Raw genomic sequence first — 245,558 nt, 5'->3', positions numbered from 1 at the left:
ATACGTAAAATATATACCATGAAATTATTTTTATTAAGGGGGCTTCGCAACTGCTAAGCTTAATGATATTGAATACGATCTGCAGCAATGGCGAGTCTCGTAAAAATGTCTCAAAACTTGTAGAGATTCATTTCAGCAAAAACGTTACACAAGTTTGCCATGCAGAATAGCCGATTTTTGAAGAAGTTTTGAACAAAAAACAAAAAAAAAAACAGAAAACAAATCCAATCCGAATATTGTACTAAATAACATATGTCATTAACAAACTTGGTAGCTTGATAATCGAGAGAAGGATGGCTAGAAAGAAAAGGGAAGCAAAACTCAAATCTTGTAATAGATACAGAAAATCACAAATATATTTGTTTTCTCTCATCTTTCCTAAATCCCAACATACCCTCATCAGCAACCCCAGTTTACGCAGATTCCCACGGAATCATCCTCGCCACAGCTTTCCCTATAAATAACTAGGTTTCAGATTTTCAGTGCAAATACAGCGAAACCCTCTAATATCCTTCTACTGAGGGCTTTACGCATGAACCTCTTTCTCAGGATTCTGCAGTCCCTGCTTGCATGCAGCAGAACCACTTTTTCTGCAACCAAAGCACTATCGAGTTAAACAACTGATGATACTCCAAAGGACTGACTTCACTCTCAAATACTGGAAGTGAGACTAGGAACAGAACAAGGATCATCAGAGGAAAAATAGAAAAACTGCAGTACGCAGCGGTCTCTGAGCTTTGCCTAGTAAAACATTAAACAACATCAAATAATAACAATTTTCGGTGCTTCGAGATCCAGGTCAACCAAAAATACAAATCTTACAGAACACATTTGAAGCGACGGATCCATCAAGCCACAGGACTAAATATAATGCCAACAATTGAAAAAAGGTTTAAAACTTGAAACAATTGTATATATAAAGTTTAAAAGCAAACACAAAATCATAAACATCTCAAATTGGACAAGAAGGAAAAGGTAAACAGGACACTTTCTTCAACCTATCAATGAAGTTAGCAAGGTTTACTTTACCAATTGGATGTTGGATCAGGATCAGGTTAAACTGACCTGCCAATTCCTCAGATTCGATGCATGTCTTAAAAGATTCAGGATGAGACATTCGCAATTTTATAGTTGATGTTCAAAGGAGAACACACACTCTGATGACTTACAGAATTAGTCTTGGTTGCATAGGCCCCCTGTTTAAAGGTTGACTCATCCTTTCCAGGTGAGTCAGGGCCTCGGGCATTGCCACCCGTCTTCTTTTCATCTCTAGCTTTGTTGAATATGACAGTGAATCCTTCAGCTGATGCAGGGTCATTGACGTCCCATTCACCAAACTTTGGTAGCGGTCGACCTGTGTCCTGTCCCCATTCAAAATAAAAATATATATATATAAAGAGTATGTACATTGAATAATTCATCTTTCATGCAGCATAAGCTCTAAAATGTATATCCATTATGAGGGGCTTAAGAAAACATGAGGACAACAAATCAGTGCTTTGGTGAGAGATAGATAGATAAATAGATAGATAGATAGAGAGAGAGAGAGAGAGAGAGAGAGAGAGAGAGAGAGAGAGAGAGAGAGAGAGAAAGAGAGAAAGATGGCTAATCTAGCATACTAATTTGGTCTCCCAGGCTGAAGCACCAGCTACAGATGCTAAGCCTGGTAGAAACCCTACTCTAGCTAGGAGAGAATCTATCACCAAATACTCAATCAAAGTTATTTTTCCAACCTGAAGAGCACTTGCTGGGTCCGGTTTTTCAGTAGAAGGCACATAAACTTCTGTAAAATATATGACTAAGATTGAAACTCGGGAACCACACAAAATTGACCATAACATGAGCCTTCATAGCCTTCTAATACTGCTGGGAAGGGCAAAAATGTGATCCTGAGTTCTTCAAGATGAGGGCCTTCACCATTTAAACAAGGCACATATTACAGGAGCACGAGTACCACTATCAATCTTACTACAAGTTTATGTAATGAATGTAGATGATGCAATTACAATTGATTTGACAGTACAGAAAAGCATATCTTCACCCTGGCATATCCCCCAAAGATAAACACATCAAGGGCTAGTGACACCAAAATCTGAAGCAATTACTTCACCACATAAATTGAATGGCACATATTACATACATCTAGAGTTCCAAATTTCAAATCAAAGGACAACTTATAGATGCTTACAAAAAAAAAAAAAGTGTTGGATTAAGCCTAGTTTATCTTAAAATGACTAGCCACTTAGGAAGCCTATTACTCAACCTCATAACAAATACTATTTCTTAACACTTAGTGAAACTTTTTCCCACTCAACATTTCCTCTCAAGTCTAAACTTATACATAACGGGCCTAAAACATAAGCACAAACTCGCAACTGAGCACAAACTGAATCTTGGCCCCCACACACATCCTACACTAATATCATGATTAGATTGAGCCTAGTTTCATCCCAAAATGGCATGTTCATCAGCCTTATAACCCAACCACACTTCTTAACACATATCAATTTGAAACTTTTCCTACTTAACACTCTCTCTCATATCCAAACTTACACACATATTGGACCTGAGACATGGGCAATATACATGGAGCACAAACTCACAATTGGGCACACAACACAAACTACGACCGGATCTTAACACAAGCTACTATTATACAAGGTCATGGCCACTAAAATCTGCCTTGAGCGTTCAAATACAAGTTATTAACGATATGATAAGGCAGCATTATCATAGTATTAGCTCCGCCAAGTTAATCATTGCATACATAAGGATGGAAGTGGGGCAGGTTTAACAAGGACCCTGCTCCGGGATCAGTCCATAGAAGATGCTTCATCAAACCACGAGGTGAAAGGCGGTACAAAAAGCATAAATAGTTGATGAATGCACCCTAACATGATGAGTGCTCTCGCACAATGCAAATAAACTTCCCTAATTCCTTTTTTTTAAAATCATCAGGAAAGAAACTTACCTCATTAGGATTAAATCTCTCATCAATGTTGAACAGATAAATCTGTCTCCAGCTATTTTTCTTGTTAGCAAATTCATTATCTACCCTTATATCATTTATTGGTGCAACAAAAAAATACATTTCATCATTCAGAACAAATAAAATAGTAAATAAAACTGACTTCCCTCTTATTCAATAGAAGATAAGAGTATGGGGATCATAACAGACAAAACAATTACAGACTTCAGAACAATCCAAGTAAATGTAACACACACAACCAAAGACCTAGTAAATGAAGAAAAAAATTCAACTTAACTACTTTTTGTATTTAAATTTCCTTTCCTTTTCTTTTTTTCCCATAATTTGTAAAAGCAAGAGGAGTTATATGACCTGCCTGGATGCACAAACAGCACAAGTTTTAAACATTCAATTGCTTCAATCACTTATTAGTCTGTATTGCTTCTAAAAGTTACTAAAAACAGTAACATCTAATTTCTACCCAATACAGATGGCAGTAACATCTAGTTTCAGCAAATGTATACAACCAAAACAAAATTCAAAGCCACACAGTTCTTCTCCAGGAAAAAACAATTAACAACACCAAGGAACCTTTTCATAAGCTCCACTTCTCTCATCTGTGTTGTGCAAAACATCCCTGCATGTCAACAATAGTAAACATGCAAATGATTGGCGATATGTGCAACAGCAGGGAGCTCAATGAATAGAAGATAGAACATTCCAAGCAACCCAAGGGAACCCATCAGTTGCATAATCACATAGGCCCAGTAACTAACTGATGGAAAGCAAGCTCCTATTATTACAGAATATAGCCCGTCAATTTGTTGATATTTTTTCTACGCATTTTATTTTACTTTGAAGCAGTGAAAGGACAGTTTTCTACAATTCCCTGTAACAAGGATCTAAAAGAAAACTTTGCTACCAAAATAGAAAAAGGTAATGCATCAGTTTGTACAACAAGCACCATCACAATTTGGCTTCATTTTGAAAGTTCCTTGAGTATTATGAGTGCCCGTCATTAGTTAATTATGGACTAGCCCCTAGCCATGAGTTGGTCAAGCAGGCAACTAGGAAGTATGGAGACATTCTGTGTAAATACAAATGCAAATCCTTCTATAATAGATTTAGTTACTCAAATCCTATATAAATTCCACTTCTATAATGTATCTAATATTGAATTTGAAGAATCCATATAGAAGTCATGGCAAAAAAATAGAGATAATCTTGCATATCAGAATTATTAAGAAACAAAATATGACTAAACCTACAACTTGACCTCAGAAAGGATCTTTGAATCATGCAAATTATTGCATAAATTCTATACTACATTGCATGGAGAGCCGTCAAAGCATTCCCTAGAGAATCTCACAAAGAAACTTGACAAAAGCAGGATTCTGAGTTCACCTGGAACTATGATTAAAATAGCTCGTACTCTCTACTAAGCAAATACAAATTAATTCAAACTTCTGTAGACACTATTTGACCTAAAATAAGAAAGTCCTAAAAATAAAAAGAGATTGTAAAAAAATGGGAAACTCCTAGGCTAAATGGGACACTAGCATTAATTAAGAAACTCTTAAGACAGATACTTTCCTGATTAACAAAATTTTCAAAATTGAAAAAAAAAGAAGGAAACACCATACAAAAAACAACTACAAAATAGAGACTCTTACAATAGTTAAAGACAACTTGGAATCTTCTAAAAATATAAACAGTAAATTAAGAATCTATTGTGTTTATGGCATCATTAGGGTGCTCGATTAAATTAATTTCAATTAAAAAATGCTTTCCAGATAATATCAGAATAATAGAAGGGCACTTTTGTGCTCCTTCATGAGACAGCTCGCTAATTTCTTCTAGTCGATCATTTTCTCCAACCAATTCAGAACCTTATACAACAACGGCAATTAGTTGAGTTCCACCAATGGCTCAGAGAAGCTTTGTGGAAGTTTCATTAAAGAAACTCATCGACCATTTCGTATTTTAATTATACGAAACACCATCTCCATATCATTCCAAATGTAAACAAATAAAACACCATCCTCACCATAGTGTAATATCTGTCTCCAGCGGTGATTTATGTAATACCACCATTGCTATAATATAAGGGGTAAACCTTTCTGGACATTGAACATTTCAGGAACAATCTGACTGTATGTTAGTCTATTTTATTTGACAAAATGAAGGATCCAAAATTTGACCTTTATTCCAGTTTTGAACCTTTTTCAAAAATTCCAAATCCCTATTCTATTGAACCAAAAGACTCTGGGTTGATCAACAGATCTCGCTGATTGAATAGAATCCTTTAGTTGAACTAGAACAGAGTTTATGGAACCATACTGAATTTTTTAAGATGCAATATCACCTTACCCATTTCCCATTAACTACCCAAAATCCAAATTTATTATAAAAATTTTTTGATCAACAAAAGGCACACAGACAAAAATCATCATTTATCTCATGCCACTCGTTAGTTGTAATACAGGATATACAAACTAGTCATATAGGGTAAAACGAATGCAAGCACAAATCCTAAAGAATCAAAGAAGATCAACTAAAATATTTTCAAAAGGGGACAGATGAAGACCAAATGACATTGGAATGCACCTAGCTAGTAGTCAAGGAAACAAAAGCCAAGGCAGAAAACAAGTGCCAGAAGATGATATTTCTTTGTGATTCTATTCCGACAAATTTTCACCCTAACCGATGCCTACACAAGAAATTGAATTAGAAGAACAGGAAGAAGCACTTTTTGTTCCCATCCTTTTCTTCCATAATACATAAATGCTTAAGCAATCAACAGAAGACGATGTAAAATTTAATATTCTATTGAACAGCCCTATAAAACTTCACAAATAGTGAAGAATAATACTCCTCAGCAGCTAAAAGCCTACAGTTTGTTAAAAAACAGGTAGTAAATGGCAAAAGGTTGTATACATGACATCAAGGTGCATGATGGTTTGCAGTACCCCAAAAGCTATGATACTTGAAATGTTGTAAACCACAACAGGTGTCACAAGAAAATAACAAGAAAGAGTTGTCATAAAAAAACACAATTTTTGGATGTAATAATCACAAATACACCCAACCAAAAATATCAAGTAGCTTGAACAACTCAAAAAGTAATAAATCCAAGAAACTAATTTATAAGAACTAAGATGTCCTTTGCTTTCCCAAACATTAGGAACTTATCATAAAGCTCAGCCATTGGTAATGATATAAGTCTTTTCCTACAAGATCTGCTTGATAGAAGGAAAATTGTGCATCTTATTAGAGCATGTAGCCTGGAATAAACTTAAGTAGTAAATAAGAAAGAAACTCCAACATCTGGACTAAATAAGCACAATTGCATACACATCAAGTAAAAAACATACTAACAAAAAATAGAGAAGGATAACAAATCATAATTCCATGAAACACAATACAGACGACAAAATCACTAAGGGCACGGAAAGAGTAGCCCACTACAACAGAAGTAAAACGAATGACGAAACCATAAACATAACCAAAGAAGTCTCTTGATGACATAAAACCTTAATAAAATCATCGACAGGGTAAGATAGGACATGCTCCCGCACAAATTTAGTGAATTTAAAAAAGATGAACGTTTTAAAATTAACAGCAAAGCAACTGATTTACAGACTCTATTGAATTATAACCAACAACTTAATTAATTCAACTCATTCCAATCGGAAGGAAGTTAATTAATATTAATAAAGATACAAATGTTGAACAGAAAACAAACTACCCTAGCTCTGCATATGACAAATAAAACAAAACAAAAAACATAACAAATAAACAGATGAGAAAAATCTCCATCAATCGCCAGAAACCCTTCCATCAATCATCACACAAAACAGACACACAAACTCTCAAAAAAAAAGACCGGAAAGTTCAATCCGAGACACATAATACCATGACGACAAAGCAAATGCATCAGAATTTGATTAAAAAAAAAATCCAATTGGTCCAGAACAAATCGATCAACATAAACGCCCAGAAAACTTCGCAGTAAATCGAAGGAAGATTCAAAACAGAGAAGCGAATCATACCGACATGAATTCCGATAGAAAGACAAAATCACGAAGACGGCTACGATTACTCCTCTTAAAGCGCTCTCAGAAAATGAAATGAGGGAGAAACAGGGGGAGACATTTATACTGTCCGAGTCTTGGAAGGAGGTCGTATACCGTAGCTTATTATTTCGATAAATAAACGGGCCATGTGAGAAGTCTCCGTTATAGTCCCCGATGCAAGTCTCCGTTAATAAGCTCGAAGGAGTACGTTAACGGAACGAAACGGAACGGAGTGGGGTACACGTCAGTACGCCTTTCTGGCCGCGTAGCTGCGTAGGTTGAACGATGACCCTTGTTTTGGTAGCCCGCAGGAGTACCAAAATCAACAACTTGGCGCCGACGTTCCGTTTTGGAACTTCCTCGAGTGGGACCATTCTTAATTTCTTTCCGCGAGCTGTGAAAGTCATTGACTAAGTCAAAAGGTTCGGACCATGGACGTGGGGGCCGCGGTTGTCAACTTCTCCACGAACTGGGGCCCACAAACTTAAGAAACCAAAAAAAAAAAAACAAAATCATCGTGTCAAAAGGTTTAGGGTTTGACACTCGTTGACACTTTTGATTTAAACCTTTACATAAACAATTGATCTGCCACCATTTATTATTTTACCACTCGTTCCTATGTAACCAGTCTCAAAATCACAAGCCTATATTAATCAGAAATATTTGTAAAATTGGGAATTCTAACATCGAGGAGGGTCGGATGCTGCACTAGATGGGTATACTTTTTTTAAAGTCGGCGGTATCGAACAATGAAAAGGATAAATTACAATTTTCGAACTAGGTTCCACTTGGATAATGCCTTGGTGGAACTAGGACACCTTCATCTGCTAGTCTCAGCATTTACAGAAGCTTCTATAGTAAAAAGAGGTCTTGAAACTATTCACAAATCCCCATCCCCCCTAAAAAACAACTGCCAGCCAAGACAGGAGATAAATGGTGATTCTTCTCTATTGATCTTGCCCAATCGTTCTCCAAATCTGCATGCCAAAAAAGATTAAAAGCAGCCTGATTATTTCGTCAAAGAAAAGGCCCAGCTTAGACAAATTTCAGAGTCAGAAGTTGTTACGTTTTCCTTCCAAATTGTCAAATGTAGATATTGCAAAAGCAGACAATGTTCAGGGATGCATTCGTAGCAACAGAAAATCCGTTCAGTTGATCGCAAAACAGAGACTAGAAGAAAAAAGGTCTAAAGGTGGAGAGGAGTTCAAAACACCTAGCTGAACCTACCTGATGGAGAGGAACCGAGTGACTATCCTGTACACAGGAAGCTGAAGAGTGCATACGGGCTTGGCTAGTGCAAATCTGGCCAATCTCTCCCTGAAGCTGTAAAGCTAACCAAATCCAAAACCTTCACTAGCTTCATGGATAGCCAGCAGCAAGCGCTCTTGAAGCTGTTCTTTGGAGGAGTACTCCGGAACATCAAGCTGATTGAAACTGAACATAATAGTACAATAAACCATCAATTATTCTCTTTTCATTTAGCTGCTCTTCATTTTCTCTTTACCAACCAGACAAAAAAAATAGGATTTACCATGTATGAGCTGACGGCAATCTTTTTGGGGCTCCATAGGCTTTGTGAATCTGAAAGCGTTGAGGACCTGAAATACCCTGCAGCGCTCTAAACCCCTCCAGTGGAACCTGGAATTAGCACGAGAATCAAACAAATTTAAATACAAGTGAATTCATAAGAGTTCAGAATTACAATTGGAGGAAGAAGTAAATGCTAAACTAAAAGGAGGCTTTTTGAAAAAAGAAAAGGCCACTGACACTGATGTAAATCTAAGTACTAAACAATCATTACCTTTGATGTTCCAGTCACAAACTGCAGCAACTTAGCCATATCCTCCTTGCTAAAAGCTTTAACTACCTCCCAAAACCATTGAACCACACTAGAGGCAGCTGAATAGCCAGTGTACTCAGTGTTGGCTTTCAAATCATCCACTGCAAAAGGCCAATCGTGTAAAAAACACAGACATAGACAAACATACACATGAATGAAACACGTGAGTGAAGGATGGACAAAACCAACTTACAATCAATTTCAGGCAAACCACTAATCAGAAGCTCAAGCTCCTTATCATTAAAAATTGAAATAAGATCTCGAGGTACTAATTCATTGAACCCTTCAAGGAAACTATTAATTTGAGGGCGAATAGCATTTGTCAAGATGTGTTCTGCCACAAGGTCTACATATTCATGTTTAGTCTCTTCAGTGACCCTGATATTTCTTCCTCCAGGTTTCAGCTCATAGTCCATGACCTTTGCCAAAAGAACAAAAGCAACCAAACAAAAGAAAATGTCAGGTCCATGAAGAGAATCGAAATCGGTGAGAAATTGACGTACCAAAGTAACTCATAAGACGGGTCATGAAATGTAAAATGCATCATTGTACAATGGGAAGTACTAATACAGGCTACATGTGCGTAAAGAGATCAACTGATTGAAGTTTAATGCAACTTGAAAACATCCAATCCAGCTCACACAGCATGTCAACCCTCTTAACAAACATCATTTTTCATACGTAACAATTCTGATACATTAATGTATTTAGCAGGTTACCAATGCAAACACATACAGCTTCGCTGCAAATTAGACATCCTATCAACTTAAACAGCATGTCCAATTCTCAGCAGCATGTCAACACTCTAACAACCAACAGATATATCAAATGCACACTGATACATCCAGTAAACTGAGCAAAACCATAAAAAAATTTGCTTTTCCAACTTTGCTGAAACTCAAAAATTGCTTTCTCACCTCATTCTTCTCGTAAAGGATGTGCTTCTCCTCATCAGCATCCATGCTAAATGTCAGATCCGGAATGTCACTAACATCATTCTGATCAGTATCAAAACCAACTATCAGTACTGCCAGACACCGACAATAACAAGAACATCTTTAAGCTTATCAAGAAAATTACTAATTTCCACATCAGCCACCAACCTCCAGCATCCACTTCAAATTCTTGTAGTAGTCTGGATCAACAGCTTCAATATCATGGTATGTCACCTTAATACCAAGAATATGCTTGTAAAAGGAACGAGTGAAATAGACATCGAGAAGCTGACCATCAAAGACTGCTTTTGCGACCTGCAAAGGATATCATAATAAAATGATGGTGAACACACACACACACAAAAAAAAAAAAAAAAAAAACACAATCTAGGAAAGAGGATCACATAGAAGCTTACCACACGACCCACAAATTTGAAATAAGAGAGATGCTCTGTTTGGTAAACAGAGTTGGGGTTAGGTTGAAATGTTGCATTGTTGCCTACAGTAGTAAAAAGCAAAGCCCCTTTGTCAAATATAACTCTTGACAATAATTGATACCACTCTCTGGTGAGGCCACCAGCATCAATTCCTTCTTCCCCTTGAAACTGGACAGTTAATCTTCCTTTCAGATCCAGACTTGGGCGCATCCTCAACTGGTTATAGGAATCCTCCAAGACATATGCCCTACGGACACTTATTCGAAGTGGAGCAGAAGGATGTTGCTCGTGTTGCTGCCTAATTCGTGATCGGAAATAGGATCTCTTATTGTCAAAATCAATCAACCTTGGTGTCTTAAGCATCAAGGAGTGTGACTTCTCTAAAAGACCAGGATTCTGCCTTATGAAAGCATTTAGGAGACGCCTATGCTTATCAGCAAATTTAGAGAATGTCATTGAACCATCAATTCGTCTCTCACTAGGCCCACCATATTTGCCAGATGGAGGTGACAATGATGAACTTCCAACCGATTCCTTCACTTCTCTGGCAGTCACATTGACCAAATCCTGCTGTGTGATGGATTGAGCAGCTTGCAGCTTCTCACATAAAACAAAGAAAGCCTCTATAAATGGAATAAGTCTCTGAGTTCCGGGAGGGAGAGGAGGGGACAAGGAAGCCCCGCCTCCTAGAAGATCACCAGCATTTGCACTTGATATAGGAGACGAGAGAGCAGAACTATGCCCCAACTTTGTCTCCGTTGCACTAATGCAATCGCTCAATTCTTGCCATAATGGTTCAACAGCAACATTTAACTTCCACATAACGCTCTGCTCCTCCTGTTCCTCTTGACTCATGCCACCTTCACCAATCTGCGAGGTTAAAACACTAAGAGCCTGTAACACACGCAGAATTGCTGCCCCAGCCATTGACCCCGCACTCAAGCCCAACATCTGTGTGTGTCTGAGGGTCACAAGTTCTTTCATGGCAGAGCTGCTTAAGCCATGAGCTAAACCGGCAAGCTCAGCAGTAAAAAACTTTCTATGAGGAGCAGCAACCGAAGCCAATTTCTTCAGAACCTCAGCAGCAAGTATATAGACCTTATCAGAAAGCCTGACCAATAAAAACTTCGAGTTAGTCATAATGCTTATGACACACACACACACCACCTTCACTTTTTAACCTCCCATGAACACCTGGTTGTGGGAGAGTCGATAATAGTATTGAAAATATTCAGTTATAGAGACAGACAAACAAATGTTGAGCCAAAATTATCAGGTCTATCTCTTCCCTCAAAAAAAAAAAAAGGTCTATCTCAGAAAAAGAAGTAAATTTATAGATCTTACCCTTCATGAGCCAAAAGGCTGCAAAGATTGCGCATTTCCGATTCGGGAAGCTTCAAGAGAATGTCATATGGATTGACAGTTTTCTTTCCGCCAGAAGATCCTTCAGCTGCAGCATCCTTATTCAGCTCCTCATTTGCATGACATTCAGAAATAGGAGGATCTTTCTGAGAATCTGGCCCACCATCAAGCCGAGAGTTGGAATCAGAATTTGCTGAATGGCCCACATCTACGTGAGAATGACACTCAACCTTTCTAGCAGCATTGTTAACCACCACTTGAAGCAGACCCATGACCTGGAAAGAGCTAAAATAAGCAAGCTATTGACTTCTAGGTGACTTAGCAAAATATTCCACATAAAAGCTCACTGAAACCTGTTCAAGATGTGCACTGCTACGTAAAAATAGGGGTCGATTAAGGAGTTTAAGAAATAAGATTAGAGGGATGTCTCCTTTCTGAGATGACTCCAACATCTCTTCTTCCATTTTCTCCTTCCCTTTCTCCTTATCATTTGATTGTGCCAGATTCGGACATTCTGAGGGAGAGGGAGCATCAAAGTAAAAGAGAATGTTGGCGACAGCTATATGATTTGTTGCGAGATATGTTAATATCTCAAGAATGCGACGTGACACCAAGGGTGGAAGACCTAAACAGAAGAATATAATCAAAGTTAATCTAGTTGGTTACATAAGAGTTTTAATATTACATGAATATATAAGAAATCATTGACAAGAAAGAGTGGTACCATCCAACTGCTGTGATCGACCATAAACAACATTCCATTGACAACCATAAAGTCTCTGAGAATTAGTTGCAGCTGACCCACAAACAAAACCTTCAGCTTCTGATTTGATCATATCAAGCAACAGGTGGATCAAAGTAGCCCGTGTAACACTATGAGCACAGAGGTTTAACAAAAGTCTTTGAAGAAGGCCTTTCCCAAGGGGCTGTTCACAGAGAATGCAAAAACAAAAAATATCACCCAATTAAGAGATTGTTCTCGCATGCTATAAGACATGCATCAATAAGAAATTATAAATCTAAAGTTGTAATTTAAGTCACCTGTGCTAATCTTAAGAGACGGATCAAGGCTTTCAATGCATCAGCATCTAAAAGAGGTGTCCCTTCAATTTCTTTAACTTTTAAGCTGTTTGCAATAGCAGAAACTGTTCTGCGACCCACAGTAACACCCACACCTCTGTCCATCACAGTCTGCCTGTCAAGCCCCAACCCATTTCTCCTCCCACCCAATCTGTGATTGCCACCAAAAAGACTACGTGCCTGATAGTGACTCATTGCTCTGTCCCTTAACATTTGAGCCTCCGCAAGTAACGGTGAAGGCAATGCTGATAAAACAGCCTCTGAAGATGTCAAAAGCACCTGGGAACACAAAAAACAAAGATGTTAGAAAGGATACAAGATCCACAACTAGAGTCAAAAACTAAAGAATGCAATTACCTCTTCTCGCAAATCAGCAGGGAAAGTAGCTATTATAGATGCATTATCCATGTCAACAGGCTGACCCTCTGCTTGTGATTGTACAACTCTTTGTGCCCTCTGTTGTGCTAGCACTTCCGCTTGGATATCAGGAGGCAGAGCAGCTAAAAACTCTGGATCAATCTCTTCAGCAGTAGGTGGTGCATATCTTGCAGGCTGGACAGACTGAGCCTGCTGTGATGCCAGAACTTCAGCACGTAGATCCTCAGGTAAAGCTTCTAAGAAAGTTGGATCAATAGTGTTAGTGCTAGAGGCCTCATTACTAAGTGGGTTGGCATTTTCAGCAACTACCACATTTTGCCTAGCAGATGGCTCATCACCACCATTGACAGAAACATGTCCAGCTCCTTCAGCCTGACTACCAGTAGGGTCAGAACCATCCATATCAACATCAGCACTTTGACAAATTGAAGCAGTATGACCATCATCACCTGCATCTGGCATTTCAAGTCCAGAATCAATAACTGCATGAGTGCTAGAATGGCTCTCCGTTGCAGAAGGTGCATCATTACACACTCTTAGTCCAAAGTCGGGAAGATTTGCAGCCATCTCAACCATGCCATCTTGAGCTTGTGTTCCCACGTTATCCAAACCAGTGGATGATGTAACAACCTCAGGAATAGTCTCCAGCCTACAGCCAGCTGCAGCAGGTCCATCCACTATGTGCACACTTTCACTGCCAATTGATCCATTAGCTACTCCGTCTGAATCGACTTGCCTAGACACTCCTGCTTCACTAATCACATGATCAGCATCTATTTGTTCACAGGAGTCAGGAAGCTCAGGCTCCCCTCCATCTGTTTGATTTTCCTGGTTATGTACAATAGAGTTTCTCCCTAAACCCTGAGTCTGAGCTTCACCATCCTGGCTCCCAACAATGTCATCTGCTATCTGTGGTTGGTTACTAAGATGGGAAGGAGGTGAGTCCAATTGTGGCTTTTCCTGTCGAGCAGAATTTTCAGATTGCCTGGGCACTGAAGGGCTATTTAAGGGAGTAACAATGCGTAACTGAGAAATGAACTGTTCCTCCACTGCTTGTGCAATTGCTGCAGCTTGACCACCAGCTTGTGGTTGACCATCATCTGTCCATCGACCATCACCAGGCCCTCTTCTTCCCCCCAGATGCATAGGGTCCATCCCCAGGGAAAAGTCAATCAAAGGTGGGGGTGCAGCACCAACCAAACGGTCACCAAAGAGGGTAGCTGCTGCGTGCTCTGATGAAAGCACAGGAGCATCAAACATGTAAAAATGAGCCACATCAAAACTTCCCACTGAAAGAGCTTCCAAATCTCTAGATGAGTTTCCAGCAGAAGACCACAATGAAAGGTTCGGATCTGCTGACTGTGGTTGCCTAAGGAGAAGCGGATGTTGAAAAGCAGTTCCTTCCAGACCAGACCGCTCCATAAATGTTCGACTACCAGTAGGGCGGCGGCGTTCAACACCTAATGTTCTCCGATAACCAATTATGTCATCCACATTTACACCATGGAATGGTTCTGCTGAAACATCAATGAGACCACTTGCAGCACCAGGTCGCCCCAACACCTGCAAGTGGTCTAAGCCATCTAAGCCTTCCCTCCACCTCACCTCTATTACACGGTTCTCATGGAAATCATCATCCTCTTCATCAATCAAGTCATCATTATAATCATCTCCAAGCCCATTATCATCATGATCTTCCACATCAGTATCAGCCAAAGACATCAAAGCAGCTCCCTCTTCAGCAATATCCTCATCCTCATCATCATCTTCTTCATCATCCTCATCATCCTCATCACCATCTTCACCCATATCCTCATCATCATCATCACCCATATCATCATCTGCCCGGTGCTCAACGCGAAATGTCATCTCAATCCCATTTGTATTTCGCAGAACACTACCTTCATCTATCTCTTCACGCATAAACTCCACAGCATGTTCCATAGGTGGATGACTGCTCTCTTCCATTTCAGTCCTCATTTCCTGCTCCATATTCCTGTTTGCATCCCTGTCCCCTTCATTATGAGAAGATATGTGAACCTGTTGCTCAGTTCGCACAACCTCTGCACTTAGTTGTTGAATATTGGTGTTTTGCCCTTGCTCTGTAACTTCATTACTTGAAAATGCATTTGCCTGATCCTCATTTCTTCCACTTGTTCCACTTGACTTCTTCTTGCTTACTCCATCCAGCTTGAAAACTTGTTCATTCGCGTTGGCAGCCCGTGTTAAACTTTCCAAGGCTTTCAATATGAGATTCACAACTTTGGGAGCATCAGGGTGGTCTAAATCAATGACCTGAAGTACATTAGTCAAACATTCAACCATTCCACCATCTATCATGGTTTTTGCGATATCAGGTGAGCAGCCAGGACTTGGTAGGTTACTAGAAGATGAATTTTTAGACAAAATGGAATTTACCAAGTCAGCAAAGCCCAAAACCTTCTTGTTTGGTAGCAAGAAATTTATGTAGGAACAGCTTTCAGAGAACAAAGAGAAGGCTCTCACAATTTCGGCAACCACTCTTCGACGCCCCTCAGCAGAACGACCACATAGCACTACCAAGAACCATGAAGCTTTTTCCGACAGTTTATCTCTCCATTCATCTGCTGTTTCAGCAGTTTTATCAGAAGACAATGGAAGCAGCTGGTGCAACACATGATGCAACAGCCCACCTGTAACAGCTGGCCCATTCACTTGAGTGGATCCTCGCAGATGAGATATCTCTGAGTCACGTCTCAGGACAACCCCAACAGCATGTACATACATGAGGAGTATATCACTCATTAACTTGAGTACAAAAGTCACCTTTGCGAGTACAGTGGATCTCTCTGAAAGGCTACCACATTCAGCCTTTTTCGCCTCATCAACTTTTGATTTACCTTTCTCTTTCATGGCAGGTTCATCAACATCCATAGGTGTCAAAGAGCTAGTAGACTCTTCTTGTTTTCTTGATGATGGGAAACCCATAATGATTTCCAGAAGCTGGTCTATTACTTGAGTAAGACTGGCCGGTATTTTCTTGTGACTTCTTGAACACTTGACAGGCCCATCATGCAGCTTATTTTCAGCCATACGGACACATTCATTTGATATAACCCCAACTTCAGCGACAGAGGCTTTTGATTTTTCTTTCTCTCTATCTTTTTCCTTTGATAGGACAATGTTAATTCTACCCCCTGAAGAATCCAACTGGCAAACTGCAGCTGCAGCTTTCATGAAAACTGCTGGATCTCTTGAGATAACTGGGGCCATTGATGTCAAGAATGTCCGAGGTTGAAGACGGGAGCCATGGCGACTGACGATGCCAGCTAATGTTTGCCTTATCTCCAACTCCATTGCAGTCTGTAAGGTTTGAGGATCTTCAAGGAGGTGACGAATAATAGCAGAAGCAACACTGTCATATCCAGGGAAAAAACAACTCCTTGGGAGACTAAAAAGAGCTGTCAAACCACCATTTTCAAGAAACTGCATGGCTATAGCATGTGTTTTTGTTAAACGAGAACATAATTGCAAAACAGCCTGCATTACCATTGCAGGCAGATGTTGTTTTATTAAGTCACAACAAACTTCCAGAACCTGATGACTTTCCTCAAGAGTCAGATATCCAGTCGACTTGCCCAATATTTTCTCAAAACCATCAATAGATCCTTTCTCTCCACCATCAGAAGCAGATTTTGACTCCTTTACTGGAAGAGATAGAGCAGCATCTTCACCAGAGGAATCAACCCGGGACCCTGAATTACCTTCAGTGCTTTCAGAAGGAACTTTGGGTTTTGACTGCAACATATTATCCAGAATCAGAAGAAGAGCACTTACACATTTAGGTACTGAAGCCTCCTCCCTACACACAGTCCTTCCCCGGAAGTTAAGTAAGATGCCTATTGAAGCAGAGACTATTCCATTTTGTGCCGCAATTTCTCTCATATTACTATCCTCACTGAGAAGTAAAGCAAGTATATGTGATATGGTGCATAATGCACTGGTGTCTTTTGAAAAATCTGAAGGGCAAAGTTTTAGTTGCTGTATAAGGTACAAGGCCACTCTGGAGCGATCTTCACCTTTCTTCCTATTGCAAAGGGTTACAAGCAAATCAGTCAGTGGGAAAGCCATTGAATCACTACTCTGAAATAGTTTCATAGATGCAGCAAGAATATCATCAATGGGGGGTGGCTCTGCCCCACGTTCCTCAGTCAGAACATCCTTGGTCCTGTCAATGCTGTCCTCTTTAGATGCTTCGGTTGAATTCCCAAGAGACAAAGCCAGTGCTCGGGCAAGTTCATCGTCCTCTTGTACAGGATCTTCAGCATGGCTAAACAACCATTCCATAGCCATCTCAACACTGTTTGACTCAACCCGCCTCAAAGCTTCTTCAGCTCTTGCCCTGGTAAAACCCATTTCAACTATAGTAGCAATTGTTGATTCATCAGGTGGAGGCCCAATATAGCGTTGGCTTGTTCCCCCTGTCATACCATTTCGACTCCTCTTGACATCTCCTACTCCAGAGTATATGTGAGTAACAATAGAAACAACAGAAGCAATAAAATTTGGGCTACAATTTGGAAATAGAGGGTGATTCCACACAGGGAGTATTACATCCAGAACCTGAGACTGCAACATGCGAACAAAAACCTCTGGATCTCGAGGGACAGAAAATAACCCAATGGATAAGCCAGCAGCTGGCTGAACAAGTAGCTGAGTCTGAGATGAAGACGTTGGTGACAAAAGCAAAGCAGAATTGACAAAATATTCCAAGAGACGGCAGTAGCTTTGCAGTGTATCAAGTAACCACAGACTGTGAGACAACTTGTTTCCTTCAGTGGACTTTCCTTGATCTACTCCAGTGGCAGGAACAGAGTAAGGTAATGTCCACAGCAACTGGCTTGTGGCCTCAAATGTAGTCAGAAGCTCCTTAAACGTCCCATGCACATAAAAATTATTCACCAACGCTGTGTTGCATGAACGACGTCGATTATCAAATATTAGGGCCACCATGTCCTCCACAACTTTCCCAAGATACCTGCATTTGACTGAAAGTGACATCTCAAGACCAGCAGAAGAAGCAGACTGCCCTGAATAACTAAGAGCCTCATGAAATATTTTAGCCAGAGCAGTTGCAAGGCACTTAGAGGCAGAATTCAATGCACCCGAATCAGCTCTTCGACGGTTTGGAGTGGCAAATCCTTTGACCAGGGTAGCATGAAAGGAGCGCACAGCAAAAGAAACTTTACTTAAAATTTCTGAGACAAGTGCATCAGGACTCTTCTTCTTAACATCTTGGACCAGGGGGACTTCAGAAGCATTTGTGGGACCTTCTGAATCTATCTGTGATGGCTCCATATGCCTTGCAATCCTACCACCCCGAGTCCGCGACAAACCATGTCTACCATGGCGGTGCACACCATCCCCAGAACGCACAACTGACAAAAACTCGTGTTCAGCATTCCAGCGAGACGCAGTACCATTTCTCACCGCAAGAGGGTTCAAGTACGTAACGTATGGTGCAGGGTTCCCATCATCATCACTTTCTCTGCCAGCCAAATTGGAAGTAGGAGGATCAGAAGTCCCAGTTTCTGCATCCATATCCTGTTTTTCATCTACCTTTGCATCACTGCATAAAGAGATCTGCCAGAGTACCTCCTTATATGCCTTGCCTAAATCCTTGAGAACATCAGCATCTGCAGAACCCAACTCAGAAACCATCGTAGTTGTGCCCTTCAACAAAAAGTTGGCCAGTGACAGAAGCCCCTCCACACTAGAGAGGCACTTCAAGACTTTTGTTTGGTTGGCCAATTCAAGCTCAGCCAGCCGATTCCCACTGACAGAAGTAAGATATTCATTTGTCAACTTCAGATGCTCTCTAAGAAATGCACAAACAGAACGAGCAAGAGCAGCAGAATGCTGAGGTGAGAAATTCTTAAAGGCAATTGATATACTCTGGCCAATAGATACAGAAAGAGGCAACAACCGCAATGTAAATAACTGCAACACTGCCTCAATGCCTTTCTTCTCAATGAAAACACGGCATGTATCAGCATTCTGAAGAACAGTTTCCAGGAGGCGTGCAGCATTGCTAACATATTCTGGAAGGAAAGACTCAACATTCCCAGCTAAGGCATCAGAATTATCAATCATCTGCTCAGAACTTTCCATTCTAGAAGAATCGTTATCATCCACTCCAACAATGTTTTTCTCTTCCGTATCAGTTTCCATAGGAACAGGAACAGAAGATGAGCCAAGCACATCTGATGAGGAGGGAGGAGCTTCAATACAGGACCCAATCTTTGAAATGGTCTGCAAGATCTCAATCAGTGTTTCAACTCCAGGACCCCGTAAAGAGGATGCATGACGCATGAGTTCATCCAGTCCAGTTGATAATGAACCTGGGGTATCCCCCATAAGAGCACGTAGATATGTCCTGGAAGTGAATATTTTTACAAAGCATCTCAAAGCATTTCTGTCCTTCACAGCTTGCAACCCACTGTTATTCAGGCACAAAGCATCCAGGCACTGCGGTATACAAGTTATTGCCTCTGAAGAGCAAAGAACCCCACCTAATATTGCATCCAAAAAAGCACAAGGCAAATCAGCAACATCCAAGACAGGAAAACACGTAGGGTCTTTATGTATCAGATCACTCATCACCGTCGCAGCAAGCGAGAAGACCCCACCACCAAAATCTTTTGCTCGTCTAAAAATAATGCATAAACAATGAGGCAACAAACTCTCTTCGGAACCATAGATTCGTGAACTAGTTCCAGGAGCATATGTCCCAAGTGATATAGCACGTAATAGGGCTTTCATCAATAACCTTCTGTGGTAGGTAATAAGAGCTTCAGAATACAAAGGCTGCACATCTAGCTCATTAGACACCCCAACAATCTGTTTGCCCTTCTTGGTACTCTGTGACTCTTCCTCTTGCTTCTTTGGACCTTTCTCCACATAAGTAACTTCCACTTTTAGCCGTGCAATAGTGTCATCCAACCCACCTAAATCTCTGAACAAAGCAGCAGCTGGGTTACTATAATCCATGAAAGCCTCCAAAACGTGAACAGCAGTACTGACCAAGTGCAAGTGTTGGGGATTTGTATCTTTAAGAAGAGGCAGAAGAGTCGGTATAAATCCCACTTCCCTAAGGGCTGAGCAACCAGAAGATGATGAAACCAACACGGTTACTAGCGATAAGAGTGATTCAGCAAAGACAACAGACCATTTTGAGGAATCACTTGTGATGGAATCTATAGATTTCTGCATAAGGCTGGGCAAAATCCCCCGATAACCACCTGAAGTTACAGCAGTTAATACGGATGTTTGACGGGACCTGTCTTGGCATAGAGCAACTAATGAAAGTATTGCCAAAATGCGGATTTTCTCGGGCACTGCATCTTCAAAGCTTAATAAGCTGACCAATTCACTGACAAACTCAGGTTCATTGTTAAAGAAGGCAGCCAAGTCATCAGCATCATTACTTGCTTGAACGAGAACCACAAAGGCATAGAGTCGAATGCAGATGTACTGCTGCCTAGAAGCCAAAGAGCCAAAAGCCCTTGCAAACCGCAGTCTTGATAGAAGAGAAAATCTCAAACTTGAAGGCACATTGTATTCTGTCGCTAATTTATTTAAAAGTTCAAGATCATTCTCCTGGCGAGTGCTAATTCCTTGTAGATGAATAACTTGCAAACCTCGGTTTTCTTTTTCACTAGGTTGAACCAAAGAATCATTAACACCATAGAACTCAAAATGGAGGGTGCAACCCAGGTCATATGCAACTGAATCACACCCATCCTCCACAGAGCATGCAATCAGTCCCAAACCTTCTTCTTTTCCTCCCCATCCTTGTGAAAAAGCAAATAACTTGGAATTCAGAGAAGCATCGCGTATAGAGCACTTCCCAATTGTTTTCTTCAGAAATGCAGCTAAAGTTTGCAGGCTAGCTTCAACAACATCCGCATCAGTGGAGGCAAGAAGAGATGAAAGATGCTGCTGCAGTGACATGAGGACAGAAAAATGAAAACTGAAAGCTAAAGAAGTATACATCATGAGCAAGAAGAGGATAATAAAAACTTGAAATGTACAGCTGAAGTAGAATCACCGGAATTTCATTTTTCAAAAAATAAGTGGATACCTCAAAGGAGCTATAAAAGTGTTTGTTTGTACAATTCTCCAAGATGGTCCTTATAACCCGAAGGATTTGAAGAACTGCTTCTCTAGGGAATGGAGGATCTGCTCCCAAGAAATTGTCTTCAAGTTGCAAATCCCTTCTTGGTTTTATGTATTTCTCAAAAAATGAATCAAAATGATTAAAGAGATCGACCCAGTGATGAAAATCTCCCTGCATATGGTTGAAAAGAAAAAAAAAAGTCAGATGTGTAACATTGGGAACTGTCACATCTTCAAACCTATAATTTGATCAAAAACAGAATCGTACCTTATCAAACTCCCATATGAAACCCTTTAGAGGCTCCTCTAAATTCTCAAGAGGAACAGCAGTGACGCTGCTGATAAACGCCTTAATTTTTGGAGGCTGAAACAAAAAAAAATTACCAATATTTCTAGAACATAATTATAGGAAGCAAACAGAACGAGTTCAGACTTCTAATCCAAAGAACCCGACACCATGGAAAAAAGAACAGACTATCAATCACCATTTTGACTTAAAACAGCACACACAAAAGCAAGAGCATGAAACAAGATAAGAAGCACGCGTTTTTAAACTGACACCAGCAAAACCGAGAATTATATGATATTAACAGAACATATTGCATACGTCCCATTAATTCTCTCAAAAAAGACAACCTTTCTTCCATTCAAAACGATGTGCACTGGAGCATAATGTCACATACTAAAATCAGAATTCAGCAACATTTAAGCATCTTGAAAATCTGCCAAAGAGAATTTACACTTGACAGACGATTTTGGTATCTACATCCATCAAGAGAACTTGAAAATAACATACAGACAAATTCAATTCCAAGGAGAAGTGTGTAAGCGCTCAGCATCATAACAAAATATACAATCTGCATTATAGTTCCTGAAAAAAGGAAAAAAATATGCAATCTGCACACTATGTGCCACAACAACTATGAAAAAAAAGGACTGCGTTTTTATGGGACTGTAGTTCTTTTTTGTTGGAAAAATAGAGAATAAAGCGGTAATCAAGTCCATAAGAATCATGAACCAGGCAATTATTACAAATTCTTAACACGCATTCACTCACTATTATTGACCATTTTAGTAAGCTCATCTTAAGCCTGATCTAGATAAAGTTGCCAAAAAAATGTCCATAGAGATAATAAATAAAACAAAACAAAAAAAGTGCTGCTACTTGAACACCAGATTCTAGGATGTTAAGTTTTCCAAAGCTGCCAAAGCTTATTCTCAAAGCAACTATCAGACAGCATCCACCAAAAACTTCAAGATCACCAAAAGAAACAGTGTGTTCACAAACTGATGGCAATGAACATGGAATCACTGACAAGCACCATATAAGCAATATATTTGAGCTAAATCAAATGCTGCAGGTACTGGATGGCATTATATACGCCTCCAGGAATATAAAAAAGTATTTTGAAGTCTTTGTGATGCATCCCAAGTTTAGTTAGGAGTAAGAGATGGGGCATAAAATGTCCAATGAAAAGAGGTGGAACATGGTAAATTTGAAGAACTTGAAGAAGAATTTGAGAAGATGAATTATCAAAAAGTACAGCAAAGAAGATCCCATCAATTCTCAGAAATCAGCTTCTAGATTGTAGAATATTTAAATATAAATAAAGGCAATACGTGCAAAGAATTAATGCCAAAAAGGGTATTTTAATCATTTATCTTTCATCAGCAAGGTTATTTATGTCATTGTTTCATTTTTTTTTTTGCAAGTTCTTAGCTAATGATAGCATTATCGATTAAGTTAGAAGGGGCATCTCTGTAATTTTAGGGGAGATAGTGAAATGAAGGGGAAAATGACATTTTGTAAAGGAACATGAGGATGTTGGGTTTAATAACCAAGTCTTAAACCTCCCCTCACCTTAGTTATGAATTTTAAAAGAAAATTGACTGTGTTTTCCTCTCCAGTCTCAATCTCTTTCAAGTTTAGGTTGGATTAGCAAATCCTGGGACAGTTATGACACTTATTTCTAGGTCAGATTTCAGTTGAAATACAAACTTGTCGAATTTTGGCTCCCCTACAGATCAAAAGTGCAAACTTGATCTTTTCTTGTTATTCCCGTCAACGTCACTTGTATGCTTGAATTTCAACATACTGGTTTATACTAATATTTACAATTGCACATTTGAAATACCTAATTTCATGGTTTATCACTTCTTATATAGTCGCAGCTTCATGTAAAGCATTTTGGCTACGTACAGAGATCGTACAAGTGGAGATAAGGATCAGTAGTCATGTGAGCACACTGAGAAGAAATCCACAAACCTCAACGAACAGAGAATTTGAGTGGAGAAGTAACTGCAATAGACACATCTTCATAACTCACTTCCAAAGTAATCTCTCATGCAATTCAGTGACTTTACCTCACCTTCCACCCCCCCTAATATTTATTTACACTAGATATAATCTAGTAAAAAAGGAGTATGGATTTGAGTCCTTATACGTCAGGTATACCCCTATTTATTTCATTTCTTTATTTTTTATTTTGCATTTATTTTGACCCCATTTATTTATGATTGACCTTCATCTGATACAATGGATATAGCAGGGTTTTGAAAATATAATGAAGTACACAGCATTCATCTAAGGAAGAAAAAGTTCGGTGCGACCAAGATTGACTGGAAACTTGAGTCCAGCCTTCTTTCTCGCACATATACATATTCATGTATAGACATATACAACTTTCAGTGTATGTGTGTACGTGTGTGTGTGACTTAGTCATCATTTGCACGCAATCAATTCTCAAAGCATGCCCACTCAAAGGTCAAGATAAATATTCTTTTAACAGAGAGGTTAGAATAAATGACTTCATTTCTTTTTATTTTACATTAATTTTTATCCCATGTACTCATGATTGATGTTCATCTTAAATAGTTTTCATATTTTATCATTCTTTAACAATAAAATGGATGCAATGGCATTGTTGTGAGTACAATGAACCAAATAACATTCTTTTTAATAGTTTGACTTTTTTTACTTTTTTAAATAAGAAATTGGGTATAACCAAAGTTTACAGAAAACTTGAGTCCCCTCCTTTCTTTCATATGAGATGTAATACATAAATATGCAAAAACATCTATGTGTTTGTGAATGTCATATAGTCATCATTTGTGAGCAAGCATCTCTCAGGACCAGCCCGCTTATAGACCAGGAAACAATCTCAATTACTAATTTGTCTTTATTGTAGAGATCACTTTAAGACACGTGACTACAACAGCTTCTTGCAGGGCAGTATTATCAACCTAATTAACTTTAATTGTGCAGTACATAATAAAAATTAATGACAGCCTATTCCAAGAAATATCAGCTCTTTCCTAAAAGAGAATATGGATGCCATAAACAATGTGAGACTCATCAATTATATGTACACATACAAGACCACCAATCGCTAACCCAGCATTTTTTTTCTTTGAGGGGAGAGAGGTAGTGAATTTGGACTATCAAGAATCCATATGGATTTGTAAATCCATTAATGAAAATTTTACAAGTCCATTGGTTCCTTATGGATTTTAAATCAGTTCTTAGTAAGTGGGATCTGATAGTCCCTAACTCAGACCTAAGTTGCATATCATATGTACTTCATCGTGAGAAAACAAACACGGTTCCTCACAACACAATCAAGATAATTCAGTCTATCCTCTGTCCAACAATGAATAAGGAGCTCGTGTTCTGAAAGCAATATGCCCCAATGCTTCCATACTAAACCTCTAACATGCAGGTAAATTTCAGAGTTTGAAAACAAGTCAGAACAATCTTGCAAATGCATGCAAGATTGTAAGAACTGTGGAAGAATTTCCATGACTCTGGAATGCTCACTCGCACACTCTCAAGGCTCAAGGCATCTAAGTCCAATCAATAGCCCTTCTTCATATTTCTTCAAAAGAACTTGAAGGGTTTATCATGCTTGCGACGGAAATATTATGCTGGATTATAACGTATCAAATTTCATTATGCTCACACAACTCTTCGATTGCACACTGGAATAGACAGCCATTATATGAACAATCAGCTCCGAATGCAATGAGGTCAATTTTCCTCGAAGTATCAGCAAAGGACCAGACCGGTTTCTAGCTAACAAGTGTATTGACAATTACATTCGAAAAACAAATAAAGAAAATAAATCACTAAAACACCCACAATTTTACCAAAATATACCTAAATATAGTCTTACTTTAAAAGATAATCGAAGCATAAGCCCCACGCAAAGGCGAACCAAAACATGCAATCAAAATTAAATTATAAAGGACAGGATTCCGGAATTTTACATACCACTTCCAAAACCCTCCTCCTTTTCAACTTCATCTCGAATTATCTAGAACAACGCATTGCTGGAATCAGTATAAGTTGGAAGGCGATCGAAACCGAAAATTCTCCGATCAGACAGACAGCAGGAGTATAAAAAATTATAACTTAGAGTAGGGTACTTCCAAAAATTTTCTGGAGCGAATCGAATCGCATGCGGAATGAGAGAATGACAAGATAAACAGAAGGAAAAGGTATTCCTAATAAAATATTCACCGAACCCAGAGAGAATTAGGGCTTTTGAAGAAATCACAGCGTGAGCGATCCGATCGCAGAGAAAGAGAGAGCAGAGTTTCTGAGTTTTTGAGGGAAGAATCTAAAAGCATGCGGTAGCAAATGTCGTGTGGGTATATAAAGGAAAGCAAACTTAAAAGAGGAAAAAGCAGACGAAAAGATTCGGGTCCGCAAAAATGCCCTTGTAACGCTTCAAATGAGAACATTAAGCGCTGGAAGTGGGCCTACCTCGAGATATGCGCCAATCCACAAGGCTTGTAAGTGGCCCCACGCCAGCATACCCAGATATCACAACCATAGATGGTGGACCGGAGAACCTGCGTAGGGCCCATCTGTGGGGTTCACATAACGGTCCGGTTGAATTTATTTGGTTCAAACATGAGCAAACGGTCCGGTTGAATTTAGCTGGTTCAAACATGAGCAAACGGTCCGGTTCAATTTAGCTGGTTCAAACATAAGTAAACATGGATTTTTTAAGATAAGTTCATGTCCAACATGAAGATCATATCAGCCATGTACATGAAAATCATCTTCGCATTTGGTGTTAGTATTGACTGCTTCATGTGCACTTTAAAACAATTTCCAGTGTTAGTGCCCTCACATGAGAAAAACATAAAAAATAAGAGAATCTCTAAACCCTTACATTACACTTAATTACAACATAATCCTTAAACCCCAAATTAGGTAAAACAACCATTATTACTACACGAATAAGTTATTTAATGTATAATTAAATATATTAATATATGTATTAATTGAATTAGATATTTTATTGTGCATTAATATGGTAATTACATTAGCCAATATGCACATGATTAATTACAAATAATAAATAAATAACGTTATAAATAACAAAAATGAAAGTAATATGTTGAGATATTAATTTATTAATAACATATGATATACTTTAACCTAAAAATAAATAATTTAAGAGAAAAAATTGATCTAATCATAATTTTAACACACTATATATTTGTACATAATATATTTTATGTATTATTAATTAATAATATATTATCACAAAATTTAAAACTATTGGTTTAATTAACTATAGCAATCAGATAATTTAAAACCATTGGTTTAATTAACTATAGTAATCAGATAATTATGCCAAAATAATTTATTAAATATTTATTTTTAAAAATATTTAAATTATGACTATTAAATCACTATTTTAATATGTAATTATAAAGTAAATATATTAAATAAATAAATATAATTATTTTATAAATTACAAAAATTATATTTATAAATAAATTTTATAAATTAATGATTTTTATGACGATAGTTTAATTTTTCCTAACTTAGGAAAAATTAAACCATCATCGTTTTCCTCAAAGGCGAGCCAGCTGGCAACGCTGACGGCGACGGGTAATGCCGATAGAGGCAACGCTCTAACGGCATGCCGAAAGGGAGAAGAGAGGGAGGCCGAGAAGCTCTACAACAGATGCTCGACCTCTCGTGGTCTACCACAGAGGTTGAGAGGGAGAACGAAGGGAGGATGGCCGAGGGGAGGGGGAGGAGAGGAGAAGAACGCTGAGAGAGAAGAGAAGTCGTCGTCGCTTAGGGAGGAAGGCCTCCCTCGCTCTTGACCTCTATCGCAGAGCCTTTCGATTTCCCGTACTCTACAATGGAGGTCGAGAGGAAAAGGCCGTCGAGAGTGAGAGACGAGAGAAGGAGTATAGAGCTCAGGGTTTAGGGGGACGAAAGAGAGGGCCCGCACGTGAGTAATTGACATAATTTTCAAAATCGGGCCGAAAACAATTAATGCACATGAAGATCCTGAGTCATGACTAACCCCCCAGTCAGTGGTGTCCAATATCATCTCGAGTAGCGGCACTCCCAACTCCCAAGTCCCATCTCCCAAATCACCTCCGTTCGAGCACGATCCCCGGGAGTGCCACGTGTTGATTATTGATGTCGTCCGGCACCTCTGGAATGAGAAGTTTGTTACACTGAGAAGCTCTTACTACGATGTCGATACTGACTTTTCAACCGTTGATCTCATCAAACGGCATAGATCGTTGGGTTGACCAGATGATAATCTTTGACTAGTATAAGACCATTTCGAAGTGTATCCTCAATAGCGTCTCATGTATAAGTACCGCCTTTTTCTGCTTTCACCCTCAGAAATCAGAATCAAATCAAATCGATTCGAGCTGTTGAAGTCTGCGCTTCTATATTGCTTGCCGTGCTGCTCTGTTACTCTTTCTTTTTTCCCTTCGAAAATCAAACCGATAACCTGCGCGTTTCTTTCGTTTTTGGTTTCAATGGCGAGTGGCGGGGTCAGAGACGATTCGTTGTCCTTCATAAACCCGTCCTCTTCTCCGGTACCAGTGGCCACAGACGGGGACGGCTATCTTGTTGACACCAGCGGGCAGATAGGGAGCGCTTCTGGGAGCTACCAAAACGATGGGCTTCTTGGCGGTGGAGACAGTGGGAGCAGCAGCGACGCTGAGTTTGGGTTCTCTCGACCTGAGTTCGGACAGGAAGCACTCGCGGGAACCGTGCAGATGTACGAGAGGCATGTCTTCTTATGCTACAAGAATCCCCAGGTGTGGCCTCCGCACGTGGAGGCCGCTGAGTTTGATCGTTTGCCTAGGCTCTTGTCCGCTGCCGTCTTGGCTCGGAAAGGGGAGATGAAGAGAAAGGTATTTTTTCATTTGATTTTTATTATCTTAGGGGAGATTGTCAGGTTTTATTTTCTTTCTTTGTTTTTGTCCATCCTTTTCTTTTCTGTTTCTCTTGTTCTGATTTTTTTTCGGGTTTTACATATTATGTAACGTAAGGACAATTTGGGAGACTATCATGTGTCTCTTTTGAAGTTTTGGTAGGGAAAGGGAAGAGGTAATGTACTTCTTTGAGTAGGAGTGGAATCGAGCCGAGCCAAACTCGAACTTGCATAAATTTGAGTTTGGCTTGTTATGAATACTTCAAACTCGAGCTTGAGCCCAAAAATTTTAACGAGTTTGAGCGCCAACCTATATTTAAAACTATAAAAATAAAATAAAAATTAAAATAAACAAAGAGAATATTGTGATAAACTTAGTATCATTGAATTACAATCTATCGCGGAGAAATCCAAGACTTTGTAATGGAGCATACTAATATATAATAACCGGTTTAATAGATCTAAAAGAAAGAGCAAATATCTCCATTAGTAATGTTTATTCTATTGGCAAACAATAACATTAGACATTGAGGGACCCAAAAGTTGAACTATCGATCGTCTTTTAGGTTTGAGGTAAATAAAAACAACTATCAACCAACTAAAAAGGGAATTGATGAGAGCAATTAAAATAAAGGGTATTTTCGTAAAAAAATTATGCTAATGAATCGGCTCTTGAGTTAATAAATCGAGCTTGAAAAATTTCGAGTTTGTCTTGTTATACCTAATGAGCCTTATTTCAAGTTTGAGTTCGAGCCGAGCTCAAGTAAAAACTGAATTGAGCCCAAGCTCGAATGGTTTGCAAACCGGTTTGGCTTGGTGCCACCCCTAGCTATGAACTTGTCTTTTGAACTTTAATATATGTAACTTCTTATTTGCATACGGATTTTTAGAGTTGTGTGACGGAAGTTTTGTTGAGAGATGCCGCATGGTTATGATTCTGAAAACAATGTGTTATACTTTGTCGGGTTAGGGGTTCTTTGCCACAATTTCTTGTCTTAATGAAAATATTTTTGGTGATTTCAGACTTTATAAACTGAAGTAGGTTCACTTTTGGAAGAAATGGTATCTTTTATGTCTATGCTTCAAACCATGGAGTTTTTAAGAGTAATATCGGAGCTGGATATCAGCATCTTGTTGACATCATAAACAATTCTATCTTGACGTTAAATAACTTATGCCTCCGTAGGTTTTGAATATCCACTACTCAAACAAAATCGTTATTGAAACACAAAATCTAACCAAGTGCAGAAAGATCTTAATGCCAAAGAAGTGGGCCACTTGGAGGCATGTGTGACTGTTCATGAAAGAGATATATCTCCTCCTTACCTGCATTGGATTTTGATGATTTTTTCCCAAAATACAATGGTTTATTTATTTATTTTTTTTGTTTACTGCTCAAACTTAAGTCAATCAACGGATTTGCTACAAAAAATAATCAAGAAAAATTCTTCATTGAAAAAGCTTTTGAGAGCTTGAGAGAATTGGAAGGAGTTTTGAGGGTCTTGAGGGAGAGTTAAATGCTTGCTTGACATCTGCCTTGTTATTCCCCTTCGAGGTCCTATCTGTAGGGCCTGCCTATGAAATTCAACATTTTGGATCTGGTCAATTGATTGTTCTTGTACCATTGCGTTTAAAACAGTCCAATTTTTGGCCATTATGGAAAAAGGTGATCGAAATGGGCTCATTAACCTGGCAGAGGTTGTGTGCTTCACACATGTAGCACATGTTTAAGCTCGACACACATGTAGTCACCTGCTTGCACTTGGCGCATGTGTTTGCATCTACCATGGCAGCATATGTGTGAGCCTATGCATATACCGAACACAACTGTGGTTGACACACTTGCACATACCCGTGCTCATGCATGTGCGTATATATTATACATCTTCCATCTTAAGAAAGGGAAATTCCCACTCTTGCAAGTGTGATGTGGAACTATCTATTTCCATTATTGAAGCATCTTGAAACAGATGCAACATTAATGTTGTTAATGTTGCTTGTTTTAAAAAAAATTAAAGATGGTGAAGCATCTTAATCTCTCATCTCTTAATTTGCTTTATTGTAAGTGAAACTATTCATGGATGAATCATGAGACATGGGCGTTACGATCATATGTCTTAAGAAGCGAGCATGTGAGCGTGTATGTCATGCTTGCGCACACATTTGTTTGTGTGTGCCACTAGGGCTAGGCCACATGATTGCATGTTGCACGTGTCCTCAGTTTTTTTAATGAAAAGAATAAAGTTTATTCAAGGCAAAGCCAATGAACAAAATTTACAAAGGGTGAGGTAAGGTAACTCTGGTAACAACGAGAGATTGAAGGGAGATTCATTGCTTTGCTAAAGATTCAACTAAAGATTTAGCTGATTGAGATACACGTTTTCAATAACAATATAGGTGGGAGACAATGTCTATGATTTTATAAAACGTCTGTCAGTGCCTCCAACGGGGGTCAGAGTTCTTGGCACACCAGCCAATAATGACCTTAGAGTTGTCCTTAATGAGCAGACTGCACTGTAAGTGATCCCTAAAGAAAATGCGATTGTGAAAGAGGGCCTGGAGCTCTGCTGTGGTGGAATCAGCAACTCTCAGTTGCCCCGAGGAAGAGATAAGGGGGGTTCCCTCATGGTTTTGAAAGGCTCCACCAAACCCCATTCTACTAGGGCTACCCATACTACTGCCATCAAAATTTAGCTTGATAGTACCTGATGAAGAGGGAACCATTCTGCCATTGAAGCGACTTATGTTGGGCTGGCCATCTGAGCCTTCAAACTCCAACTATCTCTAATTGGAAGCTCTTTGATGTGATCAAACTCCTTCCTAGAATGAAGGCAAGCAACTACTGTGTCAATAATTTTTTCGATAATTTCCTCTTCCTTAGAGCACTTATAATTGAATTTTCATTGTTCATCTCAAGCCACAACCCCCAAGGTATATGGACAAGACATGTAAAGAGGAAGGTCTTGCCAAGGGTAGAGAACTAGATACTCTTACCTAGCTGACAGATAGTCTCCAGGTAGCTTGGAACACCAAATTCGATGTTGATTCTGCTCAAATAGCTTGTCTAGACGGTCCATGCAACGGGTTAATGTATAAGGAGATGTCTATCACATTCATCTACCCCACCACAAAAGGGACATGAGCTCTTGGGCACTTAAGTTCCTCTCTTCCTAGGTTGTCCATAGTGAGAATCTTGTTTAGAATGATACTCCAAAGGAAAAAATGGGCTTTAGGGGGACCGATAAGCGTTGTGAGATGGCTGCTCTATTACTTGCTGTAATATGCCAACTTTTAATATGCTTATATGCTAAAGATACTGCAAATTTGCCGCTTTCATCTCACTTCCATATAATCTCCTCCTCAGCGTGCAGTCTGGGCTGAACTCCATCTAGAGCAGAGAGAAGGTTACTGACCTCAAGAACTTTTGCATCAGATAGCCCTCGTTTGAAGTGAAAGTTCCAGCTGCCCTCTGATTCCTACAATTCAGCAATCAAAATTGTCAGTTTGGAAGCCAAAGAATAGTTCAATGGATGTGATTCCTTGAAAGGGGCATGGCCCAGCCACCAGTCTTCCCATAATTTAATTGTTCTACCATTTCCCACATAATATTTAATTACAGTGCAAATTTGGGAAGAAGAGAATAAATAGATCTCCAATATGGAGATAACCTTCATTTGTTTTTCCCCTCTATCCACTAGCAGCTGTCCCAGTAAATTTTGCGCGCTACCGTTTGACTCCACATGAGCTTCGATGAGGTATTATACCTGTAGAACCACTTTATTTGTAAGGCGTGATTCATCTCCTTGATGTTGTGAATGCCAAGCCCCCTGAGTTGTGTTATTTGCACTCTCTTTCCAATTAATCAAATGATACTTGAGTCCATCATCAGAATTTTGCTACAAAAATCGCTTCTTCAAGCTTTCAATTTTGTTGCAAACATAGGCTAGGCAGGGAAGAAAGGACAAGTGGTAGTTTGGAATACCCACAAGATATGAACTCAAGAGAGTTAATCTACCAGTTTTGAAGAGGAGTTTTACCCTTCCAAGTGGAGAGTCTCCGTTCCATTTTTCCAATGGTTGAAGTCCAAAGATATTAGTTTTGTCTTCTGTCATACATTGGGAGGCTAAGGTAGGTGGCGTGTAGTGAGGTGTGAGAGCATCCTAAGGTGCCAGTGAAGTTGTTGACAAGATTCTTCTCCAAGTGGAATCCGATTAAGGTTGTTTTGCCCCAATTAATTTTTTCCCCGAGACTACCTCATCAATGCCCAAGGAGAGCTTGTAATTTCTAATCTGATCTGGATTCCTGTTGTAGATACAGATGGTATCATCTGCAAATAGAGTAAGAGGGATGTCCAACTCAGGGTCCTCAGCCATCGGTGAGATCCAGCCTGAATCTTTTGCAGCGTAAATCATTGAGGGGAGGTACTCTACTACCAAAATAAATAGCAATGGGGATATCAGATCTCCCCTAACTTATCCCACTTGAGCCCCTAAAATGCTCACAAATTGATCCATTGAGAAGAAGAGAATAGCTTGCGGAGGATATGCAGCTATAGATCTAGAATCTCCATCTTGTCCTGAATTCCATTATTTCTAAAATATTGTCTAACAATTTCCAGTGAACTTTGTCAAAGGCCTTCTAGAAATCTAGCTTTAGGATCACTTGAGGTTTCCCTGTTTTCTTGAAGTGATCAATAACCTCATGGCCATCCATGGTGGAATCAAGAATATATTGGGCTCTTATGAATGCACTTTACCTGCTGTAAATAACAAGAGGGAGGAGTACCCTAAGCCTGTGGGCGAGCAGCCAAGATGTGATCTTATAGGTTCTGGAGATAAGGGTGATTGGCCTAAAGTCTCTGGGGGTGCTCAACTTCGTTCTTCTTAGAGACCAAGGCTATCAATGATGCTCCCATTTCTTTGCATCAAACTCCTTTGTGGTAGAAGCTTCTAAGCATGCTTCTTTGAACTCCTGGGTGAAGCATGCCAAGCGGCTGAAATAAGTGGGCCCAAGTCATTTTCCTCAACCTATAATAGTAAGACGTGTCCTATAGATAGGGTTTAGGAGAGGCTGGAGACATCAGAGATCATGAGATCATGTCTTCTTGAAGTTCTCTCACTCTCACAAATTTCCTAAGATCCCAAAGCTCTGTCAGGAAGTGCGCTAAGTCTTCAAATTGATATGTGTTGTTATGGTCTTTGTTTTGGCATTTCCAACAGTTCCCTCAGTTTGGGCTATTAGAAAAAAATCCCAGAGTTTAACAAGCATTGCAGAGAGTGTTTTTATTGATGTAATGTGCCTAGATCAACCAACTTCATGGCCAACTCGGTGGCCAAGCAGGGGGTGTTCTTTCGTTGTAAGGGGACCCCCCAGCTCAACTTTTCTCTAGTTTTGTTCTTTAATCTTTTGGTTTTGAATGAAAAGTCTCCCTGAAAAACAAAAATGCACAGCCGAAGTCATACACCACCACTATATCTTAGTAAAAGGTCACCAAAATCTAATGCACACAAGGAGCTGTCTCTTTCGAAGATAATGAATGCCCATGTCTTGGATCAACCCGCTTCTTTTGATATTTGAGATATTTTTGAACTTTAAACAAAAAAATTTGGTGAAGATGGTGGCCAGAATAGGTATTAGCCCACTCTTATCTGAGTGTTGAATTATTTATTTGTGGCTGAGATTGTTATTTTTAATTATAATGAAATTATTTGAGTGGTGGATACTTTTTTTCTGGTAATTTGAGATCCCTATTCTTTCCAACAGGATATAGATGATTTCTGGCTTCTATTAACTGGAAGAAGTAGGTTGTCATTTTGAAGAATGGTATATCTTTTATTTCTTTTCTTTGAATTATAGTTTTTCAGATATTGGAGAAGTTGGATAATTGCATCATTAATTTGGCTTAGTTTAATTTTGTTGACATCATGAACAATTCTATCTGGACAGTTGATAACTTATGCCTGAGTGGACTCTGCACAATTGTCTTTTGGTCTGCGTAGTGTTTTTGTCCACAAAATTTTGTCTTCCTTTTCAGAGATTGTTCTTTTACTTATTTGGATTAGTATTTTTGCTAGCATCTAAACTGAGGCACCTAGAGCATTAGCCATTTTGATGGCAAGTGTGCTACAGTTGAGACCTAAGCACTTTGGAAAAGACATGTTCATGGATAACACTAGCTGTCATTAGAGATTTTTTTTTTTCGGAAAAAAAAAGCCATTTGCAGCATGTTTTATGCCTATGATGGCTTTATTCTGCTTAATCATAAAATTTTAAAGTGGCCATAAAACAAAAGCAATTATAGGAATATACGGTTGGATAAAGAGCATTAAAGCTTCATGGTTCCTCTGGTTCTTTGTCAGGTACAAAACTTTTTGTTGGACACGTGGGACAAGATGTATACCTAAATTGTCTTAATAAAAATCAGCATCATTTAAAAAAAAAAAAAAAAGATGTATACATAAATTGGCAGAGGGAACCCATCAACTTTTTCTTCTTCATTGTAGTTCTTGTCTTTCAAGTAATGTGCAACTGAATGAATTTATTCATTCAGAACTGCATTTCCTTGTTGATGCTCGTTCTCTTGATTTTCTAAGATATTTTAGATTTAACTTGTAAATAAATACTTTCCTCTTTTAGGTTCTTAATGATTTCTTTTGGTTAACTGGCACCTGCCTAGTTACTTTTTAATTTAGTTTGAGAAATGCATGTGTCAATTTATGTAATATTGCTTCTCTTTAAGATTGTTTTTCTAAGGTTTCTTGTTTTGGTCTTATTTATTTTCCCGGCAAGAGTCGTAACAGGGTTATGCAGGTGCATATAAAACACAATGGAGGCATAGTAATTTTGGACACATTGTGTTTAGGGTTTGCTGATGTCATTCTGTGGCATTCATGGAAGTTGATGTCATCATCTTGAACAACTTGATCGTACATGCCAATAATTTAACCTGGAAATTGATGCCATCTTTAGTTTTACTTAGACTTGCAAATCATTGTGATTACAACTTCACCATTATTTAGTTACTTTATGGGCAAGTGATATTTCTCCTAGGAACCTAACCAAAGAGTCTTTCCGGGTTTAAAACATGCACATGAAAAATTATGTGATTTTAAGACTACTTTTAATAAAATTTCATAATTAATTGTTTCCTGGAAAGCATATTGCCTGAGAGCAAGACTGGAGGAGAGACAAGAAAAGTTTTCTTACAGTGGAAGCCATGGCTTGGATTCCAGGGTTTTTCTTTTTCATACAAAAGGGTGATTGATATTTTTACACTTTTTCTTAAGTTGTGGACTTCCTGCAGTTTTTTTAGCATGTAAATGTTTTAATGCTTGTACATGGAGTGTTATTTTGTTTCATCTGGCTTTTATATTCCCACTGGGATAGGATTGCCATGAACGTCTGAGTTTCAGATCCTGTATTTCTAATAGAATTTCATTCGACTAATATTTCCACTATCAAGAAGAGCGAAAAAAATGATTAAATTAGGGTTAGTAAGATTTCTTTATGTTAATTTTAGCATCCATTATCCTTTTACAAGATTTGAAAGTTTTTTAACTGTATTGGATATGGGGAAGAGGTGCAGGAGTCTGCATTTGAACTAAATTTCTTGTGTTGAACTATTCACTGGAAAGAGATATATGTGCAGTTAAGAAAATGACGTGTGTTTGTCGTCCATTCTAAGCTTAAGCTATGCCTTTCTCTCCTTTTATTTTAGCAATATTTTCTATTATTTCTGCCTTTCTGACCATCTTTGTGGTCCTCTTTTTTTGTTTTTGTTTTCCTCATCTTTCTGCTATGGGTGGATTTTGCAATTCTAATTTGGTTTTGTTTTAACTTACATTCATTGTATCATTTTCCTGCAGATTCGCTTGACAATCTGTGAGGGAAATGATGGAAGCGAAACTTCAAATGGCGATATATTAATCTTTCCTGACATGGTTAGATACAGGTAGCTTTTCATGTTAGAATCTTACTTAGTGATTCTTCTTTAATATTTATGATTTTTTTTATTTGTCATGTTGATAATATTATGCAAGGGGAGTGCAGGCGGTTGACTCATTTTGATGTGGACACTTTTGTTGAAGAAGCTCTTGTTAAGGAGAATGAATGGCTTCCAGGAACGCCTGAACCGTTGGCAGGCTGGTATGTGTTTGTGTGTAGTCATGGAAGCCGAGATAAGAGATGTGGCATTTGTGGACCTGCACTGGTCACAAAATTCAAAGATGAGATAGATGCACATGGTCTTCAAGGTCAAGTATCCGTTAGCCCTTGCTCTCACATTGGAGGGCACAAGTATGCTGGCAATGTTATTATATTTGGTCCTCATAATGGGAAAATTACGGGTCACTGGTAAGGAAAATCATGTTATCCTGATTGATTTTTTCAAGTAAGAATCAGGTTAGCAACTAACATACCATCTGATACTTGTTCTGTGGTAGGTATGGCTATATTTCTCCAGATGATGTCTTGCTGTTGCTGGAGCAGCACATAGGGAAAGGAGAAATAGTTGACCAGCTTTGGAGGTATTTGCTCTGCATTTGTTATCCCAGTGCATACGAATCCATTCTTTTTCTGTATTTCTGTTCTTTTTTTTTTTTTTTTGTTGGTCTTAGTGAATGGTTTAATGATAAGTTGATGGTGCTCTTCAAATAGAAACACTAAATTCATTTTGTTTAAACGGAATCTCTCTCTCTCTCTCTCTGGGCAGTGTGTGATGAGAGCAAACAATGTTACTCCTCGTCTGAGATCTGACGATTGCTAGTTTGCTGAACTGCGAGTGCATGTTGAGGCCATCCGATTATTTCGACATCCACTATTTTTGTTTTGCTTTTTGCTTCTGCTGAACTTGTCTAAAGAATACTCAAATCGATCAAATGGCAGGGGTCAGATTGGTTTATCAGAAGATGAACAGAAGAAAGCCCAAGAACGGAGAATCCAATTAAGAGTTGAAACTGGCTTGGAGGAAACAACAAGAGAACCCAGCCGTTTAGCTGAAGTTGGTGATGGGTTTGACAAGATTGTATCCAAGGCTGTTGGTTGCTGCCAGGGAAATGAAAATTCTTGTTGCCAAAGCCAGACTCCCAACCCAAGGGTGCAAACTGAAGGTGGAAATGCGAGTGAAGACATGACAAGCAAAGCCAGTGAAAAGAAGGGTAGCGGCAAAGAAAGTAAACTCGGTGGGAAAATTGGGGCTGGTGGCACTCGCAAAGCTTGCACCATGCCAACATGGTTTGAAAACTGGGAGCGCGAGGACACTTATGCTGCTCTTGCTGTTGTTGGAGCCATTGTTTCGATTGCAGTTGCGTATAGCTGTTATAGGCAGTTAAGATGAAAGATACAGTAATCTATCAACTTGATCTCACAGATTGTATACTTGGTAGTTCTCTGTGTTTCTGTTTCGTTGGCGTCTTTACTTTTGGGGGCTTGGGATTATTGGTTGGGGAATCTTTGAACCCGAAATGTTGATCTCTTCGTCATAAATATATTTAGAAAGAGAATGAAAAGCATGAGACCGACCAGGAAAAATTACAAATGGTTTTTAAATGGTTCATACCAGAGAGAGCCCAGGTAATTTTTTTCTGAGAGCCTTGACGGCCTCTAGAATTGACAAAGAACTGAAAACTAGTACAGGGAAAGGATCCAAAGATGGCGAGAATTTGCAAAACTCAAAAGACAACGTCTTTGTCGAGTCTGTGAACAGGTTTGAATTTTCAAATATCTGGATGTTGAACCCTTGTGCAATGTTTTAGCTTTTAACAGGGTGTATCAGATCGCTGTCAGCAGGTGAATCGCAATATTGTTGGCCATTTTATACCGTCGAAACATGGGTGAACCGTTGGACCGTTTAATTAAATATTTACAGAAGATATAAGACTGCCGGGGTAAGTTTTCATCGGAGAAATTTAATCGTGACATTTTGATCAAGAGGAAGGGAAAAGGCATGGTAACAGCAACTGGGGTTGGAAGACTGCTGGAGTAAGTTTCATCGGAGAAATTAAAATCGCGACGTATCGATCAAGAGGAAGGGGATAGAGAAATCAAGTATAACCCCGGTTGACAGCACGAAGAATCCCGTCCATGGTAACAGCAACAGGGGGTGGAGGCCGGGGGTGCCTGAGGCAATCGATTAAGCGATGCACAAAATCGTAAGCTGGGCGACACCGGAGGACGATGAGAGCTAACTGTGTGATCGCCGCTCCCGTGAACGTGACTATGGCGAGAGGCTCCATTCTTTTGCTTCCTCCCTTCGCCGCTGTAGAATGGGCAAGCAGGAGCTCCGGCGATTGTTCGCGCACATTATATTGGAAGACAACAACAAGCGTTTTTTACGTTTTTAGCGGAATTCCTCTCTCTCTCTCTCTCTCTCTCTTTGAAGTTTTAACAGTGAGAACAACGGCGGTTGTGGTCTTCATTAATCAGACTCGGTTGTTACACTAGTTTTGTATGGTTATTATTATTTTATTATTATTATTATTATTATTAAAATTTGAATTTATAAAATATATATAAAACCAAATAAGTTTGTAGAGTAGACGAGAGTCGAGATGGAGAGGGTAGGAATGTAATTGTATTTTTTTTTAATTATCTTACGGTAATAATATGCTCATAGGTTGGCCAGCGAGGGCAGGCTCTTCATTCAAAGTGAGGATCACGAACCCTTCCCCGCCTCTGTTACCCCGAAAACCCCTTCATAAACCCTAGCTCGGCTCATCTCCCGCGTCTCCCCCTCCCCAAGTCTACTCCTTTTTTAATTTTCACCACCGTCTCTTGTTGCTCTTTTCGCTTCTCCCTTCTCCGGCGAAGGAAAAAACCTAAACAGACTTCAGTTATCGAAGGGGAGAGACAAAAAGAGCAGGATCCAAAATGTCTTTGTCAAAGAGTTCGAAAATGCTTCAGTACATTAACTACCGCATGCGGGTGACTATCCAAGATGGGCGACAACTCGTTGGGAAGTTCATGGCGTTCGATCGTCACATGAATCTAGTTCTTGGTGACTGCGAGGAGTTCCGCCGCCTGCCACCCGCTAAGGGCGCTAAAAAGAGTGAAGAGCGCGAGGATCGCCGCACACTCGGTCTCGTACTCCTTCGCGGCGAGGAGGTCGTCTCCATGACCGTGGAGGGACCACCTCCACCAGAGGAATCGCGTGCCAAGGCTGTCTCCGCCGCTGCCGTTGCTGGACCCGGCATCGGTCGGGCGGCCGGCAGGGGTATCCCAACTGCACCGTTCGTCCAAGCTCAGCCTGGTCTCGCGGGTCCTGTACGTGGCGTTGGAGGACCTGCTCCTGGCATGATGCAGCCCCAGCACTTACGCCCACCGGTTGCTCAGCTCTCTGCCCCGCCGGTGACCTACCCACCCAACATGCGCCCACCTGGGCAGATGCCTCCATTCCCACCTCCGATGGCGCGAGGCCCGCCTCCTCCGGGACCTGGGCAGTTCCCTGTCAGACCAGGAGGAGCTCCACCAGGGCCTTATCCTCCGCAATTTGGTCAGAGGCCAATGGTTCCACCTCCTGGAATGATGCGGGGTCCTCCTCCTCCGCCCAGGCCAGGGATGGTGGCCCCTCCACCACCAAGGCCAGGCATGCCTCCTCCGCCTGGAGGCGCTGTTCCCGTTTATGGCCCTCCCCGACCTGGAATGCCTCCACCAAACCAGCAACAACCTCCTCAAAATCAACAGCAATGATTGGGTAAGTCCTTGCGACCTATTCGAAAAAATTTCAATGAGTATTTTGGATACTCTTTTTTGTTTCATCCAAGTTTTGTTATAACATTTCCAATTTGCTGGAGGTTGGTCATCTATGAGCTTGGTATTCACTGATCGTCCTAGCCACACAAAATTACTGTTCAATTTCTCACTTCTGGTTCAGGAACGCGTCTGATTGTAACCAGAGAAAGGAACTGGCTGTAGCATACAAATTTTTTGATATGTTTGACATACGTCTTACAGTACATATTTGTCTTAGCATTATTAGAAAACTGAAAGTGTATTTTGAAGTTTTGGTTGAGTCAACAAGCTCAAAAAAAAAAAAAAAAGTTTTGGTTGAGTCAGCCAGAAGCATCTATTTATAGTTTTCAGCTTGTGTGTGGAAAGGTGATGCCTCTGCTTTTCTTTGGCAAAACCATATCCAGGCAATAGCTTCGTTTGATTTTTTATACTGTTCTATTTGTAACTACATGTCAAAACCTCGTGGTTAGATGAATTTTGAGACACATCCAATATTTATACTTTTTAAAGACCACTTGACCTTTAATAGTCCAGGATCTATGCCTTGATGCTCTTCTCTCCATTTGAACTGCAAATAATTGCCATCATAATCTTGAGCTGTACCATGATGCATTCACTTTTGTTTGGTCATTGTATCAGTCAGCCATTTCTAATATGATTTGCTTTTTTGGATATTGGTTACATATACATGCAAGATGCCCCGCCCATGTGTGAGACTTGGAATTGGACATAGCATTATGAAATCCTTCCCGATAGAATTTCAAGTAATCCATTATTCGATGAAATTTTGGTATTCTCATTTATCAAAGTGGGACTATTATAATCCTGGGTCAAGGAATTGGCTTTCCACTACCAAACAAATCGGTCTTTTGGTATGTATTAGCTAGGTGTATAACAATTGGTATCAAAGTGGGCACCACGTTGCGAGTTCGAATCTTGGCGTGAGCGATCTTGTCGTCCTAGACGTGGTTACCATGTAACAGTGGGCCAGCGTTGCTAGAGTTAGGCCGCCGTGGTCGTCGGCTCATAACGGTAGTGGTATTGTTATGAGCCTGGGTTAAGTATTTGGCTTTCTGCTACTAAACAAATCGGTCTTTTTGTATGTACTGGCTAGGTGCATAATAGGGACTTTAGATACAAATTTGGCTGCTAAAGAAAACAATGGAAAGAAACATGCTCTCTTTAGTAGGTTAGGATGTTAGGTATGATAAGGAAGATCAACAATCAACATGGTGCCAGACTACATCCACATTATCGTTAATAGCTTTCTGGTTATTAGAATATTTTTTTGAGAGAAGACACATTTCATTAAGACCTGAAGGTAAGAACAGGAAAATTTAGTGGACTTGGTGTTTGGAAATGCAGCACTGACATTCATATTTATGTCATTTTAAAGGCTCACACTGAAGTCTTATAATCAATATGCTTGAAGGTTTTAGTCAAACCATCATGGTTCCGAAATGTGAACTCAATCAGGGTTATTTGGTCGAACCATTGGCTGAATATCTATGTTCTCTTTTTGTTGACATAGGATTTGATCTTCATAGGCACCAAGAACAAGAACATTGAAAAAAAAAAGGCTTGATGAGGGTTATTTTTCAAAAGAAGAGGATTCAGAAAAAAGGGTACAGTTCACTACAGGCAAGGTTCGGTGTCTGAATGTTGATCTTGGAAACTCATCTTTGAGTCTTCCTTAAGGTTTGCTATATTCAGTATTATGTCACTGTGGTTGTGACTGGAATATGGGTTATGCAGATTTTGTGTCAGGACAGTTGTTCTTTTTGTACTGAAACTTTGCAAAATGTTATTTTATTCATTTTTGGCACATGTGGGAGGGGTGTATCTTAGCGGAGAATTAAAAAAACCATCCAATTTGTTAAATCATGGTTGTCCATATTTTATAAAAATTATTTAGGGCAGGGATGGGTTAATTATTTTAACTTGTGGGGCTAAGGATGGGTTTCCTTTGAAAAATCTATTCAAGGTTGGGTTGGGGATCGGTTTAGCCCTAAAAACCTGTACAGACCTGACCTGGTGTACTATAAACATATGTTTTATTTTATAATAGTACTCCTTATGTTACTTTATATGCTAGAGTAAAGGAGTGGAAGAAAGAGGTGAGAGGCAAGGTTCTCAGGGACTTGGGGTTCATGGAGATGGGGCGATACGGGATGGTGAGGCAGGGATGGGGTTTGAAATCCAACCTTGTCATGGGTTTTTGTGGGGTGGGTTGGGTGGATAGAATCGGCTTTGGGCTGACCTGTTGTCATTCCCTGTTATTAGTAAGGAGAACAATCGGTCAGGGTAAAGGTTGGATTTGGGGAAAGCTTACCGACCTCGTCTGGCCAAGCCACCTGCTAAATTCTTTCCTGTGAAAACCCATGATGGGGATGGATTTTCAACCCCTTCCCTATTCAGCTAACCTGTCCTTTAACTCTGTCTCTACAAACCTCTCTTTGTTTTACTTTTTTCTGTCACTTAATGTCTAATAAGGGGTATTATAGTAAGATAAAACATTTATTAATGTGTACCCTGGGTTGAGTAGGGTTTTTAGGCTTGATCCCATCCTTGATTTCCCATGGGTTTTTTAGAAGAAAAAAATGTTCTGGCCCTGCAAGGTAAAATAAGTAAACCGTCATTGCCTTAAGTGGGTTAGATTGTGGGGGATTCCCATTCAAACTTTCCCTGTTGCCATCACTAATTTTTAGTGATGATGTAGAATTAGATTATTTCATCTGGGCATGTGTTACCTTGATTCCTTTTCTTGGATGCTTCAAAACAGAGTCTGATGTTTGTGTTTGTATTTAATTACTACTTTGCATCTCGTTATTTGAAAGCAGTGACAGTAAGAAAAGGCAATGTTGCAAGAACTGGATTGGCTGTTGAACTGATGAATTTGTTCCTGTTCAACCTGATTCAACAGGCTCATTCACGTTTGAACCAGATGTATCACCAGGAAGATATTTGGTGAAGACAAACAAAAAACAGGGATTTGGAAACCTATGAGTGTGCAATTTGGAAGATTTATGTATATTATTGGAAATATCAGCAAGGGAAGTTGAGGAGTGAGGAAAAAGCTAGCACTGAAGGTGGATAATGTTAGAATGGAAAAAAGAAGAGGGAAGAAGCTCTTGCAAAAAATTAAGACACAGAGCAAGGCTAGAGCAGTGAACTCTGGAAATAGTTTTGAGAGATTCAGGTCTTAGTCAAGGAATTATTGATAGTCTTATACCAGTTACGTTGTCTTCATCTCTATTTTCATTGTTTATAGATCTTTTACAGGATAAACTTATCTTAAACACGATTCATAAGGTTTTTTTACTTTCTCAGTTTCTGATGCTGTACATATGGTTCTGAATGCATTTATGGAATTTTTGTAGTGGTATGGGGAAGAAGCTTGGATAGATTTTACAGAGATGGAAGAAGATATTGATTCATGACATTTTTTTCAAAAAAAAAAAAAAAAAAAAAAGAGAGAGATTCATGACAGTTGGGTGGAAGTGATATGGAACCTGCAAATTGTAGGAGCATGAATATGAGCAGTAAATAGGTCCATTGTGGGATTGGTAAGAGAGAAGTGGATGATTTGAAGGAAAAAGGTTAGATAAAATTTCTGTCATGTTTTTTTGGGGGGGTGTTCTACCTTCTCAATAGAAACTGCAGAAAAGGTAGGTGGAGGGTAATTTAAGATGTGTTTGATTAGCGTGTGGCTTTCTCATTTATATGCTTGGATAACAAATAGCACATGATACCTGCCAGCTGTGTAGTTTGTATTGAACTTCGGTTTTCTCCTTGTAGAAAGTGGCTAGAGTGAAAGAGACGGAAAAGCAATGTCCACAAGAGTGACGAAAATTTGATTGAAGTAATTGGTTTTATCGGCCATGTTAACTTGCTTTATAATTTTGTCAGTCTAATAAAGTTCTTGTGAATGCATGAACAATTTTATCAGTCTAATAAAGTTCTTGTGAATGCATGAAAGTTTCTATAATGATGGTGAATACTGGTCAACATGGATTCCGTAGTTCAATCCACTCAGTTATTGTATTTCAATACTATAATTATCTACATTTTCAAAAAAATATATGTATCCCTGATGTGCTCATACCTATCATTGAACTTTAAAGCCAAAGAAATTCATTACTTAAAGTGACAAAGATGTAATTCAAGCATTGCTTGATCAGTGGCCAATTTAAGAGGGTAATTTTTCAATTTTGATTGTCTATGTTATGGGTCATTTTTTTGTTTATTAATTTGTTGAGGTCAAATGCATCCAGGATCTATTTGGTCACTTGCAGTTCCAATTTTAAGAAGCTTGTTGGTCTCATTTCAAGCATTTCTTTTTATTTTTTGAATAATTGAGGTGTATCCTTCTCAGCGTCCCAAAACAACAATTAGGAAGGGCCTGCAATATTACATTTAAAACAGCTGAAATAAAACAGATCATAGTTGTCTGAATTGTGAGCTCCGTGAGTGTAGCACTCTCCTTTGTGAGGCTGTGTGCTAAGGCATTGGCCAATCTAGGAGTGTTAGAGCAGGTGATTGCTATGGTGACCGTTAGGTGTGCAAAGCTGTATCTGCTCGGCAAAAAACTCAATCCTTCTGAACGGCAGTGCATGTGATTACCTTAGCGGCAGCAGGGGACTTGGCAGGGTTATCCATTTTCTCCTATGCTCTTCAATGTAGTTGCTGAAGGCCTCACTAGTCTTTTCCGATTAGCCAGAGAGCTTGATTGGATCAGCCTGATTTTTTATGATGATAGAATTTATAACCTCATTGTCTAGTATGCTGAGAACATTGTCATCTTTGGAGAGGGATCATATCAGTACAAAAGATAGACCAGCACAAGACAACTCTATAAGATTCAATATGGAACACTCTTATATGCCTCACATGGCTTCTCATCTGGGCTCTTCCAGGAACTTATTTTGGTCTTCCTCTTTTTGTGGGTTGGCTTGACAAAAATTTATGGAATCTAGTCATTGAGAAGCTCATGGTGAGTTTCTCGATTTGGAAGGGGAGATTGCTCTGAAAGGCTGGCAGACTTACTCTGATTTAAGTCTTGCCTTTATGGCATACCTTCCTTTCTACTTCCTCTCCTTCCTTCATTGTTCTGCGGTAGTTGAGAATCACATTGAAAGAATTATGCAAAAATTTCTTTAGAAAGGTATTGCTGTAGGCTTTATATTGGTCCGAGATTTGCAAGCCTAAAACAAATATGGCCTCGGTATTAGATCAATTTGCTCCACCACTAGGCTCTTCTTTCTAAGTGATGTGGAAGCTGAACAATTGGTACAACTAATTCGACAACACTGGAGCTTCAGGCACTAAGACATATCATATTGATCTTTCGAAGCAGATTTCATGGGCAATCTCACATTGTAGCATTCTCCCTAGCTAGAGAATCAGCAAGAACAGCAAAGCCGTTGACATGCATCCATTTACAAACAACAAGGTGAGATAAATCCCGAATTTCAAAAAAGGTAGGCCTATGTCACCAAGTGCTCTTTCAATAAAATTGCTCCTTTCCTCAAAAAAAAAAAAAAAATGTGGTTCTTGCTAACCTTGTTAGACATGGTTTCCCAATCTACTGAATCAACTTTTGACTTGACCACGCTGACTCAGATTTGGGAGGAGGTTGGACTTGCCCCACTCAGACTACTCTGACTCCAGATTTCGGAGTTCTGTGATCTATCCAACTTGGGCCACCTGACCTGACTTGGGCAACCTGATCTGGGTTTTCAGGTGTCTGAGTTGTTTTCTGATTCCGGCTTGGGAAACCTTGTGTTAGAGTCATTACATGTTTCCTCATCTTTGATACATGATCCTTATTCGTCTCCTCGTCAAATTACCCTTCAACTTTTCTTCATCACTTCTATTCATGTCAGCCTCAACTTCTACTTCTTTTTGGTGTAACTAAAAACTGCAAGTCTGTCCTCTCTTTTACATTTGTATTTGATGAAAAGCCTTGGTAAGGTCCTATCAGCAAATTAATCAGCTTCTTTTTGAGTAACTCTGGTGACCAATTGCTTCTGGTCTGACATTGTCTATCTCATGCTGGAAATTACCTGAAAATAATTTTTTTGGGTGCTATGGCATTATGGCAAAAATACCATCATCAACAAGCTTAACATGGATGATTTGTGATTCAGTTCTGTGCTTGGAACACTATTTCATCCTTGGTTCACATTACTTGTATTGAATATTCCTTGAGTTCCTAAAAAAAAAAATCAGTGTGTAATTTACTAAGATGATTTTTTTTTCATGATTTTAATACAACCTTCTTTTAGATTCTTTTTAATCCAACATTTTGTTCGGTTGAAAGTTTTTATCAATCCAACATGATTTTCATAAAATATGTCTCAAATTGATTGAAGTTCTCTCTAAGTTTTTTTTTTCCAAAGCTTCTTGGCAATAATAATCATGGTCATTCTTCAGACATTTATTATTGGTATCATCTGTTGTTTTTCCCCATTAAAGTTAACATTATTAATTGCTTACTGCATATATCTATTCCCATTTGCATAGGCTTTTAGCAAAAGCCAAATGATGTTGACCCCATTTATTGGCTTTGTTTGGGTAGAGCTTGGGATGGAGACCTCCACTCACTTTTCAACAATCTCTTGATTTATGGGAAGTTGCCTTTGTTATAATATCTACGACTTCATCACCCTTGACTTGAAGCCATATTTTTTATTTTTTTTCTGGAGTAGGCTTTTAGTGAAATTATATGTACCGTGCTATACATCTTGAGTTTTGCCATGTCCTCCATGAAATAACCTCATTCTAATTTATTCAATATTTTTATGAAAATGGTCTCTTGAGGTGACTATCCAGCTATAATGCTGAATGGGCTTTCCTTCTACGCATTATTCATGGTGTACAGTTTGTTCTTTGAGTTTGAATATTTTGTGAAGTTTCTGTTCCTTGGTAGAACTTTTTAATTCTCTAAACTAGTCCTCCTTGATACTGAGTACGTGCAGTTGTTTCACTACTTGCTAGAGCTAGTCCTAAATTGAAAATTTCTGTACTTGGAGGCAGAAGTAAGAAACAGTGCTAGATTGCTGTTTGAGTGTACTGTAAATGTTCTAGATGTGAAATGTTTTACTTCTACTAAGTGATCCCTGATCAGTGCAAAATTTAGTATATGTTGACCTCTTCAATGTAAAATATGATGATCACTTCGGCATGAAATTTTGCCTTGGATTTCTTACTTCAACAGTCCATTGGGATTGCCACCAGCTGGTTGCTCCGCTTATTATGACTATTTTGCTTTATACAAATGTATTATTGTTTTAAATCAGGAGTAATCTCTGTGATCTCTCCAAGTGTTGAAACTCACGCCTTAATGTTTTCTTAAAAAATTCACTCAGTTTGTCTTATTTTAGCATCTGATAGGTTGTGATGTAGGTACTTGAATATTGTATATATAAAAAATGTTTCGGAAGGCTCATCTAATAGAATGAGTTTTCTGGGTGGACGTGTTTGTCAGTGATGTAGGCCGTTATTGACATTTAGCATTTTTAGGGGATTAGGTACACCTTTTAGCTAACACTGCTGTAAAATGATTGTCCTTTTTTGAATTATTTTTTTAGTATAATCTTTTGTTTAATTGTACTTTCATAATGATATGTTTGATCTTTTTTTTTAATCCTAAATGAGTTATTGGAAGTTTTCAGTAATTGTTTTCTCTTTGGAGCTAGAAAAAGGTCTCTCTCTAGGCACTAATGCATGTAGTTAGTGTTCTTATAGAAACTTTGTTTTCTTTGGTTTCTTGTTTATTTAAAAGATGTACCAAATCTTTCATCGGATGGATTATACATTTTTCTTATTTCTTCTCTTCCATGGCCAGGTTTGCCTGGAGTGTTGGAGTGTCATCAGATTTTCAACTGCAAGAGCAATTTGCCCACTTTTTAGTGAAAGGAAGGCTCTTTTTTCAGGATGGCAGTTTTACTGTGAAGATAACTTTTCAGCTTGCTGAGGATTCTTGACAACTTTGTATTGAATATAGAGCCTAGGAAGTGAGATTGAAGGTTGTTGTACTGGAATTTGTGCTACTAACAGATTTTGTTTATCACATTAATTGTTGTCTCGAGTATATAAACTTATAGGCATCACTCCATTGCATCTGTCAAATTAAAAGCTCGAGTATTAAAACATCTATTGAGTCGTCTGCAAAGGCTAAGGGGATTTGCCAAGCTCCCCTCATTAGATCACAAATTATTTTCTTTGCCTTTGTTCTTGATTTTCTAATTTTTTTATTTCTTAAATTTCAATCCATTCTTGGTTTCTAGTGCTCTTCGTAGGAAATATGTATTCTGGAACCAGAGGTGGATTAATAAAACATTTTGATCAAGAGGGGACAAGAAGAAGGTAATTTCTGCATGCATGAAGCTTGTTAAAGTAATAAATAAGCCATGAAAGAAACTGAAAGTGGAATATAATACTCGTTATAGCGAGTGTTTTTGGTTTTTTGGCGTTGAATTCACATCACCAAGAGAAAACGAATTACCTTGTAATTCCACCTGAGAGTTGGAATTTCACTTTTTATCATTGTTTTGTTTAATCGAGGGGGAGGATCTCCTCTTACCCACTTCGGGAGGCCGATGTTTGGAGGAGACCCTCCCCCTTTCCAGAGAAAATTTAAATTTAAATTTCGCTACACTTACTGTAACATACGCTCGCCCCCCAGTACATTCCTTGGAGGATATACTTGCTGGGCATGAATTAAACCCTCTTGTTCTCTCTGAGATTAAAACTAATAAACGACTCCATGATTCGATGTAGAGAATGGTGTTTTGACATTTACATCGTCTCTCTCCGGCCACCCCGTCGGTCATAGGCGCAGGTCCGAGGCGCCGTCAATCAGTATTCAATTGACCTGCCCGACGCGTTTGTTGAGCTCTGCGATCTTCCCTACTCCCAGCACCGTTCCTTTTACTACTCGAAGTCGTTGATGCGCTAGAAAAGAGTGAGAGAATGGAAGACGGAGAGGAAGAGAAGAAGCAGACCATCTGGAGCTGGGGAGCTGGATCGGATGGTCAGCTTTCAACGGGCTCCCTTGACGACAAACTCCTCCCTCAATCACTTCGGCCTTTTCCGGCGACCCCTGTCATTCACATCGCCTGTGGTGGAGCTCATGCTATTGCACTCTGCGGTACTGACTGCTGAAGCTTTAAACCCTCGTTTTTCTTTGCTGTCAACATCTCCCTCAGGATTAAAACTTCTTCGCTTTCGAGAAATGGCTTTCCTTCTCATGATAGTGGACTTGGTTATCAACTTTCGTGGCTCGTCCAATCTGAAATCTGGATGAAAGCAAATTTACTGATTCCGCTTTTTTCCCAATCTCGATAGTAACATTACGTGGTCCCTTCTTGTGTATCATCTTTTAACAAATTACAGACCACTGCTTCACTATTTCTACTGAGTTGGTTTTGAAGTGAGACTTGGCAATTGGTGAATACTGTTTTATGACGGTGTTTCAGGTGGCAGGGTGCTAACATGGGGAAGGGGTACCGCGGGTCAACTTGGTCACGGAGATTCGGAGAACTGCTTATTTCCGAAGCCAGTAAAGTTCTTCGAAGGTCTTTTGATATCTCATGTCTCTGCTGGATGGAACCACTCTGGATTCGTTTCAGGTTACAAAGCGGCACTTCTCTGTTTTATATCTGTGACGCTCTCCTCGACTTAAAGTTCGTTTGCTTTGAGCTTCTTCTAGAAAATATGTAATCTGTGTTTTGGGACATTAATGTGGCTTTCGCTGTTGTATTACTTTTGTTTTAGATAACGGGAGTGTCTTCACTTGTGGAGATGGGTCATTTGGTCAGCTCGGCCATGGAGAGTATCTATCACAGCATTCTCCGGTGCGAGTTTCGTTTTTTGCTTTAAAATTTGTGCAGCAAATAGCGTGTGGAATGCGTCATACACTTGTCCTAGAGAAAGGTACTCATTTTTGAATGTTTGCTAATTAGGATACTAGTTGTAACTCTACTTGTATGTATACAATTTCATTATTTGTTAATGTTCCCAACTAGAACAGATTTTGAAAATTTCTTTTTGTTTTCTGTTTTGAATGACAAAACTATCTCCTCGTGAGGTGAGGAAGTATCAACATAACCTGAAACTTGGCCATGCCACCAGGTGCTATCAGTCTCCTTTTTTATAACAAGTATATACTTCAGTAGCTTGCTGACAGTTATGATTCAAGACCCACTTCATTAAACTTTTAGATAATAACTATCAACTTCAATAGTTAGCTTACAGTTTTTTATCCAGGATCAACTGTTACTAGTATCCAGGTAATTCAAACTGGAGCTCATATTCCTTTTGTAAGAAGATCCTAGTAATATATTGAGATACCTCAGGTATAGGGTTAGAAGTCCTATAGCCCATGAACGGTGCATGTGATAGAGGACCATATCATTTCCAATCAATGCCTTGTGCATGTGAATCGCATCTGAAATTGTTGAACTGGAACTTCCACTCGAAGAGGCTTGCATGCCCTGTACAAGGTACATGATATCTCAAATCTGCTCTTTCAATAGATCATTTACTAACTTCACAAGATGCTATAATCTCCACAAGCAAACAAGCAACCACCTATTACAGAGCTGCCTTGTTTTGCTATTATGAATTTTAAATAGGGATTGGTCGTCCCTATACATTTAAGAATGTGATGAATTGTGTCCAAAGATAGAAGCTGTACACATTTTTGTTGAAATCTAATGGTTTTGTGTTCAATTGCAACTAATAGTCATAACACAGTAATGATATTAGTTACGGGTGAAGATAAAGCTTATTAAAAGATCAAGTGACTTGTTTGATGTAGGTCCTTCAAATGTTTCAGTTTATGGGTTTGGATTGGGACGACGTGGTCAGATTGGTCTTTCTACAGATAAGACCAGGAGGTCATTCAATGTTCCTCAAGTTATTAGTGGATTTGAAGAATGTGAAATAGTTAGTATTCATGCTAATGGGGATCATAGTGCTGCTTTGTGTGGTAAGTGTTGGGGTGTTAGCTGATAAGATTTGCTTCATAATTGGATGTTATAATGTTGCCCTAACTGCTAATTTTTCATCAGATAATGGGTATTTGTACACTTGGGGCAGAGGATTCAGTGGTAGTTCAGATGTTCACATTCCTCAGCATTTATTTACACCCTTGAAATTCTCTCAAGTTGCTGTTGGATGGAATCATGCCTTGCTATTAACAGGTAAATATACTTTTATTTTTTTGGAAATAGAGGTGAATATACTTTTGAATAATACCTTCCTCCTTTTCCTTGATAGTTTTTGATGAATTCCATTTGTCAACTTACAGTTGATGGGGCAGTTTTCATGCTTGGTGGTGTCCAGCATGGGATGCTTGCCCAACCTCAGCTAGAGAGCAGGTCCGAGCAAGCTGCTTTCAAATATCTTCCATCGACTAGCTCATCGGGTAAGTCCTTTGTCGATTCCAAGGACAGAAGAAATATATAATAAGGTTGAATACATACAATTAGGTTCACAAGAAAAAGCACAGAAGCTAGGGAGGAGGCAAAGAGAGGTTTCTGCTGCTATATTAGATAAAATGTCAACCTCTAGTTTTGCTATCCTGAACTCATGTTTCTATCTAATGCTAAGGAGTAACACCTGCTAGAATTTACACACAACTCCAGCCCTACTATCATGGAGACATGTTACCACTTATTTGAAAATGTAGAGGTTTTCTAATAGTTCTTGTGCTAAGCACAATAATTACTTAGTTCTTCTAGGAATGCTATTGTGTGCATGTGAAATAAAACAATAAAGTTTGTGGCAAAGCAGATTGGGATTTTCCATTGAAGAACTAGTCTTGGTGGAGGTTTATTTATTCATTTTTTTCTCAAATAAATAGTAGTCTCAAAAATCCAAGTTTTCTCTGGCTTAGTTTTAACTAAATTTTGGCGGCTTCAAGAGAAAATTGTTTTTCATTGATAAAATAAGAAGTGTGTGTTCTTCTATCTCTACTTAGCATTCTTAATTATAAGTTACCATTCATAAACAAGAAACTTTTACTTTCAAGGTAATTACCGTTGGTTATTTAGGAAAGGGTCTTAGCAATCTTAGGTTTCTAGAACTCGTGGTATCGATCGCTTATTCCACCTAAATGGCTGTCTGTGGACTTCCATGATAGCTTTAAATGTTGGGGGCTTAGCTTAATGGTTACATGGTGGAAGTTCATCTTTATGTGTGTATTTAGAAGCAAACAGAATTCCACTCTTAAATGGATTTTAGAAAAACCTGGAACGAAAGACACATTAAGCCTTGTCTTCTTTCCTTTATTGTTGCATTTTCATGCCTTGACTTTATCTTCCATCGAGAACAACAGCTTATTTTCTTTCGTCAGTCATCTTCAGTAGATTTTGTTTGTTAGCCAACCAAAAGTGGTAGCTGGTTGTGTTTTAGAGAGCTTACCTAACTGATATATGAGAATCTACTGCTTATTTGGAAGTTTGTAGATCACCAGTTTTAGTTGAAGTACCTGGGCTTGTCGGGAAGAAAGTCCGACTCATTTCAGCCGGTGCAGAGCATTCTGCTGTAGTAACAGGTAAAGATTAAAGTTAATTCTTTTGGTAATGCATTTGGCAAATGGTAGTCTGAGAAAATGATGTTGCCGAGTACAGAGGATGGACTAATAATGACCTGGGGATGGGGAGAGCACGGGCAGCTGGGTTTGGGGAATACACTTGATCAGACGAGTCCTCAAACGGTTCCTTTTGGAGATTCTCCACCCAGCCCTTACACAGAATTACATGTCTACTGCGGGAGTGGGTTTACCTATGCTGTAAGGTCTGTTTCTAAACATTCTCAGTAGGTGAATGGATCTTTGGTATATTTTTACACATATTGGAGTTTGGTAGGCGGAGGTATCAAATTCCAACCTAGTTGTTTCAGATTTTTTTTTTTTAGCAGTGATGCGAGTACTTTGAGAGTTGGTTGATTTTGTTTGTAAATTTTTTGAACGTATTTGCAATCAACGGATATATTGATAGAGATAAAAGACGATAAAGATGAAGATAAGAGAGATATTGGTAGGTGCTGATAGAATCTTATAGATAAATTCCTGCGAGTAAATTGAATATGGAGCATGTGAACGTACAAGTAAGCAATAGCCTGGGAGAGAGACCGATGGAAGCGATTCACGGGTATACAACTTAACCCCGATCCAAAGCTTTTGGAGCAACAATGCATGACAATCTTGTGTATCCTCACAGATTGGGCACATTTTTATTTAATGCATTCACACTGACCTGCTTACTGCTGAAATGGGCATTGAAGAACACCAAAAGGCAACAGTGGAGAAGACAGAAATCTGCTAATGGCCTACTCACAATTTAGCATTTCTGCTGCTTCTCCAATTCATTTCCATTTAGGAAACAGCCTATTCATAATTAATACTTTTGTTGAACACTTTCTTGGCCCGAACATATAGGCTAGTAAATCTAAGTTACAGCAGAACATAATTAGCTTCTCCTAAAAAGGACTGCAGCGAGTGACCGCAGAACTTGCACAACACCCTTCACTGGTGCTCCAAAGGCTGCAAGGTTGGATGAAACAGCAACATCACAACAGGCTCGACTGATACTCTCGGTGGTTCCGGTGTCATTACAATCCTACAGATGCTTCTTCAAAATTTTCTCGGCATGCAGCCCTGGCTTTATTCTGAACTGATATTCATGCCACTGAATGTACGTGAGAGGCCATTCTGATCACTAAGTTTGTGGAACTCACATTCTATTGTTCGAGTGATCTTTTTTCCCTCAGGATCTGTCTCAGGAAAATCCACATGGAATGAACCATGTCTAATTGGTAGAACGGGCTCAAGATTCTTACATTGCTCCTTCACATAATTGTAAAGCTGTTGGTGAAAATTGTGGTTTAAGGAGAAGCAGTCGTTTGTTCCAAAGCTGGAATTCTTGGAAGACCCAGATCCCTCTCTTCTACAGAAGTGAGGGAGGGATGTGTAGTCCATTATCTACATTCATGTCAAATCAACAAAAATGTTAAGCATTACATGGAGTGAAGAGAAACGGAAGCGTAGAACATGATCAATGTACATCTTTTCTTATATATAAAAAGACAATGCAGTAAATAATAGGCAAATTTGCTACATATTAACACCTACTACTTAGGTTTAAATATAAAACAACAGACCAGAAGATGACATTTGACATAAAGAAGAGAATCCAGGTGAGAGTATGTGAAGCATTCAAAAAATCATAGCTAAAGTGAGAGTATGAGAAGCATAATATCAGGAATGTACAGACATTTTGAAATATTATGACGTATCTCCAACATACTTTGAATATGCAATGGTTTCAACGGTTTCTGGAACAACTCTTTCTTATACTGTCTAGGAACAATAGAAAACTGGCCGAAACTCTCTACATACAGTTGAATGTAGTTTGGATGAACAACAACAGAATCATGTACTAGAGATTGACCAACTTTAAACTAAAAGATGTGGAGACAGTTCAGGAAGAATTAACAGCAGTTTCAAGACTATAAAATGTAAAATTTATTGTGGGAGTTTGGGGCCGTACCAGGGGAAAAAACTTCTAAGAGGTTAAGCAAATCTTCTGAAGTTAACTACTAAAGACATGGTAGGATCTGAAGGGAGATGTTTTTTTTATCTTTTTTTTCCTTTACTGCAACGTTATCATACCATTCACAAGGACATTATTATTGACACTCTGTGGACAAAGAAAGCAATAGTTCCTCTTTCCCACCTTTGGTAGCAGCAATAGTACTAGATACAAAAGAAATAAATAACAATGGAACTCGCCTTTAACAACTCCTCTCTTCCATTTCCCTGGAGGACCTGCACTTTCCTCCTCGTCCTCTCTTGCAAAAGAGGCTTCACAACCTACAGAAGTATCAAGCTAGAATTCTAAGAGATGGACCAAAAACATCATTTCTTTTCGGTTAATTCATATAAAAGATGACAACTTCTCAACAAACAAAGAAAAATAGATGCAAACTAGATCTGAGACACCAGAACAGAAAGACAAGAAAAAACAAGTTGATGCGTGACATATGGAATTTCTGAAAATAAAAAGGGAAACTTACCTTCCAACAGGCTGAGAATATGTAAGGAGCATTAACTATGTAATAAGTATCTGTCTTCTCTGGATAGTTGAGATCATCAATGGTAGATATAACTGTAAGAAGCTGCATGCAAAAAACAGACATGCACCAACATGGTTGCAACAGGTTTAGCACACACAGGATAAGTAAAGTTGTCAATAGCACATAATCACTGAAAAAAAGTCCTACAGAAACCTGAGGTACTGTAGTTAAGATTAAAATATGGAACTGAGAATGGCCACTCCACCTAAGAATGCTACAAACTAGCATGAAAGAGGACCAAAATGCCCTTTGCAGTTTTAGAGCAAGAAAACAACAGCTAGAATGAGCACAGAACTGAAAATTATATCATGTTGCATGGGCTATATTTTGCACTGATAATGGAAAAACAATTCCAAAAAGTGTTACAGCAACTATTGGATTAATTAGCAATCAAAGAGCTTTTTAGCTTTGTTAACTAGCACAGAATTTTTATCCTAAAAACGTAAGACATGTGCACTACAAATATAAAGTTCTAATTACAAGACGAAATTAATGTGAAAGATAGCATAATCACGGCTTTTGCCAACAGTTTTCCTCCCCTTCATCACATTGAGTGCACCATTTTTTCACTTATCTGGTTATGGTTTCTTCAGTTATTTCAATTGATAGTTAAAATTGGATAAAATTTCAGTAAAACCAAACACTACCATAATGGTAGTTGAAGCAAATTCAGCAGACATCTTGTAACAAGTTCATAGCACTTGAACTCTGAAATTGATGCAGGACAAGGCGTGACGAGGTGCGAATTTTAATTGTCGTATGTGAATATCGATTAATTGCTGGAATTAGAAAGAGAAAGGAAGAAAATAGAGAGAAAGAAATAAGAATTGAAAATGAGAAATATGAGAATTGAGAAGTGTCTATTTCTGTCTGCGATAGACTTAAGTTCACCATATTTGTGTCTATTTTCTAGATAAGTTTTGTTCAAAGAATGACTACTATTGCAATCCCCATCACAAGTTTCAGATAATCATTTGGATTTTTTTAATGTGAGGAGAATAAGCAGGCCATGAGGACCGCTAAGAATATAAAATTATATTATTCTCTTCTAAGCTTGTTTTTTTTTAAATATTAGTTGGGACGATGACAACATTTTTAATCTACAGAAAAAATACTTCTCTTCAGGAAAGTGAAACATGAGAAATGTGAAATTCATCATAGTAACACTATCATGATGACTAGGAAAAAATCAGTGAACAAAGACTTAATTATGCATTTCAAAGGTCAGTTACTGCAAAAAGTACCTTTATTTGATTAAGAGCAGAAAATTTTAGGCCAGTCATATCCAACACCTTCACACACGTGCCAATATATCTCCCATACTTCTTAGTAGCTGAAGGCTAGTGAGGCACAAAAACTAATGTTAAGTAAAACACACAAAGGCAAATGCAACAAGCAGGAAAAGAAGTATACTCACCAAAACCACACAGTCACGGTATTCATTAATTTGAATGTGGGACTGCACATAATAGTGAACCTACATAAAAAAAGAAACAGCTAACGAATTATACAAGCACTGAAAAGAATGACATAATGCAAATTAGATTTTGAGAGCTAAGCCAAGAGATCCTAAAAGGTTATTTTATGATGTAGTAATTTGCTACACCACCTCCGGAAAGATAGCAATTTGCACACATCCGACTTTAACAAAGCCAAGTTCAAGAGAAAAAAGAGATCATACTTTCATCAAACATGGGACAGAGAAACCAGGTATTCATGCGGAAGACGTATGTGCACAAGCACTCATAAATGGTGTGCCACTCACACAAGAGATTAACAAGAGCCACAAGTAAAATAAAAGAGCTATTTTAGATACGATACGTTGCAAGAACCAACTATCACAGATTTGGAAGCCATTAACTTCTATTTATTATTAGACTTTCAAGTGTTAAAGCTAGAGAAATCTCAGTTTAACCTTCTCCAGGCGCTCTTTCATGCTGTTTTTGCATTGAATGGAGAAAATCTCATTGCAAGAGTTTTCAGCGCCACCAGCCTTTTCAATATCTACAATGATTCCTAGTAAACAAGAGGCTATGGTATTGTATCAATTCCACATATTGCAACAAACATGATTAATTATCATATTTCTGTCTATTTCTTATATTGTATTTAAAATTCAAGTTAGAGAGCTAGCTCATGCAGCTTTTCTGTTGAGCATGTTGAAATCCACCTCTTGCAAATTTTCTGCTCCAACAAGTGACATATCTCCCTTCTATAAACCAACATCTCCGCTTATTATGAATGGATGATACATATGAGGAAGGGTGAGTGCTAAATCCTCTTCCTGGTGTGATCAGTCCACATGCACTAATGAGGCTTATGGTTAAGTCCTTTTTAGTTAATTATGATGGACCATTTTGTTTTGAAAAGCCATTTCAGCCATTAAGCTACAAAAGCCATTTACATATCATTACTAGTCCCTTTGCGGTCCACAACTGAAGCAGGAGATATTTGGTTTAGAAGATGTTCAAGAAATGAACAATTTTCAATATGACTCATCAGATGAACAAGTTAAAATTCAATGCCTTTTACCTTTCTTCAAACTGATCATCCAGCACATACAGTATAAACCAAGTATTATTTTATTTGATTAGTAAATAACTTTAGAGTTCCAAAGGAAGTAAAGGAAAGTTGCAGTAATTCACAACCTGCTCAATGCAGAATACATCTGCTGCCAAGATATGCATGAATTCTTTTTCAGAGCGCGAATAGGGAATTTCAATCAAAGAGAAGATGCATAACAACTGACCCTCTCCAGAGAAAAGAGGGGAAAAGAAAAAATTATAAACAGGAAACAAAGAAAACAATTAAGGAAAACAGTGGAAATAGGTATGCATGAATTACCACCATTTCTGATCTTACGGACAATATCAATTGTCTACAATAATAATGACACTTCTATCCACCTAACATAGCAGAAAAAGGCAAGATCCTTACTGATGCTTTATCAAATGTGCTTTGGCCAACACCAACAGCAATGACAGGGAGACCCTGTAAACAAACACCAAGGTAGAAATATTTAAGCAGAAAGTGTATTATTACAGGAAGCTACACACAGGCCAGATTTTTCTTGCTTTGTATAAGATGGACTTCCAATCAAAATTGAACTAGCAGGCAGTGATCCTAGTGATGATGAAAGGCATAACTTAGTTGATATAACTTCCAAGTCAACTTAATGCAATTTCGAAACATAACATAATCAATAAGATGCTACTGCTGCTAGTAAATAAAATGTTTTTATAAATTTATGTTACTCTGATAAACTTCATATCAAATGGACCAAACTTGTTTACACTAGCAACAACAAAGTGGAGAGATGTACCTCTCTTGAGTATCCTGATAATCCTACAAGGTGTGAGTCACGTACTGCTCTATATACGTCAACAGGTACTATAGGTTTCTGGCATAGGAAAAGACCTTTTGTTAGAGCTGTAAATACTCAGATGTGTGACTGATCAATCTTCTAGGTTATTACAACAATACTCAACATTCCATATAAGATTATAAATTATTTCCATTCTGACACACATCTAACATCGTCTCAGACAAAAGATCAAGATCTACTACTACTGACAATCTAGCTCTTTTTTTTTTTTTTGTTCCCTGACCAAATTTATATTTCAGAATGGACTGATCAGATATTTAAATATCGTTCCTCTTGCATTTGTAGGTAGCAATGAAAATAGCCAAAAGTTACTACAGAAATCCATCATCATATATTTTATACAAAATCTGACTTGCATTGGTGAAATCTTAGTCTTGATTTACTTGAATTATCAATACAGGACTAGAGTAGGAGGCAGAATTCTTATAACATCACAAGCCACTTCTCTTTTGATAGGACATAGTAACTTCTCCAAGTTGATGATCCACTTGAGCATAACCTCTTTGACTTATCACATCTGAAATAACTAGATACCTCTACTTTACTGTGATGCAACATTCGAGAAAATGCCTCCTTACAGAAAAGGAAGCTTGAAGTATGCGGCAGAACACTGAAAGAATACATAAAATCAATTGCAGAAGCATATATATATATATATGTGTGTATATTGCTAACACCTATGTAACATGCATACATAAGCAGAATGCATTAAAATGGCTGCACATAAAGGACTTGGTCATCCAGATAACTCTATAAATTTGATATTTACGTCCTCAATAGACTCACCGCCAATATGGTATCAATTTCATTTTGCATCCTCCAATTTAAGCAATCAACTAACTGCAGTAGGACAACAACATGATTAGTGAAAAACAATGTAAAGAGACTGTTTCAGAGAGAGAGAGAGAGGTGGCAATTTACCATTTTATGTGATTTGCTAACATTCCAGTCTCTTGCCTTCAGAAAGCGTATTAATGTTTCAATTGGATACCCTTGATGCATATTCTGAAATCCAGTAAATTGATAGTTATACGGATGGATATCAAAATCAAATACATAACAATGCATAAATAAAAAAATAAAAATGATTTCCCACTGACAGGACCCACTCTAACCCCTTTCAAAAATATGACAGAAAAAAAGATAGATAAGGAAATCAAAAACTTAATTTAACAGCAGTAATAAAGAATAGCAGCAGATGCCAAGGACAAACTGGGTTCAGGATAATAATATTTCAAAATGGCCCTCCCTACATTCATCTTTCCTGTGGTGAGATCCAACACCTGTAATCTCTCTGAATTGACTAATAACAAAGTCATCCACCAATAAAAAATCATTCACACAAGAAAGATAGAAGTCCTGAGTCTATTCTCCCTTCTTCAAAAAGAAATAACTAGATAATTGGTGAAGAAAAAGGTTAGCATCTTCAATTCAGTTAATATATAATTCCGTTGTAGTTTTTTAACTACTTTGTCCACCTGCCTCAGGATAAAAAATATCTTACGCATAACTGCTTCATTTGCGCCGACTGGATGGTTGTTCGGGTAATATTATCAGAAAGGTCAAATAGCAAAAAAAAAAAAAAAAAAAAAAACAACCTGTTATAGGGTATCAATGAACTAAATTTTCAACGACGTTTCACGTCAAACAGATTTTCCTTCAGTTTCACTCGGTGTCTGAGATATGACTGAATCTAAAGCTAGTTACACCAAAGGCGCGAATTTGAAGAAGAAAGACCATCCTTACAAAGTTAGAACGTATTAGACCTTGCCAGCGCAGACAACAGTCACTTTGTGACAGATCAGAGAAATCCACAAAGGATCAGAAAAATTGCTGTCCGTTCTACCGAGTTAACTAAAAATTTGCATTAATCCCGAGGGAAGGACCCCCAAATCTAGAACAGATATCTGAACAACAAAAACCAGAAGATACAGATCGAAATCCAGATCTCACAAACACAAATTCAGACAAAATGGCAGAGATAAGAAACAATGTGAACCTCAAATGTCTTCTTCAACGGCTCATCCACTGCACCAAAAAAAAAAAAAAAAAAAAAAGCAGAACAACAATTCAGTAAAGCTTTACAAAGCAGAAACAGAAAAAAAAAAAAACACCATTCTTCAACAAAAACCCAGAATCGAGCTGACCTTGATCAATCAAACCTTTAAACTGCTTGACTGCATCCTGGGAAGCGATTCCCATATTCAGAAACTCAAATTACAGAGACGAGAAAGGTGGTTGGCGAAGTACCAGTTCTCTTGCTGGAGATCTCTCTTTCCCCTCTCAGGACAAAAAATAATTAACAAAGATCAAAAATTAGAAAAAGCTGAGGCGTAAAAGGAAAGGTCAAGAAAGGCGGGTGTTCTTGAGCTTTCCCCCCTCTGAAATTGAAGTCCGGCAATTCCTTTTGAAGTCACAAACCAAGTGACAGCAAAAAGAAAGAAAAAAACACAACTCAAAAAAGAGAAAAAAAAAAAAAAAAAAAACTGAAAGCAACAGCTGAGAAAAAGGACAACTTGTCCGTATGAATGGGGTCACGTGATTTTCCCTCATTTCCAATTATCTCCTAATTTCAAATAATTAATAGCAGATTCAAAACCTAAAGACAGATTAAATGAGTAGATTAAAACAAGGTTTTTCCCAGACCAAGCGGGTGGCATTTCCGTAATTTTAAAAAGACGACGGCCTGATGATAATTTCAAAAAAGCCACCAACTACAACGGAGAAAAATAAGAGAAACCACGCCGACAGGCGGTGGAAGACGCCTGCGCCGGACCATGTGACCATCCTACGGCTACTTTCGACAAGAAGGACGTCATTTATCATTTATTTTATGAATTATTTAATTAAAGGCACATAAATTTCAATTAATTAATCATTATTTTAACCCAATTTTTAATAAGATCCTGATTAATAAATTTAAATCTCGAGTGGATATTCCACTATTCCATTTCCAGGCCTTCCGTGACCGTCACAGCCACGGCTCGCCACTGTCGCCTTTTATCGACAGAATAATCTTACAAAAGGCAATAAAAGCTTTTGAATCTTACGCTTTGGTAGTATGCGTCACGCTTGTGTGACAGTTTGAGGGCGTAGTGAAAGGCGGAATATATGTAGGGTCTCTTTTTATGAAGATCTCCGAATCCAACAGGGAAAACGAGTTTTTAGTTAAAAACTTGCGAGTCATAACTCGATAACACGGCAAAGGAAATGCCTCTCCGAGACAAGCGTGTTTCGAGGTGCGTTCTGAGTCACCTTGCACTGTACGTTTAACCACTATCGTCTACTCCGATCTTTTGGCAGCCATTAGAACTAGAAAAACGAAAGATACAGAAACATGCTTTTGAAACTTGATTGTTGATATCTAACCTGGTTTAGTTCTAAACACGGTCTCGTATTGACGACGACTTTAAGAGGTCACTTGAATTCGACGAAAACCGGTCTGTCAGTGTCCTTTTTCGACGATGACCTTTGAATTGTTTGAAGGTCCAAATTTCTTCTGCTTTTTTTTGGCTCTGACGCAGTGACGCCGGCAGCCTACCATGATTTTCAATTCAAAACCCCATTAAAGTTTTAGCAGAAACGGCAAGCTATTAGACATCGCCACACAGGATTTGTTTCCCGTCAAGGAAAGGCTTCCAAAAAAGGCAAATAAAAGAATTTCTTAACTCAAACTGGGTTTCTCTTTCTCAATTGAAATCTGCCTAACATTGCGACAAAAATAGTCAACTCATCCCGGTACGCGCGGATCATCTGGAAAACTCCATCTAATCAGGAAGCGAAACCAAAATCGTAAACGACAGTATGCTTCCTGCCTCCGCGTAGCATCCTAGACTATAATTTGTATGAATAATTTCAACTTTATGTTGTCTGGACAAGTGGTTGTAATGGGTCTCCAGCATTTGATGAGGCATTCAACGAAAACAGACGTGTGGGGCTGCTGTGTGATTCAACTCTCAGGGATTCTCTGCTCCAGGCAACAATTCTCTGTCAGCTCTGTAGTTAAGAAATTCATAATCGCCTCGTATTTGTAGGAAATTCCTAAAAGTTTTTGGAAGAGGACAGGGGAATTGCCTGCGTGCCAAACCCGTCGGATCGGAGACTCGCGCTGTCTGGCCCCGCCATGGTGTCTCGGAGTACACGCAAAGATAAGCAAAGAAGACGTTTCAGGTTACGGGTCGGTTTTGCATCGAATTGAGCCGGTTCACAAGTAACTCGAAGTCTGCTCACGCTTGGTTCGGTTCAAGTTATCTCGATTTTGAAAGAACCCTAATTTACTATTTCTAAACGCGTGGAAACGTGGAGGTCGTGGCCACCTTTCAAATCCAAGGTTGACGCCTTGACGCGATTGATTTATTGTTGTAATTTTCTGAAAAAACACAGGTGTCACGTCTGGAACGATCAAAAAGGTCGAACGATTTTTTCTCTCTCGTTTTGTTTCTTTTAATTTCATATTATGGATTACTTGTTATTTGCTTTAAAACAAAATTTTCAATATTTTCATTCATATTGAACGGGAAAACTACCCCTTCACAAGAGTGGAGAGAACCACTCTCACAAATTTTAGATACATGCAATAAAATGTAATGTAAGAAGTATACCCTATTGCTTGATATACCATTATTGTTTACATCAGGAAATTATTCTAAATAACACAATATACCCTAATAATATTCTTGCGTGCTTATAATTCATACAAATATTTAAGAAAATACTGAATAAAAATACTTATCAAGTATCAAATTTATCGATTGTAATACAATACATGAGATTTAGATGCATGCAATAAAATGTAAAATGTAATGTAAGAAGTACACCGTATTGCTCAATATACCATTATCGTTTATGTCGGGAAATTATTCCAAATAACACAATTAGCCCTAATAATATTCTTGCGTGCTTATAATTCATACAAATATTTAAAAAAATACTGAATAAAAATACTCATCACGTATCAAATTTATCGATTGTAATACAATACATGAGATTTAGATGCATGCAATAAAATGTAAAATGTATTGAAAGAAGTACACCGTATTGCTCGATATACCATTATCGTTTACGTCGGGAAATTATTCCAAATAACACAAGACACCCTAATAATATTCTTGTGTGCTTATAATTCATACAAATATTTAAAAAAATACTGAATAAAAATACTTATCACGTATCAAATTTATCGATTGTAATACAATATATGAGATTTAGTTGCATGCAATAAAATGTAAAATGTAATGTAAGAAGTACACCGTATTGCTCGATATACCATTATCGTTTACGTCGGGAAATTATTCAAAATAGCACAAGATGCCCTAATAATATTCTTACGTGCTTATAATTCATACAAATATTAAAAAAATACTGAATAAAAATATTTATCACGTATCAAATTTATCGATCGTAATACAATACATGAGATTTAGATGTATGCAATAAAATGTAATGTAAGAAATACACATTATTGCTCTATATAATATTCCAAATAGTCTAAGATGCCCTAATAATATTCTTGCGTGCTTATAATTTATACAAATATTTTAGAAAATACTGAATAAAAATACTTATCGTGTTCGGATAGTAAACGGTGAAATCGAATATACCTTGGTATCTAAATTTCCGAAATTCATGAATAATTCAAAACAAGTACACAAAAATCTGTAGTTGCCTTATTTAATCAACGCCTCAAATGCTGGCTTGAAACTTGTTTTCGACGGAGACTGAATTAGTGGAAGGGATTCATTATGCCACGTGGACGGTGGCGATTCAGAAAATAGATTCTAGTATTTTTTTTAAAGTATTTGAAAAGTCAAACTGAATATGCTAAAAGCCAAAAACTCAGTCTCCGTGCTCCTTTGGCTGTATTAAAAATATCTCAGCGGAGTGGAGGCAGAGACAGCGGCAATTTCTGCGATCAGTCTCGCGGCGGATCTTTCTTCGTCAGTGAGTTGCCGGAGAATGGGCGAGATTTTTCCATTGCAGGACGATGTGGACGACGCTAAAAATCGTCATTGGTTTTCTCATTGGAGCGGAGAAAACGAGATAGAGGAGGGGTCGATCCAGCGTCGGCTTCCGCCGATCGAGGAGGAAATTGCAGAGGATGTGTATGTCGCAGTTGGGGACGACGGTTCTAGCGTCGCCGCACTCATGTGGGCTCTGAAGCACGTAGCGAAACCTACCTCCTCCGTCTATCTCATTCATATTTTTCCTGAAGTCCATCGCATACCTACTCCATGTAAGTCATTGATCTCACTCCCAAACTTCTCTTCATGTATCTAGTTCTTGAATCTGGAAGTTCTTCAATGGTCAGCGTAATCAAGTAACGAAGCTAAATAGATCACCGCCCTTACAGCATCAGAAGCTACATTAGCACTAGATCGTGCTGTTGTCTTGCTCCAATTTGGTCTAGATATTAAGGAATAATTCAAATCGTAGGGACAAAATTTACACTTTTGATTCGGTAATGAGTTCGTTTAAATATTTACTTCGGGTTAGTGGACAAATTTAAGACGTTGCCTTCTTCTCTCTGTCTGAATCCTGTTAACCATTTACCCAGACGACAACATGGACGATGATTTTTTCGTTTCGAGAGATGAATTGCTTCATAAAGCACAGACAGAAAATTTGACAACCGAGAAGCCAGGCAGCGGCTTTAATTTTTTATGTATTATAATAGACAAAACTAACTTCAATAAAACACTGTCGCTCAACCTTTGCCTCTTAATTTTGCGAATACTACTTTGTCAGCAGCCTCTCGTTTTTTATGAGCAAAAAAGTACTGTTCTAGATTATAATTATTCGTTTTTCACTGTTTAAACTTGTTTCCTTCTTCGTCGGATAAAGTGGGAAAGTTTCCGAAGAACCAAGTTAGAGCAGAGCAGGTGGAAGTTTACATGAACGAACAGAGACAGAAGAGAACTGCCATGTTACAGAAATTTCTCAACCTTTGTTCTGCATCCCAGGTGGGAAATTCTATTTAAGTCTCTTTTCAACTGGAGTTGGAAACCCACATTTGGAATTTATACCTATGATGGAAACCAAACCTGTATCTCAACCTTACAGGTGAATGTAGACACCATCCTCATAGAGAGTGACAATAATTCGAAAGCCATCCTCGACCTCATTCCCATTCTCAACGTACGAAAGCTAGTTCTGGGTACCACTAAACCCAGTTCCAGGTAAACCAGTGGCATTCATTTCATTCTAGTGTACAGCTTTTGCGCTTGTTTCAACAGAGTCTAACCCAATTACGGATTCTCCTCTTCTGTTGAGCATGTACAGGAAATTGAAGGAAGGAAATGGGACGGCGGAGCAAATACAGAAGAATGCACCGGAGTCTTGCGAGGTTAAGATCATATGCCATGGGGAAGAAGTGAGTGGAGAGATTGTTTCGTCTCCCTCATCGGCTGATTGTAGTAGCTCGAGTTTGGAGGAAAAGGAGAAGAACTCGACATACTGCACCTGCTTTAATTTTCAACCAAGTTAAACTGGATGAAGCCATTGGCAGTTGTAAGCTGTAACTGTTCTTTGTAGGATATAGCATAGTTATTGATGCTATGGAGCTGTTGTGCTTTTCTACTGTAATTACACAAGGTGAATGGTTGGTTCATCGTTAGCCATAGGGTTGATATTCGAAAACGAGTTTGTACAAAAAAGTTGTTCACAGTCCTTTGCTACACACTAAGACATGATATTCAGCTGATTTCAACATCAACTGCGGGGATAGCTCAGTTGGGAGAAGATCTGAAGGTCGCGTGTTCGATCCACGCTCACCGCATATGCTTTTTTTATTAGGCATTTGAATGCCTTATAATAAGCTTTTACAGTGTTTGTTCAAGAGAGCGAGCTTCAAAGGTGTTGCGTCGAAGTCATTATTAAACTTGGTCGACGTGAGTCTTACACAGAGAAGCTTTCATGAACAAGATGCAACTTCGGTTACCAGTTGTCCCAAGGAAGTCGAAGCAGGCGAACAACATTTTCTCCTTTGTAAACCCAATTGGTTGGATCACATCAGTTCTGTACCAGGAAAAGTCATGATGATGTGCAAGCTTCAGTTATAGCCTCAAGGCCTCCGGTTTGGTTGTTGACCCCATCATTTAGAGTGGGCAAATGAGGCCATCTTTGGCTTCTTGTGTTTCTTCGTATTATCTTTACAAAAGATAATGTACGGTTATCAGTGAGATCAGATCCTTCAAATGATTGTGTAGAAGAATAAAACATTTCAGCATACACTTCAGCAATACAATGTTCAAGACATCTCATTACCACTTGTTTAAGAACAGGGAACAAACAACAAAGAAAACATCTATTGAACCTAGCATCATTATCCACCACCCTGAATTTTCAGAATCGTCTCTCACTACACCTCTTCTTCCACCTCAAATACAACAAATTGCATCAGTTTATGAAATCATTAAAAGAAATCAAATTCTAGGTAGTTGTCTGAACCTTTGTGCTCTGCTGCTGCAGCAGCAGCAGCAGCAGCTGGCTTTTCATTCATTGAAGTCGGAGGTGCAGGGACCTTCTCAATCTCAACCGGCTTTGGAATCTCCGGCGGGGTTGCACAACGTATCAGAGCCCAATTTACACCTTCAAAGAAAGGATGCTGCTTTATCTCAGTTGCTCCACGCTTGAAGGCCAATCTATGCTGAGGTTCCTTCACTAGAAGCCCCTTGATAAGGTCCCTTGCAGGAAAGCTCACAACAGGGGAGTCTGGGAACCTAAGAGGCTGACCAACCACATTAAACAGTGTAGCCCGGTTCCCTGACCCTTTGAATGGGGTCTTGCCAAACAAGAGCTCGTAGAGGAAAATCCCAAAAGTCCACCAGTCTACTGCACTCCCGTGGCCATCACCTTTGATGATTTCAGGTGCCAGATACTCATGGGTGCCAACAAATGACATTGAACGGGCACCAGTTGGCTCTGCAATCAACTCAGGTAACGGGCTTACCTGGTTTCCTATCTCGTTCTTAGGTTTTCTGTCCTTCTTGGATTTGCTAGAGAAGAGACGTGGAGAAAAGCATGTGGTCGGGGCAACACATGACGGTTGAATGCATGAAGGTTCAATGCAAGCTGGCTGAACACAATAGACAGGGTTCTTGCGAAAAGGGTCCGATTCAATGGATGACGATTTCACAAGTGTAGGACTGACAGCACAGCGGAGGGAAAGATCAAAGTCGGATAACATGATATGACCATCCTCCCTAACAAGGACATTTTCAGGCTTGAGGTCACGGTAAACAATTCCAAGCATGTGAAGGTACTCGAGCGCCAAGAGAACCTCTGCCACATAAAACCTACATATTGGAAACAATGAACGGTCACAAGAAGGTTAGACAAAAGATTTCAAGATAGAACTCATTCCAAGCATGCAAAAGAGGGATCAACACCAAAATTCAACATTTAATTGAAACAGTCAGCCAACTACGGCTAAACACTTCCAAAAGTAAACATTATGTGGACCAGCTGTACACTTCCAAAAGTAAACATTATGTGGACCAGCTGTATATTCCATAACCGTTTCTTCGCAATCCCTCTATTTTGTGGTAAACGACTTACACATGATTGCTGCAGCATGCAGTACTCCGTGATGAAAGACACCCTACTAACAGTTATCACCATGTCCTTAACACTACTTTAATATTGAGACAATGTAAAGCCTCTTCTTTTTCATTTCCACTAGTTTGGCTACTTGAAGATAATCCAAAAAGATTCTCCTCCAGGAGAAAGTGATTACTTCCTAATCACTACTCAGGTAATAGCCTCAAGATTCTTATGTAGGTCACTACCCAGATGAGCAGTTCATTGTCATGAAAAGAGTATTTAATATACTTTTGTTAAGAGCAGATTCATCATAAAAACAGAGTTAACACAGAACGCAAGGACAGTTGGTTGCGCTCTGACTGAGCAGATTTCATGGGCCTAGCCCCTTTCATGGGAAACTACCTCTGTTGTTAGAGTCAAGAGTAAAATTCTCTCTTTTCATTGATTGAGATAGGCAGGAGTCCTTATGGCCCATAGTCTGTAGTCTTTAAGGTATTAAAAACCCATCTTCAATATCTATTTCTCAAATGGTGAAGTTTTACCAAAAGCATGATTATCTTTAAACATAGGTGTGCAAGAAAATTAACAAACATTCAGTAAAATACTGCCACAGATAGTTTCTTCAACAGTCTTATTATTTTTCTACCACAGAGAATGCTTGCATTTTCTTCTAATCTCTCCCTACTTCAGTCAAGCAATCAATAAAACCATTCAAAAATGAAAAGTCCAACCATCATTTCACATGGAGAATAAATTGACTCATAAAAAGCAATTAAATGGTCTCCTAAGAAAGATTTCCTGTTCAGATGGTCTTGGACAACATCGAACATCTGGACAATTAACAGGTTAAAAGTTCCTCTAGTCCTGGGAGGAAGAGAATAGGAGCAACTAGAGAAAAACAAAATGTCACTTCATGATAACATGTTTGATGAAAAAAGGGAATCCAAGGAGCATTTCTTAACTAAAAGTACTCTTAGGTGCAAAAGATCTTCTAAAAGTGGCCAAGTAAATTGACATCACAGACAATTGTGGCTGAAAATTTCATTGCATTTTTTTTTTTTTTGTGTTCACTGCAGAAATAATATGCAGTCACCAAGAACTATATCAGAGAGCAAGATAGCCTCCCAATAAGAACCACAAGTGAGGAACAAGATATATTAACAATGGATGTCCAACCAAGTCATCATAAGCTACATGTGAGAGCAAGACTACTTAAAAATAAAAAAAGCGACGCATGTAAGTTGAGGAAGAGAATGGAGGATCGTACTTCACAGCCTGCTCAGTAAAATGCTTTCCTGGTTGCCTCTGACGTAAAGTATGCAAATCACCTCCAGGACAAAACTCCATTACCAAACAAGAGAACTTATCAGTCTCAAAGTGGGTGTACAAAGATGGAAGGAAAGGATGGTCCAGTGATTGCAATATTTCTCTTTCTGTCTGAGCTCTCAGTAGCTTTTTTCGGCTAGCAAGAGATCCCTTATCCATGACTTTCATTGCAAAATAAGACTTGGTTCCACTCAACTCTGATAGATATACACTCCCAATATCCCCACAACCCAGTCTCTTAAGCAACCTAAAATGGCTCAAGCCCAAAACCCCATCTCGTGCCCGTACTGCTTGGATGGCCTCCCATCTTGAATCATTTGCTTTATGAGGCTTATTAATACTGCTACTTATGCTGCTACATGTGCTTTCGTCACTCACATCACTACTTGTACTGCCCCTACATATACTGCTTTTTCCACTCTCCACAAAATCTATTCGATCACTGATTTTTGCACTTCCACTGGTTTTACTGAAACTGCTGGTGCCATCACTAACTTTAGCAGAAGCAGAGCTGTCTTTCACACTACTTTGTTCTGATATTTTTTTGTCTTGATCAACACTGCCTTCTGATGATCCAGTTATTTGAAGTTGTTCAACAGCATCTATTGGAGTTTCCAGTATGCTAGGCTCAAGACTGGCACCTTTTTGATTAGTCTTACCAGATAAAAAGATCTTCTGAAGAGGAGCTTCAACACCTGAAATGTTAGCTCCAGTTGACTTTGACAAATTCTTTGGTTGCAATGGTGAAGGCTTACGAGTATTTTTCTCTATATTCTGGCTGACAGTAGGTTTCAAATTCGGCTCTGACAAAGATTTAGCACTTATCTTTGATGCCATTGATTACAGTCTAGCTTACTCGGATAAATTGAATCTACCACACCCATTAGTCAGTCCCTCGTTTCAAATCTATGAAGTACAAATCCAATAACACACATAGTACTGAAGTTCTCATCCTCCATTGCTAAAAGTTCAGGCTGACCTTTTACCTGCAACAAAATCATGACATGCCTGATTAAAATAATCACAATGTCTAGATCTGAAAAAAGAATAAATGAGAAGGAATGTATAACCACACTAATAGTTTGGAGTTAAATTACAAAAGATTTACTGATTAAACAGTCTGATAAGAAAATGTGATCCCGCGAGGAAGTAGTATGAAAAGGTAATTATCAAAGCAACTGTCAAAGGGCCAGCAGAGACCAAACAACAATAACATCCAACAATTCAGTAAACTGCAGTTTTTTTCACAAATGCATATCAAGCACAACCACTTCTGCTGAATTCGATCAAAATGTAATACTTATGTAGAGACAATAAAACAGAGCAATTCTAAATAATTCTTTGGGGAGAACGAATGTTTATTTCAAATAATCTTCTAATTAATCAACCTTCACCACAAGGTGTCCACAGGAAACCCCACGAGAATTCCCATCCAATGAATATTTCGTCGAAGTAAAGAAAACTGTAGCACCCAGCTAGATCAAAGTGTAATATACATAAACAAACTAATCCGGTAAAGTATCAACCGACCAAGTAAAATCTCAAAAGATCCACTAACGAAAAAACAACAAGCACTGAACTTTGGAAAACAAGACATGTGAATCACAGCAAAGAGCGTTCGAGAACTCAAGATAGATCGCAGCGAAGAGCGTCCCCGTGCAGCGATCAGGAACTAAGAAACCAGCGAAGAATCGAAAACTCTGCTGGAGCAAATGAATTAATACATGTAGAAATCAAAGCGTCAACATAAAAAATGCCGCATTTTAGAACCAAAGGAACTAATAACTCGTCACATCCATCTTCTCCATCGAGGCTTCTATCTTCATCAATAAAGTCGTATTAATAATCTTAAAGAAAAAAAAGAGAAGACAAGAAGAGAGAAAATTTCTTGCTCACCTGAACCAAAATGCAAGCTTTCCAATTTAAAAAAGGTTCCAAAGACAAAAATTACTATCCACCAATCTGTATAAAAATGCATATTTTTACGAACATACAAGGGAGAAGCAAATACCATCCAAAGAATAACAATATGGAGCTTCAACTCGAGAGAAGAGGACATGAAAGGGTTGATCAAATGTCGTTTTTCATCCAACCCAATAATCAAATATGACAGCGAAAATTAATAAAAGGAAAAGACGAAAAGTACCCAAAAAACCGGATTTGGAAACGAATGCAAAGGCGGTCAGATCTCAACCGGTATCCGAAAACAGATCCAATCCGGTTAAGACCCAGATGATAAAATCCCCAAAAGAAACGACTCAAGATCATGCAAAAACTCAATGGCTGAAATCGCCTAAAGTAACCAAAAAGAAGGCTAAAAGAATACCAGGCCTTCAAAGATCAGAACTTTAGGGTTTTGCTTTGGCCAGGCAGAGGGAAAAGAGTATCACTGTACCAAGTTTCTCTCAGTCCCGATACCAGTAGTGAGAGAAGAAAAAGCTAGTGTTGAAAGCTTTGTGGGTGTGGATGATTATGTGAAGAAGAGGGGTCAAAGCTAAAGCTTAGCTTTTCCCATTCAATTATTTTCTTGACATTTTTGGTCCCCAATCCATTGGGTCTGCATCAACACATGGTCTCTTTCTCTGTCCAGTGTCTACCCCCTATATATATTTTTTATTAGGCATTTTCTCGAACAGCTCCTTGGCAACTTCCAGATTGCCATAACTGCCCCTCCTGAATTTGAATCCTTACATTGAGTCTCGGATAATGTGCTCTGCTCGACTGCTTGGAGTGGATACCCTTACATTTCCATGGAATATGGCATCAGATACCCTATACTCCATTTTCAACTCAAAATAAAATACCCAGTTTCTCCATCGCTCTCGGCAAGAAACCCAGCTTTACTACCCTTGTTTTCTCTCCCCATTCACAACTACAGCCAAATTACCTTCTTTACTCCCCTTTCCACTGCAAAACCCAGTTCCCGTAGCTTCCTTAGAGTAAATTTCAGTCTGCTCATTCAAAACATCAAACAAACTAAAAACATCGCAAACTGAAAAAATTGTGGCATGCGAGATCACTTTTAATGAGTTAAACGCACGGCAATGGTGATTAAGACTGGAGAAACTGTTCGATTTCTCCACTCTTTCTGTGCCAGTTTTGGTGAGGAATTGAAATGGGTGATTTTATTTATTGCGTGTTTAGTATTGTTTCACCAAATGGGTTTTGAAGAAGATTGGTAGTTGAGGCTGGTCTAGAGACTGTTGTGGGTCCCTTTCGTTAAGGCTCTTAATTGTGACCCTTTAATGGTGTTTGTTTGTTCCTCAAGGGATTGGGGTCACATGGTAAGCCATCATCTGGCCCATTTAACCTTGTAGATATAACATACCAGTCCCCACATGCTCCATACGTGTCATCCTTATGTCTACCCAACATTATTCAGAATTCCCTTAATTAACGGCACTTAACCCTCATTTTCATCTGGGATCAAGATCAGTTTTATTTAATTATTCGATTTTTTTATTAATAAAATTGAATAAAAATTTTACTTGTTTTTAAATAGGATGATTATATTTCGATTACCGGATTACCGTTTATTAAATAGAATGGAATTGAATAATACCTATTCTATATTCATATAAGGGTATTATTATAATTTTTATGTAATTATATAGGTTATTTTTATTATATACTTATTTACCCATTTGCTCGAATTATGTAATGGTATTATTATAATTTTTTTATATAATTATATAGGTTATTTTATTTTATTTACCTGATTTTATGGGAAAAATAAATAAAACCGAAATACCTAAAAAATAATAAAATACAGAAAAAATATAAACAAAAGGATCAAAAGTTAGGATTTAGTTGAAAAGGTTACAAGATTTGATGTGCTTCCACGTCTTCCAAGGACACCCCTACAACAAAAGGTCAAAAAAGGGGAGAACATGGGTTACATGGAGGGCATGCATTCCTCCAAAGTCCAACCCAATCACACTTCTATTTAATTAGTTTTAGGCATGCCACCTAACCCTTGGGGTAAAGGGCACCTACCCCTACCCCCCCTCTCTTTCTCTTTCTCTCTCTCACAAAAGACGTTGGCCAAGAACGATCTGACCTTTTTTGACTGGGGCCCACCAGCTCGAAAAGAGAGAGTGGTCCTGTGAGATTAAGGGTACCAGAGAAGTACATAAGATGGACCCCACTTGCATGTGTTATAACTTCTGCGATTTAATCAAATCCCAACTGTACAGAATGTGGACCCAAGGTCTCGCTTATAAAACAGTTCGTACCTACAGATTTGAATCTGTCCATCAAACCCGAGGATCACAAATCCGGTTCTTTTAATGGTTTATCCGCCCGTATCGGACTGTATTCTTTACGCGTATCGGCTTCCTCGCGGTTCCCTCAATCAGGGCAAACCTTCAGCCTTTTTAGGCTTTAAATCGTGGAATTTGAATCATTCACAGGCCGTATCGGGCATATCGTTCGTGATCTATAGATATTAAATGCGGTACCCGATACGATAAGCTGTGGGATCGCACGGCCTTGACCGAGGAGAGTTGGAACTTTCATTGAACGTGAGCCTTTCTCTTGTGGTGGAATTTTAATAAGGTCTGGGAGAGAAGATGCCCGAGGCAGATGCTTTTGGACTGACGCGCTTCCTGCTAAATTTATGCCTACGAGGACTGCACCTCGCATGCCAGCTTCAAAAGCAGTTTTGGACGACACGAACCCAGATTATAAATCTTCGGGAAAAAAAAACAAAAAAACCAACCGAAGACCACTTTTATTCCCGCGGATGGATTAAACATTTCTCACAGTGTCTTGCAGTCTGATTCGTCTGAAGCGGGAGCAGAGGTTTGAATATCGAGAATTCGGCTGCCGCTGTCTGAAGCTACAGGGTCTTCAGAGAATTAAGGAAAAAACTGTTCAAAAGTTTGGAAGGTGCAGAGAGATCTTAACTGAAATATTTCACGCGTTTAGAGTAATAAGTTCTTTTGATATTGCGGTCAAACCCTGCATCTTTTGCTCTCCGAAATTGATGGGTTAACTGTTTGGCACTTTCAGAGATCAGTCAGTGTCCTTTCACTTTCTGAGGGAGCGGCTAGGAGACAGATGCCAAACACTCCTCATCACTGTGATCTTCTTAGTTCTTCCTCTTTATTCCCTTTCGTTAATGCAATTTACTTTAATGAAAGAAAACGTCTACAGCTTCGTCTGCATAGATTTTGAGCCACAACCGGGTTTCACAGTTTGTATACCAATTTGTATTCACAGTTTCCTCTATGCATGAAACGTTACAATAGGAACTGTAACACAGTAGATGCATCAGATACCGTACATTGTAAGCTATTGAATAAATAGGCAAGATTGCAAATGACACGTTACAGGACCATATTAATTTAGTTCCCTTTTTTCCGCTCTCCTACTTTCTTCCTACGTACTATTATGACAGTTCAGCAAGGATGCGTTCACACTTTTCTTCCAAGATTTTCACTGCTTCAGTGAACAAAAGTTCGGGTGGCAATGCTCCAGTTGATTCGATAGTAACTGCCATTTGAAATAGAAAAAACATCAGCCCAAGAATCAAACTGAAGTATCAACCTTCAGAACACAAATACCATAGAAAATTGCAGTTGCAATGAGCTAGATATACAATATAATCCATGACAAAGAAAGCAAAATCATTTGGGTGGTCCTAAAGATTCATTTTCCATCAATTCTCATCACTCCCCATAATCTTGAAGAGCCATCAGCCAAAGATTCCCAAGTTGGCAGACCATTTTCTATGCATGGGAAGTAAGCTATATCATGCTTATTAATCCCACCAATCTATCTGTCATTCAGATATTCACAAAAAAAACATTTACTTACTGGATAGCTGGAGAAAATGATTTTCAGTGGGTTAATCACTTGGATCTAGTAATACTGTACTTACATATGAAATGATCTCTGACACGTCTTAGCTCCACAAATTTATCCCATCCTCCACCACTAACACATTCTCTGCAGAGTGTGCAGGTCCTAGGTCGTGCCGCAATTGCCTTCTTATGACCTGCATAGGAAAAATTATTAGGAACTTTGTCAGGAAGAAGAAACTACGAATTAGAGTAAAATTTAAAATCACATTTGAGCGAGCGAGAAGTAGCACAATAAACAACTCGTAGAACTTTGTAACGCAACAAAAAAAAAGTCCGTAGCTGCAGAGAATCAACATGGAATGGTATCCATTTCAGCCACGTACTGGAAGCTACCAAGGTTTGGAACACAAGTAGAAAAACCAATTCTAAACTTTAGGGCATCAATGGAAAATACCAAACTGCAAGTTCTCTTCTTCCTCCCTCCATAAGCATTGGGAATCTAAAACTTATCTTTCTAAGTGTTTGTTTTTTTTTAAAGTCTAGTGATGTACAACATAAGATAACATGGGATTCCCCAAAGAACATAGGGGAATGGAAGAATCGGTTGCAAGAATTTCTCTACAAACTCCTTTAGCTAGTTTATCCAAGAGGGAGCTTGTTGATCTAGGAATATGCTTCAAAGCAATCTCTCTTGAACAGGAAAGATCAATGTTAAAAGACACCCACGTATGTAGCAATGGCATGGCTAGTAAATAAAGAAAACTTTAATAAAGATGGTATAGAATTGTAATTATGCAAACTGGTGTATATCCTCTTACCTTTTTTTCCTTTTGAAGCATGTAACTTTAAGGGCATTATAGTCATTGTAAACACCTCCCCACAACTATAAATATAGCCTCAAAGCATGGGGTAGAGCATTCAAGCCTCTTCTTCTTGGCTCAAATTCGTCCATAAACCTCTCTCTCTTTTCTTCTACTTTCTCTCCCTTGGTTTCTTCTCTCCTCTCTTCCAAGAGCTAGAGTTCCACTCTTTTCTCCTTCCCTTGAGATCTCTTGTGTTAATGTGTTGGCTCTAGAAACCAACAGTCACAAATCTCATCCCGTAGGTATCTGAATCTCTAAGAGAGGGCCGAGGGTTACTATTATCGAGTTCCCTATTAGAGTATGATGGGTTACTAATTATGGGGGACTTCATAAAATGGAGTTCTTCACTTTGAGAGGAAATGACAGTTGACTCTATCAAAGGCCTTCTCAAGGTCTAATTTCAGAACTAGCCCCCTTTTGCCACTCTTTTTTTAAGCATGGTGCATAAGCTCACGAACTGGGAGTATTGAGTCTAGTATTTTCTTCCTTTCAAAAAAATTGACAAGTTGTTGTGGAGATCAAAAGCAAGGGATTGCTATAGTTGGGTTGCTAGGACTCCAGCAATTAGCTTGTAGTGACTTGAGATGAGATTATTTGACCTGAACTCAGCAAGCTTCATTGCTCCATCCTTCTTTAGCATTAAGGCAGTGAATGAGGACCCCATACTTCTTGCTATAGTTCATAGAACTCATTAAGCATGTCCATTTTGGATAGCTGCAGCTAGCCTTGATAGAATTCAGAAGTACAGCCATCAGATCCTACAGCTTTATCATTTGGAGTTGGTTTATGGCCTCCTCTACTTCTTCCATGGAGAAGCGTGCATCAAAGCTGCTCACAACTTCTTCTGCCAAGCCCTTTAGCTGCAGACTTTCAGGAAGGGTCTTCTAATCCTCTCTTCACTGTATAGTTAGGTATAGAATCTGATAAAATCATTTGTAAGTTCCTCCTTACTGGAGGTCGGGGTGCCATTGATGATAAGCAATGAGATTCTGTTTCTTCTGCGGTGGGCAAGAGGCTATGGCATAGATTAACTTAGTGCTTACATCTCCTTCTGCGGTGGGCAAGAGGCTATGGCATAGATGGATTGCACAAACTGACAAATTCAGGTCTGCTTACTTCAATTTGCTAACGATACTTTTTGTTTTTTGTGGGTCCACCATTGAGGAAGTCATCAACGTGAAGATTCTCCTCTCCAGCTTCGAACTTTTTCTGTTCAAAAGGTGAACACACAAATCTTCAGGGGAGTCGTCAGTCATCAATATCAATCACTGGCAGGTCTAACCAGTTTGCAAACATGTCGGGTTGCAGAACTTTGAGTTTCCCTTCCAGAAACCTGGGGCTCCCCTTCTTTTATGGTTGCCCTGATGAAGCTCTGTGAAACCATCCCACAAAGGATTGAGAAAAGATTAGCCTCTTGGAAAGGAATTGCTCTCTCTAGCAGGCAAATCAACTCTGATAAAGTCGACATCAGCAGGTATCCCGAATTATTTCGTTCTCTCTCCAATCCCCTGTCCAACAAGTGCAATTAACAGAATGGAAGTCATTCAATGGAAGTTCTTATGGTGGCAAGCCTCGAAAAAGTTTTGTTACACCCTAGTGAAATGGGAAGATGTGTCAATGAGCATTGCCCTAATGAAATAGATCTGGTGATTCGAAGCAGTAACAGACTGTGTGGAGGTAGGTCCTGAACTCCAAGTATGGATTTCATCCTCAGGACTGGATCACCTCTGACACCCCATCCTACAGAACATCCTGCTTTTGGAGGTCCATCAGCCAGTGCAACCAATAAATCTTTCCCCACATCAAATTTCATGCTAATTCTGGAGAAGAAATCTGCTTCTGGTCTGACTAGTGGTGGAGAAGCTCAACATTCACAGACCAATTTCCGAGACTCTTGAACATAGGGAGAAATAAGGGGGTTTCTATCTAGGATAGAAGAGATGCATGTAAATCCAATCCTAGCTGGAACCTCCAACTCAGGAGGGCTCTGAACGATGAGGAGGCCTTAGATGCAGCAGCCCTTCTACAAGCTATCGATTCATTATATCTTAAGAGTGATGGGAAGTGACTCAATTGCCTAGTCCCTTGAGTATTCTGACTTATTTCCCACTGCCTACCTCTACGAGTTCATGACTGAGAAGATCCCATTCGAATCAATGAAGAAAATTGCTTAAGTTTGGTCAGTCATGCACAAGAAGATCTTCACCTGTAATGAAGTATGGGTGTGCCCAACAGTCAATTCATTATGCAAGTTCAGCCATTCATCTGAGGAAACAGTGGGTCACTTGCAAATTCATTGTCCCTTCAGCGTCTCAGTCTGGGCTGCCATCCTGAGGAAGTTTGGAATCCAGGCGTGTCTTCCTGCTTCATTCCAAGACCAGTTTTGAGAATTGCAAAAGACTGGCCAGTTCCTCTTTAGGACATCTGTAGTTACTGTCCCTTGGCTCCTGTGGATACTCGGCAGATCATCCACATCTCCTGGAGGGCTCATAGAAAGGCTTCTCTACTCAGTACTGACCTGGGAAAGTTCCCAAAAAGGGCTTCCTCTGTCTATCTCAGTAAATAAAAAGCACTGGAAACTAGTTGCCTCTTTCCCCTACCAACAGATGGTTGCCCTAGCCAATGATGTGGAGTTTCTAATTCTTCAATCATTCAGCACCATCCTTGACACTTTTACTAATTTGTTCCATGGGAAGGGATGGGGGTTGCCAAGATGGCTGCTGGAGTGGGTGAGGGTGCTAGGAGGTATCTCTAGGGCTGAACTTGCCTTTTGTTAGCCAAAGAGTTTCACACATACTCTTCACTTGGCAATGTGTTATCTTCTATTAGAGGGGTAGGCAGAGTCAAATTTGAAGACAAGGTTAGTTCCGAACTCCAAGATTTTGAAACCCCGACTCTGACCTTGAAACCTGACCCCCCCCCCCCCCCCCCCCAAAAAAAAAATAAATAAATAAATAAATAAATAAAAAATAAACAAAAGTGGGAAACCCCTGTACTGCGTCAGTCCTCTTTTCCTCAATCTTGTCCCCACAGGTCGGGTTTGGGGAAACCTGTGCCCTACCCGAAACCCAGCCAGGGTTTTCTCCCTGTCCCATTGCCGACCTGCAACGTGAAACCACAACCCAGTTCCCATGTTTTTGGGGTCAGGTCGGGTCAGGTTCCCACAGAACCTGACGCAATAACTGCACTCCCCATGGTCCCAGTGTTTCATCCAAGCTGGGATCTACTACTAGAATCGCCTTCTAGAAAATTCTTCATGGAGTTATTGAACTTCTCTCCATTATCACTGCTTTTAAGTTTCTTTGATTGGACAAATAACTGCACTTACACGTACTTGTGTTGGCTACAGCAGGCTCAACTTCATGATGTCAATGTTTAACTATAGGATTTTTCTTAATATTTATCTATGTGAGATCCCACCAACAGGTTGACTTCATGAAGATTGTCAGTTGTCTTAAATTAGGTGATCCCAATTTGATGAATTTTCATCTAAATCAAAATTATTTTATGTTAAAGTTTTCTATGGCATCAACAAGGCTTTTTAGAAGCTTGACATGAAATTTTACATGAATTTGAAGCAAGGAAGGCCACTAGAAACTGCAGTTTCTTGACCTCGTAAGGAAATTTCCTGCTTTGAACACTATCAAGGAAAATGCCAATAACTTGCTCATTAGAAGTCCAATTAAAATGAAACTTTTTGTTTGTTAGTTAACTTATTTAATTAGAGTCTAATAATGGGCATGGGCGTCATATGTTGACTGGCTCATGTGGCATTAGGATCTGTAAAATTCCACTGTCCTGTTTGATTAATTTTGATTTGGATTTGGAATTTTCCCTGTTACTCTCAATATAGGTTCACTTATTGAATCACATCTTCTCATTGTCATTGAAAACAAACAAATAGATCACTTAAGATGTGGGGAAGCACATCTATAGTTAATTTGATTTGAGAAATAAAGTTTGGATAGTTTTCTCCCATTTTTTAAGAAGCTTTCTGGCATGTGAGCTTTTCAAGTTTTCTGGATCTCAATTTTAGTAAGTTTGCAACAAACTAAAACCAGATTGTTGTGGCCGGTTTTCCTTTTGATCGAAGAATCTTGTAAGGTTGGTTTATACTATTGGTCCATCTCACTTTTATCTCATTTCTTGTACCCAAGAAATTTCCTTCGCTAAGGGTTTTTCTTTGCTTTCTTTGGATGCCAATCTAATCCTTGGTTTGATTGTTTTCTTTTCTTGTCAAACTTGCAAACCCCCGTTTGCATCAGTGAAAGTGTGAATATCACTTTTCAGAGATAATAAAGAAAAACATATGAAGGAAGATCAATTACCATCACCAATATCTTCGATGTCAAAAACATTGACTGGGCATTTCCTTACAAGCTCCTCTGCTTTCTCATCCTCAACTTCTTGCAATAAGACAACCTACCAGAAATGAAATCTCCCAGATGCAGTCCAATGGAAAAAGATGGAATAATTCAAACTACAGTAGTTTTACAACAACAGCAAAGGAAGGTACATTTGTATTAATAATTTATTACCTCAGGGAGCATTCTGTACCACGCTGTGGCCACTGGAGACCACTTGGCATGTGTTTTGCCAACACCTTTCACTGCATGTCCTTCAAGTTCAATTTCCTGGCAGATGAAAAGATGGATTACTGTATGTTCTCATTGCAGATTCCACTTTTAAACAGTTTTGATTTCAGATGAAAAGCAGCATAAGGACAAATGAAACAGTGCACTGAGAAAGCAATAACCACTTATAATAAAGGTCCCGAATAAACAAAGACATCCATGAAAACTTTGGAACAGCACTTACAGAACTTCTAGTCATATTTCAGTTTGAACCAGGAGACACAAGCAAAGGCCCATCATAACACAACAATGAGAAATCAGGATCCACCCTCACAACATTTTTGTTTAATCAATTGGTCACTGGCCCGTGACACCAAGCCACACTTTCCATTGTCTTTTGCTTTCATTTAAAGAAGTGTACAGAAAGAGTTTTGGTCACAAAAAGAATTACAATAGGCACCCCATTTTGATGAACCATCTGTCTAACTAGTTATGCATTCTGTCTATATTCTCATATACCTGACCTGGTCCAAGCTTTGCAAGAATAATGTCTTCATCTTTGGGGCCAATTGGGTCGTTAGAAAACTCGGGCATTGAATCTTGGCTGCAACTGAATTTTGTGTATGTCTGAGGTTTTGCAGATGGGTTTGTTGATTCCAGTTGCAGTTCACTTCCATTTGGCAACCATTTAAGATCTTTGGACAACACTGCAACAAGTGAAATTGTTAGAACTTGACCGAGAATTGAAAGGGAGAGGTGAGGAGAAGCTTCATATGGTCAAGATTTCATTGCACACAACACATACCCTTTACACGAGGTCCACCCTTTTTACAACTCACATGCAGCTTGAAGACAATTGTATTCTTTTCATTTGCAGTATCATTTTCTATAAATAAAAATAAAATAAAAAAAAACTGGTTAGCACATAACAGGCAATAGAAACAAAAGAAAGAATCATATTACAACCAACGGGATATGCAAGCAACCTGAAAAGTTCTCAAAGAGCCTGGGATCTGCTTTGATAGGAATAAGGCCCAACCTATGAGCCAAAACCTCATCTTGGACAACAGAAGTATTATTTGCAATGAGAACCTTTTCAATTGCCATCGTGGGTATCTGCAGAGGAATAAAGATGAATACAAATAAAAAATATGCTTAAGTTGCATCGAACATACATATTAACCATCAAATAGAAATTAATCCACGTCATAGTATAACAGAGTAGGAGCAGATCTTGTATAAGAGACTAACGACTGCAAGAATAGCATGGAAGTGACCAAGGCATCCAGGGGCAAGCAAACAAAATAGACGTGTATGCCATTCTATTCTGATTAACCAACCATATTCAAGATAGTCCTTCAAAAACTGCTCTCAGTCAGTTTATCACTTTGATCAAGAGATGCAGTGTTTACCATCACGATTTTCTCATTTAACCACCAATTGATTATCATATGTTAATAGCAATAACTCCCATGTGTGTCAATGACCTATTGCTCTGGACTGGCTCATCAAACTGAACTGTTTTCTTTAAAATTTCTCACTTTATTTTCTCTCTTGTGTGAGTTTGTGTGTGTGAAACTAGATCAACAATATAATTGAAATAAAAAACAAATAGAAAAACTATTCCTAAGATGCATACACACATTATATACAAGAGACACACACATAGGATGCCGTACAACAAGGTAAAGCAATTTAAACATGTGTAAACGCGTGTGGGCTTTTCAAGAACATACCTCGGCAATAAGGATCCTTCTAAATGCGTTGGCTAGAGCAGCATCAATTCCAATCATGTCAAATTCCAATTCCATCCCATCATCTGATAATCGAACCACTTCAACCTTAAAATTATTGGAGAAGTTGCCCAGACGTAAGCTATTGTCCACTCCCATTGATGCATAAGCTCCAGAGTATTGAATACTTTCTGCCTTAAAACACAAATAAGTTTAGTAAAAAAAAAGACGACTATAAAAAAATCAAGAAATGGAGCAGAGCACCGAAATCACACGACAGCCCAATTAGGAAGCAGACAATCACAAAAGCTCCAACAAAATGGTAGTTTCAGCATGAACAAGTACAGAACAATTTTTTTTGAGAATAACAGTGAGCAACATTAACTTGCTCATTTAGGCTGACATGACCTAAAATTCAGCCCCCTTGTTCATATTAACTTGCAGTCAGAAAAGGTCCAATGGTATGCTGCACGGATGTATTTTTTACATGGTTTATACCCGTTTTATAAGCAGCAGTAAATTACAGCTAGAGACTCGGTTTGGACAAAGTTGGGTACAGTTTCGCTTTTGACTAAAATAAGACATCTTATAACCGAAGCAAAAAAAACCTAAATACCAGTATGAAAAACAAATGTTTGTAATTACTCACAATCTACATCGATTTTCAAGCAGATACAAATATTTCAGGAGATAAGAGGACAGGGAATAGTAACAAAACAAATACTGAAGAGTGGAAAAGAAAATTAAAGCAGATGAAGCAAATAAAACTCACATGTAATGGCGCGTCGGCTGTACAGATAACACGAGTCCTCTGAACTTCGAGGTGCGGTGGTAGTTGACCTTTAGGCACATCTGGCATGTCCAAAACTGATGAGCGCCGCATTATTGCACGGTTGGAGCTTCGATTTTCCGGTTCAGTATGCTTCAAGAGCAGGACAACAGCAAACAGCAGTGGGGGCTTAACCTTCACAGGAAGCGGCCAGGAGTGAGTGTAGAGATTTTTTTATTTTCAGCGGGAAGGCTTAACTGTAATGTTTACGGCGAGGAGACTGGACGGGTATTCCGCAGTTTATGTAACGTAAATCAATGTCATAAAACCCTACCTGGACACCGACCCGGTGAGTGATCAAGTCCGCCGAGTTTTCTATGTAAACTAAGGAGAGGAGGTCGAGGACTGGAGACCATGAGTTGGAGCAAATAGTGCCCAATTGCTATGTAATGATCTTATTAGTTTTTATTAATGTTACTTATTTGTATGAATACTTTTGACTTTTGTACTAATTTTATAAAAATATTTTGTTTTATTCATTTATTTACCCGTTTACCCAATTATCAACAGGCATTCGGGTAAACAAACGGATAACGGAATAGCTTATTCCGTTTCAATCAAAATGGGTAACGAAGTAAGTAAAAGAGAAACAAAAATAGGTAACAAAATATTTCTTGGTTGTTTCACCTGTTACCTGTTTACAGCAAAGAGCGTTCGAGAACTCGAGATAAATCGCAGCAGAGAGTCCCAGTGCAGCGATCAGGAACTAGGAAACCAGCGAAGAATCGAAAACTCTGCTGGAGCAAATGAATCAAAGCGTCAACATAAAAAATGCTGCATTTTAGAACCAAAGGAACTAATAACTCGTCACAGCCATCGAGGCTTCTATCTTGATCAATAAAGTCGTGTTAATAATCTTAAAGAAAAAAAAGAGAAAACAAGAAGAGAGAAAATTTCTTGCTCACCTGAACCAAAATGCAAGCTTTCCAATTTAAAAAAAGGTTCCAAAGCCAAAAATTACCATCCACCAATCTGTATAAAAATTACGAACATATAAGGGAGAAGTAAATACCATCCAAAGAATAACAATATGGAGCTTCAACTCGTGAGAGGAAGATATGAAAGGGTTGATCAAATGTCGTTTTTCATCCAACCCAATAATCAAATATGACAGCGAAAATTAATAAAAGGAAAAGACGAAAAGTACCCAAAAAAAAACGGATTTGGAAACGAATGCAAAAGCCGAAAACAGATCCAATGCGGTTAAGACCCGATGATAAAATCCCCAAAAGAAACGACTCAAGATCATGCAAAAACTCAATAGCTGAAATCGCCTAAGGTAACCAAAAAGAAGGCTAAAAGAATACCAGGCCTTCAAAGATCAGAACTTTAGGGTTTTGCTTTGGCCAGGCAGAAGTTTCTCTCGGTCCCGATACCAGTAGAGAGAGAAGATAAAGCTAGTGTTGAAAGCTTTGTGGGTGTGGAGATTTTTTTTTTCAGCAGGAAGGCTTTAGTGCAATGTTTAAGGCGAGGAGACTGGACGGGTATTAAACCCTAAACCCTACCTGGACACCGACCCGGTGAGTGATCGAGTCCGCCGAGTTTTCGATGTAAACGAACCAATGAGTTGAGGACTGAGACAATGAGTTGGGAAGCCTCTCTAGTAGCAAATAGTGCTCAATAGACGTAGGGTATTAACCAATTATCCGCTTGTTTCTACCGTTTATCAGATTCGGGTAATTTTACTCCTTTACCTATTTACAATTTATTAAATTAAATGATACAAAAAATAGTTACTCAATTTATATGATTACTTAATAATATTTAAAAATAATTTTATAATTTTATAAAAATATGAAAATTCATTTTGAATTTTGGACCTCAACATCCTATTGTTCATGGTGTTTCACGTTCAATATTGGAAATGAATAGAGAAGTGTTGAAACGAGTCGAACATGCGAAATCACATATTAGATCACTTTTAGTGTGAAATGAAACTACTAACATCGATTTGGCCCCTATGAGGTGGAGGTCTTGTTGCACAACATGAGTCGCGTAAAAGGTGGAGTAGTTAAACAATTGAATTTCTTCCTTACCTTACAATTTTTTAGGGACTTGGGGGGGGGGGGGGGGGGGGGGTTAGTCCGTCAAATAGATTTTTCAAGTTCAAGTTTATGTCCAACATGAAGATCATGTTAGTTATGTACACGAAGATCATTTTCGCACTTGGTGTTAGTTTTGACGACTTCATGTGCACTGGAAAACAGTTTCCAGTGTTATTGCCCCAACGTGAGAAAAACATAAAAAATAAGAGAATCTCTAAACCTTTACAGTGCACTTAATTATAACATAATCCTTAAACCCCAAATTAGGTAAAACAACCATTATTACTACACGAATAAGTTATTTAATATATAATAATATATTTATTAATTGAATTAGAAATTTTATTGTGCATTAATATGGTAATTACATGAGCCAATGAAATACGTATATGATTAATTACAAATAATAAATAAATAACGTTATAAATAAAAAAACGAAAGTAATACGTTAAGTTATTAATTTATTAATAACATATGATATACTTTAACCTAAAAATGAATAATTTAAGAGAAAAAATTGATCTAATCATAACTTTAACACACTATATATTTGTACATAATATATTTTATGTATTATTAATTAATAATATATTATCACAAAATTTAAAACCATTGGTTTAATTAACTATAGCAATCGGATAATTATGCCAAAATAATTTATCAAATATTTATTTTAACAATATTTTAATTATGACTATTAAATCACTATTTTAATATAGTAATTGTAAAATAAAAATAATTATTTTATAAATAAAAATTATAAATTAATGATTTTTATGAAGATAGTTTAATTTTTCCTAACTTAGGAAAAATTAAACATCTTCATCTTCCTCAGCAGTGAGCCAGTGGGCAATGGCGATGGCGACGAGGACGGGCTAGGCAAAGGCGACGGCAGCGGGCAATGCCGACAGAGGCGGCGTTTCGACGGTACGCCGAGAGGGAGAAGAGAGGGAGGCCGAGAAGCTTTGCAATAGAGCTCGACCTCCCGTACTCTGCGGGAATGAGAGAGGGCTGCGGGAATGGAGACGAGAGAGGGTTGCGGGAATGGAGACGAAAGAGGGAGCAGAGGAATGGAGACGAGAGAGGGAGCAGAGAATGAGAGAGGGCTGCGGGAATGCAATGGCAGAGAGGTGTGTGACAGAGAGAGCCCCGCGCGAGAGTCATGTAGATGATTCTCAAAATCGGGCGGAAAGCGCTTTCCGCCGTTTGCTCTTGGGACATGAACTCCTGAGTCATGTATGTTCATGTACATGACATGAATTTCGGCGCCCCCTAACAACACCAGGACATGAACTGTGTAATACGCATGAAGATCGTGTCCTGAGTCATGTGCACTAACCCCCCTCTTAAGGGAGAAGGTGGTGAAGGTGGCCTTGTTATCCACACACTTTTAGTCGAGAGGAATATATTAGGTCTTATAAAGATAAACTTATAAGAAGGGTGAATAGGTTTATCAAATTTGAAAGACTAATTCAATATTTTAATTTATTTAAAGTACAATTCAATTAGTAAATAATACACCGATATTTTTATAATGATTCAACATCTATGTTTGGATTGGTAATCCACTCCCAAGGTTTAAAACTAAATGATATTTACAACAACAAACCCAAGTGACCAAATTACAACACCAAAAGATCACATTTGTGCTGCATACATCCATTAATTCCATGTTCACCTTATTAATAACTAGGACCAGGGTTCTACAATTTATGAGTGTTGTGGGAAAAAAAAACACTTTCTAAACTAACAATACTGAAGCTGAGCAACTTAAATAATTTGTAAGCGAAATAGCTGTAATAGATTTTGGAATCCCATGGAAAATAAAAAAATTGACCATTATTATTCATAAAAATAGTTAGTGAAAAGAATAATTTTATCATTATCTCCTTTTTTACTAACTATTTTTGGGAATAATAATGGTCAAATTCTCATTTTGCCATCAGAAACCACTCCAAAATTTTCGCCGCATGTTGCTTTGAACTACAGATATTAATAATCTAAAGAGACGATAAAAAGCATCAAATATCTTCAGCAGGCGGCGTACTACCATTTTCATTAATTCAAAACCCTCAGCTTAGCACTTTTATCTTCAAGCAAAATAATGATCGCCCACAACTACTTCATTCACGACGGAACTTAGGCAATATATTAAGCGGCCAAGGTTGATGTGTCATTTTGGACAGTACATAAGTACAGTTGATCGGTCAAAGTTGAGTATTTTTTATATTAAGTTTGAAAATTAGTTATTTCTGTTAATATTTGTTAAAAATACGTAATTTATTAAAAATCTCTTTATTTTATTTAAGATTTAACATAGACTGATAACGAGAATTCCACACAAGTACGACCCTCCATGGGGGGGCGTGAATTAGTGCTAGAATAATCCATTTCAAAGAATCATCTAATCTAATATGTAAAGATTGCAAGAATTTAGATGCAAGAAGGGGGGACTTGGTAGCCTGAAGAAATCCCTTCCACGTTGGAGCATGTCGATACGGAAGAATCGCCTTCCCGTCCAAAGTAATCCAAGTCGATGTCGCTAAGTTTCACGTTCTGGCATGGCACTCCCTTACTGCATAAGAGATTCACCGCCACCTTTGATGCTGAGCTCCCTCTTATGTTCTCGAACACTACGTTGCTTATCTTCACGCGCGACGGAGACTGCATTCATCCAACAAAACAGGATCAGAGCTGCAATAGATAGATGCTTGTTTTTTAGAGAGAGAATTTTTTATTCTTTTGACGTGGTTGCATCTCATACCTTCAGATCGCAGGAAGAATATGGGCAGTATTGTTGATCGATAACGATGGGATTCCGGACATTTTTCATGACCAGATCCTCAAATGTGAAATTGGTTGCGGAGCTATGAGCGGGAGAGCTTGGCCATGTCTTGATTCGGATGCCATTGTCGGTGTTGGTGAAGGTGCAGTTCTTGACCGTCAGGCCGACCACGTCGCCTTCGTTGGGGTCCCTTCCGAGGCTCCCCACGCTAATGCCATGGCCGGGGCCACAGAACACATTGGAGATGTAGATGTTGGAGTTGCCGGGTCCTATCGAGACACAGTCGTCGCCGGTGCCGATGACGGAGCGGGAAATTCTGATATCACTGGAGAGAGCAATGTGAATTCCGTCCGTGTTGGGGCTGTCCGCAGGTGCGGAAATTTTGAGGGCCTGAAGCTTGACGTTCTTGGAAGCGAAAATCATCATGTGAAAGAACTTGCTGTCTATTGAGGATATCCCTCGGACTGTTGCATTGGTGACAAAGCTGAATCTCAATGACTGTGACGAAAAGAAGGAGAGAAATTGAAAAGAAATTAGCAAAGAAGATAAGGTCAAGCAGAATTTATTGTTGAATCTAGGGAGAGCTTACAGTGGGTAGAGGCTGGCACTTTTGGCCATTGGAACATTTATTATGCGGCCATGCTCGAGCGCCTTGTCCGTCGAACTTTCCGCCGCCGGTGATCATCAATCCGTCAATGTACTGAAAGTCGATCCAGCCATCAGAAGTAAATTTGTTAAGATCAGGAGCCTTGACCATCCCTTTGACCTGTAAAACCATGGGACTTTTGCACGGTCCTTTGAGCACCACGGATCCCACCATGAAATTCCCTTCCGGGATGAAAACCCTACTCGTCCCTTCCCACTCACAGGCAGCTTTCCACGCATTCATCAACGCCTGTAGCATTTACACAGAACCATAAACCATTTAATTCCAAAATTCACGGTCGAATCACACATATCTATTATCAATCAAGATGAAGAATGAGGCTATGATTAATTACCTTGCTGCAGTCCGTTTTGCCGCCAGGAATCGCTCCGAAGTTTTTCACGTTAAAAACTTTGAGATCAAAAGCATCAGCTTCAGTCACCCAGTTGAACAGAAACAGAACACAAACAGCGCAGAGAATTGAGCGTGAACCCATATCTTTCACTCAGAAATGACACGATAAATCCACAGGGTAGAGACAAGCTAGCCTAATCTTTCTTCCCTGGTTTAGGTAATGTAGTCTTGTCGTCTCTTGGAAGTTGATTTGTGATTTCAGTCACGCTTCTCTGCTTGTTGAAGAGGATTGAATGCTGTAGATGGTAACACTGGGTCTTTATAGCGTCTTCAGTTGTACATGGATGCCTTTTGCTTCTCCGGGAAGTATTTCGAACCACGACGAATGCATTTCCACGTTATTACCAGAGGTGTTTCTATTTGCTCAGACGGTTCTAACTTCTTCCACTTACAGATTGATTTCTATCCATCGGGAGCCGCCAACTGCATCCGAGTTTCAGGGTTATGCATGCGATGAACCCCGTTTTTGGACCGTTTCGTATAACTTGGATATTCTATTCCATTTTGAACAGAAATCAACTTCAAAAGACATTGAAGCCGCATGTTTTCTTCGAGTAATAGATAGTATTAGTTTAAAGATATGATAGAAAGCCACAGATGTCTTCTGCTGTAAGCTAACGGCGGCCTTATTACCGTTTTCAATCACCTCACCTTAAAAGCCTTTCTTAAATAGATTATCATCTCCTTGACACTCATCCAGAACTCGTTATTTGCAAATCGTCAGTTGTCCATACTGACCATTGCAAACTTCCAAGATGGATTCGCATGAGTTCGTGTTTTTTGAAGTCTTTTACATGCAATGAAACGCGTTTTTTTACTCGAATCTAGGAAATGCTATCCAGTGTTGTTATGAGCTCATGACCGGTTTGCATTCAAGGCGCCCAGCTCCACGGTGGCGGCAGTGAATTATTTGTTTAAGTAACAAGGGTGTGAAAAGAGAAGAGAATAATTTCAAACTAGTATAACTGGGAATAGATTAATGCTAGACATTGCTTCTTTCGTCAGGCTTAAGGAGGTGGTAACATTAAGCTACTTATTTATAATACTGCCTTGTTTAAGAACTGTTAAACAAAGGTTCTTGGATGATTAGACCGGCATAAGGGAGAACAACCTTCCTCTTCTACTCCCAAAACGCTACGTATCTTTCCCCAAATTGCAGCTTCTGACAAGTTTTGAAGACCACCTTCTTTATCATGGAAGTTTCTCCTTGAGTGTGTTTTTTGTCAGATATTGAACTGAACCACTCCGTTACGATTGAGTAAGTGTTGTATTTATACAATCAGAATAAATAAGATATGCTTTATATGATAAGAAAAATATAATATGGGACAAATCTTGTGGGATCTAATCCTATAACTGAAGGGATTATGCTTATCTCTGATCATTCCCCCTTCAAGATAGACCATTTGTTAGGAGACCAATCTTGTCTCGTAGCAACTGAAATTGTGAACTTGGCACTGGCTATGTAAGAAGATTTTTTTCGAGGGTTTTTGGAATCAAAATGACGGGAAGAGCAAAGGCACTGGTAGCAGGGAAGACCAGTGACACTGGTAGCGGTTGGGACAGATGAAATCGAATTGTCCGGTGAAGAGATGTGGAAAAACAACGACACTGGTAACGGTTGGGGCGGACGGAATCATAGTTCGGTGAAGAGATATGGAAGAGCACTAACAATGGTAGCGGCTGGGACAGACGGAATCGAAAAAAATGTATCGTCCATTGAAGAGATGTGGAAGAGCAACGACACTGGTAGCGACTAGGATAGACAAAATCGTATCGTCTAGTGAAGAGATGTAGAAGAGTAGCGGCACAAGTAGCAGCATTGGTAGCAACTAGGAAGAACAACGACACTAGTAGCAGTTGGGAGGTGTAGAGGCTCTGATAGTGGTTGGGAAGAGCAGTTGGGGCGAACGTAATTGGAGAGAACACATTGTTTGGTGAAGAGATGTGGAAGAACAACAACATTGGTAACAGTTGGGGTAGACGGAATCAGAGAGAACGCATCATTTGGGTGGTTCAGCTTGGGAGGGTGTGGCAGACAAGTTGAAGAGGTAGTGGAAGTAGAAAAAATAATTGGGAGGACGACAAATGCAGAGGGATAGATTTGCTCTGATACCATGTTAGATATTGAACTGAACCACATTAGAGGATAAACTACACCACATTAGAGTATGAATTGAACCACATTAGAGGATGAATTGAGTCACATTTTTACAATTTTGTAAGGGTGGTATTTATACAATTTAGAATAGAGAAGATAAGCTTTACATGAAAAGATAAATACAACATGGGATAAATCTAATGAGATCTTATCCTACAATTGGAGGGATTATGCTTATCCCTTATCACTTATATCATTCATTCCGTGTTCAATTGTCGTATTACACCTTGAATTTTAGTTGAATTTTTTGGTCCCTGCTTAGTAATTGATCATGGAATTTATCTAATCATAGTGTGTCTTTTATCCTTTTGGGTACACCTCCGATCAGTAAAATAATGATCGTCTACAAATGCTTTCATGACAAAAAACTTAGCTCATCCATATATTTATTAAGGGGGCATTAATACACCTTTGAAGTGAAAGTGAATGAACTAGGGAATGTGAAAATGAAAGTGAATTATTTTTTTCCGTTAGTATGTGTTAAGTTGTGGAGCCTAATTAACATCTTACACTGAATCGGTACGCAGGTTGACCTTCGTGATAAGGTCGCCGCCCCATTCCCGGGGGTGTGGGGGTAGAGCCCCCGAAAGGTCCACAATATATTAATTGTTGTTTTATTAAGGGCAGTTTGGGAATTTTACTCTTGTACTATGGTTGCCTTAATTTTTCCTTTGTATTGGGGGGCCGCTATTTGGGTTTTATGGTCATCATCGAGGAGAATCTTGAGTTGCAGCCGAAGAGAGGTTAGAGAAAAAATACTTGTAAGTGTATGCGATTTCTCTTGTAAATTATTTCATCTTTATAGTGGATTACTACAACGGCGAAAGAAATAACATAGTCTCACCTTGAGGCGAACCTATATAAATCTTGTTGCCTATTTTCGTGCTTGTTTTTTTCCTTTTTTTGCACCTATTATTATCGCTCTTAATGGAAATTACTTTCTTGTATTAGTATGCACAATGGAAAATATAGTGGAAATAAGAGAATGAATTTGGTCATTAAATATACTCTAATAGATGTAACTTTAGAATATAGTTGTATTTAACTTTAACAAAATAAGGTAGATAATTTTTAAAAATTATTAATTTAATTCAATATAACAAATAATATACCTAAACAAACATGGTTACTTTTATAATGTCTAGATACTTAAATCAAATTTTGACTTTTATAATATCTTAATTATCACTCTTAAATTAGTAATTTAACATATTATTAAAATTAATAATATAATAAATAGCTAAATTGGGTATTTTATTAATAAAATAAGATAAATTTTAGTTCTGTCTAAATTAATACAATAATTAAAAGTTAAAATATATATATTTTTAATTTAATTAATTATAAAATATTGTTTACTTACTAGAGACTTGATCGAATTCTTAATTTTATAATTTATTGATTGGTACTCTTAAATTAGTAATTTAATATAGTATTAAAGTCATGAATATAATAAATAAATAAAAAGAGCATTTGTCATAAAATAAAATAGATTTTAGTGTAGTGTAAAATAATAAAATAATTACAAAAATAAAATTATTGATGGTAGGGTTCAATTTTGAGAGAGTGGGTGGTGAGAGGAGAGGGAAGCAACACAACAAAAACGGAGGGCAAGGCCGAACAGTGGTGAGCTTGAGGGTGATGGTGTGGCCGAGCAGCGGCGAGAGGTAGGGGAGGCATGGCGAGGTCATGGCCGAGCATCGACAAGAGGGATGCAGAGTGCGTCGAGGGTGAAGCTGAGCAACGACAAGAGGTATGCAGAGAGTGTCGAGCATGAGGGCAAGTCGGGCAATGACGAGAGGGATGTAGAGAGCGTCTAGAGAGAGCGAGTGAAAGTGATTTCAGAGGGTGAACCCTTGGATTTCACTTTCACTCGTTTTTCATAGGAGTGCGTAAAAGTGAATTACATAGTTCATTCACATTCATTTTCCCTGGTGGATGCGTACAAACGATTTTGAGTAAGTGAGAGTGAATTCGAATTTACTTTCACTTTCGCTCAGGGTGCACCAACAAGACCTAAAGGTCCATGGTGGTGATACTCTATTTATTTAAGAGTTAACACACAGAAGAATGAGAGAAGATCCATGGTGGCGGTATGACTATCCATCAAGGTCGTGAATTAATACTAAACCATCAAATGGTGCCCTCCAAATGTTTATAGTACTCCCTTGTCAATAATGATCAGCCACAGTTGCTGCATTAATAACCGAACTTAGGCGATATATTTAAATTGGGTTCATGGTGGCAGTAATTTATTTTATTTAAGATTTAACATAGACTGATAACGAGAATTCCACACAAGTACGACCCTCCATGGGGGGGGCGTGAATTAGTGCTAGAATAATCCATTTCAAAGAATCATCTAATCTAATATGTAAAGATTGCAAGAATTTAGATGCAAGAAGGGGGGACTTGGTAGCCTGAAGAAATCCCTTCCACGTTGGAGCATGTCGATACGGAAGAATCGCCTTCCCGTCCAAAGTAATCCAAGTCGATGTCGCTAAGTTTCACGTTCTGGCATGGCACTCCCTTACTGCATAAGAGATTCACCGCCACCTTTGATGCTGAGCTCCCTCTTATGTTCTCGAACACTACGTTGCTTATCTTCACGCGCGACGGAGACTGCATTCATCCAACAAAACAGGATCAGAGCTGCAATAGATAGATGCTTGTTTTTTAGAGAGAGAATTTTTTATTCTTTTGACGTGGTTGCATCTCATACCTTCAGATCGCAGGAAGAATATGGGCAGTATTGTTGATCGATAACGATGGGATTCCGGACATTTTTCATGACCAGATCCTCAAATGTGAAATTGGTTGCGGAGCTATGAGCGGGAGAGCTTGGCCATGTCTTGATTCGGATGCCATTGTCGGTGTTGGTGAAGGTGCAGTTCTTGACCGTCAGGCCGACCACGTCGCCTTCGTTGGGGTCCCTTCCGAGGCTCCCCACGCTAATGCCATGGCCGGGGCCACAGAACACATTGGAGATGTAGATGTTGGAGTTGCCGGGTCCTATCGAGACACAGTCGTCGCCGGTGCCGATGACGGAGCGGGAAATTCTGATATCACTGGAGAGAGCGATGTGAATTCCGTCCGTGTTGGGGCTGTCCGCAGGTGCGGAAATTTTGAGGGCCTGAAGCTTGACGTTCTTGGAAGCGAAAATCATCATGTGAAAGAACTTGCTGTCTATTGAGGATATCCCTCGGACTGTTGCATTGGTGACAAAGCTGAATCTCAATGACTGTGACGAAAAGAAGGAGAGAAATTGAAAAGAAATTAGCAAAGAAGATAAGGTCAAGCAGAATTTATTGTGGAATGGATTTACAAGGAGGAGCTTACTGTGGGTAGAGGCTGGCACTTTTGGCCATTGGAACATTTATTATGCGGCCACGCTCGAGCGCCTTGTCCGTCGAACTTTCCGCCGCCGGTGATCATCAATCCATCAATGTACTGAAAGTCGATCCAGCCATCAGAAGTAAATTTGTTAAGATCAGGAGCCTTGACCATTCCCTTGACCTGTAAAACCATGGGACTTTTGCAAGGTCCTTTGAGCACCACGGGTCCCACCAAGAACGTCCCTTCAGGGATGATAACCCTACTCGTCCCTTCCCACTCACAGGCAGCTTTCCACGCATTCATCAACGCCTACAGCATTTAGACAGAACCATAAACCTATTAAGTCTAAAATTCACGATCGAATCACACATATCTATAAGCAATCAAGATGAATAATGAGACTAAGATTAATTACCTTGCTGCAATCCGTTTTGCCGCCAGGAATCGCTCCGAAGTTTTTCACGTTAAAAACTTTGAGATCAAAAGCATCAGCTTCAGTTATCCACTGGAACAGGAACAGAACACAAACAGTACAGAGAACTGAGCGCGAACCCATTTCTTTCACTCAGAAATGGCACGATAAATCCGCACGGTAGAGAGAAGCTAGACAAATCTTTCTTCCCTGGTTTAGGATATTTTCAGCTGGAATCCTCTCTTGGCAGTCAGATTTGCACTTCTATGATAGTTGGAGAAGATAACAATTTGAATATTTATAGTGTCTTCAGTTGTACATGGAAAGCCTTTGCTTGTCTGTGAAGCATATATTTTGTGCCAGTATCGATGGATTGTCACGTTATTACAGTAGTTGTGCTTCTTTTGGCTTAAACGGTTCTAACTTCTTCCACTTTTAGCTTGATTTCTATCCATGGAAAACTGCAAACGCCGTCCGAATTTGAGGGCTGTGCATGCGATGAATCTCGTTTTTTGAACAGAAATCAACGCATCTGTCAAAAGGCATGAAGCCGCATGTTTTCTTCAAACAGTAGAAATTAATAGGATAAAGAGGTGATGAAAAAAACACGGATGTCTTCCAAAGTCAGTTAACGGCTTATTTCCATATTCATTCTAATCCTCATCTTTCATCTCTTTGACACTCTACCGGAGCTGGTTATTTGCGGATCGTCGGCTGTCCAGGATGGATTAGTATTCGTATCTTTGAAGTCTTATAGGATGTGATAGAAACGCATTTTACATTACACCAATCAGGGAAATGATATTCAAAAACCAGTTGAATTCAGGGCAGCTCCGCGGTGGCGGCACTGGATAATAATTTATAACAAGTGTAAGTGGGAAGGGATTAATACTAGACCTCGCTTCATTCATAAGGCTTAAGGAGGATGTCAGATTAAGTTTCCTGGTTCTGCAGCCATTCTTGATTTAGATTTTTTCTACGACCAAACCGAAACTAGGAAGAACAGTATTCCTCCACTCCCAGAAGCGTGCTACCTTCGTTTCTTCCCCAAAACATACACAACTGTTAATTATCCCTGATGGAGATCGCGCCATGAATCCTAGACATGTTCTCTAGCATGAAGGCATGAAGTTTCTATTTCGTGTGTACTGTGATTTTTCCATTGAAGAGCTTCTAAATAGATGAGATACATTTTTACAACTTCTGAAAGGCGGTTTAGTTTGTTGAAAGGCGCCATTCAGAATGTGAACCATGCAGAAGAAGTTTACCCCGTCGAGGTAACTGAGCAGGGAAGACAGTCCTGTGTCATTTATTGTATTGGATCCTAGTAATTTGATGTATAACGCAATATGAATGAAACCATAATGCAAGAGTATGGCCTTAAATACACACACTACTCGACCTGTTTAAAACATTGATGACATTGAATCCGATCATCAGATGAATCAAATTGCCCAATAGACTTCAAGTTAAAATTTCAAAGAGACCCTATACATCTTATCACTTTGCTTTTAATTTCACCTGTGGCCATAAATGGGTACAACAGAGGAAGTTGTTAAACCCAGTGCACTAAAAAACTCGAACCTTGTAGGAAAGCAACCGCACGGATCTTATACAAGGACTGACCTGATCGATACAAACAAATATAGAGCCACAAAAGAAAGCGGGCCTACATGTGAGGGGGAGTGTTAAAAAATAGTCCCACATGGATTAGTGGATATAAAGATCTTAAGTTTATTAGATGGGGAAAAATTTTTTTAAGTGGTTAGTCATTTTGTGATAGGGCCTTCGACCCAATTTAACAGAAGTGAAGCTTATTAAACTTTATCTCAATGTTACCCTCTGATGGGTACATGCAAACACCTTAGATTTTTTTTTTTTTTTTTCACAACGGGAATGAATCTGGCCATTTGTAAGAAACAGTAACGCTAGACACTGTACTCTTCTCCACAGGAGCAATTAACTACTTCGGAGATGCCCTACAAATGCAACCAAGGAAGCGAAGGGTCAAATACCTTGTCAGTTGTATGCCCTAGGGTCTGGGTCATTTTATGCATCTGTTTTTCTTCCATCCTTTTTACGGTTGAATTGTTCTGTATAAAATATAGAGGCACTTTTACCTTGATTTCTTCGATTCGCAAATAGACGATGCACCGGCTCTCAATCAACATAGTTGTATCTTAATCCAGGAAACGCCGATTTTAAGAGCTCTACATACAACATTCCATACAAAACGAGGATTCATGTCATCTAATATCGAAACTCTTTACCTCATTATTGAGATTGTATTCATTGAACCAATCCTGCCGAAATCATAAAGCAAACAGTCAAATTCATTTTATCGTAATTTAGATACGACAGTATGAACTTGTGATTGGCCAGTTCATGCTGGTGAAACCTTTTGCTCTTGCAAGGTAGATGTCATGTTCTCCACGATTTTTTAATAGTAAACATTGTCTTACACACGAAAAAAGGAGTTAGCTAACTTCTTCATTGAATAATTTCAAAAACTGTCGGGCTCATCAACTGTACTGGGATCTATCTCGCTAGCATTTACCCTTTCCCTTTGAGTTGCTCAGATAGGCTAGCTTTTTCTTGCTGAAGAAGCTCAAATGTATGAAAAATTTAAGTTAAAATAAGAAAGTAAAATTGAATAACTAAGAAGTTTTCTGCATAATGACAATAGATTGTTATCAAGTACAAAAAATATGTATCATAAAACACTTATGGGTAAATCATGTTACAGCTTTACAGGTGTTTGTCCAGTCTGTACGTAATTTGGTTTCTGAAACCTACAACCATCTTCCATTGCGTTTTTGTAAGTGTGGGTCCTTGGTCTCACTTAATCGGTTAACATGTTGGGTACGGATGGTTTGGTACTCTGCATTTGACACGCCATCCCGTGTTCGAATCCCCGTGAGTTCGTTTGCATTTGGCGGGGTGGGTGTAAGTGTGGGTCATTGGTCCCACTTAATTGACTAGTCTTTTTGGGTTGTAGTGGTTAAGTACTTACATGGTATCAGAGCAATTTTCCGCACGTCCCGCCTTCGAATCCCCTCGTTAGTGTCGCCGCCAGGGGATCGGAGAACATTGGGGTGAACTTGACGGTGGAGGCGGACAAGTTTCTGCCGGACGTGAGCAGGCTTATCGGTGACATCATGGCCGAGGAGATCGATGTGGAGGTGTACACGAGGGTGCCAGGTAGGCTCAACATGATGGGGATTTTCAAACGAAACATGGTGGCGATTTCAGAGTGTAAGTGCGGGATCGGGATTCCGGATGTCAGGATCCAAAAACAGGATTGCAAGCACCATACTAAGATGTGAACCTTATTTTTTCTCTTAGTTTTTTCCTTTTATATATTTTATTTTATTTTTTGTGTTTTGGGTATTTTTGCTCTTGTAAATATTTATTGTTAATTTTAGTTTTTTAAAATTTATGTTGCATTTATTTATTAGTATTTTATGACTCTAATGTATATATATTTGAATTATTTGAAAAATCATTTAATTAATGACATTATTAAATCCTTAATTGATTTACAAGATGTAAAGAATCTAGCATTTCATCACTAAAGGAATAAGGTGTAACTTCCATAGCCTTAGCATTGCCATCAACTTTGCAATATCTAAGTCATCCCAATCACATACTTGTTCATAATGAGAATGATTGCTTCCCATAAGTTAAACTCAATGGATTGTAAGAAAAATTATATTTTAATTTTCTACATTTGGTATTGTGAACTATCAATCATGGATATGGAATATGGATTATGAGCCTAATGGAAAAGAGTTACAAAATTATGTTCATTCTACTGGGGGTTAATTTTTTTTAATGAATTGGTTGAATTTTACACTAAATTGTGAACTTTTTAGACATGGATGGGTGAATTCAAATCCAAAATGCGGGATCAAATTTCTTCTATTTTGGTTGTTAAAGCCAATCAATTTCTTGATTAATATTTAATTGCAAATTTTACTTGTTAATTATGTTGTATTCTCCTTACACAACTATGATTGACTAAGTATATTTTTATTACCATACTTTTTAGTTGTTGATGGTAGTGAAAATTGTTATTAGTTATTGTGGTTATGACATTGATTATCATACTATTTTGGTAGTTTATTTTATAATATTGTATAATAATTCTAACTTCTATAGGTTAATCTCAAACAATTTTTCATCTTGATTGATCACTAGATGATGAACCAAGTATTGATGGATTTGGCATGACAATCTACTATAAGATTGTTGATGATGTTACGTCCAACAAAACCTACCAATTTAATTTTATATGATACTTTCAATCTTGAGGAAAATGATAGTTACTTTAACTTGATTTGGGTTTCCCTTGATTGAAACATGTTTCCATCACCAATTATTGTCTTCGAAGTTATAAACCTTCTAATTTAAATTGTATATCATGATTACAATCTAAAGGAATAAGGTAACTGCCATGAAATAGTCTCCCATGAGAATGTTGATGTAATCTTTATAATAGTTACTAAGAGAAGATTTTTGTGTCTTCTCATGGTTTACTTAATATGGTGCTACGGTGTTACTGACAAAATAGATCCTCAATGAAAAAAGAGAGACCAGATTTTGTTATTAGTTACATCAAGTTACACCAACCACAAAGCAACATGTATTTGTCCTTGATGATTGGTGCAATAGGGTATCGGGGGCATGAGAATCTCATTCCAAGTAAAAGATTTGCATTGTCCAACACTAGGAGTACTAGGAGTCCCCTTCCAAGTAAAAGATTTGCAGTATGTCCAACTTTAATGGTGCAATATGATGTAGTTACTTGGGAAGGTATTTATTTTATCGATTCTACCTTACTACACTATCCAAGAGGGAGAAATATTATTTTGGAACATTTGTACCCTCATGGTTGTTGTAATATGTTGCTATTAAGCTAGAAGTTTAAGTAAGCACAAAATTCATTGAGTATCATCAAATAACTAGATGAGTTGGTTAAATTTCTAAATTTCATTGTAAATCGACCCCGTTAATCAATAAACTTTTGAGATTAATGACATGACATTCAAACTACCAAAAATGAAAGAAACTATTTATATGATTTCGTGCAACAATGTTGCAACATCACACAATCTTGAGAGATACAAGTCATAAATGCTATTATATTTTACTTTCACTTAACAATTTACTGAGGGAGGGTTAGTCCACAATGAACTTGAATTGAAGTGAATAATTCAATTCATCTTAAATGAATTGATTCAATTTCAACTCATCCTTGGGTGTTAGTGTAGCTGAGTTCAAGTGCACTGGAAAACAGATTCTAGTGTTAATGCCCCCATATGAAAAGTATGATATAAACAAGAAAATGAGTAACCTTTTATAATACACTTAAATAGAATATATACCTAAACAAATAATTAACCAAAATAAATGGGTTTACTACACTTATAAGTGATTTAACGTGTAGTATTAAAATATGTTAATATCCTAATTAACAAAAAACTATATTATATTACTTAATGATTACAATTTATTATAAATTAATAAAATAATTACGTGTGACTAGAATAAATTATTAAAAATTAATTAAAAAGTAAAAAATAACAAAAGTGAATATAATAAATAAATAAATTATTTTGTAATAACATAAGATATATTTTAACATTAAAACTCACTAATTTAATACAATAATAATAAAATAAATATAATAAACAAATAAATATATTTATCAATGACATAATATATATATTTTTTTTGCATTAATAATTAATAATATATTGTTACAAAATTTAAAACCATTGGTTTAATTAATTATAGCAATGGGATATTTAAACCAAAACAATTTATCAAATATTTATTTTAAAAATATTTTAATTATGACTATTAAATCACTAATTTAATAAAGGGGGGTTAGTCCTCCAAATGGATACATGAAGATCATGGCAGTCATATACATGAAGATCATCTTCGCACTTGGTGTTAGTGTTGACAACTTCATGTGCACTGGAAAACAGTTTCCAGTGATAGTGCCCCAACATGAGAAAAACATAAAAAATACGAGAATCTCTAAACTTTTACAGTACACTTAATTACAACATAATCCTTAAACCCCAAATTAGGTAAACAACCATTATTACTACACGAATAAGTTATTTAATGTATAATTAAATATATTAATATATTTATTAATTGAATTAGATATTTTATTATGCATTAATATGGCAATTACATGAGCCAATGAAATACACACACAATTAATTACAAATAATAAATAAATAACGTTATAAATAACAAAAACGAAAGTAATACGTTGAGTTATTAATTTATTAATAACATATGATATACTTTAACCTAAAAATGAATATTTTAAGAGAAAAAATTGATCTAATCATAAATTTAACACACTATATATTTGTACATAATATATTTTATGTATTATTAATTAATAATATATTATCACAAAATTTAAAAGCATTGGTTTAATTAATTATAGCAATCAGATAATTATGCCAAAACAATTTATCAAATATTTGTTTAAAAATATTTTAATTATGACTATTAAATCACTATTTTAATATAGTAATTATAAAATAAATATATTACATAAATAAAAATAATTTTTTTATAATTTTTTTTATAAATTAATGACTTTGATGACGATAGTTTAATTTTTTCTAACTTAGGAAAAATTAAACCATCGTTGTCTTCCTCAGCGGCGAGCCGACGGGCAACGACAACGGCGACGGGCAATGCCGATAAAGGCGACGCTCTGATGGTACGCAGAGAGGGAAGCTGAGAAGCTCTGCAACAGATGCTCGACCTCCCGTGGTCTGCGACGGAGGTCGAGAGGGAGAGGAGAGGGAGGATGGCTGTTAAACCGAAGCCGATGGCTGAAATCAAAGCCGAATGGGGAAATCGAAGCCCAAATGTTAAAATCGAAGAAAATCGAAACTGAATAGGGGAAATCGCAAGAAATTGGAAGATCTTTTGGGGGAAAAGATAATAGCGTGAGGGAGAAGGGAGTGAGATGTCGAAAGGGAGAAGAGAGGGAGAGATAAGAGAGAGGGAGAAGCGAGCGGGAGGTTCAGAGGAAGAGCGAGTCCGAGAAGGAGAGAAAGACACCGTAGAGAGGGAGACTGGAGAGAGAGAGAGAGAGATCGGAGAGGGACGGTGGAGACAAGAGAGGGAGCAGAGAACGAGAGAGGGTTGCGGAACGAAAGAGAGCTGCGGGAACCAGAGAGCAAAAATGAGTGAAAATGAGAGCGACGGTGTGCAAGAGACAGAGGCCCGAGAGAGCGTCCCGCGAGTGTCATGTACATGATTCTCAAGATCGGGCGAAAAACGCTTTCCGCCGTTTACTCTTGGGACATGAACTCCTGAGTCATGGATAATCATGTACATGACATGATCTTTGGCGCTCCCTAACGACACTAGGACATGAACTGAGTAATGCACTTGATCTTCATGTCATGAGTTATGTTGACTAACCCCCATAGTAATTATAAATGAATATATTAAAAAAATAAAAAAATTTTTTATAAATAAAAAATATAAATTATTATTCTTATTACGATGGTTTAATTTTTCTTAGGAAAAATTAAACCATCGTCTTCCTCACGGTGCGCGTCGTCTTCCTCAGCAGCGAGAGACTACAGCGACAGAGGCGGCGCTCCGATGGTACGCCAAGAGGGAGAAGAGAGGGAGGCCGAGAGAGAAGAGAAGTCGGGAGGCCGAGAGGCTCTTCGACAGAGGTATAGGCTCTCATGCTCAACGACGGAGATCGAGAGGGAGAGGAGATGGAAGCCGAGAGGAAGGAAGGCCGACGGGGGGGAAGAGAAAAAAAAAATTGCCCGAAGGATCACGAGGGGAGGGGGGAAGGAGCAACGCGCGCGTCCCACACGTTTCAATTGTTTGATTCGCAAAACAGGTCGAAATCTAATTACACGATTTTTGCCTGAGAGAATGAATCGAGGTGATTCACTTGAAAAGTAATTCATTCTACACTCACGCATTTATCTAATGAACTAGGTAATGCGGGAGAAATTCATTCCACTTCATTTTGGACTAACCCCCCGTGAAGATACATTTTCTTGCTTCAATAACATATAATAGTGGAGCTTATAGTTTTTCTCTTGAGGGTTTTATCTTTCAAATGTGATTTAAATTATTTTATATTCATGTTCACCTTGAAATTAGTTTTAGTTAAATGTAACAAGTGATAATTAATGAAAGCAACAAAAGCTAAAATGATATAACTTCTAGATGAGGTTGTGGCTTGATCAAATTGTCCAAAAGAGTTAGAATCATTCTATTTTTATTCCCTTAGTTTTCGAAAGCACCAATAACTTTATTTTATATATCCCGACCAATGACATATTTTCATCAAAGTAGTTGAGTTGGAGTTGTCTCGATGCTCGTTACCTTTATTAGAGTATGGTCAACCTATTTTCTTCAAAATGTTTTTATCATAATGATTATGTCCTTTGTCTTGGATGATTGAACTGTATATCTTTTATACATATGGCTAACATCTATTTACAATATAAAGATTAAGTGGTCCTACCACGATGAAACTCGGTATTTATATTAAAAGAGGAGAAAAGGTAGCTTTTGTCAATGGACAAGAACAGAAGTCTTGATAAATTTTAATTGCTTGTAGAAATGTGTTGGGTGAAGCCAGTGCAAGTCACATTCAGTGTTAGGAACCACTCTTCTCCCTGGATGGTTCAAACAGATACTGTAGTGAATAAGCCAAAGATTCTTCAGTGGAGGGCTGTATGCTCACTATGATTATAAGTAAGAAGGTACAATAATGTTGGGATCACTCAAAAAAATTTAGCCACGTTTCGTGGTTGTCTATTCCTGTGGGAAAGGTGAGTAGACGGCACATACTCCCTTCTTGGTGTAGCTGCAGCACGTTACTCACGTTGCCACAATTATTTCTATTAATGTAACATGGTTATCTTTTGTATATGGAGTGGATAAGATGTCAAGGAAACAAGGCAATATCATTGAATGCTTGTATTTTCCATCTCTACAGAACAAAAATTGATAGTACCATCTTGGATCTTCTATAAATAGACCATCCAATGAGTTGAAACCATGTCGAAGAAACCCATTCGGGTGACCTTCAGGTGGTCTCCTCCTCTGTCTTGCTTTTGTTTCTCAGGTTTCTTTAGTTAGACTTCCTTTACATGTTTTTGTTTTCAGGAAGCAAACTCAATAGAACTGCCTCTCTTCGAAGTTGTGCTGGCTTCTTTTGTTGGATTTACAATTCAATCTCTAGCTGATAAATGGCTTATATATGTTGTAAAAATTATAGGGAAAGAACTCCATTTGAGGTATTGGCAAACATGGCAACTTCGATGTTACTTTTGATCATTGCTTCAATCATCTTTTGCTGTGAGGCAAGAGTGCTTCCATCTTCAGAAGAATACCTAGAGATGAAGAGGTACCTCGCCTTCATAAAATGCCAGGTCTTAAAACAATTAAGGTACAATTTTTAAGACATTTTTTGATAATATTTTTGCAAAGATCAGTTGAAATTAAGGTGCTAAAGGATGTCATCTATCCTGAAAATAGAATGAGCATGGCGAAGTATTCGATTGCGTCGAGATCTTCAAGCAACTGGCATTTGATCATAGTTTGTTGTGGAATCACACAATCCAGGTAGGTGCATTTCCATCTTTCTATTGACATTTTCAATTTGGGACATAGCTGCTACTCTCTCCTATATTTGAGAGATCTGAAAATGGGGGTTATGGTGTAGATGGAGCCTAGTTTTGTGCAAAACAAAGAAAAGAGAGACCCATCCTATATTGCAATGAAGACTGGGTACCGTGATGGAGGCTGCCCTCTTGGAACAGTCCCTCTCAGAAGGTTCCAAATGGAGGATTTATTAAGAGCTGGCTCTGTCTCTAATTTCATTAAAAAGCAGCGACAGTGGGGCGAGGATAACAGACTTTCACAGTCTGAATTTCATGAGGTAAAAGATGGTAAACAACTAGGTTTATATGCCTTTTCTTTCTGTTCTCTCCTGTTTTGACATCTAAGCAACTACTATTTGTTTCAGTATGCTGTTGCAAGAATGACAGGAGGTACATACTACGGGACATCAGTGACACTCAATGTTTGGAATCCACAACCCAATACACGACAAGGAGAGTTTTTCAGTCTTGCCCAGTTGTGGATTGCAAGCGGGCCTGTTAATGAAATAAACACCATTGAAGTTGGATGGCAGGTAATTCCTCGCCATTAGGCTTTATGAAAATCTTTGTGATGTTAAATTTGTTTTTCCTCCACCAAGCTAAACCAACTCATTTGCTGAACTATTTAGGTTTACCCAGATCTGTATGGGAATACTGCAACTCACTTGTTCACTTTCTGGACAGTAAGTTTTGAGAATAAACATTTGCTTTCATCTTTTTGAATGACCTAGTTTCTTTAGATAGTCATGCATCTTTCTGAAAATGTCAGAATGATAGTTATACAACTGGATGCTACAATTTGAGGTGCTCTGCATTTGTTCAAGTGGACACAAACATTGTGCCTGAAATGATCCTACCAACCTCTATTACCAACAGCACCCAAGTAGAAATAAAACTCACAGTGACTAAGGTAAGACCAGATTCTTCATGGTTTAAGCACTCAATGATGTGCTTGATTCTCAAGTTCTAACCTTTGTGATGCTGTCCATTTACTCTCAGGATGATAGCACTGGAAACTGGTGGTTGGGATATGAAGAGGGTTCATCTGGTGAAGTATGGGTTGGATACTGGCCTGGTTCTCTCTTCAACCATTTAGCTAAAAGTGCAGATAGGATCGATTGGGGAGGAGAGATAACAGGCACACCAGGTAACTCCTACCCACCAATGGGTAGTGGCAAATTACCAAGTGCTGGATATAAGTTTGCAGCTTATGCAAGAAATATTCAGTATTTTAACTACCAAAACGCGATTGAGGATGTGCCAAGCCAACTTACAATAGATGAAACTAAGAAATCTTGCTATCAGCTTGAAGATGGTGGGAATGATGTAGGCAACTTTGGCAGACACTTCTACTTTGGGGGGCCTGGTGGCAGTGTATGCAATGCAATTGTTACAGAGACCACTCGAGCATTCGATATCTAATGCTTGAAATATAGGTTAATGCTTGTCCTTGTGGCTCGTCTTGCATAGCTTGATGCAGTAAGAAACTAAAGTCTGTATTTTGAAATAGGTTAATGCTTGTCCTTGTGGCTCGTCTTGCAGAGCTTGATGCAGTAAGAAACTAAAGTCTGTATAGTGGGTTCTGGTCTCTGTCTATGGTCTCCTGTTCCCGTGTTTTCAGAAGGTGATCTCTCCTTGTACTAGACACTGGTGTTGAAATAAATAGGTGCTTGTTGCTTGAGTTATGTTTTCCTATATCATCAAATTATACTAAGGGGGTGTTAGTCAACAAACATAAAATTTAATTTTCATCTTCATCTTCATTTCATGCATCTACATGATCTTTATCTTCGAAATGGGTGTTAGTTTGGACGAGTTCATGTCCACTAGAAAACAATTTCCAGTGATAGTGCCCCCAAAATGAGGAAAACGCAGAAAATAAGAGAATTAGTAACTTGCAAAGTATACTTAATTAAAATATAATACTTAAACATTAAATTAGGTAAAATAAACATTATTACTACACGAATAACTAATTTAATGTATAACTAAAATATATTAATGTACTAATTAATTTAATTATATATTATATTAGTTAAAGATTACTATTTATTGTACATTAATATAGTAATTACGTGAGTCAATTAACTGTGCACATGATTAATCATAAAAAATAAATAAATAATGTAAAAAATAACATAAATGAATATAATATATTTAGTTATTAATTTATTGATAATATATGGTGTTATTTAACATAAAAAATTCATGATTAAACAAGAAAAATCTATCAAATACTAACTTTAACACACTATATATTTTTACATATTATTATTTAAAAATATTTTTCCATTAAATTTAAAACCATTGATTTTATTAATTATAAAAATTAATTAAACCAAGTGCTTGAGTTAAAAATATTTTAATTACCACTATTAAATCGCTAATACAATAGAGTAAATAAAAAATAAATATGATTAATAAATAAAAAAATATTATATTAATAACATAAGATAGATTTTTACATGGTATTAATTAATAATATATTTTGAAAAAATTTTAAAAAATTAATTAATCAAATGCATACTTTAATTATATTTTATTTACCTGAGACTTAAATATGAAGTTTAATATAGTAATAAAATTGAACAAAAATATTAAATAAATACATATACAACTTTATTAATAACCTAAAAGAAAGATTATTCAAATAACCAGTTTGTGCATTTAATATTAAAATCATCAAGTTACAAGTTTAGTACATATGAACGACACATGTTCAAAAGTAATAAGATACAACCATCATTTATCGTTCCACATGGAAGTCGATATGACATCTCGAAATATTGCAGCTCTTGTGGATTCTAATGCAAGCTGCCTCCGAAAGCTTGTTACTTGGCTACCCTCATCCTCAAGACCATCGCAATCGTCGCTGTCTGTATCGTACATTGCACCTAATTGGACCGCATCACCTCCTCCACCGAGCTCGCCACCCGAATCATCATCTTCATCTTCAAATATATCATCATAATCCTCTTCACGTATATAATTGTGCAAGGACAAGCAAGTACAATTTTTGTCTGGATCTTAAAAGAAAATGGAACGCCTTTCAACATTTGAAATTGAGCTTTTAAAGTACCAAAAGTTTGCTCAATAATATTCTATAAAGATGAGTATCTTCGGTTGAATAATTCTTTTTCATTTCTAAGAATATTATCTCCAAATTCTTGCAGATGATACCGGGTTCCTCGATATTGAGCCAAAAATCCCGGAAGATTTGCATAACCAGCATCGACTAGATAATATTTTCCTATAATAGAAATTATATTCCACATAAAATAATTGAAGATAAAATAGATAAAAAATGACTGCATAAAAATATATTACTTTTCTTCAGGTACAAAGATTTTATCTCGGTGAGTCAATGCGTGCTTCAGTACACGGGAATCAGCTGCTGATCCCTCCTATCCAACAAGTACATAAGTGAATTGCATGTCAAATGAACATACTGCCATCACATTTTGTGAGAGATAACCTTTTATATTCTAGAACCTTGGTTGATCTTCAAGTGGAATGTTTGCTTTGATATGAGTTCCATCAATAGCTCCAATACAATCCTAATTATACATTTTCAATTAATATTGACTAACTTTGTAAATTAATCTAAAATTGTTTAGTTAGAGGAAGTGATTTACCTTGAAGTACGAAAAAAACATTGAATTGGTTAAAATCTTCGAGTGTGTGCGTTCCGAAGGCCGTTTGACGTAATCAGAGTGAAGTTTGAAGATTGCAACCAACACCTTGTTGGAATACTTACTTATGGTCCAGTTTGATCTATCAAACATCTCTGCTGTGACACTATAAGATTGTTGTTGACCAACAGTTAGGAGGAAATATGCAAGTTGTTTTTCAACTGAGATGGTCTTTGTGGCTGATAAAAACCCTCTACTAGTAAGTATCTCTGCCAATTTGTGAAATACTATTTGATTCATCTTATAAACTTTCCGAAATTTAATTGGTGATTTGTCTAGTGTATTTTGCATATACAATGGACCATTCATCTCACAAGAACGTGGTACACGTCTGATGCAATGGTAGAGATAGTATCTTCCCATGGCGATAAACAAAGTTGTGAATGCAACCATAGTTGCAATCTTTTATTTGTTTGTCATAATGTCCATGGAAATCTACGAATTCAATCGCCTAAAAGCCATAAACACTAGTAAACATCAATCTTCAATCATAACCTATTTGCAATCACACCTATACACAACCATATTCATCCACATTCCCACATCCTACCTTCAATCACATCCCTACGCAACCATATCCATTTAATTATCCACATCCATACTCATCCACCATATTCATCCATGCAATATATCAACACAACAAGATATCAAATTTAAATACTAACCATACTAATAAGTCTTGCAAACGTCATAATTCAAACATCATACCTAATACATAACAATATTCCAAAAGAAGATAGTGTATTTAAAACGCATTACAATTAGTTTGTTGCACAATATTTAAGCCCCTCGACCCTCTCTTCCACTGTCATCTCCGTAAAATACTCCTTGGCGTATCCAACCATAAAGGAGCACAAAACTTCAAGTTTGCAGACAGGTCCGGGATTTTCCTGATCTGTCTCTTTAGGCTTCATGAAATTCTGAAATGTCTGAGCTATTCGATCCATTGCATCAATGAATCTACTAGTGTCATCACAGGACATTTCGGTTCTCTTTCTACGATGACTTGAAGATGACCGATTATTTCTTTCAGATTGATTAGTTGTCGACTCGTTCATGCTTAATAATGGCGATGGAGTATCCCTAACTATATCAACATCCTCGGGCTCATCCATCGGGACATGTTCCGACTCACGAATAAGTTCATCGCTCTGATCTACAAAGGTTACACCTCCTGACCCCATGACTGTTGTGTTTCCTACCACCACAACTAATTTGTCGTACGGGGGGCAGCCTTCACGTCTGTACTTCTCAACATCTTTATGCTCCTACAAGAATAAAACATCCTTTAGATGTCTTGGAATAGAGTTATACTAATGCGGAAAACATAAACAATATTTTATTGTACATCATGATTTACTGACTTTTATGTAGTCAAGCCATACAGAATTACATGCAGTAACTCGTTGTGTGGTTGCATCCCAACCGAACCCACTAGTGTTGATATAACTCATTACCGTTTGGTATGTTTTCTTCCATGATCTTGTTCGATTCTTCACCTGTTCAACAATTTTTTTATTGACTGCGTCTTCATTGAACTTATTAACACAGTCCATATATACCTCATGCTTCCAAACCCCATTAGGCAACTTGTTCCCTAGATTGACTTGCTTGACTAAGAGATCGAGCATTTTGCTGTCATCTTCGAAGGTCCAAATGTCATATGGTCGAGCAGTTGGTTGTCTTCTTACAACCATGTATAATCTAAATCCGAGATGGTCCTCATGGAAAAAACTTTATTAGACAACCTTTACTCGTCACGGAAACACAAACCATAAAAAATAGAATACTATGTGGTGGATATGTATAAAACCCGAATCTCCACACCACATGGCAAAAACATTCCATAGCACTTCAAAAATTCTCACAACATTCTAAAATATTCCAAAATTAATCAAACTATTTTCACTATTGCATATGCACTAAACAGTGAGAAAACACACACATCAAGTCCAAATTCACCGAACACCCCTGGTAGAGCCCCATATAACTTCGCAGTCACTACAAACTGTACTTCGTCAGTGATGGGGTTCAGTTTTTGTTGGCTAATGGACGCCCGTGTAGGCGACTCAGCCTTGTTTGAATTGGACTAAAAAACCCCTAATAAAACCTAAACCCCCTATCACCCACTAAACTCTAAACCCTAAACACTAATTCTAGAACTTAATACCCTAAACCCTAGACCCCCTAAACCTTAAAAACCCTAATCCCTAAAAATACCATAAATCTTTAACCATAAACCCTAAACCCTAATTCCAGGTTCCTTAAATATCGACCACCAAACCCTAAAAATAAACCCTAACCCGAATCAAGAATTTAGACTCTAAAACGTAACCCTAAATCCCACAATTATGCACAAATAACCCCCAATTAGGGATTGAAACTAAAATAAAATTAAATAAAACACTAATTTAATGAAAAAAATAGGGTTTAGTCATACCTTTTGAAATTTGGGGAAAATCGAAGCCAAAGGGTGAAATCAAAGCTGAATGGGAAAATTGATGCCTAAATATCAAAATCGAAGAAAATCGAAATCGAAATGGGGAAATCAAATGAAATCGAAAGGTATTTTGGGGGAAAAGAGAATAGTGAGAGAGAGAAGGGAGTTGGAGGCTAAAAGGGAGAAGAGAGGGAGAAGAGAGAGAAGAAAAGGAGGCCGAGAGGGATAAGAGAGAGGGAGAAGCGAGAGAGAAAAATGGAGAGCTAGTCTGAGAGAAGAGAGGGAGGCACGGAGACGAGAGAGGGGGTGCGGGTGACGGAGGCCGGAGAAGAGAGGGAGCAGAGACGGAGGCCGGAGAGGAGAGTCCGAGAGAAGAGAGGGAGCAAAGACGTCAGGGGCGCAGGGAGACGAGAGAGGGGGTGCGGGAGAGAGGGAGAAAAAAATGAAATTGAGAAGAGAGCGAGAGAGGGAGGTGCGAGGAGAGAGAGGGAAAAAAATAAACATTGAGGGTTTGAAACCCCACGTTTCCTTCATCCGGATGATTGGCAAAAAGGGTCGGAAACCAGTTTCCATTTTTTATAACGTAGAGATGATGTTCCGCTTCATCCCCAGCATCCAAATGACATGAAGTCTGGCGCTCCACTAACGACGTAAACTGATGAACGATGTAACGCGATTGATCTTCATCTTCAGCTTCAAGTTGACTAACCCTCCCTAAGTGCCATGGTTTCTCGTTTCATAGCTAGGGTAGATGCAGTAAGTACATTATTTACTGGTAAATAGATGCAAAATGATGCATAGAAGTTTGAGTAAGCACAAAATTCATTGAGTATCATCATTCGCATGTTTGGTGCGGGGACTTTGCATTTGCATTTGTATTTAGAATTTGTCTCCGGTTTAACCTGGGGGTTTGGTTTGCGGGGGAGTGTTGGATTATGTTGGTGATCTGTGTTAAGTATTTGACTTTTCGCACCTTAATCGACTAGTTTTTTCGGGTTGTATTGGTTAAGTACTTACAGTTTCCAGATAATTATACGAATATAGTTTCAAGAGTACGTTGGAAAGCATTTTGCGGAATTCCTTAAGAGCCACCACTGATACTCGTGCTCCCTACTTGTTATATAGGCGGCCGGCTATGTCATAAAATGCTAGAAAGGGAGCTACGGAGTCGTCCACATCGGGAACCCATCTACTCTTTATAGTTGAGAGCCATCTTCCGAAGGGAAGTGCAAATTTGACTCCAGACCAATCACAAGTACTGTTTGTGATTTGTCTCACTCCCTTGATTCACATAAATCAGCTATATAATTGGTCCTAATGATGAGTTTGCGGCTTCATTCATGGACATTCAATATCGTTATTAGGCTAATTACTAGGAAATACCACCTAGTTCAACTGACATGGTTTAAGGATGCTCCTATGTAGTTTCACAATGAGCTGAACAGGGTAAAATCAAATTCTATTAGATGGAAAAGATGTCCCTGTATTACTTGTGACTAGAATTCTTAGTTTATTATCTTGTCTTCGTAGTAATCACAGTCAAAAACTTCCAATAGAGTCCTTAATACTTTCTGAGACTAATCAAAATTGATTTCCGTTATTTACGCATCAGGCGCACCTAGCGGACTTCGCAAATCTTAGCTGATGTAAATCGAGTAGGTGACGGCGCATTCTAGTATTTTCGTAACAGAGACAAGAAAGAGAAACCTGAATCGAGGTCTTTCTCCATGATCTGAATCGCAGTTTTCTGCTTCTCTTCTTCGGCGGCGATTCTCGCAGCTTGATCTTCGAAATCTACGAAGAGCATAAACAATGAGCAAAATTTGTCAAAGAAGTTAATCAGAACTGGAAAATCTTTACCGATGATTACATAATATAGAGAAACAACGTTACCATTCATTTGAAACATCAAGGTCTTCATGTTCTGCAAATATTCCTCCATTCTCTTCAAATTGCTGAAAACAGAATCAGCAGACGAGAAGAAAACAGATTCGATCAGAGTAACCTAACTCAATAAAAAAATATCCAATGGAAAAGATAGTGTTTAGGAGATTACCGTAAGTGGTAGAGATTAGTGAAAAAGAAATTAAGCTTCGATACGTCGTGCTTGTTGTTCTTGTACCGATCAAAGTCCTCGCGGAAGACCCCTAATCTTTGCCGGGGGTGTGTGAACTTGAAAGCAAAGCCTTCAAATAGGTTTTTGGCGGGGTGCCCATTTGCGAACCACTTTATTTTGAACTCAACCGTATGTTATTGGTAAGAATGGTCGTAACATTTGTTAACAAAACCAACCGACTTTAAGGGCTTGTTATTGGTCGATACATTTGTTAACTACCCACATGATTCATGACATTTTACACTCAGTTCCTGACTCCAGTCCCTTGCTTGTCCCTTTGTCATTCTTCCCGCTGGGCAATCCCAGCCGGCCGCAGTAACAGAATGACGGAAACTACCGCGAACGTCTACACTACCTCTGGAAACCTCAATGATGGTGCCGGCGACCCGTCTGTGTCTCCTTCTCTATCGAAGAACGCCCAAAAGAAGCTTCTGAAGCAGCAGAAATACGAAGAGAAGAAAGCCGAGAGGAAGGCTTCCGATAAAGAGAAGAAGCAGAAGGAAGCAGAGAGGAAGCGACGGGAATGGGAAGAGAAGCTATCGACTGTGACAGAAGAGGAGAAGACGAAACTTATTGAGTCCAGGAAAGAGCTTCGGAAGGAGATAATGGAGAAGAGGTCAGAGGAAAAGGAGAAGAAGATGGTACGGCTGAATAGAGCCAAGGAGGTTGGGCAGAAGATAGTCGTTGACCTCGAGTTTTCGCATCTTATGAACCCTAGTGAGATAAGCAGCCTTGTTCAGCAGGTTAGCGTGCTACTTTATGCTTCTCTCTTTTTCTTTTTTTCTTCTTCCTGGTTTAGCTGAAATAGCCCCTTATATGATTTCTGAATCCCTGATGGTTTAATGATTATGGGTAATGACTGAAAAACATGGGGGTCGCATTGTGAGATGCTTCCGCATCTGATTTGAGAAATCTTCACTCCACAGTTTATTAAACTAAGATGATTAGATGGTCACTCCTTGTGCATTTATCATCAGTGCAATCCAATCTGCCCCCTGAATGACATTATCCCGTATGTTAAGCTTGCTTAAGCTGAAAATAAGTTCACCATCATGCTGTGTCATACAAGCTCATGCAATCAGATATTCCTTTCCCATGTTTCTCCAGGAACGATGATCAAAGATGATTAATTCTTCTGGTCAAGCCCATTAAAGAAACAACAGTCTTCTCGTCAAGTTGCTACAGGATGGTCTTTTTCCTTTCCCTCTTTCTTCTCTTTCTCTTTCATTCGTTTTGGGCTTGGGAAGGATAAATTTGAAAGTATTGATCACACGTTCTTCTTTTCATGCTACTACAGTATCCGCTCTGCATTCATCTTTTTTGTCATCATTGGCCTCTTGTGTCATAGTAACATTTAGTTTTCTAAGGGATAAAGATCTTATTAATCTGTATCTGTTGCATTTTCTGAAGCTCCCCTCTTCTAGGTCTTGTCATTACTCAAGCATGTTATTTTGTTTGGGGAATTGTTATATGTTATACCCCTTGTAAGATCTGACATTGTATAGATGCTTTTGTTGAAGAATAACTTTACATTCTAACTGTTTACTGAAGGTTTAATAAATCGTATTGAAAAAGGAATATTTGTTTAACTGATGAAAACAGCAGATTATGTATTGTTATGCAGTGAATGGGAGATGTGCTTCACCAAGTCACCTCTGGTTGACAGGATGCGATGGAGAGATGGAGAGTCAACTACTCAAGCGTCCAGGTTTTGAGAAGTGGCTTATTGAAAAGGAGAAACAATCATATATTGAAGCATTCCAAGATCAAAAAGAAAACCTGGTCTATCTTACTGCTGATGCAGAAACTGTGTTGGGAGATCTTGATCTGAAGAAAATATATATCATTGGTGGGTTAGTGGATCGAAACAGATGGAAAGGACTAACCATGAAAAAAGCAAATGAGCAGGGAATCAAATCAGCAAAATTGCCTATTGGTAGTTACATGAAGATGTCAAGTTCCCTGGTACAGTTGCCTTCAATTTTAATGTACTCTCCAAATTTGGATTTTTTGCTTTCCTGTCATGTTGTAGTCCAAATCCTATCGCTCTTCAAATTTGGATTATTTGCATTCCTTGTCATGTTGTGGTCCTAACTATATCATCTGGAAGTAAGAGGACGGTTGCTCCTAATGAGGCCTCAATTTTTTCTTTTGCTCAAGTAGCTTTTCTTATGTGCAACTAGAGTTTGTGTGACACCTGGGCCCAGAAAATTTCAACTTGCATGTACCACGTGAGTAAGTACCAATTACTAGCTGTATCCAAATTGTTGACTTGCTCACATAATCCATCAATCTGGTTTATACAACGTCCAGCCAGGAAATAATGATATTTCATCACCATGATGAGGCCTTTTATCTGGTTCAGTTACCAAAATACATGCATCAATATGGTAAACTCTTTGGTTCTCTAATTAGCTCTGCTATGCATGTATATATAACTCTCTAGTTTTGATTACCATGTTAAATCTATTGATATTTAGTAAGTACATGAATCATTGGAAGTCTTATGTGATACAATTTTCCATTTCAGAACTGTTCCTTGAGGTTTTCTTATCTGTGAACCAGGTTCTTACAGTGAACCAAGTGGTAGAGATTCTACTCAAGTACTTGGAAACTAAAGACTGGCAGAGTTCATTCTTTCAGGTAATTCCTCAAAGGAAAAGAACTGAAGCTGAAGAAAGGGAAACAGAAGCAGAAGATTCTGAGACGAAAAAGATTTGTACTGAAGGATTTTCTAGTAGTTCAGAACTGATTTGTTAACTAAAGATTTTGGCTTCATGGTTTTCCTGCTGGCTGGGTCTTCCCCCTTCATTTTGTATCTTTCCTCTTGTGTTCTGTTTGAGTGCTCTCTGACCGTGGAGTCATATGAGGGCACATTCTATAAAATAGAATGAAGAGACTGATTTACAGATATTATGAAGGGCTAAGAATTTTGATAAGGAGTTTGGTGTTAACATTTTAGTCTAAACTTCATTTCTTTTGAGCATTTAGGTGATACATAATACCATGAAACAAAGACAGACTTATCAGATATCGAGACAACAATTTTTGTAATTATTAATTGTATGTTTATGTCAATTATAATAATCATATACTCGATTTACTATTATTATATATTTTTTTAAATAATTCTTTTAATAATTAAACATTAATAACTGCAGGGTTCAAATATGTGGTTTTTGGGATTTTCGTTCTGTTTTTCCTACCGACTGTTGTTTTCGATCAGTTAGATCATCTGATCTGGAGTATACTAATTGAAGGGGAAAAATAGCTCTTGTTGCAAATCAACTGGTCTTTCTTTTACAATACACATTCGATACCATTGCTTCCAATCTCTAATCTTTAATTTTTTTTACATATACAAGATACAAATTCTGAGATAACATTCGCATTCAAGCAGACCAAACTTCACGTAGTAACTCGTATCTCACACACATTCCACTTCGAGACACACTTGAAACAGTATCCTTGTGTTTCCCATTTTCTCCATTCATACGAGGAGATGAAGTTTTGTCAATGACGGATGCTAGTGGAGAATCCAATTCTTCCAATTCCTCATCACTCGTGTTGCCCTTTGTACAATCGATACATTTCTCTCCACCTGTGCTTTGCCCTCCAGCATCCCCCGCCTTCACTGCCACATCTGTGGGTGGTGGTGGAAAGTAAACAACAGGAGCCGCAGTACGAGGGAAACTGCTAATCAAGTCTTTGTCTGATTGTCGTCTTTCCAACAGGCTCTGTATTCAAAATACGAATATACTGGTAAACATTTCCTAGATAATGCAACTGTTTATCATTGACAAATAAATCCTAGATACTATGTTTGTGCCCAGCCCAACAGGACAGCCATCCAGAACCACCCAAACCATTGTGGGCATCTGGAGCAGATGAACAAAGATCACCAACAGCGAAGCCCGGGCTGAAGTCAATGGTGGTCACAGTGCTGAGGACAACACCACAACAAGCACAACAGGCGGATGACCGCAAACAAGTAATGGTTGTCAAGGCCAAGGTAAATTAGGTAGAGGAGTTTTCTCACAGAGCTGTAGCTATTGGCTATTTTCACGGTGGTTATCACATGGGTCCGTCGCTTGTTGGAAGATAAGGCTCCCAACGGACAACATGAAAAGAGGTTTCGTTACAGAAATCACTACAGAGAGAAGCAGGTTAGAGATTGAAGAATTTCATACTCTTTGAAAGCAGATATTTGTAAGGGTGCCATCCTGACCTATTCTGGTATATCTTTTTCTTTATTTTTTGTAATTTGTGTCATATGTTGAGTGAGTGGAATATTACCATTGGAACCACCAGACTATCCCAAGAAACGATATTTGGGATTGCATCAAGTCTATTATCTTTCTAGATGATGTGGATCACTTAAAGGAAAAACTACAGAGAACCAGAGAAGTAGTTCAAGGGAGGAAAGCTTTACAAGTTTCATAAGATGGTGGTGGATAGAGATGAAAAGAGAGAAGAGGGGGGAAGAGGAAAGAGGGAGGAGAAAAAAAGAATGAAAGTGAAAAGGGTGAGTGAAGACAGGGCACAGATAAGTAGAGGGAAGCAAGAATGGGAAAAGATATGAAAATATTTGCTTTGTCCACTGTGGTATATGAGATAAGATTCCACGTTCAGATTGAATTTTTTTACTCCATATGCACAAGTTTAGTAATCCTCCACACTGGACCACTTGACAAGCAATTTTTTACTCCATATTTTGGTTAATCCTCTCACAAGACATGTGCCTATATCAGGCACTTCAGACCTTTTCTTTTTACCTGTCTTAACATAGACTAACCAAAATATTTAAGAAAGTTGAAAAATCATTTGAACAGAAATGGCAAATGAGAGTCGATGCTGCTTATACCTCTGAGTTCAGTGCTTCCAGGACAATCCCTGGGACAGGATCTGGACAAAATTCATCTGGGGTAAAATTGCAGAGGATCCGCTTTATTATAGGTAGTCCCAGTGTTGGGCAGACCTAATTGACAAACAAGCCAGAGCAGGTCATTCAGAAACCGATAATATGGAGTAAATGATGAGAAATCTTCGGAAGTAAATTATTTCACCTCTTTTCTGATGGATCTGTCAGCAAGCATGTCTTTTGGAAGCATCAGAAGATCACTCAAAGCATTGAGAAGACGGAAGGATTTGGGTATTGCCTCATCTCCTTTCCTATACCCGTCTTCATCCTCACCATTGGCTTCATTACCCTTAAGGGAATCATCAGCATCCATACCAAATAGATCGGTCAGAAACCTTGACCAATTTCCAACCTGTAAGGTAGTAACAGCACAATGATTATCATGTAATCAAATGCTGCATAATGATGACTACTGTCCAGACTATCATAGAAAATAATGAACCGCAGTTAGTGTTTCCAAGGATGCAAAGAAATGGCAAAAAAGATAAGGCAAAGCAACCCAGATTTTTTTGGTTTTATAAATGATGAAAATTTCATTGAAAAGAGAGTCGAAAACAGTAAGATGACAAAGACCAATTTCTGCTAAAGACAAGGGACAACAAAAGTGGAAACGATAAAGTATGAAAGAAAGGAACAACCCTGAGAGCCAGATCCATCTTTTGTAACCAAATTAAATGAACTAAACAATTTCAAAAGTGTAATCCAGTAGAGCATGGTCAAGTTGCTTCCCATGAATTAGCACAAGCAATAGCTTTTAGCTGTATGGTAACTCTAGATGATATTAGTCTAGGATGTCGAAGCCTTGTTGACCAAAGCATTAAAGATCAAATGGTCTGCAAGACATGCTTCACTGACAAAACATGCTGCAAGTGATAATATTGAATCCTTTCTTATTTCTGTGGTACTAATATCTGAAACTCACAAGTGAGAAGCAATCAAAATCCTGGTGAAATACCAGGCAAAACTTTCATGAACAATCTTGATCTACTTTAGTTTGATTACAGCTACATGAAAAGCACAGAAATTGGCAAACAGCTAGTCAATGGTCAAAACATTATATATATATTTTTTTTTTTGAGAGAGAGATCCAATGACTCAAAATTGAAGCAATGATGTAACCAAGCCACAGAAATCCTACTGTGAGAGAGAGAGAGAGTAGAAAAAGTAGACTCAAATCGATGTTGCCTGCTTTCTTCCATACAAAGGCAACAATTTCATATGCTTTTAGTAATGATATTCTATGAAAGATCATTTATAACTGGAGAAACTACAGATAAATTTTCCTCTCGTCCACAGGTTAATTCACAAAAAAAGCATTCAACTAGCTTCCAGTCCAATGAACACTACCATGATCAGGATCAATTATAGTAAAAAGAAAAAAGTCATTTGTACATACAGAGTTCTTGAGTTGTGCCCCAGATCCAAAACTCAAGTCTCCAGCTGGAATAGGCAGAACTTTGGGATCAATGATGGGATCTGATACAGGATCAGTTGGAATCTCATGGGCAGACTCACGAAGAATTGCATTAAACATTGCAACATCTAATCTGGCCACGCACTGTTCCATAACCTGTTCACAGAGACAAACTGTTCTTATATAAATGTGTTGGAAAATTCAAGTTAAGAAGTCGCTGAAAGATGCACTGCTTCAAATCATCATTATGCACTAAAGGTGCAGCACTTGAGATTAGGAATGACAATAAGAGACAAAACATGTGAATAAATAGTGGAATTGTAATAAATGTCATACCATTCTTACTAGCACAGGCAAACAACCGCACTCATGCCCCCCAGCCCGAACAGGACAGAGTCTTTGGAAGGCATCCTGAAAAGCACTTTTCCAAAGATTGATAGAAAAACTGCCTTGCTGTTGATCACCCAATGCTGGTCCATGCAATCTAAAAGAGCTTTTTTTTGTGTATATATCCTCTACTGGAGATTGCATGTGTGGAGTTAATGTCTGAAGAAAGAAAGAAAAGAATGCATTTAGATATAAAAACAGTCTACTAAAACTCAATGACACAAATCTACTAAAACTCAATGACACAAATTAAGTCATTGTTCAGGGGCAGATTATAACATGCAAACACATCTGGATGGTAACATTTGAAATATCTACAGTTAAACGTTGAGAAGGTAGGAAGTGCACTCTTTTTGGTCCAATACAAGTCTAAAGAATTTAAGTAACAGGTTTGTCAAGCATATATCGTCATGTCACTTGGAAGATAAAAAATATTGAAGAATAATGACATTACAGTGGATAGAGGAAGGCACCATATTACACAATAATAAGAATAACAGTCCAGCTTTGCAAATGTGCAGCAAGCACAAATTTACTGATAACAATTTGATCCACAAACCATACACTGGTAGTTGTTCAAACATGTACAAGCATTTCATAGTAAATGACGAAAGAAAATAAAAGTTATTTTAGGCTAAAACTCTTCCACTTGAGTAGGGTTAATAGTGTTTGACGATTGATACTAATATAGTACTTGTAGCACAGGTGTAGAGGTTGAAGAAGTGAAGGATGAATACAGAAACGGTACAACGAAAAGGTGGTCAGGCAACTTCATGTGGCTCACACTTCAGATGCAAATTGCATTTGCACACAACAGCCTAACTGAAAATTATCATATCATGTGTCCAATGCAGCTTCTGTAAAGACATGTGTTTGAAGAGATCATGGCTGTATTCTACAGACCAAATCAATTACTTCCCAGATTAATGGAACGAAGATATGCAATTCAAAATGTCAATTGGATACTTGACAGTACCTGCACCTAATCGCTATCTGAGAGAGTTTAATTGAGAGAAAAAGTAATCTTATTGTAGACGAATAGAAGTTAAGAAGAAAAGCGAGCTTATTGTAGTTGATAGCATAGTAATGTCTATCAAATGAAGTTCCCTGATAGCATCAGTCCCCTACTTCACCTCAGTGGGTGTCTAATCCCAAGAGAGGACTAGAAACCAAATGTCTAAAACTTCACCATTCATGTTAAACATCTACAGTGATTTTCATGCACACACTCATGTGATAAAAATGAAAACTTACTACTTTTACCTGCCACCACACGGACTCAACTATTCGGGAGAAAATCCAGGATTCAATCTTTTCTAGAGCAGTTGTAAATGTGCTTGTCTCTTGCCAATCATCTTCAAACTGAGTAAAACCGGAAAATTTTCCTTGTTTATTAATGCCATTAGTTTTCCACTTCACTGAAGGCTGCCCTTCCCTTTTTCCACCACCATTTGACTCAATAGTCCTTGCAATCAGATCTGATTGGTGCGAACTACTAAAAGCTTGAGAAATGATCTCTCTAAGGACGATTATGTTTGACCACCAGAAAGTCAACCTTCTTTGAGAAGAACATTATATATATATTAGTGCACAATCAAACAAAAGAGCAATAAAACTTGGACACAAAAGTTTAGAGATGAACTAGGTTCCACACCTTGCGGCATCACTCCCACATGACTTGGCAATCAGTACAAGTCCAGACACAGTATTCCTTGCTATGCTGGCTCTCTTGTCCTGCGTCCAGTGCTTGCAAGCATGGATGTAAAGCCTTGAAAGACGCCTGGCAGGCGTGTGAACCTTATGAGCTGAGCTCCCATGCTCTGGAACTACAGAATAGAGTGAAATCTCAAGGGCAGCAATTTCTCTCAGCTCCTCTTCTAGTTTCTCTATTTTCAGCTCCATCTCCTCTATCTTTTGTTTAGCATTTACCTGATCTTCACCTAAACCATTCCCAAGAGTATCAGCCGCTTCATCATCTCTTTCAACACTGTGACAACTTTTTGGTGCTTCATCCAGGAGATCTATTTCCCTGAATTCTTCGTTGGCCTTGTCATCGCTTCCTTCAGATGATTCTGATAGAGGCTGGGCATGGACTTTCATGTTCTTTGATTTGTTATCCATGATCTTGGTTTGCCCATTTTGAGATTGCTTTGGCAATGTTTTGAATTGCAGTGCATTTGTTCCCTGTCTATCATTTCTAGCTCTCCCTGCACGAGAACCACTCTCTCCCAAGTGCTGGTTTGTCAGCTTTTTAGGAACTCTGGAAGGTCGCTCCTTCTTGTTTCCCGGTAAGGTTTGAGATTCCCCTTGTGATGGTGAAGAATCACTAACAGCCTCACCATCAGATTCTCCGTCCTTGCATCCATCACTTGAACGATCTTCTCTTTCCTCTCCATTTTTTCTCTCTAATAGTTCACTGACTTTGGAATCTCCAGTGATCTGCTCAGACTTGTCATTCTCATCCACAACAGATTCCTCAGATCGGTCCATGTCATCCATATAGTGTACAACTATCTCCTCATAAATGTCAGATGAGTCTGTCCGGACATTCAAATCACTCTCTATTGTAGCAGTAGATGTTCTGAAAGAGAAGTTTTAGAGCTGACTTCCTTGCTGTTCACAGCTCTGCTCTTGTCTCGACCAGATTGTTTAGTTTGCTTACTGTGAAGAGGCACCTGCCTTTCTTCTTTGTCTCTCATATTTTCATTGCTTCAACCCTTTTCAAACTGTACACACAAGCAAAACTACTGATAGTGAAGGCAAATGATGACCATAATAAATTAATGGATACTCAGAAGCACGTTGAGGACTCTTCATATGTTCTTTGCAGTCCAGAGAACTTTACTTGGAAGTTACTTTTCTCTGATCTACCTCTGCCAGCACAAACAACAAAACTTCTTAAATAATAATTCAGAAGCTAGAAATTAAAGGGGTACAAATTCTCAGCTTCCGCATGAAAAGACAAACTGGGAAGAGAACAAAGCTAAAGATGAATCACCAAAGAGAAATGCAAGTATGCACTGGAACCCAAGCAGATTCCAGCACCTAGAAATTAATAATGTCAAATAAAATAGAAATACCACCAAAGCACAGTTTCAAGATGACTTAGAAATTAGCTAAATGTGAAAATTATTTTGGCACTAGAAGGTACATGGTTTTGCTTTTCACACTCAAACAGAGCAGATGCCTTAAGTTGTATTTAAGGTAACATGAATAACTTAACAGGAAGAAGGTAAAAGATCAAGAATGAACTTCAGCAAAGTTACTTGTTGCAAACCTGATGACTGCCAAAAAGCCTCTAGATTAAAAAATCTTGGATTCTTCAACATTTAAAAAAGAAATTCCCTTAGTCAGCAACTGCTTTCTGACAGCCAGGCTTAATTGTATAGCAAATGAGATTATAGCAGTACTCAGAAGCATCAGTTAATGCTGAAGGTAAATTTCAAAGAATGGGTTAGTAAAAAGAAACATTGATTCCCCTAAGCCTTTATTAATTGAGGTAAAGGGAATACTATAAAAATAGGTGAGTTTGGCATTTGTGCTCCAAACTTAAGCTTTGTAAAATCTGCAGGACATTTATGAACATCCAGTACCTTCCCAGAGGATAAAATTAGGAATTCCAGAAAAAAAGACATTTTCCACAGCAAACTACTTAAAAATGTAAATCTAGTTTAGTACATGTTCCAACTAGGAACCAGTAGGATTTAACTGATTCATCTTGTAGGGAGAAATAGGAAAGAGCGATTGAAACTCAGTTGTGAGTTACCACATGTTCTCCTGAGCATTGTGTATAAAATATAGTTTGAAAATATCAATATTATTCCCAAAGATAAACGGATGGCTGTAACTAGGACAACTATCTCTATGTCAGGGACTCAATAGGTCGAAATATTGCACTATTCCCCAATCCAAATATGTACACGAATAAAAACATGTCAGCTAGAATCAGAACAAAGAAACCAAAGAACTGTACCATACCTTTATGGAAGAACTATAAGAATCAAGAAAACAAATGGGAAGACGCTGTAGCCCTTTGATTTTTTATTCCCACTCTGATTTGCATTAAATATGTTTACTAGTATACGATTCCGTTAATCAAGACAAGTTAAATGGAATCACTTTCTTACTCTCAGCTTCCAAAGATCTACATCTACCACCTATTTCAAGACCAATTTATTGGGATTTTTTTCTTGCAAAAGAATTTCTGAAATGTAGGTCTGGACCCAAATTGAAGTATAAAGAAAAGCAGAAAATCCACATGCTCTCATTAGCAAAACATCGAAAAGTGGAATCAGTAGATCCTTGCACGTCGAAGGAGGACAGAAACAGTTTGACACAGAGGAGATGCGGAGAACACGAACTTGTTGGATTCATAAAGATTTAACTCCGTCCCAGTAAACTCCTGGAAATCTGGACAAATGAAAGCGCAAGCGAGGTAAGCGGATATAGTCAACAGAGACGATGTCCAAGCATTTCTCAATTCTGACAATTACCAGTAAAAAAAAGTTGCACCTAGCTAGGAAGAACTTGAAATTCACAACGATCGACAAAAAGAATGGAAAAATTATGACAAAAATCGCGCTTGAAGTGGGTAAATTCAGATTTCGGAATGGAATCCTCTAGGATGTTACACATGGCAAACAGAGTCTAATTTCCCAAAATGCTGATTTCAGGTGCACCAAACAGAACACTAGACACGAACATGAATGCAGTAACAGAAACCTTCAAATCCGCATTTTCACAGAAACGACCCACGTTCAGTGACAAAACTTTGTTCAAGCATTCAGCTATGTAGCGTCAAGCAGCCGAGTGGAAGAGCGCCTTCAGCGAAACCGTAGCAAGAAACACTAAATTGAAACAAGAACAAGCTATGAAGAAAGCGTGCAGGTCAGTGTGAAACTAACACAGCAAAGACGGCAAGTTCATCGGGAACTCCATAACGAAGCAAAATAAAACTCAAGATCAGGCGATTCCTAGCGAAAAAAAAAAAAAATGACAGCTCGTCGCATTCTGCTCAGAGGTGGAATTTTAGAAAGGCGCGACAAAAGTCTCACGTCCAGAAAGCCTCAAAGAGACGAGCCGAAACTCACCGTCATTGTTTGTGGCCTCAACGAGACAGCAGCTGCCAATGCGAGTCTCACTTTCGCGCATTCGTCCAGCAAGAACGGTGACTATCATTGGCAATCAAACCAGATTCACTCTTGCGCCATGAAATCCGTCCAATGGTATGGACAAAACTAAACCGGAGACATCAAACCAACATCTAGCTCTTCAATTCAATTTCGTAATATCTATCACCGTAAAACATGCATCTTTTGGAGCTTGTGATGATGATAGCGCTGTCGATTGCGGACGTCATTTTAAAAGATCCAGCTGTTAGTACGGCGGGTTTGACATGACCGTGAAGCCCTGTCGGTGGATACTGACCGGAGGTTCCGATCCGCTTTTAATTAGAAATTGCTCGATAATCCTAAGAGCTCGATTAAAAAAACTGGTTAATGAAGATCGGACCCACTTAGTGAACAAAACACCAAATCATGCACCGCGACTCTTGTACAACGGAGGACAAACAGCATCGGGGTCCGTTCATTTCTCATTTCTCATTTCTCATTTCTCATTTCTCATTTCTCTCCGCCCTTGGGTTCTGGATGGAGCTTATCGGTCTACCTGGCCGACCTGGTTCGAGTGGATGGGCTAATGAGGTGGTCTTATTAAATTATTTGTCTGAAAATGGGACCAGTGACGGTGGAGCAATAATGTAGTGAAGAGAGTGGATGAAGCTGGTGGTTGATATGTTTGGGGACAGGAGGGTCTGAGGCGGCGTCACCAGGCGAGCCACTCCACTAGCGATGCCGATGCAGACGCCTTGTCCGCTTCGACTTGAACAGATCCAGAAAGGCTATCTGATATGAATTTTTCTGCACAGAAATTTCCACGCCACGCTCTCGATTCATTTATTATTTGGGGCATCGGCGGCGACTCGTGGATCCCAGCGAGAGGACAGTGTGGGGAAAAGTAAACAAAACCAGGAGCGATTTTTCTGTAATTTGCTGTCTTCCTGCTGCTCGACGAAGCCTGGTAAAGAAATTCACGGAGCTTTTAAAACGAAACCGCTCCGCTCTTTCCCTTTATTTCTTTTCGACTTCTTTTCTTTAAAAAAAGGTGGTTCTTTGATTTGAATTAGATGACGATGAGGAATCCCAAGTGCGGTCTTCGACAGTGGAGGATTGAACTATAATAGTAGAATTGACTGAGCTTATTAATTCTGTAGCAGGTCTGGAGACTGGACCGAGGAGGACACGAATCCATGTGCTGAATTATAAAAACCAGGAGGACAGTCGATGAAATCAGATCGTGATTCATGAACCCTGGTGCGTATCGATCCTTCTTCGCCATTCACATACTCGCTCGATTCCAGATCCATGGAGACTGATCGAGTTGAAATCTGTGTCTCCTGTAGTAAACTGCAATATTATATTAGTTTTCCTTCAAAATGTCTCGTCCGAAACATCCATGACTGAGCTCATCATCGAACCTAAATTTCACAATTCATGTCGGTATTGTTCAAGATCCAGGCCGAGTCATCACCAAATAGATGCTGTCGGTTCAAATGACATTTGTTTTATAAATTCCAAAGCCTTTTCTAATCACCCAGCTCACACTAGCAGATCCACAACACACCCATAATGTAGGACTGTTGGTTGTACATCTTTCCCACACACCATTGAAGTAAAAATATCTAAACCTTCTTCTACAAATCCTCCATGGCTGCAGTCAGATAAAACAGCCATATAAGTTGAAATATCAGGCTTAAATTTTGTTTCACTCTTCATTAATGTGAAAAGTTATAATACCTTTTCCCCTAATCCATGCTTTGCATACCCCAGAAGCATACAATTCCAAGTAACCACTGTTTTCTCATGCATATTTTCAAAAAAAATTACCGAATATTTCTGGCTTCCACATTTTGAATACATGCCAATCAAAAAAATTTGCAGGACAACATAAAAATGGCAACTCCAACCGAATGATCATGTTATGAAGCTGCCGACCATAATCTGAAGCAGCAGCACCAGATGAAGCAGTCAAAAACTAGTGTAAGTAGCATAATTTGAATGCATTCCTTCTTTCTGCAACTAACAGAACTATTCTAGTGCTTCATCATCAAGTCCCAGCTGTGCAAGAGACCACATCTTTTTGGGGTAAACTGCTAAAAACTAATCTAGCTTCATGAATTTAGCCACCTTTTGCATACATGTGCAGTAGTGCACTGCCCACTATTATATGCGACTCAAAGCTGCTCTTAATCAAGAGAGAATGGACCTTTTTACCAAGGTCAGTATCACTAACTCTGCCACAAGCTGTGAGAACAGCTGCAAAAGTGAATTCATTTGGTGACAAACCTACCTGGCATTTTGGATTAATAGCATTATAATTTCATGTTTGACATCAACCCACAGGCTAGCTAACAATAAAGCACATAAACATTCAGGAGTAACAGACAGTATCTGATCAGATTATCATTGGGTAACTCTAGATTAGAATTTTGACTTCCACATTTCATGTTCAAACAATCCATATAGTTCTGTTTGCTCCCGAGGACCAAACAGAACAAATACTCTCCCAAATGGGAATTGCTCAAACGCATTGGGCATGAATCAGCTGACCCAAACAGGATTTAGACATCTCTAGCGATGGAGAAAAAAGGATCTAACGTAACTTCAAAGGATACGTATCCTACTAGATACTGATGTTCAAGGATAACTGTAATGTTTATCTTCTCTTCTATTTAATCTCTCTCTGTAATCTATAAATTGAACTGTCTCCATCAATGTAAATACGAAAGATTTTCTTTTCTCTATGGTATTAGATCGGGCACGGGACGTCGGTGACATCCACGTCTTCTCCCTCTGATCGATCCAGTTTTTTTTCTTCTTCGGCACTGCAAACAGTGCTAGTCTTCTGGGCAACCTCTTATGGCGCTCGTCTAAATCGCAAACAGAGCATCCATCGGCAAACGCCCTCGGTCGTCGGTCCACTCTGTCTCCTTTATTATCATTAGTCTTTCTTCTCTATATCTAGTTCAAATTGAGGTCATTAAAAGTTGGTTGAACTTACGCCATGAACCAGATAACAAACCAGCATGAACTGCTCGGTTCAAGAACTTATTGTAAAAGGTGCATCCTATTATTGGTTAGACCATACAGTGTAGTCTCTATATTAATTTTTTCCCCCTTTTTCCAACATGATTTGAAATATGAACGTTCCTTTAGTATCTCTAAAGCTTGCAAATCTAAAATCTCAAATTGCTATTCTTTTTATCCCTCCCAGGGACTCGTCAATAAATTTTTTTATCCCTCCCTGCGATGAACCTTTTTCTTCCCCAAGATTTCTGAGAAATTAGTGTTGGCGTGAGATCCTCGATATGAGGACTTCTTCCTCCGTTGAACTATCTTCCATCAAAGAAAGAATTCTTCCTTAACAATAGCTTCGGAGATAATCCAAGGGACCAGACCTGTGATCTTTGTATATAAATATGGATGTATTTATATGAAATAAGAAAGATAGATTTTACAGAATTTTACATGGTATCACAGCAGGATAACCAGAGATCGGCGACGATGCAGGGAGAAGCTTTCCCGTTTGGCGACTATATAGGGAGAAATTCCCCGTCCTTTTTTCGGAAGTTTATGTCGTCGGCCGACGTGTGCGACTCTGGCTAAGCCTCTGACCTACGGAACGTCGTTCCTCCAACGGCCGGCAGAGACGATGGACCCTGGTCTCCCGACGTCAAACCTCCCGTCCCGCGTTGTTTAGAAACCAGCGTCGCTGGGACGACTAAGGTTTGGAATTAAATCCTCCCTATAGGGAGCGGAAATTTTCGAACCTGGTATCCCGGATCGGACCGCACCGAACTCAAAGCGAATCAACCCAGCGACCATAGGACTTAGAAGCCGACTTGAAGCCGAGTCAACCCTGCTACTCGGACCAAACCTGAAGCCATGTCAACCCAGTGACTTGGACTGGACCGGATTTGGACCAGACTCGGCGACCAGACCAGATAAGAACAAACTCGACCCGAACCAGATTCGAACTAGATTTGACTCATACCAGGCTCAAACCAAGACTCCACCTGGACCAGATTCGGATCAGACTCAAGTCAAACCAAACTTGGATTGTACTCGAGTTGGACCTGACTCGAACCTATCCCAAGTTTTTTAGATGTATATCTAAGACAAAGACAAACTGGGGTATTTGAGCAACAATCTCCCTCAACCTCCTCAGACGGATGCGGACCCAGGTATTGCTCTCCTAAGATCTATTAGAGAGACTGATTGTAGAGCGTAGATACTTGATTCTAGAGTAACAGACTATATGACATTTGATGCAAATGATTTTTCTCAGCACTCTGCTCATCGGCGGATTAGCATTGCCAATGCTAATGGAGTTATATTTCGGGTAACAGGGGCTGGAACAGTGATGTTATCACCAACCCTATCATTATCTAATACACTACTCGTGCCCTCTCTTTCTCACAAAATGCTATCAGTGAGTAAAGTTATTGACGACCTGAATTGTGTTGTTCTTATTTACCCTACATTTTGTCTTATTCAAGATATTCTCGCCAAGGAGATCATTAGGCGTGGTACTAAGAGGAGGGGACTCTATTACATGGAAGATTTTAGTGCAAGCCATGCATATCACCTGCAACACCCGAATGACCTCAAAGTGGAACAGATTCTGTTGTGGCACTATCGATTATGTCATCCTTCATTTGGGTATTTGAAACATATGTTTCCCGATCTATTTTTGAATTTGTCAGTTATGGATTTTAACTGTGAGACTTGCATTCTAGCGAAAAGTTATCGGGCCAATTATCCGTTAAGTATGAATAAGATCGATGATCCTTTCACTTTAATTCACTCTGATGTGTGGGATCTTTCCCCCACAAATTCTAGGTCTAGTGTCCATTGTTTTGTCATATTTGTTGATGATTGTACACGAATGACTTAATTTTACTTGTTGAAACACAAGTATATGTCTTTCATACCTTTCAATCATTTCATAAGATGATCCAAACTCAATTCTTCGCCAACATTCGAATTCTTCGATCTAATAATGGTGGAGAATATGTGAATCACCAGTTCCATGATTATTTTCAACACTATGGACTTATTCATGAAATCTTATGCCCCCGAACTCCTCAGCAAAATGATATTGCAAAGAGAAAAAATCGCCACATTCTTGAAACAGTTCGGGCTCTCTCTTTTTCTTGGGGCTCAAGTGCCTAGTCATCATTGGTTTGATGTTGTTACTGTGGCCGTCCACTTCATTAACTGCATGCCTTCCAAAATTCTTGAGTTTAAGACTCCCTTGCAGGCCTTATCAAATTATGTTTCATTACCCTTGATGCTGATGCTCCCCCTTCGATTTTTTGGCTACGTTGTGTTTGTTAATCTAAAAAAAAACCAGCCCTTGAACCTTGATCCGTGTCCCATTCGATGTCTGTTTTTGGGATATATGGTCTATCAAAAAGGGTATCGTTGCTACGATCCAACTACTCAGCACACATATGGATGTCACATTTCTTGAATCCAAAACTTTCTACTCGTCCGTTACATCCAATTATTCTCGTCAGGGGGAGAGACGAGAAAAATAGTTGAATTGGATGACATTTGACTGGTTCATAGACACTGATATAGCGACCACTGTAGAACCAGATCCAAAGAAGATATCCTCAGAAATTGATGAAGCAGTACTCCTTTTCTCCTCAGTATCCAATGACCCATCTCCTAAAAATGTCATTGAGGTAAGTAATCCTGTCACACCTCAGAATTCTAATGATATAGCTACTCATGTTGGCTATGAATTACCTGTCACGTGCAATCGGGGCAAACCACCAAACAGATATTCCCCCAAAGTGAAGGGAAACAAATCGAAAAATCCTACTGCCAATTATGTGTCTACAAAAGAACTGTCTAAACCCCTCAAGAAGTTTATAAATAAACTCTCCTCACACCATGTTCCCACAAGTGTTGATGAAACTCTGAAAGACCCTAGATGGACTCAAACTATGAAGGAAGAAATAGAGGCATTAATGACAATTGAGATCTGGAGTATTCTTCCTTTATCTGAAGGTAAAAGAACAACGGGGTGCAAATGGGTATTTTCCATCAAATACAAATCCGATGGAGCAGTTGAACGGTACAAGGCAAGGGTAGTTGGAAAAGGATATATATAGACATATGACATGCATTATCAAGAGACATTCTCACCAGTGGCCAAATTGAATACTAATAAAGTTTTGTTATCTCTTGTAGCTAATCTTGATTGACCGCTGCAAAAATTTGACGTTAAAAATGTCTTTCTCCATGGAGATCTTGAAGAAGAAATCTACATGTATGTTCCTCCAGGATATATAGCAAATTCTGAAGTAAGGATGGTGTGCAAACTCCACCGAACTTTATATGGTTTGAAGCAATTTCTTCGAGCGTGGTTTGGGACGTTAAGTTTGGCAATGCGAAAATATGGTTTTAAACAAAGTAATTCAGATCATACGCTATTCTTAAAGCATCAACGAGGTAAAGTAACAAGTTTAATAGTGTATGTAGACGATACAATCATTACAGGAGATTATCCAAAAGAAATAGCAAGACTTCAAGTGCAACTGGTAAAAAAAATTTAGATGAAAAATCTGGGAGGACTCAAATATTTTCTAATAATCGAAGTTGCTAGGTCCAAGCAAGGCATATTCTTTCCCAACAAAAAATATCCTAGGTCTATAATTAGAAGTTGGATTACTGGAGTACAAGCCTGTAGATACCTCAATAATCCCAAATCACAAATTTGGAAAATACCCAGACCAAGTGCCAACAGACAAAAGAAGATGCCAGAGGTTAGTTGGGAAACTTATTTATCTCTCCCATACACGACCTGATATCGCATATGTAGTATTGTTGGTCGGGCTGCTAGGGTCGTTGTGCATCTTGCTGCATGGTCATCCGTCTGGCAAGCTCAAGTAAGTCTTCTTCCTCAGCAAATGCTGCCTAGTCGGCCATATGCGTGCACCCCTCTGGGTTGTGCCATTGCACTTGACCTTGGTCGTCGTTGTTATTGTTGTGCACTAGACTTGCACAGTCTTTGGCTTTGGTGTCTGGCCATACCATGGCTTCATCCTTCGTCTCATAAGTGTAATAAGCCAATTCATGCATTGTCCAAGTGAAGATCATGTGAATGTTGTGAATCAAATTCTTTTATATCTAAAGTCCTCCCCTAGGAAAAGACTTATATTCTAAAAAAAATATCACCTAAAGATTAAAGGTTATACAAATGTTGACTGGGCAGGGAATATTTTAGATAGAAAATCCACCTTAGGGTATTTTAAGTTCGTTGGATGGAACCTAGTTACCTGGAGAAGTAAGAAACAAAATGTGGTAACATTATCAAGTGTTGAAGCTAAGTTTCATGGGATGGCTAAGGGTCTTTGTGAGCTTCTCTGGCTTCGGAGATGATTAACCAAAATTGGTTTTGGCCCAAATTGTGAGATAAACTTATTATGCAATAATAAGGCGATTATTGATATTTCGCATAACTCGGTTCAACATGATTGAACTAAATTTGTGGAAGTAGATCGACACTTCCTCAAGCAAAACTTTGAGGCAAAGATAATTTGATTTATGTATGTTAAATCTGAAGACCAGTTGGCAGATATACTTACAAAAACAGTATGCATTAAGAACTTCTACAACTCACTTAACAAGTTGGGTATTAGAGATTTATACACACCAACTTGAGGGGCACTATTGGCGTGAGATCTTCCAGAGGACTTCTTCCTCCATCGAACTGTCTTCCAAATCCATAAAAACGGAGGAATAAATCCTCTGTAACAATAGTTTTGGAGATATATGAGACTGATTTAATTCACCTGTAATCTTTGTATATAAATATTGATGTAATTAGTTTATTTTTCCTGTCTCTTCTTCACTCTTAGTAGGGTGAAGAGTATATTTGTAATATTTGAAGTTTTGATATCTATAAATATACCTATGGGGGAAGGTTTGGATAAAGTCCTCCTCCCGTTTTCTCCCAATGGTGTCTCTCCCACACAACCCCCCCCCAACGTAAAGTCGATTTCACACGTGTGAAATCATAAACTTGTGAAACCCAGCGCAAGACGATTTCGCACGTGTGAAAGTCACACGTGCAATGTGAAATCATAAACTTGTGAAACCCCGCGCAAGACGATTTCGCACGTGTGAAAGTCACACGTGCAAGATCATAAAAAAGTAAAAAAAAAACTTTTTGTCCATTCCTCATGGCTCTTGAAGAAATTGAAAAGACATTTTAGTAGAAATACGTTTCTAAAGACTATTATTGGTTTTTTCAATAAATGTTGAAAAAACATTTTTAGTAGAAATATAGGGTCCATTAGTGCCTCATGCTTTTTAGAAATGTTTTTTAATTAGAAATTCTTATTAAAAATCATATAATTTTCTAAGTAAGACTTTCTTGCCAAGATGGCCTAGAAAATCATATAGAAAAAAATTGAATAAGTATTTGATAGTTGATGCTATAATACTCTTAGCATGATGCAATTTTCATAGTAATTTTGTGTTTGACATTTTATTTGATTAAAAATTTATCAATAAGTATAGTAATATATTAGATTGATTTTTAATTTTTATTTATTTCCCTAAAAGAGGCAATAAGAGGTCCATTTAACTTTCCTAAGAAAATTTTTAAATATTTCTTGTAATTTTCTAGTAATTTTTTAATAATTTTCTAATAGTAATAGGATTTTATTTAAAGTTTTTTTTGGAAATGTGTATCCAAGGAAAAATATTTTTAGTTTTTTCTATAATATAAATTTTCAATCAGGGGCCCTAAGGAGGCCATAGTAAATTTATGGCCATATTCAAAAATTACAAAATAAGTTAAACAACATTTGGGGTAAAAAAGATTAATATTGGTGGGTTTCTAATCCATTATCGAAATTCAATCCCGAACCTCCCCTATCATTCTTTTTTTTAAAATGTATGCATAATTTTATAGATAATTTATTTGACATATATTTTATGTAGAATATTAAATGTAAGTTAACCTCAAGCTTGAATTCCTGTTAAAATTATTAGGCTCGGCTAGGTCGGCTCAAGCTCGTATTCGAAATCTTTAAATCAAGTTCGGCTCGAACATAGGAAGGTTCATACTCAATTAGATTCAATGATACCCTTATGCTCAATTTTAAGTAGAGGTTATGCCCAATTTTATGTAAAATATATACCCAATTTTATGTAATATATATATATATATATTTTTAAAAAATTTAAATATATATTGGAGTTCAAACTTGAGACCTATAATTTTTGTAAAGTTTTAAATGGAACTCGGTTTGAGCTGGATTAAAATTATTAATTTCAAAGTTAGGCTCAACTCAAGTTAAAGTTCGAAATAATTAAATCAGGTTAGAGTAAAACTCGGTTCAATGTTATTTTATATGAACCGACAGTGACTAAGTGAGAAACATTTAATTTAATTATACTTTTAAGATTTCTTAAGAGGTGTTTCAATAAAAGTTAAAACCTGTCAATCTTAGGCACTAATTTATTCTATTGTACTATTATTTGCTATATCCCATATATCACATCACATTACAGTGTTAGCCATAGAATTTGAGATATGTTTCGATGTTCATGCTTACAGACTTTTCAAGGGGAACAGGTTAAAAAAACTGCAAGGGATCTTTCAATAGGTCGCCGCCACCAGCCCACTGTCCAACGTATCAGTCAGGGCACCAAAGTCGGGTCATGTTTAGCAGCAGAAACTTGATTATAAAAGATGAAGTCAATGGTTTTACAGTAGCGACATGATTAAGAGCCGAGCGGATAATGTTATTCAATTCATAGAGTTGAGTTGACTCTTTGTCAGGCTGAGTTCAACCACTTATAAAAATTGTATTCTATCCTCTCATGCCTGACTGTCTGCTTCTTTGTAAGAGTATACTTGTATAATGGCACTGGTTGATCGGACTAGAATTTAATGCCCCCACCCGGGGACCAAACATAGTTCAGGAAGCTGCTCGGAATTCATTAATGCACATGTCAACATTTAAGAGATCGAGGCCAGATCTCCATTACAGGGGAGAGACCGGAGAGAGAGATTTAGTTTACGACCGTGGATCATCCTCGACCTGGGTTCAGATCTCTCCTCAGTCTTCCTTCCTTGTACATAAATAAAAAGACTGGTTGATGCGTTGAAGAGGGACACAATGCAGTGGGTGCGCCATGCGCAGGGTGAAGCCTCCTTGCTCTCTCATGTCAACTTTCGTCGCTCCCCCCGCCAGCTTGTAGTCGAAACACTGGACCATGGCTGCTACTGCGACGTGCATCACTCGTAGAGCTAGAGAAGCTCCGGGGCACATCCTCCGTCCTCCTCCGAACGGGAGAAAATGGAAGTTTTGCCCCTTCATATCGCCTGAGTTTCCTATGGTTCCGTCGGAGTTGAGGAACCTCTCGGGACGGAACTCGTCTGGGTTTTCCCAGTGATCTGGGTCTCTGTTGATTGCCCAAATGTTGATGCAAGCCTTGGTTTTCGCCGGTATGTCGAAGCCTGCTATGGTGCAATCCCGGCTGGACTCACGGAGGATTAGTGGCACAGCCGGATGGAGTCTGAGGGTTTCCATGAGCGTCGCTTGAACGTAAGGGAGATTGGGGATGTCTGACTCTTCGACCACCCTGGTCTTTCCAACTGCCTCTTCGATCTCGTCCCTCATCTTCTTGAATGCCCGGGGCTGGTTGATGAGCTCCGCTACAGCCCATTGCATCGCCACCGATGCTGTTTCTGTGCCTGCAATGAAGAGATCCTGTAGAAGAGAGGAGTTTTATCAAACGGCGATACATAAATTATTGATCAATAATGTGAAAAGTTTTCCGTTTTGGTATAAAAAACAAACAAGAAATTAGTCGTTTCCTTACCTGTAGAAAAACCTTGACGTCATCTCTTCGCAATCTTATCTCTGTATTCTCGTCTCGAGAAACACCGAGAAGAATATCCATCAAATCCTCCTCTTCAACCTCTACCCCACCACCGCTCTGCTCTTTCCTCTTCCTCTGCTTCTCTTCATGCTCCTTCATAATCCTCTCCACCATGATCATAAACTTCCCATGTACATCTGTCAGCCTTCTTCCATACCCAAGTATGTCCATGCTTCCAATAAAGCCTAACACGTTCACTAAATTCAGCTTTGCGGCAATCTCGATCAGCTCTTGCACCACCTTCTTGCACACTTCGGCGTCGTTCATGTTCCCGGAGCATCGTGTACTCATTGCCATCCTGCAAATAATATTGTTAGTAAGCGCGGTGAGCAGGGCCTCCATGTCGGCCGGCTCTTGTGCCCCGGCTTTCTCAGAGAGAGAGCCTAAGAGCCAGTGTATCTCCTCCCGCCGGATTCTCGCCATCCGGTCGAGTTTTTTGCCTGAGAAGAGCTCATTTACGCAGAGCTTCTTCATGAATTTCCAGTAAGGCCCGTAGGAGGCAAACGCAAATCGTGAATCCCCCTCTCCGATATACTCCAGACCGGCGAGCCGAGGCCGTGAGGCAAACGTAATATCATGGGTCTTGAAGAACTCCTTCGCCAAGGCGGGGGAGCAGACAGAAACAAGGTAGCCGAGGGAGCCAAGACGGAGACGAACAAGAGGACCAAACCGTCGAGAGAGGTTCCTAAAGGAAACGTGATGGAGGGGTCCAAAGAGGTAAAGGTGACCGACGATGGGCAGAGCGAGAGGGCTGGGTGGCTGACGAAGCGGCACGGATGGAGGATTGCGGTAGCGTTTCAGAAAGGAATACATGAAGAGCGTAGCGATCAACCAGATAATAAGCATGATCTCTACGCTCATCGCCATGGAATTGAACAGTAGCAGACGAGGAGCTTTGGCCTCACTCGACTGTTTGCAATTCTACGCTGCCGAGGAAAATGAGTGCACTTATTTATAGGCATACAATTTAGACTAGTCAAGCATTCAAGACCCCTGATATTTCTTTTATTTCAAGTCCACTGGTTTGTTTGACTAAGCCGTGCAGAAAAGCCAGTCCCATCTTCCTTGTTTCCCTTGCCCGTAATCTTCAGGAATTGCAAGCTTTGTTTACAGGTTTTCTACCACCGGCGGTGAATGGAAAGATTCCTAATGAAAAAGCTCCGCCAACAGATGCTGACAACAAAAAAAGATAATATACAGTTTACAACCTACTGATACATATACAGTTAGACCGATCAAAATCATGTTATTATGATAAAAAAAATATCCTAAAATTCCCAATCTGAAATCCTTGTAACTGGTCAACTTGCCATTGAAACCTACAGCCTGCCCATCTCCACCACGACCTGCGGTCGGATCTCCTTCGAGTTCTCTTTCCGGCATAGGTAGATCTCTTGCGTCTTTCCTCTTCCAGCCCATCCTCACTACGACCGGCGACTAGAGCTCCTCCTTCCACTTCCACTTCCACTTCCACTTCTTTCCTACTGTTTCCCGGCCGACCAGGGAAGGTGGGGGGACTAGTTCTTTGTCCGGCGGCTAAACGGATGAAACGTCAAATCATAGCGGTAAGACTCATCAGTTCCGTATCTTTCACGCTTGACTCGCTAACTTGGCAAGCCCGCAGTCGGGAATTTAATAAAATAAAATATTTATTAAAATAACAACTTAATTTTAAAAAAACCTAAATTTGTTCATGTCACCTGGAGTTAGCATTAAAAAAATGTTGTAAAGTCACGTTAATAAACTTAGATGCACCAATAATAATATTAATAAAATAATTTAATAATATGACAGTTCATGAAAACTCATAATAAAATTATAATAATAATATTTTGAATAATATTATTAATTTAAATTACTATTTTATTTTTTGTAAGAACAGCAAGTTTAACCAATTTAATTAATGATAGTAATAACATAATAATTAATAGAAATTATAATTAATATCATTAATTATATATATAAATATTAATTTTAAGTACATGCATTATAGGTAAAATGGTAGTGTGTTAGGGTTTTATTTTGTTTTAGGTGTTAGAAATTTTAAAATAATAAAATTGACAATCTAATATAAAATGAAATCATAATATTTTCTATAAAATAAATTTATAAATATGATTATTCTCCGTTGCGAAATCGGTGGACTCAACCCGATATTGCTCGGGATTTTGAGATGCGGAGTCGAGTTCGAGGAAATTGATGTTATGTTTGTTTATTTTACTTAAAGGCCTAATTAATTTATTTTTTTAAAACACCCGATTCACAAACTTAATTTTAAAAATATCCAACCAACTGATTAACTACCCAGGTATAAAATCCAACGTGGCACTTCAGCATTTACCGATATACAAAACTTATACCATGTCGACGCCTTTTTTCTCCTTATTTTTATTTCATTATTGATTTAAGTTCTTTTGTTGTTTTAAAAATTAAAAAAAACATTAATTTTAGATTTTAAAAATCTTATTTGTTGGAGTATGTTTTATTACCTACGATTTATTATAATAAAAAAACAAAAAATACATTAAATATTTAAAATTTAATATAATTAATACCTTTCATTATTGAATTAAGATATTTTCTACTTAAAATTTTATTTATTTTTAAAAATCATATTTGTTGGTATATGTTTTACTATATAAAATATATTTTTTATTTATTACAATAAATAAAAAATAATGAATTGTGTACCAACTAGTAAGATTTTTAAAACCTAAAATTAATATTATCAAAATATTTTTTAAATTACAAAAGAGAAAAAAGACGTGATGATGTGGTAACTGCTAAAGTGACAGCTTAGGTGTTGCATTGGACTTTACACATCGGAAGTTGATCGGTCAAAGTTGTGTATTTTTAGAATTAAAATTATGAATTAATTATTTTTATAAATATTTTTAAAAATTTAGATAATTTAGTGAAAATCACCATGATATCAAATATGTTTGAACTTTGAAGAAGATAGATGGAGCCAATTCACCAGCCGTCACTGTTCTTGCTTGGCTCTTTATACCTTATTCCATCGCCAACATTGACTCCGAAGGATGGGACGACTCCGGTAAGTCAAGTGTTGAATTCCAACTTTTGGATCGAGGAAATTGACTTGGCTTGGGCATTTTCTATCATCAGTCTCTCTCTCCTCCTTGATCACTCCCGCTCCTTCGTTACTAATTCTGTTTATAATCAAAAAATTTATTTAATTATTTTATTTTTATAATTAATTAAACTAATAATTTTAACATTTGTGGAAATATATTATTAACTTATACTACATAAAAAATCTATTTGATGTTATTAATAAAATTTTATATAATATTTATTTATTATATTTATTATTTTATTACTATATTAAATTAGTGATTTAAAAGTGGTAATTAAAATATTGTTATAATAAGCAATTGATCAAGTATTTTTTTAATTATTCTAATTTTTTATCATTAATAAAAATAATAATTTTAAATTTTGTGGAAATAGATTATTAATTTATACTACGTAAAATTCTATCTTATGTTATTAATAAAATATTATATTTATTTATTTATTATATTTATTATTTTATTACTATATTAAATTAGTGATTTAAGAGTGGTAATTAAAATATTGTTAAAGTAAGCAATCGATCAAGTATTTTATTTTCTATCATTGATTAAACTAATGAATTTTTATTTTGTGGAAATATATTTTTAATTTATAATACATAAAAATCTATCTATTGTTATTAATAAAATAAATTATTATTTTTATTATTTTTATTACTATATTAAATTAGTGATTTAAGAACGGTAATTAAAATATTATTAAAGTAAGCAATTGATCAACTATTTTTGTTTCATTATTCTATTTTTTTAATCGTTAATTAAACTAATGATTTTTAATTTTGTGAAAATATATTTTATAAATATATCTTTTTTGTTATTAAAAAATAATTTATTTATTTATTTATTATATTCGTTATTGTTATATTTTTAATTTTTATTTATTTATTTATAATTAATTAGTGCACCAGTTAATTATCATATGTAATTATTATATTAATTTAGACTAAACTGCAATCTATCTTATTTATTAATAAGATATTTTATTTAATTAATTAATATATTAATATATTTTAATACTACATTAAATTATTTATTAGGATATTGACCATGTTTGTTTTGGTTAATTATCTATTTAGGTATATTATAAAAAGTAACTGATTCTCTTTTTTATACTATATTTTTTTATTTTGGGCATTAACACATGATAACGTTTTCCGGTACACTTAACATCTACCACACTAACACCAACAAGTTTTTTATTTTCACTTTCACTTATACTAACTCATTCAATTTCACTTACACTAGGTAAAAATACGCGAACATGAAATGAGTTGAAACTTTAAAATTGAAATCAAATCACTAGTAAGATAACAAATCAAGGTGGAAGTATTTTGATAAGAAGAGGATGGGATTGGTATGTTCAAATTCGAACTAAAGTTGAGTTGACCTAAAATGAAGAACACAAATACATCATAGTCACAAATAGCTGATTTCTTAAGTAGATTCAATCATGGTTCTCTATGGTAGCCAATATATTGGCTACAAAAGGTTCACTGCATTCACATGTAACTCTACTGGTGGAAGAATAAACTAACTGCAAGAACTGTTGAATATAAATGCTTAGTAGATAGGTATAGAGCAAGATTCCTAGTTCAGTTGTGTTTTGAAGGAGCTATTTAGAGGCAGCAGCTGAGGCTCACTTCCAACGTAACCGTGTGTCAATTGAACTCGTTACTTGCACTATCTAATCGCCCTTTTCTTTTCTTTTTATCACTAAACATCACGATAAAAGTTTAGTCAAATATAACAAAATCAGGAGCAAAATTACTCAAAAGGGAGAGGGCACCTTGCAATTTACCCCCTGCTTCGTTTTCACACAACACCACCTTAATTCAGAATGCGCTTTGGACGGAAGATCTGAACTCCAATAAAACTCAGAGAAACTGCAAATGTCAGCATGCTTAGAGATACCATGGTTTGACATACCGGGTGAGAAAGCATGGGTACCGTTTAATAAATCTCAGTTCTAGGGGAGAGAATGGGTTTTTATACTCCAAGAAACATCCATATCAGCCCTTATTTCTCAAAATTTTGGCTACAGAACAGTTCTAAGTATGCAGAACCCTGAAAAATTCCTTCCTTGTCCGACAGACTTCCAGCAAAGTTACAAAAGGGTATATAGATAATGGAACTTGGCAACTTCTTATTCATTACGGTTTCCTCAGCCTCATCAAAGAAAATTTCCCCTAGTTTGGACCTAAAAAGACGCTATTTTTTCACCACACACATCGTCATTGTCCTCAAATAAAAATTCTTAAAGACTTCCATCAAGAGGAAGACACTCTTCCACCTCGCTGGTCTCTACTCTCACGATAAAATTGAAACAAAAAACGGAAGAAAAAGGACAGATCAGTACTTGTAGTCCTTGACATGAAGATTCTCAGAGACACCTTCGCCCTTGGCAGCATCGCCCTTGTACTTGCCCAATGTTGCCTCTGAGTTTGCTTTGCAACGAGACAAAAACGCCGCCCTTGCCTTGTCCAAATTCTCCTCCTTCCCTTGCCATGTCTTGAGGGTGCTTTGCTGCAGGGCTCGTCCAAAGGAAAATGATAGGTTCCATGGCTTCTTTCCCTCAAACTGGTTCATCGCGTTCAAGTTCAAGGTGGCTTCCTCCTCACTCTGCCCACCTGACAAGAACACAATTGCCGGGACAGCAGCAGGGACTGTCCTCTGAAGAGCCCGCACGGTGTACTCAGCCACCACTTCAGGGGCTACCTTCTTAGACTCAGAACCGGGAGTAACCATGTTAGGCTTCAAAAGAGTCCCTTCCAGAAGTACCTTGTGATCATTCAGGGCCTTGTAGCATGCTGCAAGAACCCTTTCAGTCACTTCAGCACAGCGGTTAATGTCATGGGTTCCATCAACCAATATTTCGGGTTCCACAATTGGGACCAGGCCGTTCTCCTGGCAGATGATAGCATATCGAGCCAACCCATTGGCATTCTCATTGATTGCCAACTGTGATGGCTCATTTGGGCCAATCTTCAGGACAGCCCTCCATTTAGCAAAGCGAGCACCAGCAGCATAGTACTTCTGGCAACGCTGTGCAAGGTCATCGTGGCCCTGAGTGGTAGTCTCACCATTGGTGCCAGCAAGCTCAACTGTACCCTTGTCAACCTTAATACCAGGAAGGACTCCCCCTTCTTTATGGACGTCCACAAAAGGCTTCCCTGAGGCAGTCTTCTGGTAGAGGGTTTCCTCAAAAAGGATCACACCACTCAGGTAGTCCAAAGCTCCAGGAGCACAAAAGAGAAGCTCCCTGAGGGCCCGGCGATTGGACTCGATGTTCTCAACATTGATGCTGGCAAATCGCTTGCCAATGGTCCCTGTGGATTCATCAGCCGCAAGGATTCCCTTGCCCGGGGTGCCAATGTAGGCAGCATTCTTGATGAGCTCATCTGCAAGTGAAATTTGGTTAGATTTAAAACATAACAGTGAAAAGCAAGCAGGTAGTAAGAGACCCATAACCAAGCAAACTATCTTAATAATTTAGGACTCGGCCAATTCTTTGGACTGCTTAAAAATGAGACCTAAATTTTAGCCACATAAAGAACTTTTTGGACCCAAATAAAGTATACCAGATTAATTAGTAACAAAATATCTGTAGGTTCTATCCATCTTTTTTTTATCATGTCTCACCTAAGAGAGGTTATGGTAAGTAACTCTTTTCTTGAATATATACATGTTAGAGTAAATCTATTACCAGTATGAAAATTTCAGATGTGATCATTAAAAAGAATTAAGTTTAAACTCAAACACCCAAAAGTGGGTTCAACTTGCATCAGGAACCTGGATATGGATCCTGCAATGTTATGATCCGAAACCTTATTGGAATTTCCCCAAATCTAACCGTTTAGTAGACATACAGAAAAAATGAGATTTTATCTATGATACCATACTAGATGAATACCAATTTAACACTGATAAGACGACAAAGTTTTTAATTTAAGGCTGTGAAGCATGATATGACTCCTTCATTAGTTTTTTTGAGGTGGATCCATGGAGTATGGCCAAAAAAGAGGTGGTTTTGGTACTCCGGTTGAATTTTAAAGAATCCAAATGCAACTAAGTGTTCTGATCTTATCAGAAAGTGTGCATATGTTGAGAATAAAGCACTTGGGAAAATAAATGAAATGGAATCCATAGAAATTTTACTGTCGTAGAAACAGAAATGAATGCCTTGAAACACTAATTGTTGGAAAACAAGAATTCTAGAAACGTTTACTAGAAGTCGAATATGAAAGATCTTATCTGCAAACAATTGGGATTCAACTTAACACGATATCTGGGTATTAAGTGCCCTTAATGACTATACATACATTTTTTTTTTATAAAAAAAGTGCCTTAATGACGAAATAACGATGAGAAGAAGCTCATAACGGGGACGAAAGAATGTTTTGGAAATTACTTCCAGATGTAGACATAAACAGATATGTAAAAAATAGAAAAGTGCAACAAGATTATGGATTGACTCTAGCTACTAAACAAGTTAAAAGAAACGAAAACACCATCATGATGCAAAACAAGAAACAAGAAAGCTAGGACTCTTTTTCATGTAAACTTTTCAAGGAAACACATGAATTGGCGGAAAGTAGTACCTGAGCAGTTATCGCCCAGAATTTCAAGATTTAGGAGATCAATAACTGCAACTAGTAATACATTGGGATAGGGAAAAAAAGCAGATAAAAGAAAGTGTCGACGATGGTCTAAAAACATCAACAAAGGAAACTTGCATTCACTTTGGTTCTGGTAGAAGCCAGAAGTCGCTTTAGAGGGAAACTGCAACAATAGATACAAACTATCACAGATCGTTGCTACGTTTTCACATTAAAACAACCGTGGCCACTTTATTCCTCGAAAAAAATAGATCAGTCCAAAAAAAAAGTCGTTCATTTGGTAAAAGACGCAAAGAGATGAAAGAAAATCCAAATCTGTCACAAAAACACTTGGATCCGACAAAACAAACAAAAGTAGGATCAACACCACGTAAAAGATCTAGAAAAAGGCCAATCACCCAACATACAGCGAGATCCAAGTCTCAAACTTCAAACCCATCTTCGAAATAGATACATCGGATTAGAGGAACAAATATAAAGCTATGTAAAGAAACAGCAATGAAAAGTAAATCTCAGATACCGGCGTATTTTCCACGGTAAGCAGACATCGTTTTAACCTCTTGTAGGGCAAGAACGACGTGAGAGTGAGTGCGGCTGCAAATGGAACCGAGGACAGCGAATGAGAAACGATTGTGCGGCAGAGAGGAGTGATCTCGTCGTTTAATAGGGAGGGTTTCCTTGGTCGTGGTCCGCAGAGAACCAAAGCATGAACCCACCCGGAGCCGAGGTCCGAGAAGAACGAGAAACAAGAACCCGGTCCGAAACTAACAGAGACACGGACAAGCGGAAACACGACCATACAACATATGCCGTTCATCTGAAATAATGCAACATCTTCACGGTGTCATGTAATTCATGTGTTACTTTGCTTGGGAGAAACTCTATTATGATATCATGTTTCGCCCACATACCACTTCCTTACTTGGGTGTCCTTCTTCTCTAAATTGATTAAGATGGTGGCCCTGTCATAATCACTTTTTTTCCCTGAGAATACTCTTAACATCTATAAATAAAGGATAAATGGGAGAGTTTGGATATTTTCCGCAACCTTTATTCTCTCCTATCTTTCAGTCCATTTCTCTCTCTCACTCTATCATTTGTTCTCACTTATCTCTTCGTTCACTTTACTTTTCTTCTTCTCCACTGTTTTTTCTTTTCTTCTTTACACTACTCAAGTTAAAGATCTTAATATTATGCAATCCTGAAATAAATAATTTTAAACTAAGTAAAATTTAGAAGGGAAAGAGGGGTTTTGTATGAAACTCCATTTAGGGAGGACAACTTTATCTTCACTTGCCTACTTGGTGGGATAGGATGCCACCACCTTTATATTCAGATATATTAAAATATTTTATTTAATAAATAATTTATATATACTTTACACTATATTTTTTGTTGTACACATTAACACAAATAAGTAATTTACACTGTACTTTCTATTACGCACAATAACACAAATAAATATTTTATATTACACTTTTCATTGTATACACTTACACAAATAACTACTTTAGATTCCCTCTCACTTTTAGAAGAGAAAATAATTTTCATTGTATTTCATTTTCATGTACGGTGACACTCGTTGGTCTTGCAAATTTTAAACCGCCGCCGTAGCGTCTATTTCTGTTCTGATGTTAAAGAATCTCCTTGTAGAATTCTTTTCCCTCCACCATTACTTCGGTACGCGCAAAATGGCACACGACACTCTAAGATAACAAAATGAACAATCATACGTCCCACGTGTCAACTGTAAAACACTTCGTAGTCCCAGCTAGTTTGTCAGGTGCCTCAGTTCCCTCCCAACCTCGGAAACTCTCGTTTGGATTTTGAGCGCTTCGCTCTACGGATCATTCTTCCTTCTAGACTCCCTCACTAACTGCTCGCATCATTAATGGCGACTAATTTTAGTCTCAGATCGCCGGCTCGCCTTCCAATATTGCCTAATTCCGAAAATATCCGCAGCAATTCTCGTTTGAGTTCGATTTTTCCTGTTTACCAACGTCACTTCCATTTTTTCCCGCCAAAATTAACGGCCGGAGTTAGGGTTTTCTCCAGTATTAGAGCTAAGAAGGGAGAAGTTTCCGATGAAGAAAAGTCTGATGCTGTCAAAGATATTGAGACTAACGGCGCTTTGCGGGTTGTTGACAAAAATTCCTCTGGGAAAGAGCAAGTTGGGATAGAGGTGTTCGATTGGAAATGGCCCCCTTGGGAGCACTTACCACAGCGGTATAAGCTTATTGGAACTACATCGCTTGCGTTTGTCATCTGTAACATGGACAAGGTATTCGTTTTGGTTGTCTATTCACATTTTTTTTTTTTTTTCATTTATGAAGTGTACTAGTCGAAATTGCTTAAGTTAACTCTGTTTCTTGGAAAAATTCAGATACTTTGGTCAGTAATTATATCATGTATACTGCTGAAAACCAATGGGTGAGAATTAAATCCTAGCTCCACGATCGAGAGAAAACAGTGGAAAGCATTTGAACTGAAATTCCAAACTTTCTAGTCACTAGGCATGCATTTGGTTAGACTGATAGGGTATGTAGATGCTATGAAATTTGTTGATTGGGCGTGCATGGCAAATATGTGCATCTTCGATTATATCATGTGTCCGCACAAGTTTATTCACTGATGTCGCCAAAGCGATAGCTATAATTTTGTTCAGCGAGCTTTTTTAAAATAACTGCCGGAAATTTTACCCCTTCTTGTGATAAGAAAGTAGAAACATATGTCAATTTCTCAGGTTCTGATTGCATCTATATCTACTATGGTAGGTAAATTTGAGCATTGCCATCATTCCTATGTCTCACCAGTTTGGTTGGAACTCATCAATGGCTGGATTAGTTCAGTCATCCTTCTTTTGGGGATATGCTCTAAGCCAGTTACCTGGTGGATGGCTTTCAAAGACATTTGGTGGAAGGTAAGCTGTGACTAAAACTGTAGAACATCCTCAATTTACATTGGGAGAAAATTTTGGATCATACTATTGATGAGACAAAGAGAAAACATTTAAAACATGAATCAGCTTCTAGGTCAACTTTTCTGTCTTCAATTTATTTATTTATTTATTTATTTTGCAGTAAGATAAGGAAGTTTAGGAATGAATTATTGAAAAATAAAAGAAATTTTAAAGAGAAATTCAAATGAGATAGTTCAGGAATTAAAATTAGGCTGTTTGACTGGATCTTTTCACAACTGAGCTCAATTTTGTGTGCCTGCTTCGATGGTTTGTTCAACCTAAGACTAATTAATCACAACTCTTCCAGCAAAAAGTAAAATTTATGTAAATAATTTTAAAAAGTCTCTTTATTCTATTAAGGTCCCTGTCATTACTTTCTTGGATGCTTTTCTTTGCTCTGTGATGCTATGTTGATTACATTGCATCCCACTTTTCATCTTTTCACTGCCATGTTATTTTAAGGAGGTGTCCTTTTTATTTTGTGCTAAATTGCTTTCCCCCCCCCCCCCCCCCCCCCCCCCCCCCCTTCAATCTCTTGTTGTTAGGGGAGGTTTTCCTTGATGTATCCTCCTTCTCTTTGAAATAAAATTATCAACATTTAGAAAAAAAAAAAGATGTCCTTTTGTCAATGACCATGCTCCTGGATTTTTATCCCTTAAGAGTATATTTCCATCTTCAAAGTTTTGGCACCTTAGCACATGTGACCTTCATACAACAAGCTTGCCTCTAAGCCCCTGGGATCACACCATTACTACTTATAGGTGGAAATGGGGATGGATACATGCTGTAGAAATGGATCTCACTCTGAAAAAGATATCTAAAGAATGATGCTGATGCTAATGCATTATACACTATGAAATTGGTTATTAACCTAAAGATAAGTGATAGACACTATGAAAGGGAAATTAATTGGTGCTTTTTGAGTTATAGTAGTGGGCACTCTATCTATTCATACACGGTGTGACTCCTTTTGATTTTTATCTTATGTGACTGGTGAATGCAGGACTGTGCTTGAGTTTGGAGTCTTGGCTTGGTCATTATCTACAATGCTAGTTCCACTTGTTGCAGGGTTTATGCCAGCACTTATTTTCTCAAGGATTCTGGTATATCTTTCTTGCATTGTTGCTCAATGATTACTTGCTCTTCTTGGATTATGTTTAAAAGATTGGTACTTAAAAAGAAACATCTTATTACGTGGAATTTTAGCTTGACTATATGTGATTTTGACACCACTTATAATTTAGTTTTTGAATTTCTAAAACAGTGGTGTCTTATTTCCCAAAAGTTTGCCATATTGCTGCCAAAGATCAAATTACTTTTAGTTGAAACTTTCTGGATTATATCTGTTAAATATAATGTAATGGGTATTTTGGTCATTTCACAGGTTTTGTATTTGTCAGTAAGAGTACCAGTAGTTTCCGCAAGTTTATATTAGTCTATGGTTCAATTTTATAGAATTTGGACTTGTAACTAAGGAGATACGAGGAGTAGAGTGGTCATTTTCTCTTTACTCAAGTTAATAACAGAGAGATGGGGCTCGACTTTTTGCCCCATCAAGAGCAGCTTACACTTTTCTCCAAAGCTCTCATTTCTTCTTCTTTTTACCTTTTCTCTCTCTCAACTCTCTTTTCTTTAATATTTCACATGGTAAACCTGTGAAGCTCCTCTTCTCTCTCCATTGAACACAACGAAGTCATAGAAGAGGGGGGGAGCTTTCAGGTTTGATCTTGACTGGTTGACAAAAAATTAATTTTTTGAGTTCTTTCTTTGCCATAACCATAGGGTTGATGGCTTCTACTGCCTTCGGAGCAGTTTGATGCTATCAAGAGTTCCAAAAGGACATTTGACTTGGGATTATCCCATCTGTCTGGTGTGTAGCCTAATATTGGGTTGAATTGCTTGCATCATCATCTGATAAGCTGATGCTAGCCTATTTTATGGAGTTTTTGGTAGTATAAAGGTGGAATTGGAAGATTATTGTAATTATTCTATGATATTGGGGACATAAGTGTGTAGTTGACCAAACCCTAATTTTGTGAAGTGGGGCCTACATAGTCTGTTCGGGCATCTTGCTTCTGTTCAAATTTATCTTTAAAGCCAAAAGAAAATCAAAGTTTATTAGATATGATCCTCCAATACCAGTTATAAATGATTCGGAAGTAGAGGATAGTCAAGTAATGACATGGTTGTTGAAAAGTATGGACTCGAGATTAAGAAATCAGATTATGAATTGTGAAACAATCAAGGAAATGTTGGTGTCCTTGGAATGACTATATGCAAATGAGAGTAATTTGTCTTGTTGTCTATGACTTGTATGCGAGACTATTCATTCTTAAAAGAGGGGAAAGAACTATAGCTGATTACTACATTGAACTACAAGGGATACTGCGAGAGATTAGCATGTTCCATCCATTCACTATTGATGAAAGGAATTTCAAAAGCAACAGGGACAACTACATGTTGCAAAATTTTTAGATGGATAGGGACCAGATTTTGATGCAGTCAAGCTCAGTTGCTAGCCTTAGATGATGTTCCATCGCTTCCATAGCCTTTAACAGAGTTATGTGGGCAAAGATCGCAATTATGTCTAAGGAAACAAGGATAAAAAGTGTTAATGCATCTGAAGTTAATTCCTTTGCTCAGTTAGAGTTTGCTTGAGGCCATGGTGGGAGTGTTAGATGCAATGGCAGACATGGTTCCAATAGAGGACGAGGCCGGAATGATGGTAGAGGTGATAAAAAGTGTGTTCATTGTGGACGCAATAACCATTTTTTTGGCAAGTGTTGGATTAAGTTTGGCAAGCCCACTTGGGCAAATTCGTTGACTATGACAGCATTGAGCCCTCGACCATACACATGGTTGGTATTTTATCGGGAGCCCCAAATGAGTTGCAACAACTTGCTCAGCACATTGCTTTGCTGACCTCTAATTCAGCTCCTTCCTCTCTAGCATTTGTTGCACGGTCTCCACTTCCTACAACTACCCTTGCTAGTCAAGTTGTCAGAGCTAGGTGGTTCCGTCCACCACTGATGGGTAAGGTACTTGAGTTTCCGCACTTAACAGACCGGTCTTTTGGGTTGTATTGGCTAGGCGTTTGACACAAGTATGTCCGTCCTACTTGTGCGTCCTGTCTTCCTAGTAATTGACTCAGGAGCCTCTACTGATATGTCTGGTATGTTTTATTTATTTACTAATCTAAGGGAGTCCTTTCTAGTTAAGCATGTTACACAAAAAAAAAGACGGGTCCGTGTCATCTGGTTAGGGAGTGGAGAATTTCACACCTACTCCATCTATGTCTCTTAAATCTGTGTTGTTCGTTCAGAGATATCCTCTTAATTTGTTGTCTATTAGTCAACTTACTAAGTTTATGAATTGTTTTGTAACTCTTTATCCTTCTCACTGTGTTTAAGGATCTCACGATAAGGAAAATGATTAATTCCGTACTTGAGGGAGGACTATACCATTTGGAAGGCGCACCACAGATATATTCACTTGCCTTTAATGTTGTAGTTTCACCCTTTCAGTGGCATCTACGACTTGGCAATCCTTCTCCAGCGAAGTTGGTTCCATTATTCCCTACATTTTCTTCAAGTTTATCTTTTCAATGTGAGTCATGTCACCTACAAAAGCATCATCAAATTAGTTTCAATTGCGTCATACGAAGAGTACCAAATTGTTTGAAATTGTTCATTCTGATGTATGGGGACTATGTCTAGTTCCTAGTATTTTTGGCTACAAATATTTTGTTTCTTTTATTGATAACTTTAGTCACATTAGTTGGGTGTATCTCCTACTCGAGAGATCTGAAGTATTGGATGTATTTTAAACTTCTTATAATGAAATAAAAACCCAATCTAGTGCATCTCTTCAGATTCTTCATATTGACAATGGTTTAGAATTCATGAATCATAACTTTACTGCATTTTGTCAGTGTCATGGTGTACTTCATTAGTCAATTTGTGTTTTTATTCCACAACAAAATGGATTAGTTGAACGTAAGAATCGACGTTTGTTAGTAGTAGGCACAATGCATATTCACATGCATGTACCTAAAGTCCTATTGGGGGGATGTTGTGCTTACCACGTGCATTAACAGGATGCCCTTGTTTGTAATTGGTGGTAAAATTCCTCTTCAATTATTGAATCCTTCAGTTACACTATTTCCCTTGCCTCCTCGTACTTTTGGGGTGTGGTTGTTTTGCCCATGCTTTTGGTGTCTCTATAGATAAACTGTCTCCATGTGCAGTCAAGTGTGTTTTTCTTGGGTATTCTTGGACACTAAAGGGATACAAATGTTTTTACCTATCCATTAGGAAAACATTCGTGTCTGCTGACACGACATTCTTTGAGGATGTGCCCTTCTTTTCTACATCTGACGCAGTCTGTTCTTCATTAATTATAGCTCCAAGTGTTGTTGCTCTTGTCAAGCACAATTTGTCACTATAGAAAAACCCTTGTAGCTGTATCAACAAAGGCAACATGGTTAGCAACAAGCCACAATTCCCTTTTTCTTATAGGCTCCAGTTTCTTCTTCGCCTTCCGATCTTGTGGCAACTGATTTACATCTACTTGTTGCTCTTCATAAAGTAGTTCGTTTGTCTGTTCACCATCATTGATCAATTATGTCTCATTTGATTCCTTATCTACAAGGTATAAGCCGTTTGTTTTGTCATTGTTTTCCTGTACTATTCCTTCTTCTATGTTGGAGGCAGTCTTGTCTCCTTAGTGGAAGCATGCTATGGGTGTTGAGATGGAGGTGTTGATTGATAGAGGTATGTAGAGTTTATGTGATGCTCCTTCAGGTGCTAAAATTGTGGGCTGTCGTTGGGTATACACAGTTATATATAGAGCAAATGGTTGTATTGAGCGATATAAAACTCAATTGGTGGCTAAAGGGTATACTTCTAACATACAACATTGACGTTTTTGAGGTATTCTCTCTAGTTGCATGGTTGACATCTGTTCATGTCTTTGTGTCCATTGATATTAACAAGAATTGGCCACTCTTCCAGATCAACATAAAAAAACGCCTTCTTGTATGGTGATTTAGCAGAAGAAGTTTATTTGGAGCGATGTCCTAGATATGTTGCTTAGGGGAAATTGGAAAAGGTATTTAAACTGAAAAAGGTAATGTATGGGCTTAAATAGAGTCCTAGGGCATGGTTTGAGAAATTCAGCCAAGTGGTGATGTCCTTCGGTTTCTCATGGAGCTGCTATGATCATTCTTTAATGAAAAGGTCATCTAGAATTTTAGTTCTATGGGTTCTTCTTGTATATGTTGATGATATTGTTTTGTCAGGTAGTGATATGCAAGGTATTGAAGAGGTAACGTAGCACCTGGATGAACATTTCCAGACTAAAGATGTGAGTTCTTTGAAATAGTTAGGGATAGAAGTTGCTAGAAGGCTGGCATTGTGTTAACATAGAGAAAATATGTTACCGACACGCTACAGAAGTATGGTCTATTGGGTGCCAGGCCCATAGAGACACCCATGGAAGTTGGAAATGACCTTCATGATGAGAGCAATGATGAACTCAAGAAGGATAAATTATATTTTGTAGATTAGTTGGAAAACTGATCTATGCCATTGTTACGAGACCAAATATATCATTCTCGGTTAGTGTGGTAAGCTAGTTCATGGAACACCCATGCAAATTTTTTATACAAGTTGCTCAAAGAATACTGAGATATTTAAAGGGGTCACCTAGAAAGAGATTTTTTTAAACATCACAATCATCTGAAAATAGAAGCTTTCTTAGATGCTGATTATGCTGGTTCCAAGTTTGACGAAAAGTATTCTATTGGGTACTATGTATTTGTGGGGTGAAAATTTAGTAAAGCTATAAAAGCAAGAAGCTGAATATGGTGGTCCAATCTAGTACTGAAGCTGATACAGAGCTATGGCTCATTCAGTCAATGAGTTGAAGTGGATAAGATTAGTTTTCATGAATTGAGACTGCAGGTTGTTGCGCCAATGACAATGTATTATGATAATCAGGCTGCCATTTTTATTGCTAGCAACTCGGTATTTCATGAGAGGACCAAACACATTAAAGTGGATTTCTACTTTGTTCGAGATGCAATAATGAAAAAGGAAGTTGCTACTCCCTATGTTCGATTGTATGACCAAGTTGGTAATGTCTTTACTAAAGTTTTGGGTAGGTGTGAGTAGGAGATGTGTAACAAGCTGAGACTTCTAGATATATATGCTCCAACTTGAAGGGGAGTGTTAAATATAATGTAATGGGTAGTTTGGTCATTTCACAGAGTCTGTTTATGTCAATGAAGTACTAGTAGTTTCAGCATATTTATATTAGTCTATGGTTCCATTTTCATAATATTTGGACATGTAACTATGGAGATATAAGGAGTTCTTGTATGAGCGGTAGAGAGGTCATTTTCTCTCTACTCACCTAAGCTAATAAAAGAGAGATGGGGCTTGACTTTTTGCCCCATCAAGAGCAGCTGACACGCTCTTTTGCTAAGTTCTCATTTCTTCTTCTTTTAACCTTTTCTCTCTCTCAAGTCTCTTTTCTTTAATATTTCATAATATCATTTTGTGAAATTTATGGTACAAATGAGCTTCTGAATGGAGTGAGTTATTATTCATATGTATGTTTTATGTGATTATTATTATCACTCTGTTTCTTCTGATGCATAAGGGGCATAATACAGAGACAGTACTAGATTGCTGATGACACCTATTATTTTTTTATGTTCAGGTTGGAATAGGAGAAGGTGTTTCCCCATCAGCTGCAACTGATCTTATTGCTAGGCAAGATATTGGAAATCCTATCTGACTCGTCATGCGAGTTCATTGTACACTTTTTATCATCTGATTTACTGATTGTGATTTCTCTAATTATTAGTTATACATTTCAGAAAATGTTCCTTTGTCTGCAAATTCATTAAAGGGCTCCTTGTATATATTTTCATGTCTCCCCTTCCCTTCGGTTCAAATACAAATTCACATTCAGGAAAAGCAGAAAAAGAGAAGAGATGAATCAAGAAACTTAATTCTCATCAGAGAAATCCCAAAATAATTATCGTATAATTTTTTTGCGTGTTGTTTCAACCTGGATTTGCTATTTGATTTACTATGCATAGAGCTAATTTACTTCTCTTTGTTTTTAAGTTTTCTTTTCATAATATTCTAAGTTCCTTAATTTCATGTGTAGGTCAATTTCATTACAAGAGCGATCAAGAGCAGTTGGGTTCGTCTTTGGCGGTTTGAGCATTGGAAGTGTCCTGGGGTATTTCTTCTTTTATAGCAAAAATAGTGATGATTAAAAGTTTTCTAGGATTATCTAACTTTTCGATTTGAAATTAGGCAGATGTCGCATAATTAGAGGTTGTATGTGAGACATTAGCAATGACTGCCATGTTTTTGTTATCTTGTAAGAATGAAACAAGAGTGAGCTAATTAAGATGGCTTTTAGAATCAGTTAAAAAAAGATGGGTTTTAAAGTCATATATCTTGTCAAAAAGCCTTCACTTTACAATCTTTTATAGTTGCATTGTCTCATATAATTTGATGGTAGTTCCAAATTGGGCCTTTGGCTCAATGGTCACATGGGAAGGTTTCTAGTGAGAGGTCTTCATTCATGTCTCACTAGGGATATTGGATGTATTACAACTAGGTAAAATAAGCATTCAGAAAAAAACTACTTTGCTTGTACTAGAGTTTGATTGAGCATCTCGACTGGTTGCACAAGAAACATGGACTCATAATGTTATTAGCAAATATTGTATGAGGAATCTGTGTACAACTAAACTAAACTAAACTAAGATGTGGAACACATGTACAACTATACTGTTACACCCTTTACTCACCAACACTCCTGTTGTGTTCAAGATTAAACCAACAACCTGGCTGAGGACATGGAGCATATATACACAGAGGTTATCTAGAACACAAACACATGCTTAGTTTGGAACTGGTAGCATGTTAAAGTTAGGTCAGTTCCTTCCAAAATGACTAGCTGAAGATGCCTCTTCCTAACTAATCAACATAGGATCTTTTCAACCCCAAACCATTGTGGCTAATTCTCCTATAGACAACTCTTACTCCCAGACAACTAGCCTGAGACATTGACCACATTTACAAATGTAAACTATTAGAGTTTTTGTCCACTAGCAAGAACAAATATGCAAATATGAATACATAATTCTTATATGCCAGATGTAAAATATAAATACATAATTCTTATATGCCAGATGTAATTTACAATTTTCTCTAGTCTAAATGTAACAATGTTGCAAAAATTTACTGTGAAGGATAGGAGTTCCTGATTACCTAGTTGTCAGCATTCAAAAATTGCACAAAAACATTTCACATTTACCATGTTAAGGGTTTAAAGTACTACTGGCATTTTTATTAGAAGAATGACATTATAGCAGGTAGATTGTCCCTGCAACTAAATTCCTGGATTTTGAGTTCTCTTTAATGCTCTTGTAATTCAAGCCAAGGGTTTTTTTTTTTGCCAACAAAGATTTCTGGCTTTATGATTTACCTGATTTTTAAAGTTTAAGTTTGTATTTCTGATTTTGCAGGCTTATATTGGCTCCTCCCTTGATCCAAAATTTTGGTTGGGAGTCTGTCTTCTACCTTTTTGGCATAGTGGGTGTACTTTGGTGAGTAGTAGATCAGTATCCTGACCATTCAAAAAATAAGAAAAGGATAAGTATACCATATTTTAGTAGTTTTTCTTTGACACGTGTGATCTAGGTTGAGTTTTTATTATATCATATTAGTTTAGTCTTTGACATAGACAGGTGATTTATAATGCAACAGATATTCCCTTGAATATGACCGGCTCATGGAAAAAAAATCAACATGAACATTTAATTATCTGAAGAAGAAAAGCAGTAGGATTAAAAGAGTTCAGCATCAAAGTTTAGAAGAGGATGACAGAATTTTGTGAAGCAAAGAAATTCTTGCACCATAAAAGGAGCAGGATGCCACTGGAATTTTATTCAGATATGGGCAAAACTGTTCATTGAGTGGTATATTTATTTCTATGTATATTCAGTCTAAGCTTATTAGGGAAATTCTGAGCTGTATTGATGGTATTCTGTTATTAGTCAAGAATCAGAATCAATCTGTAAATAGAAAAGTCTGCAGGTGGTGAGTTGAAAAGATCTTTGTAACAAGTTGTAGTCACCCAATGTAAATGATTGTATATTGAAAATTTGTTTTGCTTAGATATACACCATAATAGCTTGTGTTAATTTAGCGTGTAAGATTCATTTTGGGTAAGATAATGTGTCCAACAGAGTGTTCTAAGCCGAGCAGCAATAGGTCCAAAGGTTATAAATAAATGCTAGAGAAATTGGAAGAAGTTGCTACTTCTTTTACTACACAAGAAAATTAAATATACTTCAATTCTTTCAAGGTCTTGAGCGGCCACCTACTTGTTCTTTAATACCTTTTATATTTTATTCAAGTTTTTTTTATAATCTTATTGCCTTGATTTCTTCTTCAGAAATTCAAGATTTTTTTAGGATATTTGTTCTTCCTTTTTTTGGTCATTCATGGCAATATGGTTGAGTAAAATTTCTTTATTATTGAAATGAGTGAGAAGTTCCTGGTTAAAGGAACCTATGGTGCCCTATTTTGCTCAATTTCGTGACCGCTTTGCTACTCTTGAGGACTAATGAAAAATAAAAAAGAATTCTTAGAAAGCAGACAACGTAAGTCACTTAATTAAATTTTGCTATGCTTGCACTGATACTCGCCGGTTTTTGTTCTCATTGTTCTCTGAATCAGGTGCTTGGGATTTCAGTTCATAAAAGAAGGCTCATCTCCACCAGGAAACTCTTTTTTTGGTGAGTGTTTTTAATCAGTAGAATACAAGTTGAGTTGGTGGGTAATGCATCATCATACGCTGGCTGTACATGTGTTTGATGTCTTAGGATAGTTATCCAAATCTAATAGTTGTGGGAGAACAGTCTTGGAAAGATTTTGTACCTCCTAACTTTGGCTTGTGAAATGATCAACTTTAAAATGGTATTAGAGCAAATCCAAGCCCTTATGTTTGTGTTTAGTGACCTATGTTTTTCTTTTTGTAGCCTATTGTAGTCTCACATCTTGAGTCAGGTTATCTATTCAGGCTTAAATATGAGGGAGAGTTTTGAGGGTTATGCCCCACAAGCTTGTTTTTGGAGAGTGGTTGTTGTGAGAGAATATTCCTATATTGGTTTAGGCTTGAAAATATGTTTCCTATATCAGCTAGTCATTTGAGAGGAACCAGCCCAACTTCAAAAAGATTGATATTAAGAGCACGGTGTTTGTGTTCAAATAAGTCATTTGCATTGCACTACTGTTTTAGCCCTAACCTTGCCTTTAGGTACTTTTTATTTGTACTTCTTGGCTAAGAATATTCTGGTTATTAGCTCAGCCAGTATATTGACCTCATACTAGTTTGTTGCTAGATCTCGAAATATTCTTTTTGGCGTTCATCTTGTGAAAAACTGTTCAATTTTTTTTTAAACTTATATGCTGTACCCTTTTTTCCATTTGTTCCTTGCTATATATTATTAATCTTAGAAATCTTTCCACCTTTCTTTTCTTTTCTTTTTTTGAAAGATGTGTTATTTTCCTTGGTCATTTGAAACAAAACAGAAAGATGTTAAAATTATTGGTAATGCATTCTGAGGTTCAAACTTACATGTTACACTCTTTTTTTCATTTGTTCCTTGGTAAAAATTATTAATCTTAGAAATCTTTCATCATTTTCTTTTCTTTTTTTGAGAATGTGTTATTGTCCTTGGTCATTTGCAACAAAACAGAAAGATGTTAAAATTCTTGGTAATGCATTCTTAGGCTCTTTTGTTTGTAAACAGAAGGGATTTTTTTTTTTGTTTAGAAAAAGGCACCTTGTAAAGTTCTAATTCATCTACCTACTTATTACGCTTTGGAGTAGTAATATGATTTGTTGAAAAAATTTCTAATCCTTACGAAAATTGTATTTCAATTCCCCGAATCATATTGACATGTCAGCTTTTTCCAGTTAGGAATCTTATGTTGCTTATGACAGGATTGTCTGAAGCAGCTGGTAGCAGCTTGTTCTCTACATCAACCACTGGTATAAAATCATGGAAGACATCCTTGAGTGAGTTGGTTGTATCAGTTCAGGTAGATGTTAATTGTCTGAAGGTTATATATTTATGCTTAAATATGCGTATTAATATGTAGCATCTATAGGTACAGTTACAACCATGTTTGCATATGTTTTAAATCCTTATTCCTTCTTCTATACTCGTTCACTATAGTTTAAAGTTTTTTCTCTCCAAAAATTTTCTTGCTGTTTTTTGTCAAGTTGCGGCTTATTGGTGCATTACATATGTTTAAAGACTGGAAAATAAAAATCACTAGTATTACAATTTCTACAGACAATGCAGAAAGATTGTGTTACAGAACAAATATGGGAGAAGCATCAACTATTATATAGACGGGGACTTGCTCTATAACTCCCTGGATTTTACATATAGAACTGGCTCAAGATCAAGATCCTAATAAAAGAGAGGGGATAGGAAGTGCTGAGTGTCAGGGGAAAAAAAATCAATGAACCGTTGTCAAATTGATGGAAATAACATATAGTGTATTTTTAAAAAAAAACGTACAGTGTGCATCCTTTGATCTGCATATATAAACATTTTAGTGTGTTGAAGAGCAAATGTGATAGTCTTATGACTCTCACAATAAGAAGTCTTACAAAGCCAAAATTATTATGGAATGAGGTTTCATAGAAGAGTTTCAGTTAAAAGGTGTTTTAGTTATGTTAGTCTTCTATTTTGTTCAGTTGTTTAATTATACTACAACTTATCTTTAAGTGTTAGACTTTGGGTATAATTAGGGCAAATGTATTTTAATTGTAATTGGACTCTACTATTTTCTTCTATTATAAATAGGGGCTCATGTACTCAGATTACAACAAGTCAATGAAGTTTTTCTCTTTTCCAGAAATTCAACATGGTATCAGAGCAGGTTCTATGAGTTGATTCGGTCAACCCACAAAGATCATGCGATCCTTTTGTGATCCATCATCTCTAGTAGTTTAGGTTCGTATTTTTTTTTTTTTTTTCTCTTTTCAGTTCCAATACACTTTGTTTGATTGGCGTTCACACCTCCATAGTGAGCTTTTCATATTGCAAATTATGTATTGACGGAAAGATAATCAAGTCTACTTTCCAACGCAAAACAAATTTTGGCAATCAAAGTTTTCTAGAAAGAGAAATCGATACTTGAAGCAACAAAGGTCAGACTGCAGACAAGTTCAAGCAGTAGTAGAACTTTTCTACTTTCAAGCCATCTTATACCATCAAGAACGAGACTTAGGAGGTAGAATTATATATCCAAAGAAAGATCTATGAGTCTATTTTCTTACCTATTCAACCAATTCTCAATTTGTGTATTTTATATAGAGATATCGATCTCGGAAGAGTCAATGGTTATGTTAGCAAAAGGCGAAAGAATACTCAGTTCGGCCAGATTACAGAGTCCGAAATCTATCAAATAATTTATATTTTATAAAGAGAAGTTATGCTTGGATGAAAGGTATTTAGGTCTAGTTTCAGAAGGAGAAAATTTCATGTCAATCTAATTTGTATTTAAGGATATATTTGCATTGGAAAAATCAAAAGTCATGTTGGTATCCTATTGCATGCGAAGATCCTATGCTATATTCACTTTTTGAGTTGTTGTTATTGATTAACAATATCAGGAAAGTATCTCACTTACCCCTTTTTATCGGTTACCTTTCTCCTACCATCATTTTTTGGCTCTCACATACCCCTTTGGGCCAACCTCTTGTGCATTGCTTCAATTGGTTTATCTTTTTATATACATACGGGTGTTTTAAGTCTATTGAGACTTTTTAATGAGTACCCTTAAGTGGATTTTTATCATTACCTTTTGAGTGATATGCATTATCCTTTTTAGTGATTATTATCACTACTTTTGTTTCAAATCCTATGAGGTTGTTTTCAAACTTTTTTATACATACATCACCCATTTTACTTTCTGAGAGTTTGTATTCGATTGAGTTCTTATCCTTCGGACATTTTGATGGAGGAGATAATAAATACAAGTATGTTTTTGTTTCAAACTCGGATTACATCGATACTTTCTAGCTTAAGGGGGAGAAGTAGAAGAAGAAGTACAAGAAAGAGGTAATTTATTCCATATGTTGTAGTAATTTTTATATGCCAAAACATTCAAGAAAGAGGGAGCACAAAAAATGAAGTTTTTGCATCTATGAAGAATTGCATTTGTGAAGAATTATAGAAAATTGAAGACCAAAAGAAAATTGAAGACCAAGAATCCTTTTCATTGCAAGCTGAAGTTATAAACTCCAGCTTGAGGGGGAGTGTTGAAGATCAAATATGAAAGAGTCTTACATGACTCTCACAATAAGAAGTCTTACAAAACCAAAATTATTATGGAAGGAGGTTTCACAGAAGAGTTTTCAGTTAAAAGGTATTTTAGTTATGTTAGTCTTCTATTTATGTTCAGTTGTTTAATTATGTTAGAACTTATCTAGAAGTGTTAGACTTTGGGTGTAATTGGGACAAGGGTAGTTTAATTATAATTGGACTCTACTACTTTTCTCTATTATAAATAAGGGTTCATGTGCTCAGATTACAACAAGTTAATGAAGTTTTTCTCTTTTCCAGAAATTCAACATAGTGGAGTTTCTTTTGCTTTTCCTTAAAAAATAGTTAGCAATTTAGTTTGTTTTATTGTGGGTAACTGCTAAATCTAATAAAGCTAAGGGTGCTTATCCCCAACTTGATTTTGTGATTCAGGTTGGCCATCATCTGCCTTCATCACCTCAAACCTAAACTTTTTTTTTTTGAAACCGGTGAACTTTATTGAAAATGCAAGGCAAAACAAAACATAACAATTAGGGTAATTGGAGCTTCCATGCAAATTTTGCGGCTGACATGCTACCCGAAACTTGTGTTATGATCCTGGGGTTAAGTACTTGATTTTCTGCTACCTACCAGGTCGGTCTTTTGGGTAGTATTTGCTAGGTGCTTAACATTATTGTTATGATCCTGGAGTTAAGTACTTGACTTTCTGCTACCTACTAGGCCGGTCTTTTGGGTAGTATTGGCTAGGTGCTTAACATTTGGTATCAGAGCAGGCACCACGTTGCGGGTTTGAATCTTGGAGGGGGTGACCTAGAAGCCAGATTAAAATTACTGGTAGTCTCAAAAAGTGAGTCGGGCCAATGTCGCTAGAGTGGGCCACTAGAGTGAGCTGCCGTGGGCATCGGCTCATAACGGCGGGAGTATTGTTATGATCCTGGGGTTAAGTACTTGACTTTCCGCTACTTACCAAGCCTGTCTTTTGGGTAGTATTGGCTAGGTGTTTAACATTAGTGTTATGATCCTGGGGTTAAGTACTTGGCTTTCCACTACCTACCAGGTCGGTCTTTTGGGTAGTATTGGTTAGGTGTTTAACATTTGGTATCAGAGCAGACACCACATTGTGGGTTCAAATTCCGAAGGGGGCGACCTAGAGACCAAATTAAAATTACTGGTAGTCTTCAAAAGTGAGTCGAGCTAGTGTCGCTAGAGTGGGCCACTAGAGTGAGCCGCCATGGACGTCGGCTCATAACGGCGGGAGTAATGTTATGATCCTGGGGTTAAGTACTTGATTTTCCGCTACCTACCAGGCCGGTCTTTTGGGTAGTATTGGCTAGGTGTTTACCATTACCCAAAAGACCGGCCTGGTAGGTAGCGGAAAGTCAAGTACTTAACCCCAGGATCATATCAACTTGTTTTACTGTAACTCCCTAGATTTTGAAACCCAAGATCAGCCAATTCTGCAGTTGATTCTCTTGCTAAAAACGGAGCTTTCATGTAATCTCTTGTTGTAACTCGATCGCGCCTCTACACAAAATTGTTTGTCCAATTCACCAAGACCCAACTAATAGGCTTTCTTGTGGAACCTGATACAACCAGAAATTTTTAGGTTTAAATTGGGTAGATTCAAGCACTTGACATGCCTCCTACATTATAAAACAACGTTGAAGTGAACCTAACATGATCCAACTCATTGACACGCCTGACTTTACCTACAAGCGCTATCACTTTGACTCTCTCGTTTAAGAAATCAAACAAACTTATTGACTCAAACAACTGCAAGTTTGTCTTATGGGACTAAAATTCCAACAACCGAAGGCAGCTGTATATATATTTGACCATAATTCACCCAATATGTGAGAGCATAATGAAATCTTTGGGATCTATGGTACATTGTAGAGTTAGCTTTTTAAGGAGGCCTAATTTGAAGTTAAAGTGCAAAAAAAAAGTTGAAACTCCATTTAAAAAAAAATAAATCAAAAAGGTTCAAACTCATGTTTGTGAAGAATTGGTTTTTTACTCAAGTTCTTCACCTGCTAGAATTCTCAAAGACTGTTTTTGCTTATACTTCCATTTTGTGTCATCTTTGATCATCTAATTGTCTTATATTTTATAGGACATACCTTGGGAGGCATTTTTCAAAAGCCCAGCAATATGGGCTATGATATACGCACATTTCTGTGGTAGTTGGGGCCATTACACTTGTCTATCATGGCTCCCTACGTATTTTAGGTATTGCTGAAACTATTCATCCAACCATCTTTTTTGCTCTTTCTTGCTGGAAATAAACTTTTGAATGCCCCTTTGCTTGGGCTATGATATGGATACTCTCTTACTTGGGTTTAGTGAACATCTGATCTGCATTAATGCAAATTTTCTCCCAGTAATGTTTTTTATTTTGATCGGCAAGAAACAGTCTTCCGTTTTACTTATCCATAACTCTTAACTTACTAATGACAGATTTTTTGTTTTGTTTTTTGTATTTTTATTTTTTATTTTTGGTTCGATGTTTTATTTGATCTTCATTACATCTTAGTAAATTTCACAAGAATCACATCATGAAACGGGCTACTGCTTTGTATCCACTCTTTGTTGACTGAAAAGAGCTATCGGTCATGTCCATCTATGCAATTCCTTCTAGAAGAATGAGTGAACAGCTCCATGTTTCCATTTTAGATGCACGTATGTATGAATACTGGATGTTTACTGGCTTCTTCCTTTTGGTACTGAATACATATTCTTCATGAACTTTTTGTCCATTCTCATTTTCACTACACCAAGAAGTTTACTTTTTGCAAACTTTGTTGTAATCTTGACCTGTTTCTTACTTTTCTCTGGATTGTCGAAACTACAACAGAAATTAAGAGTTTCAAGTGCATTTTCTGCAGTGAGGAGCTCAATCTAAACTTGACAGAAGCTGCTTGGGTCAGTATAAATATTAAACCCAAGGTTTTCTTCGAGCTTCAAATTTCTAAGAAATTCAGAAAAACCATATGTTTAATCGTTTCATGAAAAGGGTGAGACTTTTGAGTTTCTAAGGCAAATGAAAAGTTAAGTTTCTACAGGTGTTAGAGGCAAAGACTGACTATGTACTTTATGAAAACATCATTTTTATTAAAATCCTTCACCTAATCAAATGAGATGTACTTTTGAGTTTCTAAGGCAAATGAAAAGTTAAGTTTCTACAGGTGTTAGAGGCAAAGACTGACTATGTACTTTATGAAAACATCATTTTTATTAAAATCCTTCACCTAATCAAATAAGATGTTTTGCTTGCACGGAAAAATGTTTTTTTTTTAAATTTTAAAAGTATATTTTATGTTTGTTCAACTTAAAAATTTACCCAAACTCTTGGCAGTGAAGTTAACATTGTTATGCACCCATATTGGAAACCCTAATTTGTCATCTTCTGTATGTAGCTCGATACTTGAATCTATCTTTTAATAAAAAACTAATAACAATGATAATAATAATCATAATCATAATCATAATAAAATTTAATGATAACATGGGACAACGAAAAATGAAGCAGCTTTAGTCAATTGTGAATCACATTAGTGGCAACTGGTACAAAAGTATTGTTTAATATCATATGTGACTCTTAATCCTAACATAGTAGGCATGTTCATGCAAGCAAATTTCATTGTATTTGATTCTGAAAATCGATGAATATGAACTTCAAATTATTTATGTAGGTATCCGTTCTTCCTCCTTTGGCTTCAATTATTGTGACCAGTGTGGCAGCACTTTTTGCTGATAATTTAATCTCCAGTGGTGTTGAAGCTACCACGGTAAGCATAAAAAACTTGGTTTTTTGCTTTCCTTTTATTTCTTTTATTTGCTTTTAACAAAATTTGGTGCAGATAAAAATAAAGAGTAAAAAATGCAGATTACAATTTAAAATGATCTAAATGCTAGGGTGCGCCTTTTAAATGAAAATTCTGAACTCCATTCGTATGGATGCACATGGATGCAAGTTTCGGAATAAAGTAGCTTAATATGAAGTAAAACTTCTCTTTCTTTTGTTCTCATTTTTCTATCTCCTGCCTCTCTTCTCACTGCTCTTTGCCTGCTAGCATTCCTGAAACATCTCACAGAGAGTTTTTTCCTCTATTCATCTCTCATGAGTCGCTACAGTGGAACTGAATTGCTCATATGGACAAAGTATTTCAATTTCTTTGCTAGTGCCTTGCCACTTCAGTCCCCAGTCAGCCCTCTACAATATTTTCTTCCAGATATTTCTATAATCATCACCATTATTTCATCATAATTTCTGGTATCTTTTCCATACAATTTATAGGTGATTCCTTGAAATGATTACATCTTATTATGTCCTTTATTTTAGAACTTTTTCAGCCATTCAATCAAAGAGAGCTTCTTTCTCTCTCCCTCTCTCCTCTCTCTGCATACACACAAAGCAAAACCATCTTTGTACTAACAATCTAAAATGTTCAAGTATCAATATTTCAATCCACTGGTTCAGAGTCTGATCAAATCAGTTTGTACATGTAGGTACGAAAAATTTGCCAAAGTATTGCCTTTCTGTCTCCTGCTGTTTGCATGACTATTTCCTCTTTGGATTTAGGATTGCCACCTTGGGAAATGGTATTAATCCTAACTAGTGGTTTAGGGCTCTCAAGTTTTGCCCTTTCAGGTAGAACTTTTACCATCTTCCTCCTGAGATAATTGAACAATTGTTAGTTTTTCAATACTATAGTCTTATAATTAATTTACCTTACCTTTCTGGGAATACAAAAATTTGTGCAGGTCTATATTGTACGCACCAGGACATTTCTCCTGAATATGCAAGTATACTTTTGGTATGTGAAACCTTGTATTTTCTCTTGTGAAAATGGTGATGTAATTAAAATGAAAAGAAACATGCTCCTATTGTTAACTAATGGACATTGTAATATGGCGTGGCAATCTGGAACTTTGATCTTGTGATTTCATGAACTTTGCAAGTTCTTAAGGGTCTATGTGTCTACTTCATAACTTGTGTTGTGTGTAATGGATGGGAAATAGGATATTTTTCTACTTCCAATTAATCCTTGTCATTTATTTTGCATCATTGTTAGTGGAATTAGCCAGTTCGTAGATTTAGTCTTCACCTGGTTTCAGTCATATCTATGTGAATTCTGTTATTAAGTGCCAGTTTGGGTTATCTAGAGGTGGATATTTTGTCGTTGTCTAACGGCTGAATGACTTTCTGAGACTATTATATTACAGAACCATTTGCCAGAATGGGGCTTGTGTTGAAAATGGTCTCTTCAGTAAATCATTGTATTGGATGTGCTACTCAATATGTCAATTCTACTTCTCTGTAATTTCTTTTTATTACAAAAATTTGTAGTAGTCATCCAGAAGGGATTTTATTATTTGTTCTGTGAGTATATCTGCTAGAAGGTATATTTGTGTTGCTAAATGTAGAATTATTATTGCTGGAAAAAAAATTTGATGTAGTTATCATCATTTGCTCGTTCTAGATCAACCGCTTGAGTCTCAGGGTATTTTGTACATCATTTTCTCAAATTCTCATGCTGTAAAGTAGATTTTTCACAGAATACAGCTAACATTGCCTGCACTTTGCAGGGAATTACAAACACAGTTGGAGCAGTTCCTGGGATTGTCGGTGTTGCACTAACTGGCTATCTTCTTGATTCAACCCATTCATGGAGTGTAAGGCTGTTCTTCCTTCAAATGATCCTTTATTTATCCTGATTTTGGAGACTGTTTAACATTCTCCATTTCTCTTATCTGCAGCTTTCACTATTTGCCCCATCAATTTTCTTCTATCTGACTGGCACAGTTGTATGGTTAGCATTTGCGAGCAGTAAGCCTCAAAGTTTTTCAAAAATGGATTAATCATAAGGCTTTGCAAATCATTCAGTCACCAGTGGAGTCTTGTTCCTTGTCTAGCTGTAAAAGCGTACTGCAGGGTGAGAGTTCCTGTATCATTTTTGTAGCTCAGAGAACCTGTTGAAAGTTACAGTTCTTAAGTTGTATTATGTATAGGATGTACCTTGAGTTCATCTCATGTAATGTACGATATATCACTCAAGGTGCCTCTGTACAGAAAGCTCATGAAAGAGCAGAATTACAAGAAACTACAGAAATAAAATATGGCTTCAAGTATGACAGGAAGGGTGACAAACGTAATCTCAAGGAATCTGGTTTGACAAGGTACTTTTGGAACGAGATCTTCTCTACCAAAACAGTTAAAGAACGAGGTCCTTTCTACAAAAACACTATCAAACTTCACTGTATTCTTATTCTTCTCCTGATATTGATATCAAACAAAATTACAAATTTCATTACGTCCCAACCTGGATGGGTCTTTACCCTTTGGATCACGTTGGGTTTGGTTACTGGCTTCTCCACTATCAATCAAATTGAGACTGATTTTTTCATTTTTCAATATATTGCCTACGATCTACAGGCAGGAAAATCCATATCAGGAATGTGGGTGAAAACAATAGAGAATGGAGCAACAACAATTGATTCCGAAGAGTTAACTTTTATTGGATCAAAAGAAGGCATTTCTCCGTCCGGCGTTGGAGCCAAGATGTTGCCATTTAGCAACATGGTTTGGCTTCCAATATTTCCATCCTTTGCTGTAAGGTGGTACTCCTTTCTTATTCCAATGCTGCCACTTTTCTTAATGCCACTTTTCCTTGTGTGCCTATGTCTGTGATTTGAAACTCTTCTCATAGCTGAGTGAGTCGCAACATCAACATGAACTGTGTTGTTACCATCAAGGTTGATCAACAGTAATGTGATTCCTTCCTGCAACAAAGGCAGTTACTGAATATGAATACAGTGGCTGAAGTAAAGGGACAAGAGAGAGAACTTGCTCCTAGGGAACCATCACTGAATGTGGTATTCAAGCAAGTCAAAAACTTGTTTTATGGGAAATTTGTTGTGAAAAGATAACAACAAAATCTTCCATATTGGACAATACTAGCCATTATATCACTGACCTCAAATTTGTCAGATGATAAAAATAGCAACTATTAGAGAAATGTTTATTGAGATTGGAGAGAAAAATGCAATTCAGGGCAGATATTGCACCTGTTAACTGGTGATAGCAGTAGCTATCACTTGCAGAAACTAAGATTCTCTGCTAAACGTTATTATAAGATAAAGACCATTTTTACTTACAGAATGTTTAGCACAATGTGCATATGCTCGGGTTTTGTTTGTCCCTGAAAACTTTGCTGACAGAACTTTTCTTCCCATTAATCTATGCCAAAGGAGGGCACTGTCGAAGATAGCAGAATAACAGTTAAACAATCAGTTATTTTCCCCGTCAATGTGCTGAAAATTCAAACATCAAAGCTTCATTTTAGCTTATTAGCAGATATTCTGTTAATTTTTGTCATTAAATAAGCTTTGATTATTTTTGTTTCCAGGAGATAAACCAGATTAAAATGAGAACCATTGTATCTTTTCAGTTGACAGCAATTCCTTAGTGAGAAATAACCTGTAGTAATCTGGATTTGGTGCAAAGGTGGTTGTGTCGAGTAAACCATAATTTCCACCGATTAAACTTTGTCGACAGTAAGTCTTGGTGTCATAAGTGGCTGCCATGCCCATCTGATCCAGGTACCTACAGTGAAGCATAGTTAAGTCTCCAAGCAAAAACCAGTCAATACTAGAAATAATGTATCTTTACTGACCAGAAACTGAACACGAATGCATTTGTGACATGGTTGTGTCCACTATTGTAGGCTCCCCCTGCTTCCCCAACCCATGCAGTGACTGATGTTGTGGAACTTTTGAGAATGTTTTGTAGGTTGCTGAATGTATTAGCCTCACCATCAAGATAGTTGGGATCCAAAATCTTTTCAATTAGGTGCTCATCAACACCTGCATGATGGGATGGGAGGTAAACGTAATGCTTGCAGCTTTCTAAAGCATAAAGAAAAAAAAAAAAAAAAAACAGACCAAAGAAAATAAATAAAAGAATAAAAAACATCAAAACCGTCATACCTGGGCCTAGATTATATATATGATGGGTAACAACATCCAGTGAATTGGGTAGTGATTTATTAATGAGTTCTTGATACCAGTTTGCATCAAGAAAACCTCCAGGTGCCAGGAGTAATGGCTTAATCTTAAAGCTCTCATAGATTTTTTCAACAATGGAGTGGAGAGAAAACATATCAGCAGCATATTGAGCAGCTCCAATTCTTGCTCCAATGCCACTGCCACTCAATTCATTTCCTGTCAAAAGGTAAGTATTCTAATTTCAGTCTTTTCTTTGAAAGATAGGTTCCTTGTATTCAGCTTCTATCAATGCTTTATAGCCATGATAAAAGGCAAGATGAAAACTCGAACTAGTGAGAAATCAAAAAAAAAAAAAAAAAAACTTACATGGAGGATTTATAATTTGTTTATGTTTCATGAAAGAAGAAGAAGTAAGGACAGAAGACTGAGCTTACCCAGTTCCCAACCATGGATAGAGTACCGCTTGTTGACTGTGTAACGAATAAGTGAAGCAGCGTTTGTGTAGTTCCATGGACCACCCATTGAACCATCTGACAATGGAATTCTTCCATTTAATGCATTTAAACCAAAGATAACTCTTACCCTGAATAGAAAAATAAAATGTTCAGATACAACTGTGCTGTTTCCAATTCAGAATAAAGTGTTTCACTCAATTTATGCATGCGTGATCTAGTCCTCCCAGAAAAACAAATCCGAAATACAGATCTTTGAGAGTATACAGAGAGGTCAAATCAGAGCTGGTCAATGACGAAACTGTATCTTACTTGGCTTTCTTGAAGAAATGATTCAGTTCGTCCCATCTAGACAAAGGTAAGCAACCTTGACTGAAACCAAACAGCTCAGAGCTGTTTCTAACGAACGAAGGGCAAGGTTGTTGAGAATCTCCTGTTGAATATATGACCTTATCTTGCAAGGTGCCTCCCAGACGAATTTTAAGTGGGGAAAATGCTGTAAATAAAATAAAAAAATAGAAATTGGAAGTTTGATCAGCTAAATGAGGAAAGCAAATATATCCCTTTTAAGAACTCGGGTCTAAATCGTTAATAACGTAATTTTGAAATACAACCGGAAAAAAATGTACCTTTAATTGCATTCAACAGAATGATATTGCTAAGATCCTGCACAAATGGATAGGTAAATGTTAACATCAGATAACCATTCCAATCCAACCATATAAAACACAAATGAGTAGCTGGTAAATATAGTTTCATCCATTACTTGAAACAGAATTGAGCTCAAACATGTAATGGAAAGGGAAACAGAACATCAAACACGAAATCAATTTTAAAAGTTGCTAACAGATACAACAATTATCATTTTATCAACTTCAATAAATTCCCTGTTTTCTTGGCTTTCTCCGCGAAACATTATGTTCCTCTTGGTCCAACCATCAAAAACGCAAATAACAGCAAAAGAAATAGTTCCAAAGATGAAAACAGGCAAAAATACTTCAGACCCAACTCAAAATCCATTCCAGACATTATAAAACTGTCAAGTAAGCAACAAGGAAGTTCATTTTCTTATTCAATCCAAGCAACAGAAACATAAGTGAGGGGCAAAATATGCTAAATGCAGGACACCCGAATCTGGGATCAGTGGAAAACATCAAATGAACAGGTGTAAAGGTCAGGTACCAGATTGAGGAGGGAAGCATGATCCCAGCTACAACTCCCGTAATCACATTTCTCAGGAGGCCACCAATCCAAAGTAGCGCACACATAGTCACCATCGATTCTTCCAATAGCAGAGCTTCCGTTGATGGAAACAGTCCCATGGACAACGGCACTTTCCAGAGCTCCCCAAGCAATTTGTCCAAGGTGAAGTACGAAGATCAAGGCCCGAATACTTAAATGACGCAGCTGAAACAGAGTACCCATCTCGAGTTCTAAAGGATTTTCAAGTTCTCAAGAGGCAGAACTAGATAAAGGTGGTGAAATGCAGAGCAGGCATCTGAAGGAGAGCACAAAGCCAGCTCAAGAAAGAAGAAGAGTAATATAGAAGGGATATCTGATGTTGTTTTTGCTTTGTATTTGTTTATAGAACAGAGATGGTTAAGCCTTGCTACCTTACGACGGAAAGGTTCTTTATATCCAAGGCGGGTGGGTGCACGGTTTCGTGGGAAGTACACGCGATCAGGATTGTTGCCTCCATGACCGTACCTTTTAAATTCGAAGAAGGGAACATTTCTCGTGAGTAAATTAAACCGAAAGAAAGAGTGAAGCTGCTAGTTGGCTCCTCATAAAAGATTTAAGAGTTTTCTCTACTCGCAGCATTTATTCCTTTTCCTTCTACGAGAAAGAACTCAAAAGGATAATCTGCTACAATAATCATCAACTTCTTGTTATATGATTCAGGAAGTTGGTTTTTTAGATTGCAAGAATCTACAGCAGATGCTTTCTCTTTAGGGCAGTTGCATCTGCCAAACTTTTGCACAGCTCTCCTCTGTTTCATGGCTCGAGGGTGGCTTTTTCTTTTCTGTTTTTCTTTTTTACTGCAAAATATTAGTCTCTGGAATCCCGATCATTTTTACAGGGTAATTTTTGCTAAATTCATTTTATATAGTTTCTCTAGCAGGATTGATCTGTTACAGACATACAGTCAAAAGGAGTAATAAATTTAGAAAAAGAAGCATATTTTACTGTCAACTTGTGAATGATGACTGTTCTTATCCATAGATGCAAAGATTGTTACAACTGAAGTTCATGATTGTTGAAAAAATAATCTCTTATCGTTGAGTATATGATACTCATTTAGTTTCGACCTCCAGAAGGAATCATTGTTCTTTATTGCCATTGGAGGTTACAACTAGAGGCAATAACATCTCGCCCCGCTTCAAGAGTTCCAATTCTGAAGCCTTCATAATTGAATTGTTGAATTCAGACCACCCACTTCGCTCTGATTCTGTTCGTTGGAGATAACATGGCGTCATCGTAACAAACGGTGAAAGATTTTCAAACGGAGAACTCCATCAATCACCCATCATAATTACTGATTGGTAGTAGACTGGTCCTTCCTCAAAACAACCAAAATTGGACCCATCAATCACCATTGGGAATAAAAGTTTCAGAGTCATTTGCTTCATTAAAGAAGTATTGTAATAGACCTGCGCAGGAGAAGCCACGATGGGATTTTTGTAATAGCTGTGCAGCAGCATCTTCCTGAATTTTATTGCATATTGGTTGGTTATCCACCATTGTCGTGGACAAGCTTTCGTAGAAGAGAAGAAGCAAGACCCTTATCAAGTTCCAGTGTTCCATTATTGATTCGTAGGGTCCATCCGCCGTCCACAAAAAACCCCCAGAACCGACCTGCTCCGTTTGTTTGCAGACGACGATTTAGTTTTATCCATCGTTCTGCATTTTGACCTCTTTTTTCAATCTGCATCTGCACACTTTCCAGATCATATTCGGTGAAGTCATACCAACCCCTTTCGCGTCTGCTCAAGAATTGAAACCTGCTCAATCGATAAACAACCACGTATTCAACGACGAAGACATGTTTGCGCGAACCCATCTGAGGAGTATGACAAGAAACCGATTATGAGGTTGACCTGTTTCGATTCCATAACCGCAAGAAGAACGCAAGTTTAGCTTTATGTTCAAGAAACCCTACTGCATTTTCTTAATGTCATGTACTTGCAGTAGCCAAATTCAGTTGGCTGATAGTAATCGTCGTTTTCCCTCTCGGAGTCGCTGTCGAGATTCCGGTTCCTTCCCTTTGCTTGACCTTTAATTAAATCAACAACCGCTCCATCAATTTTACAGCTCGGAAAATATGTCTATTTCTTTGGGTGCGCAGATGTCTACCTCCCAACTCCCTTTGCCGAGTCGGACGCAATGTGGGACGAAGGAGGGCCTGTCACTCTTTCTGGGTCTGCCATTAGTTCAGAAGCTCTGTAATCTAAGGATAAGATAGTTGTGTTAGAGAGACGAATTGGGATGTGCAAAGAATGGGTTTTTTTTATCAGCAAATTGGTCCAGTGAATCGAAACCAATCTTCTCCAACTGCTCTGTTTTTGCCGGCTACTGTCCTTTCATCAGCAGTTAATCTAGAATGAAAGCTGCAAGGGGATCTGTGGTTGGTGGATACATCCCATTAGAAATGGACAAATCGTCATTTGCTTGAACAAAGAGAAAGGTCAAAATATAGGGCATCTCAAGGATTAGGTACTTTTGTAATTAGTTGAAGCATATTAGGGTATTTCTGTTTCCATGATCTGCTCTGTGGGCCCACTCTTCTTTCTCGCCTCTTGATTCTTGAAGATGAAGGGCTCCAAAGCTCCGAGCTCCTACGCGATTTTTAATCTTTCCCACCCCCCCAATCTCTCCTCAGAGGGGAAGATAGGGAGTAGAAGATGCTGCGGCGGAAGCCAAGCAAGACGCAAGTGAAGATCGAAGATAAGGAAGAGCTCGAGGAAGCCCGCAGACTCAGCTCTTCCTCCTCCACCGCCGCCTCCTCCTCTACTGCTGCTCTCCTCCTCCAGCACTTCGATCCTTCCAAACTGCCTCCGAAACCCCATCGGATCGGTCTTTTTCAGAACGATCAAAACCCTTAATCAGAACAAAAGTTATGGAAGTCGAAGTCAAGCTCCGGTTGCCGGATCAGCTTGCCCACCAGTCCGTCTCCGACCTTCTCGCCCCCTTACACATCAAAACCCACCTCCAGGAGAACGTATTCTTCGATGGCTCCAACCAGGAGCTCTCCTCTAAGTACGCTGTCCTCCGGCTTCGTTTCTACGACAGCGACTCACACTGCGTCGTCTCCCTCAAAGCACGGGCCTCAATCGTCGATGGCATCAGCCACGTCGAGGAGGATGAGGAGCCCCTCGATCCCGCCATCGCCCGAGCCTGTGTTGCCGAACCTTGGCGCCTCGCCGCCGTCGAAAATTCTCGAATTCTGAAGAGGGTGGAGGATGAATTCGAATTTGGTGGAGACAAGGGGTTCGTTTGCTTGGGAGGATTTCGGAATGTTCGGGCCGTGTACGATTGGGAGGGGCTCAAGTTGGAGCTTGATGAGACTCAATACGATTTCGGGACGAGTTACGAAATAGAGTGTGAGAGCGCCGAGCCGGACAAGGCAAAGAAATTGCTGGAAGACCTTCTGACGAAGCATGGCATTTCCTACGAGTACTCCAAGGTTTCCAAGTTTGCTATTTTCCGATCAGGGAAATTGCCCGAGTGAGTTTGCTGTTTTACGATCAGACAAATGTTTTATAATCTTTGTTTGATCTTCCTTCTTAGTTTTACCCTCATAATGTTCAAATAACTGGTTAAGATCTCTGGTGACTGTAGTTCCATTACATTACTTGTAGACTTCATTCCATGGAAACATATCAATCGGATTTTGGAAGTAAAATAGTTTCGAGTTTTCTATGAGAACTTTTCTCGTTCACAAATTCATTCAATAGGACCCGAATGCCTCTGCATCAGTGCAATATCAATAGCATCAACCAGACGAGACAAGAGCTAATAAGGACACAGTAGCAGCATTGGATACTATCTAGGTTCATATTAGATACGAAATGTCGATATAATAAGAAAACGATGATGGGCACCTCAAAATTAATATACTTCTTCACAAAAACAGAGCAGATGCAGGCGGACAATCTGCACTTAATCCTGATAACATCTTAAATATATATGTAGAAAGAAAGTTGATTCACAACAAGAGCAATATTTCTACCCCATCAAGCCAAACTCCATTTCCCTACCTCTCTAAGATCTACTACTCAAAAGAAAGAAAAAAAAAAAGAAAACTAACAAAACTAAAATTTTCACTTCCTCTTCTTAGAGGGTGGCTGGGGAACCTCCTCATCCTCATCCTCATCATCATCTTCATCTTCCTCGTCATCATCATCCTCGTCTTCTTCATCATCATCATCATCATCATCATCTTCCTCATCATCCTCACTCCCACCTTCACCATTTGCCTCTGGGTCAACTTCCTGATCATCTTCCTTGTCGTTCACTTCGTCTCCCGATGCTTCCTCCTCAACACCATCATCCCGCTCTTCTCCATCTTCCTCTTCATCATCATCTTCATCATCATCTGTCTCTCCATCATCCTTGTTTTCTTGAGTAGCAGCTCTAGAAGTTTTCTGACCAACGAGAGCAAGTATATCCCTGAAAAGCACCATGTACAAATCCATGTTATCCAGGCTTTCACAGAAATCTGCTTTTAATACTAACGTAAATAACAGTAGCTCCTACCAACCTTTCGTGAATTCCGGCACTACGGGGTAACACAGTAGTTGAATTTGGTCCAGAGCACATCTAAAAAAAAAAAACCTTAGCTCAATATGAGATATAAATAAAATTTTGTGAGCATTCAGAAACACCCAAATTCCTTCCATTAAATATTTTAAAGACAGAAAGGTCACAAAAGAGACCAAGTAAAATTGGAGGAAAAATATCCATTTCTTTGGTATTGCTAAAACACAGAAACTATGGTCAGTAACAACTGAACTCCTCTAGGGATAAAAGTCAAGTTACTGATCCCTCCATCTCCTATCCACAAAACATGGAAGTCCACTGCGTACTTATTGAGAGAAAACCAAGGAAAAACAGAAGTTCATTGATTTAACACCTCCAGTGACTAAACCCAATCAATATAAAAGTAGCTAATGACTAGTAGTTTGTAAACATACAAGGAGACGACTTACTAGAATGAAAAATCTATCTTTAAACGCAGAGAAGAACTAATTTTCCCAAAAAAAGCAGGAAAAAACACAACAAGAACTCGACTTCATATGTTTAAAAATCAATAACAAAGTTATAACGATAAACAGTACCAGCACAAAAAAGCTTATCCACGTATATTGAATGTAAGAAGTACGATACCAGCAGAAGTATAAAATGGGAAAAAGTAGCTAATTAACTATTCAGAAGTTCCATATATTCAAGCTCAAGGCTGAGATCTCAGACCAAATAAAAAGAAAAGAAAAGAAAATTACCAACTAGAGTTTTAAGGAGAAACCCTAACCTCAGGAACAAAGTATTTGGAGAAATGTGTTCCAAAAAATCTGTGGTGCTTCGAGTAATTTGAGAAGCACTTTCTCATCATGAAAAAAAAAAAAAAAAACTTCCGAAAGAAAAAGACCAACTTTCAAGGAGAAGAAGACAAATAAGAAAAATGAAATAAAAAGTCCAATTTCACTAACTACAGAAAAAACCAAAAAAGTGTTGAACTAAAACACTCTACACCTCGCCTGCTTAGCAGCAGACGGAGTTCAAGCTTTCATATAGTAACAGGACTGCAGCAAACACAGAAATGAAGCAACAAAAACAAAAATACACTGTAATAAAATATATTCAATAACAGCCTTAAGAGTATAAATAAAAAAGAAAGAAGAAGAAGACGAAGAGATGAAACTCATACCGCCATAAGAAGCCAGAGAGCGGATTTAGACACAACCGAAACAGCCTCCACAACAACCGCTTCCATCACAGAAGCGACCATTCTCTCCAACAAGACGGTCTCATGGCAAAAACCCTGCAACTCCATCGCAACAGCAGATAAACCCTAACAAAAACCCTAGAAACAGGAAAAAAAAAAAAAACTAAAATAAGGGGAGAAGAGAAAAATACTGGTACAGAGACTAGGGAGAGAAAACTACTTGAATAGATTCCATATGGTAGTAAGAAAAGAAGGAGAAGATCCTCGACTTGAGCCTTAAAGAGCGGTTTCTCCTCCTCTCCCTCTCTCTCTCTCTCTCTTCTGGCTCCCTGTCTCGCGATATTACACGTTGGAAAGAGTAGACAAACGAGTGAACCCGGGTTAGGGTTCTCTTCGGTAACTCGGGGCCACCTACAGGCAAAAACGGTTAGGGTTTTCACTTTGCTTCGTTTTAGGGTTTTGGACGGGATATTGACTAATTTCGAGCCGCAAAACTTCGCGTTTCTATTATCGAATTTCAGAAAAGAAGGGTGCCCTAATTAGAAAATAAATTTATTTATTGTTCTAGGATTCAATTTTGAAATTCAAATTACCCGGCCTGGCAATGAATGTGCGGAGGGATACGAAAGGGAATCATAAATGACTCCAGCGGCTCAAAGAACGGGAGTGGGGATATCGAGCAGAGGTTTCGATTTGTCAATTGACGTACCCTCTGCGTTAATCTGTTTCTTCAAGTTGCAGCCTCGTTCATTTATTGCCTGTGGATTGGCTGGATTGTCGATGCTCACTCGTTAACAGATGGCCCCAATTAATTGCAAAGGGATCAATTTACTGATCGCAGTTTGTTAATTCTCTTATTTTACATCCCCTTTTGCAACTTCGATTTTAGAAGTCACTATTACGCACAAAATGGCTAAAAATTTCGTTACTTGCATATGCCAACAAAATGATGCTGTCCTCCCTTAAAAAGATAAGAGTGAAAGACTGTTACAGCAGAAGATTCGTTGGAGCGAACTCATTCTGTCCACACTCCACAAAGAGACAATTCACCGATAAAGTTGAAATGTTTTATCCTTACAAGAGCTCCATTATCCAGATTCATTCAAATATTCGAACAAATGGAAACATTAACATAATCCTAGAACAACAACCCAAGTGGTCAACTGGCCATTCTGTGACGGCCCTGTAATGTTTTTAAATCCTGCTGAGACAGCGATGACGGGATGCACAGAAAACAAGTAGAGAGACAAATGCGATGCTAGAGAAAATGCGAAAACCATATGCTTTTGGGTGGAATTGACTGTCCTTGTTGAGGAACAGCGCCAGAGACTTCTGGATCACGTTACTTTTGCCTTCAAAAGAACATCAATAAATATCTTACCTTGTTGGGTAGCTTCAGAATACTGTGTATCATGATTATCTTCTCAGCATTTCTTCATATGGTGCGACACGACGGGACAAAATCTGCTTTGGCTTTGTAGGTTGGAGATTTTACGTCATGCTCCATTAATGCTAAAAGTCTTCCATTCGCGTCATTACTATGGTAGGAAAACCACTAGACGAGCTGCTTCCTCATTAGGGCTTGGAAGCAGTGAATAACACCCAGCACCAGTCGATTTTACAAGCTGTAAGCTCCCCATAGTCTTAAAGTTACCAGGGGCAAAAAGACACAGAAATTTTGTATCTTGAAAATTTACATGTATAGGACGTACAAAAAATTTCGTCCTGAACACTCATTTTCTTCAAGGTGATACACCAAAGGCAGACCTAAATTACGGACTGACAAGGCACCATACCATCAGAAAGAGAGATACAGGACCCCCTCCAGCCGTAGCATTACTCTACAGCAGACAAGCCTTGAAGCCCTTCTCCAAGGCCTCCTTGTCCAAGTTCTTACCTATAAATACAATCTTGTTGATTCTTGGTTCATCCGGGGCCCATTCCCGATCAGGAGATCCCTGGAAAATGTCATGAACTCCCTGTTCCAAAAAGAAACAAAAGTAAACTTAAACCAGACCATCTCCATGCAAATTAACAGAGATTGGGTCGGTGCTGCATTGATGCATGCAGTAAAATGCAGAGAGAGCCAGAGAAAGAGAGAGTGGGAGGAGGAAAGGGAAGGAATATGTATTGTTAAAATCAAAAGATAGGATCATCCTCATTGATTGAGCTTACCTGAAAGACAAATCTTTGATCCATACCCTCCACCGAAAGGAGACCCTTCATACGGTATATATCATCACTGTGTTCCAACAACAATGTACCTAACCACATGTTTGCCTGTACCAAAGGGAGGAAAAGTAAGTTCATATTTCAGATTGAAAGTTATCTTCTTTAATGTTTCTCTACAAACGAACTCTGGTTTAAGCATCAAATGATGGACCGCATGATGAATATCATCCTCCAGAGAAACATTTTTTACAGTTCAAAGCCAATTAGAAGTTCACCTGCCTCGGATACATTCTAGACTATGGATATAGAGCTTGCATAAGGTGACATTATCATATTTCCCTGGGGAATACGGTGCATCATCCACAGTAGAATGCAATATAGTGGAAATTCAAGGACGTGTTCACAGGAAATTTGACACAGATCAAAAGCAAAACTAACTAAAATAAAAAGAATGTTTACCTTCTCTAAATCCAGCCTGCCCTCACAAACTATGCTAACTGAAGAAACACCAGGATCATGAGTATGATCATGGCCATGATGCTCTGCACATAGCAAAATATAACATATTAAAAGTAAAATGGCCGTTAGACTTGTCAACAGCAAAAAACTAAAACCCAATGAAATACACCAAAAAGAGAAGATCAAGATGAAATGGTATGGATGGAAAATAGAAAAGAATGAGAAGGCCAAGAGCCATAAATTATGAAAGTAAACCAGAACCATTAATTAATGCAACGTAAGCATCAGCTGAAAGAGCTCTTTTTTTTTTTTTTACTTCTTTTTAAGCATTTCGCAAACAAATGACTAGCAACAATGCAAGCTAAATATGTCTAGCTTTTTCCTTTTTTTTTTAAAATGAAATGAGACTGGCCATGTAACCAAAGAAATCAACACATTCCACTCTTTTCTCTAGAAATTTTTTTAATCTTTTATATAATGTAGAAAAAAATTATCTTTCATTGTCCATGCCTTACACCAATGTGTATCATATTATCAAATATAATAAGAGAGTTTTGTCCGGGGAAAAGAACAATGTCATCTGGCCTTCTTGTATGCCTTAGCAACCTTCCTGTATGTCATTGGAACATCATTCTCACTCAAAATGCTCTACCAAGTGGCACCAAAGGGAAACAGACACAAATCTGAAACAAATCTTAGTAAGATATGGAATGTACATCTATTCAAATCAAACAAGTACCCACAAGCTAATATTGCCAAACATTAGTACAAATACCATAAACTAAGATCATACATCTATGATTTTGCTTATTCATCCAATTGGGTCATATCAAACTGATCAACAAGTGTTATTTTTTTTTATTTTTAGAGAGACCTGATCAACAAGTTCTTAAGCCAGAATTTCTTTTGGTAACATCATGTGTGTAACATGTGCTGATAGAAAGGAAGCAAGTCCGCATGCCCAAAGCATTGGTTGCCTTGACATAGGAATATAAGAAGCATGAATTCTGCACTCCTAACAAAACAACTGTGGAAGTTTGGTAGCAAGAAAGATATATTTTATACAGGAAGATTGTCTATGAGAAATACCAGTATGCTGACTCTCTGTGTCCCTCCAACAAGCACTCCCACCCAAAAGGGCTGTAAATGGACCGGATGAGGACCAGATATATTTTATACAGGAAGATTGTCTATGAGAAATACCAGTATGCTGACTCTCTGTGTCCCTCCAACAAGCACTCCCACCCAAAAGGGCTGTAAATGGACCGGATGAGGACCAGACATAGCACTATCTCGATCCAATCCATTAACCATCCGAATTTCCCCCAAAAAATAAAAAACTATCCAAAATTTGGATATCCAGATCCGGCTTCTTCAGATAATATCTGGATTCAGACATTATCTGAATCCGAAAACATGAAACAATAGTATATAAAACAGCTAAAACATGGAAATAAACCTAGAATAAAAGCAGCTAAAACAACCAAAAACAACTAATTTTGGTCCAAATTGAACCACAAAACTGAAACAGAGCCTTCTTAGACCTAAAGCCCAAATCATGGTGGCAGAGCTGCACCATAACTATATCAGAAAGAAGAAAAACTCAGTAGATCAAGTCCAAGATAAAAAGAAGCACACTTAAGGCAATAAAAGCAAAATTCAGCTTCCTTGTAAGGACACTTGAACCCTTTAACAATTGGCTGCGTAATGTGCAACCAATTATACATACAAGGAAAGAATCAAAAGCAATTCTGTTTGCATCTTAGCAAAATAAATAGATAAAATTAAATATTAAAAATATAAAGCTAAAATAAAAGGCCTGAACAACTATTCCCAAATTGGGAATATCAAAATGCGTATAAAGAAGTACAACTAGCAAAAGAAATATAGAAGATAAGTATAACAGCAACAACATCATTGAAGATTACTCCAGCAATCAGAGAAATCTGTTACCTAAACAAGAAAACAATCAATCATAGAAGTCTGTTTAGCTATACAAAAAACGAATGAAAGAATGAGAAACGAGAGAGAAATTACACAATCAAATAAAGTAATAGTGTAAAGTTGGGTCCAAGAGTCAAACGCCTAGCCAATAGGACTTTCCAGGAGGTCACCCATCCTAGTACTACTCTTGTCCAAGAGCGCTTAACTTCAGAGTTCTGGGTCAGACGCCTAGCCAATACAACCCAACAGACCGGTCTGTTAGATGCGGAAAGCCTAGCACTTAACCAGAGTAGACGGAACCACTCTGACACCAAGGTCCATCCCAAAATGACTAGCTGACTTAAGAAATCTCTTTCCCAACTAATAAACTCAAGATTTTTGTATTCACTAATCCATGTGGGACTATTCCTTTATACTTCCCTTCACATGTAGGCCCTCTTTTGTGGGTCTACAAGTGGATTGTTTTACATGTATGCCCTCTTTTATGACTCTACAAGTGGATAGTTTAGGTGTAGGCCCTCTTTTGTGGCTCTATAAGTGGATAGTTGAGGTGTAGGCCCAAATATGAGTACCTACTCTGATACCATGTGAAGTTGGGACCAAGGCCCATCCCAAAATAACTAGCCAACTTAAGAAACCTCTTTCCCAGCTAATAAACTCAAGATTTTTGTACTCACTAATCCATGTGGGACTATTCCTTAACAAATAGAACCAGAAAATATACCGAACATGTAAAGACAATAAGTTAAATACTTGAGAGAAACGAGAAACAAGAGACCAGAAGATGAGAAATTTAGGGAGAGAGAGAGAGAGAACCAGCTTTACCTGCTTGAAGACTGTCTGATGAAGCTTTTCGGATTGGAAGAAACAAGGGAGAAAGGAAAGCATTAAGATCGATCAATGCCTGCTGGATGGAGAAGAAGAGAAGAAGAAACTTTTGGTTGAAATGCCTAACCTAAATGAAAAACTGAAAAAGAAAAAATAAAGAACTTAGGGCTTAGGCAGGTCGCACGAAGGGAAAAAAACTTAACGCATAAAATATTTCAGCTCCGAATATCAGGATTCTGGTTCCATTTCAAAACCGAGTCAGACATCTTATTGGGTATCCGACTAGAGCCCGACGGGTCCAATTTTCAAATAAAATCCAAAAGTTCAGATTCATATGAGAACCAAATCCAGATAATATTCAAATCCGTTTACAGCCCTACTGGCCAGGCATCTACCCTTTGGAAGCACATATGTAGGCACGGCTACATTTTGAAAATGGCTTTTCCCATACATGTCCAAATGGTGGACTGTCCTTCCTTCAGGTTGTACACTTTGAGCAGGAAAGTAAATCTCACAACTACTGTCACCACTACTATCATACAAACTAGAGAGCAGAATATATTGGCTAAAAACTAATACCATATCATAAGTGAAAACTGTAGTCGGAATTTGAACTTCAGAAGATCATTAAGAGACAACGAAGTTTTGGAAGCACTAAAACACTTGGCTCTACTTGGTAGCACCTGAATAGGGGCTGGGGAGAAGACATGATGATCTAGAGGCAAGATGCAGCCAGTTCGTACATGGTCTCCATTCAATATGCTTGCAGCTATGACCTTAACCTGAAGGTGTCAACAGCCATGGTTTGGAAGGTCCCTACACCCTCAAAAGTTACCATTTCTTATGGTATGCAGCTTCGGTTAGACGTGGATCGACTACAAAGGAGAAGAAACAATATTGAAGACCAAGCATGCAACCTTTGTAATGAGTAACCCAATATAGTCCACCACTATAGTGGACCACCTATTCCTTCATTGCCCTCTCTTGGGACACACATGGAATGGTTTTTCTCTTATGGTTTGACTTTGAATAGTGCTTCTCCCCTCATCCCTTGACATCCTATTTGAATTATTGACCTGAACTGCATCAGCAAAGGTGGGAAAACACTTTGGATGTATTCCATCATTGCAATCATTTGGAATATTTGGAAAGAAAAACTAGTCGATATTTGAAGGCAAGCAAAAATTTTGGTGGGAGCATTATTGAGCATACCATGCCTTTTATTTTCTTCTAGGCAAGGAAATTTCAGAACCCCGCATCTTCCAAGTTCCTTCATTAGAAGGTATAAGAAGGTTATTATCATCTGTATATTACATCATTCTTTCCTCATAATCTGGTCCCCTCCATCTGGGGGATCGCTAAAGCTAAAACTTTGATGGCAGCTTGTGGGACAATCAAAGCCTAGTTTATAGTGATCAAGGAACCTGCAGGTAAAATCCTTTTTGTTTACTTTACACCCTTAAGTTGGTGTAATGCCATGATATCGGAGTTGAAGTCCTCCTCTAGGGTCTTCAGCTATACAGGGACAAGTTCGTCATGCCCCTCATTGTGGAAGAGGATTCTACTTTAGTTATTAGACAGGCTAATGAGCATAAGTGCCACCCCGGCCGTCTTTTTAAGTACTTTGATGAGATTGAAGATTGAAAAGAAAGAAACTAGAGAAAATTTGAGATAAAGAGGGAAGAAATTGAGAAAGGGAAAAGTAGCCAAGGCTGTGTTGGAGTGCATGCCTGAAAAGCATAAGCTCCTCTCTTTTAATAACTCACTTAGTGATACTTATATAAAAAAGACAAAAATGCCCATAGTTACAAAATCAATTATAACTCGTATAATACAACTCAGAATTGAATGAAACTTGAAACATAAGAACTGAATGAAGGTATCAAATCTAATAAAAGTAGGTTGAGAATAATCTGTGCAAGTGAAATGACCTATTGTAACAACAATCTTTATAAAATCTAAATATACCTTGGCTTCACACTCTAAAGGGTGTGAACAGCATAGCAAATGAATTGGCTCAACAAGGGGTTCCCCATACCCTGGTTAACACCTCATTGTCAGCACCTTTCTACCCTTTTGAGATTTTCTTCCTTGAATTTTATTTTTGCTTGTTTCACATTGCATAGTTGTATTTTATTGTACCTTGTTTTTAATTCCCTCTTCATATTGTTATAACTAAAAAATTAAAATTAAAAATGACTGATGATGGAATGGTTTCTTTAGAACTTTGATTAGCATAAGAATCAGCACATAATGTAAAGCACTCAACAAAGTTATATTCCTTCATTATTGAGTTGTGGTTCCACTACCCACACATTAACAAGATTTTATCTCTCTAACCTTTGGCTACTCTCTTTTCTTCTTCTAAAGCTGCACCATTCGTGGAGGTCCAGTTCTAACTACCCTTTGACCCATCTACAAAGTACTTCTGCAGTTTGTTCTAAACTTACAAGGAGAAATTTTAATTTTGTCTATTTTATTGACAAATTGAGAACATATATCATGTGTAAGACACAGTAAGTCATTATGTGATGTTAACTTTTTTTTTAAAATGAGTATGTGATGTTAACTTAACAATTGACATCTACCAAAAAGTTCAAAATAGTTGGCAGAATCTGATGGATGACATAGGTAACTGACCCATTTCTATTATTAAAAAAAAAGTTTAAAACTATTCCAAAGTACCAATTCGATTATCAACATTTCTGTGCCTTCTCGGTGCCTTAGGTATTTTTTATGAAAATATTCATATTTGTAAATGGTTTGATATTAGTTGGGTTCATGTTGTAAGATCAGCAAATCATATTGCTGATAATTTAGCAGAAACTAGGGTTTCTCATTCTGTTACTGTTATTAAGGAATCTTACCGTCTTGGGAGTTGAGTGATTTCGCTCCCTTTTCCCAGTTTAATTATTAATTGTCACCCTTTAAAAAACAAACATTTAAGTAAATTGGAGATGTTTATAGACTTCCAGAAATAAAACAAAGATGGTATCCAAGGGGATCACTTCCCCGCCAAAGAAGATGCAGAGAGATACTTCCTCTTTTCAGCATCATTTCAAAAAAATAAAGATACTTCCTCTTTTGTTTTTCTCATATCTGTGTCTTTCTTTCTTTTTTGAAACAGATATTTGTATCTTTCTATCCAATTAAACCCACATCAACAGACAGCTTCAATATGTTAGAGACAAGAAAGTTTAAAATACCTATACATACTGATGAACAATGTGTATGGCTCAACAAAATGACAGGACGTTGTCCAAATGGATCAATGCACAGTCAACAAAATGAAAGACATTTTCAACTCCTAGATTTAAGATCCCACCATGAAAGATGAACACGGTAAAGAAAACATTCTGCTACAGCAGAAGCAGGAAGATATTATAGCTCTTTTATTTGTGAATAATTACTTTTTTACTTTTGACCTAGTCCTTATCTGCATAAAATATGCCGTTGCTGATTCAGGAAATACCAAGAGAAAAGGTTGGATACTCCAAACAATTACACTCAAACGGAATGATCCCAAAAATGTAAAGATTGGCATGAAACCAAAATCATTAATGACAGAAATTACCATGTTTGTGGTCATGCTCCTCATGATGATGATGATGATCATCGTCATGATCATGATCATGCTCATGGTGAGCGGAGTTCTCTTCTTTTGAACCTTCAGGATTAACAACACTCTCAATCCTAGCAAAATTGAAACCAATGTAAAATAAATCAAGGAACCAGACTAAGAATAATTTAAACAACAAACGCATATAGGAATAATTCACAAACTACTCCTCAATAACATTCGAAAACAACTAAAAGAAGAACACTAATTCCAAAAAAAAAAAAACTCATCATCATAAAAATACAAAACATAGACCTACGTAATACTGGAGAAAGGGGACAGTCCATCAAAAATCAGAAAAGAAAAAGAGGTAAACCCTATCAATTTTACAGTCTTCAAACCACTCATTAGTGACTAGCAACAAGATCACTTGGCGGAATGTAGGCATTATTCAAGCTAAGTTGATGTAGTTACTACAACCCAATGAAGCATGGTAATGCTTTCAAATTCATATGGTTTAATCAATTTCTGCCTCCAGCTTTGGATGGAAGTTCCTTTCATGCACATCTTCTGTGGTGTATGATGAATGTTTCCTCTTAGATAAGCTCTCATATGAAGACAGATAGGTAGAGAAAAAGAGAAAACCAAGAGTACAGGAATGTTTCAGTACTCAGAGCATTTAATGTAAACGATAAAAAGGACACAAGAAACTAGAGAACCTGCTCTTATCCAGCGTTGACCAATTACTAGAGCACACAAAAACCTTATGTAACCCATAGAAAACAGGCCAAAAATGGTAAAACACATCAAACTCTTGCAGAAGCCACACAAAATAGCTTCATTTTTAGGGATAGTTGACCAAAGTAAACAGTTGAACACAGGAATTTGGACCCAAATACCAGAATAAACAACTCAATATCTTGCAACACTATACAGTCACTTTTTCAAAAATAAAATAAAATTAAACAAACACTATACGCTCACCATCATGGTGAACTTACCAATTGCCTGCACCTTCGTTTTTTGCATTGTAACAAATTTTCAAGCACACATTACTAAAAGAACATCCAAAAACCAGTTGCAAATACAATGATTTGGACATGGACCAGAAGGTAGAAAGAAGACAAAGAAATAGTTACATAACCAAGTTCACCCATTGAATACGAGACTGATGACAAGCTCCACAAAAAAGAAAAACTAGTGATTGCAAAACATGTAAACCACATTCCCACTTGGATATAGAATAGCATTAAGCTCTTGAGATGACTGAAAAAAAATGACAAGCACACCCTCTCCCAATTAGTGGACTTGCAACCTATCCCGACTTGCAGTAAACAATGACGGAAGAATATTTGGATAATGCTAAGACTCACAGGGTAATGAAGAAGGTTTCAAAACCAAGAAAATACCATAAATTGTAAGCTAGTAAGCCCCTAGAAGCAAGAAATGAACATAACAAAAAAACTTTACAGACTGCAAGTCATGAGACAATTTCTTTATATGTGCCACCAAACAAATTGTACAGAAAAGGAGGGAGGGACACACACATGCACAAAGAGAGAGAAAGAGTACCTCTCCAAATCAAAACCTCCAATCCCTAGAACATAGTCCAACTCAACTTTACCAAATGCAGTCTGCTTCAGATGAGCCATACGGTTGATGCTCTGCGTCCAGATCCAGAAACAAAATTAATCTCCAAGTAGATGAGGTGGCTGAATTATTAACAATGCTATTAAAAGAAAAGCCTAAGCAGGATAGTCAAACAAAGCATTGCACAATTTGTACTAACCCTTATTTGCTGTATCAAAGAAGAGATCTCTGACTCACCAACAAGGTCTGTCTGCAAAAAGGAAATAGTGACAATACTCATCAGTATAGGGCACAAAACATAGCAAGCTATTTGGTAGCATGATGGACACCACAGTTAAACCACCATCAGAGACACTTATTCCTAAATACCATCAGTTTATCGGGAAAACCATGTACCTTGTTGACAATAATGCGGTCCGCATAGGCAATTTGTTCTATTGCCTCATTGACAACTCCTTTGGGTTTAACCTCATCAAGGTGAAAACGTGCATGCTTAGCATCAACGAGTGTGACAACACCATCCAACTTGACATGATCAAAAACTGTATCCTCTGAATAAAATGTCTGGATTATCGGTGATGGATTTGCTAACCCTGTGGAATGGAAAACACAGGCTTACAATGATGGAATCTGACAGAAGTTAAGCGTTCATGTCAGGACGAGGTCATAAAAGCACGTTAGAAGCAAATATGAAAATAGAGATTACAATATAATTAGCAAACACCCCTCAAGAGATAAATAAAATCAGGAAAGCTTGCAAATACTCATCAAAAGTTCAAGGAATGAATAAGAAGATATTCCAAGGAATAAACAAATAAATAATACAAAACTTCAAGGAATCAAAAAGACGACAAGTTATCCCCTGCCACATCTTATGGACTCTTTCTTTCATCAGCTTGATCTTTTCTGTTGCCAACTGTTGGCAACTTATTCTGTGGTTACAGTTTAACCAATATGAATTTTCTGACCAGGAACTCAGAGGTCAATGGAGATCAAGTCCTAGGACCCACAAGAAAAGGATAGAAGCACACTTCAAGAAGTGTATTTTCAGTATATACTTGTGCCATATAAAAACTAACACTCAGCATTGGTATGAAAAACATAACCCAGAAAGACAAATAAAGCTACAGATCTTACAGTTATCTGGAAACTCAGGATGTGCTTTCCTTTCAAAAGAAATGTCAAAAAGTTGAAAGATTTTGAGGGCAAATCTTACCAGTAGTTTCAATGACAATATGATCAAATTTCCCTTTTTTCTTATCAACCAACTCAGAAATCATACGGACCAAATCCCCCCTTACAGTGCAGCAGAGGCAACCGTTGTTGAGCATAACTATGTCTTCAGCTACAGATTTTTGTGCTGCTACCAGTGATCCATCAATATCAACTTCACCAAACTGCAATTGAGGAACCAAATGTGTGACATTAGTAGAAATGCATCAGAAGAGAAAATGGAGCAGAAAAAAATAAAGAAAAAGTAAATAATGAATTCTTTGGGGTACTAATCTAGATCCTCTCTACCCACATATTAACTACTTCCTGTCTAATCTAGGTGCAAAATCAGAGCATAATGCATGTGAAAGCAAAGTTATACTCAGTGTTATAAGACCCAGACCCCAGTTGGTTGTTTCAACTGGACCTAGTCCCTTGAGCGGGTCAATCTGTGAAGAAACCTGGCGAAGAGGGAAAACCCGGCCGACCCGGCTCCTTTTCACAGTTTAACCTGCAAACCGGAAAGAACCTGGTCCATGTCGGCTGGGTCTTCCCTCTCCCCCTTCAACTGGACAGACGCAGGAAGGGGGAAAGGGAAGGGGAAATGGGAGGGGTCTGCCGCCCCCCGTCTCTGAAACAGAAGAGCAGAGGGGAGGGCAGGTGCCCATCCTTCACTGACCAAAGGTGAGGCGAAAAGGGGAGCAAAGAGTGCCAGATTGGGGAAGATATTTTCACAATTATTTTTTTATTTTTCTAAAAATATATATACTGACACCATTATACATCAGTACCGATTCAACCAGCAGGTAAACCCGGTTGAACCGCATTGGACCAGACCCGGTCACCTCACCTGGTCGGGTTTAATAACATTGGTTATACTAGTAGAAGAAATGAAGAGTTGTCAGCATGTTGAATGAGACAAATGAAACCCGCAAGATAACACCATCATGATCTTCTTCAAGCTAGACATAAAAAAGAACCAAGTTGCCATCTTGGCTGAATGGAGAAACAATACCAATGTTAGCGATTGGCTTATGGCAAAATATGAGACATATTCATACTTTTTTTTTAAAAGAAAGAATGTGGTTTCATTGAAACAGTCTGAAGGCAAACAGCCAGGAAAACATAATTTGATTAGAAGTTTGGTTAAGAAACTTAAACAACAAAAGTTTATAACTGGGTAGAAACAGAGAGAGCATATTTACATTTAAAATATTCAAGGAAAAATAAATCTATAAATAAAAGAAATATAATAATTTCAGCAAAAAGTAAAAATAAAAAATAAAATTGACTTCAAAATTTTCTTTCTTCACTTAGTCATTTCATCCTTTTTGTTCCTTGGCTTCTTTTTTTCCATTAGTCTTTTCTCCCATTGTTCTTTTGTCCTTCAGTTTTTTCACTCTTTTTTATTTTTCCTTGGTTTTTTGCTTCCTTCAAAGTTCAGACTCATGTCTTCATGTTCCTCAGTAACTTCATATATATATATAGAGATATAGATATTGTTTTTTCTTCCTTCACTCAAAAGTGCAAGTGAGAGAATAAGCTAACCAAAAAGAGGTTAAGAGGTGGTATGGAGAAACAAAAAGAGTATCGGTTTCTACAACGTATGACATGTATTACATTACTTCCACATTTTATATACAACAAAAAGAATTCACCTGTTTTTCATACTTTTCAATTGATACTCCAGAGTCAAGGAATCTTTTCATGTTTTGTTCTTATGTCAGATTTCAAAAATCTTTCACTTGGAAAATATGCATATAACACATATCAAGCAATGAACTGATAACGAGGGACAGAACATTTTGGTCCCAAGATGTTAGCACCACAAATTAACATTGGACAAATCCGAGACAAACATCCAACTCATGATCATATGCAAAGAGAAACCATCAGTCTGTCATATTTGTAGCTAGTAGTCTCAAGCAAAGATTCAATTGCTTTCAGTTTGGCCTCCTCTATGTAGATATATATGTGTGTGTGTGTGTGTGTGTGTGTGTGTGTGTGTAAAAAATATGTATATATGGACATATGTATGAACATATCTATTTATGTATATAAATTTTAGATATTACCTCAATTGTCTCTTGTTGTTGGACCCACATTCCGAGATCCGCTAATTCAGCGGCAGATGTACTTGCTAGGCAGGGAGCTACCCTACAATCACTGGTTGTAAGGGAAATGCTCCCCCAAACTTTGTAATTTTCTTCTGTTTTATTAATACATCTTTATCAAAAAAAAAAAAAAAACATATCTATTTATGTATACATAAAATCTGTTTTTAAATGCAAACTCATTGTCCAATAATTTTTGTAACATGAGTCAGAGAACTGAGTGAAGAGTAATAAATACATTCAACCATTTAGTAGTACACAATCCTATAGCTAAATATCGCCTTATCTCATTAGAGCACCTCATGCTAAAGCTAGATTTTAATTTTTACTTGTCATGGTGTTAATAACTTCTTCCAGACCACATTTTCTCTTATTGTTTTATGGTAAATAGTAGACTTCAGTATATTTGACTGCCAAAATTTAATAGCATCTTCATAACCATATTTCTTTGATTCTTCTGCATTGTCATATCACCTTTTCACCTAAAAAAAAGTATCTTCATATCACCTAAGAAACACAAATCAGCAAAGGTAGACGGTATGCTAAAAAAAGGTCATGTATTTTAAAATGTTGATTTATATGCTACGTTAACTTGCCTGGCAAAAAAAAAAACAGGCGGAGAAGAGGATTTCACCTAACATCATACACACTCTTTTGCACGATTTCGTTTTCTCATTCAGACAAAATGAGAGAAATATATGATGTCCACACGTCATATTTGACCATGCCAGTTTGCACGATTTAATTGATGAAACAAATGGAGAAAACGAGGAAATATGCACACGACACAAGATGCGAGCAGGAAAAGGCAGCGACTCAACATCCTGTTTCTATAAACTGACTAAAATATATATTTCACAAAAATTGTTACAACTATGGTAAAAGACATTGAAGTAAATAATTAAACGCCACCCAAGCAGCATGACCACATACCTCCTAGTAGTATAGGAGCGTATTACTAATCAAACAAAATCTCCAACACGAAAACAGTTTAGACCAAAAAAAAGCAAAAATGCTGGAATTCAATCATCGCATCGTAAAACAGTACCAACCAGTAGAGGAATATAAGTTAACCAGTAAATTCCAGAGAAGGAGTACCTCATTCTCAATCACTGCTATACGTTTTCCATGATCAGCAGTCAAGATATAGTTCAATAATGTTGTCTGTCAAGTCATCAGCATTTCAACGTTATTAGCGAAAATGACGACTAACTTCTATGCTATTGGTGAAGACGGTCATACATCCGTACACTATAACCTGGATGAAAGTCGATAATTGAAGACATCAAACTAGAAGGAGAAAGGAAGGAAAAAGACAGATGGTGCATACCTTTCCGGAACCAAGAAAGCCAGTAATAATCGTTGCAGGAAGGCGATTATCAGCTGGAATTTTCGTTAAAACACCGGAATCGCTATCATTCTGCGTTGCAGCAGAGGCAGCAAATGTGCAGAACTGTCTCCTCGGTTTCAAAAGACTGTCCCTAGTTCGAAGGGTACAGTGTACAGATTTCACAGCAATGGAATTTGAAAAATGGCAACTTTGAGTAGGAAATTTATGCCGCTGCAGACGCAGAGGGAAAATTGAAGTGTGAACCCTAATAGTGCTAGCTTTCTGCTTGGCGAGGCTAAGGAAAGTGGTAGCCAAGTCCATTGCCGCCATGCCAGAAACCAAATGTGAGCTGCGAGAGCAGCACAGACTCGCGAGTTGCACCGAGATACGAGGTTTCTGGAGCGCGAGATATTATCCACTATCCGGAAGTCCGGTCACAGGCATCGACTTGTCGAGAAAAATATCTGAAGGGCAATTTTAACCTATTATTCTACTATTAAATAAATTAACTCAAATGCTGTAATTTAAATATAAAATTTACTATTAAATCAGAATAGAAAAAACTAAACTTATAAATTATTTTTTATTAAATTACTTTAATTATATTAAAAAAAAAAAGGCAGACTTCCTTTTCCTTTCTCTTTAAAAATAAGGAATCTACATTGCTCTCATCTAACTCATCTACTTAACTTTGGTTAGGGGGGTTAGTCCACAATGAACCTGAAATGAAACGAAAAATTTAATTAATCTTAAAATAAATTGATTCAACTTCGCCTCATCATTGGGTATTAGTATTGCACCTAAAACTAATCATACACTCATACTCGTACCTAAACGTCATTGAGTAATGAAAGAGAAAGGTGCCAATCACATGTACGCGTATAAAACAATGATAAATGCATAAAAAAGTATAGGTTATATCCACCAACTGTGGGTAGAGTTTAATTTTGGGCAAGTTTTGAAAAACTTGAATCATTTTTTATAAATTTGAATCTAACCCGACTTGAAAACAACTGTGACAAGATCGGAAATCAAACCTTTCACTATCCCCTTGAGCTTCACTTGTCCTTGTATTCTAAACACTTATTTTTTTCGACTTATTTTTGACAAGTTTATAAAAGAATTAAGCCTTATGAATCAGGTTTAAGGTTCAAATAAATTTTCAATGTAGGTTTGTATTTGAGGATCCACGTGATTCATGAAAATGGAAGAGTGAGGTTTACAACAAGTGCATGAGATGCATGGAGAGACGGAGAATCAAGAAAAGAATTGAGAGTAGGTGAGAAAATGAAAAACTCAATATTTCTGGTTACACGACATGCTTCTCTAATGACGTTTATAGAGCTATTAGATCATCATTCCAAGTGCTTCAATGTATTTTAGCAACCATCGATTCATGAGTGGAGAATGATTCTATTAATAAACCCAGCACGTTCAGATCACCATGAATTCATATAAAATAAAACACCTTTCATGGTAGTTGGTAGAGAGTTCACGAGAATAGCTTGGAGACGAAACAAGATTCATGAAGATAAAATCTGGAACCTGTGTCGTCATTCGATCATGGTAATGATTTTTATGTATAATTACGAGACCTTCCATTCATCATCATCTTCATAGAAGCTTATAAAAACGACAATGTAATATGGTTGATGAATAGTTTTAATGAAACTTTGGTTGTTTCAGATGTCTGGTTCCGGCGAGGGAAGGCTGAGATTGTAAGACGGAGTTTAATAAACAGTGCAGTCAATCAGAATCAATCTAATCGCAGGTTCACGAACAATCTTTAAAAATTAAAAGTTGAAAGGAATTATTAAAGCTTGAGTGAGAGAGTCTCCGTTGCCAAGGAAAATGTGACAGGGGATTCGATAAAAAAGAGATTCACCTCTTCTTTCTCCTCTGTAATTCGGACCTGAGACGCATCGGCGCCCCAAGGAATGAACATGTGATAAAACAAAAGGCTCGGCCATGCCACCAAATTCTTCTCCACCCTCCACGTGTCGTCGATTGGACGGTCTGTCTTCTGAGAACGAGTTTTGTCTTCGACACGTCTCCGTCTCTCGGTCTTAAAAGCCCAGTAGGGCGTCAAGAGAGAAGAAGAGAGATAGGGGAGGAACTGAGGGGGAAGGGCAACGAGAGGCTGAGATTTCTCACAGATCCATCGGACCGTCACCTAAAACCCTTATCCTATCTTCAACTGACCTTTTATGGATTTCCTGTAAATGCTTCCTGGCTTCAGTTGCTCATCTGTCTTCCTCTCTTCTGGTTCTGCTCTCTTCTGTTCATCGTCGTTAGACCTCTTATGAAGAAACTGTTTCTTATCCGATGTTTGATGGTTCTAATTTGGTGGTAGACCGAGTTCCATAAAAGGGTTTTTCAGTTCCTGCTCTTCCTTAGCTGGGTTGGTCTTTCTTCTGGGGAATGGCCCCCAAGGCTGGGCGTGCTAAGGGTAACAAAAGCAGAGCGGAGAAGAAGAAGAAAGAAGAGAAAGGTTTAATTGGGTTTCATGAAATCCCATACTTCTCCGTTCATACTAAGCGGTTTTTTGATTCTTTGTCTTCTTCTTGTTTCAGTGGTGCCCAGTGTCATTGATGTAACTGTTCTTACTCCTTATGATTCTCATGTAATAGTCAAGGTATTTCCCCAGCATTGTTCTTCTCCTTTTACTTTCCTCACTTTTTTCCCCTCTTCTCTCTCTCTCTCTATCTTTCCCTCTGTAGTTCTGGTATCATGCATTTATAATTGCAGGGTATCTCCACCGATAAGATAATTGATGTGAGAAGGCTCCTGGCTGTGCATGTTGAGACCTGCCATTTCACCAACTATTCGCTGGCTCATGAGGTTGATTACGAACTCCTTCCAGATCATTTACAGTATCGACTTCCAAATCATCTATAAATATTACTTTTAATAGATATGCCATGGCTTAGATATTGCACAATGCTATTTACAGAGCCGCGGACAGAGATTAAAGGATTCTGTTGATATCGTTTCCTTGAAGCCCTGCTTCTTAAAGATCGTGGAAGGTGAGTGATTATTCTAAAAGACTCCCTGTTTAAATCAAAACTTTTAATCCCTTATTTTACTAATTTGATTATTGTTCGTTTCGCCTGGCAATGCCTTGGTCACGTTTCGTTGGAATCCTCGCTTACGAATTGAATGGACTCTATCACTTTTTTTTTTTTTTTTTATTTGGCTGCAATCAACCGACAGTCTGCCGGAATCTGCAAAATTTTCTCGTTAATAACGTAGAGCGCATCAAATAATTGCTTACAGTTGCTGTTGTAGGCAGAACTGAAATTACAGTCCTCGTCTCGGCTGATCGGATTTACCAAAAACTATCAGCTCCCGAGAAAACTCAAATTATTATCGGAAGTTCGTTACTGCACCGATTTACTGGCAAATTTGGAAGACGATGAGAGCATAAGCACCTTTTTGGCGCGAGTATAATTAATCATGGCAAAGTTGGTCTATTAATTAATCATCACTAAAAATATAAATATTATTAGCTGTTGTATTATTTCCAAACACGTGCGTTGGTGGGTGGTTGACTGACGACCTTTGTGACGGCACTGCCCTCGTGAAACCGGTCTAACGTGGTTCGCTACCGGACCTGCAGAGGACTATACGGACGATGAACAGGCGATTGCACACGTGCGGAGGCTACTGGACATCGTCGCCTGCACTACGTGCTTCGGGAGCAAGTCGACTGCGAAGGCCAGAAAACAGCCGAACTCGGCCAATGGGAAATGTCCGTCGCCGGCAAGTCGCCCCGCATTGGATTCCAGTGGCCGAGTTTCTCCGATTTCGAAGCAGTTCGATATGGCTGCCATTCAGCCGATTCCCAAGCTCTCCAATTTCTACGATTTATTCTCCTTCTCCCACCTCACTCCGCCTGTTCTTTGTGAGTATTTTATTCGCTGGCGTGTATTTGATTATTTATCATTGTTTTCTGAGAACTTAGTTTTGTTATGATTGGTGAAAACAATGGGTTGGGTTCTGAGCTTTTTGTTCGCAGTTGTGAAGAGAAGCGATCGCCGAGATGAAGAGAGGCGCGAGGGCGACTTTTTCGAAATTGAGGTGAGAGTTCTTCTCTGTTTTAGGGTTTAAACTGCATTTCATTTATTAATGTTCTTTTAGATCCGGGAAATAGAGTAAACGCGAACCCGCCACCAGCTCTGCAGCTGTGATATTAAATACACATTGACGCTGATGATCACTTTACATGTGTAGCACACTAGGAATAGTCCCAGTGTGCTACACATGTGATAGTGACACTCGAGGATTTGATCATAATAACGATTGTGATGATGGTTATAATAAAAAAATAAATATATAAATAAATAAATGAATAATATTTTAAATGGTAATGCTAATAAATAAATAAATAAATTTAAATTAATAAATAGATATTAAATAATAATAATTTGCTGGGTTTTGCCACAACGGTTGTATTGGGTGGGTTTTCTCATCTGCAGTCCTGGTTTCAAGTCCCGACTGGGTCTAGGAGTGTGGTGAAACTTCAAAGTAGTAGTAGTAGTAATAATAATAATAATAATAATTATTATTAATATTAATATTAATACTGTTTATTGATGGGTTCTGTATCTAAAATACATATTTTAATTATCTGTGACTAGGAATGATCTGAAAATGTAGTAAAGGATAACAATTTGAATGATTTTTTCTCATCATATTTTCTGTGTCAATTTGGTTACTAGTTTGTCTTTTATCTCTTTCTCCTGTATCTCTCTCTCCTGTGATCTAGTTTACAAAGTGACGGATCTGCAGGTCAAGATTTGTAATGGGAAATTGGTAAATGTGGTCGCATCTGTTAAAGGCTTCTACCCAGTGGGAAAGCAGTTACTCCTGACTCATTCACTGGTGGATCTGTTACAACAGCTGAGCAGGGCATTTGCCAATGTGGGTAATTGAAGTTCCATTCTATTGTCACATTCGAGCTTCAGTTGACTTGTCGATGACTCGAACACAACATTCTTATTTTGCCTCATGATTCAGCTTGGCATCACTTGTTTTTCTAAATTATGTTTGTCATTATGCTTACATTCCTCCAATTGCAGGCTTATGATTCCTTGATGAAAGCTTTTGAGGAACACAATAAGGTGACCTTCACTTTTTTTTAAAAAAAAATATATTGGAGTGTGGAAGATGAATTTTTTGACATGTTAAAGTCCTTTTTTTTTTCCTTTCTAAAACTTAGATGTTTTTCATTTGAATTCCAGTTTGGAAATCTTCCTTATGGCTTCCGATCAAATACGTGGTTGGTCCCTCCAGTAGTTGTTGAATCTCCGTCCAAATTTCCATCTCTACCTACAGAAGATAAAAGCTGGGGTGGTAGTGGTGGTGGTCAGGCTCAAGATGGCAAATTTGATCATAGACCTTGGGCTACAGAGTTTTCTATTCTATCAAGCCTTCCTTGCAAAACAGAGGATGAGCGGCAAATCCGGGATAGGAAGGCCTTTTTGCTGCATAGTTTATTTGTAGATGTATCGGTAACTAAAGCAGTTTCTTTAATTCGTCGAATCATAAATCAGAAAATCTCAGTTTTGCAAAAAGTTCCTTCTGACCCTATACTATGTGAAGAGCAAATAGGTGATTTGTTCATAGTCGTGAAGAAAGACCCAGCAGATACAAGTTTGAAGGTGAATGAGAAAATTGATTGTAGTCAAATGCCTGGTATGACAAATAAAGAGGTGACTGAAAGGAATCTCCTTAAAGGGATAACTGCAGATGAAAGTGTTGTTGTTCATGTAAGAAGACAGTCTCCTTTAATTCTTCGTTTGCTATTACATTTGATAGTCTCCATCATCATATGAAGAGTAATAATTATAGTTCCCATGCAGGATACTACCACCTTAGGTGTTGTCATTGTTCGGTTTTGTGGACACACAGCTGTTGTGAAAGTGTCTGGTGCTATCAAGAAAGTAGATTATCCAGTGAAAGACTTTGAGATTGAGGATCACCCAAATGGTGGTGCTGATGCATTGAATGTTAATAGGTACGAGAACTTGGTTGGTGGATTAAAATGATATGTACTTCTTCTTTTTCCTTTCAATTGATGCATGAATCTACAACTCCATGGATGGAAGGGCACCACAACAAACCTACTGCTATGACCTATACTGATGGGAATGGATGCCTTATAAACTAGTATAAGACTATAAGGTTTAGACGTTATAATGCAATTAGAGTCCAACATGATATTCAAAAAATACATCTGCCTTATGAAACCACAAAATCCTAGACATACTATCTTGGACCTATATGTGGATAGGTCACTTAGGATAGTTCTTGTTCTTATTTTTAAAGACATCGTTTCTCCATTATCAGAATTTTCACTGCTTGTTTACCTTTGTTAATAGGCATACTATCTATACATGTGAAACATTTCATTCTTTTTTCAGAAAGACATGTTGTACATGTTTCAACTTTTATGGTTTACAAAATTAAGAAAATTTTGTAATGCTAACTCTAAAACTGCATGCATATATCTTGTCCTCTGACATTTTAGCATTGTCCTCATGTCTGAATTTGCATCTTGTTTGTGGCAATCTGCGCATTAACCATTAACTTTGTTATAAACACAAGAAAGAAAAAATATCATCAACTTCTTTTGCAGCTTAAGAATTCTGCTCCAAGAGGAATGTTGTTCTCCTTCTGCTTCAGACGGCCTGAAAGCAGCTCAGAGTTTAGTGCGGAGAGTTCTTTGTGATAGCTTAGCGAAATTACAGGAGAGCTTGCCTTGTACTCAGAGAACTATCAGATGGGAACTTGGTGCATGCTGGATTCAACATTTACAGAATAAGGAAACATCACCAAGCAGTGAGAAAAATTCAAAGGCAAGTGAGAAAGATGCCAAACTTCAACCAGCTGTTAAAGGACTGGGAAAGCTGTTTGAACCCTTGAAGAAGGTAAAAAAGAGACCAGATGCACAGAATAGTAAGTCTGATTCAGGGTGTGAAGCATCAGATTTTGATACCACATGTGTTGGGGAGCCTTCTGATGTATCAAGTGAAACTGTAATAAAGAAACTGCTTGCTGAAGAGGCATTTATAAAGCTGCAGGATTCTGGGACTGGTCTTCATAAAAAGGTCATTTACTTTTAAAAATAATGGTTATAAGAGTCTCTCTATTGATATCTATCCTTTTTACCATTTAAAAAAACAACAACTTTATGCTAACCTTTTAGATCTGGCACTGGCAGATACTAATAGTTTGTCTTCTTAACTGCTTTCAAACAGTCACTGGATGAGCTTACCAAATTGGCTCACATGTATTATGATGATGTTGCTTTGCCAAAACTGGTAATCCTTATATTGCATATGGTGGTCTTTTTTCTTTGTGATGCTTGCTTAAAGCTCATCCTTTATAAGTCAGTATTGTTGCTTTAATAGGTGGCAGATTTTGGGTCACTTGAACTCTCTCCAGTTGATGGGCGTACACTTACTGATTTCATGCATACAAGGGGACTCCAAATGCGTTCCTTAGGTTGTGTGGTGAGAATACAAACACCTTTTAACTACTGAAGGTTGTGATGTTTCTTAGTGATGCTACTTGCAAATAATCACAAACGTCAGCATCCTGAATTTCTTAGGAAATGAAAAACACCACAAGAAACCGCACTTGTACGGGCCACTGTGGCAGTTACTTGTAGATGTGGTGAGTACGGACTACTGCAGGGAGAGGAGAGAGAATCAGAGTGATGAAGTTAACAAGAAAATTCCTTTAGAAGTGGAGTTAACAATTTCTTCTAAAAAGTACAGACTTACTGCATTATACATGGGAAACAACCTGCTAAGATTGCAAAAGAATGAAAACACAAGTAGGTATAGATTTTCAGAAATATAAGCAAACAAGAATGCACTTGCATGAAATTTTATATTTATTTACCGCTCTTTCTGGGTACATATTGCATATTTTTACCTCATACATTAGAATCACATCAAGTCTTAGACTTTTGGCATTATTTTTGTTAGATTTTTGAAATAGTGAAGAGATCCATACAATAATTCACCCTTTGGAGGAGCTTGTTACCTGAACCAAACATAGATGGACCAAAACCTGCATGACCAAAATATTGTAAATCGATCCCATTATCGAATATGGGCATCTCTATGGAAGTGCTTTATAATGCCTTTAATAGAATCATTATGTTAACTTTGATTCTTTTTTCATGCCAATGATCAGGTTGAACTATCTGAAAAGCTCCCTCACATACAAGCTCTTTGTATCCATGAAATGGTTACTCGAGCATTCAAGCACTTACTAAAGGCTATTGTGTCTGCTGTTGAGAATATGGATGAATTATCTTCTACAGTAGCTGCAGCTTTGAACATATTGCTGGGTTCCTGTCCCATGCAAAATATTGATCGTGAATTGAACGAGTTACATGTTCTTAAGATGGCATGGTTAGAAAGCTTTCTCAAGAAAAAATATGATTGGAGTTTAGGAGATGGTTTTCAGCATTTGAGAAAATTTTCAATTCTTCGTGGGGTTTGTCACAAGGTATCGTTGGAATGTTAAGTTTGTCATTTATTCATTAGTCAAAATGATTATACCATTTTGGAGTCTGAGGAAGATATTTGAAGAATGATAAACAAGGATGATGAGATTTTATTTAATTGCTTTGCTTGCTTATTTATCTCTTTATGCATTTAGGTTGGACTGGAGTTGGCTCCTAAAGATTATGATATGGACATCCCAAACCCTTTTAGCAGATCTGATGTTATCAGCATGATCCCCGTGTATAAAGTAAGATCTTCAATTATCTCTACAAATGTCAATCTTTAGTCAATTATCTACCTGTAGCATTAATACAATCTTATTGTGTTTTATAGCATGTAGCATGCTCCTCAGCAGATGCCCGTACCTTGTTGGAATCATCTAAGACTTCTTTAGATAAGGGAAAGCTAGAGGATGCTGTCAGCTATGGGACAAAGGTGACTAAATCACTTTCTATTAAATGCACTGTAATTTAGGATTGATATTGGTTTATGCATTGATGTTCTTGAGATATTTACATTTGAAGGCACTCTCAAAGATGATTGCAGTATGTGGGCCCTACCACCGTCTGACAGCTAGTGCATACAGTCTATTAGCTGTTGTTCTATATCATACAGGTGATTTTAATCAGGTAATTACAGAGCAAGTTGCATTTGAGTGAAATTTCCACCATTTCGTTCTTTTTTTGTTAGCTCTTTTGCACATCTATTTATGTAAAATAAAATTTTAGCATGTTATGTTTTATTAAGGAGACTCATATCCAAGCAAGACATCTTCACATGTTCCCATCTCCCATTCTTTGTTTTTTTGTGTAACGAAAAAAATGTTTTAGTCCAGCTGTTTGCGTTGTACTTAGACAATGTTTCACATTTGAAAAATTCTGTCGAATTTATGGTTATTTAAAAATAATTTTAGTTTGCACAGTATCTCAATTATAGATTTGTGTATAAAAGCAGTGTTATGCTCTAGAGATCATCAATGGTTGTGCCAATCAGTTCTCTTACGAGTTTGCATTACAGTAAATTTTTTTGTATATCTTTGTTTCTTTGTGAAGTCTGATGAGGCTAATAACTGATGTGTCTTTTAGGTATTAAGCTTCTTTTCATTCTAAATAAGTTGAAGTTTTAAACTTATATTCTTCAACAGGCGACTTTTTATCAACAAAAGGCTCTTGATATCAATGAGAGGGAACTTGGCCTTGATCACCCAGATACAATGAAAAGCTATGGGGATCTATCTGTTTTCTACTATCGTCTGCAACACATAGAGCTAGCATTGAAGTAAGTTTAGGATGGGTCACTATTTCTCCTTGTGACTTGTTAAAGACGATTTTTAATCATTAATGCTTGGTGCTAATACTAGTGCTTTCAAAATACTATCTATTCATCTGAATTCAGGCCATGTCCGTTACTCTAAACTACTGAGTTCTTTGCATCAGCTTTTAATGAACCTAATTTTCAAGTTCCCCTATAAATCTGTTTCTGTGACTTGTCTTGTGGGACTGTTGATGTTGTTGATTCAACTGGGATGACTTATCTGATCTTGTGTTTTAAAAAGTGGGATGGACCTGTTTCAACTTTAACCATTTCCAGAACGAGGTTCAATAAGAGCCACTTAGTCCGGTTCTTGGATTTTGTGCATAACTATGCTTGCTTGACAACTCATACTTGTTTCAGTGCCCAAGTCTTTTTGGCCTGGATAACCATTTAAGATAACATGTTTGAGCATTTCCACCAGAAGAAAAGAAAGTAAAAAGTGAGCTGTTGATAGTTTTTTCCTGTCTACTTTCTCTTTTCTTTTTCCTAAATGTTAGTTGTTGTTGTTTTTTTTTTTTTTTGGATGTTGATTACACGCGTGTGCACACCCCTTACCTCCTTTTCAACCCTTAAAGTAGTTACACAAAGAGGCTGAGTCACGGGCATAATGGGATTGTGGGTGACTCCTGGCTTGGCTTAAATTATCAGTTTTACAAATCTAGGAATGTGGGTTGCAGATGGTCTGATCATGTCTGATGTGGACCTCTTGAGGTTGTTTAAACATATAAAATCTTCAACTGTTAGAGATAGTTTGAACATGTCTGATGTAGACCTGCAGGGCTGGTGAGAAGGGTTTCACTAGTGTCTGCTTATGGACCAAAAAGAAGGTGAAGTAGAAGTAAATTCTGAGCACACTTGCAAAAGGCAATTTAGATCAGAATCCTTAACATGATTTGTTTCCTACAGTACAACTGTTTGGGATTTCTTGTTAGACATGATGCCTAGCAACCAAACCAACTCCCAACTCCTATCAACTGGACATTGTGGATTAGGAAATAGTTGTTGGATCACCTCAACGAGTATTATTATGAAGAAAATTATGGTTCTTAATTCCTAGCATTTTATCTAGATTTATAAGATTAATTCTGATCTTGTCAAATCTAGACAATTGTTTCTATACTTTTTATTTTTTTTATTTTTTATTTAAGTTGGAAGTTCTATTAATAATTGATCTTTAAAAATTCTTTCTACTTGTCTCTTATTTTCCTAGTTTTTCAAATTTATATTTTTGCTGTGTTTGAGAATTTATTATTCTTGGCAAATGTCCTCTGTAATTTGGTAACTCCTCTCGGCATAGCTTTTGAGAAAGTAAAAGACGTGGTACATTTGTTCTTCAAATATAAAGTGTCAGATAAAAAGATTTAAGCTAATAAGGTATCTAAGTTATTGGATTTTAAGGTTGCTGACTTGAAATTTATATCTCCATAATTATGCATAATGTCTTTTCTTTGCTTTTGTGTTTTGAGTTATTTTATAATTTCTATTAGTTTTCATAATTACTTTATAAATGTGGTTATATTTTAGGCATCTGAAACTGGTTCAGTTTGTGTGTGCATTCACCCTAGAGTTGATTGAATAAACTACGAGTCAAATTTGTGCCTTTCTAAATGCTTCTCGATGGCAGATTCTTATTTACTGCAGCAAAGTTTTAAACTATCCTACTTATTAGTACTTAATTGTTCTGATGTTTGGTTTAGCTACAATTTTACTGACAGCTAATAATGGAAATTAATGGAGTAGATTATGAATCAATTTGGGGCCTTTCTAAATGCTTTAGTGCATATTTTTATTTGCTACAACAAGGATTTAATTTATTTACTTTGCCTGACTTTACTGACAACAAAGAGATGACAATTCTATCATATTTTAAAAATGGCAGAGTAATGTACTTTTTAACTGTTTCTACGCTCTTATGTTTTCAGATATGTCAATCGTGCATTGTACCTTCTTTATTTTACATGTGGACTGTCGCATCCAAATACAGCTGCAACCTATATAAACATGGCCATGATGGAAGAGGGCATGGGAAATGTTCATGTTGCACTCAGATACCTTCACGAGGCTCTTAAGTGCAATCAAAGATTATTAGGAGCTGATCACATTCAGGTCTAGATTCAAACTCATGTGCCATCTTGAAGAATCTTCAAATTATAACCGAAGTTACTTAGAGAACACTAACACTATATCTGTGGACGCTATAATTATGAACTAACTGGTTTTTATCAATATTAATGCTATTATCTGTCAGACTGCTGCAAGCTATCATGCAATAGCCATAGCTCTGTCCTTGATGGATGCTTATTCCCTCAGTGTGCAACATGAGCAAACCACATTACAGATACTGCAAGCAAAACTAGGAAGTGATGATCTTCGGACTCAGGTTGGTCCTCCTCGTGACAAATAGGATATGATATAGCGGATTTAATTTTACTGGCGAAGTGTCATGTTGAAAATTAAGGTCACCATTCTCCCACTCAGGATGCTGCTGCATGGCTAGAGTACTTTGAGACAAAAGCTATGGAGCAACAAGAGGCTGCCCGCAACGGAACTCCTAAGCCAGATGCGTCCATTGCAAGCAAAGGTCACCTTAGGTACTGACATTGTACTCGACTTGTTCTGCAAACTCACACAAATTATAACTTGTATTTTACTTAAATACATTCATAATTTGATCTGTAATGCACAATATGACCAGTGTATCAGATCTTCTTGACTACATAAACCCTGATCAGAACACAAAAGGAAGAGAGTTGCAGAAGAAACAAAGGAGAGCCAAGGTACTCAAAACCAGTCTTGTAACCTTAAATTTGATAAACTAGAACCTAAACTTGATGTGCATATGGTTATTGGGGCCATTGATCTGGTGGACCGACAAAAGTTCTCTTACCAGAATCATTTGTTCTCTTTCTGGTTATTTACCTATTTTGTTTGGTGCTTTGATAGGTGATCCAGATTGCCGACAGACAATGCAAAGAAAGAGTTGGCGATATTTCAACTGCTGAATCTGTTAATGAAAACTTGGGAAGTGAAGAAAGTCAAGATGAATTGCCCCAAGAGAAGTTCAAAGAAAATACCGATACCATCGAGGATGCAGCGGTAAAAGTGGATAATATGCCACTAGAATACGAGGTATCAGATGAAGGATGGCAAGAAGCCAGTACAAAAGGGCGTGCTGGAAACATTGGGGCCCAAAAGTTTGGCCAAAGAAGACCAGCTCTCGCAAAAATAAACATTAACAACTCTGAGCCTTCTGGATATCGAGATGTCAACTATAAAAGGAGTAAAACTGCATCATCACCTCAAAGTACGAATCTTGCAGTAGGAAAGGTTTTGAAGAGGTCTAGCTCAAAGGTTGAAGAGCACTCAGACAAGGTTCATTCAGATATTTTTGTGGGGAAGGTTTTGAGAGAGTCGAGCTTGAAGAATGGAGATGACTTGAAAAATGTTTCTGTCTTGAATCCCTTTAAGGGAGCTGAGTTGAATCGGGGCTCTAAACCTGTTAAAACGGTTAGCAAATTGTCCTCTGAAAGATCAAATCTCACTGTGGTTGCTTCAAAAGCTTTATCTTACAAGGAAGTTGCCATTGCCCCACCTGGTACAGTCTTGAAGGCAGCGTTGGAGAGCCAAGAGAAAGGGAGTAAGGAGGTAGTTGATACCAAGGTACCTGAGGTTGGAGTAGAAGAAGAAAAACTTGTTACTGAGGAAGAAAGCGAAAACAAAGTTTCTACTACGGAATCAACTTTATGTAACATGGAGACAACCGAACCCAAGGATGAAGAGCGTTTGGGCTTGTCTAGTGAGGAGAAGAAAACAGAAACAAATGGGAGCAAGCTCTCAGCTTCAGCTGAGCCATTCAATCCGGGGTCAATGTCTTTGATGGGACATTCATTCAATTCAATGGGAACGGATGGAAGCTATGATCAGGGGACTCTTCCCCCCCAGACAGTGGGTATCCCACTTTCTCAGACAGTTTCTTCGAGATGCCCTTATGGGCCTAGGTCTCCTATGTATTACAGAAGAGGTAACTCATTCCGTGTCAGACCTAGTTGTACTGTGGCTAAAAGGAGCAACTTGAGCCCTCCCAAAGCTATGAACCCTGACGCTGCCGAGTTTGTCCCAAGAAAAGCTTCATTACAGCATCCTGAGGCTGAGGGGAGTCAGCATTTGGAGTCTTTAACAAATTCGGGTACCAAGTTGAATGAAGAGAAGAAACTAAGTCAGCAAACTGTTTCTGCAGGTAAAGATGCAAAAACAAACGATGTTGGCTGTAATGTAGAGAAGTCTGAGCTTGCAAGGCAGATATTACTTAGTTTCATTGTTAAGTCAGTTCAGCATAATATGGATTCTTCAAGTGAAAATCATGACAGTCGGACGAAGGCAGAAAATTCAAGCTATACTAGTGGAGAGAGTGGAAACAGAGTCACTCATGACAGTGCTGCTAATCATGGATTGAGTAGTGGTGACACGGCTAAAACTAATGGTAAGGATACAGAAGGATTCACATTAGTTGCCAAGAGGAGAAGAAATAAACAGCAATTTGGTAATCCCATAGATGATTTACATTCGCAACAGTCAATCTGCACTACAGTCAGCTGAAGAGTCATCAATGGCGAAGATTTGGTTAATATGGCAAATATAGAGGAAATATCAAATTGTAGAAGGTGGAGTTTTTCACCTGAAGTCAATTTCTCTGGATTTTTTCACGATCCTTCTGCAGATGCTGTGGAGAACCGTGTAAAGATGGACCTATGAAGATCTGAATTTTTTTTTTGTTTCACTAGACGAATAAAGAGAAATCATTCTTGGACTTGGATTTTCCCTTATGAAGCCTTCACTTGTATAAACCATTATATTTCTTGATCAATTAGAACAAAATGTTGGCTGAAACAGTAAAAGATGACCGAAAATTAGTAATGAAAAAGGATGCACGAAACAAGCGCCGATGGGTTTTTCGCTTTTGTTGAATGTTCCGCAATCTGATACCCACTTTCTTTGACTCCCCTCTCCCACGTGCGCCACCTTTTCTTTGTACGTGTCCAATTCGTCAACATTACTAGAAAGTTTCTCTGGCCGGCCATCCATGACTCCTTGATAACTCCGGTCCCACAGGCTGTTCTTGTGGGCCCAGATATATACAATAGCCACCGCGTGGGGTATCAAGGCATGAGCTTGCTTTCTCACGGTACGCGTTTTTCGCATGCAATCGTGGCTGGGTTCTCAGAATCCTCTCACATTAACAAGTATCTCATTGTAGTAAGAGGTAGTTGGCTCCGAATAGTATCAGTTCCTGATTTTGGCACGACGCGACCGGTGGCTCGATACTGGAGTTCTGTTTTCCGCCACTGATTGGCGCTACCAGCAGCGAGTACACTCCAGAACTCGGCAGAAGGAGAAATTTGCAGTTACAGGGATAGATTTTGTCGTTTCGCGGAGGTGGTGGTGCTGCTTGTGTTTGAGCTTTTTAGAGGACCTAAGAAACTGAGAAAAGGGTGCTCCTCTTTTTTAAGGAATCCGGGTTTGTGCTGTGTGGAAGATGCTGTAAAGGGGGAAGACTTTTCTGGTCATAGGCGGTAGCCATGGAAGAAGATAACGCTCACCGTGTGGCGGGAGGAACTCAATCTCAGGTGCTGAAAGTCTTGGAAGCCCTGAAAGAAGCCTCCAAAAACCTTCAGAAGGATGTAAATGAGGATACCAACTTGAAAGCCTTGTTGGAGCTGGAGACTGAATCGGAGCTCTTCTCCTTCGACCCGTATCTCTCTAGTCTTTCTCAACACCTCTCCCAACTCAAGTCCATGGTGCAGAACGTCCGGAAGACGAGACCCAGCCTCCGATCCTTTCTGAACCGCCGCTCGTCGTCCCACGAGATCACCCGCATCGCTGGCTCTATTGAGACCGAGATACAGTTGTGGATCGATCGGGAGAATGTCGAAAATCTCGTCAACACGCTTCAGAGCGCCTCCGCTTCGGTCCAAAACAAGGAGAAGCTCTTGATTGAGTTCGAGCAGCGGGTGTCTCGGGGTTTTAACAGGGAGTTGCAGAACGTTTTGCTGAAATCGGGGGTTTTCCATGTGCTCGAATCAGTGCTTTGCGACTCCTCGGCGGAGAAGATCATCCGAGAACGTGCGGGGTCTGCGATCGCGGCGCTCGCTCAATTCAACAAGGATGTCTTCGTCGGTCAGGTATTGATGGGTCCGACAATCAAGTCATTGATTTCCTTGGCCTCGGCCACCTCGATTCGGGTCCTTTGCAGCCTCACAAGATCGGTCAAGAGCCCCCTGGTCGACGAGATCGAGTCCAGCGGCCATATACCCAAAATCATGTGCTTCTTGGGCTCAGACGACATTGCCGTAAAGATCCAGGCGATGGAGCTGGTGATGGTGATCGGGTATTTTGGCAGGATAGAAGCCATCGAGGCCATGATTGAGGAAGGAATCATAGAGAAACTGCTGGAGATGCAAAGATCAGTACTCGGCGGTAATTTGATCGACATGGGAAGATTCGAAGACGCCAACTCCGATGAGGAAATTGGAGTGGCAGGCGTCGACAAGGAAGTCAAGAAGAAGATTACAGAAAGCAAATTCCTGGAGAAACACCCTTTTGCCAGCTGCGTGGCGAGGTTTAGCATCCAGTTAGAAGTGGGACAAGGACTGAGACAGAGGGAAAAGAGAGCGTTCAAGCAAGAGATTCTGAAGAGAGTGAAGGAGGCTTCCGCTTCCGATACAGAAGCTGCTAACATTCTCGCGGAGGTTCTATGGGGTGCCTCACCGTGGTAGGTTCGGTGGAGCTGATGAGCCACCCATACTCTTCAAACCAGACCGTCGATATTTTCACGTCTTCATCCTGTACATGTCAAGCCTCGGATGAAGAGACTGATTTCGAGCCCTTACCCGGAAGAGAAGCAGCAGTATCACGTCTCCAGTAAAAGAATCTAGACCAGTAATGCAAGTAAGCGTTTTGAGAATGATGAAAGAGGTGGAAGAGAGACTGTAATTTGTTAATTGTTTTTGTGGTATCTGTCTGTACATGGGAGTTGGATTAGATGTTTCATTGGGTGTACAGTAGGATCTGTTGCAGACTAGTACTCCATTCTTGAATCCATCAAGCTTCACCTGTATCATTGCTTGCAATTTGTTGTCACTGATGGGAATCGAAGGAGACGCCTGAGCATCGTGCAGCACGTCGGCTGATGGAGGATGTTTTTGCATTCTGTCTACTAGGCAGATCGTTGTTGAGCACGAATCCCTGTTAGGATTAATTTATCGGAATGTGATTGTAGAAAAGTTTCTAATTCGCAGACGCTTTCTAAACGTTTCTGTGTTTGGTTTGATAATCAGGGCATTGAATCATCGTCCATGATAAATTAAGATGCAAGTTATTCGTTTAGAAATTGCAGGATTAAATCAGAAGAATTTGGTATGTTAAAATTTTGCAATTAATGGTGGTCTCCTGAAATAGTTGACAAATTAGGACGATAAAGGTCTCAAAAACAATGAAGGATGAACTATCAGTCTTGGCCCAAAACCGTCTGGTAGGAATATTACAATGACGAGAATGGTTCAAGACTTATCCCTCTACCACTAATTAAAAAATAAACTAATTTAGATCCTAATTAACCAGATGATTATTTTACAGGGGAAGAGGGGAGATTAATATGGTTTTCGCATCTAACATATCTATCTTTTGGGTGTATTGGTTAGCCGCTGATAGAACATAGCTTCTGTTTTTAATGTAAAATTATTTTATAAATTTCATACACCATTGTGTACAAATTCATTTGTTTATCTGTTTATATTTATAATTTACATTTTAAAGTTTAAACACATTAAGACTACATTAATGCCCTTTTACAGCACCAGCAAACAAATCTCTTGAAGGTAAAATGTATTTTTAGAATTTATAAGCGCTCCAGTATTTCCTCAAAACGCCGCCGGCGCCGGCCGCCCAATACTCACCGTCGTATCTGTGGCACAACGATCTGACCTTTTCTCCTCCAAGGATCTCGCTTCTTGTCTCCCTTCCACATCTCCTCGTTCGTCAGGTAATTCTCTCTCTCTCTCTGGTTCATAATTGAAAGGGGTATCTCGGAAGGGCTTCTAGTGAGTGCTGAAGAATGAAGTTTTTCCAACATGCCATTTTCTTGGGTATACTATTTGCCAGTTCCGCTCATTTTAGTGGAGAAGGGAACCGGCGCAGTCCACTTGGAAATGGCTTCCTGTTAGGTGTTCGAGAAACTCCTTAGTGTACCTTCTTTTATCTCACAGATTTTTGAGTTGAACACGTCTCTTTTCCGTATGAAAAGTTTAATCTTCCTCTGCAAAACATCCTTCTTTGATTCCAGCTGCTTCATATCAAGCACTTCTATTCATTCCATGAATGTTCTCACAAGTAAGCATTTACCGATGATTGTCCGGTTCAGCTATTGGTCAATTGTTGAATTTACTGATGATTGTCAATTATTCCAGTGTCAAGAACATAAGATGGCGAACATCTCCTATTAAGTGTTTGAACCCGTTTTTCTAAGTGAGATACTTTCAGCTTAATTGTGTATTGATTTGAGTTGGTTGTTTAGTAGTTTGTTTTCTGCTTAATGGAAGGCTCATTTGTATTTTATGTGGGATTTTATTGGTCAGCTTTCTAGGGCTTAAGACATATTTGGATTCTCGTCTTGATCTCTTTGATGTTGCAAGAGTTCTTTTACCTTCCTTCTCAAAAAAAAAAAAAAAAAAAAGTTTTTTTATCTTGTTTTGATACAGATTTCTTGTTCTCTGTTTTCTGGTACAGATTTTAGAAGAGTCACATGATTTTGAAATTAGGACAGAGTATCAATGGAGGTACAGATTAGTGGTTAACAGTTAAAATTGAGAAAAATAAAACCAAATTTGTCAGTTATTTCTTTGAATAACTTCTGAATGCAGAAGCAAGAGAGCTTTATGAGGTGCTTCTCAGAGGTTCATTTTACTTAGCATTTCTCAATCAAACAATACCAAAACTAGAGTCCCTTGATTTTAAGAATCTTGGAATGATTGAAGTTGAACAAATTTGTTCAAAGAGGAAACAAAAACAAACTCATACTCCCTCATATCCAAGCCTAAACAGACAATGCAGACCTAGATGTAGAAGACTTACAGTTGGTCCACATAACAGAAACAAGAAAGAGCTTGGATTTGCTCTAATACCATGTTGAAGCTAAAATGACATATTAAATGCAGGAGATCTTTTCCTAACTAGTACCATTTTTTTTAATGGTAATAGAGTTATTAGCATCAAAAGAAAGTTTAATACAACTAACTAGTATACTTTGTATCATTCGGCCCCTTATATCTGTAAGACTTCTGATCCATTAATAACATTTCTCATCCCCTGACTGAACAAGCAAGGTAGCTTGAATGTGGAGTACATGTATGGGCCTGAGAAGACTGGCACTTTTCCATCTTCTCCATTCTTCTGTCAAGGGTTGATCTCAAGACATTAGAATGACTGAATTTCCGTTACATACGTTTAAGTGAGTTTTTGCATTTTTGCATCTATGGATAAAGATTGTTGCATAACTCTTTTATTAGCTGAGTTCTGAAATACAGTAATAACAGTAGAGCTGAATCTGTGATTCAGCTTTACTGTCTCATAAGGGTATGAAACTATACAGTAATATTTAAAGTTACACCTAATTTTTCTCAGCAATGGTCAACTTTTCTGCGATTCTTTGTAATGTTATGTTATTTTATGGTTGGTTGTCACTGTCATGGGATTATGTGACTGTACTTCAGTTCATTGATCTATGTATAATCTTTTAATAACATATAATATGCTCATCTTCTAAACATTCGTTTATTGATTTCTTTCTAACTTTTATGCTTTCAGATTCACCATTAATCTCATTGTAACTGTGTCTCAGATCACCACATGACCAAACTATTATGTTTTGAAGAACAGCATTAACATTTATGAATATTTCAGCTATGCACCTTTCTCTATGTATTAGCTTTTATGAATTTTGATTTTGGAATCTTGGTTTCAGGTTGAGTTTAATAAAACAATACAGTGATGTCAAATCAGTTTGGCGCACGTAGGAATCCAGTCAGCCCAATGGATGTTCAGAGCCAGAAGACTTCTCTAGAGCGCCTTCATCACGTTGAGAAGGTGAGATCTGCGAAACCATTGTTCTAGTGGCATGATAATTTTTTTCAGTAGACTTGCTGAACAGTTAGGCTGTGGAAATGGTATTGTGACTTGGATATCATGTCAGGATGTGGATTTGGCCGTCAGCTTAGTCCGAGGGGAGGGGGGGGGGGGGGGGGGGGGGGACAATAAAAAAATAACAACAACATAAATGCTAACATTTGAAACAAATGAAATCTTGTTGCTACTCATGCAATTTGCTTACCTATAGAAGAATTTCCGTGGGTGAAGTATTAGCTGATTGTTATCCGATGTCTCCTTCTAGTTATCTGGCACATATCACAATGGATGGTTATAGTGGAAGAACACTATAAAGATCACTTGAATCCTCTGGGGTTTTCTGTTAACTAGATTCAGGTGGTTAGATTCTTTAGGTAATAAAGCTTTGTGGGTCAACATGCCACATATATTGAAGCCATTGAGCTATTTGAACATTTTCTTTTGAATGTTGAACCCCAGTGAAACATGGACACAACCTCACACTAGAAACTCCATCAAGGGCCCATTGAGCTTTTTGAACATTTAATTCATTGTTATCATTTTCAGATGGATTTTCATGTATTCTGTTATCTAAGGAAATATGGGAATCATCCTGGTTGCAGAGAATAGTCAATCTATTGGAGCTTGCTGGAGGTGTGATGGATGAGCTAGGAAATTCGACAGGTCCAAGAATGGAAGTGCTCAACCATCACTGCCGTGAATTCATGCAATCAATCAGGGTAGGTCATCCATTTCATTTGAATATTATGATCCTTTCTTTCAAGTATGCTGTTGGATTACATTTTTTTTTTTTAAATGTATGCTGTTGGATTACTGTTTCATTTTCTACTAAATCCAACCTTTTGAAGGGCTATCTACTTGGTCATTCTGGTGTTATAATCCACCAAAGTAGGTAGCTTTCTGTGTTAAGAGGGTGAAATAGATAAATCTTACTTTCATTATTGTGCTTTTCTATTTTGAATAGTTATTGAGTTGTGGGAAAATATTATTATAACCATGCACTCTTAGTGTTGTGCAACAAAGAGTTGCTTGTGTTATCACCTGTTTGTTTGTCTTGGTTTCTTTGATAATCAGGGTTTACTGTCTCGATGAGATCTCTCTGGTGTTCATAGATTTGGCTGGGTCTAATAGATAATATCTGTTTTGAGTTTTTTTTTTTCAAAATATTTCTGTTTTGATTCTTGATATATAGGTTTGTAATAAATGAGGATAATTTCCTGGTCAGTGATTCCGTTGCATGGGGACTAGTAAAACCTTACTGCTATTCAAGAATACTCATCTCTTCTTGGCTGCTCCCATCCAAACCCAATGTAGCTTGTGAATATCTTATTTTTTATCTCCATGCTGTTAACAGAATGGACATGTTCTTGGGTCTATTGTTGTTGTCATGGAAAAGATAATCTTGTGCCTAACATCTATATAGTTTATCTGAAAAGAGATGACAACCTGGCTGTAGTAAGAGGTCATGATTGGTTTCTTTTGGTATCATGTACTTAAATTCTTTCATCCCTTCAGTCAAGACAATGAGGGACCATTGAGGCATTGAGCCCATCACATGACTCTTTTATATAAAAAAATGATGTTCTTAGTTGGATTCACAAGCAATATTTTGGTGATTCTCATTATAAATGCAGGACATCCAAATGACGTTGCGTGAGGAAATCAAGAGTGCTTGTGAATACAGGCCCTTTGAGAAGTGCGATTACAGTTCGAGAGTATCTAACGAGATCTGCATCCAGAAACTGGAGTATGTCATTGAGCAATTGGATACCATGAAACGGAGCATTGATCAGTACAATGGTTCCTTTTGATTGGTCATGCCAGCTTGTAGGTGTTACAAGGTTAGAATTCCCACTGTACTGACCAACTTTGCACAGACATTCTGGCAGTCAAAGACCGAGGAAGCTGCCACAGGTTAATGGTCATGACTAATTACCTGTTAATGATCCGAGCTATTTCATCTATGGCTCGAGGATAAGCAGCTGTATTGAAAAAGGCTATAATATTTTGCAGTCAAATTTGGGAAAGAAGAAGACTGTCATTTCTTCCTAGTTATGAAAGAGATCAATGACAATTTACCCGGAGCTAGTCTGTTTTCTAGATTTACTGATCTACTTGAACTAGCAGAAATTTACACTACAATAAGCATTAAAGAAGCAGCAAAAAAAAAAAAAAAACCAAGAACCAGTTTAGAGATTAAAACTTATTCCCACTCATTTTATAGTTAAATAGAATACCAGGCGACTCTTACATTCCCTCAGATTCAGTTCTTGACGATTAAGCTAGAAAACAAATAAAAAAAGAGCTGAAATAGGAGAGGATCCTGCAGTAAACCTTCAGTATCAAGAGCCGATCAAAGAAACTCTTAATGACCAACAACAACGGCATGCTCTCGTGAAAGCATCATAACATCCTCTTCCGCCTCTTCCCCTCCGTCCTCCATCAAGGGCTGCACTGCAACCGGGAGGGTGGCATCAATGGATCCCAATGCACTTGTCGCAACATTGCCATCTGCATGGGTGGGTTTGGTGAAGACGGTGCACAGCAGGAGTGCAAGCAGGCAGATGGAGACGAATGAAGTCTTGGCCATTGGAATGGATGGGTTGATTTTTTGGGTTTCAAAGATGATCAATTCGCTGCAGCTTGAAACGGATTGGCGAGGAAATCAAGTTTCTGTAACCTAGTATTTAAAGGAGAGTTTCCTGTTGGCCTTGGTTGGTTCTTCTAAATTCTCTAGTTTTAGTAAATGAATAACAGGTCTAGGACCGACGACGAAAAAAAACCAAAAAGAAAACGTCTTATTAGGGTTGTTTTTTTATTAGAAGCACAATTAGAACCGTTCAATCTTCATAGACGCCTGTGAAAATCCTAAGCTAATTAAGACATTCTTCCTGTTGATGGACAATTTCAACTTCTAACTTAAAACTAAAATTGTTAAAAATGAAGATTAAAAACATAGAAGCGAGTATAAAAATCTTTACCCTTTACCTGCATATCGTTCAGTAGATAGAATGGATCTTTACCCATTCAAGAATGGTGACGAGCTTAACCTTAACAGTTGGCTCGTGACATTGACCTCAAACCTGAATAACCGCATCCTCGTATAAACTCTAGAATATTCTGGCGCAAAGAGACGTAATTGAGATGGTTTTTCCAAAATCACATCACGGCCTCCTGGTTGGTCCTAAAACCGACACACCGCACGCTACTACCCTCAGAGGCGTTTGATCGAACAGCTCGCACACTCAACTCCGACTCTGTGTCCCCTCGTATGAAAACGGCGGCGAGGTGTCGTGGTCAGTTAATTTTGTCTAAAAAAAAAGCAACATTTGATGATATTAGTGTCTCTATTTAATACTAACTGTTCCGCCAAATACTAGCGAGATAATTTGAATCTGTCTGTAAGAAATGTTCCAGCTATTTAATCGTTGATTTTCAAATGGTAAAGATCGTCGATTTTTTTCGTCACGTTTGATCGAGGGCTTAATTGGGGTTGTGCGAGTTGCCACCGACGGAGCAGAACAGTCTGATCTCTGATCTCTGTGTTAAATTACGAGAGGTACTTGTCCGAAGAAGAGCATTGTTGGTCTTCGTCTGCTCCACTCTGGTGTGGACTCTGATATCTGAAAATTATGATAAACCCATCACCGTTTTTTAACTCCATTGGTGCATGTTCCTGTCTTTTTCAGCACGGAGGCCGAAGTAGTGGCAATGATTCCAATCTGTAATCTGTGATCTTTTTTTTTTCTCCGTTACAGAATAGATATAAGAAAAAGTGAGGCTATAACTCCACGAAGTCAATACCGGAAATTTTGATAAGTCCAAGTTGTAGGAAGCCGATGATGCTCCGAGGAATCTCGGAAATTCCTCCGTCTTTAGACACTTCTCGGTTTCTGTTAGATTTCTTTTTTCTATATTTTCTTTTGCTTTTTTTGTTTTGCTCTATGTTGTAATGAAACTATGGATGTTGTGATCATTTATTGTTGCTCGGTATCTCCTTCTGCGTTCTTTTGGCCTTGATCTTGGTAGTGTCACATTTGATGGCATCTGTATTGGTTCGACTTCCTGTCCGCTATCCTTTTAGGTTGCATTTAGTGAAACCAGCTCTTTACTTGGCAGCTTGTTTCTGGAGGCGGTTTTGTAGTAAGTCGGAATTTGTATTGGTTTTATATTACGATGACATCTTGAAAATTCGAAAGTGTAGTTGTTTCTGATGAGATGAGGAACGAGAAGTTGTTATACTTCTATCATTTCATTGAAGATGATCGTAATTGCTCAAATTTCCATCATCAAAACTCAATGATCCACCATCAGTCATTCTGAGCCATTATCATCGTATTGAAGCCCTGGATTGGGTTAAAGCGCAACGAAATGCTTTCCGAGCTTATCAATGATTCAGATGAGACCATATATGTAGATAATATGTCTTGTAATATGTAGTAGCCTAACTCTTCTGTATTCGTGATTGACAAGTGTTCTTGGTTTTGAGTTAAATTTAGTGATCCTTTTCAACAAGGTCTAAAGCTTCTTATGTTCCACCTAAGTATTTGTTTGATTGCATTTTTTCTTTCTCCAGAAGATTTCATATTTGAACTTTTTTAATTGTGCACTGGGTACTACTTAGAAAGTTTACTCTATTAATTGCTTGGTTACAAAATGTTTGCTAATACTGCTTCTGTGGTTATGTCAGGTTGACAATTTGCAAACATGCTGGAGGCTTCTGCCAGGAGGAATTTGTTGTTTCAACTCTCACTTGCATATTTCATCTTCTTGAGCATTTTGGAGAACAGCAGTGCAGGGATAACAAGTTCTTTTATTCGATCTGAATGGCCATCTGTGGACGTTCCTCTTGACAATGAAGTATTTGCTGTTCCAAAGGGTTATAATGCTCCACAACAAGTAAACCATATGCTTCTGAATAAGTAGCTTCTTGAATCATGTTTGGAGGTTCATATTTCATTTTGAATGTTAGATTGAACTCCGTTTCATCCTAAAATGACTAGTCATTTAACTTTTTCTAACTCAAGATTCCCCTTCACGCTCAGACTTGCACATAATAGGCCTAAGACATAGGCATAAACTCCCAACGTGGCAACAAAACACACAACCTCCACCTAGCAGAGCATTGGGCCTCCACCCATGCACATGCTACTCTGATACTATTGTTAGATTGAGTCGTATTTCATATTGAAATCACTAGCTACTTAGGAAGTCTATTGCCTAATCTTATTGCCTAATACTATTTTTTAACACTTTTTCAATGTAGGACTTTTTCCTACTCAACAGATCTCATATACTAAAATGAGTAGATGAACTACCTCAACCATCACAGTTTGTTGAAACCCAATACATATGGTGTACCGCTCAATACACCTGATTTGGATCTTCCTAGCTTTGTGAATAATGAATATAGTGTAACTACCTGATCCGGCTAGCTTCCTAGCTAGCCAAAGGAATTGGTCTAAGTCCTGTTTTAGAACAAAAATAAGAGAATAATGAAGTATAATGTAACTACAACTGGCTGTTGAAAGAAGCCACTTGCCTTCTGCTTTAATTCACCACCTTGTCTTCTAGGATGTGAACTAGTTTAGATGGAACTTAAACTTGAGTGGGTGCTTCTTTGTAGTTAATTATCCAGAAACCATGTCAAAGTTGTTGATCGATTCCTTGAAGCCAGAATCATGGGTCAATTTTGGTTTCAACTATGAACCTGCTATTGTGTTGCAAAAATTTGTACACATTGCATGGGTTTTTCTTATCTTTCATTTGGGTATTAGTTTCACAAGACCATGGGGTGCTGCATTTGGGTTGCTTTGGGTTTCTTTAGAAAGTTGAGGAGATTTTGCTGACATATTATTCTGCAATGTTTTGAACATGCTTATCAGAAGGATATTGGTTTAATTAACTTTTCTGTTCACTTTTTTTTTTATGCTTATCTCAATGTTACTTTTGAAATACCAGATCTGAAACTGTATATCATGACTAGCTTAAATAATGGTTTAGGTAAGCATCACCCAAGGTGACTATGATGGAAAAGCTATTATTGTGTCATGGGTGACTATGTCTGAACCTGGCCGAAGTGAAGTTCTATATGGCTTATCAGATCACCAATATGATCATAAAGCCGAAGGACATTTCACAAACTATACATTTTATGGCTACAAGTCCGGTTACATCCATCATGCCCTTATTGACGGCCTTGAGGTAAATAATTATTTCTATTCTTATTATTTGTTATTATCAATTCTGTGGTGCTGAAGTAATTATTACAGAGATTGATATTTTTTTTACATTCTAAAAAATGACATTGTGATTATGTCATTGATTGAACATTTATCTCAAATGGCCATGTGGAAGGTTTCCTAATATGAAGTCTTGGTTAAGTCTAAGGGGCATCTTAGGTGTCTGTGTCGTAAATATTGAAAAAGGGTCTCTAGAGTTGGTTTTGTTTGAGGAATTTGTACTTTTATCAACTTGTAATGATGATTTTTATTTTTTTTGCTTGTAAATTTTTGTAGTTAAACCACATATTATGGGGTGTATTAAAAATCTGAGAAGATCATGTAAATAAGAGAAATTACTCTCATTATTCACAAAATTCTCTTTTCTTTTTTGTACTCTTGGTTTAAAACTTGTGCTGCGTTTGATTTGTCCTCACTTTTTTTTTCTTTTTTTCTATGAACCTTTTAGTGTCTGTTTTGAGTGTTTTATTGATTAACAAGAGTCAAATCCCTAAAGGAAAGGAATAAAAGAAAGAGAAAATAAAAGATTATTAAGTATAAAAAGGGGCTTTTGGATCAGTTTACTGAATTGGTCGAAGTTCGGGACATGGGTGATATGCAATTAATTTTGGTGCAAATGTCCATGTAACTGAATGTCCTTCTCTGGTATCATCGCAAACAGTATGTGTTTAAAGAGAAAATAGTACAAAAAGGGGCTTCTGGAACCGTGACTGAATTGGCTGAGTGTGGCACATGGGTGATATGCAATTAATCTGCTATATTGAGTAACCGAAAAAATTTCTGTTCAAATCTTCATGTCACTGAACGTCCATCTCTAGTATCTTCACAAACTGTATGTGTTTCAAAATGAATGGGCAACAATAATTTCTTTTTTTTCCACAACTGCAGAAGTATTCTGGATTTTTCTTTGGATAACATCACATGCTTTTGAATTTTTGTGAAACCTGACATTGCCTTTTGTCTCTTATCTCTAGTACAAGACAAAGTACTACTATAAAATTGGAGAGGGTGATTCTGCACGAAAATTTTGGTTTGAAACACCTCCAGAGATCAGTCCTGATGCTGCTTATACCTTTGGGATTATAGGTAAACTTTTTGTGCATACTTGAATGGAGTCAGGATTATTTGTTTTGCTTCTAGCCTTTTTCTTTTTCTGTGTAGAAAATTTATGTAGTCCAAATCTGCAATTGTATTACCTTCAGGTGACTTGGGTCAAACGTATAATTCTCTTTCAACTCTTGACCATTACATGCAAAGTCATGGACAAACTGTGTTATTTGTTGGAGATCTCTCTTATGCTGATAGATACACTCATGAAAATGGTATCCGCTGGGATTCATGGGGCCGCTTTGTTGAAAAGAATGCTGCATATCAGCCATGGATTTGGACTGCAGGCAATCATGAAATAGAATATATGCCTAATGTGGTATAGTTTCTTCTTACTTTTCTGGATAAGAAGCAAGTTGATGATGCTACTCTTGTATATGTGTTTTATGTGTCCTTTTTCTTGGACAGTAGTAATTGTCCATTTGTTTTTTTATCTTTTTTCTTTTTCTTTGCTGTATCTACAATTTTCTAGAAAGATGGACCTGCATATTGTCCAGTTGGCAATCCATTGGTTTTGGTGCTTTCCTTACAGATCAACAACTCTGAATTTATCTTGCTATCTTAACCGTGTTTTAATAATTGTGCTCCTATGACATTTTTTAGCTTTATTATTTCATCTGAAGCTCATAACTAGCTTTTCCGTAACTTGCTGATGTCTTCAGATGGGAAACTTTTACTTATTTTTGCTATGTTTGATCACTTTCTCCAATAATGTTCTATCCATTCTACCACTGTTTCCTTCTTTTATGCTATGTTACTTGAGAGTAATACTGTACACTTACATTCTAATGTTCTTCTTGTGTCTATGGATAAGGGGGAAGTTATTCCATTCAAATCTTATTTGCATAGATACGCAACACCTCATTTGGCTTGTAAAAGCAGCAGTCCTCTCTGGTATGCAGTCAGGCGGGGATCTGCTCATATAATAGTGCTATCCAGTTATTCTTCATTTGGTAAACCTTCTATTCTTATCTGAAATTTGTGTATCTCCTTATGTAATGGTGCTATCCAGTTATTCTTCAGTTGATAAGCCTTCTATTCTTATCTCAAATTTCCATGACATATGCATCTGGATGCTTAATAGTCTGACTTCTTAGTTTCTACTTATGTTTTGTTGTTTCAGGATCTCTTCATTGTCTTCGTTATACAGCTGAGTCTTGTTTATGCTTTTATGAATAGCAGTTGCTAAACTCTTGATACTGTCTAAAATTAAGACGGATGTTTTATTTACAAGGCTATATGAAGAATACTAAAGAGATAATATTAATTAGAATGCTACCATAAATGAAAAAAACAACACTTTTTGCTAGTACAAGAATTATTTGTTAGTGGCAGGCAATATGCAACAGTTCATGTAAGGTGGCCGTTCAAGATTAAGCAATTTTAGAGTAGGATCCATCCATAATTGAGGTCATTCTAGTGCTTTATGAATATTTCATGCATGGGGCCAGCATCAGAAACCTTGGGTGTATTTACCCTTATCAGAGCCTTTAATTGATAAAACTCAGTTAGGAAACTCCTTACTCATGACTTTATATGGTTATGTGAACATTTACTGATTGCATCTCAAGCTCTCCTGTGGCATAAAACGTTGGTTGTATTATTTGTTTGAGAAGCGTGTAGTACTTGAGTCCAACCTGAACAGGTTCTGCTGGAGGTTGAATTATCCGTAGAGAATTTCAGTGGAGTGTATTAAGTAATTATATCACTTGAGATGGTCCTTGGAGAAGTTGATCTGGTCGAGACACCTGTTTCCTCATATATTAGGGAAAGATTGATGAGCTATGGCCGCATTTACTGCAAGGATTATATAAACACATAGGTTGAACTGATCATGATGTGGGTCTAGAGAACTAAAATCATGCTGGCACCCCATATAACAGTCAAGAAATACCTCTGATCCTGTTAAGAAGAAACAACAGTAAAAATGATGAATGAGCCTGTACTAAAACTATAACTGCCAAATTTTCTAAATGCTGATAGTCATAAGATGCTTATTTTGGTCATAGTTTCTTGAGTTTTACTTTATTTCTGACATTATGTAATCTATTATATTCATAAGTGAACGAATAATGAGGTTGGTTGTCATGTATATTTTTGGCTAAAGGGTTTGGAATAATTTTGCCAGTAAAATATTCTCCTCAATGGGTATGGCTGTACAAAGAACTGGAGCGAGTGGATAGAGAAAAGACACCTTGGCTTATTGTTCTCATGCATGCCCCGTTATACAATAGTAATGAAGCACATTACATGGAGGGTGAAAGCATGCGTGTTGCTTTTGAGAGTTTGTTTGTTCACTACAAAGTTGATCTGATCTTTGCTGGCCATGTGCATGCATATGAGAGATCGGTATGAGTGTTCTATTCTCTGGTTCAAAAGCCTGTGCGTTATAATTTGTTTATATTGACTATTTTATGGTCATTACTGGTAAACATTAAATGATCTTTGCAATGAAAAGAAATGAAAGAGATTGAACAATGTTATGCAGTATCGAATCTCCAATATACACTACAACATAACAAGTGGGGACCGTTATCCTGTACCCGACAAATCAGCTCCTGTGTACATCACTGTTGGTGATGGAGGAAACCAAGAAGGTTTGGCAGGAAAGTAAGTCTGCTTCAGGATTAATGTTTTTCACTCTGTTTAGGTTCACATTTTTGCCATCCACGTTGTCTTTGCTTGTTTTACCTGGTAGTACATTGTGTAGGTTTACTCAACCACAACCAGATTATTCCGCATTCAGGGAAGCTAGTTATGGTCATTCCACATTGGAGATAAAGAACAGGACGCATGCCTTCTATAGGTGGAACCGTAATGATGATGGGAAGGCTGTGGCAACAGACTCGGTTGTATTTCTTAATCAGTACTGGTGAGTACTGGATATGCTTATAAAATCTTGCTTAGTTTGATTGAACATGTTTGTTTACAAGGTTTATGACTTCTACTAAGATACTTTCAATGGAAAACTTTGGTGTTTTTGCATTGTAAACTAAAGACCCTATAAGTGGAGAAGAGCTCTAGAAATTCAACCTGGTTGAATTTTGGGTTCTTTACTATTACTTAATTGGAATCTGGAAGGCTCCTACATCTGTACAGAGAAGATTCCTCTTTTAATTTTGAGCCATATTAGTAGTTCTACCAAGAAATCAGATTTTAGCACCCCAAATTAAGGAGACATTAAGAATTTCCATATCTGAAGTAGAATAAAAATGAAACATAAGCTAAAGATACCGATGGTCTGAAAATAAACATCAAGAAAGATATCTTTGCATTGTTGTCCACTACCTCCAGCATGTCAATGCAGTGCTTCTATTTTTTAGTATGGGCTAATAATACGGTTATATTTTTGTTTTTTGCAGGGCAAGCAATCTCCGTAGAAGGAGATTGAAGAAGAATCATTCTACATCCAAAATTAGCGGCCTTGCTACGTACTGATGTGATAGTTTTTCATATTCTCTTAGATTAGCTTTGAGGACAAAGCAAAAATTTAGATGAAAAAATGTCCAGCGACATGACTGGGAGTTCTGGACAAACACTCAAGCCACAGTGGGTATGTGATTATTAGGACAGATTGTTGTTCAACATGGTCTAGATGATTGTATTTATTCTCGTTGATGCATGTTTAAGGGACATAAATAGTTGGTCATCTGTTTAGCTTGATATAGATTCTGAAGTGGCAGTATGATTTTTTGTATTTTCTATATTTTAGCATTTTTAGCTTGTAAGACCATTACCTTCTGTTTAGCTTGATATAGAAGATTCTGAAGTGGCAGTATGATTTTTTGTATTTTCTATATTTTAGCATTTTTAGCTTGTAAGACCATTTCCTTCTGTTTACAAATAGAGAAATATAACAAAAGTTGAGTTTTGAAACGTGCTGAAACAAAAATGAACGGAGAGAGGAAAACAGTTAAATCAGTTAAATCTTAAACACAACTTTTGCAGGTTTACTGTAAGCAGAACATTACTTGATTAAAAGAGCAGAAATTTGATACCCTGAACTTATGAGGGATGCCATGTTGCAAAAAGAGTGTTACTATGCAGAGAGAGAGAGAGAGAGAGAGAGAGAGAAGGTTGGAACATACACCTCACAGGCCTGAGCCTTGTCAAACACATCTGTGCTTTTCCAACTCCAAAAACTCACTTCCTTTTCCCTTTCGTCCAACTTGAACTCTGTTCTATCTAGAGTAAAATTTGGTTTTCTTGATATTGAGCAGACAAGGGAAGACATTGATGTGTCCATAATTACACCCTCTGGGCTTAGGATGATATGAGCTAATGAACCAACAGTCTAAGGAGGGACTTTTTTTTTCTGGGAAGCTTGCTTTAAGTGCTTCTAATTACACGATGACAAACTTCTTTTTGTCACGCAGTCGACCCAGATGGAGTTGCAAGAGAAAAAATTACAATTCAGAAAATGCAACATGATCCCCACAACCTGCCTGGATAAAGAGAGCATATTAAAAAAAAAAAAATACTATTATGATAATTTGTGCTCAACATTGTACAACAGTGAGAAGTGACAACTCTACTAAAAAGTCTCTAACTAGCTCAAAGACAATTAAAAGCCACTACACCACGGCACAACAAACATGTAGTAACCAAAAAAGTTTATTTTTTTCTCGTTAGCGGATTAGATATAGGAGGCATGATATAAAACAATAGCAGTCGTTTGGGACCAAAATGACAGCTTTCATCTTCAGCATTCAGGAATCCCGGTAAATTGGCTGCGGTGTCCACTTGAGATGCAAATTCAGTATTCCTGATTTGGCACCATCTAGAGGAAAAGAGTCCTTGTATTCACCCTCCAGTATAACCCTTGTGAGTGTGAGGATGCATCTACCAATGTAGTCCTGAAGCAATTGAAACAAGTACTCAGTACCATCATTTTATGCAATGGCCCCAAACCCATTCAAAAAGGGAAGAAAAAAACCCAAAGCCCCAAACCCATTGATGTCCTTACTTTAGTTCTGTTTAACTTGCCACACAGATCAAGCCAAATAACTAACTGATAGAAGAGACTTTTTACTGTACCTTCCCAAATGTATCATGATCATACACTTCCAAAATAAGCATGTCATGTAAACCATCTTCCACGACAAAGTCAAATGTCTGATTCCAGGCTGGATTCAGGCTATCATTCACAACCTGCAAATGCCACCAGTTCAGAAAATTCGAAAAACAAACTCAAAGATAAAAAAAAAAATGTGTGGGAATTTCTGATGCAAGCTACCCTTGTCTTATTTTTTGTTTCTGTTTTCTTCATTTGCAACACAACAAAAGGGTCAGCTTTCCCCATAACATCCATTGCAGGCAAATTTTCTGCTGATATGACTGTCACAGAAAGAACTCCTCTCACAATAACATCCCTCTTCTTGCTATTAGGTGTTCTATCAATTTCTGAAACCTCTAGTCCATCTGCACTTTTGATGACCTTCTCCAGGGAAGTCATAGAGAAGTTTGGGTTGGCAAATGGGTTCAAAATTTCATTCTCCATCCCGTAAGGAATGTAAAGGAGTTCCAGGTGCACCTGAAAGCAAAAGGATGAAGTAACAGTTATTGGGCCAATCAACTTTCAGAGATATAGAATCACAGAAAGGAGTATCCAGAGTCCACATCAACATTCTTATAATGAACACTGTTTGAAAAATCAAATTATCAAATCATTCTTCAAACTTATGGAACTGCGATAACATTATGGGTTCTGTTGCAATATGCACTAGTTCTTCACCATTCTTTGAGAAAGTTTTCATGAAGAGACTGGAAAGTGTCTTCATAGAGAACTTTTCATTCCTTGCCCTTTTTCTTGAATGGTGAAGATTTTATATATATAAAAAAAAGGGGTCAAATACACACAGCAGATTGAAAAGGCCAAATCCCAAAGAAATTGAACTGGGAAGGAATCCCTTAATTTCTTTAACCTGGAAAATAGCCTACAACAAAAAGTTGATGGCCAGAGCCACCTCTAGCTAAAAAATCAGGTCAGGAATTGGCTGAAGAATGGGCTATGGAGCCCATTAAAGCCAACTGAAGATTCTTCATTCCTTAGCAAATCAATTATAATATCGCAGGGCTAAAAATGTTACACCAGTGTCATTATCTGAACATATCGTGATACCCATCTCTGAACAGGCCAGATGACTATAACAACTCTAGGGAGAGATCAAAGAGAGATATAAGAGCCTCTGCACATTTACTAGGTAATTCCCTGGTCAAGGATAGGTGACTTTCTGGAACCATGCTGTGTGAAGCTTCAATCTCTCATTTTGTCCTTCAATATAACCTTTTAACCTTTTAAGGGGTCTCCCCCCTTGACCCCAGGTACTACCATGGGTGCTTAGCTTCCTTTTCTAAACTTTAATCTGTATCCACAACTCCCCCAATCGCCCTCAAAAAGAAAAGAAAAAAAAAAGAAGAGAAAAATGCATTGGACAAACTCTATTCAAAGATGTGTCATCACTTGAACCAGGTTTAAGTCCCAATCTCCTCTAATCATATGTTGGATTAAGAAATAGTCCCTCACATAATGGAGTAAAACTCGACTCGGTCAACACCCTGCAAGGTGGTCGGGTCTGATTGAAGTGGGTCAATTTGGTTTGAACTGCTTTGAACTGGGTTATATTTATATTTTTAAGATACAAAAACATTTTTAAAAACTTAGATCAACGGAGATTTCTCCCTCCCTCCCTATCAGCCCTCTTCTTCCTCCTTTCCCCAGGTTTTGAAAGATGGCCGGGGGAGGGGGGGGCTGGGGCTGGAGCACCTCTCCCTTCTCCCCTTCCTTCTGCCAGCAGGGGGAGGGCCGAATGAGAGGGGAGAGCGTGAGCCCCCTCCCCTGTTCTGTGTTGCACAGGGAGAATTTCCCTGCCCGACAATTGACAAGTCACCTGGGCTGACTGGGATAGGTCAGCCAGTTCACTCGGCTTGGTCAACCAGGTATTGACCCACTTCCAGATCTCAGTCTATATTTGACCCTCAAAAAGGGGACTGTGTCTGGTTGAAGTACCAACATTAGCAACTAGAACAAATAAAAAGAACAATAAAAGCAAAGAACACAACTCTATTCTTACCTGACCCCGGTACTTATTATCTCTTTGGATTTCCAAATCCTTGACAAGGTTCAGCCATACATCTTTCACCTTGCCAGGCTGAAGCTCCTTTAGCCTCACTTGGGCACACCCAATGAGCTCAGAAGTCTGTAATCCTTCATCATCATAAATTTTAACTACCACATGTTGAGTTTCTGCATCTTCAACCACAAATTCGAAGTGCTCATTCCAAATTGGGTTCAACTGGTTGTTCTGCAAAAAACAGATAAATAATCTAAAACTAACAGGTATTAAGGACTTAAAGGAATTTTCTGTAATTAAAAAAGTATGGTGGGAACTTACTATGACTTTACTGGTCTTCATTCTATCACGTAAAGGTCGTACATATACTACTGCATAAGGATCAGACTTTCCAATAACATCTTTATTTGTCAAATCCTTTGCTTGCACAAGCTTGACTTCAAGTGTTCCAACAGGTTTGAGCTCCAGATCACTGAACAAGTTGGGTAAGTTGAAAATAATCTGGAAGAACCACCATAAAAACACTTTAAAACAAAGGACGACAAGCATATACCTATAGTCCCCAGGCAAGATGGGAACCACTTTCCGTACAGGCCAGATTAATGAATCTTCAATTGCATCTCGAATTGTTCCCTGCAGTAAAGAATCATCAGATCTCAATTAAACAAAACAATGCATGAAAGCAATCATAATATTAAGCAGACTAAATGAAAAGACATACATAGATCAGATGAAGCTTTTACACAAGCAGTTGTTGTGCAAAGTAAACTAATAAAGTGCAACTGGACACATGGAAACAACAAGGGATGCTCCTTCCAGTTTATAAGTTCATGATAGACAAAGACAGCCACAATCAAAAGAATTTAAAATTTTATTTGTCGTTGACTTGAATGCTTAGGTATCTTCATTGTTCCAAAATCCAAAGATAATATGTTTCTTTTTCTTGATGAGCAGCTTTACTTGTTTGAGATGGAACCCACATTTATTAATTCTTCTTTACAAACAATAATGATGACGGGAGGCAGTGAATCAAAAACCAAAGAAGTGTAGTTTTAACAAGAAAAGGGAATGGCCAATCACCTTAGCTAACAAAAGTGCATACAAACATTCTTTTCAAAAGTTTGGATTTACATAAATCAGTCAGTTCAGAATAATAATTATTATAATATGATCAGACCATTGTCCCAGGTCTGCCCACAAATAACAGCAGATACAGGAAAACAACAATGTTGGGATGCAAATCAAACCCATTAAAGTCCACTGCTAACTCTCAGTAATCTGGCACTGCAAAATCCAATAACATCCCAGAATTTCAGGAATAAACAGCTGATTCATGCTCAACCAATGACAAAAAAATAGTAAAAGTGTACCATTTCAAAAATAAAAAGTAAAGTGTATCTAATCGCTGAACTAGAAAAACTAGTTCATTCATGATAGGAGTCTCTGCCAAGTGAATGACACTAGATAGTGTGGCTCTAATGAGGTAGACGAACAGGCTTTGATCAATGGGACTAATAGGGGGCCAGGTCTATCGAGTAGCCTAGCACAGCAACAACCATTCTCTTTCTTTCATAAAGTTCTTATTAAGAAAGAAAGAAAGAAAGAATATAAGAGGATCCCCAAAGAGAAAAACTAGAAAGAGGAAAACAGAAATATACAATTGCCAGAGGGTCTGAGACGTCAACAATGAGACATTGCAGTTAAATTCCTTCTCTTGGAATTAAGAAACATTATAGAGGAGAAATAGATTAAAGATGGAGGGAGAGAAAAAAAACTCAAAGACTGAAAGCATCCACAAGGAAGACTTCAAAGCATGAAATTATCCACAATGTTGGCAGGTCATGTATTTGCTAGAGAACAACAAGGGAGCTGACAGATTGATGAACATTCTGCCGGTTGACTGGAAGCCGGTGATAGAGATGCTCAATTTGAAAAAGAAAAAGAAATGAATTGCCACCTTCCAATTTTCCTCTATAAAGTAAATGTGATCGTGAAGAATTCCAATGAACCCCACAAGAAGAAGATTTTAATTTGCATAACTGATATTGTCACTATATGAACTAGTGACCCAGGTTTTTGACCCCAACATGAGGTCCAAGCTCTAACATAGACCTGCAGGGCCATGACACCAGGCCTGCTGTACATGCAAAAGCCAGCCACCACAAGGGCTAGCCCTTGACCCCAGACAGCTATTACCTGTACTCAAGAGGACGCCACCAACTTCTAGAATAAGATAAGTCCATGCATGCATCAGAATATATACCCAAACTAGAAAAAGGGAGTTGCTTGAACCTCAAGAGCATCACTAATCCCAGGAATTGATGATATATCACCTCCAACGATCTTAAGTGTGAAGTCCAGTTTTTTCTGCATTTGAAACATCAGATTAGTAAAATAAAACTTGCCCTGCCAATTCATATGTTTCACCTGAACAAGGAATCTAAAACAAAAATATTGAACCTTTACCTTCTCTCTCAAAGAATAACACACAGCTCCAAAGCAGGGGAACTCTTCCACAAGGGGCTTAAAGATTAACCGGAAAACCCCGGTGAAGGCAATATTCTTGACCTAGATATGAAAATTAGAGGCCATCATCCAACAGTGACATGAGAGCAAAACACCAATATCTAATGCCATATGACTCAAAATCACCGCCTGATATCCAATAATGCTTTAAAAAGAAAGTACGATCCAACTCAGGCATCCATGGGTACATCATTGAGGTAAACCAAACCAATTTAACTGGTTGGAACAACCAAGATAACTCACTTCACTATTGTCATTAATTTTAATTAGTCCTCGGTTTGCAAGGTCAGCTGTGCACAATTTGGATCAGTTAGAACATTGGTTTTTAGGTTGAACCGGCCCACCTACAGTTCACAAATATTTTCAACAGGTTCGACTGGAACAGCTCTTACCAACTGCTTAAAATGTTGACCTTGTTTATTTTACAGACTATCCTAATTAAATAGAAATAGTCCCAAAAGAAGTTGGAGAACTACTGCAACATGACTTTTTTTAATTAAAAGAGACATTTGTTCATTAAGTTTTATAAAAGATGGGACACAAAAAGTTTTGGTCTTTTGGACTTTTTGAATATAAATGGCTACAGCAGTAAATAAATGAATGTATAAAAGACTGTGGAAACACAAGCGCTCTTCGATAACATATGAGGCTGACAGACACATAAAGATAAGAAATAGACTTAAAGCTTCCTCCCTGATATCAAAAACTATTCTGGGCATAAAAAAATGCCTCAAATTTAATGTACAATTAGAAAATGACAAACAATTTTTTACAGATTTTAAAGAAGCCACTGATTGACATTGTCCATTCAAATATTTATTGGTAATTCTGTAACATTACAGAAACAACTTAATTATGAAGAATGAACAATATGATCACCTGAATAGGTAGATAAACAATAAGTTCACCTGTACAGGTAGAGCAACACCAAGTCTAGTTCGGATATCAAGAATGATGCTTGGATTCCCATCATACTGCAACTCCAACTCCATGGTGATCCCTTTCCCATCTTTACCATCTTCGAGAATTGCAATTCCTAAGGAGTACGCATGAGATGTCAAGATACACTTGAGTACATTTATGATTGCAATAATGTCAGGACTTTCAAACACATAAAACCATCTTCATTGATGCAGATGAGTAATCTCTGAATGAAAGTTCCAAATGAAGTATATGCAAATTACTCAAAGAATCCAACAGTTTCAATGAATGAGAGTTTTTAATCAATATAAGGAAATCAAAGCACATACGAAAGAATTCTCAAAAAATTTTAGACCACAAGAAGCAGGTCAATGTTGGTTACCAACTCCTAAGCAGTTCTTTCAACAACAGAAGATGGAACCTATCCTCTCTATTTTTCAGTTGAATAGATTTATCTTGTCCAATAATAAAAGAGCACATTATCTGCTACACGGATCTATGTAAGTCTGTGCCTACTTTTTCTATTTTCTCTCTGATTGAAGGTGGAGTGCAGCCCATTTCACTTGATTCATTTCGAGCTTTGCACACTCTTCAAGAACTAAATACATAGATGAATTACAAATTATGCTGAAAGGAGAAAAACAATTTTAAAATCATGAAGGACTTCTAAAATCCAATAAAATTTTCAGCTTGGAAGGTAAATCATGAATTCCGATAGCTAACAAACCTGTAAATTGTGGAGCAACAGTTCCAAGAGTTAATTTAGAGAACTTCAGAGAAGACAAAATTACTGGTCTATATTGCTCAAGAACAGGCTCCACAGAAGTTTTAATAAGTTCAGATGCTGCCTGCATCAAAATGTAGATAAACAACATAAAACACTCACACTGATGTCACAGTATTTTAGGCATCAATAATAGCAGCTAAAGGCAGTCTAAACAAGGAAGAATGAGAAGAACGAACAAGGTACCTCATTTACAAACGGCCAGATTTTAGTAAGTTCAGCATTAAGCCAATTCAACTGCAAAAGAAGAGTGAGTACTATCAATCCGTTCAAAAGAAGTTCACAGAAAATCATACGATAAACTAAATGGATCACAACATGCAAAACAAAAAAAAAAAGAGCTAACCAACCTTTTGGCGCTGTGAGAAGACAACCCAAGAAGGATAAAACTCCGGAGGAAGGATCTTCCTTGAGTCCTCTACTGTCATCCTTGCAAAAGCTGCAATAGTTGCGGCCTATAATTAGACATAGGTATTTCCGGTTAGTTAAAGCCTCTGAAAGCTTGATAGCTATCTGTTACACAAGTTTCGATATAATAGACAATGGTAAACACCAAAAAGGGTAACATGAATGTTTATCGATATGCAATTTAGAGCAGGCACAACAAAACTTTCTTAAGACCTCCAAATCGGGTAGGAAGTTCTAGCATTCATACTAAATGAACAAAAGCAAGTAAATATAACACTCGTTCAGCGGAGCAAATTGAAACGGGTGATGGTGGCACCACCTGATAATTGACAGACAAAAGAAATCCTCACCCGGATTCCGGGAAAGAAGATAATATACGCATCATTTCGTAAACAAGATCAAAGAAAATGAACATGTCATCTCATAAATATGAGCAAAGAAAGCAGGGAAAACCTTACAAGATCAGAACGGCGTTTGGATCGATAATTCTCCGAGTGAACAAAAGCAATCACGAGCCCCACCCCAAAGGCAAGTCCCATGATCAGACCCAGAAAGAAAGACATTTTCCTTCAGTTTCAAGATATGCCCACGAGATTTTCAAGGCGAACGAAGAAGCTGTGACAGAAAACGAGATTAATAAGTGGCTTCTTCCTTCCTTGTGGACTTCACCGAACCTGTCCGAAGAGTCGTACAGACGGGAAGAAGAATCCAAAACTTGTTTTTACAACGGTGATCAACCCAAAGGGGCCCACGAAGAAGGGATCAAACTATCGCCTGGAAGAGTTACGTGGGAGGTCGGCCGAAAAAGGTAATTCGATTGTAGCAGCAGGAGCGGATTCCAATGATTTGCAAGATCTCAACCGGCTATTTATTGTAGTGGTCGAAGCCGACGTCATTGATCAATGGAAGAGAATGCGGGAAAGAAGCGACGAAATGCGAATCGAAGCTTTTGAGTTGTCTTACCAGCTCTCTGGAATTATTCTTAATAGGGGATTCACTGTTTTGTTCCTTCGCGGGGAAGATGAAGCATCAAATTACGATGCCATTGCCAAATGAATCGCAACATGGTAGGTGTCTTAAGAGGTCTGCCGTCCACTCACGACAAGTAATGCCGAGGGCTGGCGTCTCCTACCCCCGTCGCGTATCTCAACGTATCGGAAATGATTACATCAGATAGTCGCCCGAAAATAACTAATTTTTTTTTCTCGAGTTCGAAATATGATACGTATATCATATCGGTGACACACCCCTGATGACCACCAGTGATTATCTCAACTCTGAGTAACGATTTTACGTTTGAACAGGAAAAGAAATGGAAATATGATCCACCAATTCATTACTCAAACCAATCAACTTAATGTAAGTTTTTGTTCACTAATTACAAGTCCCAACAATGCAAAAAAAATCATTTCGCATCTCCCCTTAAAGAGTCATGGATGCATGTAGCACAATTAATATGTGTTACATTTAGGTAGGGATGGCTTCGAACTGAACTGGTTCGCGATCAGCTCGGTAGATTTGGATCTCGAACAGAATTAACGAGCTAAGCTCGACCGAATCAAGGTTTGGCTCGAATGCTCGCGAGCCGGCTCGTTAACTAGCTGAGTCAAGATCGGGAACGAGAGCAGGAGCGAGAGCGAGGGGTGGGGGGGGGGGGGGGGGGGGGGGGGGGGGGGGGGGGGTGGGGGGATTCTTTCTCCCCTCCTCACCGCCGATTCCCTCCCGTCCGCCGTTGTCACTATCGACAGTTGCTCACCGCCAGCCTCTGTCGTCTTTGGTTCGATTTCTTCCTCCCCTCATTTGCCTTCGCCTCTGTTTCCTTCGCAACCGTCATCCCCGACGATAGGTCCTCGTCGGTCCCCCCGCAAGCGAAGATAATTTTGCACGTGCAAGATCATAAAGTGAAAAAAAAAATCTTAAACTCTCCTTCCTTATGGCTCTTGAAGAAATTGAAAATACATTTTAGTAGAAATAAGTTTCTAGGGGTTATTAGTGTCTCATGTTTTTTGTAAACATTTTTTTAATTAAAAATTCTTATTAAAAACATCATATAATTTTCTAAGTAAGATTTTCCTGCCAAGATGGGCTAGAAAATCGTATAGAAATTTTTTGAATAAGTATTTGACAGTTGATGTTGTAATACTTTTAACATGAGGCAATTTTCATAGTAATTTTGTGTTTGACATTTTATTTGATTAAAAATTTATTGATAAGTATAATAATATATTAGATTGATTATTAATTTTTATTTATTTCCCTAGAAGAGGCAATAAGAGGTCCATTTAACTTTCCTAAGAAAATTTTAAAATATTCCTTGTAATTTTCTAATAAGTCACTAATAGTAATAGGATTTTATTTAAAGGTTTTTTTTGGAAATATGTATCATAGAAAAAATATTTCTAGTTTTTCCTAGATTATAAATTTTCAACCCTAGGTACTAAGGAGTCATAGTAAATTTATGGACAGATTCAAAATTTTCAAAATAAGCTAGACAACATTTGGAGTAAAAAAGATTAATATTGGTGCGTTCTAATCCATTATTGAAATTCAATCCTTAACCTCCCCTATCATTTTTTTTTAAAATGTATGCATAATTTTATATATAATTTATTTGACATATATTTTATATAGAGTATTAAATGTAGCTTAAGCTCGAACTCGGCTAGAGCTCGAGCTTGAACTCGAACTCGGTTAAAATTATTAGGCTCGAGTTCGATTACAATTTTAGGCTCGAGGCTAGGGTCAGCTCAAGCTAGAGTTCGAAATATTTAAATCAAACTCAACTTGAACAAGGTTTAGACTCAGTTGGATTCGATGTCACCCTTATACCCAATTTTAAGTAGAGGTCATTCCCAATTTTATCTAAAATGTATTCATAATTATATATATAGTTTACTTGACATGTATTTTTTGAAAAATTTTAAATGTATGTTGGAACACGAACTCGAGACATGTATTTTTTGAAAAGTTTTAAATGAATGTTGAAGCTCAAGCTCTGCTCGAACTCAGTTAAAATTATTAGGCTCGAGTTCAATAACAATTTTAGGCTCGAACTAGAGTTCGAAATATTTAAATCAAGCTCAGCTTGAACATAGGCAAGTTTGGGCTTGGCTCGGCTCGATGCCACCCCTACATTTATGTCCTTCAAATATCAAGCTGCATTGCTTACTTTCTTAGAAATTTACCAAAATTATACTTTTAACTCTTAGAATATCGATAATTAATACTCCTGATTACATCTTGGATATACTTAGTTGTTTACTCTTTTGCTCTATACCTCCATAATTGAAAAAGGACAACAAAGAGTGTTATTCTTAAACCCATATATTTATAGTCTCCTCCACCCATTTTCAAAAGAGGGGTGGTAGTACCGGTTTTTCGATTTGTCAAGTTGACTCGAATTTTGGATTGGGGAGTCGAGTTATAGGGAAAGACTTGACTCTTCTATTTTGGGTCGAATCTCATTCAATTGGCCCCAAGTTTGATCAACTTTTCCTAAATTCAAAATTAAAACCCTCCAACAATAAATATAAATATATGCTATCGATTAAAAAACTTATAATTTTTCATCCCATCTTTCTTCATACTAATTTTTTTATAGTAGCCACCAAAAAATTAAATTGAGTAAAAAATCTTTGTAGTATTCTCCCAACAATCAAATTGAAAAAAAGATATTTATTTCCTTCATTAAAAGACTCCTTCTTGATCCATAATAAGTCACAACTTTGAAAAGAATACGCATAATCAAATATTACAAATTTAGACTAATATAACCTTATTTTAAAAAAAATCATAGAAGTTGAGAAGAAGAGAGTTTTAAAAATGAAGAAATGAAAAAATGACAAATAAAGAGAGAGAAACAGGAGAAAGAGGGAAAGAGAGAGATCAACGGAAATTTCCAACAAAAATGGAAAGATCTTTGAGGAGACTGCTTGTTCTAAGAGGGAAATTCACATAATATGTGATGGGTTTTATAGTTAAATTGTTAAATGAGTTGGGCTGATGGGTTTCTTCTAGGTTTTGTGTGGGTTCAGGTTAAATTCTGGGGAGAGGAGAGCGAAGAAACCAAGGGAGAGAAGGAAGAGGAAAATAAAGAAAAGTGTATAGACGAATTTGAGCCAAGAGAAAAATGCTTGAATGCACTACCCCAAGCATTGAGGCTATATTTATAGTTGTTTGAAGATGTTAACAATGATAACAATGCCTGTAGGGCTATATATTTCAAAAGGAAAAAGACATAAGAGGATTTTGCATAATTATAAATCTCTATCATATCTATGAAAGTTCTCCTTATTTATTAGTCATGCCACCCCTACACACATGGATATCTCTTAACACCCCTCAAACTAGTGTTTGTAACTTCACTTGAAAATAATCTTGGTCAAGAAACTTGTGTGCTTAAAATAGAAATTTTGATTGTCTTGATTTGACTCATCTTGTTCTTGTTCACATCTTGTTCTCATTTTGTCTTCCTCTTACTTGGATATTCTAGCCACATAAAAGTTGATTACTACAACAAGTGTAATTCTTGATTGTTGGTTACCTATGTCTTGTACTTCTTCTTCTACTTCTCCCCCTCAAGTTGGGGATCTCTTTGTTGTTTACCAAGAGACCCTACTTGCACAACATAATGGTGAGAGAAGAAAAAACACTCCTAGCCATACAACAAAGCCCTATACACAAGTCAAAATAGTCATAGTCTGAAACACACTCCACTAAATTTCCATGGGGAAAAAACAACCCAACTTTAGGGCACAACAAAGAGACTACTCACTTTTTAAGTGTAGCTCAAACACAAATCACCTCTTGGGTGAAGAATAAAAGACTTGACTCAAGCTTGATGTTGGGCACACTCCTAGACTTTTTAGGTAGTGGGTCTATAGGCATTGCTCTGAAGTGATTTTAACAAAATCAAATTGAAGAAAATACTTTGAGGAATTAAGCGCGTGAATAAAAAGATAGTAGCTTTCATACTTAAAAAAGGAGGCGTACAATGCAACTCTTCATACTTTTAAGTTTCAAGTAAGAAGGTTGCGTTTTTTAGAAAAAAAATATATGTATAAAAAGTGACCAGGTTTGACTCAAGAGGGAGATAAAAAAATAATTCCTCTATTAACATGATAATTGAGGAAACTAAAAAATATGTCTTCAATAATAAATTTTTGAGATAGAACATAATGATGAAATCTTTCTATACATAGACTTTTCATATAAGGCAATTATTTTTTTACACAACTTGACTAATTTTAAAAAAAAATATTCAAGAGATAATTCTACAATAAGGAAGATTTAGTAAACTTATTTGGAATCTAGAACTAGGAAACGAAAGCTTCAAAATAAAAATTTTAGTCTTTGTCAAAAAGGAAACTAAACTCATATAAGGAACAATTCTTTTAAGGAAACTAATATGATGTGATATAAAAAAGGAAAACAATTAATGAAGGAAAGATAATCAAGTTGGTAAAATAATGACTAGAATTTGAAAAAAAATAGGAAACTTAACCAACATTAGCAACTAAAAAAGTGAAGCAAAAAATTTAGCTTAAATTTACCAACATGATAATTGATTATTCTAATGTGGATATCTTTTTGTAGAAAAATCAGATTGAGAAACAATTTATTGGGATAAAAAGTAAACTCACATAGTTTTCTTTTGAGATATAATTATCAATACAAATCCTCACTAATATTGGTACAAACCATTCAAGAAGATGAGGCTATCTGCAGTTACACAAAACTTTTCTTCTGCTTGACCTTTGCTGCTTCAGATCTCAATTTATCTTTCTAGAAAAACTTGATTTCAATGATTAGTTTTATTTGGAAACTAGACTCAAAGATCTTTCCAATGGTATATAATTTACTATATGAAACATAAGGTAAGAGAGTGAAACATCCACTGAAAAACAAGAATTAAGAAACAAGACTAAAGGAAAAATGAGAAAATCATTTTTTTTTCTTCTTCTTGTTCCCTTTCTTCTCTACGTGCTTTTCCTTTTCCATGTCAGATCATTGCCTACTCTCATACCATGTTGATTTCTGGGGCCAACACATAAATACACAAAATCTCAAGGGAAGGAGAGAAGATACTCTAGCACTTAGGAGAAAGGAGAGAAGAAACCAAGGGAGAAAAGGAAGAGGAAAAGACAGAGGTGTATGGACGAATTTGAGCCAAAAGGAAAAAGCTTGAATGCTTTAACCCATGCCTTGATGCTATATTTATAGTTGTGTGAATGTGTTTACAATGACTACAATGCCCTTAGGTCTACATGCTTCAAAAGGAAAAAAACATAAGTGAACTCATACTAGCTTGCATAATTACAATTCTATGTCATCTCTATAAAAGTTATTTTTATTCACTAGTCATGCCAGCCCTACACCGTGGGTGCCTCTTAACAGGGTATGTGTTGTAATTGAACTTATGTGGTTCTAATTTATAAATCTCATTTGGCTTTACATAGTGGATCCTTTAACTCCAAGGCAGGAGATTCTTGTGATTGGAGTAGCAATAAAAAATAGTGATTGTGAACCACTATAAATCTTGGTATTATGGATGGAATTGCTGAGTTATTTTAAAAATCATAATTTTTGTGTAAGCCTAATCACCCCCCTTAGGTTTACTTGAACTAACCCTTTTCATGAAGAACGATTTCTAATCCAGTCCTTCAAATCAAAACAATTCATATAGAGTTAGTTTGACTCGCACAACATGATTATATTCATGAAACGTATGCAAGCGGTAGACATGGCTGAAAGTATGCAAAATCATCACCTAGAATGGAACAAAACATGTATTCAATTGACTTTGTGCAAGCTTGAGTTAACTTATAGATAAATCTAATTAGATCAAATAAAAAAAATCAAGTCGAATAGATTTTTTAAGGAGGTTATTCTTCAAACCTAGAGATTGACCTTAGGGTTCCCGATATTGAGTGAAACCCTTTTGCCTGAACCTCCAATAAACCTTCCCTTTGACAAATTTAGGAAGAAAAAAATGTGTCAATTGAATGGCAAAGCACAATTCCTAAAGCGAATTAAGAAAGCCAATAAAGTTCACTCTAATGGACGATTTTCTTTCACGGAGCATGATTGCAATGGAATATTTTGATTACAACTATGGATTCCATATAAGTTTTGATCATCCTACTTTGATACCATTATAAAATAATCAAATGATTGAATAATAAATGATAGAAACACAAACGATTTACATGGTTCAAAAACTCCCTACATCCTCGGTAAGAACTATCTAAAACAAGTAATTTGTTATGTTTAAGTGTTCACTTTATAGTTCTTTAGTCGCACATTGATGATCGATGGTTTGCAGTTGATCTTTATTTCATATTCAATGAAATCATTATTTTTTTATATAGTGATTTCCTCCATGTTTACCTCTATTTTTAGGGTTGTATTTTTCTATGTTGGAGACAGCGTGTCTTCCACCAACGGGTTGACATACACCAGACTATAAGCCATAGCTTTTGAGTTTAGATACGCATTTAAGACCCGAATATTTAGAAAATCTACTAAGAATGGTTACATCTAAGAACGACAATAATCTTTTGAAGGATCAAAAACCTTTTTATCCAAATTCGGCCAATCAAGTCCAAATTAATGATCAAAACCTAACTTTTCTACAGATTTAGCATCCACTAAACACGTTGTAGAATCGGTCAGAATCACCCAAATTATAGAGTTTCTTCAAAACTTCGATTATGTCAGCTCAACCTGATCCATAGTTGGACTAGGGAGGATTCAATCAAAACAGGAAGGGCATGTCCCACCCCCCAACCCAATGTGCCCCTACTTGGTGGATTACTTGCTACATGATGATTCAACAACAACCCAAGAGTCCCAATACCTGTCGTTTTTTTTTTGTGTTTGCACCTCCATGCTGAGCGTTTAATATTTAAAATTATATATTGATGAAAATAACTGTTAGGAATTAGACACCCTAATTCCAAACTAACGAGAGTAATAATAATAAACACAGAAGGAAGAAAAAATAAATATGAAAAACAACAAGAATTATACAGGTTTGCCTCAAGGTGAGACTACGTCTTGTCTTCCTCTACTGCATGAATCCACTATAAAGATGAAATAGTTTATAAGAGAAATCAGACACACTTATAGGTGTTTTCGCTAACCTCTCTCGGGATACAACTTCAACTCCTTCTCGGTGATGATCAAACCCTAATAACGGCGCTCCTCAATTATAAAGAGAAAATTAGGGTGTACAGACTCAGCGTAGGAAATTGATTAGGCTCCACAACATAACCATAGCTTTGAATCTACTTTCCAACTCAAAAATAATTTTGGCAATCAGAGCTTTCTACAAAGAGAAATCGATATTTAAAGCAGCAAAGGTCAAACTAAAAGAGAGGTTCAAGAAGCTGCAAAAAAAATTCAACTTTCGAGCCGTTTTATGTGAATTTGAGTGATAAAATAAGTTGTACCGTGCCCAATGAAACTCTATCAAAACCAATATAAAGAACAAGTGCATTGAAATTATGAGGATAATGTTGACACAGTGACGAATGCTATTATCAATGATCCAACTTTTTTAAGCAAGACTTACTACCTTCAACTCATTCATTTGAGTAGCCAAAGTAGAAGTATTCAAACAATCTCGATCTTCTTAATATAAGTCATAACAATTTTTGGCCATGCGACCATATCTCCCACATATTTGACATTGTTTGCTCAACTACGACCTCTCTCATTTTGACCATCACCACATGTGCCATGACTGCTACTATTTTTGGCATTTGCTACCTTTGCCTTCCCCCGTAACCCAACCTGCGCCTATTTAAAATCCAATTGGCAAGCCATGGGTCAGAAAAACCATGGTATCCCTTGAGAAATTGGGAATTAAAAGTATACACGCATGCACCGTATAAAAGCTGGAAATTTACTCAGTGACCAGGTCATCTTTTACCCTATTCAAATTCAGACGTCGCGCTTTATAGGCAAGCCAGCAGTGTCGTATCTGTTTTCTTTTCAAAGCCTGCATAAACATAAATTCGCCACCTCATACACAGATCCCCCATTCCCCTCCCCAAACAGGTTTTTTCTGCTATAAAAGAGTGCCCAATTCTCCCCTCATACTCGTACCATCAAATGCATTCCTCCTGTGCTGTCTTGGAGATAGAGAACAAGTTGTGGCATCAAATTTGAGAAGAGCGGGGAGGCTTAGGCAAAGGAGTTCAGTTGGCCTAAGCCTCGACGCGTCTTCTCAGTTTTGGTGCTCCAAGTTTACACGCAAATATTTCTCTGATGGGGACGATGATTGAATCAGGTTTATGGCACAAAACACTCAACTCCAGGTTTGCTTCTTCCCATTAACGTATTTGCTTTTCCCGTTTCTGTGGTGGATCTTTAGATTATTATTCCGTACTGCATTATTGAAGAAGTTTGTGCTAGAGCCTGCAGGCGATCGAAGAGTTTCTTCAAGTTGGAACTGCAGAGGAACTCAATCAGTTTGCAGCTTGTTCGAGTCCTTCAGAACTCTAATCTACCTGTTGGTTTAATGTACTAAAAAAGTGGGAATAGCCTGTAGTGATGTTCCTAATACCTGGATCATTTCTTCTGGGTCAAATCTTTTTGTCTGAGATAGTATGGGCAAATGGATATTTGATTACTGCAAGTTTGCAATTTGTAAGAATTTACAGTCTTCAGAATTCCGATTTACCTTTGCTTTTTATTTTCTTTTGTTCTTGATCTCTTCGTTAAATTGATCCTTCAAAGCAGGAGTGTCTACACGAACCAACGGATTCTTCCTGGCCAACAAAAAATAAAATAAAATTCCAAATTCATTATATCTTTGGCTGTTCAGAACTCAAAATGAGAGAGCAGTCTTTTTCAATCTAAACTAATGAAAATACCATTTTTATTTATTTCTTTTACCTATCAATTGAAATGATAAAAGTACTCTTTGGGTTATTTAAAATGACATTTTAACCTACTTTTCGACATAAAAACAAAATATTAACCTTTAAATTTTATAATTAAATTAAAATATCCTTTAACAAAATTAAAAATATAATAAATATTATATATGTATTGAAATTTTTAATATAAAATTTTAAGAAGTAATATTAAGTTACTCAATGAGATAATGGTATAAAATTAAAGATAATAATTTTTAAATATTAAATAAAAAATGTGATAAAATATCAAAATAATTAATATTGATAAATTAATTAATTAATTATAATTCGAAACAATAAATAGCATGAAAAATAAATTGACCAGTATACCAATAGTTTTATAACTTTAAAAATACTAAAAAATTAAATGCATTACATAAGCAGTAACACAAAAATAAATAATCCATAAACATAACTATAGTAAATTTATGATTATAAAAATAAATAATTTATGTAACTATAAAATTAAGTACTTTATTTTTTTTAAAATCAAGTTTTAATTTATGTACATAATTTATATAACTAATAATTTTGGAATAGGATGGATTCCATCTAAATCCTCACTCTTACTAGGGTAAAGGGTATATTTATAAGATTGATACTTTTATCCTCTATAAATAAAGTTTAAGGGGGAGGGTTTGGATGAGTTCCATAACCCTAATTCTCCCCCACTCGTCTTCTCCTATCTCTCTCTGTCATATTCTCTCCTTCCTCCTCTCTTCTTCTCCTTCTTTCTACTCTTCATTCTCTCAACCTTGAAGACTTGCTAGTAATGGAATCCTAAAAACAATATGATATCAGAGCCACATTTTTAGGACTCCATCTAAATCTCATTCTTGTGTTCGGTGGATTACTTGCTGCCATGATGAATCAACAACAGCCCAAGAGTCCCAGTACCCGTTGTTTTCTTGGTGTTTGCACATCCATACTGAGCATTTAATAGTTAAAAATATATATTGAAGGAAATAATTTCGAGTCTACTTTCCAACTCAAAAATAATTTTGGCAATCGAAGTTTTCTACAAAAATAAATCGATGTTTGAAGCAGAAAAGGCCAGACTATAAGAGAGGTTCAAGCAACTGCAGAAAACTTCATCTTTTGAGCCATTTTATGCCATCAAGAACAAGACTACATCCCAAGAGTCGTTTTATGCCAATTTGAGTGAGAGAATAGGTTGCACCGTGCCAATCCGATTTCCCTTTGCTTTTGTTTTCTTTTGTTCTTGATCTCTTCTTTAAATTGATTCGAGTGGTCACAATTTTGCTCGATCCCTCAAAGCAGGAGTGTCACACAAACCAAGGGATTCTTCCAATTTCCAAGTTCCATGTTCAGAATATAAAATGAGAAAGTTGTCTTTTTAATCTATTTTTTTAAAATATTAACTTGTATATCATATTTCTTTCCGTGCTACTAGCAATGTAATAAAAACTAATGAAAATACCCTCATTTTTACCTATCATATGAAATGATAAAAATACTCTTTAGGTTATTTAATATGACGACTTTAGCCTTTGACCTATAATTTTTACAAACGTGTTAAAGGAAAACTAATAAACTTAGTAATATTAAGTCACTAAATGAGATATTATATAAAATTAAAACCAATAATATTAAAATATTAAATAATAAAAGTGTGATAACATATCAAGTAAGTAAACACCTACGCAATACTTATTCTCCTCGATATGAAAGCAAAGGTGTTGCTCCATTTTTCTTTGTTCATACTGATGTGTGGGGACCCATAAACATCTCTAACGTTTCCCATTCCAAGTACTTTGTTAATTTGTTCATGATTTCTCTCGGGTTACATGGTTGTTTTTTGTTAAAAGAAAGATCGAAGGTCTTACCCCTCTTTAAGTCTTATTGTGCCATGATGTCTACTCAGTTTAACATTACCTTGAAAATCATTCGATCAGATAATGCCAATGAATATCTGTCAGTAGACTTCCAATCATTTCACAGCAATAAAGGCATCTTTCACTAAATAGTGTGCCTAAAAGAAAAAATAGACACCTTGAGGTTGCATGTGCTCTACTATTTCATATGCATGTGCAATATTTCGACTGGTCATATGCCATCCTTACAACCTGTTATCTTAGTAACAGGTTACCTTCTTTGGTGTTTGGTAATAAGATACCATACTCTCACCTCTTTCCCTGTGATGAGCTTTTTTTTTTTTTTCTTTTGAGAGTTTTTAGGTGTACCTATTTTGTTCATGTTACCACCCATATTACTAAATTGGATCCCATGGTACTTAAATGTAATTTTTTGGCTTCTCTCGTACTCAGAAAGAATATGTGTGTTACATTCCTTCGGTCAAGAAGTTGTTTGTCTCTAGTGATGTAACACTCTTCGAACAACCCTTCTATTCCTCCACCAGTGCCCCACCTGGTTTTTCTGTAGCTAATGAGTTTCCTAAGCCTATTGTTCGGATTGATTACTCACGATTGTGATGATATACTTACTTTGCCTCCTAAATCATTGGTCGACACTACACATGTGGAGTCATTAGACCCCTATTAGGTAAGTTCTCCATCTTCACCTCCTGTTTTTGGACCTTCATTTGATACCCACCAATTGCTCTTCGGAAAGAGCCTAGGGCATGCACATGAGCATCTACCTCTCACCCATTTTCCAATTCTTTATCTACCCATCGATGATCCCAGACTTACTGTCTATTTCTTGCCTAGATCTCTTTGTTGTTATTCCTTAGTCTTATCAGGGGGGCCTACAACATCTAGGATAGAAACCAGCAATGGATAAAGAGATGACAACCCTTTATGAGAATTAGACGTGGTGACTTATTCCTCTACCATCTGGAAAAAAATCTATGGGCTGTAAATGGGTATTCACTGTAAAACAAAATTTGGATAGTTATGTGGCCCTCCTTAAAGCCCGACTAATGGTGAAAGACTATACTCAGTGTTATAGTATTGATGAGAAAACTTTTTCTCTTGTCGCCAAGATTAACTCGATATGTTTATTATTATCTCTTGTTTCTAACTCGCATTGGCCTATTTTTTAGCTAGATATGAAGAATGTCTTCCTCAATGGTGAAATTAAGGAGAAAATTAATATGCAGCAACCACTTGGATATGTGGTTGAGAGGCAGTTGGTTTGCAACCTTAAAAAATCATTATATGGTATAAAGCAAACTTTGTGGGCCTGGTTTGACAAGTTAAGTCAAAATATGCTTTGATTCAGGTTCTCACAGTGCTCTGTAGACCATTCTATATTTGTCAAGCATACCGAGAAAGGTGTGGTACTACTTGTTGTGTATGTGGATGATATTCTTTTGATAAGAAGTGATACTAATAGCATTAGTCAAGTCAAACAGAAGATATGCAATGAATTAAAGACAAAGGACTTGGGACTCCTTAAGTACTTTCTTGGTATATTGAGGTTATTCAGTCTAGACATGGTATTATCTTTTCATAGAGAAAATATGTTCTTGATTTGCTTAAGAAAAATGAGTGGTGGGAAGTCGTTTTGCTGACACCCCTATGAAGACAAATACTAAATTATGTGCTGGCTCTGGAGATGAAGCTGATATGGGCAAGTACCACATACTAGTTGGAAAACTTATTTATCTCACTATGACTAGATGAAATATTTCTTTTGCAATTAGTGTGGTCAATCAATATATGCATAAACCTCAGATGTTTCATTAGCAGGCATTGGAGAGGATTCTCAGGTACTTGAAAAAGGCACCAGGACAAGGGCTTCTATATAAGTGTCATGGTCATTTCAAGGTCGAAAGTTTTGTCGATGTAGATTGGGTTGGATCACCAGGCGATAAAAAATCTACTTCAAGATATTGTACTCTATTTGGAGGTAATCTTGTTACATGGAGGAGTAAAAAACAAAATATCGTTGCAAGGTCCAGTGCAGAAGCAGAATACAGAGTTAAGACACATGCAGTAAGTGAGATTCTATAGATTAAATCTCTTCTAGCACAGTTGAGATTCCACAAAGAAGGCTCGATGGAACTTTATTGTGACAGTCAAGTATGATCCAAATTGCTTCCAACCCATTCTTCCATGAGAGAACTAAGCATATCGAGGTGAATTGCCATTTTGTGAGAGAAGTTGCAAGCACAGATCATAAGTCTTTGTTGATTTTCAAGAATCCATGGATTTAGCTCATGGAGAAAAAGGGAGAGAGACCCTTCGGAGAAAACCAGAGGAAGAAGAGGTTATGGACTTGATGATCCTAACCCTCCCCCTGAAGCTCTATTTATATATTAATGAAACAAATATATTACAATAATACCCCTTAACTTAGGGTTTAGGGTTTTAACCCTGGAACTTTAATTTAATTACAACAATGCCATCTCTATGAGATGACTCTTTATTTACCATCCTGCCATCATTGTATGTGGGCCTATGGGCCTTCTCCTTGATTTGTGGGCCTTGAACCCGTCTTCTATATCTCTTGGATGCATGGGTTTTCCTTGGTCTTATGGGCTTGCGCCCATCTTCCACAACACTAGGATATGTGGGTATTCCTTGGTCGTGTGGGCTTGGGCCCTATCTTCCAACAGTCTTAAACATGTCTCAACTCATAGACAACTTGCTGATATTTTTAAAGAAGTCAATTAACTCCAGGTTTTCTCCACTACATCTACCAAGCTAGGGATATACTATCACCATCGGCTTGAGGGGGAGTGTTAGAAGATATAGACAAGTTTGAGTGTTATTGTTGTAATCATCTTATGATTTTTGTATCTTCCTCACTCCCACTAGGGTGAAGGGTATGCTTATAATATTGATACTTTTATTCTCTATAAATAAATCTTAAGGGGGAGGGTTTGGATGAGTTCCATAACCCTAATTCTTCCCCAGTCGTCCTCTCCTCTCTTTCTCAACCGTTCTCTGTCCTTCCTTCCTTCTCGCTTCTCCTCCTTTGTTCTTCTCCTTCTTCCATCTCCTCTTTGTTCTCTCAACCTTGAAGACCTGCTAGTAATGGAGTCCTAAAAACAACAAGTCGCACAACATGACTATATTCATGAAAGGTATGCAAACGGTAGACATGGCTGAAAGTATGCAAAGTCATCACCTGAAAGATTAAGTTAAGCTGATGATAAATCCAATTACGTCAAATAAAAATAATCAAGTTGAACAAAATTTTTAAGGAGGCTACTCTTCAAAACTTGGGATTGGCCTTAGGGTGCCCGATATTGTGTGAAACCCTTTCACCGGAACCTCCAATAAACCTTTCCTTTGACAATCCGATTTACCTTTGCTTTTGTTCTCTTTCGTTCTTGATCTCTTCGTTAAATTGATCCGAGTGGTCACGGTTTTGATCAATCCCTCAAAGCAGGAGTGTCACATAAACCAAGGGATTCTTCCAACTTCCAAGTTCCATGTTCAGAACATAAATTTAATCTATTTTTTATAATATTAATTTAAATATCATATTTTTTCCATGCTTCTTGCAATGTAATACAAACTAATGAAAATACCCTCTTTTTTACCTATCATATGAAATGATAAAAATACTCTTTAGGTTGCTTAAAATGACTACTTTAGTCTTTGACCTATTATTTTTACAAACATGTTAAAGGAAAACTAATAAACTTAGAAGTAATATTAAGTTACTGAATGAGATATTAGATAAAATTAAAACTAATAATTTAAAAATATTAACTAATAAAAACGTAATAAAATATCAAGTAAGTAAACACCAAGGCAATACTTATTCTCTACGATGTGAAAGCAAAGGTGTTGCTGCATTTTTCCCAGCTCATACTAATGTGTGGGGACCCATAAACATCTCTAATGTTTCATGTTCCAAATACTTTGTTAATTTGTTCATGATTTCTCTCGGGTTACATGGTTGTTCTTGTTAAAAGAAAGATCGAAGGTCTTACCCCTCTTTAACTCTTATTGTGCCATGGTGTCTACTCAGTTTAACACTACCTTGAAGATCCTTCGATCAGATAATGCCATTGAATATCTGTCAGCAGACTTCCAATCCTTTTGCAGCAATCAAGGCATCATTCACCAAACTTCATGTGTTTACACACTGCAACAAA

General features: G+C 37.8%; 24 protein-coding genes and 2 long non-coding RNA genes across 44 annotated transcripts; 13 read left to right on the top strand and 13 right to left on the bottom strand.

Annotated features, from left to right (window-relative positions):
• Positions 1-7,616: 7,616 nt before the first annotated feature.
• On the bottom strand, positions 7,617-25,843 carry LOC137941560 (E3 ubiquitin-protein ligase UPL1-like). Of its 2 annotated transcripts, none has more exons than XM_068787019.1 (16): positions 25,504-25,843; positions 21,502-21,597; positions 21,199-21,405; positions 13,056-21,056; positions 12,660-12,977; positions 12,343-12,544; positions 11,972-12,243; positions 11,601-11,893; positions 10,236-11,367; positions 9,988-10,134; positions 9,802-9,882; positions 9,078-9,303; positions 8,846-8,985; positions 8,576-8,682; positions 8,272-8,478; positions 7,617-8,021 (listed from the first exon to the last, which is right to left on the bottom strand). In XM_068787019.1, exons 1-15 carry the CDS (start codon positions 25,534-25,536, stop codon positions 8,376-8,378), a joined length of 11,358 nt encoding a protein of 3,785 aa, XP_068643120.1. In that variant the 5' UTR covers positions 25,537-25,843; the 3' UTR covers positions 7,617-8,021; positions 8,272-8,375. The 2 variants fall into 2 exon arrangements, with proteins under 2 accessions (XP_068643120.1, XP_068643121.1); XM_068787020.1 differs by having other exon boundaries at positions 13,056-21,053.
• Positions 25,844-27,922: 2,079 nt separating this feature from the next.
• On the top strand, positions 27,923-38,001 carry LOC137941449 (uncharacterized). The gene is made up of 5 exons (XM_068786872.1): positions 27,923-28,421; positions 36,307-36,392; positions 36,491-36,793; positions 36,883-36,966; positions 37,325-38,001. Exons 1-5 carry the CDS (start codon positions 28,041-28,043, stop codon positions 37,773-37,775), a joined length of 1,305 nt encoding a protein of 434 aa, XP_068642973.1. The 5' UTR covers positions 27,923-28,040; the 3' UTR covers positions 37,776-38,001.
• A 1,067-nt stretch (positions 38,002-39,068) lies between these two features.
• Positions 39,069-48,246, top strand: LOC137941084 (uncharacterized). Its single transcript, XM_068786336.1, has 2 exons — positions 39,069-40,130; positions 48,018-48,246. The coding sequence occupies exon 1, from the start codon at positions 39,308-39,310 to the stop codon at positions 40,124-40,126; it is 819 nt and encodes a 272-aa protein (XP_068642437.1). The 5' UTR covers positions 39,069-39,307; the 3' UTR covers positions 40,127-40,130; positions 48,018-48,246.
• A 736-nt stretch (positions 48,247-48,982) lies between these two features.
• On the top strand, positions 48,983-53,176 carry LOC137941936 (ultraviolet-B receptor UVR8). Its single transcript, XM_068787555.1, has 8 exons — positions 48,983-49,322; positions 49,651-49,803; positions 49,949-50,107; positions 50,994-51,164; positions 51,247-51,378; positions 51,486-51,602; positions 52,638-52,733; positions 52,810-53,176. Exons 1-8 carry the CDS (start codon positions 49,145-49,147, stop codon positions 52,998-53,000), a joined length of 1,197 nt encoding a protein of 398 aa, XP_068643656.1. The 5' UTR covers positions 48,983-49,144; the 3' UTR covers positions 53,001-53,176.
• A 208-nt stretch (positions 53,177-53,384) lies between these two features.
• LOC137941674 (phosphatidylinositol/phosphatidylcholine transfer protein SFH9-like) lies at positions 53,385-61,084 on the bottom strand. The gene is made up of 11 exons (XM_068787180.1): positions 60,848-61,084; positions 60,700-60,728; positions 59,622-59,705; positions 59,487-59,540; positions 58,638-58,715; positions 58,253-58,306; positions 56,733-56,792; positions 56,560-56,655; positions 55,256-55,357; positions 54,972-55,052; positions 53,385-54,161 (listed from the first exon to the last, which is right to left on the bottom strand). The coding sequence occupies exons 1-11, from the start codon at positions 60,900-60,902 to the stop codon at positions 53,844-53,846; spliced, it is 1,011 nt and encodes a 336-aa protein (XP_068643281.1). The 5' UTR covers positions 60,903-61,084; the 3' UTR covers positions 53,385-53,843.
• Positions 61,085-64,571: 3,487 nt separating this feature from the next.
• Positions 64,572-66,354, top strand: LOC137942123 (U-box domain-containing protein 33-like). Its single transcript, XM_068787808.1, has 4 exons — positions 64,572-64,932; positions 65,541-65,659; positions 65,760-65,875; positions 65,979-66,354. Exons 1-4 carry the CDS (start codon positions 64,656-64,658, stop codon positions 66,181-66,183), a joined length of 717 nt encoding a protein of 238 aa, XP_068643909.1. The 5' UTR covers positions 64,572-64,655; the 3' UTR covers positions 66,184-66,354.
• Positions 66,355-66,896: 542 nt separating this feature from the next.
• Positions 66,897-72,121, bottom strand: LOC137940119 (serine/threonine-protein kinase D6PKL2-like). 5 transcript variants are annotated; one of them, XM_068785045.1, is made up of 3 exons: positions 71,893-72,121; positions 69,508-70,552; positions 66,897-67,993 (listed from the first exon to the last, which is right to left on the bottom strand). In XM_068785045.1, exons 2-3 carry the CDS (start codon positions 70,401-70,403, stop codon positions 67,111-67,113), a joined length of 1,779 nt encoding a protein of 592 aa, XP_068641146.1. In that variant the 5' UTR covers positions 70,404-70,552; positions 71,893-72,121; the 3' UTR covers positions 66,897-67,110. The 5 variants fall into 5 exon arrangements, with proteins under 5 accessions (XP_068641146.1, XP_068641150.1, XP_068641148.1 ...); XM_068785049.1 differs by having other exon boundaries at positions 71,962-72,121; XM_068785047.1 differs by lacking the exon at positions 71,893-72,121 and adding an exon at positions 71,713-71,834.
• Positions 72,122-74,751: 2,630 nt separating this feature from the next.
• Positions 74,752-84,818, bottom strand: LOC137940982 (uncharacterized). Of its 4 annotated transcripts, none has more exons than XM_068786144.1 (12): positions 84,680-84,818; positions 84,278-84,344; positions 84,007-84,109; positions 83,316-83,507; positions 82,547-82,738; positions 81,797-81,926; positions 81,616-81,696; positions 81,330-81,517; positions 80,775-80,870; positions 80,565-80,658; positions 75,451-75,567; positions 74,752-75,062 (listed from the first exon to the last, which is right to left on the bottom strand). In XM_068786144.1, exons 4-12 carry the CDS (start codon positions 83,424-83,426, stop codon positions 74,959-74,961), a joined length of 1,113 nt encoding a protein of 370 aa, XP_068642245.1. In that variant the 5' UTR covers positions 83,427-83,507; positions 84,007-84,109; positions 84,278-84,344; positions 84,680-84,818; the 3' UTR covers positions 74,752-74,958. The 4 variants fall into 4 exon arrangements, with proteins under 4 accessions (XP_068642245.1, XP_068642246.1, XP_068642244.1 ...); XM_068786145.1 differs by having other exon boundaries at positions 84,000-84,106; XM_068786143.1 differs by having other exon boundaries at positions 84,007-84,106.
• Positions 84,819-87,850: 3,032 nt separating this feature from the next.
• On the bottom strand, positions 87,851-89,593 carry LOC137940794 (exopolygalacturonase-like). Its single transcript, XM_068785921.1, has 5 exons — positions 89,551-89,593; positions 89,204-89,346; positions 88,792-89,097; positions 88,182-88,700; positions 87,851-88,081 (listed from the first exon to the last, which is right to left on the bottom strand). Exons 1-5 carry the CDS (start codon positions 89,591-89,593, stop codon positions 87,851-87,853), a joined length of 1,242 nt encoding a protein of 413 aa, XP_068642022.1.
• Positions 89,594-93,814: 4,221 nt separating this feature from the next.
• On the bottom strand, positions 93,815-96,265 carry LOC137940793 (exopolygalacturonase-like). Its single transcript, XM_068785920.1, has 5 exons — positions 96,160-96,265; positions 95,175-95,317; positions 94,763-95,068; positions 94,146-94,664; positions 93,815-94,045 (listed from the first exon to the last, which is right to left on the bottom strand). The coding sequence occupies exons 1-5, from the start codon at positions 96,263-96,265 to the stop codon at positions 93,815-93,817; spliced, it is 1,305 nt and encodes a 434-aa protein (XP_068642021.1).
• Positions 96,266-104,733: 8,468 nt separating this feature from the next.
• On the top strand, positions 104,734-105,306 carry LOC137940013 (uncharacterized). Its single transcript, XR_011110304.1, has 3 exons — positions 104,734-104,822; positions 104,923-105,138; positions 105,226-105,306. It is a non-coding gene; the product is annotated as an uncharacterized lncRNA (long non-coding RNA).
• A 3-nt stretch (positions 105,307-105,309) lies between these two features.
• Positions 105,310-106,297, top strand: LOC137940792 (protein neprosin-like; the record flags this gene model as incomplete). The annotated part of the gene is made up of 4 exons (XM_068785919.1): positions 105,310-105,393; positions 105,490-105,543; positions 105,630-105,770; positions 105,860-106,297. Coding segments are annotated over 4 exons (702 nt in total), but the record flags the coding sequence as incomplete, so codon positions are not given.
• A 7,132-nt stretch (positions 106,298-113,429) lies between these two features.
• Positions 113,430-116,023, top strand: LOC137942070 (tRNA (guanine(9)-N1)-methyltransferase-like). The gene is made up of 3 exons (XM_068787746.1): positions 113,430-113,851; positions 114,714-115,073; positions 115,674-116,023. The coding sequence occupies exons 1-3, from the start codon at positions 113,432-113,434 to the stop codon at positions 115,866-115,868; spliced, it is 975 nt and encodes a 324-aa protein (XP_068643847.1). The 5' UTR covers positions 113,430-113,431; the 3' UTR covers positions 115,869-116,023.
• Positions 116,024-116,362: 339 nt separating this feature from the next.
• On the bottom strand, positions 116,363-125,129 carry LOC137940412 (uncharacterized). 5 transcript variants are annotated; one of them, XM_068785462.1, is made up of 10 exons: positions 124,921-125,129; positions 124,192-124,240; positions 123,108-123,259; positions 121,485-122,703; positions 121,094-121,388; positions 119,780-119,989; positions 119,426-119,599; positions 118,175-118,381; positions 117,973-118,086; positions 116,363-116,845 (listed from the first exon to the last, which is right to left on the bottom strand). In XM_068785462.1, exons 4-10 carry the CDS (start codon positions 122,327-122,329, stop codon positions 116,501-116,503), a joined length of 2,190 nt encoding a protein of 729 aa, XP_068641563.1. In that variant the 5' UTR covers positions 122,330-122,703; positions 123,108-123,259; positions 124,192-124,240; positions 124,921-125,129; the 3' UTR covers positions 116,363-116,500. The 5 variants fall into 5 exon arrangements, with proteins under 5 accessions (XP_068641563.1, XP_068641562.1, XP_068641564.1 ...); XM_068785461.1 differs by having other exon boundaries at positions 123,108-124,240; XM_068785463.1 differs by lacking the exon at positions 123,108-123,259.
• Positions 125,130-125,597: 468 nt separating this feature from the next.
• On the top strand, positions 125,598-134,893 carry LOC137941339 (uncharacterized). 4 transcript variants are annotated; one of them, XR_011110391.1, is made up of 4 exons: positions 125,598-125,908; positions 126,102-126,201; positions 126,829-126,927; positions 134,531-134,893. It is a non-coding gene; the product is annotated as an uncharacterized lncRNA (long non-coding RNA). The 4 variants fall into 4 exon arrangements; XR_011110392.1 differs by lacking the exon at positions 134,531-134,893 and adding an exon at positions 127,701-131,161; XR_011110390.1 differs by lacking the exon at positions 134,531-134,893 and having other exon boundaries at positions 126,105-126,201; positions 126,829-127,689.
• Positions 134,818-136,718, bottom strand: LOC137941338 (3,9-dihydroxypterocarpan 6A-monooxygenase-like). The gene is made up of 2 exons (XM_068786704.1): positions 135,802-136,718; positions 134,818-135,689 (listed from the first exon to the last, which is right to left on the bottom strand). The coding sequence occupies exons 1-2, from the start codon at positions 136,705-136,707 to the stop codon at positions 135,036-135,038; spliced, it is 1,560 nt and encodes a 519-aa protein (XP_068642805.1). The 5' UTR covers positions 136,708-136,718; the 3' UTR covers positions 134,818-135,035.
• Positions 136,719-141,073: 4,355 nt separating this feature from the next.
• On the bottom strand, positions 141,074-144,188 carry LOC137941403 (fructose-bisphosphate aldolase 1, cytoplasmic-like). Its single transcript, XM_068786793.1, has 2 exons — positions 144,093-144,188; positions 141,074-142,354 (listed from the first exon to the last, which is right to left on the bottom strand). Exons 1-2 carry the CDS (start codon positions 144,118-144,120, stop codon positions 141,306-141,308), a joined length of 1,077 nt encoding a protein of 358 aa, XP_068642894.1. The 5' UTR covers positions 144,121-144,188; the 3' UTR covers positions 141,074-141,305.
• Positions 144,189-145,396: 1,208 nt separating this feature from the next.
• On the top strand, positions 145,397-166,133 carry LOC137941401 (probable anion transporter 6, chloroplastic). Its single transcript, XM_068786791.1, has 15 exons — positions 145,397-145,853; positions 146,347-146,492; positions 147,535-147,634; positions 153,255-153,307; positions 153,711-153,785; positions 155,086-155,166; positions 156,302-156,360; positions 157,572-157,669; positions 162,023-162,138; positions 162,795-162,831; positions 163,602-163,697; positions 164,419-164,560; positions 164,674-164,726; positions 165,499-165,585; positions 165,670-166,133. The coding sequence occupies exons 1-15, from the start codon at positions 145,464-145,466 to the stop codon at positions 165,769-165,771; spliced, it is 1,635 nt and encodes a 544-aa protein (XP_068642892.1). The 5' UTR covers positions 145,397-145,463; the 3' UTR covers positions 165,772-166,133.
• Positions 166,134-166,163: 30 nt separating this feature from the next.
• LOC137941402 (heparanase-like protein 3) lies at positions 166,164-170,117 on the bottom strand. The gene is made up of 9 exons (XM_068786792.1): positions 169,551-170,117; positions 168,998-169,034; positions 168,681-168,864; positions 168,351-168,499; positions 167,899-168,132; positions 167,586-167,775; positions 167,390-167,515; positions 167,068-167,167; positions 166,164-166,692 (listed from the first exon to the last, which is right to left on the bottom strand). Exons 1-9 carry the CDS (start codon positions 169,791-169,793, stop codon positions 166,333-166,335), a joined length of 1,623 nt encoding a protein of 540 aa, XP_068642893.1. The 5' UTR covers positions 169,794-170,117; the 3' UTR covers positions 166,164-166,332.
• Positions 170,118-172,388: 2,271 nt separating this feature from the next.
• Positions 172,389-173,288, top strand: LOC137940454 (triphosphate tunnel metalloenzyme 3-like). The gene has a single exon (XM_068785529.1). It carries the CDS (start codon positions 172,486-172,488, stop codon positions 173,095-173,097), a length of 612 nt encoding a protein of 203 aa, XP_068641630.1. The 5' UTR covers positions 172,389-172,485; the 3' UTR covers positions 173,098-173,288.
• Positions 173,289-173,465: 177 nt separating this feature from the next.
• Positions 173,466-175,726, bottom strand: LOC137940456 (uncharacterized). Of its 2 annotated transcripts, none has more exons than XM_068785530.1 (4): positions 175,532-175,726; positions 175,294-175,407; positions 174,130-174,188; positions 173,466-174,038 (listed from the first exon to the last, which is right to left on the bottom strand). In XM_068785530.1, the coding sequence occupies exons 1-4, from the start codon at positions 175,544-175,546 to the stop codon at positions 173,690-173,692; spliced, it is 537 nt and encodes a 178-aa protein (XP_068641631.1). In that variant the 5' UTR covers positions 175,547-175,726; the 3' UTR covers positions 173,466-173,689. The 2 variants fall into 2 exon arrangements, with proteins under 2 accessions (XP_068641631.1, XP_068641632.1); XM_068785531.1 differs by having other exon boundaries at positions 175,294-175,449; positions 175,532-175,722.
• Positions 175,727-176,257: 531 nt separating this feature from the next.
• LOC137940484 (uncharacterized) lies at positions 176,258-190,953 on the bottom strand. Its single transcript, XM_068785578.1, has 10 exons — positions 190,520-190,953; positions 190,288-190,353; positions 187,080-187,260; positions 186,260-186,456; positions 186,063-186,113; positions 185,846-185,937; positions 184,289-184,407; positions 177,943-178,025; positions 177,487-177,591; positions 176,258-177,290 (listed from the first exon to the last, which is right to left on the bottom strand). The coding sequence occupies exons 1-10, from the start codon at positions 190,847-190,849 to the stop codon at positions 177,153-177,155; spliced, it is 1,362 nt and encodes a 453-aa protein (XP_068641679.1). The 5' UTR covers positions 190,850-190,953; the 3' UTR covers positions 176,258-177,152.
• Positions 190,954-192,653: 1,700 nt separating this feature from the next.
• LOC137940184 (protein REDUCED CHLOROPLAST COVERAGE 3-like) lies at positions 192,654-205,177 on the top strand. The gene is made up of 23 exons (XM_068785115.1): positions 192,654-193,010; positions 193,093-193,154; positions 193,268-193,360; positions 193,473-193,545; positions 194,139-194,423; positions 194,538-194,599; positions 195,311-195,442; positions 195,601-195,642; positions 195,763-196,290; positions 196,384-196,538; positions 197,160-197,631; positions 197,782-197,844; positions 197,935-198,036; positions 198,728-199,045; positions 199,199-199,291; positions 199,378-199,479; positions 199,569-199,673; positions 200,189-200,322; positions 202,281-202,464; positions 202,607-202,738; positions 202,837-202,949; positions 203,054-203,135; positions 203,302-205,177. The coding sequence occupies exons 1-23, from the start codon at positions 192,941-192,943 to the stop codon at positions 204,952-204,954; spliced, it is 5,055 nt and encodes a 1,684-aa protein (XP_068641216.1). The 5' UTR covers positions 192,654-192,940; the 3' UTR covers positions 204,955-205,177.
• A 3,046-nt stretch (positions 205,178-208,223) lies between these two features.
• LOC137941990 (mediator of RNA polymerase II transcription subunit 11) lies at positions 208,224-212,611 on the top strand. The gene is made up of 4 exons (XM_068787647.1): positions 208,224-208,396; positions 210,374-210,495; positions 211,137-211,253; positions 212,169-212,611. Exons 2-4 carry the CDS (start codon positions 210,400-210,402, stop codon positions 212,343-212,345), a joined length of 390 nt encoding a protein of 129 aa, XP_068643748.1. The 5' UTR covers positions 208,224-208,396; positions 210,374-210,399; the 3' UTR covers positions 212,346-212,611.
• A 1,095-nt stretch (positions 212,612-213,706) lies between these two features.
• LOC137940225 (phosphoenolpyruvate phosphatase-like) lies at positions 213,707-221,661 on the top strand. 2 transcript variants are annotated; one of them, XM_068785169.1, is made up of 10 exons: positions 213,707-213,830; positions 215,225-215,433; positions 216,538-216,738; positions 217,751-217,862; positions 217,979-218,202; positions 218,698-218,836; positions 220,012-220,232; positions 220,372-220,493; positions 220,594-220,755; positions 221,246-221,661. In XM_068785169.1, exons 2-10 carry the CDS (start codon positions 215,242-215,244, stop codon positions 221,319-221,321), a joined length of 1,449 nt encoding a protein of 482 aa, XP_068641270.1. In that variant the 5' UTR covers positions 213,707-213,830; positions 215,225-215,241; the 3' UTR covers positions 221,322-221,661. The 2 variants fall into 2 exon arrangements, with proteins under 2 accessions (XP_068641270.1, XP_068641269.1); XM_068785168.1 differs by lacking the exon at positions 213,707-213,830 and adding an exon at positions 213,908-214,093.
• A 685-nt stretch (positions 221,662-222,346) lies between these two features.
• On the bottom strand, positions 222,347-230,634 carry LOC137940438 (synaptotagmin-5-like). 2 transcript variants are annotated; one of them, XM_068785503.1, is made up of 14 exons: positions 230,559-230,634; positions 230,054-230,210; positions 229,538-229,642; positions 229,374-229,424; positions 229,131-229,251; positions 228,391-228,518; positions 227,423-227,524; positions 227,249-227,323; positions 225,510-225,589; positions 225,278-225,428; positions 224,957-225,187; positions 223,120-223,416; positions 222,921-223,034; positions 222,347-222,739 (listed from the first exon to the last, which is right to left on the bottom strand). In XM_068785503.1, the coding sequence occupies exons 2-14, from the start codon at positions 230,156-230,158 to the stop codon at positions 222,593-222,595; spliced, it is 1,707 nt and encodes a 568-aa protein (XP_068641604.1). In that variant the 5' UTR covers positions 230,159-230,210; positions 230,559-230,634; the 3' UTR covers positions 222,347-222,592. The 2 variants fall into 2 exon arrangements, with proteins under 2 accessions (XP_068641604.1, XP_068641603.1); XM_068785502.1 differs by having other exon boundaries at positions 230,054-230,628.
• Positions 230,635-245,558: the final 14,924 nt, after the last annotated feature.

The sequence above is a fragment of the Aristolochia californica genome, unplaced genomic scaffold (assembly GCF_029961685.1).
Source record: "Aristolochia californica isolate CCGP_79_NKW_82.1479 unplaced genomic scaffold, dmAriCali1.0.hap1 SCAF_9, whole genome shotgun sequence".
Classification (NCBI taxonomy): domain Eukaryota; kingdom Viridiplantae; phylum Streptophyta; class Magnoliopsida; order Piperales; family Aristolochiaceae; genus Aristolochia; species Aristolochia californica.
The sequence above is the reverse complement of the archived record's forward strand: the minus strand, read 5'-3'. Positions and strand labels throughout refer to the sequence as shown.

Coding starts and splice junctions, on each gene's coding strand:
- LOC137940484 (XM_068785578.1), bottom strand. CDS start 190,849: ATGGCGGCAATGGACTTGGCTACCACTTTCCTTAGCCTCGCCAAGCAG. Junction 187,261..190,287: donor TAGCAGTGATTGAGAATGAG/GTACTCCTTCTC, acceptor CCTCAATTGCAG/TTTGGTGAAGTTGATATTGA. Junction 177,291..177,486: donor ATCAAAGATTTGTCTTTCAG/GTAAGCTCAATC, acceptor TTTTTGGAACAG/GGAGTTCATGACATTTTCCA.
- LOC137941936 (XM_068787555.1), top strand. CDS start 49,145: ATGGAAGACGGAGAGGAAGAGAAGAAGCAGACCATCTGGAGCTGGGGA. Junction 51,165..51,246: donor TCATAGTGCTGCTTTGTGTG/GTAAGTGTTGGG, acceptor ATTTTTCATCAG/ATAATGGGTATTTGTACACT. Junction 51,603..52,637: donor TCCATCGACTAGCTCATCGG/GTAAGTCCTTTG, acceptor CTTATTTGGAAG/TTTGTAGATCACCAGTTTTA.
- LOC137941402 (XM_068786792.1), bottom strand. CDS start 169,793: ATGGGTACTCTGTTTCAGCTGCGTCATTTAAGTATTCGGGCCTTGATC. Junction 168,865..168,997: donor TCTGTTGAATGCAATTAAAG/GTACATTTTTTT, acceptor TTTTATTTACAG/CATTTTCCCCACTTAAAATT. Junction 166,693..167,067: donor CACATTGTGCTAAACATTCT/GTAAGTAAAAAT, acceptor CCTTTGTTGCAG/GAAGGAATCACATTACTGTT.
- LOC137941560 (XM_068787019.1), bottom strand. CDS start 25,536: ATGAAGTTGAAAAGGAGGAGGGTTTTGGAAGTG. Junction 10,135..10,235: donor TCAAATTTGTGGGTCGTGTG/GTAAGCTTCTAT, acceptor TATCCTTTGCAG/GTCGCAAAAGCAGTCTTTGA. Junction 9,883..9,987: donor ATTTGAAGTGGATGCTGGAG/GTTGGTGGCTGA, acceptor GATACTGATCAG/AATGATGTTAGTGACATTCC.
- LOC137941084 (XM_068786336.1), top strand. CDS start 39,308: ATGTCTTTGTCAAAGAGTTCGAAAATGCTTCAGTACATTAACTACCGC.
- LOC137941674 (XM_068787180.1), bottom strand. CDS start 60,902: ATGGGAATCGCTTCCCAGGATGCAGTCAAGCAGTTTAAAGGTTTGATT. Junction 59,541..59,621: donor TTAGCAAATCACATAAAATG/GTAAATTGCCAC, acceptor GTCCTACTGCAG/TTAGTTGATTGCTTAAATTG. Junction 58,716..59,486: donor AAATTGATACCATATTGGCG/GTGAGTCTATTG, acceptor TTCCTATGCCAG/AAACCTATAGTACCTGTTGA.
- LOC137940119 (XM_068785045.1), bottom strand. CDS start 70,403: ATGGCATCAAAGATAAGTGCTAAATCTTTGTCAGAGCCGAATTTGAAA. Junction 67,994..69,507: donor TTTACTGAGCAGGCTGTGAA/GTACGATCCTCC, acceptor TCCAATATGTAG/GTTTTATGTGGCAGAGGTTC.
- LOC137940184 (XM_068785115.1), top strand. CDS start 192,941: ATGGCCCCCAAGGCTGGGCGTGCTAAGGGTAACAAAAGCAGAGCGGAG. Junction 197,632..197,781: donor GGACTGGTCTTCATAAAAAG/GTCATTTACTTT, acceptor GCTTTCAAACAG/TCACTGGATGAGCTTACCAA. Junction 200,323..202,280: donor CACATAGAGCTAGCATTGAA/GTAAGTTTAGGA, acceptor TTATGTTTTCAG/ATATGTCAATCGTGCATTGT.
- LOC137940982 (XM_068786144.1), bottom strand. CDS start 83,426: ATGCGGCGCTCATCAGTTTTGGACATGCCAGATGTGCCTAAAGGTCAA. Junction 81,697..81,796: donor GCTCTTTGAGAACTTTTCAG/GTTGCTTGCATA, acceptor TTTTATTTATAG/AAAATGATACTGCAAATGAA. Junction 80,659..80,774: donor GGTACAGAATGCTCCCTGAG/GTAATAAATTAT, acceptor CATTTCTGGTAG/GTTGTCTTATTGCAAGAAGT.
- LOC137942070 (XM_068787746.1), top strand. CDS start 113,432: ATGACGGAAACTACCGCGAACGTCTACACTACCTCTGGAAACCTCAAT. Junction 113,852..114,713: donor TAAGCAGCCTTGTTCAGCAG/GTTAGCGTGCTA, acceptor TGAAAACAGCAG/ATTATGTATTGTTATGCAGT. Junction 115,074..115,673: donor TGAAGATGTCAAGTTCCCTG/GTACAGTTGCCT, acceptor TCTGTGAACCAG/GTTCTTACAGTGAACCAAGT.
- LOC137940454 (XM_068785529.1), top strand. CDS start 172,486: ATGGAAGTCGAAGTCAAGCTCCGGTTGCCGGATCAGCTTGCCCACCAG.
- LOC137940793 (XM_068785920.1), bottom strand. CDS start 96,265: ATGGCGCGATCTCCATCAGGGATAATTAACAGTTGTGTATGTTTTGGG. Junction 95,318..96,159: donor TACTGTTCTTCCTAGTTTCG/GTTTGGTCGTAG, acceptor TCTGAGTGAAAG/AAATGGGTTCGCGCTCAGTT. Junction 95,069..95,174: donor GCAAAACGGATTGCAGCAAG/GTAATTAATCTT, acceptor TAAATGCTGTAG/GCGTTGATGAATGCGTGGAA.
- LOC137941401 (XM_068786791.1), top strand. CDS start 145,464: ATGGCGACTAATTTTAGTCTCAGATCGCCGGCTCGCCTTCCAATATTG. Junction 155,167..156,301: donor GGCATAGTGGGTGTACTTTG/GTGAGTAGTAGA, acceptor TCTCTGAATCAG/GTGCTTGGGATTTCAGTTCA. Junction 162,832..163,601: donor ACTTGACAGAAGCTGCTTGG/GTCAGTATAAAT, acceptor TTATTTATGTAG/GTATCCGTTCTTCCTCCTTT.
- LOC137941403 (XM_068786793.1), bottom strand. CDS start 144,120: ATGTCTGCTTACCGTGGAAAATACGCCG. Junction 142,355..144,092: donor TTACCGTGGAAAATACGCCG/GTATCTGAGATT, acceptor TTTCACTTGCAG/ATGAGCTCATCAAGAATGCT.
- LOC137940794 (XM_068785921.1), bottom strand. CDS start 89,593: ATGCATTCGTCGTGGTTCGAAATACTTCCCGGAGAAGCAAAAG. Junction 89,098..89,203: donor GCAAAACGGACTGCAGCAAG/GTAATTAATCAT, acceptor TAAATGCTACAG/GCGTTGATGAATGCGTGGAA. Junction 88,082..88,181: donor ATTCTTCCTGCGATCTGAAG/GTATGAGATGCA, acceptor GGATGAATGCAG/TCTCCGTCGCGCGTGAAGAT.
- LOC137940456 (XM_068785530.1), bottom strand. Junction 174,189..175,293: donor CTCTCTGGCTTCTTATGGCG/GTATGAGTTTCA, acceptor TTTTTTTTTTAG/ATGTGCTCTGGACCAAATTC. Junction 174,039..174,129: donor AGTGCCGGAATTCACGAAAG/GTTGGTAGGAGC, acceptor GGTGCTTTTCAG/GGATATACTTGCTCTCGTTG.
- LOC137941990 (XM_068787647.1), top strand. CDS start 210,400: ATGTCAAATCAGTTTGGCGCACGTAGGAATCCAGTCAGCCCAATGGAT. Junction 210,496..211,136: donor GCCTTCATCACGTTGAGAAG/GTGAGATCTGCG, acceptor TCCTGGTTGCAG/AGAATAGTCAATCTATTGGA. Junction 211,254..212,168: donor AATTCATGCAATCAATCAGG/GTAGGTCATCCA, acceptor TTATAAATGCAG/GACATCCAAATGACGTTGCG.
- LOC137940438 (XM_068785503.1), bottom strand. CDS start 230,158: ATGTCTTTCTTTCTGGGTCTGATCATGGGACTTGCCTTTGGGGTGGGG. Junction 227,324..227,422: donor GTTATTCTTTGAGAGAGAAG/GTAAAGGTTCAA, acceptor TTTCAAATGCAG/AAAAAACTGGACTTCACACT. Junction 225,590..227,248: donor GGATTAGTGATGCTCTTGAG/GTTCAAGCAACT, acceptor TCTTTACTGCAG/GGAACAATTCGAGATGCAAT.
- LOC137941338 (XM_068786704.1), bottom strand. CDS start 136,707: ATGCTTATTATCTGGTTGATCGCTACGCTCTTCATGTATTCCTTTCTG. Junction 135,690..135,801: donor ACGTCAAGGTTTTTCTACAG/GTAAGGAAACGA, acceptor TCTCTTCTACAG/GATCTCTTCATTGCAGGCAC.
- LOC137940225 (XM_068785169.1), top strand. CDS start 215,242: ATGCTGGAGGCTTCTGCCAGGAGGAATTTGTTGTTTCAACTCTCACTT. Junction 217,863..217,978: donor TTATACCTTTGGGATTATAG/GTAAACTTTTTG, acceptor TATTACCTTCAG/GTGACTTGGGTCAAACGTAT. Junction 220,494..220,593: donor CAAGAAGGTTTGGCAGGAAA/GTAAGTCTGCTT, acceptor TACATTGTGTAG/GTTTACTCAACCACAACCAG.
- LOC137940412 (XM_068785461.1), bottom strand. CDS start 122,329: ATGGATGACATGGACCGATCTGAGGAATCTGTTGTGGATGAGAATGAC. Junction 119,990..121,093: donor TTGAGTCCGTGTGGTGGCAG/GTAAAAGTAGTA, acceptor TTCTTTCTTCAG/ACATTAACTCCACACATGCA. Junction 118,087..118,174: donor ACAGATCCATCAGAAAAGAG/GTGAAATAATTT, acceptor TTTGTCAATTAG/GTCTGCCCAACACTGGGACT.
- LOC137941449 (XM_068786872.1), top strand. CDS start 28,041: ATGGCGAGTGGCGGGGTCAGAGACGATTCGTTGTCCTTCATAAACCCG. Junction 36,393..36,490: donor CCTGACATGGTTAGATACAG/GTAGCTTTTCAT, acceptor AGGGGAGTGCAG/GCGGTTGACTCATTTTGATG. Junction 36,967..37,324: donor ATAGTTGACCAGCTTTGGAG/GTATTTGCTCTG, acceptor ATCAAATGGCAG/GGGTCAGATTGGTTTATCAG.
- LOC137942123 (XM_068787808.1), top strand. CDS start 64,656: ATGGGCGAGATTTTTCCATTGCAGGACGATGTGGACGACGCTAAAAAT. Junction 64,933..65,540: donor CCATCGCATACCTACTCCAT/GTAAGTCATTGA, acceptor CGTCGGATAAAG/TGGGAAAGTTTCCGAAGAAC. Junction 65,876..65,978: donor ACCACTAAACCCAGTTCCAG/GTAAACCAGTGG, acceptor GAGCATGTACAG/GAAATTGAAGGAAGGAAATG.